This window comes from Protomyctophum parallelum (assembly GCF_964188405.1).
Source record: "Protomyctophum parallelum genome assembly, chromosome: 4".
In the NCBI taxonomy this organism is placed as follows: domain Eukaryota; kingdom Metazoa; phylum Chordata; class Actinopteri; order Myctophiformes; family Myctophidae; genus Protomyctophum; species Protomyctophum parallelum.
In genome coordinates this window covers 34974966-35263323 of record NC_139700.1, presented here as the reverse complement: position 1 = coordinate 35263323, position 288358 = coordinate 34974966, and the positions used below count along the sequence as shown (strand labels likewise).

General features: G+C 41.9%; 2 protein-coding genes and 1 long non-coding RNA gene across 5 annotated transcripts; 1 reads left to right on the top strand and 2 right to left on the bottom strand.

Moving 5' to 3' along the window:
* Positions 1-3965: 3965 nt before the first annotated feature.
* On the top strand, positions 3966-4994 carry LOC310857177 (palmitoyltransferase ZDHHC3-like; the record flags this gene model as incomplete). Its single annotated transcript, XM_083762788.1, has 1 exon — positions 3966-4994. One exon carries the CDS (start codon positions 3966-3968, stop codon positions 4992-4994), a length of 1029 nt encoding a protein of 342 aa, XP_083618914.1.
* A 61278-nt stretch (positions 4995-66272) lies between these two features.
* On the bottom strand, positions 66273-67691 carry LOC310856883. Its single transcript, XR_014569107.1, has 2 exons — positions 66495-67691; positions 66273-66320 (listed from the first exon to the last, which is right to left on the bottom strand). It is a non-coding gene; the product is annotated as an uncharacterized lncRNA (long non-coding RNA).
* A 10327-nt stretch (positions 67692-78018) lies between these two features.
* Positions 78019-278475, bottom strand: agbl1 (AGBL carboxypeptidase 1). Of its 3 annotated transcripts, none has more exons than XM_083762454.1 (27): positions 278358-278475; positions 260217-260287; positions 247416-247479; positions 246907-247053; positions 245936-246067; positions 238859-238952; positions 231534-231571; positions 214108-214316; positions 208996-209155; positions 204901-204986; positions 204624-204740; positions 195548-195626; positions 192856-192925; positions 190801-191100; positions 178941-179024; positions 178256-178345; positions 177876-178024; positions 172841-172928; positions 171802-171934; positions 169835-169988; positions 156740-156920; positions 134386-134515; positions 132801-132926; positions 132357-132419; positions 131883-131996; positions 117675-117811; positions 78019-79859 (listed from the first exon to the last, which is right to left on the bottom strand). In XM_083762454.1, exons 1-27 carry the CDS (start codon positions 278437-278439, stop codon positions 79535-79537), a joined length of 3423 nt encoding a protein of 1140 aa, XP_083618580.1. In that variant the 5' UTR covers positions 278440-278475; the 3' UTR covers positions 78019-79534. The 3 variants fall into 3 exon arrangements, with proteins under 3 accessions (XP_083618580.1, XP_083618581.1, XP_083618582.1); XM_083762455.1 differs by having other exon boundaries at positions 190801-191070; positions 278358-278473; XM_083762456.1 differs by lacking the exon at positions 278358-278475 and adding an exon at positions 260507-260575.
* Between the last annotated feature and the right edge of the window lie 9883 nt (positions 278476-288358).

Genomic DNA, 288358 nt, shown 5'->3' with positions numbered 1-288358 from the left:
GTAAACTGTAGTGGATATAAACAGTGCATTCAGCCACAGGGGGGAAAAGGGGGAGTGTGCTGTTGCAGGAGAACACCTCAGCATCATAATATAGGGAAAGATACAGGGGGAAAAGGCCAAAAGAATACATTTATATATATTTAAAAGTTTGGCTGAAAACTTGTCTATATCACCTTTAATGTAATCTCTTTCAGTTAGTGGCTGTGACAATGTTGTCCCTCTGAAGGTTAATTCCCACTGTGGCTCTATGTCATTATGTCATGTGAAAATGTGTTATTTACAGTTATATCATGTGTTGTAATGCTGATCGCTACAGTATATGGCATGTGTTATGCACATCATAATTGAGTCATATCATGTGTCATAGTGTAATGTCAACGAAGTCCACACCCACAAGAGGGAGTTCAACAAACCATGTGTAACACAGATTCGGCACAAACAAGGGACTAAACAGATTTCGCTCCTATGACACCAAAATGTGGAACACCCTACCAACAGTCATTAAGATATGTGAATCCCCTGACTCCTTCAAAACCGTTCTCAAAGGGCACCTATGGGCGGCTGTAATTCGAAACTGCCCCCCCCCCACCCCCTTTTCCCCTCACCGTATATTATCTTTTCCCTTTTTACCTCCTTTTATGATGATTTCCTGTTTTTTTGTATTATAGAAGTGTATATTTGTACTTCTCTAAATGTTCTGATTAATTGAAAATGCATGGTGGACCCTATTGTAATTGTAAACAAGTGTAATGCTTTATGGTGTCGTCCACAGTTACCAGTTTTTGTATTGAGTTGTGCTTGAAATGTACCTATTCTGCATACTGTCAATCAATCAATCAATCAATCAATCAATCAATCCATATGTCATATGTGTAATAGTATCATTATGTCATGTGTAATAGTATTGCATTTTATGGACACACCATCAGGCCAAACAGACAGCAAACAGCATGAAATCACATACAGTACTATTATGTTACAAGACAGAAAGCTCTCAGGGCAACAGATTGATGGCTAGACCACCAAGACGGGACAAAAGCTTCTATAAAGGGCCACTTTGCACATGTACATAGCCTGGATCCTATATGGACTTGGTTATACTGTGAGGGAAAGGCAGTGTTTCTCTGATTTAGCCACTCTAAAACAGAGGTTCTCAACATTTGTTTCTGGCTGGGGACCCCCAGAAATGCTTTGGCCATGTCTTGCGACCCCCACCCCCAATACAAATTAACCGCTACAATAACCTTAATAACAGAGAAAATACATCATGAATAAATACTGAAACCAGATATAATTATTAAGGAAAGTTTATGCATGTACCATGTAGGCCTACTAGTAAACTCTTAATTTCCATTTTCCAGACATTCAGTTAAAAAAAAAAAAGTGGTGTGGCATCGGTATGGCATTGTATGCAGAAAAGCAATTATGAAAACAATAACAATGAGAAAGGGGTCCTTCCTGGAGTGCATATATCCGCCAGCCTGGTGGTTAAGACTTTTACACAATTATCACAATACAATAGTATCGTCACAATATCGACATCAACGTAATTGTTCAAATATATTATATTTTATTTAGTCCATAATAGCCAAAGACAAATGGCGACATAAGTCAGTTTCCAGAAAAAGTACTTTCTTTTGTTTTAATTATTATTCATGCTGTCTTTCCCATAGTAGCTCAGCTACTGTCATTAAAACACTGCACATCTGCTGTGTAATTACATGGCTTAATGAATAGACTGCTGGAGCTTCAACCACTTTATTCAGCTGATAAAGAGACAAATGAAAGCTCCTCCCATATCCAGACCACGCACGTTACACACACACGCATGCACGCACACTAGGGGTGTAACGATACATTTTAACAGCGTTGCGATACGTATCACGATGCATGATTGACTATGATACATGGACGATATTGGTTCATTATGGCGATACGATACAATTCAATGATTTGGAATCGATACAGTAACTATTTAGCAAATACATTAAATATGTGTGAAACTTGTAGATAGTGCAGGTTTTTTAAGGGAAAGATTTATTATTATGGATATAAATGACTAAAGTGATTCTCTGGCAAATAGATGGACATTGTATTCGAACACATATACAGTATGGACAAACCCACGCCTTGACATGAACACAGAGAATACACTTCATCGATAGACCAATAATGGAATGGAAAAGTAATTAAACCCAACTTTTAAATTTTTTTCTTGTTAAAATTGCTAAATGCAATGCACAAATACAGTTAGCATTGATCAATTATATTATTTACATTGCAAAACGATTCGATACCGATTATTACCATTTTAAAACGATACGATACAAAGTCAAACGATACGATATTTGCCATTTACATTTTGATTTACTTAATTATAATCAATATTTCGATACAGTTACTATATCGTTACACACCTAATGCGCACACAGAGTAGAACCTTTCACACAAGCAGCTTCAAACACTTTAAGCGCTAGGACAAACAGATAGACTGTTCTAATACTGCTGCTATACTTTGATTATGATTATTCCATTATTAAGGGTCAAGCCCTTCGGGGCTAATTGACCCCTAATTACCCCCTCTAGATGAAATAAATCACAGCCGTGTGAAGTGAGGGGCACTATTATCATTGTACATCATCCATTCATTGTCAATGGGAATTAAATCTTTGTGTATATAGGACAAAAATAGCCGATTTGCATATGACATACATTCTCCATTGTCAATGGGAATTTAATGTTTGTGTAAGACGAAAATCTGCACTATAGCTGAATATTGGAAGGGCTAGCAAGTAGCAACCCTCATACATTGTTATGATTTGCTCGATCCGTTTTTTAGATATCATGTTTCATACATCATCCACGGAATGTGATGATGTATGATGATAAGAATGCCTCTCACTTCACACAAGTGTGTGTTTGAGGGGCGCTAGACCCTCCTATGAGTTTTGAGGGTTTGTGCAACACAAAATTGTGTAAACACAAACATTGATGACAAAGGTGAGGACGCAAATTGGCCAGAATGAGATGATGTATGATTGAGTCCATGTATGATTACAATTCCCATAATGCTTTGGTGCACTGCTCCTCCTTGTGGATAGGGGGAGGGCTGTCTTACTGAGACATACATAGGCCTATATACCCAGCCAATCATCCAGCAATTGACCAACGTACCTTAGTTACGTCATCAGCCAATCCCTGATTGGCAGAGCAACGCCACCAATACGCAACCAATCCCTGATTGGCCGAGTGACGCCACCGACATACGCAGCTGATTACAGTAGCCTACTTGCGCGCTCTGCTCGCGGAAGTAATATGTTCAGAGTGTTGAGCTTGGCAGCCTGCAGCTAGCCAACACACCAGTAGTGTTGAGCTTGGCAGGCTGCAGCTAGCCAACACACCACACCACGCACCAGTAGTGTTGAGCTTGGCAGGCTGCAGCTAGCCAACACACCAGCAGAGTGTTGAGTGTGGCAGGCTGCAGCTAGCCAACACACCAGTAGTGTTGAGCTTGGCAGGCTGCAGCTAGCCAACACACCACACCAGTAGTGTTGAGCTTGGCAGGCTGCAGCTAGCCAACACACCAGCAGAGTGTTGAGCGTGGCAGGCTGAAGCTAGCCAACACACCAGCAGCCAGTGTATCAACAAAACAACACACAAATAACGACTATACTGTCATCAGTGAATGTCAACTTATTTGAAAGTATGACATCATACAATATGACCTGGTGACATCATAGGGTATGACCTGGTGACTTCACAGGGAAAGTTAAAATGTTGGATGCTGACAGCATACATATCCCACTTCATTGTCCAAATCAAACTGTTTATCCAGCGCACACTCATTCCACTCCCACAACTAATTGGTCGAGAGGATTTTTGGAATTGCATGAAATAACGAGCTCATCGTGTGAATGAGCCACGTCTAGTTAGTGAGATCAGGGCTTTGTTTCCACACTGTTTGCATGTATGTTGCACAACCATCTGAGGAGTTCCCTAACACTCCTGGAGAGTGTGAGGCTGTGGATCGAGGCTCACCTCCAGGCACAGAGGCCCCGCCTCCAGGCACAGAGGCCCCGCCTCCAGGCACAGAGGCCCCGCCTCCAGGCACAGAGGCCCTGTCTCCAGCCACAGAGACCCCTCCCCCACCCCCCCACACAGGCTCAGATGCCATATGGTTCAACCAAGATGGCTGGGGCATTGCGTCCAGCGCCCTCACCTGGCTGCTGGTCTTCTACGCCGAGGCGGTAGTGGTCTTCGTCCTGCTGCTGCCCGCCAGCGGCAGCACAGCGCTCTATGGCCTGCTCAACGGGGCACTCTTCACCGGCCTGGCCTTCCTCACCCTCGCCTCACACGTCAAGGTCATGTGCACGGACCCGGGGGTGGTGCCCAAAGGAGGTGCCACCCTGGAGCTCATGGAGAACCTCAGTACGGAGGTGCGGCCCGGCCAGACACTCTACAGGTGTCCGAAGTGCTGCAGCATCCGACCGGACAGAGCCCACCACTGCAGCGTGTGCCAGCGCTGCGTGAAGAAGATGGACCACCACTGTCCCTGGGTCAACAACTGTGTGGGAGAGAACAACCAGAAGCACTTTGTTCTGTTCAACATGTACGTGGCTCTGCTCTCTGCCCATGCTCTGCTGCTGCTGTTCCTCCACGTGGTGGCCTGCACGGAGGAAACGGGGAACTGGTCTCACTGCAGCGGAGGAGTCTTCTCTCCTCTGGTCACGGTCGGCCTGCTCTTCCTCCTGTGCTTCGAGAGCCTCCTCTTCATTGTGTTCACGGCGGTCATCTTTGTCACCCAGGTCGAATCCATCTGCACGGACAAGACGTACGTGGAGCGGTTGAAGATGGAGAAGAGGGCCTGGGCTCGGAGGTCTGGATGGACCAACATGAAGGATGTGTTTGGACACCCTTGCTCCGTGTCCTGGCTCTGGCCCTTCACAGCCCCTCAGCGCCCCCGCAGTGCCGACACAGACCAGTGTGTTGTGTAAATCTACTGGTTCTCACTACAGCAGGGCAGACACAGACCAGTGTGTTGTGTAGATGCATCACGTAAGTCATCACTATCCTTGCCAATATTTAAGAAACATCTTAAACAATATCTAATTTGTTCCTCACTGTAGTCAATATGATGGGTTAGCTTTACTTTTTTTTGCTATTTTTCTTTTGTGCGGTTTTGTTTTTATTGCACTGCTGATTGTGTATTTTGTTAATTATAGAATCGTGCATTTCCCATCAGTGTATCACTCAGAATCCCCATACAAGGGGGATATGGTGCCCAGGTCTCGTGCCATCACGTGACATCATCAGGGATGGAGATCCCTGATGTCATAGTATATGCGACGTGCTGTTGCAATTAAGCCCATATATGGAGATCTCTGATGCCATCAATATTAGTACAGTAGGATATATGTCAGAACTAGAGATGTCTCGACACTGTATCGGCATCGGAAAGGTATTGGATCGGCATATGCCAGTCTAACCACCGATCCGACACAGGGGTAAGGGGTTGACACTATGGCAGGTAAATAAAATGTTTGGTCATGTGGAGTTTGCTTTCGAGTTGCCAAAACTGCAAGTGCACATTTGAGTGAGGAGTCTGCTATAAACACAACACGAGATATATAGCTAGATAACTATAAACACTATCCCCAGTCGGTGGACTTCAAAATAAGTAAATTGTATTATTTTATTATTATATATGTTGATCCTTCCCCATCCATCCTTCCTCTTCGATGTCTCCCTTTTGACTGACACCTGTCCATTTAAACTCTAGACGGACCTGCCCCAAAGTTATTTGTGCAGCTGCGCCCGGCAGCCGGTGAAAACTAGAGTTCTCAACAGGCACGGAAATTAAGGCCCCGGTAGGGCCGGGCCCAATGTACGTCGGTGTAAGAATGGTGGCCCCTTATTGGCTGTTGATGGTGATGTAACTAGGGTACGTTTCAAGGTTGGTATAAGGTCAATAACGGGTCTAAAGGATTTAGAACAGCAGTTGTAATCAGTGGCGAATTTATCGACAGTGCAACTGGTTCAATGCACCGGGGCCCAGCTCCCAACGGGCCCATGAAGAGTAACACCAAGGATTCATCAGTGATGTCACTGACAGACTGGTTTATAACAGTTTCAAGCATAGGCATATAGCCCCTTTCGGCTGTGGAGCGTATGTGCTCAAGGGAGGGCAAAAAAATCCCGAGGTTCCTTGCGAAGCACCGCGGAAGCATGAGTGTGCGTCACAGAGCGCATGTTCGGGTCTGATAAGTCCAGGAAAAGATGCGCTGTGATTGTAGTCACTTGAGTGGCGGCGTGACGTAACATGCCTTCCACTTTCCGGCGTACTTCCTCCCCCAGTGTAAATTATTCCGCCCTCCCGTCAACACACATGGCTCCAACGAACTGCAGCGGCCAATGAGGCATCTATTTTATACAGGTTTAATGTTTGTTTTTAGTTCAATGTTTGTTTTAAAAACGCAATTTACAATGAAGGGACAATGTACGTCCCTAGTATAAAAAGGTAGGTGGCTAGCGCACATCCAGTTCCTGTCTGGTGCTGGACTAAGGTAAGTACAGTGAAGAGAGGAGAGTCCGCACACAGGTTTGCTCCAAGGTGTTTGCTTTTTATTCAATACACCATAAATAAGGCACAACGTTTCGGCCGTGAACGGCCTTCATCAGGTGACAATCGGCAGTATGTGTGACAACTCCCTTTTAAACCCCGTCGTCACATCACGTGACTGATGACGACTGTATGGGCAGGTGATTCACTAACACCAATAAGTGACATGACAATAAATATAATTACAATAAATATAACCATAAATATGAACATGAGTAACCACCACAGCAAGCAAGTTTACAATAAAGCAACACAGTTTCAAAAGGACAATTTCAATCAAACTTGCTGGTATTTTGCTTGTTACAGACTGTTTTAGTATTTTATAAATACATTTTTTTAATATTTTTATATATTAGAGATTTTGCATTTTTTGTTTTTAAGATTTAAAAAGCTTTTGGTACCAAAAGTAGTTTACAGTTTGGGCAATCTGCTCCAAAATAGTGTTAATCAGTCAGAACAATATCAATGGGGATAGGTACGAGATACATGAAGGTTAACATTCAAGATCAATCAGTGGTTCTCTGGACATTAGCCAGTAAAGCCATCAAGATTAATTTAATTTAATTTAAAGTGGGCGAACCCAGATAATACACAAATACCGAGAAGTATACTTCACAAATGCAAAATAAGTTTAAATATCAAAACGAATAAAGAGTCAACATGCAGTTCAGTTCATACAGGGGAATCTGATGGTTCAGTCCTTGCTCACTATTTACAGGAAGGCAGATAACTCATAGTCCTCATTTAGTCCATGGGGTTGTAGTGTGCGGAGGGTGTAGGTCCAATATGCCTCCCTTCTTAGGAGGAGGTTATGGATATCTCCACCTCTCCGTGGTAACTGCACCCTCTCTATGCCCACATATCGGAGCGATGCCACGGCATGGCCCATTTTGTTAAAGTGTTGGGCTACTGGGCTTTTGGGATTGGTGTTTCTGATGTTGGATCTATGTTCACTAATACGTGTTTTTAGGGCTCTACTGGTTTGTCCCACATATGAGAGGCCACACGGGCACGTCAACATGTATATAACGTTTATGGTTGAGCATGTGATTGTTCCTCTGATTTTGATGGCCTTGCCTGTGTGTGGATGGTTGAATGTGTCACATCTTGTGGTGAAGTTACACTGTGTACAGGATCCACATTTGAAATTGCCTGTACGGACATTTTTGTCCAGGAAGGTACGAGGTGTTTGGGGGTTGTGATCAGATCTCACCAACATCGATCTGATGTTTGGTGCCCTTTTATATACTATCTGTGGTGGTCCTTCGTACACTGATTTAAAGGCGTTGTCAGATTGGATAATGTGCCAGTGTTTGTTTACAATGTTTGTTTTTACAATGTACGTCCCTAACACAAACATTAAATGCCATTAACAATAAAGATAATTTAATGTTTGTTTTTAGTTCAATGTTTGTTTTAAAAACGCCATTGACAATGAAGGGAAAATGTACGTCATCTTGTCCCTTACACAAACATTAGATTTTAATATATTAGCGCCCCTCACTTCACGCGGGTGTGATTTTTTTAAATATCAATGGCTTCAAGTCTATACTACTTCCATGTTGCATAACAGTGACATCACTGTCCACTCCAGCCTTGTTTCAACGTGTTTTATTGTGTTCATGTAGCAGCATAACAAAGCTCAGCTGTAGCCTATTTTGTCACGTTCCGTCGCACTAATGAAACACTAGATGGAATTATTATGCCATGTCAACATTCAAGTACAACTACGTATGTACTGTATTTAACCCAGATAAAGTATTCTGTCACTCTGCACGTTTAAATGATACGTAACTTGCGGAGTTGGTTCAGTCAGATATACTCGAGGGGTTTCATGCCGTGCTCAAGGGCGCATACATATACTCAAGGGTTTAATATGCTACATTACTATGTGGGCGTATTCAGTGTGTGCAAGACCCACATGTCATTCGCTGATGTGGCAGTCAGCTGACCATTGGGCGGGCTACTTCAGCTCACTAGACAGCATGCTCTTCCTGCCTTCCTTCTGCTCATGGTTCCTGGTTGTTATGTGATGTTTGCTGACACCACCACCCCAGCACCACCGTTGGGCTCTGTTATGTTCCCCACGGGTTTTTTTTATTGTATATCTATCTCCCTGCTCTTAATGTTTAATGATGGTGTTTGATTGTGCCGAACAGGGAGAAAATGCAGCAGAGCCGAACACCAAGATAATATTATCTGCATACTTGTATTCTCATTCTATAATAAATATTGTTTAAATCTATTCGTGAGTTGTCTGACTGAACTAACGTTTTTTTCCATCTGCCAAATCAGTTCTGATAGCCTGCAGGCTGCATGCAGCCTTGCACTCCTACAGACACACATTAGGCCTACAGATTGATTGAAACATACATACAAATGATTGCAAATTGATTTTCAATCAATCTGCCATTGGTTGTAATAGACATTAGTTAGTAGCAGTTAGTAGCGCTCTTCTTGGGCACAACTTAAGTAGGTGCTGTATTGATGCATAATATGCTTGTTTGCTTTCATGGACACAGCCTATATACGTACTGTATATGGTGTGTTTAACAAAAGCTGCAAACCATAGCCTGTCCACTGTGCATTGGCATTGGTATTGTTTCTTGGGGCATTTCAATAAATATTAACAGCTTACACACAGTTCTACACATCTGTGTGGCATACGCTCTGCACACGCACATTAACAAGCTGTGGTGTAATTCCAACACTGAGCACACAGCATGTAAACTGAACTTACTTGTGTATATGAATTAAGCATTCACATTCATATCCAACGAGCCCCGCTGTGTCTGTATCATGTATGTGCATACAGAACAAAATCAAAACAGACTGCAGATGGCACAAAAGAAAAAAGAAAACAGTGAGAAACATTTGTCTCAAAGATGAGACCGATGACAGCAGGTGTGCAACACGGTTTCTGCAGAAAGACGTCTATCTTTTAAACGAATGTATGCAAATGTTATGGGATAAGTACCGGTATATTTTAGGTGGGACGCATATTTCATTGTTCAAGGGCTTGTAAAGAAAACTAAACAAAAGAAAACACCCTTTAAATTAAATTGTTAAATTGTGTTATTTTCTATATCAGATAATTCACATTTCCTAAAGGAAATGCATGTATTTAATTCAGCAGGCCTATGACCCGAAGCAGTGATACAACATAATTATATCCACTGACCATAGGGCATAACAGCTTAATTAGCGAGAACATTAGTACAATTAACCCTGAGGATATTGCATACAGTACATTTTACTCTTTTAAAATTACATGTGTTATCTACTATCTACCATATATTTCAGCCATGATGCAAACCGTATGTCATATCATCCTCTCTTGTACCTGAAATGACCATCAATTGATGCTGGGTGTCAGAGCCACACACACACGCACCGGCCAGACACATTCACCTTCACACGCACGCGCACGCACCCACGCGCGCACACACACACACACACACACACACACACACACAAATCTAAATGAGAAAGAGTCTCAGGGGTTTAGAGTAATGGAATCTCATGTACACAACGTCCAGGTGATCAATACTGCTCGTGCACGCACAGACACACGCACACAGTCAGTTCCACAAAAGCATGTGTCAGATCGCTCTAAGCATGCAAATCTACATGCAGTCACAGGCACACGAGCACGCACGTGCACACATGCACGCACGCGCACACACACCACACCACATTTTGTAATCATTGAGTATTGAGTCATTACAGCCAGGGCCATGCTGAGTCCTTAAGAGGGTTAAAGACCCACCCTGGTATTGGCTGGGATTAAAGAACTATTACAACAATAAATCACTGTAATGAAAACATGAGGTCAGCCCATTCTCCCACAATTGGAATCTGCATGGTTCCAATAATGACTGAGTCCTTATCTAAATATTTGCTACTGCCTCGTCATCGGAGTCAGACGCCCGTTCTGCCACCGCACACAACCATGGCTTTATCTTTAGCTCTCTCTCTGGCTTTACAATTAATACAAATGTTTATCAACTTCAATCCTTGGGGAAGCCAGACGGAATTGATTGCATTCACTCACCGTCTCAAATCTCATTTAGCTCCCTGCAGGGACCCAAATGACTGCTTTTCAACAACCTGCTATACAATCCCTAAAGCAACGATTCTCAGCCTTTTGTGATTCAAGGACCCCAAGTTTGATATGTGTTATTAGGCCAATTATTAGGCCATTATTATTATGATTTTCATTCCTGCTGAGACCCATTTAGACCATGGAATGCTCAGGGTTGATTTAATTCTGACATCCACCAGGGTCTATTTGATTCCTAACCACTATGTATAGTCCCCCCATTTCCTAGAACTGTGTAGAGTTCTGAAATAATAGTTGTAGTTGAGTAGCCTACTATTTGTCTCTGAAATGTAGTGGAGTAAAAAGTAAAAATATAGAAAAATACTTCAGTAAAAAGTTCCAGCATGTGTGCCCACAGTAAGCTGAATTATAAAAAGTGTGAATTTTCTAGGTGAAAGTGCTTTTTTGACCTGCCATTGAGCCCCATTGTAAATCTCTCAAATTTGAAAGCACTATATTTCTAAAATTATGAAACATTTCAAAGATTCCTCTTCAGGCAAACATGCCCACCGTAAGATGAACCTAAGTAGGCTAGAAATAAGGCAAGATTAATGACTATTGAAATGTAAATGATGTAAGTGATCGCTTTTGGACCTGTAAATTACAACAAAACAAACTAAGGCACTGGTGTGGTACTCCTGGTTTACCGGAACAGGGTTCAACTCCCTGCAGTGCCCTCAATTTGTTGCATTTACATGATTTATTTAAAAATTTTGCTCATTGAGTTGCCTTTTCATAGATGATAACCCCCAGGTTCTTTCCTGTGGTTGTACTCCCTACAGTTAGGTCAGGGCCGTAGCTGACCATTTGGTTGCCCTACTCGTAGGATATTTGTGTTGCCCCCCCTCCCGACGAGAGCACTGCTATTCCTCATGCAGATCGGCTATTTTCACTGTTTGTGAGGACGCACACACATAGTTACATAGTATCGTCATAGATCGTCATTACGCAGCGGAGCCGCAGAGAAAATTGTTATTTTGAGGGTCGGCTTGGCACTTTTTGGCACATTTTGTTGCCCCCCTCGGCGTGTTGCCCTACTCACAGTGCGTACTGCGCGTATAGGTAGCGACGACACTGAGTTAGGTTACCAATGGGGATGCACGATTAATTGGTAGCATAATCGGAATAGGTAAACGAAAACGATGGGCTATAACCCATGTTTTTTTCATTTTTTTCAAAACCTCAAAAATGATGAAAAACGGCGTGCTATAGTATGCCGTACGGTATGGGCTATAGCCCATGGTCAAATATGATGAAAAACGAGGATTAAAAGAAATTCAAAAATTCAAAAAACGATGGGCTATAACCCATGTTTTAGTTTTTCTTCATTTTTTTCAAAACCTCAAAAATGATGAAAAACGGCGTGCTATAGTATGCCGTACGGTATGGGCTATAGCCCATGGTCAAATATGATGAAAAACGAGGATTAAAAAAAATCTAAAATTCAAAAAACGATGGGCTATAACCCATGTTTTTGTTTTTCTTCATTTTTTTCAAAACCTCAAAAATGATGAAAAACGGCGTGCTATAGTATGCCGTACGGTATGGGCTATAGCCCATGTTCAAATATGATGAAAAACGAGGTTATTTTTTTTTATTATTATTCAAAAAACGATGGGCTATAACCCATGTTTTTTTCATTTCTTTCAAAACCTCAAAAATGATGAAAAACGGCGTGCTATAGTATGCCGTACGGTATGGGCTATAGCCCATGGTCAAATATGATGAAAAACGAGGATTAAAAAAAAAATCAAAAATTCAAAAAACGATGGGCTATAACCCATGTTTTTGTTTTTCTTCATTTTTTTCAAAACCTCAAAAATGATGAAAAACGGCGTGCTATAGTATGCCGTACGGTATGGGCTATAGCCCATGTTCAAATATGATGAAAAACGAGGATAAAAAAAAATCAAAAATTCAAAAAACGATGGGCTATAACCCATGTTTTTGTTTTTCTTCATTTTTTTCAAAACCTCAAAAATGATGAAAAACGGCGTGCTATAGTATGCCGTACGGTATGGGATATAGCCCATGTTCAAATATGATGAAAAACGACGAAAAAATAAATAAATCAAAAATTCAAAAAACTATGGGCTATATATAACCCATGTTTTGTTCATTTTTTTTCAATTTTTTTCAAAACCTCAAAAATGATGAAAAACGGCGTGCTATAGTATGCCGTACGGTATGGGCTATAGCCCATGTTCAAATATGATGAAAAACTAGGTTACATTTTTTTTTCAAAAATTCAAAAAACGATGGGCTATAACCCATGTTTTTTTCATTTTTTCAAAACCTCAAAAATGATGAAAAACGGCGTGCTATAGTATGCCGTACGGTATGGGCTATAGCCCATGGTCAAATATGATGAAAAACGAGGATTAAAAAAAAAATCAAAAATTCAAAAAACGATGGGCTATAACCCATGTTTTTGTTTTTCTTCATTTTTTTCAAAACCTCAAAAATGATGAAAAACGGCGTGCTATAGTATGCCGTACGGTATGGGCTATAGCCCATGTTCAAATATGATGAAAAACGAGGATAAAAAAAATTCAAAAATTCAAAAAACGATGGGCTATAACCCATGTTTTTGTTTTTCTTCATTTTTTTCAAAACCTCAAAAATGATGAAAAACGGCGTGCTATAGTATGCCGTACGGTATGGGATATAGCCCATGTTCAAATATGATGAAAAACGACGAAAAAATAAATAAATCAAAAATTCAAAAAACTATGGGCTATATATAACCCATGTTTTGTTCATTTTTTTTTCCATTTTTTTCAAAACCTCAAAAATGATGAAAAACGGCGTGCTATAGTATGCCGTACGGTATGGGCTATAGCCCATGTTCAAATATGATGAAAAACGAGGTTATAGTATTATGCTACCAATTAATCGTGCATCCCCATTGGTAACCTAACTCAGTGTCGTCGCTACCTATACGCGCAGTACGCGCTGTGAGTAGGGCAACACGCCGAGGGGGTCAACAAAATGTGCCAAAAAGTGCCAAGCCGACCCTCAAAATAACAATTTTCTCTGCGGCTCCGCTGCGTAATGACGATCGGCTGTGTGTGCGTCCACAAATTCAAAAATACACAAAACGATGGGCTATAACCCATGTTTGTTTGTTTTTTTTCATTTTTTTCAAAACCTCAAAAATGATGAAAAACGGCGTGCTATAGTATGCCGTACGGTATGGGCTATAGCCCATGGTCAAATATGATGAAAAACGAGGATAAAAAAAAATCAAAAATTAAAAAAACGATGGGCTATAACCCATGTTTTAGTTTTTCTTCATTTTTTTCAAAACCTCAAAAATTATGAAAAACGGCGTGCTATAGTATGCCGTACGGTATGGGCTATAGCCCATGTTCAAATATGATGAAAAACGAGGTTAAAAAAAATATCTAAAATTCAAAAAACGATGGCCTATAACCCATGTTTTGTTTTTTTTCATTTTTTTCAAAACCTCAAAAATGATGAAAAACGGCGTGCTATAGTATGCCGTACGGTATGGGCTATAGCCCATGGTCAAATTTGATGAAAAACGAGGATAAAAAAAAATCAAAAAATCTAAAAACGATGGGCTATAACCCATGTTTTTTTTTCTTCATTTTTTTCAAAACCTCAAAAATGATGAAAAACGGCGTGCTATAGTATGCCGTACGGTATGGGCTATAGCCCATGGTCAAATATGATAAAAAACGAGGATTAAAAAAAAATCAAAAAATCAAAAAACGATGGGCTATAACCCATGTTTGTTTGTTTTTTTTTTTCATTTTTTTCAAAACCTCAAAAATGATGAAAAACGGCGTGCTATCGTATGCCGTACGGTATGGGCTATAGCCCATGTTCAAATATGATGAAAAACGAGGTTAAAAAAAATATTCAAAAATTTAAAAAAACGATGGGCTATAACCCATGTTTTTTTTTTCAAAACCTCAAAAATAATGAAAAACTGCGTGCTATAGTATGCCGTACTGTATGGGCTATAGCCCATGGTCAAATATGATGAAAAACGAGGATAAAAAAAAAATCTAAAAATCTAAAAAAACGATGGGCTATAACCCATCGTTAAAAAAAATATTCAAAAATTTAAAAAAAACGATGGGCTATAACCCATCGGTTTTTTTTTCATTTCTTTCAAATCCTTAAAAATTATGAAAAACGGCGTGCTATAGTATGCCGTACGGTATGGGCTATAGCCCATGTTCAAAAATGATGAAAAACGAGGTTAAAAAAAATATTCAAAAATTCAAAAAACGATGGGCTATAACCCATGTTTTTTTTTCTTCATTTTTTTCAAAACCTCAAAAATGATGAAAAACGGCGTGCTATAGTATGCCGTACGGTATGGGCTATAGCCCATGGTCAATTATGATGAAAAACGAGGATAAAAAATATATTAAATAATTAAAAAAATGATGGGCTATAACCCATGTTTTTTTTTTTTTTCCTTTTTTTTTAAATCCTCAAAAATGATGAAAAACGGCGTGCTATAGTATGCCGTACGGTATGGGCTATAGCCCATGTTAAAAAAATATGAAAAACGAGGTTAAAAAAAACATTCAAAATTTCAAAAAACGATGGGATATAACCCATGTTTTTTTTTTCATTCTTTTCAAATCCTCAAAAATGATGAAAAACGTCGTTCTACAGTATGCCGTACGATATGGGCTATTATACGAGCGTCTAAAAATGGGATAAAAAACGTCTAAAAATAGACGTGTTTTAGACGTCTATTTTTAGACATTTTTTAGACGTCTATTTTTAGACGTTTTTTTAGACGTCTATTTTTGACGTTTTTTATCCCATTTTTAGACGCACGTCTAATAGCCGGCTATTGCTCAGTGGGATGGTCAAAAATGATGAAAAACGAGGATTAAAAAAAAAATCTAAAAAACGATGGGCTATACCCATCGTATTTTTTTCCATTATTTTCAAATCCTCAAAAATGATGAAAAACGGCGTGCTACAGTATGCCGTAATATATGGGCTATTAGACGAGCGGCTAAAAATGGAAAAATAATTGAAAAAAATAGACGTCTAAAACACGTCTAAAAATAGACGTGTTTTAAACGTCTATTTTTAGACGTTTTTTAGACGTCTATTTTTAGACGTTTTTTAGACGTCTATTTTTAGACGTTTTTTAGACGTCTATTTTTAGACGTTTTTTATCCCATTTTTAGACGCACGTCTAGTAGCCGGCTATTGCTCAGTGGGATGGTCATGATGAAAAACGAGGGTTAAAAAAAAAATCTAAAAATCTAAAAAACGATGGGCTATAACCCATCGTTTTTTTTTTTCATTTCTTTCAAATCCTTAAAAAATATGAAAAACGGCGTGCTATAGTATGCCGTACGGTATGGGATATAGCCCATGGTCAATTATGATGAAAAACGAGGATAAAAAATATATTAAAAAATTCAAAAAACGATGGGCTATAACCCATGTTTTTTTTCTTCATTTTTTTCAAAACCTCAAAAATGATGAAAAACGGCGTGCTATAGTATGCCGTACGGTATGGGCTATAGCCCATGGTCAATTATGATGAAAAACGAGGATAAAAAATATATTCCAAAATTAAAAAAATGATGGGCTATAACCCATGTTTTTTTTTTTTTTTCATTTTTTTAAAATCCTCAAAAATGATGAAAAACGGCGTGCTATAGTATGCCGTACGGTATGGGCTATAGCCCATGTTCAAAAAATATGAAAAAAACATTCAAAATTTCAAAAAACGATGGGATATAACCCATGTTTTTTTTTTTCATTCTTTTCAAATCCTCAAAAATGATGAAAAACGTCGTTCTACAGTATGCCGTACGATATGGGCTATTAGACGAGCGTCTAAAAATGGGATAAAAATAACGTCTAAAAATAGACGTCTAAAACACGTCTAAAAATAGACGTGTTTTAGACGTCTATTTTTAGACATTTTTTAGACGTCTATTTTAGATGTTTTTTAGACGTCTATTTTTTTACGTTTTTTATCCCATTTTTAGACGCACGTCTAATAGCCGGCTATTGCTCAGTGGGATGGTCAAAAAAAAACGAGGATTAAAAAAAAATCTAAAAATCTAAAAAACGATGGGCTATACCCACGTCTATTTTTAGACGTTTTTTAGACGTCTATTTTTAGACGTTTTTTAGACGTCTATTTTTTGACGTTTTTTAGACGTCTATTTTTTGACGTTTTTTATCCCATTTTTAGACGCACGTCTAATAGCCGGCTATTGCTACAGTATGCCGTAATATATGGGCTATTAGACGAGCGGCAAAAAATTGGAAAAAAATTGAAAAAAATAGACGTCTAAAACACGTCTAAAAATAGACGTGTTTTACCCCTACCGTACGGCATACTATAACACGCACTTTTTCATCATTTTTGAGGATTTGAAAAAAATTCAAAATTAAAAAAAACATGGGTTATAGCCCATCGTTTTTTTTAAATTTAGATTTTTTTTTAAACCTCGTTTTTCATCATTTTTAAACATGGGCTATAGCCCCTACCGTCCGGCATACTATAACACGCAGTTTTTCATCATTTTTGAGGATTTGAAAAAAATTCAAAATTTCAAAAAACATGGGTTATAGCCCATCGTTTTTTTTTAATTTAGATTTTTTTTTAAACCTCGTTTTTCATCATTTTTAAACATGGGCTATAGCCCCTACCGTACGGCATACTATAACACGCAGTTTTTCATCATTTTTGAGGATTTGAAAAAAATTCAAATTTTCAAAAAACATGGGTTATAACCCATCGTTTTTTTGAAAATTTAAAAAAAAATTAAACCTCGTTTTTCATCATTTTTAAACATGGGCTATAGCCCCTACCGTACGGCATACTATAACACGCAGTTTTTCATCATTTTTGAGGATTTGAAAAAAATTCAAAATTTAAAAAAAACATGGGTTATAGCCCATCGTTTTTTTGAAATTTTGAAAAAAATTTAAACCTCGTTTTTCATCATTTTTAAACATGGGCTATAGCCCCTACCGTACGGCATACTATAACACGCAGTTTTTCATAATTTTTGAGGATTTGAAAAAAATTCAAAATTTCAAAAAACATGGGTTATAGCCCATCGTTTTTTTGAAATTTTGAAAATAAATTAAACCTCGTTTTTCATCATTTTTAAACATGGGCTATAGCCCCTACCGTACGGCATACTATAACACGCAGTTTTTCATCATTTTTGAGGATTTGAAAAAAATTCAAATTTTCAAAAAACATGGGTTATAACCCATCGTTTTTTTTAAATTTTGAAAAAAATTTAAACCTCGTTTTTCATCATTTTTAAACATGGGCTATAGCCCCTACCGTACGGCATACTATAACACGCAGTTTTTCATAATTTTTGAGGATTTGAAAAAAATTAAAAAATTCAAAAAACATGGGTTATAGCCCATCGTTTTTTTGAAATTTTGATTTCTTTTTTAAACCTCGTTTTTCATCATTTTTAAACATGGGCTATAGCCCCTACCGTACGGCATACTATAACACGCAGTTTTTCATCATTTTTGAGGATTTGAAAAAAATTCAAAATTTCAAAAAACATGGGTTATAGCCCATCGTTTTTTTGAAAATTAAAAAAAAAATTAAACCTTGTTTTTCATCATTTTTAAACATGGGCCATAGCCCCTACCGTACGGCATACTATAACACGCAGTTTTTCATCATTTTTGAGGATTTGAAAAAAATTCAAAATTTTAAAAAACATGGGTTATAGCCCATCGTTTTTTTGAAATTTTGATTTCTTTTTTAAACCTCGTTTTTCATCATTTTTAAACATGGGCTATAGCCCCTACCGTACGGCATACTATAACACGCAGTTTTTCATCATTTTTGAGGATTTGAAAAAAATTCAAATTTTCAAAAAACATGGGTTATAGCCCATCGTTTTTTTGAAATTTTGAAAAAAAATTAAACCTCGTTTTTCATCATTTTTAAACATGGGCTATAGCCCCTACCGTACGGCATACTATAACACGCAGTTTTTCATCATTTTTGAGGATTTGAAAAAAATTCAAAATTTCAAAAAACATGGGTTATAGCCCATCGTTTTTTTGAAAATTTAAAAAAAAATTAAACCTTGTTTTTCATCATTTTTAAACATGGGCCATAGCCCCTACCGTACGGCATACTATAACACGCAGTTTTTCATCATTTTTGAGGATTTGAAAAAAATTCAAATTTTCAAAAAACATGGGTTATAACCCATCGTTTTTTTGAAAATTTGAAAAAAATTTAAACCTCGTTTTTCATCATTTTTAAACATGGGCTATAGCCCCTACCGTACGGCATACTATAACACGCAGTTTTTCATCATTTTTGAGGATTTGAAAAAAATTCAAAATAAAAAAAAACATGGGTTACAGCCCATCGTTTTTTTGAAATTTTGAAAAAAAATTAAACCTCGTTTTTCATCATTTTTAAACATGGGCTATAGCCCCTACCGTACGGCATACTATAACACGCAGTTTTTCATCATTTTTGAGGATTTGAAAAAAATTCAAAATTTCAAAAAACATGGGTTATAGCCCATCGTTTTTTTTTAATTTAGATTTTTTTTTAAACCTCGTTTTTCATCATTTTTAAACATGGGCTATAGCCCCTACCGTACGGCATACTATAACACGCAGTTTTTCATCATTTTTGAGGATTTGAAAAAAATTCAAATTTTCAAAAAACATGGGTTATAACCCATCGTTTTTTTGAAAATTTGAAAAAAATTTAAACCTCGTTTTTCATCATTTTTAAACATGGGCTATAGCCCCTACCGTACGGCATACTATAACACGCAGTTTTTCATCATTTTTGAGGATTTGAAAAAAATTCAAAATTTAAAAAAAACATGGGTTATAGCCCATCGTTTTTTTGAAATTTTGAAAAAAAATTAAACCTCGTTTTTCATCATTTTTAAACATGGGCTATAGCCCCTACCGTACGGCATACTATAACACGCAGTTTTTCATAATTTTTGAGGATTTGAAAAAATTTCAAAATTTCAAAAAACATGGGTTATAGCCCATCGTTTTTTTGAAATTTTGAAAAAAATTTAAACCTCGTTTTTCATCATTTTTAAACATGGGCTATAGCCCCTACCGTACGGCATACTATAACACGCAGTTTTTCATAATTTTTGAGGATTTGAAAAAAATTCAAAATTTCAAAAAACATGGGTTATAGCCCATCGTTTTTTTGAAATTTTGATTTCTTTTTTAAACCTCGTTTTTCATCATTTTTAAACATGGGCTATAGCCCCTACCGTACGGCATACTATAACACGCAGTTTTTCATCATTTTTGAGGATTTGAAAAGAATTCAAAATTTCAAAAAACATGGGTTATAGCCCATCGTTTTTTTGAAAATTAAAAAAAAAAATTAAACCTTGTTTTTCATCATTTTTAAACATGGGCCATAGCCCCTACCGTACGGCATACTATAACACGCAGTTTTTCATAATTTTTGAGGATTTGAAAAAAATTCAAAATTTCAAAAAACATGGGTTATAACCCATCGTTTTTTTGAAATTTTGAAAAAAATTTAAACCTCGTTTTTCATCATTTTTAAACATGGGCTATAGCCCCTACCGTACGGCATACTATAACACGCAGTTTTTCATCATTTTTGAGGATTTGAAAAAAATTCAAAATTTCAAAAAACATGGGTTATAGCCCATCGTTTTTTTTTAATTTAGATTTTTTTTTAAACCTCGTTTTTCATCATTTTTAAACATGGGCTATAGCCCCTACCGTACGGCATACTATAACACGCAGTTTTTCATCATTTTTGAGGATTTGAAAAAAATTCAAATTTTCAAAAAACATGGGTTATAACCCATCGTTTTTTTGAAAATTTGAAAAAAATTTAAACCTCGTTTTTCATCATTTTTAAACATGGGCTATAGCCCCTACCGTACGGCATACTATAACACGCAGTTTTTCATCATTTTTGAGGATTTGAAAAAAATTCAAAATTTAAAAAAAACATGGGTTATAGCCCATCGTTTTTTTGAAATTTTGAAAAAAAATTAAACCTCGTTTTTCATCATTTTTAAACATGGGCTATAGCCCCTACCGTACGGCATACTATAACACGCAGTTTTTCATAATTTTTGAGGATTTGAAAAAATTTCAAAATTTCAAAAAACATGGGTTATAGCCCATCGTTTTTTTGAAATTTTGAAAATAAATTAAACCTCGTTTTTCATCATTTTTAAACATGGGCTATAGCCCCTACCGTACGGCATACTATAACACGCAGTTTTTCATCATTTTTGAGGATTTGAAAAAAATTCAAATTTTCAAAAAACATGGGTTATAACCCATCGTTTTTTTGAAATTTTGAAAAAAAATTAAACCTCGTTTTTCATCATTTTTAAACATGGGCTATAGCCCCTACCGTACGGCATACTATAACACGCAGTTTTTCATAATTTTTGAGGATTTGAAAAAAATTCAAAATTTCAAAAAACATGGGTTATAGCCCATCGTTTTTTTGAAATTTTGATTTCTTTTTTAAACCTCGTTTTTCATCATTTTTAAACATGGGCTATAGCCCCTACCGTACGGCATACTATAACACGCAGTTTTTCATCATTTTTGAGGATTTGAAAAAAATTCAAAATTTCAAAAAACATGGGTTATAGCCCATCGTTTTTTTGAAAATTAAAAAAAAAATTAAACCTTGTTTTTCATCATTTTTAAACATGGGCCATAGCCCCTACCGTACGGCATACTATAACACGCAGTTTTTCATCATTTTTGAGGATTTGAAAAAAATTCAAAATTTCAAAAAACATGGGTTATAACCCATCGTTTTTTTGAAATTTTGAAAAAAATTTAAACCTCGTTTTTCATCATTTTTAAACATGGGCTATAGCCCCTACCGTAAGGCATACTATAACACGCAGTTTTTCATCATTTTTGAGGATTTTAAAAAAATTCAAAATTAAAAAAAACATGGGTTATAGCCCATCGTTTTTTTGAAATTTTGAAAAAAAAATTAACCTCGTTTTTCATCATTTTTAAACATGGGCTATAGCCCCTACCGTACGGCATACTATAACACGCAGTTTTTCATAATTTTTGAGGATTTGAAAAAAATTCAAAATTTCAAAAAACATGGGTTATAGCCCATCGTTTTTTTGAAATTTTGATTTCTTTTTTAAACCTCGTTTTTCATCATTTTTAAACATGGGCTATAGCCCCTACCGTACGGCATACTATAACACGCAGTTTTTCATCATTTTTGAGGATTTGAAAAAAATTCAAATTTTCAAAAAACATGGGTTATAACCCATCGTTTTTTTGAAAATTAAAAAAAAAATTAAACCTTGTTTTTCATCATTTTTAAACATGGGCTATAGCCCCTACCGTACGGCATACTATAACACGCAGTTTTTCATCATTTTTGAGGATTTGAAAAAAATTCAACATTTAAAAAAAACATGGGTTATAGCCCATCGTTTTTTTGAAATTTTGAAAAAAAATTAAACCTCGTTTTTCATCATTTTTAAACATGGGCTATAGCCCCTACCGTACGGCATACTATAACACGCAGTTTTTCATAATTTTTGAGGATTTGAAAAAAATTCAAAATTTCAAAAAACATGGGTTATAGCCCATCGTTTTTTTGAAATTTTGAAAATAAATTAAACCTCGTTTTTCATCATTTTTAAACATGGGCTATAGCCCCTACCGTACGGCATACTATAACACGCAGTTTTTCATCATTTTTGAGGATTTGAAAAAAATTCAAATTTTCAAAAAACATGGGTTATAACCCATCGTTTTTTTGAAATTTTGAAAAAAATTTAAACCTCGTTTTTCATCATTTTTAAACATGGGCTATAGCCCCTACCGTACGGCATACTATAACACGCAGTTTTTCATAATTTTTGAGGATTTGAAAAAAATTCAAAATTTCAAAAAACATGGGTTATAGCCCATCGTTTTTTTGAAATTTTGATTTCTTTTTTAAACCTCGTTTTTCATCATTTTTAAACATGGGCTATAGCCCCTACCGTACGGCATACTATAACACGCAGTTTTTCATCATTTTTGAGGATTTGAAAAAAATTCAAAATTTCAAAAAACATGGGTTATAGCCCATCGTTTTTTTGAAAATTAAAAAAAAAATTAAACCTTGTTTTTCATCATTTTTAAACATGGGCCATAGCCCCTACCGTACGGCATACTATAACACGCAGTTTTTCATCATTTTTGAGGATTTGAAAAAAATTCAAAATTTCAAAAAACATGGGTTATAACCCATCGTTTTTTTGAAATTTTGAAAAAAATTTAAACCTCGTTTTTCATCATTTTTAAACATGGGCTATAGCCCCTACCGTAAGGCATACTATAACACGCAGTTTTTCATCATTTTTGAGGATTTTAAAAAAATTCAAAATTTAAAAAAACATGGGTTATAGCCCATCGTTTTTTTGAAATTTTGAAAAAAAATTAAACCTCGTTTTTCATCATTTTTAAACATGGGCTATAGCCCCTACCGTACGGCATACTATAACACGCAGTTTTTCATCATTTTTGAGGATTTGAAAAAAAAAGAATAATCAAAAAGCATGGGTTATAGCCCATCGTTTTTTTTTTAATTTTGAAAAAAAATTAAACCTCGTTTTTCATCATTTTTAAACATGGGCTATAGCCCCTACCGTACGGCATACTATAACACGCAGTTTTTCATCATTTTTGAGGATTTGAAAAAAATTCAAATTTTCAAAAAACATGGGTTATAACCCATCGTTTTTTTGAAATTTTGAAAAAAAATTAAACCTCGTTTTTCATCATTTTTAAACATGGGCTATAGCCCCTACCGTACGGCATACTATAACACGCAGTTTTTCATCATTTTTGAGGATTTGAAAAAAATTAAAAATTTCAAAAAACATGGGTTATAGCCCATCGTTTTTTTGAAATTTTGAAAAAAATTTAAACCTCGTTTTTCATCATTTTTAAACATGGGCTATAGCCCCTACCGTACGGCATACTATAACACGCAGTTTTTCATCATTTTTGAGGATTTGAAAAAAATTCAAATTTTCAAAAAGCATGGGTTATAGCCCATCGTTTTTTTGAAATTTTGAAAAAAAATTAAACCTCGTTTTTCATCATTTTTAAACATGGGCTATAGCCCCTACCGTACGGCATACTATAACACGCAGTTTTTCATCATTTTTGAGGATTTGAAAAAAATTCAAATTTTCAAAAAACATGGGTTATAACCCATCGTTTTTTTGAAATTTTGAAAATGTTTTAAACCTCGTTTTTCATCATTTTTAAACATGGGCTATAGCCCCTACCGTACGGCATACTATAACACGCAGTTTTTCATCATTTTTGAAGATTTGAAAAAAATTCAAAATTTCAAAAAACATGGGTTATAGCCCATCGTTTTTTTGAAATTTTGAAAAAAAATTAAACCTCGTTTTTCATCATTTTTAAACATGGGCTATAGCCCCTACCGTACGGCATACTATAACACGCAGTTTTTCATCATTTTTGAGGATTTGAAAAAAATTCAAATTAAAAAAAAACATGGGTTATAGCCCATCGTTTTTTTGAAATTTTGATTTTTTTTTTAAACCTCGTTTTTCATCATTTTTAAACATGGGCTATAGCCCCTACCGTACGGCATACTATTACACGCAGTTTTTCATCATTTTTGAGGATTTGAAAAAAATTCAAAATTAAAAAAAACATGGGTTATAGCCCATCGTTTTTTTGAAAATTAAAAAAAAATTAAACCTTGTTTTTCATCATTTTTAACCATGGGCTATAGCCCCTACCGTACGGCATACTATAACACGCAATTTTTCATCATTTTTGAGGATTTGAAAAAAATTCAAATTTTCAAAAAACATGGGTTATAGCCCATCGTTTTTTTGAAATTTTGAAAAAAATGTAAACCTCGTTTTTCATCATTTTTAAACATGGGCTATAGCCCCTACCGTACGGCATACTATAACACGCAGTTTTTCATCATTTTTGAGGATTTGAAAAAATTTCAAAATTTCAAAAAACATGGGTTATAGCCCATCGTTTTTTTGAAATTTTGAAAAAAATTTAAACCTCGTTTTTCATCATTTTTAAACATGGGCTATAGCCCCTACCGTACGGCATACTATAACACGCAGTTTTTCATCATTTTTGAGGATTTGAAAAAAATTCAAAATTTCAAAAAACATGGGTTATAACCCATCGTTTTTTTGAAATTTTGAAAATGTTTTAAACCTCGTTTTTCATCATTTTTAAACATGGGCTATAGCCCCTACCGTACGGCATACTATAACACGCAGTTTTTCATCATTTTTGAGGATTTGAAAAAAAATCAAAATTTCAAAAAACATGGGTTATAGCCCATCGTTTTTTTTAAATTTTGAAAAAAAATTAAACCTCGTTTTTCATCATTTTTAAACATGGGCTATAGCCCCTACCGTACGGCATACTATAACACGCAGTTTTTCATCATTTTTGAGGATTTGAAAAAAATTCAAATTTTCAAAAAACATGGGTTATAGCCCATCGTTTTTTTGAAATTTTGAAAAAAAATTAAACCTCGTTTTTCATCATTTTTAAACATGGGCTATAGCCCCTACCGTACGGCATACTATAACACGCAGTTTTTCATCATTTTTGAGGATTTGAAAAAATTTCAAAATTTCAAAAAACATGGGTTATAGCCCATCGTTTTTTTGAAATTTTGAAAAAAATTTAAACCTCGTTTTTCATCATTTTTAAACATGGGCTATAGCCCCTACCGTACGGCATACTATAACACGCAGTTTTTCATCATTTTTGAGGATTTGAAAAAAATTCAAATTTTCAAAAAACATGGGTTATAACCCATCGTTTTTTTGAAATTTTGAAAATGTTTTAAACCTCGTTTTTCATCATTTTTAAACATGGGCTATAGCCCCTACCGTACGGCATACTATAACACGCAGTTTTTCATCATTTTTGAGGATTTGAAAAAAAATCAAAATTTCAAAAAACATGGGTTATAGCCCATCGTTTTTTTTAAATTTTGAAAAAAATTAAACCTCGTTTTTCATCATTTTTAAACATGGGCTATAGCCCCTACCGTACGGCATACTATAACACGCAGTTTTTCATCATTTTTGAGGATTTGAAAAAAAAAGAATAATCAAAAAGCATGGGTTATAGCCCATCGTTTTTTTGAAATTTTGAAAAAAAATTAAACCTCGTTTTTCATCATTTTTAAACATGGGCTATAGCCCCTACCGTACGGCATACTATAACACGCAGTTTTTCATCATTTTTGAGGATTTGAAAAAAATTCAAATTTTCAAAAAACATGGGTTATAACCCATCGTTTTTTTGAAATTTTGAAAAAAAATTAAACCTCGTTTTTCATCATTTTTAAACATGGGCTATAGCCCCTACCGTACGGCATACTATAACACGCAGTTTTTCATCATTTTTGAGGATTTGAAAAAAATTCAAAATTTCAAAAAACATGGGTTATAGCCCATCGTTTTTTTGAAATTTTGAAAAAAAATTTAACCTCGTTTTTCATCATTTTTAAACATGGGCTATAGCCCCTACCGTACGGCATACTATAACACGCAGTTTTTCATCATTTTTGAGGATTTGAAAAAAATTCAAATTTTCAAAAAGCATGGGTTATAGCCCATCGTTTTTTTGAAATTTTGAAAAAAATTTAAACCTCGTTTTTCATCATTTTTAAACATGGGCTATAGCCCCTACCGTACGGCATACTATAACACGCAGTTTTTCATCATTTTTGAGGATTTGAAAAAAATTCAAATTTTCAAAAAACATGGGTTATAACCCATCGTTTTTTTGAAATTTTGAAAATGTTTTAAACCTCGTTTTTCATCATTTTTAAACATGGGCTATAGCCCCTACCGTACGGCATACTATAACACGCAGTTTTTCATCATTTTTGAGGATTTGAAAAAAATTCAAAATTAAAAAAAACATGGGTTATAGCCCATCGTTTTTTTGAAATTTTGAAAAAAAATTAAACCTCGTTTTTCATCATTTTTAAACATGGGCTATAGCCCCTACCGTACGGCATACTATAACAAGCAGTTTTTCATCATTTTTGAGGATTTGAAAAAAATTCAAAATTTCAAAAAGCATGGGTTATAGCCCATCGTTTTTTTGAAATTTTGAAAAAAAATTAAACCTCGTTTTTCATCATTTTTAAACATGGGCTATAGCCCCTACCGTACGGCATACTATAACACGCAGTTTTTCATCATTTTTGAGGATTTGAAAAAAATTCAAAATAAAAAAAAACATGGGTTATAGCCCATCGTTTTTTTGAAAATTTAAAAAAAATTAAACCTTGTTTTTCATCATTTTTAACCATGGGCTATAGCCCCTACCGTACGGCATACTATAACACGCAATTTTTCATCATTTTTGAGGATTTGAAAAAAATTCAAATTTTCAAAAAACATGGGTTATAGCCCATCGTTTTTTAGAAATTTTGAAAAAAAAATTAACCTCGTTTTTCATCATTTTTAAACATGGGCTATATCCCCTACCGTACGGCATACTATAACACGCAGTTTTTCATCATTTTTGAGGATTTGAAAAAAATTCAAAATTTCAAAAAACATGGGTTATAGCCCATCGTTTTTTTGAAATTTTGAAAAAATTTAAACCTCGTTTTTCATCATTTTTAAACATGGGCTATAGCCCCTACCGTACGGCATACTATAACACGCAGTTTTTCATCATTTTTGAGGATTTGAAAAAAATTCAAAATTTCAAAAAACATGGGTTATAACCCATCGTTTTTTTTGAAATTTTGAAAATGTTTTAAACCTCGTTTTTCATCATTTTTAAACATGGGCTATAGCCCCTACCGTACGGCATACTATAACACGCAGTTTTTCATCATTTTTGAGGATTTGAAAAAAAATCAAAATTTCAAAAAACATGGGTTATAGCCCATCGTTTTTTTGAAATTAAAAAAAAAAATTAAACCTCGTTTTTCATCATTTTTAAACATGGGCTATAGCCCCTACCGTACGGCATACTATTACACGCAGTTTTTCATCATTTTTGAGGATTTGAAAAAAATTCAAAATTAAAAAAAACATGGGTTATAGCCCATCGTTTTTTTGAAAATTAAAAAAAAAATTAAACCTTGTTTTTCATCATTTTTAACCATGGGCTATAGCCCCTACCGTACGGCATACTATAACACGCAATTTTTCATCATTTTTGAGGATTTGAAAAAAATTCAAATTTTCAAAAAACATGGGTTATAGCCCATCGTTTTTTTGAAATTTTGAAAAAAAATTAAACCTCGTTTTTCATCATTTTTAAACATGGGCTATAGCCCCTACCGTACGGCATACTATAACACGCAGTTTTTCATCATTTTTGAGGATTTGAAAAAAATTCAAAATTTCAAAAAACATGGGTTATAGCCCATCGTTTTTTTGAAATTTTGAAAAAAATTTAAACCTCGTTTTTCATCATTTTTAAACATGGGCTATAGCCCCTACCATACGGCATACTATAACACGCAGTTTTTCATCATTTTTGAGGATTTGAAAAAAATTCAAAATTTCAAAAAACATGGGTTATAACCCATCGTTTTTTTGAAATTTTGAAAATGTTTTAAACCTCGTTTTTCATCATTTTTAAACATGGGCTATAGCCCCTACCGTACGGCATACTATAACACGCAGTTTTTCATCATTTTTGAGGATTTGAAAAAAAATCAAAATTTCAAAAAACATGGGTTATAGCCCATCGTTTTTTTTTAATTTTGAAAAAAAATTAAACCTCGTTTTTCATCATTTTTAAACATGGGCTATAGCCCCTACCGTACGGCATACTATAACACGCAGTTTTTCATCATTTTTGAGGATTTGAAAAAAAAAGAATAATCAAAAAGCATGGGTTATAGCCCATCGTTTTTTTGAAATTTTGAAAAAAAATTAAACCTCGTTTTTCATCATTTTTAAACATGGGCTATAGCCCCTACCGTACGGCATACTATAACACGCAGTTTTTCATCATTTTTGAGGATTTGAAAAAAATTCAAATTTTCAAAAAACATGGGTTATAACCCATCGTTTTTTTGAAATTTTGAAAAAAAATTAAACCTCGTTTTTCATCATTTTTAAACATGGGCTATAGCCCCTACCGTACGGCATACTATAACACGCAGTTTTTCATCATTTTTGAGGATTTGAAAAAAATTCAAAATTTCAAAAACATGGGTTATAGCCCATCGTTTTTTTGAAATTTTGAAAAAAATTTAAACCTCGTTTTTCATCATTTTTAAACATGGGCTATAGCCCCTACCGTACGGCATACTATAACACGCAGTTTTTCATCATTTTTGAGGATTTGAAAAAAATTCAAATTTTCAAAAAGCATGGGTTATAGCCCATCGTTTTTTTGAAATTTTGAAAAAAATTTAAACCTCGTTTTTCATCATTTTTAAACATGGGCTATAGCCCCTACCGTACGGCATACTATAACACGCAGTTTTTCATCATTTTTGAGGATTTGAAAAAAATTCAAATTTTCAAAAAACATGGGTTATAACCCATCGTTTTTTTGAAATTTTGAAAATGTTTTAAACCTCGTTTTTCATCATTTTTAAACATGGGCTATAGCCCCTACCGTACGGCATACTATAACACGCAGTTTTTCATCATTTTTGAGGATTTGAAAAAAATTCAAAATTTAAAAAAACATGGGTTATAGCCCATCGTTTTTTTGAAATTTTGAAAAAAAATTAAACCTCGTTTTTCATCATTTTTAAACATGGGCTATAGCCCCTACCGTACGGCATACTATAACAAGCAGTTTTTCATCATTTTTGAGGATTTGAAAAAAATTCAAAATTTCAAAAAGCATGGGTTATAGCCCATCGTTTTTTTGAAATTTTGAAAAAAAATTAAACCTCGTTTTTCATCATTTTTAAACATGGGCTATAGCCCCTACCGTACGGCATACTATAACACGCAGTTTTTCATCATTTTTGAGGATTTGAAAAAAATTCAAAATAAAAAAAAACATGGGTTATAGCCCATCGTTTTTTTGAAAATTTAAAAAAAAATTAAACCTTGTTTTTCATCATTTTTAACCATGGGCTATAGCCCCTACCGAACGGCATACTATAACACGCAATTTTTCATCATTTTTGAGGATTTGAAAAAAATTCAAATTTTCAAAAAACATGGGTTATAGCCCATCGTTTTTTAGAAATTTTGAAAAAAAAATTTACCTCGTTTTTCATCATTTTTAAACATGGGCTATATCCCCTACCGTACGGCATACTATAACACGCAGTTTTTCATCATTTTTGAGGATTTGAAAAAAATTCAAAATTTCAAAAAACATGGGTTATAGCCCATCGTTTTTTTGAAATTTTGAAAAAAACTTAAACCTCGTTTTTCATCATTTTTAAACATGGGCTATAGCCCCTACCGTACGGCATACTATAACACGCAGTTTTTCATCATTTTTGAGGATTCGAAAAAAATTCAAATTTTCAAAAAACATGGGTTATAACCCATCGTTTTTTTGAAATTTTGAAAAAAAATTAAACCTCGTTTTTCATCATTTTTAAACATGGGCTATAGCCCCTACCGTACGGCATACTATAACACGCAGTTTTTCATCATTTTTGAGGATTTGAAAAAAATTCAAATTTTAAAAAAACATGGGTTATAACCCATCGTTTTTTTTTAATTTTGAAAATGTTTTAAACCTCGTTTTTCATCATTTTTAAACATGGGCTATAGCCCCTACCGTACGGCATACTATAACACGCAGTTTTTCATCATTTTTGAGGATTTGAAAAAAATTCAAAATTTCAAAAAACATGGGTTATAGCCCATCGTTTTTTTGAAATTTTGAAAAAAAATTTAACCTCGTTTTTCATCATTTTTAAACATGGGCTATAGCCCCTACCGTACGGCATACTATAACACGCAGTTTTTCATCATTTTTGAGGATTTGAAAAAAAAAGAATAATCAAAAAGCATGGGTTATAGCCCATCGTTTTTTTGAAATTTTGAAAAAAAATTAAACCTCGTTTTTCATCATTTTTAAACATGGGCTATAGCCCCTACCGTACGGCATACTATAACACGCAGTTTTTCATCATTTTTGAGGATTTGAAAAAAATTCAAATTTTCAAAAAACATGGGTTATAACCCATCGTTTTTTTGAAATTTTGAAAAAAAATTAAACCTCGTTTTTCATCATTTTTAAACATGGGCTATAGCCCCTACCGTACGGCATACTATAACACGCAGTTTTTCATCATTTTTGAGGATTTGAAAAAAATTCAAATTTTCAAAAAACATGGGTTATAACCCATCGTTTTTTTGAAATTTTGAAAAAAAATTAAACCTCGTTTTTCATCATTTTTAAACATGGGCTATAGCCCCTACCGTACGGCATACTATAACACGCAGTTTTTCATCATTTTTGAGGATTTGAAAAAAATTCAAAATTTCAAAAAACATGGGTTATAACCCATCGTTTTTTTGAAATTTTGAAAAAAATTTAAACCTCGTTTTTCATCATTTTTAAACATGGGCTATAGCCCCTACCGTACGGCATACTATAACACGCAGTTTTTCATCATTTTTGAGGATTTGAAAAAAATTCAAATTTTCAAAAAACATGGGTTATAACCCATCGTTTTTTTGAAATTTTGAAAAAAAATTAAACCTCGTTTTTCATCATTTTTAAACATGGGCTATAGCCCCTACCGTACGGCATACTATAACACGCAGTTTTTCATCATTTTTGAGGATTTGAAAAAAATTCAAATTTTCAAAAAACATGGGTTATAACCCATCGTTTTTTTGAAATTTTGAAAAAAAATTAAACCTCGTTTTTCATCATTTTTAAACATGGGCTATAGCCCCTACCGTACGGCATACTATAACACGCAGTTTTTCATCATTTTTGAGGATTTGAAAAAAATTCAAAATTTCAAAAAACATGGGTTATAGCCCATCGTTTTTTTTAAATTTTGAAAAAAATTTAAACCTCGTTTTTCATCATTTTTAAACATGGGCTATAGCCCCTACCGTACGGCATACTATAACACGCAGTTTTTCATCATTTTTGAGGATTTGAAAAAAATTCAAATTTTCAAAAAACATGGGTTATAACCCATCGTTTTTTTGAAATTTTGAAAATGTTTTAAACCTCGTTTTTCATCATTTTTAAACATGGTCTATAGCCCCTACCGTACGGCATACTATAACACGCAGTTTTTCATCATTTTTGAGGATTTGAAAAAAATTCAAATTTTCAAAAAACATGGGTTATAGCCCATCGTTTTTTTGAAATTTTGAAAAAAAATTAAACCTCGTTTTTCATCATTTTTAAACATGGGCTATAGCCCCTACCGTACGGCATACTATAAAACGCAGTTTTTCATCATTTTTGAGGATTTGAAAAAAAATAAAAATTTCAAAAAGCATGGGTTATAGCCCATCGTGTTTTTTGAAATTTTGAAAAAATTTAAACCTCGTTTTTCATCATTTTTAAACATGGGCTATAGCCCCTACCGTACGGCATACTATAACACGCAGTTTTTCATCATTTTTGAGGATTTGAAAAAATTTCAAAATTTCAAAAAACATGGGTTATAACCCATCGTTTTTTTTTAAATTTTGAAAATGTTTTAAACCTCGTTTTTCATCATTTTTAAACATGGGCTATAGCCCCTACCGTACGGCATACTATAACACGCAGTTTTTCATCATTTTTGAGGATTTGAAAAAAAATCAAAATTTCAAAAAACATGGGTTATAGCCCATCGTTTTTTTGAAATTAAAAAAAAAAATTAAACCTCGTTTTTCATCATTTTTAAACATGGGCTATAGCCCCTACCGTACGGCATACTATAACACGCAGTTTTTCATCATTTTTGAGGATTTGAAAAAAAAATAATAATCAAAAAGCATGGGTTATAGCCCATCGTTTTTTTGAAATTTTGAAAAGAAATTAAACCTCGTTTTTCATCATTTTTAAACATGGGCTATAGCCCCTACCGTACGGCATACTATAACACGCAGTTTTTCATCATTTTTGAGGATTTGAAAAAAATTCAAATTTTCAAAAAACATGGGTTATAACCCATCGTTTTTTTGAAATTTTGAAAAAAATTTAAACCTCGTTTTTCATCATTTTTAAACATGGGCTATAGCCCCTACCGTACGGCATACTATAACACACAGTTTTTCATCATTTTTGAGGATTTGAAAAAAATTCAAAATTTCAAAAAACATGGGTTATAGCCCATCGTTTTTTTTAAATTTTGAAAAAAATTTAAACCTCGTTTTTCATCATTTTTAAACATGGGCTATAGCCCCTACCGTACGGCATACTATAACACGCAGTTTTTCATCATTTTTGAGGATTTGAAAAAAATTCAAATTTTCAAAAAGCATGGGTTATAGCCCATCGTTTTTTTGAAATTTTGAAAAAAATTTAAACCTCGTTTATCATCATTTTTAAACATGGGCTATAGCCCCTACCGTACGGCATACTATAACACGCAGTTTTTCATCATTTTTGAGGATTTGAAAAAAATTCAAATTTTCAAAAAACATGGGTTATAACCCATCGTTTTTTTGAAATTTTGAAAATGTTTTAAACCTCGTTTTTCATCATTTTTAAACATGGGCTATAGCCCCTACCGTACGGCATACTATAACACGCAGTTTTTCATCATTTTTGAGGATTTGAAAAAAATTCAAAATTTCAAAAAACATGGGTTATAGCCCATCGTTTTTTTGAAATTTTGAAAAAAAATTAAACCTCGTTTTTCATCATTTTTAAACATGGGCTATAGCCCCTACCGTACGGCATACTATAACACGCAGTTTTTCATCATTTTTGAGGATTTGAAAAAAAAAGAATAATCAAAAAGCATGGGTTATAGCCCATCGTTTTTTTGAAATTTAAAAAAAAAATTAAACCTCGTTTTTCATCATTTTTAAACATGGGCTATAGCCCCTACCGTACGGCATACTATAACACGCAGTTTTTCATCATTTTTGAGGATTTGAAAAAAATTCAAATTTTCAAAAAACATGGGTTATAACCCATCGTTTTTTTTAAATTTTGAAAAAAATTTAAACCTCGTTTTTCATCATTTTTAAACATGGGCTATAGCCCCTACCGTACGGCATACTATAACACGCAGTTTTTCATCATTTTTGAGGATTTGAAAAAAATTCAAATTTTCAAAAAACATGGGTTATAACCCATCGTTTTTTTGAAATTTTGAAAAAAATTTAAACCTCGTTTTTCATCATTTTTAAACATGGGCTATAGCCCCTACCGTACGGCATACTATAACACGCAGTTTTTCATCATTTTTGAGGATTTGAAAAAAATTCAAAATTTCAAAAAACATGGGTTATAGCCCATCGTTTTTTTTTAATTTTGAAAAAAATTTAAACCTCGTTTTTCATCATTTTTAAACATGGGCTATAGCCCCTACCGTACGGCATACTATAACACGCAGTTTTTCATCATTTTTGAGGATTTGAAAAAAATTCAAATTTTCAAAAAACATGGGTTATAACCCATCGTTTTTTTGAAATTTTGAAAATGTTTTAAACCTCGTTTTTCATCATTTTTAAACATGGGCTATAGCCCCTACCGTACGGCATACTATAACACGCAGTTTTTCATCATTTTTGAGGATTTGAAAAAAATTCAAATTTTCAAAAAACATGGGTTATAGCCCATCGTTTTTTTGAAATTTTGAAAAAAAATTAAACCTCGTTTTTCATCATTTTTAAACATGGGCTATAGCCCCTACCGTACGGCATACTATAACACGCAGTTTTTCATCATTTTTGAGGATTTGAAAAAAAAAGAATAATCAAAAAGCATGGGTTATAGCCCATCGTGTTTTTTGAAATTTTGAAAAAAAATTAAACCTCGTTTTTCATCATTTTTAAACATGGGCTATAGCCCCTACCGTACGGCATACTATAACACGCAGTTTTTCATCATTTTTGAGGATTTGAAAAAAATTCAAATTTTCAAAAAACATGGGTTATAACCCATCGTTTTTTTGAAATTTTGAAAAAAATTTAAACCTCGTTTTTCATCATTTTTAAACATGGGCTATAGCCCCTACCGTACGGCATACTATAACACGCAGTTTTTCATCATTTTTGAGGATTTGAAAAAAATTCAAAATTTCAAAAAACATGGGTTATAGCCCATCGTTTTTTTGAAATTTTGAAAAAAATTTAAACCTCGTTTTTCATCATTTTTAAACATGGGCTATAGCCCCTACCGTACGGCATACTATAACACGCAGTTTTTCATCATTTTTGAGGATTTGAAAAAAATTCAAATTTTCAAAAAGCATGGGTTATAGCCCATCGTTTTTTTGAAATTTTGAAAAAAATTTAAACCTCGTTTTTCATCATTTTTAAACATGGGCTATAGCCAGGGCTGCACACAACTTTTTTGGTCTAGTACTCAGAAGAGCACCTGGAGGAGTTGCTTGGTGCTCCTAAAATGCGGCGACCCGTCTCGCCGGATGGATAAAAGAGGGATGAATAACTTATAGCAAAACAATATTTATTGGATGAGTGGGGAGTCAATGGAGGGTATTGCAACTCTAGATTTAGCCCTAGAATGGCTCTTGTTGTAGATTCATCCCATTATTAAAAATATATAAATTTGCAAAAATCTAGGTCCATGTGTGGTCCAGCCCTATGGAATGCATATTATAATAAAAACAAGTTAACAACTTAAGGATAATATGATATGAGCATCAAAGCAATATTTAGATTTTGTATTATTTTGTATTTAAATAACCAATCTACTAGCTCACAACGTGTTGCGACACGTTGTGAGCTTGCAGATCAGCTATTTTTTTAACATGCGACACATCGTACGGCGAATCATACATCAGGCTTCCCTAGTTCCCTTTTGTTTTTAGATGAGGCGACGTACGTAGTCAGACAGTCAGACACACATGGCTCCTCGGTGAAAAAAATAAACAGTGTACACTACCCGACTTTACGATAATAAGGGACAGTATGTCGAGACACGGTGTTCATGTTGGGCAGCAGCAGTGCCAGTCCGCAATGCTTTAAACTCTTCCCACTCCACTATGTCGGAACTAAAACCTTAGTACCCGTAAAAAGTCGGTGGCCGGTGCCTAGGCTGTGAGAGACGCTAATATGGTTTCTGCCTCGGATTCGGGTTTTGAGACGGCATCGCACACGAGCAACCATGCTGCTCCAGCAGCCGGAAAACAAACACAAGCACAGCGGCAAATGGGAAGAGTGCAAAGCATCCAAAGCATGACCTTTTACACCGGGGACTACAGTAGTTTGCTATCTGAAACGGAGAAGAGAAGACGAAACTATTTGTGTAAGGTTTTCCTGTCAACCGCCCTCCGCCTCCTCCCAGGCTCCTAGCACTCAGAAAGAAGCATGGATCCTCCCCCTTATGAGTAAGGACGCGCTGTGATTGGGCCAGTAGCCACTTTGAGTGGCAGTCGGTGGGAAATGCTCTCGCCACAACATTTTCTAGTATTCTGGCCATAATAATCATTCTGGGCGGCCCCAGCTGTTGGTACGCAGAAGCGCTTCCCGGCGCTTGATTGACAGCGCATTTTTAATTTTTACCGCGCATGCGCACCTGCGCACCACTTATGTGCAGCCCTGGCTATAGCCCCTACCGTACGGCATACTATAACACGCAGTTTTTCATCATTTTTGAGGATTTGAAAAAAAATTAAAATTTCAAAAAACATGGGTTATAGCCCATCGTTTTTTTTAAATTTTGAAAAAAAATTAAACCTCGTTTTTCATCATTTTTAAACATGGGCTATAGCCCCTACCGTACGGCATACTATAACACGCAGTTTTTCATCATTTTTGAGGATTTGAAAAAAAAAAAAAAATCAAAAAGCATGGGTTATAGCCCATCGTTTTTTTTAAATTTTGAAAAAAAATTAAACCTCGTTTTTCATCATTTTTAAACATGGGCTATAGCCCCTACCGTACGGCATACTATAACACGCAGTTTTTCATCATTTTTGAGGATTTGAAAAAAATTCAAATTTTCAAAAAACATGGGTTATAACCCATCGTTTTTTTGAAATTTTGAAAAAAAATTAAACCTCGTTTTTCATCATTTTTAAACATGGGCTATAGCCCCTACCGTACGGCATACTATAACACGCAGTTTTTCATCATTTTTGAGGATTTGAAAAAAATTCAAAATAAAAAAAAACATGGGTTATAGCCCATCGTTTTTTTGAAATTTTGAAAAAAATTAAACCTCGTTTTTCATCATTTTTAAACATGGGCTATAGCCCCTACCGTACGGCATACTATAACAAGCAGTTTTTCATCATTTTTGAGGATTTGAAAAAAATTCAAAATTTCAAAAAGCATGGGTTATAGCCCATCGTTTTTTTGAAATTTTGAAAAAAAATTAAACCTCGTTTTTCATCATTTTTAAACATGGGCTATAGCCCCTACCGTACGGCATACTATAACACGCAGTTTTTCATCATTTTTGAGGATTTGAAAAAAATTCAAATTTTAAAAAAACATGGGTTATAGCCCATGGTTTTTTTGAAATTTTGATTTTTTTTTTAAACCTCGTTTTTCATCATTTTTATACATGGGCTATAGCCCCTACCGTACGGCATACTATAACACGCAGTTTTTCATCATTTTTGAGGATTTGAAAAAAATTCAAAATTAAAAAAAACATGGGTTATAGCCCATCGTTATTTTGAAATTAAAAAAAAAAATTAAACCTTGTTTTTCATCATTTTTAACCATGGGCTATAGCCCCTACCGTACGGCATACTATAACACGCAATTTTTCATCATTTTTGAGGATTTGAAAAAAATTCAAATTTTCAAAAAAACATGGGTTATAGCCCATCGTTTTTTTGAAATTTTGAAAAAAATTTAAACCTCGTTTTTCATCATTTTTAAACATGGGCTATAGCCCCTACCGTACGGCATACTATAACACGCAGTTTTTCATCATTTTTGAGGATTTGAAAAAAATTCAAAATTTCAAAAAACATGGGTTATAGCCCATCGTTTTTTTGAAATTTTGAAAAAAATTTAAACCTCGTTTTTCATCATTTTTAAACATGGGCTATAGCCCCTACCGTACGGCATACTATAACACGCAGTTTTTCATCCTTTTTGAGGATTTGAAAAAAATTCAAAATTTCAAAAAACATGGGTTATAGCCCATCGTTTTTTTGAAATTTTGATTTTTTTTTAAACCTCGTTTTTCATCATTTTTAAACATGGGCTATAGCCCCTACCGTACGGCATACTATAACACGCAGTTTTTCATCATTTTTGAGGATTTGAAAAAAATTCAAATTTTAAAAAAACATGGGTTATAGCCCATGGTTTTTTTGAAATTTTGATTTTTTTTTTAAACCTCGTTTTTCATCATTTTTATACATGGGCTATAGCCCCTACCGTACGGCATACTATAACACGCAGTTTTTCATCATTTTTGAGGATTTGAAAAAAATTCAAAATTAAAAAAAACATGGGTTATAGCCCATCGTTTTTTTGAAAATTTAAAAAAAAATTAAACCTTGTTTTTCATCATTTTTAACCATGGGCTATAGCCCCTACCGTACGGCATACTATAACACGCAATTTTTCATCATTTTTGAGGATTTGAAAAAAATTCAAATTTTCAAAAAACATGGGTTATAGCCCATCGTTTTTTTGAAATTTTGAAAAAAAATTAAACCTCGTTTTTTATCATTTTTAAACATGGGCTATAGCCCCTACCGTACGGCATACTATAACACGCAGTTTTTCATCATTTTTGAGGATTTGAAAAAAATTCAAAATTTCAAAAAACATGGGTTATAGCCCATCGTTTTTTTGAAATTTTGAAAAAAATTTAAACCTCGTTTTTCATCATTTTTAAACATGGGCTATAGCCCCTACCGTACGGCATACTATAACACGCAGTTTTTCATCCTTTTTGAGGATTTGAAAAAAATTCAAAATTTCAAAAAACATGGGTTATAGCCCATCGTTTTTTTGAAATTTTGATTTTTTTTTAAACCTCGTTTTTCATCATTTTTAAACATGGGCTATAGCCCCTACCGTACGGCATACTATAACACGCAGTTTTTCATAATTTTTGAGGATTTGAAAAAAATTCAAAATTTAAAAAAACATGGGTTATAGCCCATCGTTTTTTTTGAAATTTTGAAAAAAAAAATTACCTCGTTTTTCATCATTTTTAAACATGGGCTATAGCCCCTACCGTACGGCATACTATAACACGCAGTTTTTCATCATTTTTGAGGATTTGAAAAAAAATCAAAATTTCAAAAAGCATGGGTTATAGCCCATTGTTTTTAAGAAATTTTGAAAAAAATTAAACCTCGTTTTTTATCATTTTTAAACATGGGCTATAGCCCCTACCGTACGGCATACTATAATACGCAGTTTTTCATCATTTTTGAGCATTTGAAAAAAAATCAAAATTTCAAAAAACATGGGTTATAGCCCATCGTTTTTTTGAAAATTTGAATTTTTTTTAAACCTCGTTTGTCATCATTTTTAAACATGGGCTATAGCCCCTACTGTACGGCATACTATAACATGCAGTTTTTCATAATTTTTGAGGATTTGAAAAAAATCAAAATTTAAAAAAACATGGGTTATAGCCCATGGTTTTTTTGAAATTTTGAATTATTTTTAAACATCGTTTTTCATCATTTTTAAACATGGGCTATAGCCCCTACCGTACGGCATATTATAACACGCAGTTTTTCATCATTTTTGAGGATTTGAAAAAATTTCAAAATTTCAAAAAACATGGGTTATAGCCCATCGTTTTTTTTGAAATTTTGAAATTATTTTAAACCTCGTTTGTCATCATTTTTAAACATGGGCTATAGCCCCTACTGTACGGCATACTATAACATGCAGTTTTTCTACATTTTTGAGGATTTGAAAAAAATTCAAAATTTCAAAAAACATGGGTTATAGCCCATCGTTTTTTTGAAATTTTGAATTATTTTTAAACATCGTTTTTCATCATTTTTAAACATGGGCTATAGCCCCTACCGTACGGCATATTATAACACGCAGTTTTTCATCATTTTTGAGGATTTGAAAAAATTTCAAAATTTCAAAAAACATGGGTTATAGCCCATCGTTTTTTTGAAAATTTGAATTTTTTTTAAACCTCGTTTGTCATCATTTTTAAACATGGGCTATAGCCCCTACTGTACGGCATACTATAACATGCAGTTTTTCATCATTTTTGAGGATTTGAAAAAAATCAAAATTTAAAAAAACATGGGTTATAGCCCATGGTTTTTTTGAAATTTTGAATTATTTTTAAACATCGTTTTTCATCATTTTTAAACATGGGCTATAGCCCCTACCGTACGGCATATTATAACACGCAGTTTTTCATCATTTTTGAGGATTTGAAAAAAATTCAAAATTTCTAAAAACATGGGTTATAGCCCATCGTTTTTTAGAAAATTTGAATTTTTTTTAAACCTTGTTTTTCATCATTTTTAAACATGGGCTATAGCCCCTACCGTACGGCATACTATAACACGCAGTTTTTCATCCTTTTTGAGGATTTAAAAAAAATTCAAAATTTCAAAAAACATGGGTTATAGCCCATCGTTTTTTTGAAATTTTGAAAAAAAATTAAACCTCGTTTTTCATCATTTTTAAACATGGGCTATAGCCCCTACCGTACGGCATACTATAACACGCAGTTTTTCATCATTTTTGAGGATTTGAAAAAATTTCAAAATTTCAAAAAGCATGGGTTATAGCCCATCGTTTTTTTGAAATTTTGAAAAAAAAATTACCTCGTTTTTCATCATTTTTAAACATGGGCTATAGCCCCTACCGTACGGCATACTATAACACGCAGTTTTTCATCATTTTTGAGGATTTGAAAAAAATTCAAATTTTCAAAAAACATGGGTTATAACCCATCGTTTTTTTAAATTTTTTAAATTTTTTAAACCTCGTTTTTCATCATTTTTAAACATGGGCTATAGCCCCTACCGTACGGCATACTATAACACGCAGTTTTTCATAATTTTTGAGGATTTGAAAAAAATTCAAAATAAAAAAAAACATGGGTTACAGCCCATCGTTTTTTTTTAATTTTGATTTTTTTTTAAACCTCGTTTTTCATCATTTTTAAACATGGGCTATAGCCCCTACCGTACGGCACACTATAACACGCAGTTTTTCATCATTTTTGAGGATTTGAAAAAAATTCTAAATTTCAAAAAACATGGGTTATAGCCCATCGTTTTTTTTAAATTTTGATTTTTTTTTAAACCTCGTTTTTCATCATTTTTAAACATGGGCTATAGCCCCTACCGTACGGCATACTATAACACGCAGTTTTTCATCATTTTTGAGGATTTGAAAAAAATTCAAAATTTCAAAAAACATGGGTTATAGCCCATCGTTTTTTTGAAATTTTGAAAAAAAATTAAACCTCGTTTTTCATCATTTTTAAACATGGATTATAGCCCCTACCGTACGGCATACTATAACACGCAGTTTTTCATCATTTTTGAGGATTTGAAAAAAATTCAAAATTTCAAAAAACATGGGTTATAGCCCATCGTTTTTTTGAAATTTTGAAAAAAAATTAAACCTCGTTTTTCATCATTTTTAAACATGGGCTATAGCCCCTACCGTACGGCATACTATAACACGCAGTTTTTCATCATTTTTGAGGATTTGAAAAAAAATCAAAATTTCAAAAAGCATGGGTTATAGCCCATCGTTTTTTTGAAATTTTGAAAAAAAATTAAACCTCGTTTTTCATCATTTTTAAACATGGGCTATAGCCCCTACCGTACGGCATACTATAACACGCAGTTTTTCATCATTTTTGAGGATTTGAAAAAAATTCAAATTTTCAAAAAACATGGGTTATAACCCATCGTTTTTTTTAAATTTTTAATTTTTTTTAAACCTCGTTTTTCATCATTTTTAAACATGGGCTATAGCCCCTACCGTACGGCATACTATAACACACAGTTTTTCATCATTTTTGAGGATTTTAAACAAATTCAAAATTTCAAAAAACATGGGTTATAGCCCATCGTTTTTTTGAAAATTTGAAAAAATTTAAACCTCGTTTTTCATCATTTTTAAACATGGGCTATAGCCCCTACCGTACGGCATACTATAACACACAGTTTTTCATCATTTTTTGAGGATTTGAAAAAAATTCAAAATTTCAAAAAACATGGGTTATAGCCCATCGTTTTTTTTGAAATTTTGAATCATTTTTAAACCTCGTTTTTCATCATTTTTAAACATGGGCTATAGCCCCTACCGTACGGCATATTATAACACGCAGTTTTTCATCATTTTTGAGGATTTGAAAAAAATTCCAAATTTCAAAAAACATGGATTATAGCCCATCGTTTTTTTGAAAAACCAAGCCATGTTTTTTGAATTTTTTTATTTTTTTCAAATCCTCAAAAAATATGAAAAACGGCGTGCTATAGTATGCCGTACGGTAGGGGCTATAGCCCATGTTCAAAAATGATGAAAAACGAGGTTAATCTTTTTTTCAAATTTTCAAAAAACGATGGGCTATAACCCATGTTTTTTGAAATTTTGAAAATTTTTCAAATCCTCAAAAATGATGAAAAACGGTGTGCTATAGTATGCCGTACGGTAGGGGCTATAGCCCATGTTCAAAAATGATGAAAAACAAGGTTAATTTCTTTTTTCAAATTTTCAAAAAACGATGGGCTATAACCCATGTTTTTTTAAATTTTTAATTTTTTTTCAAATCCTAAAAAAATATGAAAAACGGCGTGCTATAGTATGACGTACGGTAGGGGCTATAGCCCATGTTCAAAAATGATGAAAAACGAGGTAATTTTTTTTTTCAAAATTTCAAAAAACGATGGGCTATAACCCATGTTTTTTGAAATTTTGAATTTTTTTCAAATCCTCAAAAATGATGAAAAACGGCGCGCTATAGTATGCCGTACGGTAGGGGCTATAGCCCATGTTCAAAAATGATGAAAAACGAGGTTAAAAAACAAAATTCAAAATTTCAAAAAACGATGGGCTATAACCAGGGGGGCAGTCGGCCAGATATTTCGTGAAGCCTCATTTGAAATCGGTAGTTCATATAATGGCCTGTTGTGGCGCTGGACCGGACCCAAAAAGCCCCATAGCTCCATAGAGGCCCATGTATTTTGGCCCAACTTCACCTAGACTGTATTACCTTAATAAACATGGTCATGAATACTTTCTTCTTCCAGTCACTAGTTTAAAGTCTCATTTCTAATGTCATAATATTCTTTTTGGAAAATTATGGTCCCATTAATTAAAAAAATTACCATAAAGAAAAAGAACCATCGCGTATGTTCTGAGGGGCGTGGCTACCATTACAGTCTATGATCGGGATTCCCCTCCCACTCGAGTCAAAATAAAAACCAACGGAGAAGAAGGGGGGAAGTCCCGCCTCGTTGTCTGGGCAGCCAATGACCAGCTGGTATACAAAACGGAGCCAGCCAATGGCCAGCTGGTACCAAAGATGGCGACTTACATCAGGAATTAGCATATTATTACAGGCTTCATTTTACGTTCATGTTAGACCCGGGGAACGCTTTGTCCATATTTTTTACAGTCTATGGCTATAACCCATGTTTTTTGAAATTTTGAATTTTTTTCAAATCCTCAAAAATGAGGAAAAGCGGCGTGCTATAGTATGCCGTACGGTAGGGGCTATAGCTATATAACCCATGTTTTTTGAAATTTAGAATTTTTTTCAAATCCTCAAAAATGATGAAAAACGGCGCGCTATAGTATGCCGTACGGTAGGGGCTATAGCCCATGTTCAAAAATGATGAAAAACAAGTTTAAATAAAAATTCAAATTTTCAAAAAACGATGGGCTATAACCCATGTTTTTTGAAATTTTGAATTTTTTTCAAATCCTCAAAAATGATGAAAAACGGCGTGCTATAGTATGCCATACGGTAGGGGCTATAGCCCATGTTCAAAAATGATGAAAAACGAGGTTAAAAAAAATTATCAAATTTAAAAAAAACGATGGGCTATAACCCATGTTTTTTGAAATTTTGAATTTCTTTCAAATACTCAAAAATGATGAAAAACGGCTTGCTATAGTATGCCGTACGGTAGGGGCTATAGCCCATGTTCAAAAATGATGAAAAACGAGGTTAATCTTTTTTTCAAAATTTCAAAAAACGATGGGCTATAACCCATGTTTTTTGAAATTTTGATTTTTTTTCAAATCCTCAAAAATGATGAAAAACGGTGCGCTATAGTATGCCGTACGGTAGGGGCTATAGCCCATGTTAAAAAATGATGAAAAACAAGGTTAATTTCTTTTTTCAAATTTTCAAAAAACGATGGGCTATAACCCATGTTTTTTGAAATTTTGAATGTTTTTCAAATCCTCAAAAATTATGAAAAACGGCGTGCTATAGTATGCCGTACGGTAGGGGCTATAGCCCACGTTCAAAAATGATGAAAAACGAGGTTAAAAAAAATAATCAAATTTTCTAAAAACGATGGGCTATAACCCATGTTTTTTGAAATTTTGAATTTCTTTCAAATCCTCAAAAATGATGAAAAACGGCTTGCTATAGTATGCCGTACGGTAGGGGCTATAGCCCATGTTAAAAAATGATGAAAAACGAGGTTAATTTTTTTTTCAAATTTTCAAAAAACGATGGGCTATAACCCATGTTTTTGAAATTTAGATTTTTTATATAAAAAAATCAAAAAACGATGGGCTATAACCCATGTTATTAGAAATTTTTAAATTTTTTCAAATCCTCAAAAATGATGAAAAGCGGCGTGCTATAGTATGCCGTACGGTAGAGGCTATAGCCCATGTTCAAAAATGATGAAAAACTAGGTTAATTTCTTTTTCAAAATTTCAAAAAACGATGGGCTATAACCCATGTTTTTTGAAATTTTGAATTTTTTCAAATCCTCAAAAATTATGAAAAACGGCGCGCTATAGTATGCCGTACGGTAGGGGCTATAGCCCATGTTCAAAAATGATGAAAAACAAGTTTAAAAAAAAATCAAATTTTCAAAAAACGATGGGCTATAACCCATGTTTTTGAAATTTTGAATTTTTTTCAAATACCCAAAATGATGAAAAACGGCGTGCTATAGTATGCCATACGGTAGGGGCTATAGCCCATGTTCAAAAATGATGAAAAACGAGGTTAATTCTTTTTTTCAAAATTTCAAAAAACGATGGGCTATAACCCATGTTTTTGAAATTTAGATTTTTTTTCAAATCCTCAAAAATGATGAAAAACGGCGTGCTATAGTATGCCGTACGGTAGGGGCTATAGCCCATGTTAAAAAATTCAAAAAACGAGGTTAAAAAAAAAAATCAAAAAACGATGGACTATAACCCATGTTATTAGAAATTTTGAATTTTTTTCAAATCCTCAAAAATTATGAAAAACGGCGTGCTATAGTATGCCGTACGGTAGGGGCTATAGCCCATGTTCAAAAATGATGAAAAACGAGGTTAAAAAAAAAAATCAAAATTTCAAAAAACGATGGGCTATAACCCATGTTTTTTAATTTTTTTCAAATCCTCAAAAATGATGAAAAACCGCTTGCTATAGTATGCCGTACGGTAGGGGCTATAGCCCATGTTCAAAAATGATGAAAAACGAGGTTAATTTCTTTTTTCAAAATTTCAAAAAACGATGGGCCCATGTTTTTTGAAATTTTTAATTTTTTTCAAATCCTCAAAAAATATGAAGAACGGCGTGCTATAGTATCCCGTACGGTAGGGGCTATAGCCCATGTTCAAAAATGATGAAAAACAAGGTAATTTTTTTTTTTTTAATTAAAAAAACGATGGGCTATAACCCATGTTTTTTGAATTTTTGAATTTTTTTCAAATCCTCAAAAATGATGAAAAACGGCATGCTATAGTATGCCGTACGGTAGGGGCTATAGCCCATGTTCAAAAATGATGAAAAACGAGGTTAGATTTTTTTTTCAAAATTTCAAAAAACGATGGGCTATAACCCATGTTTTTGAAATTTTGAATTTTTTTCAAATCCTCGAAAATGATGAAAAACGGCGCGCTATAGTATGCCGTACGGTAGGGGCTATAGCCCATGTTCAAAAATGATGAAAAACGAGGTAATTTCTTTTTTCAAAATTTCAAAAAACGATGGGCTATAACCCATGTTTTTTGAAATTTTGAATTTTTTTCAAATCCTCAAAAATGATGAAAAACTGCGTGCTATAGTATGCCGTACGGTAGGGGCTATAGCCCATGTTCAAAAATGATGAAAAACGAGGTTAAAAAAAAATCAAAATTTCAAAAAACGATGGGCTATAACCCATGTTTTTTGAAAATTTGAATTTTTTTCAAATCCTCAAAAATGATGAAAAACGGCGTGCTATAGTATGCCATACGGTAGGGGCTATAGCCCATGTTCAAAAATGATGAAAAACGAGGTATTTTTTTTTTTTTTAATTTCAAAAAACGATGGGCTATAACCCATGTTTTTGAAATTTAGATTTTTTTTCAAATCCTCAAAAATGATGAAAAACGGCGTGCTATAGTATGCCGTACGGTAGGGGCTATAGCCCATGTTAAAAAATTCAAAAAACGAGGTTAAAAAAAAAAATCAAAAAACGATGGACTATAACCCATGTTATTAGAAATTTTGAATTTTTTTCAAATCCTCAAAAATTATGAAAAACGGCGTGCTATAGTATGCCGTACGGTAGGGGCTATAGCCCATGTTCAAAAATGATGAAAAACGAGGTTAAAAAAAAAAATCAAAATTTCAAAAAACGATGGGCTATAACCCATGTTTTTTAATTTTTTTCAAATCCTCAAAAATGATGAAAAACCGCTTGCTATAGTATGCCGTACGGTAGGGGCTATAGCCCATGTTCAAAAATGATGAAAAACGAGGTTAATTTCTTTTTTCAAAATTTCAAAAAACGATGGGCCCATGTTTTTTGAAATTTTTAATTTTTTTCAAATCCTCAAAAAATATGAAGAACGGCGTGCTATAGTATCCCGTACGGTAGGGGCTATAGCCCATGTTCAAAAATGATGAAAAACAAGGTAATTTTTTTTTTTTTAATTAAAAAAACGATGGGCTATAACCCATGTTTTTTGAATTTTTGAATTTTTTTCAAATCCTCAAAAATGATGAAAAACGGCGTGCTATAGTATGCCGTACGGTAGGGGCTATAGCCCATGTTCAAAAATGATGAAAAACGAGGTTAGATTTTTTTTTCAAAATTTCAAAAAACGATGGGCTATAACCCATGTTTTTGAAATTTGGAATTTTTTTCAAATCCTCGAAAATGATGAAAAACGGCGCGCTATAGTATGCCGTACGGTAGGGGCTATAGCCCATGTTAAAAAATGATGAAAAACGAGGTAATTTCTTTTTTCAAAATTTCAAAAAACGATGGGCTATAACCCATGTTTTTTGAAATTTTGAATTTTTTTCAAATCCTCAAAAATGATGAAAAACGGCGTGCTATAGTATGCCGTACGGTAGGGGCTATAGCCCATGTTCAAAAATGATGAAAAACGAGGTTAAAAAAAAATCAAAATTTCAAAAAACGATGGGCTATAACCCATGTTTTTTGAAATTTTGAATTTTTTTCAAATCCTCAAAAATGATGAAAAACGGCGTGCTATAGTATGCCATACGGTAGGGGCTATAGCCCATGTTCAAAAATGATGAAAAACGAGGTATTTTTTTTTTTTTTAATTTCAAAAAACGATGGGCTATAACCCATGTTTTTGAAATTTTGAATTTTTTTCAAATCCTCAAAAATGATGAAAAACGGCGTGCTATAGTATGCCGTACGGTAGGGGCTATAGCCCATGTTCAAAAATGATGAAAAACGAGGTTAAAAAAAATCGAAATTTCAAAAAACGATGGGCTATAACCCATGTTTTTTGAAATTTTGAATTTTTTTCAAATCCTCAAAAATGATGAAAAACGGCTTGCTATAGTATGCCGTACGGTAGGGGCTATAGCCCATGTTCAAAAATGATGAAAAACGAGGTTAATTTTTTTTTTCAAAACTTCAAAAAACGATGGGCTATAACCCATGTTTTTTGAAAATTTTTATTTTTTTCAAATCCTCAAAAATGATGAAAAACTGCTTGCTATAGTATGCCGTACGGTAGGGGCTATTAACCTGACGCTGCCAGATCCAAGAAGCTTGCTACACAAATTTGTTTCACAGCTTATTGGGATCTGGGATCGCGGAAGCAAATTCGATGACGGGGCTGTTCCTTTTTTTCAAGATACTTGGTAGATGATTGGATGGGACCGTCTGTCTATCACCGTGTCGGCGTGCAAACACAACCAATCATATTGACGTGTCTATATAGCTTCACATCCGGTTTCGCCCATGTCCCGCCCTTAGCTCACGCTGATTGGTCCGGTACGGAACGGATTTTTGTCAGCTCAACTGCCTGAGAGATCCCAGATGAGTGCTGTGTTGGGGAACATGGTTACCCAATACCGCCCTCATCTGGCACTGGCAGCGTTAGGTTTTTCCATCGTATTTTTTTCCATTATTTTTAAATCCTCAAAAATGATGAAAAACGGCGTGCTACAGTATGCCGTAAGATATGGGCTATTAGACGAGCGGCAAAATTTTTTTTTTTTTTTTTTTAAATAGACGTCTAAAACACGTCTAAAAATAGACGTGTTTTAGACGTCTATTTTTAGACGTTTTTTAGACGTCTATTTTTAGCCGTTTTTTTATCCCATTTTTAGGCGCACGTCTACTTGCCGGCTATTGCTCAGTGGGATGGTCATGATGAAAAACGAGGGTTAAAAAAAAAATCTAAAAAACGATGGGCTATAACCCATGTTTTTGTTTTTCTTCATTTTTTTCAAAACCTCAAAAATTATGAAAAACGGCGTGCTATAGTATGCCGTACGGTATGGGCTATAGCCCATGTTCAAATATGATGAAAAACTAGGTTAAAAAAATTCTAAAATTCAAAAAACGATGGCCTATAACCCATGTTTTTTTCATTTTTTTCCATTTTTTTCAAAACCTCAAAAATGATGAAAAACGGCGTGCTATAGTATGCCGTACGGTATGGTCTATAGCCCATGGTCAAATATGATGAAAAACAAGAATAAAGAAAATTCTAAAATTCTAAAAACGATGGGCTATAACCCATGTTTTTGTTTTTCTTCATTTTTTTCAAAACCTCAAAAATGATGAAAAACGGCGTGCTATAGTATGTCGTACGGTATGGGCTATAGCTTATGTTCAAATATGATGAAAAACAAGGTTAATTTTTTTTACAAAAATTCAAAAAACGATGGGCTATAACCCATGTTTTTTTTTTTTTTTTTTTTTTCCAAAACCTCAAAAATGATGAAAAACCCATTTTTTGACGCACGTCTAATAGCCGGCTATTGCTCAGTGGGATGGTCAAAAATGATGAAAAACGAGGATTTAAAAAAAAATCTAAAAATCTAAAAAACGATGGGCTATAACCCATCGTATTTTTTTCCATTATTTTCAAATCCTCAAAAATGATGAAAAACGGCGTGCTACAGTATGCCGTAAGATATGGGCTATTAGACGAGCCCATGTTCAAATATGATGAAAAACGACGTTAAAAAAAAATCAAAAATTCAAAAAACTATGGGCTATATATAACCCATGTTTTTTTCTTTTTTTTTCTTTTTTTTCAAAACCTCAAAAATGATGAAAAACGGCGTGCTATAGTATGCCGTACGGTATGGGCTATAGCCCATGTTCAAATATGATGAAAAACGAGGTTATAGTATTATGCTACCAATTAATCGTGCATCCCCATTGGTAACCTAACTCAGTGTCGTCGCTACCTATACGCGCAGTACGCGCTGTGAGTAGGGCAACACGCCGAGGGGGGCAACAAAATGTGCCAAAAAGTGCCAAGCCGACCCTCAAAATAACAATTTTCTCTGCGGCTCCGCTGCGTAATGACGATCGGCTGTGTGTGCGTCCACAAATTAAATAATACACAAAACGATGGGCTATAACCCATGTTTGTTTTGTTTTTTTCATTTTTTTCAAAACCTCAAAAATGATGAAAAACGGCGTGCTATAGTATGCCGTACGGTATGGGCTATAGCCCATGGTCAAATATGATGAAAAACAAGAATAAAGAAAATTCTAAAATTCTAAAAACGATGGGCTATAACCCATGTTTTTGTTTTTCTTCATTTTTTTCAAAACCTCAAAAAAGATGAAAAACGGCGTGCTATAGTATGTCGTACGGTATGGGCTATAGCTTATGTTCAAATATGATGAAAAACAAGGTTAATTTTTTTTACAAAAATTCAAAAACGATGGGCTATAACCCATGTTTTTTTTTTTTTTTTTTTTTTTCAAAACCTCAAAAATGATGAAAAACCCATTTTTTGACGCACGTCTAATAGCCGGCTATTGCTCAGTGGGATGGTCAAAAATGATGAAAAACGAGGATTTAAAAAAAAATCTAAAAATCTAAAAAACGATGGGCTATAACCCATCGTATTTTTTTCCATTATTTTCAAATCCTCAAAAATGATGAAAAACGGCGTGCTACAGTATGCCGTAAGATATGGGCTATTAGACGAGCGGCTAAAAATGGAAAAAAAAATGGAAAAAAATAGACGTCTAAAACACGTCTAAAAATAGACGTGTTTTAGACGTCTATTTTTAGATGTTTTTTAGACGTCAATTTTTAGACGTTTTTTAGACGTCTATTTGTAGACGTTTTTTTATCCCATTTTTAGACGCACGTCTAGTTGCCGGCTATTGCTCAGTGGGATGGTCATGATGAAAAACGAGGGTGAAAAAAAAAATCTAAAAATCAAAAAAACGATGGGCTATAACCCATCGTTTTTTTTTCTTCATTCTTTTCAAATCCTCAAAAATGATGAAAAACGTCGTTCTACAGTATGCCGTACGATATGGCTATTAGACGAGCGTCTAAAAATGGGATAAAAAACGTCTAAAAATAGACGTCTAAAACACGTCTAAAAATATGGGCTATAGCTTATGTTCAAATATGATGAAAAACAAGGTTAATTTTTTTTACAAAAATTCAAAAAACTATGGGCTATAACCCATGTTTTTTTTTTTTTTTTTTTTTTCAAAACCTCAAAAATGATGAAAAACCCATTTTTTGACGCACGTCTAATAGCCAGCTATTGCTCAGTGGGATGGTCAAAAATGATGAAAAACGAGGATTTAAAAAAAAATCTAAAAATCTAAAAAACGATGGGCTATAACCCATCGTATTTTTTTCCATTATTTTCAAATCCTCAAAAATGTTGAAAAACGGCGTGCTACAGTATGCCGTAAGATATGGGCTATTAGACGAGCCCATGTTCAAATATGATGAAAAACGACGTTAAAAAAAAAAATCAAAAATTCAAAAAACTATGGGCTATATATAACCCATGTTTTTTTCTTTTTTTTTCTTTTTTTTCAAAACCTCAAAAATGATGAAAAACGGCGTGCTATAGTATGCCGTACGGTATGGGCTATAGCCCATGTTCAAATATGATGAAAAACGAGGTTATAGTATTATGCTACCAATTAATCGTGCATCCCCATTGGTAACCTAACTCAGTGTCGTCGCTACCTATACGCGCAGTACGCGCTGTGAGTAGGGCAACACGCCGAGGGGGGCAACAAAATGTGCCAAAAAGTGCCAAGCCGACCCTCAAAATAACAATTTTCTCTGCGGCTCCGCTGCGTAATGACGATCGGCTGTGTGTGCGTCCACAAATTAAAAAATACACAAAACGATGGGCTATAACCCATGTTTGTTTTGTTTTTTTCATTTTTTTCAAAACCTCAAAAATGATGAAAAACGGCGTGCTATAGTATGCCGTACGGTATGGGCTATAGCCCATGGTCAAATATGATGAAAAACGAGGATAAGAAAATTTCAAAATTTCAAAAAACGATGGGCTATAACCCATGTTTTTGTTTTTCTTCATTTTTTTCAAAACCTCAAAAATTATGAAAAACGGCGTGCTATAGTATGCCGTACGGTATGGGCTATAGCCCATGTTCAAATATGATGAAAAACTAGGTTAAAAAAAATTCAAAAATTCAAAAAACGATGGCCTATAACCCATGTTTTTTTCATTTTTTTCCATTTTTTTCAAAACCTCAAAAATGATGAAAAACGGCGTGCTATAGTATGCCGTACGGTATGGTCTATAGCCCATGGTCAAATATGATGAAAAACAAGAATAAAGAAAATTCTAAAATTCTAAAAACGATGGGCTATAACCCATGTTTTTGTTTTTCTTCATTTTTTTCAAAACCTCAAAAATGATGAAAAACGGCGTGCTATAGTATGTCGTACGGTATGGGCTATAGCTTATGTTCAAATATGATGAAAAACAAGGTTAATTTTTTTTACAAAAATTCAAAAACGATGGGCTATAACCCATGTTTTTTTTTTTTTTTTTTTTTTTCAAAACCTCAAAAATGATGAAAAACCCATTTTTTGACGCACGTCTAATAGCCGGCTATTGCTCAGTGGGATGGTCAAAAATGATGAAAAACGAGGATTTAAAAAAAAATCTAAAAATCTAAAAAACGATGGGCTATAACCCATCGTATTTTTTTCCATTATTTTCAAATCCTCAAAAATGATGAAAAACGGCGTGCTACAGTATGCCGTAAGATATGGGCTATTAGACGAGCGGCTAAAAATGGAAAAAAAAATGGAAAAAATAGACGTCTAAAACACGTCTAAAAATAGACGTGTTTTAGACGTCTATTTTTAGATGTTTTTTAGACGTCAATTTTTAGACGTCTATTTGTAGACGTTTTTTTATCCCATTTTTAGACGCACGTCTAGTTGCCGGCTATTGCTCAGTGGGATGGTCATGATGAAAAACGAGGGTTAAAAAAAAAATCTAAAAATCTAAAAAACGATGGGCTATAACCCATCGTTTTTTTTTCTTCATTCTTTTCAAATCCTCAAAAATGATGAAAAACGTCGTTCTACAGTATGCCGTACGATATGGCTATTAGACGAGCGTCTAAAAATGGGATAAAAAACGTCTAAAAATAGACGTCTAAAACACGTCTAAAAATAGACGTGTTTTAGACGTCTATTTTTAGACATTTTTTAGACGTCTATTTTTAGACGTTTTTTATCCCATTTTTAGACACACGTCTAATATCCGGCTATTGCTCATATCCGGCTATAACCCATCGTATTTTTTTCCATTATTTTCAAATCCTCAAAAATGATGAAAAACGGCGTGCTACAGTATGCCGTAAGATATGGGCTATTAGACGAGCGGCTAAAAATGGAAAAAAATTGAAAAAAATAGACGTCTAAAACACGTCTAAAAATAGACGTGTTTTAGACGTCTATTTTTAGACGTTTTTTAGACGTCTATTTTTAGACGTTTTTTTAGACGTCTATTTTTAGACGTTTTTTAGACATCTATTTTTAGACGTTTTTTATCCCATTTTTAGACGCACGTCTAGTAGCCGGCTATTGCTCAGTGGGATGGTCATGATGAAAAACGAGGGTTAAAAAATAAATCTAAAAATCTAAAAAACGATGGGCTATAACCCATCGTTTTTTTTTTTTCATTTCTTTCAAATCCTTAAAAATTATGAAAAACGGCGTGCTATAGTATGCCGTACGGCAGGTTTCCCCAATAGGCGGCCCGCGGGCCATTTGCGGCCCACAGAGCGCCCCCTTGTGGCCCATGAAAGAATAAAATAAAAAAGGGTTTTTTTTCCTTTTTCTTTTAAGGGTCCCAGATATAAATGGCATTAAATGGGGGTCAGTAGCCTATGCATGTCAAACTGGGCATCCTTTTCAAATGGGGTCTTGCCCTGAAAATGAATTTTCAGGGCAAGACCTCGACCTCGCGCGTGCAGACTCGGCCCCCAGCCTGGTACGCTAGTCAAAATATGGCCCTTGAGGAAAATTAATTGGGGAACCCTGCCGTACGGTATGGGCCATAGCCCATGGTCAAAAATTAAAAAAACAAGGATATATATTTTTTTTAATCTAAAAACGATGGGCTATATAACCCATGTTTTTCTTTTTTTTTAAATCCTCAAAAATGATGAAAAACGGCGTGCTATAGTATGCCGTACGATATGGGCTATAGCCCATGTTCAAAAATGATGAAAAACAAGGTTAAAAAAAAATCAAAAATTCAAAAAACGATGAGCTATAACCCATGTATTTTTATTTTTATTTAAATTTTCAAATCCTCAATAATGATGAAAAACGGCGTGCTATAGCATGGCGTACGGTATGGGCTATAGCCCATGTTCAAAAATGATGAAAAACGAGGTTAATTTTTTTTTTCAAAAATTCAAAAAACGATGGGCTATAACCCATGTTTTTGTTTTTTCCATTTTTTTCAAATCCTCAAAAATGATTAAAACGGCGTGCTATAGTCTGCCGTACGGTATGGGCTATAGCCCATGGTCAAATATGATGAAAACGAGGTTAAAAAAAAAAAAAAAAAAAAAAAAAAAAAAAAACGATGGGCTATAACCCATTTTCACCTTTTTTTTTCAAATCCTCCGAAATCGTAAAAAACGACATACTATTGTATGCCCTCCGAGACCATGGACTAATGACATTGACAAGTATAAATGACCTTCACCAGTATAAATGACCTTGATCAGTATAAATGACCTTGACCAGTATAAATTACCGTGACCAGTATGCAGTCCGACACCATGGACTATAGCCCTTCGCTATTTTCAACTTTTTTTAAATCCTCAACAATGATGAAGAATCGCGCACTATAGCGTGCCACTCAATGACCTCTGAGACCATGGACCAATGAACCATGTAAATACAACACATTGAGCAGGGCACTGCAGGGAGTTGAACCCCGTTCCGGTAAACCAGAAGTACGACACAGTGCCTTAGTTTTTGTGTTGTCATTTACAGGTTATTTCGTTGAAATGTAAATTTTACATTTCAACAGTAAAGTAATATATAAAGAAGAGAAACACAAAAGCACAAAAATAACATTTTCGAATTACCTTTGCTTTGATTTTTTAAACTTTCTCTTGCCGACCTCCCACATTTCATTCGATGATTAACAAAAAACAGTGTTGGATCTGTAAAGATCCATTTGGTTACACGTGCGTGCGTGCGTGCGTGTGTACACGCTTCGATAACCAGTGTTGGACCTGTAAGGGTCAATTTGGTCACAGACTTAGACTTACAGACACAGACTCAGACTTACAGACATGGACCAAATGGTCCATTTGGTTACACTAGACCTGTACGTGCCCGTCGGCCACCATATATACTCTCAGAGTTAGACCTGTAAGGGTCCATTTGGTTAACATGTGTGTTACACTCTCAGAGTTACAGACCTGTAAGGGTCCATTTGGTTACATGTGTTACACTCTCAGAGTTACAGACATGTAATGGATGGTCCATTTGGTTACATGTGTTACACTCTCAGAATGACAGACCTGTAAGGGTCCATTTGGTTACATGTGTTACACTCTCAGAGTTACATGTGGTTAGCGTGTGCATGCGCATGTGCGCCTGTGCGTGTGTAGGTGCATGTGTGCGTGCGTGTGTGCATGCTTCAATGACCACTGTTGGACCCCATGGGGATCAGGGACCTCAGGGAGCCACCCATAATTCACAACGATCACAGCGAACTCTGTTGCATCACAACTGGTGGCCAACAGTCGTAACCAACACCGCCGCCGACCCACAGGAGAATACCATCGCACAGTGGTATCAGACCAACCACAATCAGCCAGCCCTCAAACCAAACCCTTCCACCTAGAACAACTCAAAACTGCAATGGGAAAGTTGAAACCCACGGATTGATGACATACTGGCAGAAATGTTACAGCACCTGGGACCTAACGCAAAGACCTGGCTCGTGGGGATACTGAATACATGCATGGCACAGAAAACCGTCCCTTCTGTCTGGAGAAAGGCCAAAGTGGTTGCAATCCCCAAACCTGGCAAGACCCATCATCCCCAAAGAGCTACCGACCCATTTCCCTCCTCTGCATCACCTACAAGAGAGGCATCTACTCCAACTGATTTCCGTACCGGCCGCTCCTGTGCTGGACAGAGCTCAACCTCACCCAACACATTGAGGATGGGTTTGAGGGGAAACAAATAACCGGAGCAGCATTCAGAGATCTCTCTGCTGCCTATGACACTGTCCAACACCGCACAATGGTCAGGAAAAGCCTCCTCAACAACAGCATAGTTCAGTTTGTGTGTGTCTTTCTTTTTCTGTCTTTCTTTCTTAGGACGGAGATCAAGGTAGACGCTGTTGGAAGGCTCAACACAAGCCGATGCCCCTAGAGATCCATCCAAAAGCCCAGCAAGCCAGCTAGCCAGCAAGCCCGCCCAGTCAGCCAACGCAGCCAACCAGCTCCGCCAGTCAGCCGGAGTGGCAAGCCAGCCAGCTCAGAATACGAGCTCAGCAAGCCAGCGCAGCTGGCAAGCACGCAGTTAGTTAAAACCAGTTTCGGACAGGCAGGCCAGGGAGACAAACAGGAAGACCGTGAGCCAGACCTCGAGAGAGGCCTGGCTGAGCTGACTGAGCAAGGCTGGTATGGCTGCAATGGCTGACTGCAAAGGCTAATGTGCTCTGGCTTGGCAGCCTGACTTCTCTACACTGGCTGACTGGCTGGCTGCGTTGGCTGACTGGGCGGGCTTGCTGGCTAGCTGGCTTGTTGGGCTCCCTGAGGGAAGCTTTTGGATGGATCTCTAGGGGCATCGGCTTGTGTTGAGCCTTCCAACGGCGTCTATCTTAATCTCCGTCCTAAGAAAGAAAGACAGAAAAAGAAAGACACACACACACCCAACTATGAAGCTTCCACCTGAGGAACCGAGACGTGAAAAAAGAACTGAGCGTCACTTGGGATGGTCACAAACTCTCCAACCATACCCACCCCATGTATCTTGGAGTTACAATGGACAGGACACTCTCCTTCAAAAAACACCTGGAGAACACAAAAGCCACGGTCAACAACCACAATAACATCCTGTGAAAACTAGTGAACTCCAAGTGGGGCGCAGACCCACAAACAATCCGTGCAACTGCCATGGCCCTGTCTTTCTCTACAGCAGAGTATGCCTGCTCAAGCTGGAGGCGATCACGTCACACCAAATTGGTCGACACAGCCCTAAATGACACCTGTCGCATCATCACGGGATGCGTCAAGACAACACCTGTCCTGTGCCTTTATGCGCTAGCCGGCACCTCCCCCCGCACATCAGACGACGTGTGTATCGACGTCTGTATCGCTCAAGATGAATGGAGAACACAGGAGATAGACAGTGAAGTTGGGGATGAACGAAGGAAAGTCTGGAATGAAATGATAGAGAACACCTCACACACACATAGTTTCCTTCCGTGGCTGTTTACATTCGAGGGTCACCGGTCCTCTCGAACGGAACAGTTTAACGTCATGCCCAGGACGAAAAGATATAGAGAACACCAACATGACAAATAACAGCAGGAAGGCATGGGCCACAATCCACCGTCTTGGCAAAGACCACACCACCCATAATTCACAACGGTCACAGCAAACTCTGTTGCATCACAACTGGTGGCCAACAGTCATAACCAACAACGCCGCCGACCCACAGGAGAATACCATCGCACAGTGGTATCAGACCAACCACAATCAGCCAAACGCAAAGACCTGGCTTGTGGGGATGCTGAACACATGCATGGCAGAGAAAACCATCCCTTCTGTCTGGAAAAAGTGGTTGCAATCCCTAAACCTGGCAAAGACCCATTATCCCCAAATAGCTACCGACCATTTATCTCCTCTGCATCACCTACAAGCTCTATGAGAGGCTGCTACTCCAACGCCTCGTTGTCACTCATAGACACCAAGCTGACTAAAGACCAAGCTGGTTTCCGTCCCGGCCGCTCCTGTGCTGGACAGAGCTCAACCTCACCCAACACATTGAGGATGGGTTTGAGGGAAAACAAATAACTGGAGCAGCATTCAGAGATCTCTCTGCTGCCTACGACACTGTCCAACACCGCACAATGGTCAGGAAAAGCCTCCTCAACAACAGGCCCTTCTATGTCCAGTTAAATGGAGTAAATGGAAAGCCCAAAAGAACGGCCTCCCACAAGGTAGCGTGCTCGCCCCCCTCCTTTTCAATATCTACACAAACGACCAGCCACTACCAACAGAATGCCGACGACCTCTGCATTACCACCCAACAAGCAGACTTCCAGAAGATTGAAAGTGCTTGAAAGTGGCCTTCAAGAAATGTCAAGCTACTACAATACAACCAGCTGAAACCCAACCCATCAAAAACCCAACTATGCAGCTTCCACCTGAGGAACCCAGACGCGATGGCTGACTGGGCGGGCTTGCTGGCTAGCTGTCTACCTTGATCTCCGTCTTAAGAAAGAAAGACAGAAAAAGAAACGCACACATTTAGATCGACTTAAACGCTCTATATTTACACTGTACATCGTGATCTACCAGTAGATCACAAAGGCTGTGCAGGTAGACCACATGGCATGCCCCTGTATATAATCTATCACTTGAATTAAGGTGACTTGATTGATTGACATAAAAAGGCCTGTCTGTCACGTCCTGTCCTAGGACGTACCACGCCTGGACCGCCGTCCCTACCTTTGCCCCTCTGTTGCCTCCCTTTCCCTGGCTGATTGTGAGACTGTGTCCACCTGTGCTTCTAAGCTGAAGAGACTTTTGTTAATGAGCATGGAGGTATATTAGGGACTCTGTGTTATTGGTTAGGTTGCTCAATTATAACACTGTGTGCCCAAGAGTGGGACTTTCTGTTATGTATGCCCTGGGAGGGTTTTCTGAGTTAAAATAAAGGTACTTGAGTGCAAGTCATTGTTTCCTGGATTATTCTGCATACGGGTCTTAATACAGAGGTGTTCCTGACAGTATAATTGAGCCATAAGATGGACCCAGCGGAATTCACTCAGTTACAAGGCGCGGTGGCGCTACAAGGACAGCTTTTGGGCCAACATGAGAACATTCTGGGTGAGATGAATGATCGCCTCGCTCAGCTTGTCGCCGCTATTCAAAACCTCACCGTCGCTCCCCCCCCTCCCCGTGGGGTCCAGGTTGGACAGGCCGCGACGGGCCTCCCCCCCATCGTAACACCCACAGAGCCGCGCGTCCCGCACCCAGAGAGGTTTAATGGGGGAGCGGATTGCCGTGGGTTTCTGACGCTGGGTTTTCTCTACGGATGGTGCCAAGGTAGCCTACATGATCACATTGTTATCGGGCCAAGCCCTTGCCTGGGCTAACGCCTTGATTGAGAGACAGTCACCTCTGTGCGGTGATTATGATCTGTTCGTCGAGGAAATGAAGAGGATATTCGACCGACGAGTTCGTGGCAGAGACGCGGCTACACGACTGCTTAATCTACAGCAAGGGCGCAACAGTGTGGCTGACTACGCTATCGAGTTCAGTGTGTTAGCAGCAGAGAGCGCCTGGACGGAGGCGGCATTGATTCCGACATTTCTTTCGGGACTCTCTGATGCTGTAAAGGACGAGCTGGTGTCTCGGGAGTTGCAAGAGGGCCTGGACTCTTTGGTATCGCTGGCTATCCAAGTGGACAATCGCATCCATGAACGCGGGAGAGAGAGAGACTGGTATCGTCCACCGTGGCCTGCTGAACGACGCCGGGAGACGCCGAGTGTTACCGAAGACCCCCGAGATGCTCTGATGAAGTCAGCGGCTGAATCGTCTGCGCCCAGTGAACCGATGCAGCTGGGGAGCTTCAAGCTGTCTCCCGGTGAGAAAGAGAGGAGAATGAAGGATAAACTTTGTTTGTTTTGTGCCCAAATTGGTCATTTTTTTGCTGCTTGCCCTAAGAGAGAGAGGGTCTAGCCCATGCAGTTGTAGATGATTTCTTCCTTTTTTGAGTTTTTGTTTTGCCTTGTGGTGCAGTCTCTCACTATACTGTGTGTTCTTTCCCATCTGAATTTGTGACTGGTGTGTGTGTGTGTTTTGGATGGGTTCCCGAGTGTGTGTTGCTGGCGTGGTTGTTTGTGCTGCTTGCTGTTTAGTGTTCCTCTCCCCCCCCCCCCCCCCCCCCCTGGGGTCGGCGATGACGAGATGCTGACAGGCTGCTGGGGTCTTCGTTCGGGAGTGGCGGTCCTCGCCTCGTCCTCCGTGTCTTGCCTGAGGGGGGTCCGCACTCGGCAGCCTGCTTCCAGTCGTCGAGGACTCACCGCCGCCCAATCCCCCCCCCCCCCCCCCCCGGTCCCCCTCGTCCTCCCTTCTCCCTGCCCCCGATGCTGGACACGGCCTTTCCCCTCTGCTCTCCCCTTCCTCTGTCCGGTGGGCTCCCGGCTCATGTCGGTGGCAGGACGACTCCCACCTTCGCCGTGGTCGATGCCAGGGGGGTTCCTGTCATGCGGCCGTTGTCGGGGGTGCCATCCGGTCATGTCTGCTGGGCCCCGTGGTCTGGTTAACCGGCGCCAGGCAAAGTTCCCTGCCTTTTACCCCCCCTCTCCCCCCCCCACGAGGGTCCCGGACTCTGGTCTCCGGGCTGGTTCTGCCCCCCCTGTTCGTTCTCGGTCCCTGGGGAGCGGGCCTTTGAGGAGGGGGTGCTGTCACGTCCTGTCCTAGGACGTACCACGCCTGGACCGCCGTCCCTACCTTTGCCCCTCTGTTGCCTCCCTTTCCCTGGCTGATTGTGAGACTGTGTCCACCTGTGCTTCTAAGCTGAAGAGACTTTTGTTAATGAGCATGGAGGTATATTAGGGACTCTGTGTTATTGGTTAGGTTGCTCAATTATAACACTGTGTGCCCAAGAGTGGGACTTTCTGTTATGTATGCCCTGGGAGGGTTTTCTGAGTTAAAATAAAGGTACTTGAGTGCAAGTCATTGTTTCCTGGATTATTCTGCATACGCGTCTTAATACAGAGGTGTTCCTGACACTGTCAGCTCCAGGGGCGGAGCTAACGGGGGTGTAGGGGGGGTAGTCACACCCCGGCCCGGACCTCCTGAGGGCCCGGGCTGTCAGCTGACCGATTGACGATTTTTTACACAGTCACTCACGACTGATAAAACCAGCGGGCCCCCGCGAATCCCGCAATTAACCAGATACAGAGCTTATATAGCCTATATAATAGCCTACATTTTAGCAAAATATCATGTCTGATGAGAATGTAGCCTACTGCGCTGGACTGTACAAGCACCGTGGAGTCTGTCTCAAGCCCACCACACACCGGCTGCGTCCGCCGCGCGGCGCGGACACAGCCGCCTCCATTATTTTCAATGAACCTAACGCACACCGGCTCCGTCCGCCGCGTCGCGCCGCGGCGCCTGGCGCGCCGATAGAACCCAGTTCTATTTTCCAGGCGCCTGGCGCGCCGATAGAACCCAGTTCTATTTTCCAGGCGGCGCCGCGCGGCAACGCGCCGCGCCGCAGACGGTCGCAGACGGTGTGTGTCGGGCTTCACACTCTCTCCAACAGACATCCTCACTTCTCAGCCACGCTCCAAAAGTGCAGCACCTGTCACTCATTAGTAGGCTAATCACTCTGTGAGGATTTAGGAGTGCATATGTGTGGATAACTTCCTTTTCTCCACAACGACTGTTTAGATTCTAAACCCCTTCTTGTTTCTTTTCCCTGTGTGCGATCACTCAGAAGGTGAAACAGAACACAAAGATGAGTAGTAGACTATTTATTTTTTAACACACTGACGCACCTCTCTCTCTCTCTACGTCTCTCTCTCTCTCTCTCTCTCTCTCTCTACGTCTCTCTCTCTGTCTCTACGTCTCTCTCTCTCTCTCTCTCTCTCTCTCTCTCTCTCTCTCTCTCTCTCTCTCTACGTCTCTCTCTCTCGGGCCAATGTTGTTCCGCCACTGGTCAGCTCAAATGTTGCACACAAACATCAGTAGCATTACAAAGTTATTGTGACAGTATTAATTGCTATAGTGTGTGTCCAGTAACAGTGTTAAGTGTTCAGTAACAGGAATATTCCTGTCTCTCCAGCTCTTTAATACATAGAAAAGGAACATTAAGCTATTTATGAGCTTAGTGTTCCAGTTCTAATTGTGTCTGTTACATTACAATTCCACTGAACACACACTATAGCAATGATTACTGTCACACTATAGAACTAATAATACACTGTTACTGAACACACACTCTATACTATAGTCCAGGGGTTTTCAACTGGTTTTGACCAGGGACTACCATTCTGATTATAGGAGCAGCGTGGGGAACTGTTCATTGTGTACCGTCACTTTAAAAGCGCAATGTATACATCATCGTACGACGGTGTCACGCACCAAAAATAGCCAATCTACAAGCTCACATCACACCTGGTTGCATCGCTTTGTGAGCTTGTAGCTCTGCCTTTTCGGCAACGATAGACTGAGAAGTTGCACATTGAATACGTCACGTATTACGTGAGACTATTCAATCGATCCGCGGCAGATATTATAACTCTATGGCAGGGAGATTTGACTTTCCCAAACGTATTATTATGAATTGGATGAATAACTTATGGCAACGTCTTACCGTGCTTGCCTTGGGCAGTAAGCACGGTAAGCACAACATGCGTTGGGTGGAAGAGCAGGATGGTTGTTCCACTGCAGCAGATGAGCTGACGGCTCCGTCAGCTGCTGCAGAAACGAATTCTGTGCGTGATATGTTTACATCGTGAGTTGTTATTTTTTTTTTGTTTATTTGACGCGTTGAGCAATTTTTTTTTTTTTTGATTTTTTTTTATCCTCGTTTTTCATCATTTTGGACCATGGGTAGCCTGAGCTAACGTGTTAGGTTTCTGGTCTAGAGGGGCGGGTCGCGGCTCAGATTTGCGCACGCCCTGATTGGATCTCATCGATCTGTCCGTCACCCCCGGCCCCTCCTCTCCCCCCTAGTGCAGCGTTACGTCACATCATTTGGAGCGACGCCCACCCGGAAGGGTTGACTCCCACTTTTAGACCAGAGCGGCCAATGCGTTCCTCCAGGCTTTAAATTTTTGCACTAACAAAAATGAAAGCCTAGTACCGAGGCTATCGTACGGCATACTATAGCACGCCGTTTTCCTAAATTTTTTAGGATTTAGAAAAAATGAAAAAAACGATGGGTTATAGCCCATCGTTTTATCCTCGTTTTTCATCATTTTGGACCCCTATAGCCCATATCGTACGGCATACTATAGCACGCCGTTTTTCATCATTTTTGAGGATTTAAAAAAATGAAGAAATGAAAAAAACGATGGGTTATAGCCCATCGTTTTTTGAATTTTTGAAAAAAAAATTATCCTCGTTTTTCATCATTTTGGACCATGGGCTATAGCCCATATCGTACGGCATACTATAGCACGCCGTTTTCCTCAATTTTTGAGGATTTGAAAAAAATGAAAAAAACGATGGGTTATAGCCCATCGTTTTTAGAATTTTAGAAAAAGAAAATTATCCTAGTTTTTCATCATTTTGGACCATGGGCTATAGCCCATATCGTACGGCATACTATAGCACGCCGTTTTCCTCCATTTTTGAGGATTTGAAAAAAATGAAAAAATGAAAAAACGATGGGTTATAGCCCATTGTTTTTTGAATTTTTGATTATTTTTTTTTATCCTCGTTTTTCATCATTTTGGACCATGGGCTATAGCCCATATCGTACGGCATACTATAGCACGCCGTTTTTCATCATTTTTGAGGATTTGAAAAAAATGAAAAAAATGAAAAAAACGATGGGTTATAGCCCATCGTTTTTTGAACTTTTGAAAAAAAAAATTATCCTCGTTTTTCATCATTTTGGACCATGGGCTATAGCCCATATCGTACGGCATACTATAGCACGCCGTTTTCCTCAATTTTTGAGGATTTGAACAAAATGAAAAAAACGATGGGTTATAGCCCATCGTTTTTAGAATTTTAGAAAAAAAAAATTATCCTCGTTTTTCATCATTTTGGACCCCTATAGCCCATATCGTACGGCATACTATAGCACGCCGTTTTTCATCATTTTTGAGGATTTAAAAAAAATGAAGAAATTAAAAAAACGATGGGTTATAGCCCATCGTCTTTTGAATTTTAGATTTTTTTTTAATCCTCGTTTTTCATCATTTTGGACCATGGGCTATAGCCCATATCGTACGCCGTACGGCATACTATAGACCGATTCCGTACCGGTTTCATGGTCGCAGCCTACGTATTTCCTGTAGGCGGACTCGACGTAGCTGCGGGGGTAAAACCCTCACCAGGCGCACCTCTTCCACTACAGTGAACGGCAGAGTGACTGATGTTAGTTTGCCTCAAACTTTACTCCTTTACCTGCTTTTTTACTAACACTAACATTACAAAGATGCCCAGAACATCGAGATGAACCTGTGTAGTTTATGGCTGCTCCAACAGTAGTGGCAACATAACAAATAAAATAAAACGGAATGTCTAATATCCACCGCGATGGCTGGGACCAGAGCCATTGAGTAATGGTTGAGACAAAGCAGTGAAGAATCCTGCAAGATACATAATTTCAGTCTTACCCAATACCCAATCTTTCTGTTTTATGAACACAAGGCTGCTGTATTTTATACCTCATACTAAGCATTTAAAGTATGAGGTATAAAGTACAGCAGCCTTGTGTTAATAAAACAGAAATATTTGGTATTGGGTAAGACTGGCGTTATGTATCTTTCACTGCTTTGTCTCAACCATTACTCAATGGCTCTGGTCTCCGCCATCGCGGTGGATATTAGACATTCCGTTTTTATTTTATTTGTTATGTTGCCACTACTGTTGGAGCAGCCATAAACTACAAAGGTTCATCTCGATGTTCTGGCCATCTTTGTAATGTTAGTGTTAGTAAAAAATCAGGTAAAGGAGTAAAGTTTGAGGCAAACTAACATCAGTCACTCTGCCGTTCACTGTAGTGGAAGAGGTGCGCCTGGTGAGGGTTTTGCTCCCGCAGCTATGTCGAGTCCGCCTACAGGAAACACGTAGGCTGCGACCATGAAACCGGTACGGAATCGGTCTATAGCACGCCTTTTTCCTCAATTTTTGAGGATTTGAAAAAAATGAAAAAAACGATGGGTTATAGCCCATCGTTTTTAGAATTTTAGAAAAAAAAATGTATCCTCGTTTTTCATCATTTTGGACCATGGGCTATAGCCCATATCGTACGGCATACTATAGCACGCCGTTTTCCTCAATTTTTGAGGATTTGAAAAAAATTAAAAAATTAAAAAACTATGGGTTATAGCCCATCGTTTTTTTAATTTTTGATTATTTTTTTTTATCCTCGTTTTTCATCATTTTGGACCATGGGCTATAGCCCATATCGTACGGCATACTATAGCACGCCGTTTTTCATCATTTTTGAGGATTTGAAAAAAATGAAAAAATGAAAAAAACGATGGGTTATAGCCCATCGTTTTTTGAATTTTTGAAAAATAAAATTATCCTTGTTTTTCATCATTTTGGACCATGGGCTATAGCCCATATCGTACGGCATACTATAGCACGCCGTTTTCCTCAATGTTTGAGGATTTGAACAAAATGAAAAAAAAACGATGGGTTATAGCCCATCGTTTTTTGAATTTTTTAATTATTTCTTTTTATCCTCGTTTTTCACCATTTTGGACCATGGGCTATAGCCCATATCGTATTTCGTTTTTTTCGTTTTTGAATATTTTTTTTATTCTCGTTTTTCATCATTTTGTATGTAGGACTAGTAGCATGCCAAAGTTTGTGCTATTGCCATAGAGAATTCATTGGGCGTTTAAGTTAAATAACTCAGAAACTATAAAACATTTCAAAGTAAAAAGTTCCAGCATGTGTCTCCACAGTAAGCTGAATAATAAAAAGTGTGAATGGAGTTTCTAGGTGAAAGTGATTTTTGACGTGCCAATGTCTGCCATTGAGCCCCATTGTAAATTTGAAAGCACTATATTTCTAAAACTATGAAACATTTCAAAGATTCCTTTTCAGGCAAACATGTCCACCGTTAGATTAACCTAAGTAGGCTAGAATGGGGTTGCTAGGTGTAAGTATGTAGGACTAGTAGCATGCCAAAGTTTGTGCTATTGCCATAGAGAATGCGTTGGGCGTTAAAGTTAAATAACTCACAAACTACAAAACATTTCAAAGTAAAAAAGTTCCAGCATGTGTCTCCACAGTAAGCTGAATTATAACAAGTTTGAATGGGGTTTCTAGGTGTAAGTATGTAGGACTAGTAGCATGCCAAAGTTTGTGCTATTGCCATTGAGAATGCATCATTTTTGAGGATTTGAGAAAAGGCGAAAATCACTCCGAGCCCATGGTCTCGGACGGCATACTATAGCATGGCGTTGTTGTGTATTTTCCTACACTGACTAAACAAACCAGAGAGAAATAATGTTCTCTAAAGCAAACTGCAGAGTAGTGGAAAACCATGTCATCAAAGCATCAGATGAAGAACGCAGCCAGAGAGAGGTTTCCTCAGAGTGTTGAATCGACCATTTATTGAAACCAAGACAAAGACAGCAGAGCTTCACCTTGGACCCTGAGCCTAAAGCTCAGAGCTTCACCTTGGACCCTGAGCCTAAAGCTCAGGGCTCCATACAGGGCTGGACCCTGAGCCTAAAGCTCAGGGCTCCATACAGGGCTGGACCCTGAGCCTAAAGCTCAGGGCTCCATACAGGGCTGGACTGGGACAAACAGAGCTTCACCTTGGACCCTGAGCCTAAAGCTCAGGGCTCCATACAGGGCTGGACTGGGACAAAAATTCGGCCCGGTCATTTTCAAAGGGAATTTGGCCCAGACCGGCCCACCACAACCAGCGCGCAGATACCGTAGCAGAAACTCTACCGCCCGCTCCGTCCGTCGAGGCACACATAAACAAACAAGCTCTAATGCCACCACTTTTACAGAACAACATAAATGATACAAACCAACAGACTACACAACCCTTTGTAGAGGGTTTATTTGTCACTCACTGATACAGGTACAGTGACATTATCATGATGGCACTGGCAGAATGGCCTGCCGCCTATTGGCCTGCCTGCCTGTCAAAAGAAAAGTGATTTTTTTAAAACATGGCGGCCCCCTGCGGTCGCGGCCCACCGGGAATATGCCCGGTGTGACCTGAGGCCAGTCCAGCCCTGGCTCCATACCACTGACCGTCTGGGCGGCCAGTGAAGACTAGTTCAACATTGCAGTTACAAGACAAAATATACGTTTCACATAGACATGAATACAGGAAGGGTGGAGTTACAGACTGAGTCAGTGATTTTACATACAGAGTAAAAAGAGCACAATTTATTTCTGAGTTACATCCCACATTCTTTATATGTCACAAAATGTGATAATGTGATAATAATAATAATGTATTTTTTCTTGATATGAGTGTCGTTATACTGTGTTAAACATTTATGTGTATGAGGGAAAGGTACTTTTCATTGGTTATTGGTTCTCAAAACCTTCCTTCAAGAAGATTCACTTCTGGAAGAAACTATACAGTCACTCAAAAGTTTGCACTACTGTATTTGTGTTGGGAAAAAGGTATAAATATATTATTTTATATTGGCACCCTGCTATGACTGGAATAAACACTGTGTTCCTTTGGATTGAAGTGAGAGATGCAGTTCACGCAGGCCCAGGCCTCCAGCTGTCAATCACCTTGTCAGACTGAACCAAGTGGTCAGGGAATAGGGAGGGGTGTGGCACTGTGGTTGTAGTGTTTTCTCTCTTTCTCTCTCTCTCTCTCTCTCTCTCTCTCTCTCTCTCTCTTTTTTTCTTTTTTAGTTAGTTTAGCTTTTGTTTGGTATTTATTTATTAGGTAAATAGTCTTTTGTATTGTGTCTGCAAATATTAGTGCTGGTAGATTAAAATATCTTAAAAACCTTCTAAAGTTATTGCAGAAGTGTCATTGTTTGGTTAATTATGGGTGGACGATGACCTCCTGTGGTTGAGATGAGGTCTCGTACTTAATTTTGAACAATGTGTACATTCTTATTGTAGCATTAATATAATAGGATCATTTTGTGTACATATCTTTATGTTTAATAGTATTTGTTTGACTAAGAACGCGAGCGTGTGTCGGCTGTGGTTCTTATTTGACCTGTGTTTATTTGAGTGACATCTTTGAGGGGCATCAATGCGCATGCGCGAGCTGGCTGTGATCAGTCGGATTAAGTTTACAGGGTGGACGGTCCAGTGTGTGAGTACGGAGTTTAATGTCCATGATTATACTTGTTGACATAATTACTATTATATTTTACTCATTCATTATTGTTACACAGTTGTTGTTATGCCCGATGTTTATAGTGTTTCTTTTGTGTTTTGTGTTTCAGTATATTACCTACTACTACTACCAATACCGCTGCTACTACTACTGCTGCTATATTGCTTTACTGGGCTCAAATAAATGCACAATCAACCACGTGTAGAGTGGACACGGGTCGGTCGAAAACTGTACACAGTATAGATAGAGTGTGTGTGTTTGTGTGTGAGTGTGTTTATAAATAAATGACAAAAGACAAGTCGTTGTTTATTTAAGTTTAGCAATATTGTGTGGTTGTGTTGAGTAATACCATTGAGCCAACTGTAAACACCCCCATGCGGAGGGCTAAGTTTAAATATCCGTACAGTAATATAACAGCGACCGACCCGTGTATTAGTAGTGCACGGAAAGTCAGCGTTATTGCCAAAGAATCGACAAGCGGCCCTGCGGGAGAAGCAAGGCGTTGCTGCGTCGAGGATCTCTTTGTTCCCCGTGAAGGAGGCGGGAGGACTACTAGAGATCGCCATTGATCATCAGCTCCGGAGGAGCTACAAGAGAAAGCGGTTCAAAGCGCCGCTGTTGACGTTAACAGCCCCTGCGAGCGAAGGGAGCGCTCGTGGGAGGACGACGCTCTGTTCACAATAAAGCTTTGGTTCACGTGTGTGGTTTGCTTATGACTGTTGCTGGTGGAGATCGCTGACATTGCCTGTTGTTGCCGCAAAGAACTGCATAACTTGTGATGAATGCTACCGAGCTACAGCTAAAGCCCACAGAATACATTGATGCCAACAGCTAACCTGCAAGTGCTCGCTAAAGTTTGCATTTTTCATTGACTTTGCTGGAACCCACGTCATTTAATTGTTGCAAGAAAGCTAACCGGCAAATGCTTACAGACTTTGTTACTCAAGTTAGTTGCTACATTCTGTTGCAAAGTATTAGGCTAACTTGCTAATAACATTGCTAACGTCACGTGACCACGTCAGTCCTGCGACGTCAGCTGGAGGTGACCTTTCAACCGGAAGTGATCTGCATCCAGGCAGAGTGGTAGGTCTTGAAAGGCAGCCATTTTGTGTGGGGCGAAAAGTTGGAACGGCACGGTGACGTATTGACATTTGCAAGTGTACTGACTTATTTTGGCCACTTGGTGTCGCTATGGCGCCATCAATAGATGACACAAGGAAGAAGCGTACAAATGCACAGAGGGACCTCACGAAGAAAGTTAACAGGATAGCAGACTCTTTGGACCTTTTTAGCGGCGATGTACTCAGAGAGGAAGAAAGAGCTCTAATAGCTTGTTATAATGTATTCTGGGACACCCAGGATGATTTCCTCTGTGCTTTAGAGGAGGATGCAGGTGACCACGCTAAGGAGGTGGCAGAAGTGAAGGAGAAAGGGGACAACTGTCGCAAAAAGTATCGTGAGACAATGCAGCTGCTCCAAGAGACATTATGGAAAGACACTGTGTCAGGCCAGTTTAATAAGGCGAAAATTAATCTGGCAGCCGAATTTGACAAGGCCAAAGGGCTTATGCAGAGTGAAATAACCACATCTCAGTGTGGGGACATGTTTGAGCTTTTGGATGCTGCTGTCACAGAACTTGATGGGATGGTGGACAAGTGGGCCCCGTTTGTCCCCAAAGCAGAGGGCGCTGTGTTGCGAGAGAGCGCCAAAGACAATTCCCGTGAGATGAAAGACACCATGAGAAAATTGAAACGCCGCTTGCGGGGGAGCCAGGCAGGAAGTGAAGATGGGGACACATCAGAAAAAGCTGTAGATCACAAGCAGGATTTCACTTTTACCACCAGCGAAAGACCGCCAGGTCCCTCGCTGGGTGGGGCCCCAAACCTCTCACCATCGCTGCAGGGCGTGAAGGAGGAGCAAGATTCCAGGTTCCAAGGTATGTCTAGTAGTGGTGGCGGGAGACGCGTGCCTGGCATATCTGCCCCGACAGGGGGGGCAGTGGCGCCGAGACTGACACTAGCACCTATGACGCTGCCAAAATTCAGTGGAGATAGGAGGAATTATTACCACTGGAAAGACTATTGGAGGAGAATAGAGCACTTGGCGGAGCCATCTGGTACGGAGGAGTTGCGGTTTTTCCATCTGCTGGACAGTATCACTGGAGCAGTGAGGAACGATCTTCGATTGGATAACTGTCGGGATTCAGCAGACGTTTTCCGCGTTTTGGAGAGTCGTTATGGAAACGTTGGGCAGATCGTGAATGACATTATCATGGAGCTACAGGAATTCCCAGCAGTGCGTGACAACCAGCCAGGAGAGGTGTTGCGGCTAATCCAAACAGTGGAGAGGGCTGTGATGGAGCTGACTGATTTGCAGTGCGCGGATGCAATAAATAATCCGTTGGTGGTGTACGCACTAGAAGGGAAGCTACCGCACGAAATGCAACAACGGTGGTTGTTATTTCGTTGCGACCTGCAAAATGGAGTGACCGTACAGGATCGGTTTAACAAACTTTTGCATTTCCTTCAGGACCAGACCACAGTCTTAATGGAGATGGTGCAACTGCAGACCAGGCGGCCGGGTTCACAACCGCACAACAAACCGAATGACAGACCGGGGGGAGGAGCACAAGATAAGCGTGCTTCTACCAAGGCAACGGTGAGCGCGGGGAAGAGCGACTCGTCACAAGGTAGCTGTAAAGTGTGCGGGGAGGACGGACACACAGGACAGTTGTTCCGCTGTAAGATGTTCAAAAAGGCCAGTGCTTCTGACAGGAGGGCCCATGCAAAAACAGCGAAGGCATGTTTCAAATGCCTGGGACCGCACGGTGGGCAGTGCAAAAGGAACAACTTTTTGTGCTATAAGGAGGAGTGCAAAAAGGGCAATGCTCTGTCTGATCACCACTATTGGCTGTGCCTTAGGCAAAACCCACAGAGACAATGCGAAGAGGAACAATACGAAGAGGAACAGTGCGAGAAGGAGGCGGTTGCGGAAAGAGAGTCCCGTGGTCCAACCAAGGAGATGGAGGCCATGTTTGAGAAGGCAAAACTTACGCCGGAGCAATTGGACATAATTCGGAAAGCTTGCACTAACAGGGTGTCTACAACGGTGTGTGCAGACGGTGATGTGCAAAAGGAGCTGCCAGCTCTCATGATGCTGGTTGAAGTCACAACCAGACGTGGGGACTGGCTGGGTGCACTAATCGATCTGGCCTCGGACACAAACTACATCACCCACAAGGCAGCAGAGCGGCTGGGGCTAGAAGGAGAGCCTATGAAGCTAGTCGTGCACGGAGTGGGGGGAATGGTATGTGAAGTGGAGACGAAAAAATACCGCGTGTGCTTAAAGGTCTTGAAGAAAGGTGCTTCTTTACCACAGAGTCACGAAATGACGTGCTACGGACTGGAGGAAATTGCCAGAATCGACTGTGCGGTTGACCCCAGGCGTCTGGCGAAGCTTTTCCCGGGAGTTAAGCCTGAAGAGCTGAGGCGCCCAAAGGAAGTGGAAATGCTAATTTCAGCCCGTGAAGGGCGCCTTGCACCTCAACGAATGGAGCAGTGCGGTGACCTGGTGCTGTGGGACTCTCCACTGGGCAAGACCGTCAGTGGAGTGCATCCCGATCTGTTTGAGAGCGGTGAGTTGACTGCAGGGCAGGCGTTGACACATTTCGCCTTGTCCATGAGATCAGGAGCCGTGAGAGTGGAGGTTCCTCGGTGCTGTCTGGAGCAAAGCGGCATGGAGTTCAAGGTCACGGCTGCATGCAACGCTGTGGTGCCGATGAGCGTGGGCAACGAGCCGGCTGGATGTGTCACTCCAGTCGTTATGCATGAGGGAGCCTGCTTGTCTCAGGTCGGTGCTGGAGTGGAGGTGAGAAGTGTCGTCGTGAGAAATGTGGCCCTCAGCGACCCCCAGAGAGAGAGTGTAATCTTAGCGGGGGTTGTAGCCAGTCTCAACACCGGGGGTTTTCACCTTGACCCTTGGGTGCGCCAAAGTGGGAGGGACAGAGTTGTAGCCCAGCTGGTGGAATCGGATCAGAGGAGCGACTTCATCGACAGCCAGAGTGCCATCCAGGGGGTGGGTGTCTGGTTCCAGACATTTACCGTGCCTTGTATGGGCAGGTTGCGCGGGGCTGGGCCTGTGGCTGACTGGATGCAAGGAGCCTGCAAGGTTCTAAACAGACCAGTTGAAGCAAAACTGCAGAGAAAAGCTTTCTTTGTAGTTGATGATGGAAAGTTTTCGGCGGTCGACGTCGTGGGGTCCGCGCCAGGAGCAGCTGTGGGGTCTCTTGCAGTGGCGTCTGACAGCGGAGAGAAGAATCTTTGGGGACTGGGTCTCGAAGGCCAAGTGGTCCTGTCGGGATACGGTGCCTTGGCCAGGCTCTGTGGGGTTGGAGGTTACATGCTCCTAACTGCTCACACCTGGTTGCTTGGCAGGACTGGCGATCAAGAGCAGTGGGAGGAGATGCTAGCAGCCAAGGAGCGTGAGGCTTGCTGCCCAAATAAGTGGGTCCTTCTCTACGACCGTGGTCGTTTCCGTTTGAGTCTTAACTGGGTACACCCGCCTGATCCTGATTGAAAACGAACAGTGGATTAGGATTTAAGTCCTCATTGAAACATTTAAATACCCAAGACTTTTTGTGTGTGGGCATGTTTATTTGTTTTGATTGTATACCAGCGAGTATTTCTTGAGGCGGTTGAGCTGACCTTCTTTCGTAAAGATGTAAAGGTTCACGGTTGAGGATAACCTGTGTGCATTCTTGACATATGCTTGAATTCTTTATGCACAGCTTAAAGATTTGTTTATTTTGTGGTTGCTTTCACTGGGGACTATCAGTGGGAGTTTGTAGTCTATTCGGTTAGTTAACCTCTAGACTAAGTGGGAGGTGTTTGGTTAATTATGGGTGGACGATGACCTCCTGTGGTTGAGATGAGGTCTCGTACTTAATTTTGAACAATGTGTACATTCTTATTGTAGCATTAATATAATAGGATCATTTTGTGTACATATCTTTATGTTTAATAGTATTTGTTTGACTAAGAACGCGAGCGTGTGTCGGCTGTGGTTCTTATTTGACCTGTGTTTATTTGAGTGACATCTTTGAGGGGCATCAATGCGCATGCGCGAGCTGGCTGTGATCAGTCGGATTAAGTTTACAGGGTGGACGGTCCAGTGTGTGAGTACGGAGTTTAATGTCCATGATTATACTTGTTGACATAATTACTATTATATTTTACTCATTCATTATTGTTACACAGTTGTTGTTATGCCCGATGTTTATAGTGTTTCTTTTGTGTTTTGTGTTTCAGTATATTACCTACTACTACTACCAATACCGCTGCTACTACTACTGCTGCTATATTGCTTTACTGGGCTCAAATAAATGCACAATCAACCACGTGTAGAGTGGACACGGGTCGGTCGAAAACTGTACACAGTATAGATAGAGTGTGTGTGTTTGTGTGTGAGTGTGTTTATAAATAAATGACAAAAGACAAGTCGTTGTTTATTTAAGTTTAGCAATATTGTGTGGTTGTGTTGAGTAATACCATTGAGCCAACTGTAAACACCCCCATGCGGAGGGCTAAGTTTAAATATCCGTACAGTCATGGTAGTGTCATGGCAGTCTGAAGTAAATGGGAAGCTCCCTCTTTCATTGGTGTTTTGCCTTGATTGCGTCTATAAACCCTAACATTTAACTTCACGAAAACTATGCCTAGACCTAACCCTAACGTCACAAACACTATGCCCTAATCTTAACCCTAAACCTCACAGAAATTATGCCTAAACCTAACGTCACAAACACTATGCCCTAATCACGTAATCTCACAGAAATTATGCTTAAACCTAACCTCAAAACCCTGTCCGGGGCGCCCGCTGGCCTAGTGGTCCAGGCGCATTCCACATATAGGCTCTGGCCTGTTCAAGTCCCGTTCATGTCGAACTTTGCTGCATGTCTCTCCCCTTCACTCTCTCCATCTTTCCTGTCAATCTCCAATTGAAACTATCAATAAAAAGCTGAAAAGCAACAAAAAAAAATCTTAAAAAAAAAAAAAAAAAAAAAGTCGGTCGGGGCGAAACACCAGGTCTCCCGAACGAAATGTTGAATATTCCAATCAGCTCCGAAAGCAGTGGTTCCCAAACCATTGTATTTCAAGGGGCCCCCAGTTTGACCTGATTTAGGCTACCGTCCCTCGTTTAATGGCATTTCTATCTCTGAGACCCCCAATTCATATTGTAAAATCAAAATTAATTTAACTCTGAGAGTGTACAAATTGTACACTCTCTGAGTTACAGACCCATAAGGGTCCATTTGGTTCATAACTATCATTTAACTGGGGACCCCTGGAACTCCCTCAAGGACCCCTATAGGAGAACCACTGGACTACAATGTACCTACAGTCCCAGGTTTTCAGAAGATAACATAACTGTTCCAGTTAATTTTACCAGCTTTGTGATTAAAAACACATACTTATAAAACTATTTAAAACGTTTTAGCTCTGGGACGAAAACAGTTCCCCGGGGCCCTCCTTCTTCATGTTGTGTTTTCTGTTAACAAAAAGCTTTGACTTTATTACTCAAATACAAGCTTGAGTAATCAAGTCAAATGTCTCTGCTTATTTATATAATGACTTTAATGAATGATAATCAGACAGTCGGACACAAAGTGGATTGTATACGGAAATCAGGTCTCCAAACCAGTTTGAGGAATGGAAACAACCAATGTTTTACTATAGCAGAAAAAGCACAAATAATTTTTAATCTTTTGTTCATTTGAAATCTACATTACAAGTTAAATGCTATCTTTCATTCCAATAATATTTCACAATAAGCGTCCTCATACACCGGGAGCATTTGCAGTGTGATCAATTTCAATACATTTTAACTTCTGTGTCATGATAATGTCACGTAATTGTGATTTGAACAACCTTGTTTCAAACAAATATTACATGACTTTATGACAGAGAAGTTTGTATGCAAATTAATCACACTGAAAATGCATCATGCTATAGGAATCAAGCTGCATCTCTGGATATAAAGCCTGACACATACTGTACTACACCAGAACAACCCACATGTTAGTCAGACCATTACTAACACTAGCCCAAACCCTAAACTAATCCTAATCTCACAGGAAGCCACAGGCATCACCGAAGATGCAAAAATGGGCAAAAATCGAAGAACGACTGACATAGAAACATAGCTTTTTAGGTTGTGTTTATGAATGTGGCAATGACAGAGATTTCAGAGGTGTTTACATCCTGGAAGTTGGCTCGCATCTTTCAAACTACTGCTGATTTTCACTGGCTTCACTGCTGACAGAATTAACTTGAATCTGGGCTGAATGAATGCGGAAACAATGCGGAACGTATGACAAATCAAGTAGTCGGTCTAGTTCAGGTAGTCAACATATCGGAGGAACCAAACACTCGTTCTGAACCGGACCCATGAATGACATCATATTGTAGTCTGTACCTATAGCCTAACTGAAGAAACATATCGGTTGTTTTGATGTAGTATGCAATGTGCTATACCCTAACACTAGTTTTGAATAGCCAGACAACTATTCCACAATCTCCAAATGCTGGAAACGTCTGGAATATACATCCCAAAAGCCAAGAATGGAAGCTGTCATCTGCTCGTCATTTCCGTTAAAGAAAATATATTTAAAAATATCTTTACATATTAAAGAATTTCTATTTCTGATAAGCATTAGGACATAATGTGCACAACTCTAAAGATTAAATGGAAGCATCATATGCGCTATCATTCATCCATTTTCAGAGCTTACCATATAGCCTACGTGTGCTCCTGTCTGATGGAAGCATTGGGAAATTGTGGGAGGCAACAGTGGTTCGCAAGACTATCCTAACAACGCCAGTGGCAAGGACTAATAATCGTTCCACGCCACCCTAGAATATATTCAAATGTATTTTATACATTTGATATATGACAGAAATATAATTTCATAGAATAATTCATAGAATTTAATAGAATAACACACACTACTAGCTACATACAAGTATGTAAGTAGTTGTGTACATTATGTTCCAATAATTTCTATATGAGGATGCAATTCTATGGAATTATTTATCTCTGGAAAATAATAATATAATATATTTAGATAATAAATGCATAATAGATAAATGATAGGAACTATCGTAAGACAAGGTTCCCCCTATAAATATTGTTTCATGCACTTCAAGTGCCATTTCCATAGAATATGCATCTCTCTTTAAGAGCAACCTGTTCAGGAACTTGAAAGAATGCTAATTTTCCTAAACTTCCAACATGTCATTTAGTCTACAAAAGAAAGAAACTAAGCAAAAACAAAAATAAAACAGAAACAAAACAAATAAAAAAACAGCTGGATATCAAAAAGTTTAATTAAATATTAGCAAATGAGTTGTATAATTTCAACAGATTCCTCTCACATACAGTATAAAGCAGTGGTTCCCAAACCTTTTAGCTCGACACCCAAAAGACAAATGTGAAAAAGTTGTAGACCTGCTATCTTCACTACTTCTTAAAAAGTGTTTTAACATTTATGGAATTCCTTAGATTTTGTAATTGTTTATTTATTCAATTATTTTGAAAAATAAATAATTATTTTGAACATTATAATATGCGTAAATTATGGTGCCATTTATATTTTAAAATAAATGATAAAGTAGGGTATGTTTCTAGGGTTTCTACTGGTTCTACCGAGTGAAGACCCACCCTCGCTGTCATTGCATTAAATTGCAGTTGCCAAACTTCAAATGGATAGCGCAGATGGTGGTTTAGACCTGCCCAATATAAGGCATTACCAACTGGCTGCGCACCTCAGGGTGCTTACGAATTGGCTTAAATCGGATCCTTCCTCGATTTGGCTTGATATTGAATCTTCACAGTCCAAATGCCCTCTTTGGAATCTATTATTCATAAAGGACCTTAAGTCTATTAGGAAATTTTGTTCTAACCCCATCACTCTATGTTCAGTCAAAGCCTGGAGGTCTGTGCGTAATATTGAAGGCCGTGCTAAATTGACATCTCCCCTTGCTCCAGTGGTAGGAAACCCTGACTTTAGGCCGGGACACTCAGATGCAGGCTTTAGGACCTGGCATGAGAAGGGCATTACCAAACTTGGAGACCTTTTTGATGGCCATACCTTGAGGTCTCTCACACAATTGCAGCAGCGTCATGGGTTGCCAAAATCTGACTTCTTCAGGTATTTACAAATTCGACATTTTATTACTGAGGACAATTCACTTTTAGCCAATAGTTCCGCTTCACAGGTAGAACGAGCCCTCTCTTTGCAATTATCTAATAAACAAATTTCAATTTTCTGTGACGTATTCAATTCCTACTCATCTATATCCTCTCAGATTACTAAGCAGTCCTGGGAAAAAGATCTGGACGTCTCTATTCATGATGAGGGCTGGGCAGATATGTGGGCCTATGCGAAACAGATTTCAGTTTGTAACCGAACTAAATCCATCCAGTTCAGAATATTACATCGTATACATATAACTCCTGCTCTCAAGAACAAAATGGATGTCAGTGCGTCCCCATTTTGCTTTAAGTGCAAGACAGAGATTGGTAGTTACGTTCACTGTCTTTGGTCCTGTGTGAAGCTTCAGAACTATTGGTATGACATTGTGTCAGAACTCTCTGTTATTTTTGGTGTCTCGATCGATTTAGATCCGTTGTGTCTTTTACTTGGTCTCCCGGATGTTCATGTCATTGATGTCAAACATAAGAGGTTGTTCAACTTATTAACGTTTGCTGCTAGGAAAAATATTCTTTTGTTTTGGATCAAGGATGTTGCTCCATCAAAGAAATCATGGCATAACATTATAATGGGCTGTATTCCTTGTGAATACATTACATGCATGTTGCATTCTAAATTGGACACTTTCTACAAAATCTGGGACCCTTATTTGAATCATATTGGAACCACACTGTCTGCCACGATACTTGGAGGTTTTCCGTACCAACCTTAGATATCTTATATGCCAGCATTCTTCCCTAGTGGGTGCTCTGCTTTGGGGCGGGGGCTTGTCTGCCCTTTGGGTATGGGGGGGGTGGTCGCCCGGGCAGGGGTCTCGATGCGTTAATATGATAGTCTCGATATGATAACTGTTGTCTGCCTTTTTAATATATGTATTAATGTACTGTATGGATGTATTCCCTGATTGGGAGTCTATGAAAATTCGAAAGTCACTTGTCATTATGGTTCATTGTCCTTGTCATGTCTGTGTATATTCAATCTTTTTATTTATAATGGTGTTGTACCTGAGCTGTTTTTCTTCTTTTGTTTGTTATTGTGTTCTTGTTGTGTAATGTCTGTTTGTTTTGTCTAAAAAACCAATAAATATACTTTATATAAATTGCAGTTGCATTTTGGACCCGATATATCCGCTCCAAACCTGAATCGCTAGCCAGACCTGGCGATTCAGGTCTGGTGACTCTGCTACGGCAGTATCAGTTTGCATCGAAAATCGGATGCAGCGGCTGATTGGTCATCAACGCCGTCACTCGATGACGTCAACAAACAAACATGGCTGCCCCCACTGTTCCTAGCACTGTGGTAACTTGTGACCTTACTGATCTGGCTATTAAATTGCTCTATGATTATAGTTTATTTACAGAAACGACATCATCCGACATATTTTGTTTACATGCTAACGCTTTGTTTGTTTGTTTGGTTAGCAACTGGGTTAGCCATAGCCACATGATTGACAACGACGTCACTGCCGCTTTGGCAATGCCAATCCCAGAAATGGCTGCTGTGGAAAGGGCTTTCATTCTGAATAATGGAGTGAAACAAAAAATCTGGTCAATATGGTACTTTGTACTTTACACCTCCATGTAAATTATTTTACAATCTATGCTCGCGGCCCACAAAAATGGGTCTGTGACCCATTGTTTGGGAAACAATGGTAGCTTATAAAGTATTAGAAACCTAGTGCATTCTCTACACACATGATTGAAAACATTGCAAATCAATGTTTATAGAACTGTTATTATTATATGTCTCCATTGTGATACCGATCAATAGGAACTTAAATATGTTAATATGTTTATTTTAATGATCAATCGTGTTCTCGCTTTGATCAATGGAACTATGAAAATGCACACAGACCACTTTCAACACTTTTCAAGTTTGGCCCTGATCCAGGAAATGTTGGGAACCACTGTATTGTTTACTATTCTGTGCCCATGGGTATGCAACTCCAACAGTCAGGAAAGTACAATGGTTTCTTCTCTCTTGGATCTCACTCAGTTTTGTCATCGTAAGTTCAAAATTGTTGTTTGCATTTTGTTTGCATTGTGCGCAATTTTCATTTGGTTTGGTTTTGGTTTTTTGCTGTTATTTTGCTGAATGTGTTGTTATTGCTGCTGAGGACTAACTGACACAGATAAAAAAAATGACAGGATATCCTACGAAAGCGTGTGAAATTCAAATAGATTAATGGAACAATATATACTTTTAATACTGAATTCACCAAAAGGGACATTTTGCCGATCATGTCAAGCATCCCTTTAGCTCAAGTACTGTCGGCTAGTGATGCCGACACCGTTGCACGAGTTCCTCTTCATGTGCAGCACCTCTATCACCTCCAGGTCGTGGCCAATCAGGTGGGGGAACAGGCGGGACCGTAGGCTCGACTGATGTGATTGGCCCTCACAGCGTCTGATGGGGTTAAAACCCTTATGGACAACCACTTCCTCCTCTTCCTCCTGCTCGTCCCCGGATGATGTGTTGCCGTTGATGTCCGAGTCCAAATCGGATCCTTTGACTTTGGAGAGGCCATCTGTGGAATATTCTATCTCCTCAACGCACGGAGGCTCGTCATCTTCAAAACAACTGCGGAGAGGAGAGGGAAAAGAGAAGAAGCGAGAATTAAGAACATGAGAAAACTTGAACCACCCCGGACATGTGATTCAAATTTGGGATGGATTGGACATTCCGTTCGTGATTTATGGCATTTTTTGTGATATAGGCCCCTTCTACTAACTTCGGAAGACGATTACGCCCGAACGATACCCACTACCAAAATTCTGCAGTTGGTGTTTTAATCGGATAGGTCCAGAGATCATGTGCGCCGATTTCTGTGAGATTTGGACAAAATCTGTAGGAGGAAAAGCAAAAAGTGTGTTTTGGACAACATTCAAAATGGCGGAAAATCTATCATGGCGGAAATGGGAGTGGCCTATATAGGGAGATGCGTCTTGACCCAAGGAATCCAGGGAAAAGATTTTACGACCTACGGTTCAAGAGTTATAAGCCAAAAGGTAAAGTGGGCTGTTATAGCGCCACCATGAGGCCGACCTATAAAATTATAATTTTAATTAATTTTAGTGATAATTACGAATTTATCCTCCAAGTTTTGTAACTATAGTCCTCACAGTCTCAGAGGAAAAAATACTTGAATGTGAATTTTTGCATTTTCCCATTCATGTCAATGGGAAATTTTAATTCACTAATAAATTCATATCAATTAAACTATACAACATTTCTCTTAACAAAGAACAAGCACACGATTCTTCCGGTCAATTTGACATATGGCTCAAGTGCGTACAGTCAAAACTGTGGGAGGTATAATGCGGCAAACTAAAGACTAATCCAGTGGAATAAGTTTAATAATAATAAAATAATGCCCAATAATTAAATGTTTTTTAAATTTTTTTTTTTTTAATTATTAAAAAAAAAGAAAATTAAACGTGCGTGCGTGCGCTTGCGAGAGCTGTGTAAAGGCCAGCCAATAGGAAGACAGGGTGTGTGTGTGCATGCGTGTGTGCTCTTGCGAGAGCTGTGTAAAGGCCAGCCAATTGCACAAATAGCAGACCTACAAGCTCACAAGGTATCGCAGAGCAACTCATTGAGATCTTGTAACTTTAATTTCAGCCCTGTAATTAAGCCCTTATATGTCTCAGCTGTGGAAGTGTAAAAGACTGCCAGCACTATGACTGGGAGATTTCAATGGTCCTGAATGGGGCAAAACTATGCCCGAACAAATTGCTCTATCGCAAAAAGTAAAAGTCGAATGCAAATATCTTTTTTGCTGTGAGTGGCCTGAGATATTGAGGTACACCATGTGCGATTGTGGTGTTGGTACGATCGAAAATGTGGTTATAAGAGCGAGTTAAGAATTGTCATCGCGATAATTTCCTCGTAAGAATTATACAATGGAGGTCAATGAGCAGCTTGACTGTATTTGTGTCACTTAAAAGGCCGTAGTTCACATTCTGTATGTCTCTGTGCTTTGGTGGTCACATTGTGTGAAAGAGGACATGTGTGGCTACAAAATGACCAAAGAACATGCGTGTAAAATGAATATTTTGGCCGGGACGACAATTTGTTTAGTACATTTTCAAGGAAAGAATTTCAGTCGTGTGAGCTTTCTAAAGTTTAAATCACGTTTCTACGACAAAGTATGCCAGAGTAATGAGGCTGCAAATGTGAGGTTGATTTAGAGATAAAATCCCATTCATTGTCTATGGGAGGAAGTTAAAAAAGTTAAAAAGTTAAAAAGTATAAAAAGTATAAAACTTTGTGAAAATCAAAATACAAGCACACATCACTGCAAAGAGCTAAACAGTTTGAAGTTTGAACTAAATTTCTAGCATAAAGTATGTGGAAGTAGTTACACGGCGAAGCTTGAAATCTGTCCATAACAATAGTGTGCTCGCTGAGGCGAGCCCACAATAAAGTGTCACAATTACAAGAGTCTGGTTGCCATTTGGGCAACCACACTAATTAAGAAGAGATTACGTATATGTGCCCCATGCACACTAACTAAAAGGTAGGAGCGCACACCAGTAGTCGGGAGGTGCTGACCGCAGGAGAGTGAGACTGGAAAAAAAGTACTTAAGTACAGTATTTGAGTACTACTAGTATCTACTGTACTTAGTCATTTCCACCAGTGAGAGTATAGGAAGGGCGTTACTGGGGTGGCGGAGGCGAGGCAAATGGATTGGAGGAGGTGGGTGTTCCACATGCCATCTCATCTGCTCTGCCAGGAGAAAATAATGAGGTTTGAAGCGCCGTTCTATTTTTGATTATTCGGCGCCGTCAGGTGGGAAGTGTCCTAAACTGTTACTTTTCTGAATTAATTTTGAAAGAAAATGAATAGAACACATACTGTAGCTCAAGCTGAGCTTCTGGATTGGCTATTTTCAATATGTGACACAGTAGGCCATTAAAGGTAGGGTATAAGCAAAGTTTTGTCAACACTTAATTTTTTATTTTTTAGATTAAAGCTTTATATTCTCATATAATAGTATGCATTGCTATAGACTCTATAGCAATGCAATCTATAGCAATTGCTATAGACTCTATAGCAATGCATGCTATTATATACTATCTCTATAATATCTATAGTGAGTGTTTGTTCCAGTTTCTCCAGCCCTTTAATAAGCACAAAATACATTTTCAGGCGGGTTGCAAATATTCAACTAATCAGAGAGTACCTATTTGTCAGCTTAATTTGTAATTGTATGGTGTTTCAGTTCCAATTTTGTCTCATCACTTCCAATTGCACTTGTTTAATCGGTATCCTGTGTGAGTTCACTCTCCTGATTGGATAACATTGCTATCCTGACCTGAAAATACGTAAATTTCTGTTTATTAATAGACAAAGACTTACAGTAGCTGGAACTTGTGTGTTGCAGAGGATTTATTAGAACAGGATCACAAAGAAAAATACAATGTGTTTCACATAAGTAGGCCTTCTGGGGGCGCTCTAAAAGGCTAAAATACAGGCCAAACGTTTTCCTTGGGCTTTAGGAAGTGTGCATTACGCAGATTGCTGAAGTAAAGTAGAGACGTGACTTGGCCTGTCATAGCGCCACTGTGAGGCTAATTTAAAAAAATATATTTTTCATCCTAGTGAGAATATGCGTGCACAGTTTCACCTCAATCGGATGATGCGTTCATGATTTGCAGAATTCTATGCACACTGTGTGCACAGTTTGGCTGCGATCAAGCCAAAGGTGCCGGAGATTAGCTGATCACAGACGTTACACACGGACACACAGACGGGGTGCAAAATACTCTCCAGTCTCTCCCCATGCCTTTGGCCTGGTGGAGACAAAAATATGTAACTATGCAAATTATTCATTGTACTTTTTATCATTATTATTAGGGCCTATATTATTATTATGTTTTTTGCTTTGTCTGAACAGCATTTTGCTGCTTGATCCACTTGTCAGACAAATGAAACTTTCTAGATTCTTGAATATGGACATAAGAGGTTTCTCTGTATGCAGAGAAGAGGTTTTTTGTATGCAGCACAATGTCGGATGCCTCCAGGTGCTGTCAGGAGAGACATCTGACATTAACAACCTCCAACCATTAGTTTCAGGATAAAACAACGCAGAAGGCTTGCTGGTTGGAGGTAGCACTGTCCTCCTCTACAGTACAGACAACGTGCCTTTGAGCAGTGCAAGACTCACAATGACTGACAGCCGACAGAATGCCACAGCCTTCGTAATCTGATTGTATACGCATCCACGCGCATGCGCACACACACACACACACACACACACACACACACACACACACACACACACACACACACACAACCCACACACCCCCACACCCCTTTTGGGAGACATGCGTGTGTACTGTACGTCAGGGGCGGAGCTAACGGGGGTGTAGGGGGGGTGGTCACACCCCGGCCCGGACCTCCTGAGGGCCCGGGCTGTCAGCTGACCGATTGACGATTTTTTACACAGTCACTCACGACTGATAAAACCAGCGGGCCCCCGCGAATCCCGCAATTAACCAGATACAGAGCTTATATAGCCTATATAATAGCCTACACTTTAGCAAAATATCATGTCTGATGAGAATGTACTGCGCTGGACTGTACAAGCACCGTGGAGTCTGTCTCAAGCCCACCACACACCGGCTGCGTCCACCGCGCGGCGCGGACACAGCCGCCTCCATTATTTTCAATGAACCTAACGCACACCGGCTCCGTCCGCCGCGTCGCGCCGCGGCGCCTGGCGCGCCGATAGAACCCAGTTCTATTTTCCAGGCGGCGCCGCGCCGCGCCGCAGACGGTGTGTGTCGGGCTTCACACTCTCTCCAACAGACATCCTCACTTCTCAGCCACGCTCCAAAAGTGCAGCACCTGTCACTCATTAGTAGGCTAATCACTCTGTGAGGATTTAGGAGTGCATATGTGTGGATAACTTCCTTTTCTCCACAACGGACTGTTTAGATTCTAAACCCCTTCTTGTTTCTTTTCCCTGTGTGCGATCACTCAGAAGGTGAAACAGAACACAAAGATGAGTAGTAGACTATTTATTTTTTAACACACTGACGCACGCACCTCTCTCTCTCTCTCTACGTCTCTCTCTACGTCTCTCTCTCTGTCTCTACGTCTCTCTCTCTCTCTCTCTCTCTCTCTCTCGTGTGTGCACTGCTGCGCAATGTCACAGACACAGGCGCGATCAATAATATATAGCATAAATAACAGGCAAAATATAGCACTTTCCCTCTATCTGTGACTGTGATCAGCTCCTCACACACAACTCCTCTCTCGACTCTCGTTCATGCACGCCAACGCCAACAGCAACTGTTTGCGTAAATGTTGTCTTTTTTTTCGTCGGGGGGGGGGGGGGGGGTGCTGTTGAGAGTCACGTTCGGTGAGGCCCGGTCGTGCCGTCTCACACCCCGGCCCGGGCCAATGTTGTTCCGCCACTGCTGTACGGTGCGTGAGTATGTGTGAACTTGAATAACTATACATGTGAGGGCCGAATGTCTCCGCAACTATAGACAAATCCACAGAGTGCTGCCCTGTAATTACAGTGTCACGTTACGATTAACGCTATGTGGATTCGCCCACAGAATTTGAGCATTTTAGAAGATAAATTGTTGTTTAAAGGATCCCTGCAGGCTAATGGCTAAATCCCTGCAGGCTAAAAAAAAAATTAAATTAAAAACTAAATATTCTTTTAACTGTGCCACGTCTCTGTCTGCGTGTGTGTGTGTGTGTGTGTGTGTGTGTGTGGTTGTAATGCACGTAACTCGAGAACCGTTTGACCCACCGACTTCACATTCACGCAATCCACACCTCCGAAGGGAGTGCAGTACCCGGTATCGAGTCGGTCAGACCCACGGTTCTCCCGAACCACCACAAAATGCTCTGGTCAGTCTCTGCCAGTGGGCCTAATGAGGCCAACTCCTTTCACCTGTGCAATTTCCAGCCTCTGCCTCAGCCGAATTGATTGCCAAGTACACTTTTCACACTCAGTTTGCAGTCTTCACACACAGGCACATACACAGATCTCCATGTGGGACACCGGCTGAGAGTTAAAACGGCTGCTATGACAATGTATATCATTAGGTTCCCAAGTTGCATCGTTCTCAAGTAGGTCGGTGGCCGACTGCAATGGTCACGTATACAGGTCTAGTGCACGTAACTCGAGAACCGTTTGCCCGCTACATATTCGACACACGCGTTCCACACTCCCGCAGGGAGTGCAGTGTCCGGTATCCAGTCGGTCGGACCCACGATTCTCCAGAACCACTACAAAAGGCTCTGGTCAGGCTCTGCCAGTGGGCCTAATCAGCCTAACTCCCCTCACCTGTGCAATATCCAGCCTCTGCCTCAGCCAATTGATTACCATGGCAACCCCACACCTGCCAATCGATTACTTAACCAGTCCACTTTTCACAGTCAGTTTGCAGCACTCTTCAGACACAGGCAGACAGATACAGACATCTCCATATACAGTATGGGCACAAAAGGGACACAGACAGATAGTTAAAACGGGTGCTATGACAAGTTGACAACGGGTATTATTAGGTTCCCAAGTTGCATCATTCTCAAGTAGGCCGGTGGCCGGCGGGCACGTATAGGTCTAGCTTTATACTCAATAGGGACAAATCCTGTCGCAAGTTGATGATGTAATTTGCCCATGTGCCCAGGGAAACTCCCCCCTGTCAGGTGTAAAGGAGCAACTTGGACAACTTGGCATGAAGGAAGCATGAGTTCAAGTCCGTTGCTCTCCCCTTGTCCCCCATATATGGGGACTAGGTTGGTGGAGGGTGTGTAGAGTCCAGGATCACATTAGATGATTGACACAGGGGTGAAAAATGGGTTACAAAATCGTGGGATAAAAAATATATTAAAAAGTAATTTGCCCATGTGTATGGAATGAAATGACTTCAACTTTTGACGTGAGCGGTCCCTATTGAGTAAAAGATGCATGAGCCGTCCCTATTTGAGTAAAACTATTTCTAAAATAAATACAATATTTAAAGTGTTTTAAAGTTTTAATTGTAGTTACGGTAGAGGGCAATTATATTCTGGGCGGGAACCCCTTTTGGTGTTATAACCCTTCTGGACGGGAACCCCTCTTGGGGTTCTGTACAGTATGTACAGTATTCAAAAATGTAATATATTTGATGCTAGTATATAAATATTTTAAGTTTTTCAGAAAACTTAGGTCAGGTTTTCAAGGCATTTTTTAAATCGGCCTCAGTCCAAAATGGGTTAAGGCATATAAGACTTTTTTTTTAATCCAACCTGGGGAGGGCAGCGGACTGACCTCATGCTTCCTTCTAAGCATGAGGAGTCCAAGCTGCTTCTTTTCACCTGACAGAGGGAAGGTTCCCTGGCGCGTGGAAGGAACACGCTATTCCGATCAGTTCCTTTCCCCTCCATCAGGGGCCCCGGCTGGCCAGGGGGAGGTAGTTTAGAGACCAGGATTACTGCATGTAGAGACCAGGATTACTCCATGCTTTTTGTTTAAAGCTATCAGTGCCAGTGTCACGCACCGGAAATAGCCAATCTACAACAACATAGATAGATAGATAGATAGATAGATAGATAGATAGATAGATAGATAGATAGATAGATAGATAGATAGATAGATAGATAGATAGATAGATAGATAGATAGATAGATAGATAGATAGTTAGATATTTATTTATTGTCATTGCTTGCATGAAACAACGAAATTCAGTTTAGAGCTTCACCACTGGCATCAAATAAATAACCATACTGTACAATAACCCAAGTGCACGTAGCTCGTGTAAGCTTGTAGATCTGCTATATATTGGCTATTTTCGGCTGATTTCGATGACACTGTTTTCGATGTTTGTGTGTGCTCACGGCCGTGCGCGCGCATCCGCGCGTGTGTCTGTGTGCGTGTATCAGTGAGAGGGTACGCAGACAGACAGGGCTCCATAGGGAGGCAGGCGATGTGATGTGCACACTGATGTACACCTCACACTGTGGGTGAGAGAGAGGGGGGGGGAGGAACAAGGAGAGACAATAAGCAAGAGAGGGAGTGTATGACCAGCATGCTGATCTCCACATCTCATCCTGTGTGCGCGCGTGCGTGTGTGTGTGTGTATGTGTGTGTGTGTGTGTGTGTGTGTGTGTGTGTGTGTCCGTGTGTGTGTGTGTGTGTGTGTGTGTGGCAGCGGGTGTAGGCAAGCATGTGTTTGTGCGTGCGTGCGCACGTGCATGCATGTGTGAGAGACAAGACAATGGTCCATGCATTCATGAATATACATACCGTCACATGAGTGTGTGCGCATGTGCGTGTGTGCGTGTGTGCATGCTGTGATGTGAATGACAATGAAGTATGAAGCTTCCTCTGCAGAGTGGTGACAGAAGGTAATACATCCACCACAAAAGACCATCTTTAAAAGGAGGTCCAGCCAGGGATTGCTATAAGCTACATTATACAACAGGTCGTTTCGAGGAAGCAATCTGATTGGTTGAAACAGCCTTCTAGCCGATCAAACCAGCACCATTCACCACTTAATTAAAACAAAGAATGCAGCTGCTCTGTTTTCCCAGAGCGCTAGCAAACTTGGTGGCTAGGCTACTGTAGCTAGTTTCTTGGGACATTTGTGGTCGTAGTGACTACATCAGCTAATCTTAGTTTTAAGTGTAACTGTTGTATAATTCAGTGATGCTTGCGGAACTCGACTTCGTCTCGTTCCTGACCGCATCACTGTCGTGGCAATAATTACGTTAAACCACACCCTCTCGTGTAATATTGCTTAAGTATAAACTGACCCTGTGTATAAAGTGAGTTGAATCTGATGAATGCTCTGATGAAGGCTCATAGCCAAAACACGCAATTGTTCGTTTTATGGACCATATGCAGACCGTGGCTATCTTACCATATAAGTTAACGGCAAGGTGCTAACAAGGTGCAACTTCCCATTGGGAGCCCATTCATCCAAACAGAAAAGTCCTATCTGATTGTATTACACAACGTCAAACTCACCAACATTGCAGCTGTACGGAAATCTTGAATTAATCTCTTTCTATCCTCAAAGTGTTTGTTTCATAAAAATCTGCCTAAATCCCCTCACCTGTGCAATATCCAGCCTCTGCCTCAGCCAATTGATTGCCATGGCAACCCCACACCTGCCAATTGATTACTTAACTTTGAAAAATAATCACCTGCAAGGACACAAAGTAGCTCATAAGAGCTACTTTGTGTCCTTGCAGGTGATTGCAGTTGCAGTTTGGAAGTGCTCGTTAGATATCACTCAACTGCCCCGTTTTGAATTAGCACATAATGCAAGAGGCAGCAGGACATTGCTTTACTGAAAACGAGTGCTTCCACACTCTGATGGCAAGATGCAAATGGTCAATTGGTGTGTGCCAATAAACAAGTGGAAATGTGACTATGTTTATACTTTGTCCTCCATTATTTGAAATTTTGGATGTGCTACCTTGGGATTTTTTCAATTCCTACACTTTTGGTATTTTCTTAGTTTCTGTCTAAGGAGTCTTCCTTAAAGTTTTGAGTGGAGTGCAAGTCTTTTTCTGCCAGTTTTCCATTCTGTACGCGAGCATTGTACGCCGACCGACAAGCCAGTCAGTCATTTTGGATCTCGCCCTTGCTGGAGAATTGCTTGATTAGTCTGATTACACAATAGGCCTAAGTGGTTACTCCAACTAATCGATTTATTAACCGGTAACCTTTTTTCGTGTCGACTCATTATGCTAGTGGATGAATGATTGAAAATTGGAAATATTCCACTAAAGTAAAACCTCAAAATTGCACAGTACAGTACTTAAGTACTTTACATCACTGACAGTTGAATGATGCTAACACTTTGATTTCCCTCATACTGCATTTTTTTCATTGCACTAGTAACAGAAGTTTGACAGAGGTGAATGTGATTTATATCCCTTGGCCACTATGTGGCCATGTCTAAAAAGTGGCTCCTGGGTAAAGATTTCTTTGATTAAATATTTAGCCAAACCATAGTTTTGATTAACTTTTGGTTTGAGAAAATATTATGAAGTGAAATGTAGCCTTTATTGTAATTGCATTTTAAATTAAGCAAACTTATAATGAATTGACCTCTGCATCCCTGTGAAGCAATTACTGCCCTGTCTAATGTTTAAAGTTTGCAATAATTACTTGATTTAAGACTAAGGCTGGGAGGTTACTACTAAAATGTCAAACAGATTAGGATATTATCCACTTAAAACCATTGGCGTATTTTAATTCTGCCTGAAGAAGAACGTAATTATGACAGACACCTGTGTTCCTGGCTTAAAGGAGAATTCCATGCTAGAAGGCTTTCTTACCTTTCTTTGTAGTTGTTACGTCCTCATCAAAGAGGTCCAGGTGTTTTTTTCCCCTCAATGAATTGCATTGAATGGGAATTGAATGGGGCTATGGGGTGTTGTGCTAATTCACTTATAATCGTAATAAGTAGTAAAGTGTGCCGATTGGGATATTATTTACATTATGAAGAGAGGATACTGTATATACAACAAAAAAAAGAATTGAGTGATGGAAATAAGTGAATTAGCACAACACCCCATAGCCCCAATGCAATTCATTGAGGGATTATGGTAGGGGAAATAGCCAATAAGGAGCTTTTGCACAAAATAACCTCTTTGGTGGGGATGTAACGACTACAAATAAAGGTAAGAAAGCCTTCTAGCATGGAATTCTCCTTTAAGCCCAATTCGTACTTATTCGCACGGCGGTGTTGCGAGTCTAAAATAGTAGACTTACAAGCTCACAACATTTCACATCTGACCTTTGTGTTGTGAGCTTGCAGGTCTGTTACTGACTGTCGGTGTGCAACACCGTTGTACATAATAGGCTTTAATAGTGCCTTCATGTTGTGCTACAGTATAGCTTCAATAGGTGTTTTAGATGTGACCTCACCTCGCAGCTGAGCTAGTATAAATCACAGTTTATAATAGATGATGTGCTTGAATAGATTCACACAAAGCCATGGACTATCAGGCTACTATCATAGCCCAGGAACAACAACAAAACAAAACATCAGCCAGTTCAAACACCTTCAATCTATAAAAATAAATGTGTTGGTTCCATTTATTGTGGGGACAAAACCCAATGCAGATATAGTAATTTGCACATATTAGCCTATGTCATTTACTGTATATTCTGTATAATCCCACTTGTGAAATTGTTCTCTTTCATTGCTATACTCCGTTGCTGTTAGATTTTTTTTACCCAACTTGTCTTTTCTTAACATGCATTACTGTATATGTTATACGCAGCCAGTATTAGCATTCTGCAGAGCATGTAACACCAATTTCAATCTGCTCTGAAAAAGGCTGTTGCCGAAACGCGTCAGTGTTCTCAATGACATATGAGAAATTGCATCTGAGCCAGTCTTCCATCTTTTATTTTGGAGTGCCGCTTTTTCCACTTTGTTGAGTAATGTAACACCAATATGTTGCTGCCTGTACATGTATGTGTGAGTGACAGATATTGTATACCACTTAGAATCTCTCTTGAATCAAAGTGGCCCCATACAGAAGTCTGCTGGACTGGAGTTACAGTAAATGACCCTACACAGTTTGAGAAAATGTTCAATTAGAATCTCATTAATAAAGATAATGACACAATGATGTGTTGTAACATTATTATTATTATAAGGTTCAAGGTTATTATTGTTACATCTTGTGTACAGGTACATAAGAGTAAAACTTATTTTTGTTTGGCTTCCTTGCAGACAATGCAGCAGCATATAGATAGCATAACATTTCAAACAAAAAAACACAGCAAGCACAGCAAACAAAGGGATAGAATGTTACAATGTTCAGACACATCGTCAATGTAGCGCTCGTTTAAAGAGCGAGCAGTGATGGCTCAGAGGATCAGGCTCAGGATGACACGGGTCATTGATTTGTATCACACCATATATTGGGAGTAATGTGAGTGCAGAATGCGAATGATGAACGCCCTCCTCTGACTCCATGCCCCTGAGCAGCGGTACTTAACCTCCAATCACTCAGTGTACATACCAGCGCCCAGGTGTGTTGTCGGTGGTATGTACGTGCAATTGTGCATGTGTCAGCAGGCAGAAAACACTTTTCCTTTTTATTACTGTTTATTTCCTTGGTTGCTGTGTTATTTTGCTGTGCTACAATTCGTTTGTTTTGTATACTTGTGTTTCTGTATTAATTGTTTTTCTGCCACTGCACCCAGGACTAGTTGGGGATGGACAGCAGCTGTGTAATTGGGGTGGCGATCGGCTGGGACAGGGGAGAGCTCTCGGCCAATCAGGAGCCGAGTGCAATCAGGGGGCGCAGCATACAAATGTTTGTGAGAGAGAGGAGACAGAGGAGAAGCAACAGGACGACACAGAGAGAGGAGGAAAGGTTGTGTGGGCAGCAGAGCTTAGGGGAACGGGAGGAGGAACGGAGGCAACTTGGGGTACAGTCTTACAGAGATTGATACAAACCATAGACCGGTCGAGAGAAGAGACGAGACGACACAGAGAGCAGTAGAGAGGAGCGGGATGTGACAAAGAGTAATAGACTGACGGAGAGCAGGGGAGCTGGTTGTCGGGAAGGCGGTGGCACTACACGCACTTTAGAGTGAGAAGCTCTGGATGGAGGATCCGTTGTGAGGAGCCAGTTCCAGTTCGACCAGAGGGGAGGCGGCGCTGCGGCAGAGAAGTTGCGATACTGCAAGCCAAAGACAGATGGGCCCAGGTGAAATCCTGGGTCGCCTGTAAGTATCCAACCGCAGTATTGTCAACGTGAACCTCTCGGTGGAGCTGTGAATGTATAGAGTGTTATGGACCAGATGAACTGGCATATATCTTCTTGTGTGTTTCAGTGACTACAAGAGATGTAGAAGAGTAAACCCCTTCCCGGATTACCTGCACAACCTCCCCTTGCTGTATTGCACATTGCTCATTTGCACATTGCTTCCAGACATTTTATTGTGATTGATTGTTTCGTTTTGTTTTGTTGTTTTTGGTCCAGATTTTAGTTTAGTTTAGTTATATAGGATTGGTTAGGGTTTTAGGTTTAGGGCGTTTTAAGTTTAATTGTGTTTTTCTACTGGCCATTTTAGAGTGCCCGTGTATAGGGAAATAAAGTTGATTTTGTAACTCCCCAAAACCCTGTCCTGTATCAGTCTTTTAACAGTTTTCCTTTAATTTATAATGCTCTTTTTAACTGGTTTTTAACTCGAACCTGGGTGTCCTTTTATTGTTTTAAGAGTTCCCTTTTACTCTGGTTTAAACCAAAGGGTGGCGTAGATCGGCTACAGTGTTTAAATAAGTTTCACAGTATAAACGCACACTGCACTTTAAAACGGTGCACTTTAATCTTACTACTGTGGTTCTTAAATAGTTCTTATACTTAACCGGCTCCCGTCACAAATTGGCGTAGCGCGGCAGGACCAGACAAAGAGCAAAAGGGAAAACTGTAAAGACTGAATTATATATAGTTGTTTTGTTTTTGGTTGTTTTGGGTTTTGTTATTTTTGCTTTAATTATGATGACGATGCCTGGGTATGTGGGGCCGGGTGCCCCATGGCTGCCTAGATTTGAGGGCACAGAAGGTAGAGAGAGATACACGGAATGGAAAGAACAGATTGGATGGTTGATGGGTACAACCATCCGATGGTTGACTGAGGCAGATAAAGTAGCCATTGTACTAAGTACGTTAACATGTGAGGCTAAACGGCAGGTTATGGTGATTGAGGAAGAAGGACACAATACGACAGAGAAGATCCTTACATATTTAGACACTTTGTATGAGGCAGCAATTCCATCTTCTAATTTACGCAGACAGTTCTATAGTTGTGTCCAGCAGCCAGGAGAGACTGTGGCGTCTTTTAGTTTGAGGCTTAGGGAATTGGCAGGCGTGCTGCGGCAGCGTGGCTCGGACAACGCTCCCTCCGATGCCGTTCTTAAAGACCAATTGCTGATGGGGTTGGCTGAGGGCCCCCTGAGCCAAGCTCTGAAGATCTATTCTAGGCAACACCCGGATGATGATTTTGCCACCCTGCATCAAGAGGCCCTTTTGCTAGCCTGTGACTATGGACTAAGTATGAAAATTAATAGTGTTGTTAATTGCCATGCCATTAACCCAACATGCGTTTCCAACCCAGCACAGGCCTCTGATTGGCGAGAAACTTTAAAAAGGGAGATCTTGGAGGAAGTTAAAACACAGATGCAGGGACTGATTAAGGAAATGATGCAGGAAATATGCCCACTTCTGCAATCCATCACTGAGACGTGCCCTCGGGCCTCCCCCCCACCTGAGTGCCAACGCACACCATCTGGAGACCGGTATGTGCCCTACCAGTATGAAGCAGGTGTCTTAGAACCAAGTCGCCCTGTCGCTGAGGTCCGGGAGGCAGGGGTGGAGTATCCAGTCATGGAATCTAGGGCCAATGGTGTTTCCATCGGGCCATGTGTGTCAGGAGGTGTTATGGGAGGCCCTGTTGGGAATACTAACTGTCGCATCTTCGTAGGAAATCTCCCCCCTGATATCCATTCCAAAGATGTTGAGGATGTGTTCTGCAGGTCTGGAGCTATCCGAGACATCGACCTGAAGGACGGGAGAGGAAGACCATCGTTCGCTTTCCTGGAGTTTGAGGACCAGAGAGGTGCAGAGGATGCTGTCCATGGGTACGATGGATATGTCTACAAGGGCTACCGCCTGCGGGTGGAGTTTCCTCAACGCGGCAGGCGAGGAGGGGGTGGGATGGAAGGATCCGCCAGAAGATGCGGACCCCTTAAACAACGCTCAGACCACAGGGTTGTTGTATCGGGACTCCCTCAGAGTGGCAGCTGGCAGGATCTGAAGGACTGCATGCGGGAGGCAGGTGATGTATTTTATGCAGACGTCTTCAGAGATGGAACTGGGGTGGCGGAGTTTGTACGTAAAGAGGATGCGACCTGTGCTGTTGGACAGATGGACGGTGCCAGGTTCCGATCACATGAGGGGGAGGTTGCGTTTATCCGCGTGGAGATGGACAGGCCCCGAAACCTGAACTATGGGAGTCTGTGCTCCCCACAGCAGAAGCGTATCTATGGCAGCGGACCAGGTCCAGGGAATCCTGTTGGTCTCCGACGTCCAAGCCGAGTCCACCTGGGTGCCGTCCCGCTGGCCAGGTATAGAGCACCATGAGGCTAGTTTACAGGGACTGCTAACCTTAAAGAGTGGGGGGATGTCAGCAGGCAGAAAACACTTTTCCTTTTTATTACTGTTTATTTCCTTGGTTGCTGTGTTATTTTGCTGTGCTACAATTCGTTTGTTTTGTATACTTGTGTTTCTGTATTAATTGTTTTTCTGCCACTGCACCCAGGACTAGTTGGGGATGGACAGCAGCTGTGTAATTGGGGTGGCGATCGGCTGGGACAGGGGAGAGCTCTCGGCCAATCAGGAGCCGAGTGCAATCAGGGGGCGCAGCATACAAATGTTTGTGAGAGAGAGGAGACAGAGGAGAAGCAACAGGACGACACAGAGAGAGGAGGAAAGGTTGTGTGGGCAGCAGAGCTTAGGGGAACGGGAGGAGGAACGGAGGCAACTTGGGGTACAGTCTTACAGAGATTGATACAAACCATAGACCGGTCGAGAGAAGAGACGAGACGACACAGAGAGCAGTAGAGAGGAGCGGGATGTGACAAAGAGTAATAGACTGACGGAGAGCAGGGGAGCTGGTTGTCGGGAAGGCGGTGGCACTACACGCACTTTAGAGTGAGAAGCTCTGGATGGAGGATCCGTTGTGAGGAGCCAGTTCCAGTTCGACCAGAGGGGAGGCGGCGCTGCGGCAGAGAAGTTGCGATACTGCAAGCCAAAGACAGATGGGCCCAGGTGAAATCCTGGGTCGCCTGTAAGTATCCAACCGCAGTATTGTCAACGTGAACCTCTCGGTGGAGCTGTGAATGTATAGAGTGTTATGGACCAGATGAACTGGCATATATCTTCTTGTGTGTTTCAGTGACTACAAGAGATGTAGAAGAGTAAACCCCTTCCCGGATTACCTGCACAACCTCCCCTTGCTGTATTGCACATTGCTCATTTGCACATTGCTTCCAGACATTTTATTGTGATTGATTGTTTCGTTTTGTTTTGTTGTTTTTGGTCCAGATTTTAGTTTAGTTTAGTTATATAGGATTGGTTAGGGTTTTAGGTTTAGGGCGTTTTAAGTTTAATTGTGTTTTTCTACTGGCCATTTTAGAGTGCCCGTGTATAGGGAAATAAAGTTGATTTTGTAACTCCCCAAAACCCTGTCCTGTATCAGTCTTTTAACAGTTTTCCTTTCATTTATAATGCTCTTTTTAACTGGTTTTTAACTCGAACCTGGGTGTCCTTTTATTGTTTTAAGAGTTCCCTTTTACTCTGGTTTAAACCAAAGGGTGGCGTAGATCGGCTACAGTGTTTAAATAAGTTTCACAGTATAAACGCACACTGCACTTTAAAACGGTGCACTTTAATCTTACTACTGTGGTTCTTAAATAGTTCTTATACTTAACCGGCTCCCGTCACACATGTGTGAAAGTGTAGAACTGCATGGTTGTTGAGCAGCTGGCCATTGCAAAATAAATACATGAAATAGATGGAGGATGCAAGGTTGGTCAGTCAAGCTCCGTTAATCAAAATGTACTTGAGAAAAAGTACAAAAGTCGGTGCCCTTGCTTGTGCACACTGGGAATTAGCCCTGGTCCATTGCGTTAGGAGTTCTCCTTAACTCTATGTTGCTTTTCAGCCATTGCCTGCATATCTGTAGTAAAAATAATACACTTTAAACTTTGATCAATGGAACGTTTCTATTGACAAGATCTATAGGGTGCGCAGTGTGTGGCGGAGTCCGACAGTTGGCCAAAAAATATCAAGAACAACACTAGGTTCATTCTACTGACTGAGCACATTCACACTAATTGAAAATATAATGCTAACCAAGAGTCATGAAAGTCTTGTTTCAAATGCATAGTGTAGCTCTCGTGTCTACACCATATGAGAGAGAGAGAGAGAGAGAGAGAGAGAGAGAGAAAAAAAGAGAATCTGTGAAAAAGTATAGACAAAGAAAATAATATTACAAAACAGGGAAGAGAGAGGGCATAAATAAATAGAAACAGAGTGGGACACAGAGACAGAGGCAGAGATGAGGAGAGAGATGAGGAGAGAGTCTCTCGATCAAACAGAGTACAGAGGCCTTAAACTCCATGCTCACTCTTTACACATTTAAGGCTTTTTTTTTAAATCACTTCCTTTCACACAGATCGCTTTAATGTCCTGGAGTGTGCTTCCCTGAAAACCTCCTCAGGAGAACAAGTCTTAAGTAATTAAAAAAGAAAAGTTGGCTGGGGTCCAGACCCCGTGTTAACGGACTGGAGGCAGTGGCATGGCAGATGCTCTCTCTCTCTTTCTCTCTCTCTCTCCCTCTCCCTCTCTCTCTCTCTCTCTCTCTCTCTCTCTCTCTCATCATGTCCTCGCTCCTGGAAAGACTGTGTGTGTGTGTGTGTGTGTGTGTGTCCAGGAGAAATGCAGGGAGCAGAACAAGGACTTGTTCATAGCATTCTTGGACCTCTCAAAAGCATTTGACACAGTGAACAGGGACCTGCTGTGGCAAGTGCTGAAGACATTTGGATGTCCACCCAAGTTTCTCACCATCCTTGAACAATTTCATTCCGGGATGATGGCCAGCGTGGTAGAGGGCAGGCACAGTTCTGAGCCTTTTGGTGTACAGACTGGAGTAAGGCAGGGCTGTGTGCTCGCCCCAGTCATGTTCAACATCTTCCTGGTCTGTGTTACCATACTGTTACACAGGACGATGGAGGAACAGGCTGGAGTCACCATTGACTTCAGGCTGGATGGTAACCTGTTCAACATCAGGAGGTTACAGGCAAACACCAAGCTGACCTCTGAAAACATCATTGAATTGCAGTATGCCGATGACTGTGCCCTTATAGCCCACACACCAGAGGCCCAACAGAGCACTCTCTCTGCAGCTGTAACTGCATACAGCAGAATGGGTTTAACGATCAACACCCAGAAAACAGAGATCATCTGTCAGTTAAGTGCTGGCCTCCCATGCCAGCCAACAACCTTCACAGCAGGAGGACAACAACTGCTTACAGTTCCCACTTTTAAATACCTGGGAAGCATAATGGCTGACAACTGCACAATGGAAGAGGCATTCTTTCTGAGCCGTAAACCAAGGAAGCTCTGAGAAGGAAGAGAAGTGGTCACGTGACTGGGCTGCGCCATGACACTTTCATGGACACTTTCATGGGAGCCAAACTCACACCGGAAGTGCAATGAATCACAGTATCGGAGTGCTGTATCACAGTATCGGAGCCTTATCCTGGTAAATTGCCTCTGTTAGTTTGTTCATGCATGTGGAGAGGGAAAGTAAAAGTCCCTTTTCCGTGTGAAAATGCACGAGGCGCTTGCACGCGCATTTTGCGGCGCGTGCACCCCCTACTTGTTATTTTATGTTCCTTTCTGTCCGTGCTATCTTGGATAGGGTTCCTTTGAAAAAAGAGATGTTGTGCAGTATCTCAAAGGGAGTTCTGTATAAAAGAAGGTCTAGAATAATTCACAGTTCAATAAAGTCTATCTCATCTCATCATTATCTGTGTACAAAGGAACCAGCTGAAAATAGCGACCGTTGGCCGTTCCCAGATTGGCTGCATGCCATGCCAACCAGGGCGAGCCTTTAATAAACATCCTTGCTTCTTTTCCTTGAGTCTCTTCTGCTCTCATCTTCTCATGCCCACATTGTACACAATCCACCACAGCGGTTTCAACCAATGTGCCATGGACCAGTCCAGGTTTGACAACCACACTTTATTATTGTAACATACTGTGTACTGTACAATTCAGTACAAAAGGTTAGTTTAAATATATTTTTTTGTTTTACTTCAATGTGTGTGCGTGCGCACACATTAAACAAGCAGGGGGCCAAGTACAGGCCCCTGGGGGACCCCGGTCAATGTCCGTATATAGGGTTTAATTGGTTACGTTAAGTGACAGGTGGGTTATTGGAATCCCTGCTCAGTAACCAATTTGCATGGTGGTTGTTAAACTGTGTAAAGGCTTACCGTTAGTGCTGGCCAGTCATCGATCGACTTTTTAAATAAACATGTTGACATTATTAAAACATAAGTGAGTGCTGGCGGCGGCTTTTGGATCTTATGTGTCTCCAGAGAGCGTGGAGTTTAGAACCCATAGTAGATGGCTGGCTGTCTGCAGTAATAACAAAAGAGATTTACATTCATGTCACTTGTTTCAACAATATAACAACAACAACAGTTTGTTCCATGCACTGCCAGGAAGAATACAGTTATTTTGGCTTCCTTATGCGACATGATATCATCTTTTAGAACTGACTGTTCTGGCCTGCTTTTATGTAATGCATGCAGGATCGTTAAATACTGACTTGTAACAGGGAACAGCTTGAGCTTTTAAGTGGGAGTCATCATACACACAAAACATACTATAACCACTTAACTCATAACCCAGCAAGGACGTGTTATTTCATGAAAGCCCAGACTGCCAAGGACGTGTTTTTTTATTTGTACCCACAAAATGTCCAAAATTAAAGGAGAAATGTAGTCAAATGTCCGCAACACAAACATCAAATGCCATTGACAATGAAGGGAAAATGTACGCCATCTTGTCTCACGTCTCATATGTGACCAGTGCCAGTGATTTCAACCACAAGTCGCCAATACTTTAACTTCACAATTGAACAAAAAACATTATTTATTTATTTTTGGTGGTTTTCGTTTTTAGCCACATTAACACAGTTGGAATGTTAAAGAATGTTTTTATTCCATCAGAAAGTCGTTTTAGTGTCATTAAGTCGTTCTAATTGCTTAAACATGTCACTATGTGTAAAGTTTTAACGATTGGATTAACCAATGCTAACAAATGCTAACCAGAAAATAGAGCTTTCCTCTTAAAGTATGCAAATTCTGCTAAAATTCCGCTTTTTGTACACAATCGTTTTTGAAGATAATACTAGTCTTTTACTAACTGGCTAACAGAAATAGCAGAGAAAGAAGTATTAACAGTCGTATTTTGTAAAAAGTGTGCTTATTTTCGGTCCTCCTAAAGCTAATTCATGCTAATGTTTTAGCTAGGGGCACTGGTCATCACAACAATGGAACATGGCTTCTTATTTCCAATAGCAGAGAAGAAGAAGAAGACTCTAGCATGTATTGTAAACATGTAAACATTGTCACCATAACGTGATTATTATTAGTTACTTTAGAATGTACCTGCCATGAAAATTAAGGTCATAATAACGCAGATCACATCGATATGTAATATAGCGCGATATGTACTTGTTTTAGCTACGGGATTGATATCAATATAATGCTAAACGTAGCTAAAAAGCTATCGCGGGGTTGCCAGGTTCTGAGAAATAAGCAACCCGGTATATGAAAACAAGCCCAAAATAAGCGAAAATAGCCGATCTACAAGCCTTTAATAATACAAATCTTGTCCCTGGACCCTGGCATACATTTTCTGCAGACAAATAATAATAACAGGCTAATATAGCCATTTTATTTGTAAGCTACTCATCTGGAACATTTACATAGGCCTGATCTAATAAGGGTCCACTTGGTTACCAACTCTCCATAATCAACTACACTTTAAAAACAAGCCCAAATAATCAACTACACTTTATTTTTGTCAAATACATTTTTAGTAACAGGTTATAAATTATTATAAAATTGGTACAGTAGGCCTATGCATTATTTCTCTTTAGAAACAAGGCCAACTAATTATAATAAGCAGACATGGCAACACTGCTGGTTGAATAATGGAGGAATGAAGGGAAAACAGCGCCCCCTAAAGTCATAGATCACTGCTGAAATCTTAGATGGGCAAATTCTTTACTTTGAGGTTTCCAATTCAACAAGTTTCAAATGGTCATATCTTCTTCATTTCCACCCCAATTTCAATGAGCAATACATCATATGAAAGGTTGCAGTGTGCAGTTTCATAATATGTAAAGAACTGAAAAATGACCATGGCCCCCTTGTATATTAAATCACTGGCACTGGTCACATATTATTTGCCATCGACAATGAAAGGAGAAATTAGGAAAAATGTCCGCAAAATATGACAACAGGCAACAGGCATTCTATTTGGCCAGTATGAGATTATGCATGATGATGTACGATGAAAAGAGCGCCCCTCACTTCACACAGGTGTGATTTAATTTAATTTCTATTAATTCAGAAAGAGATCACTCTATACTACCGGCCAACAGCGTCTCCATTGCTGAGATAAACCGGAAATGATGTTCCCCCTTGTTGACTTCAATGGTAGATGAAATCTTAAAAGCCTTATACAGTATCTCGGATTATTTTCCCAGACTGCATTTATGATCAAAACGTCAATGTTCACGGCTCATAACACGCTGGTCGCAATTAGAAATTTCATGCCTTGGGTGGTCCAAATATAGTCCACAAGAGAATCCCTTAGCTTTTGACTAACTTCAGGTTCAAGACCCGGGGTATTTTTGCCCCTTGAATAAGGGACAGATCCTGACAATACATACGGTATAGCAGTGACTGGATACTTACTATGCATTGTGAGCTTGTAGATCTGCTATTCACGTGAATGTTTGATACTTATTTTCCAAAATGTTGTACTTTTTGATGCCAGTAGGCCTACATTTTTTTAGTACAGGCCTTTCATTATGGTATTACTACTTACTTACTTAAGTCACACATCTGTGTACTTCTTCTACCACTGACTAAATGTTGAAAAGCGAAGCAACACTTTGTGATTGATGATGGTGTCAATAGCAATCACAGTTTTGCTGGTCTGCCTATCGCAACTGATGAGCTCACACTCATCAGTGTTCCAATGGGTAGCACACTGTCCACAGCCTTCATGCCCCCACTAACTTCTACAGAGCTTTTCATTAGGCGTATTGTACAACTGTTAATGGTGTTAATTTAGAACGCCAATAACTCTACGTCTTTCTGTCTGATATTTTATGAATCACTATAGAGCCAAATCAATTTGTCTGCACTTACTTTTACAACTTATAAGCAACTCAACTGCTTTTGATTTGTCTCTAAATTAATCGTGCGACGCCCAGCCTTTAGGTGCATATTATGCCTCCATAGATTGATTACTTTATAAACAGTTTGCAGAAAAAAGCACAGGAACGTAGCCTACAGTTCAATACAAGGTCTGCCAAGAGGATTTTATAACCCAAGAAAGCACTATGGCTTGTTTCCATTAGGGCAACTGGGGTCCTTCATATTAAATTAATCTGAACATTAAAGACAACATTTGTCACCACAACAATATGATTATTGCAATGTGTACTGTATATTTAATATACAGTACAAATTGCAACAATGATATTGTTGTGGTGGCTAGCTGGTGGTGGTGGTGGTGAAGTTTAAATAATAGTGCCACCTCATAATTGTAAGTGCATTTTCAATAATTGAATTTGTGTTTATTATGTACTTGGTTAGGTTAGTTATAATATAAGCATAATGTATTTCAGAAAAAAAGGGGAAAATTTTATATTAGGAACCGTTAAAATCCTAACAAATTCCAACCCTAATAACGCGTTTGTAGATTTTTGGTTTATGCTGGGGACCTGGGGTTCAAGTGGTTTATAGTCAGAGTATCCGTATCTCTTTATACTTTATTGCATGCGTCAAGTTTCACAAGCATAAGCACCACCGAAATCGGAGATCTGCCTCCATCTCCCTCCATATTACAAAACATTGTGTTACCGTGGCGCAGTGTTTAATCGCCTGGTAGAGACACTCTATAGATATGATCAATTAAACTTAACTTAATATCAAAACAACAGCCATTAAGTCATCAATAATTCTAAGTGTTTAGAGACAGTTGGAACTTGGCACGGAGCAATCAAGTGCAGTCGAAACTAATGGTGTCGGTGTACTTGGAATTCACTAATACGTGTTCTATAAACATCATTGGTGAATTAATGGCTTTTTAAAATGTATATTATGACAAGTTTCAGTGAACATATCTATAGAAAAGTGTCTCTTACCATGTGAATATATCAGGCCATTGTGTGTTGTGTTGGATCATGTCCAGCAATCAAGGAAAACATTCCAATCGGCCTCTAGCTTGTTTCATTTTCTAAAGTAGCGTTCCTTCTCGAGTGGCAACAAGGATCTGTGCCTGTGATCTGGCAAGCCATGATGCCTACTTTAAAATTTGTAGTATTTAAAGCATCTGCGTTTGAAAACCCAACAAGCCACTGTTTATTCCGGTTGGGAGAACTCTGAACTTTACCCCGGCTCCACCCCCCAGCTATATTGACACCCCTAATGACACAAGTCTGTGTGAATGTATTTTGCCAGCCTGCATTATAAAGCCTGCAGTGGTAGGGCTCCATAAGCATTATGCTGCCAGCCTGCATTATAAAGCCTGCAGCGGTAGGGCTCCATAAGCATTATGCTGCCAGTCTGCAGTATAAAGCCAGCGGTAGGGCTCCATAAGCATTATGCTGCCAGTCTGCATTATAAAGCCAGCGGTAGGGCTCCATAAGCATTATGCTGCCAGTCTGCATTATAAAACCAGCGGTAGGGCTCCATAAGCATTATGCTGCCAGTCTGCATTATAAAGCCAGCGGTAGGGCTCCATAAGCATTATGCTGCCAGTCTGCATTATAAAGCCAGAGGTAGGGCTCCATAAGAATTATGTTGCCAGTCTAAAATACGCATAAAAATTGCTGGGACGGTGCATACGCATCAAAATTGGCGGGACAGTGCATACGCATGGAACGGCTGGGACGGTGCATACGAGTCCCGGGCGAAACTAGTACTTGCGCGCTCTGCTTGCGCAAGTAAATATATTGACAATTTCATCAACAAATAAAAACTAGAAGACTAAAATGTTAAAATAGCAGATCTACAGGAGGAGCTTGTAGATTGACTATTTTCAGCAAGTGAAAAATCAGCCATTATGACGCCATCAAGGCCCGCCAAAATACATTTTAGTTGACTAAATCAACTGTAGATTTAGTCGACTAAAATCTTATATTTAGTTGACTATAAACTAACACAAAAACATTCCAGGTGACAAAAATTAGACTAAAACTAAATTTAAATTATTCAAAAGACTACGAAATAAAATGTTGCTGTCAAAAACAACACTAGTTGTATTCTGTATTTACTGTTTACTATGAAATCGTATGTTTTTGTCCGTCAGTCAGTCAGTGTATCACTCAAAATCGTGACATCACATGACATCATCAGTGATGTAGATCCCTGATGTCATAATAAATGCGACCTGCGACCTGCTGTCGCAATTAAGATCCCTGATGTCATCAATATTGGCCAGGAACTCTACATCTGATCTCAAACCTCAAACTCTTAGATCTCCATATGGATATACTGTATGTCAGAACCTGTTCTGACATTCCATATGTTGATCCTTCCCCATCCATCCTTCCTCCTCGATGTCTCCCTTTTGACTGATACGTGTCCAGTCACGTATCAGTTCTCAACAGGCCCGAAAATTAAAGCCTGTATACTCAAGATATTGCCCCCGCTGCCACCCTTAGATCTCCATACAGTATATGGAGCAGACCTGTACACTCCATACAGTGTATGGCCAGTACAGAATTAATTCCATATGTTGATCTTACCCCCCATGCCAAAGCGCCAGTGCTCACCCAGTGCCTGTCTGTCTTTCGAGTCGTAGCCTACTCACGCAGTGTCCGTCCGTCCGTCCGTCCGTCCGTCCGTCCGTCCGTCCGTTCGTCTGTCTGTCATCAATGCGAGCAAGACAAACACAATGTTCATAATCAATCCCTCTCCTTCCAAATTATATCTATCCCAGTGTTTACACTTCAGATCCTATTAGCTCTGTTGTCAGGGGCGACCAATCAGGTGTGACGGCATCGACGGGAACCAATGGGCTGTGACGGTATCATTAGGGAACGGCACAACAAACAAAGCAGCGCGGCTCACTGGTGGAGAGCAATGTGTTACATTTTACACACTTACATTAGGACACTGAAAAACAAGCTGGGGGAGAGAGAGAGAGAGAGAGAGAGAGAGAGAGAGAGAGAGAGAGAGAGCGAGCCATGGGAATATAATAAGTAGGCCTATATAATATCACCACCACAGACAGGGCCCTCTTATAATATTATTGCAAGAGGGCCCCGTCTGTGGTGGCGATATAGGGCTGTCAAATATCCATTTATCATGTCATGACTGTATGAGTGACAGGATGTAGCAGAGTGACATTCCATTTGATCTGTACCCTCACACTACTGTGAGACACATATTGCCCTGAAAGCTTGTCTTTGATGACAGGCTCGGCTCACTCCTCATGTATTGAAGGAAGCATGAGCCGGGCCTCTCCCCAGGTTGGCAGAGGGAGAGAGTGCCTAGGATTACAGTTTAGGCCTTTTTTGACTTGAGAGCTACTTTCAAAATGACTAGATCTACCCACCAATAAAATATTATCCAATTGCTGAAAATAGTTAAAGAATGTCCCTGAGTGGGCTTCTTTGGAATAGTGGCGATGGTGTTACATATAAGACTAACGCACTTGGAATGGGAAACATTTTGAATTGGTAGGGTTTTCTTGCATATAACTTTGCTGCTGGCGTTTGTGGGTTTGAGCTAACAGGCCCTTTATTATGTCAATCAAGTCACCAATACAAGTGGCAGATTATTATTGTCTCCACCAGGCCGAAGGCCTAGGGGGAGAGTATGTTTTGCACTCCGTCCGTCCGTCCGTCCGTGTGTGTGTCCGTGTGTGTGTGTGTCCGTCCGTCCGTGTGTCCGTGAGCAGCTAATCTCGGCCACCGTTAACCCGGTCGATGCCAAATTTTGCACACACACTCCCTGGATGCCAACGATGAACCTCTGCCCCCAACTTTCCAGAACGGCCTGTTATAGCGCCACCAAGAGGCCGCTTTGTGCAAAACAAGTTTTTGCACAGTACACCTACAGATTTTGTCCAAACATCACGCAAATTGGTACACAGTCTCTCTAGAGCCATTCAACGAAACCAGTCTTTCAGATTTCCAGAACGGCCTGTTATAGCGCCACCAGGAGGCCGCTTTGTGCAAAACAAGTTTTTGCACAGTACACCTACAGATTTTGTCCAAACATCACGCAAATTCGTACACAGTCTCTCTAGAGCCATTCAACGAAACTGGTCTTTCAGATTTCCAGAACGGCCTGTTATAGCGCCACCAGGAGGCCGCTCCAGGAGGCCGCTTTGTGCAAAACAAGTTTTTGCACAGTACACCTACATATTTTGTCCAAACATCACGCAAATTGGTACACAGTCTCTCTAGAGCCATTCAACGAAACCAGTCTTTCAGATTTCCAGAACGGCCTGTTATAGCGCCACCAGGAGGCCGCTTTGTGCAAAACAAGTTTTTGCACAGTACACCTACAGATTTTGTCCAAACATCACGCAAATTGGTACACAGTCTCTCTAGAGCCATTCAACGAAACCGGTCTTTCAGATTTCCAGAACGGCCTGTTATAGCGCCACCAGGAGGCCGCTTTGTGCAAAACAAGTTTTTGCACAGTACACCTACAGATTTTGTCCAAACATCACGCAAATTGGTACACAGTCTCTCTAGAGCCATTCAACGAAACCGGTCTTTCAGATTTCTCAGACTCCATCCTGATTGGTTAAGATTGGCTTCCAAAGTTCACAGGAGTGCTCAGTTTCAAACAAAATGCTGCAAATCATGAACACATCGCGTGATTTCCGTGAAATTGTGCACCCACATTCCCACTAGGCCGAGGACGAAATGCCACATGAACAATTTCAACTCAGCCTCAAGGTGGCGCTATAACTGGCCGAAAAGTGTTTTTACCTCTAACTGCACGGATCTGTGGATAACTTTGTATGCCAACTCCCTAGAGGCCAAGGAAAAACCTTTGCCTGGAATTCTTCACATCTGCTCATCCTGGTGGAGACCTGTGCCCAGTAGGGCACTTTTTCTAGTTATTTTTACATTTAAATATGCAATATATTTTTTGGGCATGTCATGTGATCTACCTGCAAAGCCTTTGTGATCAACTGGTAGATCACAATCTACCTTTTGGGCACCCCTGGCTTAGGCAATTTGGCACTGGATGAAAAAATGTTGAAAAAAAGTTACACAATTGTGGGGTAACAAAATGAGAGTAAAAGACCTTCCTTAAATTGTCACTTCACCTGGAAATGGGGACCGACTGTCCGACAGATGCGTGGCCGGTTAAGACTTGCCCGTGGCTCCCGACATGTGTTGCCGGCTAAAACTCACCCGTGGCTAATTAGGTTAGGTTTAGGTTTCTGGTTAGGTTTGGGGTAGGGTGTTGGACTAATGCATGTCGGACTGTTGGTACGTCGGACCAAACGCATGCATCCAAAGCTCAGAGAGTTGGCTATAAGATTTACACAGGCGAAACGCGGGATGCGAAATGGCACCTGCATTATTTTCTACTCAATGTTCAGAGCTTCCAATGTACAGTCTGTCAAGTGGAAGCATTTGGAAAATTGTGGGATCCAACGCGTCTCCTGTCACTCAACTGAATAAAGCAGAAAGAATATCACTGATACGCACGAACACACATTTCGATTTCTTTATTTTAATCCACAAATTACAATTAATTTGACAAGGAAACAAATATAACGGGGTTGACAGTTCATGTTCACTTAAGGATACACATGGCACCTCCTTCTCCACACAGACAAACTGCCTATAACAGACGAAACAGAACAGTATTTGGCAAGTTGTTTGGCTTTGCTTTTTGTCATGCCAGCTATTCTTAGGCCACTCATGGTCAGTTTATGCACATGGCCCAGGCTTCCGAATATCAGTATGGCAAATCTACAGCGATACCCCAAGTTTTATACTTCCAAGTAATGGTTGATACTTAGAATATTTATCTTGGAATGCCTGGTCCATGTACAAATCAAAGACACAGCCCACCTCCAGAATCAGGACCTCCTTGTGTCTGGTGTCAACAAAGACAACATCAGGTGTATTCGGGATGTTAGCAAAGACATCGCAATTTCGCATGCACAGCTAAACCAATCTGGTAACACTCTTGAATGTTTATACATTGCTGCACTAGATGGCACATACTTTCGAACTGCATCAGACACTAGGTCAACAATCCGGTCGTGGCGAGCAATATATAAGTTTTTGTATGCACTACATCCATTTGTTGTGTGCACGATGGATTCTAGGTGTTGTTCAGAATCATGATGGTGGTGGTTTATACAGAGTGGATGTGGGTGTCGGGATACCAGATTGACAGATTGTACTTAGTTGGTAATACTTGTAGTCTTGCTTTGATGGTGAATTTTAAAACATCCTCCCCAATAGCAGCATTTTTGTACATCGAATGTGAAACAGAGTGCAGTGTCTGTATTACACACACACACACACACACACACACACACACACACACACACACACACACACACACACACACACACACACACACACACACACACACACACACACACACACACACACACGCACACGCAGTCACGCACACACACACAAGTGCATAGAGACAGCACCACTCACCGTTATTGCTAGCTCTTACATTTTGTCAGAACGACAGCTCTCTCGGTTATGTACAAATCGTTGCAATCTTCCTGCAATAAACTTGTCTGATCAAAAATTTGTCAACAAGTGAAGTAGATCAAACTATTTCACATTTGATATTCACGCATGCACGCACGCACTCACCCACACTTTGTCTGACAAGCCAGGGAACAGAAGGGCACACAAACACCCCCCGGGGGACCACACACACACACGTCGTGGCGATAGCCTACTCCTCCTCGCAGCATGAATCATTTTATTAGCGTGCGTTAATCAGAGAGAGACACAATGAACCCTAATGGGATTATTTGTCAGGACTAAATGAAAGGAAGACGTAACAGGATTATGTTTGTCTGACAGTCACAAACCACGAGCCCTGTGGTCCTCCTCGTCAGCTATCACACAGATCTGTGTCAGAGCGGCCGTGCTGTTATCCCGTCAAAACCGGGGAAAGCATCCGTGTAATCTTTTTTAGATTTTAGCATTGGTTATTCAAAAATAGTATACAAGTGCGACACGTCTGCTTTTTTTGAACATCTTTGAAAAATCTTCAGAAATGTGTAAGAACCGGTGTTCATTTAGATTTAGTTTTCATGTTTTAGTCACTTGAAATGTTTAGTTTTAGTCTATTTTTGTTCGACTAAATCTACCTTTGATTTGGCAGGCCTTGATGGCGTCGAAATGGTTGATTTTACACTTGGTTGCATGGTGAAAATAGCTACTGTAGATTTGCTATTTTCAGAACGCAACCAAAAAAAAAAACAGTGACTTGTCTGTTAGTTCTACTGGATTTCTTCTCCCTAACATTTTTTTCTAGTTTTTATTTGTTGGCGAAATTGTCAATGCATTAGTCTTAGTTTTAGTCCTTGCAGCTTTTTATTTATTTAGCTGTTGTTTAGTTTTCGTCAGTGAAAAAAGGTAGTCAACGAACATTTTTCATCATAGCCTTAATCGACAAAATCATCACTGATCCGTGTTGTTTTAGATTGTAGCGTACAAGCTCCACAGCGCGTCACTTCGAGCTTGTACATCTGCTGTTTTTGAACATTTTTGAAAAACATCTTGAAAGTGCGAGAACCACTGATTTAGAAAGGTATTTGTAGAATCAGCCCTCTAAAGGTCTAAATGGGTTATATAGCTTCACCACTGCTGTGGGCTGAACACGTATTATAGCTCCAACCCACTGATGTGGGCTCAACCCGGGACAGAGGCCTGCAGCAGAGGGAGTGTTAATGAGATAAGACAAGTCATGACGCTGTGAGGTACACACACCTCCATCACCTCATACTGTACATACACGGTACAGCAGTGACAGCTGATACATGTCACTGCAGGGCCCACCGCTGTGCTGTATCGCAGAGCCAGAGATATAAACACCCATTCCTCATCCAGGCTCCGTTCCGCTAGACCGCCACATGCACAGTGCTCATGTGGCGGGGGGGGGGGGGGACCCTTTATCGGTCGGCATCTCAGAGAGTGTGCCTTGGTATCTTACAACCTCACAACGTGTTGGGAATTGAATTTGCTACTTTTTTTGGTGTGACTATGGTCATGACAGACCCCTGAACAGCATCTGTGTCATGTTTGGTGAGAATTGGAGGACGCCTCAGGTGTGACTATATTCATGTTTGGGGCATCTTACGGGGCAGCATTTTGGATGAACAGTGTTTGTGTCGAGTTCGGTGCAGTTTGTTAGCCAGACACCTGAATTTTCCTTTCGTTCAGGACATATTTTTGGAGTAGCCTTGGCTAGCGATTCAGGGCTGGAGCCAGGCTAGCAGATTGTAGCAACAGTGTGCCTGTGGTCCCTGGGGGGGGGAGGGGGGATTAACATGGCCCCTGGGGGTCAAACGTGGCCCCCTGATGTGACTATTGCAGTTTAGCGCAACGGTCTTGCAAGTCTTTATTTTTCGACGTTCACCGTCCACCCACATTATAGGCACTTTTAATACCAGATGGTCAACCTGAACGGGAACAATCAGTTTTATAAACCAGGCATTACTTTGCAGGAGAAGAATGAATGTTTGAAAAAGCCTTTGAGGACAGTGTGTACCTGCACTCCTCTGTACTCTGGTCTATTCTCTGTCTGCATTATACGTTTGCCCTTCCGTATAATGAGTAACAGCAGCCTTAGCGTAGCCCTTCTCCCTCCACCCGCTTCTCCTTAATCTGCAGATTGATTCAATTCGATCTAATACTGTAATAAGTGAACTGAATTAAGGGATCACAGCTTACAGCTTCCACCTGGACTCACATATTTCAAAAGATAATAGGATTGGATAACCGTCGCTGTCGGGGCGGAAACCTTGCAACTCCATATTTAAATTTTGTATGGATTTTTTTGTTGGTAAATGAATGTCCTACAACAGCACAAAAGTTGCGCAGACCACCATTGCACACGCTTCGAATGTATCAACCCATATCAACCAGTAGATTATACTTATCCTTAAACTTCTATACTTATCCTTAAACTTCTTTGCCTTTTTTTTACTATTTTGAAAAACATTTCTGAATAGTTCAAATATCTACAAGCTCAGAACGTGTAGATGTAGATCGCTAGTTGAATTATTCAAAAACATTTTTCAAAATATATAAAAGAAAATAAGTTTAGGATAAGGGGTTTAGCATGGACGATAATATTAGCCCATATTGTCGGACCCCCTAACTGTACCACTTCCCTCTTTTCCCTCTATTTGCGATCTAATCTCCATGCTCCATTGGCAGGAGAGGCGGACGGCGAAAGTTGAGTCATTCTTTCAAAAACGAATCAAACACTTTTGTCGCAAAGTGAATGCGTTTATCCTGCCAACTGTGGACTAGGAAAATTACTTTTCCTGTGTAACTTCACTTTTCTGTCGCTGCACGGTAAATACTAAATATACCCTGGGACGCAGCCAGCCGTTTTATGTGAGAGAGAGAGAGAGAGAGAGAGAGAGAGAGAGAGAGAGAGAGAGAGAGAGAGAGAGAGAGACACACACACACACACACACACACACACACACACACACACAAACAGTCTTGTTGGATAATACAGCAGATCTATGAGGGCAATGGTGCACACTAAATAATTGTACTGACACCAAACAGCTTGTTTTTGTGTATATGAAATAAGGAGAGAGGGAGGGAAGGAAGGAAGGAAGGAAGGAAGGAAGGAAGGAAGGAAGGAAGGAAAATATATTGGACTACATTTATTACATATAGCGCTTTGAATGCCACAGACGAAAAACAGTCTAAGTCCACACTATTGATCCATAATGTATAAATTATAGATTAGATAGATAGAAGGATTCAGGACAACAACGAGGCCTTTTCGTGGAGGGGTCAGAATGAAATTTGGACTTGGACAGTTTTTCGTCTGTGGGACTCAGATTATGTTCTCTAACAACTCCTGCTCTTTACAATGCTCATCTTCCACATACAGTACAGTGGAACACGGTTACACATGATGCGATCATGCAGCACACATTCACACATCCACAGTGGAGGCAACCATGCTGCAAGACACCAACCTGCTCATGGGGAGCAGGTAGGGCTTCAGTGTCTTGCTCAAGGACACTTCGGCACGCAGCGCATGCAGGCACGAACCCACGACCAAACCGACAACCTTCCGGTTCCCAGAGAAGGAAGGGAGGGAGGGAGGAAGGAAGGATGGGCTTGCAAAATTGGATTCGGTGGAAGCAGTATACATGCGTGACTGTGTAGGCCGTGACCCAAAATAATAAAAGTCTGCACAACAGCATTGCTCCTGTGTTTACTTTACTTTAAAACAGTGTTGATTTTGACAGCAAATTTTGATTTAGTTTTAGTCTGTCTTTAAATGTTTTATGAATCGGAAATGTCAATGCTGTCTGCAGTAACTGGTATTAAAAATGGCGAAACACAGCTAAATAAATCATTTAAGAATGCAATATTGGAGGAAGAAAATCCAAATCCCCTCCAGCCTGCAGCCGAATACTCAAGGCGCTTGTCACGATTACGGTGAGCACATTAATGAGCCCAAATAATGACTTCCTAAGTCAGTAACGTCGTGGACCTGTCGTCAACTTGCAGGAGAAGTTGTTGGCAATGCAATCAAAACAAGCTAAAGTTTGTCCTTTTCTAATGACTGAGATTTCGCTATTTTTTGTCATAAAGTGTGTGTGTGTGTGTGTGTGTGTGTGTGTGTGTGTGTGTGTGTGTGTGTGTGTGTGTGTGTGTGTGTGTGTGTGTGTGTGTGTGTGTGTGTGTGTGTCCTGGGCATGACGTTACCTACAATTACACTTGTTTAATGTGTATCCTGACAGAGTTCTCTAATCTGTTTGGATAAAGTTGCATGGTGTCCCGACCTAAAAATCTATTTTCTGTTTAATAAAAAGCTGGAGACATGGAGACTCCTATTACTGAAGAAAAACTCATGAGTACTATCACCATACTTATTTTAACCAAAGGAAATCCCTTACTCTATACTATACCTTTAACTACAGTATACTTGAGAGTAAATGTACTTAGTTACTTTCCACCAGTGATTGGATAAAAAATAAATTAAGTCAATATGTGGAAGGGATAAGGAGTAAGGACGCAGGGTATGAGCAGAAGAATAAGCAGGAGAATAAAAGGCTGTAATCCCATCCAGTCTAGCAGATAGAGCAGAGCTCTGCTATTGTCACCGTTCACTAAGGAGATTGAATGGGAGCTCTGAAAATCGATAGAAACCATTCAGGTCCATTTTAGACGCTCACATCAATCACAGAGGTACAAGAGAGCCACGCCGCACCGAACCTGGACCATCCAGACCACAACCAAGAGAGGTGTGTGTGTGTGTGTGTGTGTGTGTGTGTGTGTGTGTGTGTGTGTGTGTGTGTGTGTGTGTGTGTGTGTGTGTGTGTGTGTGTGTGTGTGTGTGCGTGCGTGCGTGCGTGCGTGCGTGCGTGCGTGCGCGTGCGAGAGAGAGAGAGAGAGAGAATCAGAAGCAATTCTTAGGCTGAAGGGGGACAAAATACACTGATGCTGAATCCAATAGTTTGATAATGTTGAAGTTAAACCTTTGTTGTGAAGCAGTCTGTGTTTTTCATTCTCTTTCAATGCTTTGGTTAACGCCATCGATTGCCCGCTCACTCCCTAATCACTACGGTTTCTCACTCCCTAATCACTACGGTGTCTCACTCCCTAATCACTACGGTTTCTCACTCCCTAATCACTACGGTGTCTCACTCCCTAATCACTACGGTTTCTCACTCCCTAATCACTACGGTTTCACTCCCTAATCACTACGGTTTCTCACTCCCTAATCACTACGTTGTCTCACTCCCTAATCACTACGGTTTCTCACTCCCTAATCACTACGGTTTCACTCCCTAATCACTACGGTGTCTCACTCCCTAATCACTATGGTTTCTCACTCCCTAATCACTACGGTTTCTCACTCCCTAATGACTATGGTTTCACTCCCTAATTACTACGGTTTCTCAATTCAATTCAATTCAAAGGGCTTTATTGGCATGAGAAAACATACGTTTACATTGCCAAAGCAGAAAGAACAATACAACAATACAGCAATACAATCAAAACAAAAATTATGTACTTTGAAGGTCAGGATCTTCAATAGATCAAATTCTATGTACCAAGATCACTCGATGCAGGTATAGTGCAGGAATATACACAATGATTAGTCTTTAGGGTGGTTGTGTTCCATTTGATATCCTTCTCCTATCACAGCAGCTCACAAATCTTGCTGCTGTGTTTGCACATTGTTGTACTTCGCCCAGCAGATATGGGAGTTTTTTGTCATTGGTCATGTTTTCAATATCTCCGTGTGTGGTTGTAATCTGTGTCTCTGATGTCTTGGTACAATGGACAGATGGTTAGGAAGTGTAACTCGGTTTCCACTTCATTTAGTGTGCAGTGGGTGCATAGTCTGTCTTCTCTCAGGATACAGGTCTGCCTATAACGGCCTTTCTCGATCGCGAGACTGTGCTCACTGAGTCTGTACCTAGTTAAGATTTGTATTTGTTTTTGGTCGGTCACGGTGCTCAGGTATTCTGCCACTGTGTATTCTCTGTTTAGGGCCAGATAGCATTCTAGTTTACTCTGCTTTTGTGTTGCTTCTTTCCAATGTGTCAGATAGTTTTCCTTTTGCTGTTTTATAATTTGGTTTAGTCTGTGACAATTGCACATAATGATATTGTATTTATGCACATAATGATATTGTATTATCTGCTTGATCTATGCATGTCCTTATATACGTGTGATATGGGGGCATGTAGAAAACTGTGAACCGGCTTTTAAGTCCATATGAACATTCCTAGCTCACATGAGAGGTAACAGGTCTGATTGAATGTCACCCAACTTTATTAATAGAGGAAGTGACACAGGAGGGAGGAGGAACAAACAAATCTAGGTACCTGGGTGAACAGGACAGAGGAGCTCCGTGGCGCCAGATAGGCCTACCGTTTAAATCACTGCACTAAAGTGTTAATGTGTAGTATCTGCAGCCGAGATAAAGGACGTTTGACTTAGTGGAGCCAGCGGAAACAGGAACACGCAAGCCCGTTGCTGTCGTTGGATCACGGTCGTTTGGAACCGCACCCGAGACTGACAGACGTCTCTTCTGGTGAGATCATTCCAAACATTGTCCTTCTTGGATTATAATAAGGGGTACCCCAAACGCTCGCTACGCCGTCGGGAGCGGACTCTTCATGCTGTGTGGATTATAGGAACTTTAAGAGACTATAGTGCGCGTGCACGCGGAGAGGAGGACCGACGCGAGTCGCGCGACTGCTATTTTGTTTATTTGAACTTGTTTATTGTTTATATATGATGTTGTGATCCTGAGGGGTTGCTGGGACTCCTTTGGGTTTGGAGGGGGTTTGAGTAGTGTTTGACTTCTGTCTTTTCTGGTGTGTAAACTGTGTATGTATTGATTGCCATTCTGTTTGCTCAACACCATTGCGTGGCTTCTATATAAAATACCACAGAGTTAACCCGACGATCCTGCTGTTTTATTCCTTTAGCAATGATTATCCTTTCAGTGGAAAAGGCCGATTGTTACAAGTCCAATGGGTTTTCTATCTCGTGGCTCTGTTTGTGTTTGTGCCCGGAGTTCCAGGGCCAGCTGGCTGAGGGGGCATCTCTCTAGAGTTTCACTGTGTGTGAGTGCCTTGTTATGGAGTGCATCTAGGTCGCTTTCTTTTAGGTGGTTGTAGAACTTAAGTCCTCTCTTTTTTATTTTGATTATGAGTGGGTATCGTCCTAATTCTGCCCTGCATGCATTATTTGGTGTTTTTCGCTGGGTACGCAGAATGGATTTGCAGAATTCTGTGTGTAGGGTCTCGGTTTGGTGTTTATCCCATTTTTCAAGGTCATGGTTTGCTAATGGTCCCCAGATCTCACAACATATGAGGGAAATTGGTTCTATCAACAGAGTCCAGTATTTTAAGCCAGGTTTTAATTGGGATGTCTATTTTGATGTGTCTTTTGATGGCATAGAATGCCCTTCTTGCCTTGTCTCTCAGGTCCTTTACAGCTTGGTTGTAGTTACCTGCTGTGATGCTGATGTTTAGGCCAAGGTAGGTATAGTTTTTTGTTTGTTCTAGTGGGATTGTATTTAGGAAAAATTGGTGGTTTTGGCGGCTGGGCCTTTTTTGAAATATCATGATTTTAGTCTTGGTTAGGTTCACTGTCAGGGCCCATGTCTGGGAGAATTTGTGTAGGAGATCAAGTTGCTGCTTCCTTGGTTGGGGACAGCAGCAGCAGGTCATCTGCGTAAAGTAAGCATTTGATTTCTGTGTTTGCCAAGGGGATGCCTGGAGCTGTAGACTGTTCTAACGTTTTTGCTAATTCGTTGATATATATGAAGAAGAGTGTTGGACTCAGGCTGCATCCCTGTCTAACTCCACGGCTTTGGGGGAAAAAGTCTGTGTTTGTGTGTCTGGTTTCTCACTCCCTAATCACTACGGTTTCTCACTCCCTAATCACTACGGTTTCTCACTCCCTAATCACTACGGTTTCACTCCCTAATCACTATGGTTTCACTCCCTAATCACTACAGTTTCACTCCCTAATCACTACAGTTTCACTCCCTAATCACTACAGTTTCACTCCCTAATCACTACAGTTTCACTCCCTAATCACTACGGTTTCGGTTAAAAAAACAAACATAGCCAGGCTGAAAGAGGAGAGAGAGAGAGAGAGGGGGGGGGGGGCACACACTAGACCAAACAGGAGCATCAGACTGACAGATCATCAGAGACAGACAACAACAATCAGTTAGTTACTGACTGAGTGACTGAGTGGGCCTGGTACTGGGTAGGCCTTGACCCAAAATAATAAAAGTCTGCACAACAGCATTGCTCCTGTGTTTACTTTACTTTAAAACAGTGTTGATTTTGACAGCAAATTTTGATTTAGTTTTAGTCTGTCTTTAAATGTTCGGAATGAATTGGAAATGTCAATGCTGTCTGCAGAAACTGGTATTAAAAATGGTGAAACACAGCTAAATAAATCATTTAAGAATGCAATATTGGAGGAAGAAAATCCAAATCCCCTCCAGCCTGCAGCCGAATACTCAAGGCGCTTGTCACGATTACGGTGAGCACATTAATGAGCCCAAATAATGACTTCCTAAGTCAGTAACGTCGTGGACCTGTCGTCAACTTGCAGGAGAAGTTGTAGAGGAGCTGGCAATGCAATCAAAACAAGCTTAAGTTTGTCCTTTTCCAATGACTGAGATTTAGCAATTTTTTGGCATAAAGTGTGTGTGTGTGTGTGTGTGTGTGTGTGTGTGTGTGTGTGTGTGTGTGTGTGTGTGTGTGTGTGTGTGTGTCCTGGGCATGACGTTAAACTACCATGGTTAATGTAGTAGGTGCATGGATGCATTTGCAACTTCTGTGGACTATGTAACTTTCATACAAGAAGGCACTATATTCACCAGTGGAATCTGCCAACGCTACCCGACGGCCGCTCCCATGAACAGCTTACTGGGGAGAAAGGCAAGGTAGACTGGGCGGCCTTCCAGCGGTATGTCAATGGGTGGACTTCCAGGCACATGCACGAGAACATCTACAGAGAGTGCTTTAACACTAAGCAACAGTGCAAGAACTAATAACTTTGTTTCCTATGGTGATTCCTAGGACATACCCACGGACTGGTTGTCTGAGGGTTTCGACAACTTCGGATGTCTGTCCAAAGACGAAGCGGAAAAGGCTGGCAAAGTGTGCCATCTCTCCTGCCCTGTATGGCAGAGCTGCCACTGCTTCTGCTTGTGCCCATGGAGTGCTGAGTGACATGTGTGTGTTGTATCATGAGGACATATCCATGAGTTTGTGAATGTAACCTTTACTGCACCTAAACTATTTGTGTTCCTGTATGCTTTCCCTATGTGTGTGGACACAAATACATTGTTAAACTGTGTGCGAGGGAGAGAGAGAAAGAGAGAGAGAAAGAGAGAGAGAGAGAGAGAGGGAGAGAGAGAGAGAGAGAGAGAGAGAGACAGAGACAAAGAGACAAGCAAGCCTTAAGGCTCCCTATCTCACTTATCACATTCGTGTGTATGAACTGTCAAATCCTCAGTGTCAATTTTACGCATCTTTAACACATCTCACCTCCAGAACTGACGTGCAAATAGGCTTCTACTGTAGGACAAAATATCGATATTAGCCACTCAGCCAAGCCCTGTTTCAGGTTTGTCCACCTTCTCTGTGAGGTGCCACTCCTATAACGTTGTTGTTTTCCCCCTCACAGCAAAAGCACAATTTTCTTTTCCAGCAATAGGTACAGATAAAGATGTACAAACAATCTCCACTCTGAACTGTTCCTTGAAATAAAATACAATAAAAAGTCAGAGAAGCATGTGTGCGTGTAGAGTGTGCTAGCATACTTGTGTGAGTTGTGGTCGAGGTCGATGTGGTCGACCAGCCGCCTGCTGGTGTACGGCACGTTTCTCCTCACCGACAGCAGACTGTGGCAGAACTTCACCCCCATGTCCTGCAGCTCTCTGGTGCCTGTCTGCAAGCCCTGGAAGGACGGACACGCGCACACACAGACACACACGCACACACACACACACAGACAGACACGCGCACGCGAGTGTGTCAGCATAAGCACATCAGCACATCATGATTTATGGGTGCCACAGGAAAGGTTCTCCTCTCAGCTATAAACTGTTAGGCTACTTAACAAGTCAGCGGGTACAAGTCTGGAGGCAAGAATAACCGCGTTATCTGTGAGTGCTGATGACAAGTTTGTTAGCTTGTTACCTTTCAATTATGTTTTCTTCTGACATTTCACACTAGATTAATTTGCACGCCTCAAAGCCATAATTTCTCAAAGTAATGACATTTAATTAAGAATACCAAAAAAATATGTAATCAGAAAAGTGCCCCAAAACTTGAAATTATATGACGTTTAGTTCTGCTTGAAGTGAGGTTCCACACTTGTCACCTGATTGGGGTCAAACAGGTTTGTACAGATTAACACAAAGGTTTTGGGATATAAACATAATTGCAGCTTAATTTGCATGACTTTGAAATCAAATGTTATATACAAAAAAATATTTTCAATCATTCATTATTCTGTGTAATACATACAGTAATACTACTTATAGGCCTATACTCATACTGGGTTAGGGCACTTCCTCTTTAAACCATATAAGTCCCCCAAGGTTCTATCCTTGGCCACCTCCTTTTGTCCCTCTTCTTCATCTCTTTCTGTGAGATGTATACTTATGACAGAATGTTCACCTATAAAACAAAACAAATGTTCACCTATTCCTCAGAATGTGCACCTACAGTATCATGACATCATGCCTTGAGTCGGGTCGGTGTGGATGCTACTTCCATGTGCTTAGAATGAACTGTGTTTCTATACAGGTGTCAGTTTACAGGTTGTGACTTACAAGCCCCTCCTCTCTAGCGCTTACTCTACAGTTTACAGGTTGTGACTTACAAGCCCCTCCTCTCTAGCGCTTACTCTACAGTTTACAGGTTGTGACTTACAAGCCCCTCCTCTCTAGCGCTTACTCTACAGTTTACAGGTTGTGACTTACAAGCCCCTCCTCTCTAGCGCTTACTCTACAGTTTACAGGTTGTGACTTACCAGCGCCCCCTCTCTGCTTACTCTACCGTATAACCACACATTTCACTTGTGAAATCTTTTTTATGAGGGTTGCTATAGCCCCTCCTATATTCAGCTATTAGTGTAAATTTTCGTCTTACACAAAATATTAAATTCCCATTGACAATGAATGGAGAATTGTACGTCAGTGTCTGAACAAATCTGCTATTTTTGTCTTACACAAACATTAAATTCCCATTGACAGTGAATTGAGAACTTTACGTCATAGTGTCTGAGCAAATAGACATAGATAGTGTCTATTTTGCGTCATGATGATGTACGTACGATGATAAGAGCGCCCCTCACTTCACACGGGTGGGATTTATATCATCCACTTTCTCCCACCATCATCCATCCATCCCTTTCTATTCCCCATCTATTCATCCTGTACCCCCCCCCCCCCCACTCTCTCTATCCCTCCATCTCTTTCCTCAACCCCCTCTCTCTCCGTTGCATCTGCAGATAAGTGGAATGCAGCTGCATGGCCTGCATGCAAAACAGCATGGCGTGCCCGAGGGTGTGTGTGTGTGTGTGTGTGTGTGTGTGTGTTGTGTGTGTGTGTGTGTGTGTAAGGAAAATGTGTAAGTGCACAAGTGTGTGTCTGTACACACATGTGCGTGTGTGTTTAGTTTCACAATAGATGGTCTATTTCCCACGAGACCCTTAATGTATTGACCCAATCAGCTATGTCAGTGTGCGTGCGTGCGTGCGTGCGTGCATGCGTGCGAGAGAGAGAGAGATGGGTCTTCAATAATTTAGAACATACGGAAGGTTTACATGTGCCGCATGTATAGAGAGACCTTGCCTTTTGCCTTCGAAACAGAATCAATGTCTGTCTGTCTGTCTGTCTGTCTGTCTGTCTGTCTGTCTGTCTGTCTGTCTGTGTCTGTCTGTGATCCCAATTACCTCTCCTCTCCTTGTCTTTCACTTCTCTTCATTTCCGTCACATTTGCCCCAACCCCCACCTCCTGTTTTCTTCTCCCAACCTCCACCAGCTCCTCCTCTCCTGCCTCATCTCCTCTATCTCCACATCACCTCCTCTCTCATCAGCATTCATTTACTGCCATCAACTCCTCTCATACTCTCCTCTCCCCAATTCCCTCCCGCCCTCCCAACACACACACACACACACACACACACACACACACACACACACACACACACACACACACACACACACACACACACACACACTCTTCTTCAAATGTTTTAAATAAAGAAAATAACTGACGCAGAAGCTCACAACCCAATTATTTTCAAACTCCCCATGTCGTTGTTCCCTCCTCTCATCGTCTCTTCCCTGATTCCTTATGCTTCCAAATGCCAAAATTGTTCCATCGTTTCTATGCCAGGCAATTTCCACTGATTGTCACGTTCAACCTGACATTTCAGCAAGCAGTCCGCAGAATAGTAGATTCAAATTGGCGATGCATAATATGCTAATAGAAAACAAGTGTCACATGTCAATGCAATGTTTCTCAAAGCGGGGTCCTATTTGACAATAGACGATCTATATCTTGCGGAAACATTTTAACAGCACAAACCTTGCATGGGGGGGGGGGGGGGGTCCCTGGCACAAAATATTTTTAGATGGGGTTCCATGGCAGAAATACATTAATTTGAGGGGAAAGTTTGCGCTCTAGCTCAGTGTTGATTAGGTCGACTAATACTATGACGAAAAAAGTTTGTCGACTACATTTTTGATTTTTCACTGACGAAAACTAAATGGAAACTAAGCTATGATGAGTATGAGTGAGACTAAATATATTGAAAATTTCTTCAACAAATAAAAACTAGACTAAAATGTTAGGAAGGGACTTCACTAGTTGGAAGAAACACACCATTGTGGAAAGTTTAAAGGTTTTTATTGAATGAGAGAATGAAGTGATGAGGAGGGTTGTGAAGATGAGGAGGAGAACGGGGCGTGGGTTCCGGGGGGTTCGCCGACCCTGAAGTCTTTGGGGAAGGGGTCGTGTGGCGGTCAGCCCGCGGCACACGTTGGGCGTGATCGCGTGGCGGTCAGCCCGCTGTACGCTTGGAGGCGTGATCCCCCGTGGGAACTGTGAGGAAGGGACGAGGTGAGGAGAGATGGAGGAGAAGGAGCAGTGGAGCTGCTGATCTTGAGGTGGTGATGGGGATGGTGGCGGGATACGAAAAGCATAGAGGATGCTGGGTTGTCTGAGGCGGGTATAAGTAGGCTGGGTAGATTGGCAAGGAGGGCGGAGGATGGCATGAGGGCATGGTCAAAGTGTGTTTCTCCGCCTCCTGAACATCAGTTGTTCCAACTCCATTTCACTAGTTGGAAGAAACACACCATTGTGGAAAGTTTAAAGGTTTTTATTGAATGAGAGAATGAAGTGATGAGGAGGGTTGTGAAGATGAGGAGGAGAACGGGGCGTGGGTTCCGGGGGGTTCGCCGACCCTGAAGTCTTTGGGGAAGGGGTCGTGTGGCGGTCAGCCCGCGGCACACGTTGGGCGTGATCGCGTGGCGGTCAGCCCGCTGTACGCTTGGAGGCGTGATCCCCAAAAAGGACTACGGGGGCGACTACTAGGCCAGGGAGTTGTGGGCCTGTTTGATGTCGTGGAGGGAGGAGCGGATGTAGGTCAGGTATGCCTGGGAAGACCATCTACCTAGCAGGCGGACGGTGTGGTCCTGGAGGCCTCGGCTGGCGGCTGTGGAGGCAGCGCCGATGCGGAAGGAGTGGCCGGAAAAGTTTTCCGCGGGGTAGCCTGAGATGGTGAGGATTTGGCGGAGGTGGAGGAGGAACCAGCCACGGGTAGCGACGGTTCCGTGTTCGTCGATGAAGAGGGGGTCCTGGGGGAGAGCGTGCTGAGATTGTCTGAGGCGGACGTGGTTGGCCAGGGATTCAAAAGGACTGGTGGGAGAGTTGAGGCGGAAGAAGTAGATGGGGATTGGGCGATGCTGGGAGGTCTTGCTTCGTTTCAGGGTGAAGACCAGTGTGTCGTGGTCGTGGGAAGTTATGTCGGAGAGGCAGGGGTGGATTGCGGGGTCGAAGTTCCGGTTGGCGGCTGTGAACTCCGAGCAGCGGAGGAAGCCGTAGAAGGCGAGGAGGAACATGGATTCGAGGGTGGAGTTGAGGGTTTGGTTGGCGTAGCCGGATCTGACGGTGTGGATGCAGGAGGCCAGGATTTCTATGGTGAGGGGGAGGCGCCGAGGGGGGAGTCGTGGTTCGCCGCGCTGTAGGCCTTTGAGTTGGAGAAGGATTTGGGGGTGCTGAGTGAAGGGATGGGGTGAACCGGTTAGGAGTTTGGTGAAGAAACTGATCCCGCAGAGGTAGACTCGGATTGTGGAGGAACGGGTGGAGAGGGCAGAGGCGCTGTGGCTGATGTAGGCGGAGAGGGAGAGGAGATCGAGGGAAGGGAAGGGTAGGTTGTGGCGGAGATGGAAGGACTGGAAGTTGATCCAAGCTGTCCGGTAGGATGAGAGGGTGGAGTCTGCTATGCTCAGCAGGACGGATTGCTGGGACTGGAGGATGAGGTGGTGGAGAGGATGCTCTAGGGGAAGGTGATGTCGGAAAATGGAGGGACTGGGACCGGAAGGGGATCGGAGTGTGGTGCCAAGGTCTTGAATTTCTGAAAGAGAAAGCGGGAAAGGGAGTCAGCGATGGTGTTGTGGTGGCCGGGGACGTGGGCAGCGCGGAGGAGAAACTGGTGGGTGACGGAGAGCCAGGTTAGGCGGCGCAGGAGGGACATGACGGGGAGAGAGGAGCAGCGGCCTTTGTTGATGATTTGTACGACGGCCTGGTTGTCGGTGTGGATGAGGACACTCTTGCTGGTCCACTCTGTGCCCCACAGGGCTGCGGCGACGACTATAGGGTAGAGTTCGTAGAGGGTAGAGGATTGGGTATGGTCAGGGTCGAGGAGGTGGAGTTCGCCAGGCCAGGGGGAGGAGAACCACCTTCCGGCATAGTAGCCGCCGAAGCCTACTGAGGGGGCCGCATCCGTGTATAGTTGGAGGTCTTCGGGGGAGGAGACAAAGTCATTATAGAAAAAAGTGATGCCGTTCCAGTTAGAGAGGAGGAGGTGCCAGAGGCGCAGCTCCATTTGGCAGGGGGAGTCGAGCGTGACTTGGTGGTGAAGGGAAGGGACTGAAGTGGAGAGGTGGAGGAGGTTGGAGATGAAGGAGCGGCCTTGGGGGATGATGCGCATGGCGTAGTTCAGGTGGCCGAGTAGGGAAAGGAGCTGTTGCTTGCTGCACTGGGGGAGGTCCATGTAGTTGGAGAGGAGGAGGGTGATGCGGTTGAGCTTGTCGGGGGGCAGGGAGGCTTGGAGTGAGACAGTGTCCAGAGTGATTCCTAGGAATTCGAGGGAGGTGGAAGGGCCCTCGGTCTTCTCTAGGGCGAGGGGGACGCCGAGGTCGTTGAAAAGGGAGGTGAGTGTGGTGAGGCCGGATGCGGGGGGTGCGTGAGGGGGAGTGACGACAAGGAAGTCGTCTAGCAGGTGGGTGACGTAGGGGAGCTTGCAGTTGTTGATGAGGATCCAGCAAAGGGCTTCGGCGAGGGTGTCAAACAGCTTTGGGCTGCTCCTGCAGCCAAAGGTGAGGCGGACGGCGAAGTAGTAAGCGTCCTGCCAGAAGACCCCAAAAAGATGCCAGCTGTCGGGGTGGAGGGGGAGGACTTTGAAAGCTGCGGTGACGTCGGCTTTGGCCAGCTGGGCGCCTTGGCCGGCGAGTCGGATGAGGTTTATGGCGCCATCTATGGTGGCGTACTGCATGGAGAATGGGGGGCTGGGGATGAGGCTGTTGATGCTGGGGGTGGAGGTGCCGTGGGGGGAGGAGAGGTCGAGGATGATCCTCTTTTTTCCTGAATATTTCCGGGTGGCGATGCCGAGGGGGCTGATGCGGTAGATGGGGAATGGTGGGGTGGAAAATGGGCCGATCATGAATCCGTTATTTACTTCTTTTGTGAGCAGGGTGGTGACGGAGTCGGGGTCGGTGATGGCGGACTGGAGGTTTTGGCAGATGTGGCTGTTGGTGGGTAGGGTGATGAGGCCGGGGGAGAAGCCGTAGTTCAGGCCTCCGAGGAGGAAGCAGGCGGTTGCGGGGTCTGGGTGGCGTGATAGTGCGGCGGCCAGGGCGGGGATGTTGATGGGGGTGGAGAGGTGCCGGAGTAGTCAGCTGGGTCTGGAGGGATTGGTGGGGTGTTGGGGGCAGGAAGGGCGGGCATGGGCGCCCCCGCAGTGGGTGCATACATGGAGCATCCTGCAGACTGAAGCGGAGCAGCCTATGCCGTTGAAATTGTTGCAAATTGCCTCGGTGCCACAGTAAAGGACTGGGCGGCCACGTACGTCAGTTGTTTGTTTGGAAGCTGGGTATTGGGGGGTTCGTTGTGGGGGCGGGGCGCCGATGGCGAGGAGGGGGGGAAGACTGGAAGCTGGTTTGGTGGTGGGTTTGGTGGTGGGTTTGGTGGTGGGTTTGGCGGCGGTGTGGACGTGCTGACTGGCGGCAGGGTACTGGCTGGTGGCGGGGGTGCGGGTGGCGGCGTGGACGCACTGGCTGGCGGGGTGGGTGGGGTTGCCGCACAGATTACAGGCGATGGCGAGCCTTCCTGCGAATATCCGGCAGTAGAGTTCCAGGTCTAGTTGACCCCAGTATGTGGCGGTGTTGAGCTGGTGGAGCCTTGCTGCGGCGGTGGCGGAGAACTGGCGGTGGTACTCTAGGAAGAGTGAGCCGCCGAACCTCACGGCTAGGTCTAGGATGGTGGTGTGGTAGTCGTCCAGCTCCTGGCGCCGGGCTGGGTAGGTGGAGCAGATGACGTCTCTGAATAGTGAGAATGCCAGGCCGAACTCGGCGACGGTGAGGATGGCGGAGCGTGAAGGGGTGGGGTTGCGGAGTTGGATGGCGAGGTCTCCGCACTCGATTATGCGGGATTCTGAGTTGGTGGTGGAGGGACGGAGGAGGGTGGCCAGGTCGATGTCGTTACCTGAGAGAATCTGGTTCCGGAGGGCGGCGCTGATGTTCTGGGGGTTTCTTGCTGGGGCGTTGGGCGGGACGACTGCTGGGGTTGCTGTGGAGAGAGAGAAGTTGGGAGGACGGGGGGGGAGAGGGTAGGAGGGGTCGGAAAGGACGCTGGGGAGAACCAGCGTAGGGTGGTAGGTAGCCGGGAGGTGAGGGTAGGCAGGGTGAGCCTGTGGGAAGGCAGGAGAAGCCAGGGGGACGGTGGGTGGAGCCTCGGCAGGAGAAGCCATGAGGTGGGTGGGGGGAACCTCGGCAGGAGAAGCCATGAGGTGGGCGGGGAGAACCTCGGCAGGAGAAGCCATGAGGGGGGCGGGGAGAACCTCGGCAGGAGAAGCCATGAGGGGGGCGGGGGGAACCTCGGCAGGAGAAGCCATAAGGGGGGGAGGGGGGACCTGGGAGGGCGGGTAGGCTGGGAGAGCCTGAGGGAAGGCCTGGATCAAAGCAGCCACGAGAGTGGCGATGGAAGGGGGGACGGGGGGAGTTTGAGTGGGGGGGGGGGGGGGGGGGGGGGGGGGGGTGGGGGGGGGGGGGTGGGGGGGGGGGTGCGGGCTGCGCGGCGGAGGACGAGAGGGAGGAGGTCAAGAGGGAAAGGAGGGACGTGAGGGTGTGGGGGGCAGGCACTGAGGTGGGGGGGTTTGGGGGGGTCTGGCTGAATGGAGGGATTGTGATGGCGGGGGGGAGGGGGGTGGTTGAGCTGGTTGGAATTGTGCTGTTTGGGGAAAGTGGAGAGAAGTGAGGTAGGAATGGAGGGGGGGGGGGGGGGGGGAGTTAGAGGAGGGCAGTGTTGGGTAACTAACACTACGTAACTTAATGCTTGTAAATCAATTACGAAAATTAATTCAAGCAGAAAGTAATCTGAAAGTAATGCAAGCCACCCAACGCCGGGCAGCGTTGGGTAACTAACACCACGTAACTTAATGCCTGTAAACCAACCACGGTCAACTAATTAAGCAGTAAGTAATCTGAATATAATGCAAGACGCCCAACACCGAGCAGTATTGGGCAACCGGCACTACATAACTCAATGCTTGTAAATTGACCATAATTAATTAACTAAGCAGAAAGTAATTCAAATATAATGTAAATACCCAACACTGAAGGTGGGGGGGGGAAGAGAGGTGGGGATGACGCGGGACCGCTTGGACCGGCGGGTGACGTCATCGGTGGTGGCCGCGCTGGGAGCGCGCCTCGTGACGTCATCGGTGGGCGCCGTGTTTGAGGAAGTTGAAGGAGTTGCGTTGTTGTTGTTGTTGGTGCTGTCGCAGAAAAGTTTGAACAAACCCGCCTTGTTGGTGGAGCGGACAAACGGAACGTTGAGCAAGCGGAGCTGCTTGTGAAGTCCTACTACCGTCCAGTCGGAGATGGCGGGTTGTGGCGGGCTTGGGTTGCTGGGAGGTTGCGAAGCGGCGGAGCTGCGGGTGGCGGTGAGGACGCGCCTGGAGCGCAGGGTCGCCTGGGTGGGTGGAGGGAGGGCTGGTGCCGGTGGTTGGTGGCGAGTCTCACGACCCTTCCTCTTCTCGGAGCGGAGCTTTCGGATGCGGTCCCGAATGCGGCTCCGGATAAGGCTGAGCCTGGATGGCTGAGAGACGGCGGTCTGGGGGGCTGTGGTGGGACGGCTGTCATCGTCGCTGGACGTGTCAGTGTCAGGTATGAGCGTTGGGCTCCCCTGTCCGTCCGTGGGAGGATCGTCCTCCGAGGTGGAATAAACCATGGCAGGTGAGCCGCTGGTTTCGTGTTGCTGGTTTTTTGTTTCTGTTGCTAGTATGTGTATGTGTACGTGCGTTGTGGCGTGTACGAGCATACGAAAAGCATAGAGGATGCTGGGTTGTCTGAGGCGGGTATAAGTAGGCTGGGTAGATTGGCAAGGAGGGCGGAGGATGGCATGAGGGCATGGTCAAAGTGTGTTTCTCCGCCTCCTGAACATCAGTTGTTCCAACTCCATTAGTGGACAAGACTGATGCATCACACACTATGGGCTGTATTTTGCGTGTCTTAAGTACCAGGTCTTATTCCCTAACTTGAGTAAGCTAAAGACCTGGAGGCGTGATCAATGCCATTTGGCTATTCTTAGTGGCCAAAGAGCATTGATCACGCCTCCAGATCTTTAGTTTACTCAAGTTAGGGAATAAGACCTGGTACTTAAGACACGCAAAATACAGCCCAAAATCTCATTCTAACACGGTAATCCTATAGTATTAGTCCTGATGGTGGCAGTTCTGTTAACAGAACATCAACATCCGCTATCTTTCTGCACTGTGCTACACAGTCAGATGTCCGGGATGCTAAGCTATCATCGTTTATTTTAATAACTAAGTTATTAAGTCAAATTAAGCTCTAATCAAGCCCCAAATATCGCATTTTACGCAGGGATGCACATAAAGACCGCGAGCGTGTGTGCGAGCGGATTTCGGCCGGTTTTAGGTAGATTACATCTAAAGGTTGCTACATTTTGCTTACGTCATTCATTACGTAAATTACGTCAATAGCCATAAGAGGGTTTAGAGGAGTTTTCCCACCCCTCTGCCCCATACACACACTCAACACACACACTTTAGTATCATTAGCACAAGCACTGCAGTGTTTACCTCTCGCCAGAATAATTTACATGTCGGGAGTGACGCAGTACAAAGTCACAAATTACATCCGAACTTTGGATGGCTGAAGATCCACCAAGGACAACTCTCCTGGATTCCGACTTATGGAGGTTTGAAAATCCTGCTCGTAACCGATGTAAACGGAGATCAGATGGTGGTGACGGAGGCGTTGCATAGCAACCGGATCAATGTTAAAAGCTGCCGTAGGGCTCAAGCATTATATACACGGAGTATAGGTCGGGGTCCAAATATATACGGACCAAGCAAATAACGTCCCCTAGCTGGGGGGTACGTATATATACGGCGGACTTGACAGAGAAAGAATTAACTTTCCATGTCCTTCACATTTCCTTTAGTAAAATATAACTTATTTCATCCTTCTATACCCCCCCCCCCCCCCCCCCCATGGAAGCCTAACACCTGCACAAAAAAAAAGAAAAAAAAGATGAATATAAAAATGGAGTGTGCTCAGAATAATGTTATGCAGATAAACATCCTGCCTGCACTCAGAAAAGCTGATTTGTCAGAGATAGGAATTAATAATAGACTTAAATGTCACCGCAGAGCCTTTGGCTGTGGCTGTTGGACACGTAAAGTGGAAATAATAAATAAACAAAGATGGCAAATATGAGTTTATGGCAAAAATGCTGGAAACTGAAGTCAGTTGAGTCTGTGGATTTAATAAAAAATACTAGATATGGCTTACGACAATGCACCGGCGTAGCGTCTATTGGGCCATGCGGGCCGTCAGTTTAGAGCTCAGCTTACCCAGTCTTACTTCGAAGAGAGTGGGCGAAAAAACAAGAAAAACAACAAAAGATAGCCTACTTTGGCAGCCCTGGTGCATGCAAATTTCTGTTAGTAGCAAACTACAGCATGCATGGTTTAAATGGTCCCCCATGACGTCGGCAAAAGCGTTCACACCTATCGTCGGGAGATGCACAACAATTCTTACATTCTTCAGAATTACAAGTGATTCAAGTGCCCTGTTAGGAAACCACACTAATCTCCATGAATTCAAGGCTTCGTGGGGTGTATAACCCATTCTGACCTGAGATCAGATTCATACGAGGTTTCCGCCGGACACACACTGGTCCTGATGGACCCATTCTGACCTGAGATCAGATTCTAAAAATGTCAGTCGCTCTTCGATTTTTCAAAAATAGCAGACCTACAAGCTCGTATCGCGCCACTCGGTGGCGCGATATGAGCTTGTAGATCTGCTATTTTTCAATAGATAAAGCATAACATGATGCTAACACCAAAATGGGTGCCCGGTCAGAATGGGATAAAATAAGTAATTTTTGGAGTGAACTAAAGTCCTTTAGCATGCTACTGTAGTGGAGCTCTAGGATAAATGAGGGTAATGCATCAGAACTTTGTGCAATAGCTTCCAAAGACAAACTCCCGGAGGACTGTGAAGACAAACTCATTCCTCCGTAATGCCACAGAGGAATGATTCTTAGGTTTCTTGTTATGATGTATTGAATAAAGAGAGACACACAAAGTGGAGATATTCATCAGCAGTGGTGAACATCTATCAGGGAGCCACTGATGAAATGACTCCAGTTTAATCCAGTTTTGTTCTGGCCTTCCACCTTCAGTATATAGCTCTATTTTCCCCATCTGTATTTGCTGAGTCACTTGTTTGTTCATTATTAATAGATCTGCTATTTTTGAATAGCCAACCAATGCGCTATAATTATAATATATGTAGCTAACATCTAAAATGACACATTTTGAGATTGTGGTCCATGGCCAAATGCATATAAATTTGGTGGGTCCTTGAAATGAAAAAGTTTGAGAACCACTGATAGGAAAACTAGCAAATAAAAGACATTTGCAGAATCCACCTCAGGTCATAATGGGCCATAACTGTGAGATGGGAACGAATGGAGTTGGACCCATAAGGGTCATTGGGGGTCAGCGGAACCCACTAGGAGAAACAGTGGCTTAAATGATAACATTATTTTTAAGGGAAAGCAGTATGTGAAAATGTATGGAACTCATTAATACTTGAAATGATTTGCATTGTTCAGTAAAAAATAAATGTGGAATGTGAACTGTGTTTAGAAGCTTGTTCATTAGAAAAGTGGCAGAGATGATAGACGATTATAGCGGCCAGATAGATAGAAAAAATAATTAGTTATTGTCGTGATTTTACCCCAAGAAGCCCTTCAATGAATCAAAGTCTGTCCCAAAGTGAACCAAGGACAGAACTTATAACGTACAGAAAGGCCTTACCAGGGACAGGTGTCTCAGAATAGACTCGGCTATAGAAACCCCAAACAAAATGCAACGGTAATGGTTTCGTGTTTTATGACTTTATTTTTGTATCCTATTTTTGTCCCTGTCAAATTAATTAATACAAATAAATAAAAAACAATGATTGTTTTTGAGGGGCGCTAGCCCCTCCTATTTTTCAATGTTTGTTTTGATGTGATTTTCAAATATCAAAGTTTGTGTTTCAGCTGTTGGTGGCGATGCAACCGTTTCCTAGGCAACGATTCATAATGATTCATTGGGTCTCTGGTGCTCAGCTCACGTTCCCTTCATGTTTGTATAACATGGTAGATCGATGATAATGTGGGCAGACATGCCTCACAGCAGTGAATCTCAACCTTTCCATAAGAAGGACTATTACGACCCGGGGGCCATAACAAGGACCCTCAGTTTGATATGCATTAGGCTGCCGACCTCCCGTCCCCCCTGAACTAGTAAATGACCTGACCCCTATTCAACAAATCATAGGGTTACCCATTCTGACCTGAGATCAGATTCATACGAGGTTTCCGCCGGACACACACTGGTCTGATGAACCCATTCTGACCTGAGATCAGATTCTAAAAATATCAGTCGCTCTTCGATTTTTCAAAAATAGCAGACCTACAAGCTCGTATCGCGCCACTCGGTGGCGCGATATGAGCTTGTAGATCTGCTATTTTTAAATAGCTAAAGCATAACATGATGCTGACACCAAAATGGGTGCCCGGTCAGAATGGGTTAATAAAAGACAAAAATAGAGTGCAGAGAAAACAATGTAGTGCTTCAAGGTAACTGTATGGATACCAGGTAAACGTCACATCTAGTATCTGTCTAAACACAATGCTATACCTATGAATCACATTCTTAGTGTTTCTAAACCAGTGGTTCTCAACCATGGGCCTGGACCCGCAGGGGGTCCCCACATGATTTTGGGGGGTCCCCAAAATCCCCAAAGTAGAAATTTAAGAACTTTGTAATACCTAAAAAAAAAGATGACCATTACTGTATCAAAATCAACAAACTATACCATAAAAACTGGTCAAACATTATTGGACAAATTGTCAAATAATATAAGGTAATGGGGGGGGGGAAATGTTAAAATAGCCTGCGAGGCGTTGTGAACTTGCAGATCTGCTAGTTTCACAATATTTATCTGTGGAACCAAGTCAAACAAAATTGAATGCTTGAGTGCTTGCCGGCGTGGGGGGTCTGGGGGGGAGGGGGTTACTGCCTGAAAAGGTTGACTACCATTGACCTAAACAACAGACAAGATCGTATCATAGGTGTAGTAGAGCACAATCAGCATTGAACAAATAATTCCTGGACTATTTGATGATCAGACTATTGATGATGATGATGTTGTCTTCCTCTTCTCATTATGAATACTGATGGTCAGATCAGTGCACAGGCTTTATAATGTAAATCATCTCTTTGAAAACCTCCACCTCTCCTCTCCTCACTCCTCTCTCTTTGTGTCCTATTCTGCCTCTGTCGTCTGCTCAAGAGTCGTGACAATCTCAGGACGTTTGCTATTAATTAGATAGTGGAGAATCACAGTTGAATAGCTTTGCTGTTCCCGTCCACAATTGAAAAAACAGCTTTTTATCAATAGAAAGTGAAAGATTCCAGACTCTAATTAAAATGCTCAAATTAGGTCCATGTCACAATCTACACGGAGACCTTATGCATCCACCTATAACGTGGAGAAAACGGCATACATTATTCTTCTAAACTAGAGAGGTGCCCGTGGGGCAGTGGCCTACTTGGAACGATGCAAGTTGGAAATGAATGCCCCACCCAGTTATTATGTCTGTGTACCTTTTATGCCCATATATGGATTTCTTCCTCAGGCATGCCCAAATATGGAGTCTATGCAGATGTCAGAACAGTCATTATGATGTCAGAACAGTCATTATGATGTCAGAACAGGCCAGCTGAGCTCCATATATAGAGATATACTGTAGGGGTGATCAGGTCCAGCGCGCGCGCGCACACACACACACACACACACACACACACACACACACACACACACACACACACACACACACACACACACACACACACACACACACACACACACACACACACACACACACACACACACACACACACACACACACACACACACACACACCTTGTATATTCCTTGGTCACAGCCATTGTAAGTGCTCTCCATGGTATAACTTCTCAGAACACCGATCTCCCTCCAGACCACCACCCTGGCTGTGGCAGAACGAGACTTCTCCACCTGGAAGGTAGAAGGCAGCCTTGAAGAAAATAACTTTGGTTTTGTTATATATTTTTTGAACATACAATATTTTGAAAAGTATGTTGAGATCAGGAGGGTTTAGTGTGACGTTATTACACTGCTCTGTGGCATTATGCCATCTATTATTCCCTGATTTAAGCAGATCAACTGTATCAGTAACGGACGCAGACACTTTAGAAGCTCTCCTACAATAATGTCATCTAAAATTAATTATTGATTTCTCTCACAAAAGTAATAAGTGGGATTACCGCTATCCCCTGTCAGGGTTTATTTTATAATAATGTACCTTATTATACGTGTGTGTGTGTGTGTGTGTGTGGGGGGGATTATCATCATTACCTGATAATTGCAGCTGTTGAAAGAGAAGGCTGGAGCGAGACGATCCAATGTTTTAGGGATAGTCTAGAGAGAGAGAAAGAGAAAGAGAAAGAGATTGATTGATTGATTGATTGATTGATTGATTGATTAACAGTTTGCTAAATGTACAGCGGTACAGTTATACAACCATGTTAAAAGTAAGCCTTGCCGAGCCATGAGGCCCATATAGGGCCAAAGTACAGTACAGTACCTAGTACCTAGTAACTATAACAATAAACGTATACAGTAGTTGCACCGCTCAGTTCACACAGGTGCAGATGTTACATGAAATACAACATACAATCTAGTACAGGTACGTGTGTGTGTGTGTGTGTGTGTGTGTGTGTGTGTGTGTGTGTGTGTGTGTGTGTGTGTGTGTGTGTGTGTGTGTGTGTGTGCGCGCGCGTGCGTGCGTGTAGCAGTCACCCTGTATCCAGGGTCCTCCTTCAGTCCTACAGTTTCAGAGCCAGACTGCCACAGAGTCTCCTTAATGCTGCAGCCATACAGGAACACATTCTTCTTCCTGGAGTGACCGTGATAGTCACAGAACACCTGGACACACGCACACGCACCCCCCCAAGCGCACACACACACACACACACACACACACACACACACACACACACACACACACACACACACACACACACACACACACACACACACACACACAATACAGTTAAACAAATCACACTGTGTGTACACATTGAAAGAGACAGACACGGCATACTGTGTACTCATATTGAAACAGACAGACAGACAGACAGACAGACAGACAGACAGACAGACAGACAGACAGTCTGGAAAAATATATATACTGTAGGTCACTGCTCATCTTTCAACTACAGCTATTTGATATTCTCCATGCGTTTAGACATATTCTTATTCAAAGGTGTACTATCTAAGCCTTGTGAACTTGCAACCCACACCCTCTCAGAATCAGATTATTGTTGTCCATCTGTGTCTGATGGCGTGTTCTGTTTGTCTTGTATTATTTATTTCATCACATTATGCTGCCATAAAGCCTCAATTTCCCTTCGGGGATACATAAAGTATATCTCGTCTCTTCGTCACATCCATAACAGACGCATAATACATCTGGTGCAAAATACCATTCTCCTGTCGCTTGTCCACATTAAACATTGGAAAGCAATGTTTTTTTCTTTTTTTTGTAATGTAAATAGCAGAACTTCAAGCTCACAATGCGTAGGGCTATTCTCACCACTTTTGTGCGATACTCTTGTATGATCAAGTGGTCATGCATTTACGAAAAAACATAAACAGTTGAAAGATGGAGATACAAGGTTTCTGCCTGACAGCAACAATACAGTTACACGGTTTGTACAGGTGTGACATCAATCAGCCTATGACAATAATCCAAAGTCAAGAGCACAAATTAACACAGGCCATTCTGATTTAGACCAATTAAGCATAAGCCAATCAAGGTCAATTAACTGCATGTGTTATTTTAGTTTCATCCAGAAACACACACGCACACACGCTGCACGCACACACCTCAACCTTCTACTGACTAAAATAATGGAGTGCAGGCATTGTGAGTGTTAATTGACATAATCTTCCATTAATTTAGCTGTAAATTAGCTTGGCATTGACATGGAAAAATGTGCTCGTTGTCTAATGGTGCGACAGACTCGTCATTCATATCCTGCTTTTAGGAACTCAAATAGGAAACAAAGTGAGATTCGGTCTGAGGGCGTCAAGGTTAGTGACTGGAGTGAGAGAGTGAGTGAGTCAGTTAATCAACCTAATCCTAATAAAAGATCCACAATTTATCAGTTAGTAAAATAATGGATAATGAATTGATCAATGTCATCATTTTGTCAAATAGAAAATAGCAACAAGTAGATCCACAACAAGTCGCGGTGCAACTTGTTGTGAGCTTGTAGATCGGATTTTTTCTCTTTCAATTAGTAAAGTAAAGTAATCAATAGAATGATCTGCAAGACAATGATCGATAGTTTCTATTGCGTGCGTGTGTGCAGCCGCTCACCAATGGGGTGCTTCCTGTGCTGTTGAGGTGGTAGAGGAAGCCCTTGGCGTGGTAGATGGTTGGACTGAGGACAGGGTCAGGTTTACACCACTGACGATTCAAGTCTTCACCACTCAGAGAACAGCGGTGACTAAACACACACACACACACACACACACACACACACACACACACACACACACACACACACACACACACACACACACACAGACAGAGGGGGAGGTGTTGGTATTCGAATAAGGTTATCATATAACTGCTATCAAAGCAGCGCGTTCGAGTGAAAATCAACCGATAATTCCCAGTAGGTTACTTATCAAGCCGATCTTATCGACCTACTGCATGCAGTCTGGGAGCCTACTAGCTGCGATTGGCATTGATAAAGCGTTAACCGATCTTATCGGCCTACTGCACATGCTGGGACTCGGAGCCTACTGAAAACGACCTAAACATAACCGCAAGCACGTCGCAGCGCGTCTCAACCCAAACGCATGTTCGCCAACCTTAATCCGGTCGTTTTGGTCTACTGCTGTGCCTACTGAGAAACAACAAGCCACCTCATACACTCACCTAAACATAACCACAAGCACGTAGCAGCGCGGTCCCAAACTTAACTTAATGTTCGCCAACCTTAATCTTCTTGTTTGATTTTGTTTTCTAGTTTTTAACCTTTTAACCTTTATACTAGTTTTCTAATAAAATTGTTTTTACTTCTGTTCTGTAAAGCGACTTTGGATACCTTGAAAAGCGCTATATAAATCGTATATATTATTATTATAATCCGGTCTTTTTCCGGGTTTTCATGGACATGTTTGTCCATGAGAACAGTTCGGTGGAAAGTTCATTTCCCATGTGTTTGTGTAAGTGTGTTCCTGGCATATCTCCCGAAGGTCATGTCACGTTGCCTCATTGTCCTGCGTTATCATGGCGGGTTCAGTGGAGACGAACACGGCCCAGACAAAGACACAACAGGTGTCAGGGAGGGTGGGGGGGGGGGGGGGGGGGGGGGCAGAGGATCCTTTCTTGCGCTGTCTCTTCTTGTGGAGATTGTCAATTGGGGGGAATCCAGATTCATGTTTAGAGCGAGGGATAGCAATATGGCTATTTCTCCTCTATGTCCGTTATGGCTCTCTGTCAGTCATGGCTCTCAGGGCGCTGACCTGTTCCAAGATCGTGTCCATCTTCTGATGCATCTGCAGGGCGCTGGCCTGTTCCAAGATCGTGTCCATCTTCTGATGCATCTGCAGGGCGCTGGCCTGTTCCAAGATCGTGTCCATCTTCTGATGCATCTCCCCAAGTGCCCTGCCCAGCTCAGCCATGGCAGGCAGCATAGGGGCTCCGTTCAGCGTTGCCATTTTTCCAATTCTTCGGTACACAAGACCAATGCACAGCCCAATCAGCAGAAATCCTGTAACCATAAATCCAAATAGATATGCCTCTTCTACGCTGATAGTCGGGGGAAGATCCATCAGGGTATTGAGCGGGCTCTCCAGAACCCAATTTACATGAAAAAATGTTGTCCATCACGTACAGAGACCAGCACACTAATTCCATGATTAGTTCCATGTTTTGATAGTTTCAGGGGTTTTGAAGAGACAGTGTAGAAGAGACGCTCTGAGCAGGGAGTACAGACAGGGAGGGAGAGAGAAAAAGAATGCGACCGCCCTCTTCAAGAGGCAAGCAAAGTTACCATACCATTCGAAGCGGGTGATCAAAGAGAAGTGATAAAAGCAATACCCTCCATGCACAATTGCACATGGAAATAACTCTTCCTACTTCCGGGCCTCTTCCAACTTCCTTCAGAGTTGTTATCGATGACACTAACGAAGGCTCTGTTCCAGTCTGGTCAAACAGAGTCAGGGTGCTACTATTGTGCATGTTGGCTCACTGGAAACACTCACTACACTAGTGGGTCTCAAAGTGTCCTTGAGTGGGTTCCAAAAGGCCCCGTACGGATGTGTGACTCTGAGAGTGTTACTGGACCAGTAAGGGTCCATTTGGTTCCATTTATACACTCTCAGAGTTATGGGGGTCCTTGGAATTGTAAAGTTTCTCAAACTATGTTCTAACCGTGTTATGTCGGAATGTGTGTGAGAGAGAGAGAGAGAGAGAGAGAGAGAGAGGGAAAAGACAGATGCAATATGATGGAATCTGTACTTTCTCATTTGCTACAGAAAACGACTCTGGGATAAAAAGAAAGTCACATAAATTAAGTTTTATCTGAAACTCTCCGCCGATTAGAATAGACGACAACAAGTTGTCAGACACTAAACCCTGGTGGCTGGTGTGCAGTGCGTCAGCACTGAGTCGCACACACAGTCGCACACATCAAACGGATGTGCAGCACAACACAGGGAGGGTATACTGTAGCTGTTCAATCTGAGTGTCAAAGTTGCTCCGTACTTTTTGAACAGGAGGAAGGTGACCAAATAGAAGCAAATATCCGGTAGCTTCCACTGCGTGTCTTTCAACCACCAGCCATTTGATTCTCTTTTATGGGTTTAGACATATTATTCTTCAAAGTTAGGTGCAGCTATCTCGGCCTTTTAAACTCGCAGCCCACAACTCTGTCAGAAGTCCTTGGAGAGAGAGCAGCATGTGCTTTTCACAGGTGTTTCATCAGCTTGTGACAATAATAAGAGCAAAAATAGCACAGGACATTATTGATTTAGATCAATTAAGTACATGCCAATCAACGTCAATTCACTGCAGGTCATTAAACGCCATTACGTTTGACTGAAACATGCACGTTATGTCTTATTACAGGATTATATCAACTGTACACTCTAAATGCTTCATATGATTTAAGGGCAATGACACTTTGGTAGAGCTTTTGCTTGTGTGTATACAAATATTGGCAAAACGTCTTTCCCTATTGCTCCTCTGATTAGAAATTGATATTCCAAAAATAGTCTCCTGACTGACTTACTGTACATTGCACAGTAAAACATCTATCAATCAAACTATTTGGATTAACATTTGTATTATGCTGTACTGGACCAAGGTTCGGTTAGCCAGGATTTATGATGGTGTTGATCCAACGTGCGATAGATGCCACCAGGCTCCAGCTAATCTTCTTCATATGTTTTGGACCTGTCCAGCCTTACAGTCTTTTTGGTCAGCTATATTTGATACTATTTCAGATGTGTTACAGTTTCCCATAGAGCCATCCCCTATTATTTCCCTATTTGGCGTCCTTCCTGATACTATCTCCCTGCCTAAATATCTATCTGACCTTGTCGCTTTTGTGACGCTTCTGGCAAGACGTCTTATTCTCATGCATTGGAAAAAAACATACCCCCCTTCACATTCCCGTTGGATATCTGACATACTGTATTTTTTAAAATTGGAAAAAATTTAATATACATTGCGTGGCTCAATCTCCAAATTCAGTAAACCATGGCAGCCTTTTCTGTCTCATGTTGACCGCCTTACACTTGTGCCCCCGATTGAACCTGATTGACCCTGATTAACTGTCGCCTGACTGGCCAACCTGTCTTGTCTGGATGATGTTTGTGACCGTGATCTGCTTTGTTTGTATATTGACTAAATTGTGCCTTTTCTATCTCATGTTGACCGCCTTACACTTGTGCCCCCGATTGAACCTGAATAACTGTCGCCTGACTGGCCAACCTGTCTTGTCTGGATGATGTTTGTGACCATGATCTGCTATGTATATTGACTATATTGGAGTTTTATTTTTTACATATATTTTATATATTTTATTGTTTTGTTGTGTTTTGAATGTTCTTTGGTTGTCTTGATTTGGAGTTTGTGTTTTGTTATTGTGTGTGTTTTAGTTTAGTTTTGTATTTGTCACTCTGTTTTTATTTCTCAATTTACTTCTATATTTGTAAAAAAAAACAAAAATTAATAAACAGAACATAAAAAAAAAAAAAAAAAAAATGTATTATGCTGTTATTTGGAGTGGTGTGCCACCAAATTCGAATGCAATGACAATAAACAACATCATATCGAATCTTATCAAAGTCACTCTTGTCAGCACCGAAGTCTGACGTCAATATCGGTAGAGGGCACAGGTTCATGTACTTTTTATTTGCATTGAAATCCCCAGAGGAGGATTTTAGATTGCCTCATATAAGAACTGTGTTTTCACTCATATGAAGAATGCTGCTGAATTAGTTACATTTTCGCTAGAAACAGACTGTATCATGAGTGACTGACTGTCGCAAACGATACAGAGACACCTCCCTGACAATAATGCAGAGACAGCTTGTTTATTTTTGGACCACAATGCACAACGGTTTTAAGATGAACCCATGTTATTCTCCACAGAGAAATTACTTCCGTGAACCAGGGGAATCGAGGGGATGAGCGAGTGACGTCAGGACTTCGGCGCTCTATTCCCATTTGCAACATATCGATTCGAAACCCATAGCAGACTTACAAGTTCACAACGTGTCGCAGTGTGCTCTGAGCTTGTAGAATAGAGCGGAATAGATCTGTATTGATCTTGTGGTGTAAATTCAGCCAACTATTTCCGCTCAATGTTCCCCCAGAATAGGGGGGGGTGTGGGCGCTATAGGGTTCAAGTGGTTAAGTAGCCAGGCAGTGGAGTGGACAGTAGTAACAGATAACAGCAGCTACTGACCACCACACCAGCATAGTCAACGGGCTTGTGTTTCTATCATTGCACAAATTGGAGCTGCTTCACAACTCAGTTGGCTCTCTTGACAGCTTGATTGACGAATCACCTATTTGAGCATCACACACACTATACGAAAAAAGATGGATTTGTCAGAATGCAACAAAAAATGGTAAGTGTTATGCTCTAATTGAGTCTTTGATGATCTCACTCATTAAATGACTGCTGGTGATATCACCCCACATGAATCAAGCTAACACTTTCACGCCCACATGAATGCCTAATTCTACTCATTTATGCTTCCATGCATGGAAGAAAATGAGTCACGCGTCACGCGACACAAATTAGATAAATTCAAGTGAGTCTTTAGTTGCTGGTCTGAACAAGATGGATGATGGAATGTAAAAGTGCTACTAATACCGTGGTCTCATTGCGACCTTACACAAGTCTCTACAGTCACAGGTGAGTCACCGCAATGAGTCACTGCGTTGCATCACTGTCCTTACTTCTTTTTTTTTGTATGTGTGATATGACATATACATGATATTTGCAGAAAGTGCAGAGGTAGGCCAACACAAGGATAATACAAAAAGCACTGTCTGTCTGTCTAATTGTCCTATGGTCAACAGCAGAAGATGTGAATAATTGTAGGACTAAAATGTGTGGATTTTTCTTTGAAGTTGAAGTAAATTTTTTGGCTGAAAAGGGAGCAGTTCTGTTCTGTCAACTAACCCCCAAAAAAACACTACTGTGTGAAAATGTCACTCGCTGTGAGGCTTCTATGCGGTGACAGAGTATAGAGAACTGTACTAGCAGGGTTAAGAAAAAGGCAACACGTTGCACCAGAACACTGCATTCTCTGAGCATGTAGATCTGCAATCTTCTGTATGCTTTATTAGAATCCTAAACATGTTATGACTCATTTTGACAAATTTGGAGTATTTGCCCAAAATGGACACTGCTTAAGATTCATTAACTTAACTGTTCAATTGTGATACTGTCAAACATATTAGAGTCCACATTTCCCAAAAGGAAATGCATGGCCAGAAAACAGGGCCATAAACATATACAAGAACATGGTGCCAGGATTAATGTGGTAAACGAGGATAGGTTAAGGATGGGTTAGCCTGGCAGAAAACACCTTGTGCCCATTTGACTGGTCGGGGTGCCACCAATCAAATGCAGCTTTCAACAGAAAGCCCACTGAGCAAACTCCTCCCTGTGTGTTTATTTTTTATTTTCTTGCCTTCATCTGTTTATATTTGACCCTTTTAGCCGTCAGTATAAATGTACTTTTAGAAGGGCATCGAGGCAACAGGCAACGCAGACGTCGTTGCCTGGATCAACAACATGTCTGCTCCAGGTCTGCTCAAGAGGGGCGGGACAACGCAAGCGTAAAAAAAATAGCTCAACAGAATCCAGGTCTAGTCAGTTGCGGGCGTGTGCACGGAACAAGCATGCGCGCGACAATTTCACGGGACCGCGCCCGCGTAAATACGCTTGCGGTGTCGCCCCTCGAAAAAACGCAGGTCTCGTTGAAAATGAATTACTAGGCGCGTTAATCGCTGCTCATCTGAAAGGACAGTATATAGTCAACCTTGTAATGCTAACTAGCATAAGTCCACCATACTTGTTAGCTACGTATACAAACCCAGATGGCTTACAGTGAATTAGACAGAGTATTTCTCAGTGTGCTGCTGCGAATGTGAAAACAATCAAGTGTGCAAGTCGATCTGAATACAAATACCTATTCTATGTGTGGCCGCTTTCGTCTAGAAAGGGTCAATTCATGATCAGACCGTCGAGACCCATGTTTTGTCCACGCCATGAAACCTAATCAGAGCCATAATAAGCGAGGCAAGCTGACAAACCGCCAACTCATGAATATTCAGAAGCAGACATGCATATTCTCTGGATAGATGCACACTCACACACGCAGACTAACAGAGGTGATAACAACGCCTTGAGTAAGTCACGCGTGACTAAAGAACCTCTCCATCAAAACACCTGACAGCCTAGGGCTCCGGAGATGGCAGGGGAGGAGGTGAGAGAGAAAGCCAGGTTATTTATTTCTCTCCTCTTTTGTAGAATGACTTCTCTGTTTAAACTGTCTGACAACATTGATCAGGACAATACAGCGCACTTGCTTGAAATGAACAAGATAGGGAAAGAACAAGGTGTGCTTGGAGGAAGATAGAAGAATCTATTTATTTGTTTTGTTTCGTTTGTTTGCTTGCGTGTCTGTTTGCTGGTTGCTCCTCATCAATGCTGTAATATAATGGACGTCTCATACAAACACCAATAAGAGACGAAACAACAAACTGTCAACCCTCTAATGTGTGTGGCATGCGTGTCCATGTTTGTATACAATGGATAGAAGATTAACTGTAGGGAGTGTGTGTGTCCACAGGCTCTGGGTTTCTGTGTCCGTCTCTTGAGTGTCTACAGTATGTGTGTGTGTGTGTGTGTGTGTGTGTGTGTGTGTGTGTGTGTGTGTGTGTGTGTGTGTGTGTGTGTGTGTGTGTGTGTGTGTGTGTGTCAGTGTCTGTGTGTGCGCGCATGTGTGCATGCGTGATTGGCTAAGATTGGTGTCAGATTGCAGAAGTGGCTCGTTTTGAACAAAACACCTCAAATCATGAACGCAGCGTCCGATTGCCGTGAAACTTTTCTAGTTTGGAATCATATTATGACTGTATGGTTACTCATGACACATGACATTTAGAAACTACAGCCACGGTTGGATATGTGCTACAGTATCATTGCCTCACACAGATTCCAGAGGACATCTCTGTAATTGGTGATTTCCACTGAAACATCCAATACGCTTACGAGATTGGACAATTAACTGCAGAGAGGGAGCAATGGCCCATACAGCAATTTGACACAATTCATGTCTACCGATTAATCACAGGGAGGTTAAAGATAGTGCTTCTAAAAGATATAAATGGATTTTCAACGTCTACAACTACACATCGTTGCCGTCGTGGCAGAAACCTTGTATCTCAGAGTTTCATATTTTTTATGTTTTTTCGTAAATGAATGCCCTACTTCATCAAGTTCATCATCATACAAGAGTGTCACACAAAAGTAGGCTAGTGAAATGCTGTGATGCAACACATTGTGGAGTTGTAGATTGGCTATTTTCATTTTAATAATACTACTAATAATAATAAAAAGGAACAGTTTTGGACATACAAGGTTTCCACTCGACAGCGACAACATGAAATGTTAGCAGGCAAAGCTAAAATATCTGAAGACTCATTCGGGGGGGGGGGGGGGGGGGGGGGTAAGATTTCATGGTCGAGTGCCTTGTGCGGAGGAAGTTACAGATTTTGGATTTGCTCAGCTTCGAACCTAACCTCAAGTCTTTTGCGGCTATTAGAGTATAACTTTACACACTAACAATAGTACATTTCCTATCCAATTGTATTTGTTCACCACAGGGCAGCAGACACAGAAAAAGGTGGTAAAATCTCAGTGCTCTTTAGAACTCACTTATTTTACACAATGTTTACTCCCTCTCGCACAGCACTGCAGCTGCCTGCATGCCCATTGCCCAAGGCTTGTGCGTGTGTGTATGTATGAGAGAGAGAGAGAGAGAGAGAGAGAGAGAGAGAGAGAGAGAGAGAGAGAGAGCATGCACGCGTGTGTGTGTGTGTGTCGTGTGTGTGTGTGTGTGTGTGTGTGTGTGTGTGTGTATGTGTGCATGGCTGCATGCGTGATGATTATCTTAACATTGTGTTCTCGCTCAACAGTAAACGAACCGATTTATTGCTATTTCGTGGGAAACCAAACATGTCACTCTAACCTATGATTGCAGTGACTTAAGGTCAGTACACACCGAGGCCTTTCTTTCTTCCCATGCAATTATTGGCCCCAAGTTTGTTTCATTTTCATTTTTTTGTTTTTCATTTTTTTATTCCATTTATGATTTTACATGATTACATTTTCTTTTTCATTTTTCTTTTACATATTCCACAAATGAAAAGGAGACAGAATATAAATCTTGTTATCTCTATCATCAATCCAAAATCAATCAAATAATAGTCTACTCACCACATGCAGTATACCATACAAGCTGTATCATGACCATCTATCTATAAATGCACCAAGTCTCTGTACGTCTGTCTGTCTGTCTGTGTGTAATCCATGTAACTCGAGAACCATTCGCACCACCGACTTCAAATTCGACCCAAGCGTTGCACCACCACAGGTGGTGCAGTGGCCGGTGTCGAGTCGGTCGGACCCACGGTTGTCCAGAACCGCCCCAAAAAGGCCTCTGCTGAGACTGGAGTACTGTATGCGTGAGACTTAACTTCAAACTCCATTTGAACGAAAATGAAGGAATGAGGCGTGGGAGCACGGACATACTGAATGCCTTTTTTATTTAGGTGCTATAGAATAACAGAGGACTAACGTGTCCATGCCGGAGGCATATCTTCATCAGAACATTTTAACGATGTTAATTGAAAACACATGTCCTTGGTTCAGGTGACTGATATTATCCTTCTAATGCGTGAGAGGGCCATGTTTTTCAATTAAAGTTTCCGTGCCAGGAATGGATTACTCCAGGTTATTGTCGCTGCCAATACACGACAGACCCGCCTTTTGTTTTATGTGTTTAATCTGCCGTAATGTAATAAATAAAAAGAAAATCCGTCTTCGCCGCGGAGATAGAGACTAGATGCATTTGTTTTGATGACGAAACCGGAAATCGTCACATGCTGTGGGCTGCTAGGGCTTCTGGGAAATTGAGGCCAATGCAAACGAATGGGGTTCAACGCCTCATGGAGGAGGCTGCTGTGCTGCGTCTTCCGGGTGTACCAAGATGGCGGGTGGTGCGGTCGTTCATAACAAACGGGGGAAGCTTTTTTCGCTCGATTTTCACGGATTAAAAGCCCAAATAATTCAGCGTATGCTCTAAGGGTAATACAACAATCTCGGCAGTGAAGGGGGGTTGATTAAAATGCGGGTTAAGCGTGTAAAACAGTCAAACTGTTAAATAAAATGAAATGAAATGTAATATAATGATAAAAGTCATTGAAAAAACACGGCCCCCTCACCTATTAGAAGGACGATATCAGTCACCAGAACCAAGGATTTGTGTTTTCAAAAATCTAGATACTGAATTAAGCAGCATGCTTGGCGTGCTCACAGAAACGAGAGTAAACATGTCTGAAAGTTAAATATTCCATTAACATTTGAGTGAGTCAATAACATTTTTTTAATTAAAAGTTTAGAAAGGAAATGTTTTAATTGCATGTTTTCACTTGAAAATGGGAGTTAAAATTGTTTATTTCTTGTCTGAAAGTGAAATATCCCTTCAACTTTTGAGTACATTGATTTTTAATGAAACTTTTTTAATTAAAAGTTTAGAAAGGAAATGTTTTAATTGCATGTTTTTACTTCATGAAAAATCCCCCTCAAACAGTTTAGTTTTAAAGGCAGCTCAAGCATGGTCAAGTCGAGCAGATTGGTCAAATTGTGACATAATGCACACTCACACTCACACACACACACACCCCACACACTTTCAATGAATAAAATTTGAAGTTGAACAAACACAATGGTACACCAAAATAAATTGTGAAAGCAGGCTACACAGCTGCATTTAATTGACCAGGACTGTTTCACTCTTGCTAGGAATTAATTATCCAACAAATGCTTTGTTATTCTTACCGGTTACTTATTTCATGTATGTAATCTGAATATAACACATTTGCAATTTCAAAGTCAGAACAGCCCTAAACCGAATATTATGAATGTCCATAATTGATTATAATGATGCAGTAGGCTACAGTGCTGCTTATAGTGTCAAACTCATTGAGAGAGCGATGATCGAAAGAGTGAGAATATCTTCTTGAGCCAAGTGAAGACTTGGAAACAGTTCTGAAATGTATTTTACAGCCCTCATCATTTTTACCTCCATGCTGTCACCATTCCCAGGAGCAACGTCATGCACAGACTGCAGAGAGGGGAAAGGAGCTGTGTTGCACAGATAAGGATATAGTTGCCTCTCCTACAAACATTCTACTAATGTAATCTGTCACATGATACAAACATGATGGCTAACGTTCTTTGGCTGCGCGTAAATGCGAACGTGTGTATACCGTTTCATTGAAATGAATAGCGGGGGGGGGGTCCTCACTCTATCCTTTATTACTCTATATGGGTCTAGTAGGTACTACGTACTTTTGATTTAGCACAAAAAAACAGGAAAAAATACAACAACTATATATGACACTTATATGTTCATGGAATGTATCAGAAACAGCCTATACGATTGCTGCTCCATTCAGTAATGCTCTTCACTTCTTCTGATCGTGATACATTTTGGCCTTTTAGCGATGCATGGCTGATCCATCCTACCGCAGAGAAGTATCTTCCCGTTACATCCCTTCTGGCCTCATTTGACCTCTCCCTATCTCCCTCCCCTCCCACTCACAAGGCTGGTAATGTTTTGGACCTTGTGTTCTCCAGAGCCTGCTCTCCCTCCACACTCTCTGTTACCCCCTTAATTACGTCTGACCACCACTTCATAACCTTCTCCCTCTCTCTCTCCACCCTCCCGCCTAAACCTACTAACCCCCCGAACGTCACCTCCCGACGCAATCTCAAATCCCTAAACCCCTCCTCCCTCTCATCCTCTATTCTCTCCTCTCTACCCTCCCTGGAGTCATTCCTCTCCCTCCCACCTGACACTGCAACCTCATCCTTCCTCTCCTCTATCTCATCTGCATTCGACCAACACTGCCCGCTCTCATCCAGGCCAGCTCGCTCATGTCCACCGGCTCCCTGGCTATCTGAAACTCTCAGATCTGAACGAACACCTCTAAGGGCAGCCGAAAGAAAGTGGCACAAGACAAAGCTACCAGATGACCTTTCACACTTTCACTCACTCCTCTCTGCCTTTGCCCACTCACTAACCACTGCTAAAACCTCTTTCTACCACACCAAAATCCAATCCTGTACTTCTAACCCAAGGAAGCTCTTCTCCACTTTCACCTCCCTCCTTAAACCCCCTCCCCCCACTCAACCTTCATCCCTCACTGCTGATGTTTTTGTCAACTACTTCGAGAAGAAGGTTGATGATATCAGCAGCTCCTTTCCTCCCCTCCCACATAAAGTGGCATCTGACTCAACCAACACCAACCCCAACATACCATGCATGTCCTCCTTCTCTCCTCTTTCCCCAGACGAGGTTCTACAACTAGTAACATCCTCTAGACCTACCACTTGTCCTCTTGACCCTGTCCCGTCTCCAATCTTCCAGACCATCGCACCTGATCTGCTCCCCTTCATCACCTCCATCATCAACACCTCAGTAACCTCAGGCTGCGTCCCATCTGCCCTCAAGTCAGCCAGAGTAACACCACTCCTCAAAAAACCAACCCTTGACCCCTCAGATGTCAAGAACTACAGACCGGTATCACTCCTTTCATTTATTTCTAAAACCATTGAACGTGTTGTCTCCAACCAGCTCTCTCTCCATCTCTCACAGAACAACCTGCTGGATCCCAACCAGTCCGGATTCAAGAAAGCCCACTCCACAGAAACTGCCCTGCTGGCAGTCACAGAAGCACTGCATGCTGCCCAAGCTGCTTCCCACTCCTAGACCTATCAGCAGCATTTGACACAGTGAACCACCAGCTGCTCCTAGACACCCTAGCGGAGCTAGGCATCGGTGGAACGGCACTAAAGTGGTTCTCCTCCTACCTCACCGACCGGACCTACCAGGTTTCCTGGAAAGGTCTGTTATCATCCCCCCGAACCCTCCAAACTGGGGTCCCACAGGGATCTGTACTTGGTCCCCTCCTTTTCTCACTGTACACTAAATCCCTTGGCACTATCATCTCTGCTCACAATATATCCTATCACTGCTACGCCGATGACACACAACTGTTCCTATCCTTCCCCCCCTCTGCCACTCAGGTGGAAGAGCGCATCACTGCATGCCTGGCTGACATCTCACAGTGGATGTCCTCCAACCACCTCAAGCTGAACCCAGACAAGACTGAGCTTCTCTTCTTCCCAGCTAAGTCCTGCCCTATGCGGGAGCTAACTATTTCCGTAGACAACGCCCTGGTAACGTCTGTCCCAACAGCCAGGAATCTTGGTGTTGTCCTGGATAGTCAGCTCTCGTTCAAAGCTCACATCACAGCTGTCACTCGATCATGTAGGTTCACACTCTATAACATACGACGAATTAGACCGTTCCTCACCCAGGAATCAGCCCAGCTCCTAATCCAGACAACAGTCTTGTCAAAACTCGACTATTGTAACTCCCTCCTTACTGGCCTACCAGCATATGCACTTAAGCCTCTCCAGCTGATCCAAAATGCAGCAGCTCGCTTGGTCTTCAACCAGCCACAATTATCACATGTCTCCCCCCTGCTCCGCTCCCTCCACTGGCTCCCGGTCGCTGCCCGCACAGAATACAAAACTCTGATGCTGGCATTCAAAGCAACCAAAGGTATGGCTCCCCCATATCTTACAAGTATGATTGAACCCTACAAACCCTCCCGCGCACTCAGATCAGCCAACGCAGGGAAACTGGAAGTACCCTCACTAAAAACGCCGGGACAACGCTCCACACGTCCCAAACTCTTCTCCCTTCTGGCTCCAAAACTGTGGAATGCACTTCCCATTGCAGTCAGAACTGCAGCATCACTCCCAATCTTCCGCCGTAGCCTGAAAACCCACCTTTTCAGACTCCATCATGGCCCATAGCACTTACCCTAACCCCTTAGATAGCATTTCTGTTGGCTTAGATAGCATTTGACACAGACTTATAGCATGTTATGTAGACAGCACTATAATTGTATTGTATATAGTCATAGCACGCCATAGTACATATGTATAGTTTATATGTATAGTGTATGTATAGTTTCATTATATAGATATTCCACTGTTACTTTCTTAGCTTACGCATGTTTCATGATATTGATAAATGCTTTTATGTGATGTATTCCCATGCTTTTGTTCTTGCTTACATGTAAGTCGCTCTGGATTAAGAGCATCTGCTAAATGCCTAAATTGTAAATTGTAAATTGTAATCCATCCTACTATAAATGCGTCTGTCTGTCTGTGCGTGTACGGTTGTAATGCACGTAACTCAAGAACCGTTTGACCCACCAACTTCACATTCGACACACACGTTCCACACCCCCACAGGGAGTGCAGTGCCAGTTATTGAGTCGGTCGGACCCGTGTGATGCGGCACGAAGTGATGCGCTATGAGCTTGTATATCTGCTCTTTTTGAATAGCCAAAGAAATCTAAAGCTACACACATGCGTTTCCCTTTTGAATGGGTTAAAGCTCCCTGAAAGCATCATTACTCCCTCACTCGTCATGCTCCAAAATAGAATCGAGCTTGGAAAGACACGTGAACAGGTTTCGACGTGCAGTTACAGCCTTTGATCTGACGCTTTCAGACCTTAATCATCAGGGCCATATAATTGCGTACTGCCACTTTCCGGCTGATGGGATTGGTGTTGGTGAGCCCGCCGCACCTAGTGTGCGTCATCCCCCCCGGTGCTTTCAAGGCTGCCTACCTTTTCACACTGCAGCCCCGTTGAGTTGAGATCAAATCCCACACAATTCTGGATTTAATTTGAACCAAACGTGACCTGACTTGTATCTACCCTTCCCTGTCCAAAGTTATAGATATTAGACCTGTACGTGACCATCGCAGTCGGCCGGCCGGCCTACTTGGGAACGATGCAACTTGGGAACCTAATGATATACTTTGTTCATAGCACCCGTTTTGTCAGCCGGTGTCCCACATGGAGATCTATGTATGTGCCTGTGTGCCTTTGTGTGAAGACTGAAACTGAAAAGTGTACTTGGCCCACTGGCAGAGCCTGATTGGTTGAGAGTCATTCGTCTGAGTCAGAGGCTGGAAATTGCACAGGTGAAAGGAGTTGGCCTCATTAGGCCCATTGGCAGACCCTGACCAGAGCCTTTTGTGGTGGTTCTAGAGAACCGTGGGTCCGACCGACTCGATACCGGGCACTGCACTCCTGTGGGGGTGTGGAACGCGTGTGTTGAATGTGAAGTCGGTGGGTCAAACGGTTCTCGAGTTACGTGCATTACAACCGCACACACACGCACACGCACACACACGCACACACATGCACAGAGACGTGGCGCATTTATAGTAGGATGATGTGTGCAAATCTTGCAAAGCTAACATTTTTAACTTAAATCTTGGGGATCCCTGGAACAAAATATTTGGAGATAGGGATCGACGGCCAAATGCATATAATGTTGGGGTGTTGACATTGAGCACTGACATATAGAAACAAAGTTTTCAGAAAACTGTTAGTATTTAGTAGACATTAGAATCTGCCTCAGGTCTTAATGGATTAAGTTAAAGGTTACTCAAGTGGGCTAAAGTAAATTGCCAGAACGAAGCATTCATTGTCTGTTACAATGTTGTTGTGGCAATGGATGTTTAAAATCTATGTCTTTGTCTTATGAAATGTGAACATTTGCAATACATTGCAATTACAACACAATGTGACCTTGTAGATGTAGATTGGCTATTTTCACTTTTGAATTTATGTTCATGAATTTATGTTAAAATTTTCGTCTGGGCGCAATCATAGCCAATCATAGCCAATCAGTCACATTAAGCGCAGCTCAACACCTCAGCATTGATTGCATGCAGCTGGCCTACAGGGCACGGCTCCGTGGATTCCTCTATAGAATGGCATGGCCAAAGGGACGTTGCCAGGTTGAAAGTGATTGATCCTGCGTTCACACTGGCAGCTACAAACATGCAGTCAGTCTACCATTATTTTCCAATGCAAGCCAGCGACATGAAGATACAAAGATACATCCAATGTTTGTAGCTGCTATAGACAGCTAAGCTACAAAAGAAGTTGAGCTAGTTTCAACTTCTGCTACAAAGACACAAAGCTACAAATACATTGCTATGTAGCTTTGTAACTTTTGTATCTGCCAGTGTCAAGTTAACCACAAATGCGAGATCATGATGCCTGTCTGGGTCATCCAACTCTTAAGTTCCAATAATATAGATTCCATTTCTCGCACATCCCTTCCTTATTCATGAACAGTCCAATTTCTGCAGGTAATTGAAAGAAATGTTTGAGCATGGCCACTCTGCACAACCATGGACATGGAGTATAAACTGAGCTACTGCCCAGACTGACATGATGAAGAGGATTGCACAGAAATCAGACAGGTGGCAACAGAGAACGTTGGCTAAGTGACCATTAATATGCAGTGGGGGAAGAAGGATTTTGTGTTGAAACTAAACTAAACAATGAAACTAAAAATATAGTTAAAGTACCAGTATTGAAAATGTTCTTGAGTAAAAGTATAAACGTGTTGGCATCACAATATACTTAAGTACAACAAGTAAGTACTCATTATGCAATGTACATGTATTATAATGCCCCATATATACAATCCTTTGAAAATAGCAGATCTACCAGTTCTGCCCAGACTGACATGATGAAGAGGATTGGACAGACATCAGAGACAGGTGGCAACAGAGAACGTTGGCTAAGTGACCATTAACATGCAGTGGGGGAAGAAGAATTTTGTGTTTAAGTAGCAATATAGTGACTCACTCACTCCCACTACTCTCACGCACGCACACACTAACTTGATGCTTAACATTGTTCAAATTGCAAGCTGATGCCCATGAGAAAGAGAGAGAGAGAGAGAGAGAGAGAGAGAGAGCACGTGCACATGAGGATAGACATGAAAAGAGAGAAGAGACGTGATTGACCTAAGGGGCTATATGAGAAAATCCCTGCAGTGTCCAACGTAATGCTTGGGAAATGTCTGAATCGTATAGTGCAATGCTTACATCACATAAACACACACACACACACACACACACACACACACACACACACACACACACACACATGCACAGAACACACAGAGAGAGGTGTGTGTGTGTGTGTGTGTGTGTGTGTGTGTGTGTGTGTGTGTGTGTGTGTGTGTGTGTGTGTGTGTGTGTGTGTGTGTGTGTGTGTGTGTGTGTGTGTGTGCACGTGCATGTGCATGTGTGTGTGAGAGAGAGAGAGAGAGAGAGAGAGAGAGAGAGATAGAGGCGGGTTGGGGGTTAATCAGATGGCTCAAAGGAATCATTTCACATTTTCTCCCAGAGTTGTGAGCTTGTAGATCTGCCATTTACTGAGCACGACACCGGCTACTGTACGGCCAAAAGACACATTGAAAACAATATCCCTATTTTTATGTCATTATAGTCGAAAGGTTTCCACAAAATTTCATAAAATGTTTAATAATGGAAAGCCATTCTAAAACGGGTAGTCCCAATACTTGATTCTGATTGGCTGGTTACCGTCACGTGACCGGTGTAAATTCCACCGATAACCCACTACTTCAATCACTGGGGCTACTTGCCGAGCAAAACAAGGAAGTGATGTGGCTCGCTCTGGTGGCGCAAAGTGTAGCTACTTTTGTGAATTAAATCGTTTTATTAGGTTAATATTGCTATATGTTTGTAACCGTTTTAGAAAAGCAATAAGCCACTCGAGGCCCCAGCTTACCGGGTATTTTACACTGGCTGGGGGCGTAGGCAGACCCGAGGCGCAGACCTCTCGTGGCTTATTGCTTAAATCTAGAAGCTCCCAATGTGACAAAGTATAAAATGACATTTACTAGGGCTGTCACGATTCGCCTAATCCACGATTCGATTCAACTTTCGATTGTAAGGTCACGATTCGATTCGATACGATTTTTCAATACGATTCAATCGATATTTTGTTAAAACCTCGAATTTACAGACTAATGTTTTAATTTGTAATGAAAAACACTTTCTCTGCAATAAGTTACTTTTATTTGATTAATAACACAGAATGAGAATAACCAACAATATAAAATTTGGGTTTTATGCCCCAACATCATTTTCAGATGTTTCTTTAAGATGATGACTGACAACATTATTGTTAAGCTCTTCTCTAAGTAACTAAATAAAATAAAGGTACCGTATTGTCCCGAATATAAGACTCAGATTATAAAACAAAAGAACATTGAATAAATAAATAATCTAATAAATAATTTAGTCCCCGATTAGCATACGACCCCATTTTTTAGGATATTTCAAAAACTTATAGGGTAATATAAATAATTGGGCTGGGACTTTATTAGGGGGGGGGGGCACTAAGAAGGAGTGAAATCAATAAAAACAGTGGAAAGATCTAGCTGGGGAGTTTTGGAGAGTGCAGTTGAGGCAGCAATTCCTAAACAGTGGAACATTAGAAAACATCTATTTTTCTTCAGAGGACATAACATCCATAACAGATTTACCAATACCAACATTTTGTAACTCCTACTTGGAGTGGGGACTCAGGACTAACATTAACTCTCACTCCCATAGAGTTATACAGGAGCTCACTCCGTTATAATGTATGAGACTCAGAGAGTGCACACATGTAACCTACATGTGTAGACTACTCTCTCCGAGTTAAATGCACTCTCAGGATTTTAAGCTATAATCCCAAGTCTTGTTTGTGCAACACATCGTCATTGACATTGACATTTACTTGAGTACTGTACTTGTGTAGCCTACTTGCACCAGGTATGTTTTGCTTTACGGGAGTATATCCAATATCAGTACTTTTACTACTACTGCACTACATATCTGAGGCAAATACTGCACTTTTACCACTGCATGAAAAGAGGAGTTAACGGACAATTATGGGCATTGTATTTTGCCCGTAAACCTCAAGTTTAGCAGGCATATACAGTAATATACAGGTGTGATGGTACAATTCGGGAGTTTAACGGGAGTTTCCTGTAATATACACATCCGTATTCCATGGTTAATTTAAACTAAACTGCACGAGGAAGCTCGCTATGAAGATTGCGTCTTCTGACGTGATCACAGAAGCATTCAATAAACTCACAGGCAATCTATTGGCTGGGTCTGAGACTAATGTGCACCTTAAGGTGCGAAGGTGATAAAAGGTGTCATCCAACCAATTAGTCTTCACTTTTGTGTAACTTCTCATGAAGATCACTGCATTGCACAAAGTCTCGATTTCAGTGTGTTTGAGTTTCCTAGGACAGGAGCGAATTCTGGTTCCACAAACTGCACCACTGGTGAGTTCCTGACTTTGAGGTTAAGAATATCCCTTTCATTAAAATTCTACTTGTTAGTCGGACGGCCATCGAATGGCCCTGATTATAACTAGCGACAACTAAGCTATTTCTAGCTACAGTTACGCTAGCTTTTAGCTACAGCTACACCAGCTACTAGTTGGTAGGCCAGCACACGGCCCTGACTAGCCATAAGCTTGCTACAGCTAAGCTACTAGCAACTTAGCTTGGTTCCTGCAAAAGGACGCCGGTGTTAGCTATTGTTAGCATCCCACTAAGCTACCCTCCCCAGCTACCACTCCTGCTATCGGCCTGCAGAACGCTAAAGCAGTGATGTCGGGGAAGAGCAGAAACCAAAGTCGCAAGGCTAACGACAACAAGCCCGCAGTGCTGCAAAAGCACTGTGAGACATGCTCCAACTGGATGGCCAGCGAGGACAAACATGAGGACTGTGTCCGTTGTTTGGGCCTGCAGCACGCCCTCGACGCCGTTCATAACCCGGGTGCCTGCTCCCTGTGTGACGGCGTCGACGCGCGCATAATAGCCCCCAGGCTAGTACGTGCTAAGCAGTTCTTCGACGGGGCCATCCGTCAACCAGAGCCAGCAGACCAACAAGAGGTGGACGGTCAATTGGCAGAAGAGAGACGGGACGCACTAGACCCCGCTCGTTACTCTGAGGGTGATTATGTCAACCTACCGTCTACTACCCGCGCGAAGCGGGCGGTTAAAAAAGCCAAACGAGCAGCTAAGAAATCTCCGGCTGACGAGGTTGCGGCTACGGCTGCCGACATACCGCACATCCCGCCTCGCCAACGTACGAGGCGCGCGAATCACCCTCCCCCCGTCGAACAACACGACGATGATGAAGAACAGTCCTCGGAGGAAGACCAGAGCCAGAGCTCCAACGATGGCTCCTCTTCTGGCTCCTACTCCGAGGGCTCGTCTGAAAGTGGATCAGACTCGGACTCTGAGGGACGCCTCAGAGCCACTCTCATCGCGGGAATGCAACCTTGGACGGCGGCCCAGACTGAGCCCGCAGCTGCGGATGAAACCGAGCCACAAAGCGCGGCGCCCGACGCAGCGCCCCAGGCCGATACTCAGAACCGAGCCCCTGCTCGGTCCCAGGGTCGTCCTCGAGATGGACAAGTCAGCGCTGATCGGTGTATTCAAGAGGGCCACCGAGCGCAGCGGTCTAACATGGCCAGCTGAAGCTACCCCAACGACGGCGGCGACAGACACGACCTGGGATGGTTTCGGCGACGATCCGGACGCTCCCCGGCCAAAACAAATCCTACCCTTGGCTAAAGGGTTCACGGCGGCGCTCGGCGAATCCTGGGTACACCCCTACACCCACTCTTTCCAACCCACACATAAGAAGGAGCTTGATTGTGTCGCCATGAAGAAGGTGGGTCTGGAATCGCTGCCTGATATATACAGATTCCTAGCTTCTCATCTCCTGCATGTCCCCAAAGTCGCCCCACCGAAAGAGCCGAAGTTTACATTAACACATGAAAACGACATGTCCACGATGACAAAGAAGGCATACGCGACGCTCCGTAAAAGCCATCAACGCCATCACACTACTCCAGGGCTCTGTCTCTCACATCTTTAAAACATCGGGAGAGGCATTGGATCTAGAGCAGATCTACGAGCTACGGAGGCTCCACAAAGAGGCACTTGCGCTGACAAGGTACAATACGGAGATGACTGGGAAAACAATGGCCACTCTAGTAGTACTAGAACGGGCTAGGTGGTTAAACCACTCCGAAACCAAAGAAAGAGCCACTTTCCTAGACCAACCTATCCTGCAGGATAATCTTTTCTCTGGCACAGTAGCCGATCTCACGGCCAGACACGAAGACAGAGAGAAGAAGAAACAAGCAGCGCAAGCTTTCATGCCAACAGAGAAAAAGCCTCCGCACGTGAACAAAATAAATAGATCCTCGTACGGCCGCTCTATGAACCGGAGGGACAACGAGAGGGAGCGCGGCTCCAGGCCTCCTTTCAAAGCTCCAGCGGCTGCTAGAGCCCCCTCTGTTTCGGGTGGCCAGTACCAACACCAACGACAGGATCGCAAGAAGGACACCGTGACCCACGGTCAGCCTCCTTCCGCGGCGGTGGGACGGAGGCGTCATCGCAACCCGAACGTCAACAGTAAGCAACAGCGTAAATGACACTGTGCCGAGCCTCGGGGAGGCGATGATAAAATCCGTCTCCCTCCGCCCCCACGTTCTGGGGAGAGCTTACGCTCGCAGCGTAGGCGTAGCAGCCTCGGGCTGCACGCCACTAGCGCAGAGTGTACCGGACAAGATGGATGTTGTTGTTGTTGCACCAATTTTTGTAGAAAAAATTTCGTTGCATACTGTAACTCCCCTGTCCCCCTCCCTGATTCAAATAAAGAGTTTGTATGGTACAAAATGTTTGAATCCTTGCCAGAACACACGGGGTATGAGCCCACTGCCACGCAGACCATTAAAACGGCCCGCGGCAGTCGGACGAAACGCAGATATACTGACAGCTCCTCAGAGCTCTGCCAAAAGGCACAAGCACCATGTCAGTTTGATGGCCCCGCCGCTAGGGGGCGCCATTTTACCACGAAAGGGCATGGTGCCAGTGTTAACCCATATGACACAATGCCTTCCACGAGGCACCCACTCTGACTCAAAAAAGACAAAAGACAAAAAATCCTCTGACGAGGTGCGTTTCAAAATGGATAGAGTGCGGCGCATACACCTGGGTGGTGGACACAGTGAGAAAAGGCTACAAGCTGCAATTCTCAGCGGAACCACCCACATTCGAGAAGATAATATTCTTTCAAGCAAGCGGACAGGCAGCCGTCATTTTACAGAACGAAATACTCTCCCTGCTGGCCAAAAATGCCATTCAGGAAGTACCTCCAGATCAGAGCCTGAACGGTTTCTACAGTCGGTATTTTCTGGTAAAGAAAAAAGGGGGGGAATTCGTCCTATTCTGGACCCCCGAGCCCTCAACCGATATCTGAAGGATTTTCGCTTCAAGATGCTGACAAATGCGGCGCTGTTACGCATGATACGCAGGGGGGATTGGTTCACATCAGTGGACCTCAAGGACGCCTATTTTCATGTTCCGATTTACCCACCGCACAGGAAGTTCCTGCGATTCGGGTTCGGAGGACGGGTTTACGAGTACCTAGTTCTCCCTTTCGGAATGTCCTTGAGCCCCCGAGTGTTTGTAAAATGCACTCAGGCGGCCATAGCCCCTCTGAGGCAACCATTTTAGAAATCTATCAATTAAATGTCCACAGAAATCATCACTGTTCATTTACTCTCAGTTATGTGCATGCATGCGTGCGTGCGTGGGCATACACAAACACACATACGGACGCACTGCTGAGTCAATGTCGAAAGTTCGTTCATAAGTGCATACAACTACACACCCACGCACTCGCATGCCTGCACTCAACTTGGCGTAATCGCCGATGATGCTCAATGACACGCATACAAACACTAGCACTGACGGACCTACACTTATATATAGTCATTGTTTGTTCAATATGTCACTGGAGAATAGTTTGAACCGGATCAAATAGAGTTCAGAAAGTGTTCATGTGCCTCTGTGCTGCTTATACAATGTGCATGCGTGCGTGTGTGCAGGTGCATGCGACTCACGTGCCGTTGATGACTCCGTCGGGGTTGAGCATGGGGATGATCTTGAAGACGAAGGCCTCCCTCAGGCTCTCGGCCACGGGGTCGTCGCTGCACAGGAACTCCAGGGTTCCCTTCATCACCCAGCTGGCATTGGACTCGCCTGGGTGCACCCGCGCTGTCAGCACAATGCAGGGGCGACTGCCTGCACGGAACATGAACACGCACGCACGCACACACACACACACACACGCAGCAGGAAGAGAGAGTTAAGGAAGTTGCAGAAAGGAAGTATATACTGTGCATATTATAAGAACTCACTTTCTAGACACTTTATAAATCTATCCTTTTCAATGTCCTGGTATATACCACATATAGTCAAATCATCAGCATTTCCTGATAGAGTTCAGTACTCCATCATAGCCAATAACCATTTCGCTCATTGTTTATTTCCATTTTATTTTAATTCTCTCTCTGCCATCAGAACAATCTTCTCTCGCATTTCCCTTCTTCTAATCTACACTGTCTTTGTGTTCTCTCCTTCCTCCCTCTGTGCGTGTGTGAAATAGCTAAAGCCTGATTTATACCTCATCATACAACAGTGAATAGAATACATTAGGCATAAGGGTAGGGAACAGTCGACACAGACAGACAGACAGACAGACAGACAGATTCATGAAAGGCAAACAGAAATGTATATTTATATGTTAGCAATTAAATAAACTGAAATAAATTGTTAATCACGAGCACTTTGAGCTGCGTTCATGTCATGAAATGTGCTATATAAATAAAGTTTATTTAATTAGTTCTACAGTATGACAATCGTCAACATGATCGTGACAGCCAAATCCACAGGGGTGTCAGAACGCAACATGAAAACCACGGCACAGATAATGATAATTTTGTAATAGACATCATAATAATATCATTTTATAAACATTATTGTTGTCATGACAAAACATGTATCTTATACTGATTCTTCACTTATCCAATATAGGTTTTCCAATTAAGCCATTGCTATACATGCTGGCCATTACACAGACCACAACGATCAATTAATTAGGCCTTGATAATGTGACAGCTGGGTAATTAAGAGGCTGACTGACGGTCATGGCAGGTCACTATTAGCATTCCTGTGTGTCACTGTGATTACCATGTCTAACAGATGGCATCTGAGGACTATCAATCAGCGATACAAACACAGGTGTCGTTGCTGTCGTTAAAAAAACCTATTATCTCCATATTTTAACTATTTTTTGTGAATAACATCCTACTTATATATCTTACGTAGTAGTGGGAAAATGAATTGGAGAGTTTTCAGTGGGTCCGGAAAACCACGCCCACTGCTATGTACAGTACAAGCTCGCAGCGCATCACTTGCTTGTAGTTCTGATATTGTTTTGAAAGACCGTGAAAATTTGTGCAAATCTTTGAATATATAACATTTTAAAGCAGACGTTTTTAACCTGCTTCTGGGGGTCCCTGGAACATAATATTTCTGCGACCAAATACATAACATTTTTGGAAGTCGTTGACATGGAAACGTCTGAGCACCACTGATATAGAAACATAGTTTTTCTTTTTCTCTTTAAGAAAACAGCTAGCAGGCTTAGCAGGCTTACACGGCACTACTTACTTAACAGAAAAGATTTGTGAGTGTAGAATCACCGAACGAAGATCAACGATAATTATAAGGAACCTCGCGGTAGCCTACAAGTGGCAATAAACCTTGTGAGATTATTCTTTATAAAACCATATCGAACTTGATCTTGAACAAGATCAAGTACGTTAATTTATGGACCCTTGGGAGAGAGGGTACTACATCACGACATAAAATGTCCATTCAACTGTACAGTAGAATGTGAGTTTATGAAATATGTCTGTGTCTCGCGCCCAGGAGGGGCGCTCCCACAGCAAATCGGTGAAGCGAATATTCCGCTATATAACCGTTAGGATTTAGGAGACATTTCTAGAATCAGGCCTAAGGTCTTAATGGGTTACGCTAATCAAGGTTGGTCTGTAATACATCTAACCAAATAAAGGGAAGGGTTTAATATCGCTCGCTGAATTGGGCCTTTTTAACCATCACGTGTATGCCTCTTCAGACATTACTTAAGGCAAGGGACAGCTCATTGGTCAGACCGCCTGGTCATCCTACATTACCATTAGATGATTACCTGTCAGGGTCCATTACTACTACTGGCCCAGGGCCCCGTCGAGGTCCATTACGATTGGCTTACCAAGTAGTCGAGCAACATTATTAGCTATTGCTTTATGGAGGTGTTGAGGCTCATTACTATTCGTTGATAGGGAGGTTTTGGGACATTACTTGCAGATAATGTATTGGATGTCACCGTTTGATATGGTACTGTATACATTTGCACAGACTAGTCGTGACTTGACTATGAAGGACACAGAGGCCTATACCGGGTACAGGCTTTAGTTCCGACATACTATTGGTCCGACTCGACAACCTACCTCAAACCCTAACTTAACCATAACCGCAAGCACGGAGCAGCGCATGTTCGCCAACCTTAATCCGGTCGCCAACCTTAACGCATGTTCACCAACCTTAATCCTACCGTCAATTCCTGTCATTCTCATAGGTTCATACAATCCACCAGTGATACGGTAGTTACTTGCAGTTGGACGGTAGAGAAAGCAGATGCTCTCAATGACATAGCATTATATAAGACTTTTGGAGAATGAATGTAGAGACAGTGACACTGCCAGAAAGATGAGAATAATGATGTATCATCAAATGAGTAGACTAGCCACAAGGATCATTGATGAGGCATTCCATAAGCTGAGCTGGAGCTGAGCTCCACTGGACACATTTTTATTCAGCCAGCAGTGGTGATGCAATGTACGTCAGCCATGTGTGAGTCACTTCCATTGCTGCTAGGCCTATAACCTCTAAAGCTACGGGGGGGAGACGACAGTCGACAACAACCACAGCCCATTTCTGAAAAGTTTCTACCCGCCTAAGATCAGACTGTTGAACAAAGTCCGAAGACCACGTATCTGTCGGCGGGCTGGCCTGCCACACTGGAATACTTCCCTCATGTTGGTCTAGTCTCCTTGGTTACCTAAACCCCCCATGTAGATTACTTTCTTATGCAAATTTAACAGAACTATTTGCGGCATGCCTATAGTCAACTGCACCCTATGCATATGCTAATATACTGTGTAAACTCACTCAACTCACGATTCGTATCACAATATGAGTTTCACGATATTTTAAACAAAAACAAAAAAATCCAGAAAATTACCGTTTTTTAAATTTTATATAATTTATCTTCGCCCTCCAAGCTTTTTTTATTTATTTTATTTAACTACATTGCAATAGAAGTATAGCATTACTTTGGACAGTGCAGAAACATAATTGCCTTCCTTGATGTTCATTACCTAAGAAAACTACAACATGATGAAGCACACACACGGAAGAGATAATTGCACCCACTACCTGTAAGCCTGTGACGTGACAACAAAGTTGATTCTGATTCTGATCTCTGGTATTGAACCCATCCCAACACCTCGTACACAAACACACAGTCACAAAAAAGTGTGTTTTCTGCCATTGTGCCCTCTCAGGCTCAGCTGGCATGTGATCTTCTCTCAGACAACCCTCCATGCAGCCGCTGTGATGATGCCACATTTCTGTACTATCTGGCCAGGGATTGGAAACGGGCAACCGGCAACCTTCAGGCTACTATCTATCTGCCCTCACATTATTTCTCCAAGACCAATCTAATAAAGCAGGCTAAAACATATGCTTAACTATTTTCATTTTTAATCTAGCAATCTTTATGGTTTTTCCTTCTTTTTTTTAATATATATTTTTTATACCACGATTTTGTAACCCATTTTTCACCCCTGTGTCAATCATCTAATGTGATCCTGGGCTCTACACACCCTCCGCCAACCTGGGGAGAGCAACGGACTTAACTCATGCTTCCTTCATGCTTGAGTGTCCAAGTTGCTCCTTTACACCTGACAGGGGGGAGTTTCCCTGGTTGGACGTAGCGCGTGAAAGGAACACGTTATTCCAACCAGTTCCTTTCCCCTCCATCAGGCGCCCCGGCTGGCCAGGGGGAGGCAGTTTAGAGACCAGGATTACTGCATGTTTTTGTGAGGGTACCTACCCTAGGGGACACGGGGAGAACATGCAAACTCCACACAGAAAGGCCCTTTCACCAACCCCGCCTTCGGGTATGGGCACTGATGACACGGAGGAGGAAACACGCCGCCAGCACCCACAGCGCCCCGAGCGGGAATCGAACCCAGGACCTTCTAGCTGTGAGGCGACAGCACCAACTGTGCCACCGTGCCCCTGGTTTTTCCTTCTTAATGCAAAGTGACTTTGGGTACATAGCGCTATATAAATCTGAGCTATTATGATTAAAACCAGTCATAGTTATTATACAATTTATTTGCTGTGTTGATCAATGCAATTAGCAGTTTTTATTTTTGCTGTCTACATGAGAGTCAACTGGTGTTGTGCAATCACTGTGCTATACACCAGGACGCATGTCTGCTTTTTCAATCAATGTACATATAAAGTATGATTGCACTGTGAAAATGTGAGCCATCTATTTGAGAATATGTTCTACCACATTACTGGAGGACGCATAGCAGTGTCCCCCCAATACACTGTGTCTACACTCCTGACTTAAATTATCACTGGGATTTTCCCATATAGCTGACAGAGGATATGCCGGGAAACATTCAGGCGTATTGTTCCCAGAAACCACTCTGTGGCTCTAAGAACAATAGAAAGCTTTGAGTGCCAAATAAACACGCCGTCCCTGTCAGACAGAAACCTTGTATCTCTTCTCCATGACACATTGCGACAAGCTCGCAATGTGTCACATCGAAACACATTCTAAGCTTGTAGATCGCCAATTTTCAAATAGCTGAAATGTATATAGGGTGTAAGTGGTTAAAGTATATATTTTGTAATAATAATCAAAATCTACAAAGCTAATAGTAACTAATGTTTTCAAATGGTTGTAGTGTCACAAAAAGTACAATATTTGCCTCTGATATGTAGTGGAGTAGAAGTAAGTACTGAAAACTGGATATTCTCCAGTAAAGTAAAGAAAATACCTAAGAATTTCCCACCACTGCAGTGTTGGACATACATGGTTTCCACCCAGCAGCAGACGTGACAGTTCTTAGAACCGTGCAGGCTTCTCTCAGCAGTGACAAAAACAGGTCATGTCACGTCTAACAAAGAAGAACACGCTCCCATTCGAATGCGCGTGACCAAATGACACAAGGTGATAAACACTGAATTGTTCCATGACATTCAAGTAATCAAGGTGTCAGTAATGGATATAAATTTGTTTTGGAACCAGATCGGAGGGGAGGGCAAGAGGAGGATAAAAGGGAACGGAGGACGATGAAGGACAGAGAAATAAATGAAGATAAAGACCATGACTGACTGAGGGACACGAGAGCAGCGAACAATGGCAGTGGCAGAGAGAGAAAGTGTATAGCAGTACAAAACCATGTGAGAAACCATGACAGAATGGCCATGAGAAAGACAAGAAGGAACATAAAAGGGAGGAAATCATAATGTAGAAGTCAGACACGCAACGAGATTGAGGGACGAGATGACGATAAAGTCTGTAAGAGGAAAATGAAACACAGAAAGCTGACACAGAGGGAAAGAGAGAGAGAGAGATCTAAAAGCCATGCCTGTCCTGTTAAATGAGATTATGTTTGATAATTAACAGCGTTGAGAGCGAGCTGTGATTGCATGGGAAGCTTTTTTTTAATTAGAGACGAGAGGAGCAAAGGGGAATCCAGGCTGTTTTAAGTAATCTGTCAGTAAAGCTGCTGGAAAGAAAACCTTGCATCTTGCAAGAAGAAAAATGAAAGAACCCAACCCAACTGTACAAATGAGTCCCATTGGTTAGTTGTTGTTGTTGTTGTTGTTGTTGTTGTTGTTGTTGAAAGGTGCGATCATGTGTAGCTACTAGCTAGAGTCAGTTTTTCATTCAAAGAGTAATTGCTATACTGTAAATGTTTGGGGTCTCATTGTCGCTCCAGTTCTTTAATAAACTACATTGTCAGGTGTATTGCCAATTTCATCAAATCAGGAGATGCTACCCCTTTTTGAGCTTAAATGTTATAGTGTTCCAGTTTCAATTCTGCCTCATTTCTTCATGCAATCACTTCCAATTTCACTTCGCTATATAATTGTTAGTTGTTATACAATTGGTATTCCAACCTGTTACTCCTGTTACTGAACAAATGCACTATACCAATGATTACCATCAGAATATTGTGCAATTTAACACATCGAACGTGATAACCGTACATTTATGTTCATAATTATCCCTCGGCCCGGTGCGAGACACGTGAAAATACACTTTTTTATTGATTACTTTCAATCACCTTTCTACCCACCCGGACAATAGATCAACCAGCCCCGTGTTGTGGCATGGTCACGTGATGAAAAATAAATAAATTGCCTCTCCCCCTCCCCTCCTGAAACAGGACGGGAGGGGCGCTTTGTGTTTAGAGTATCCCTAATGGCGGCGCCCACGCTCTGTACGGTCGTAAAACTACAGTCATCCTGAATCACACAGTCAGACTGCATCAGGAGCACCCAGGATCAGCTCGCCTCCCCTCCCCTCCATCAATTGGCTAACATGGTGACAGTTAGCGCAGCAGTGTGTTGTCAGAACATGCCAGCTCCAATTTATTCGTGTACGTTATACTTGTGGGGTTTATTAAGAGAAGCTGTTAATGCCACCACTTATTATTTCTCAACTCCGGTATTTAAATAATGCTTCTGTGAAAAAACCAATAAACAAAGAATTAAAAAACATGCCAGCTCCATATATACAGTATAGGGGTCATCAGTGCCTGTTGGGGCTGATCAATAAAGATTCTGAGAATCATGGTGTTATGTACTTTCTACTGTACTGTAACTGAATCGCGTTGCAACTTAATTATCTTTTCTTATGAAAGCAGAGAGTCTGTTCTTTCATACGGTATATAGTATTTATATGTCGCTATAGTATAGGCCTTATTTTGTTATAACGTATGAATCACGAGTTGTTAAGGTCCATGTCTTCTCTGAAGTTCCCTCTGGTGGGCGCAAGCTGCATTAAAAAGCCAATTACTGACGAACTGTAGATGGGATCATTTGTTGTATTCATTTTTACATCTGCCTGTCAATGTCTGTGACAAAAACGGTCCGTAACTCAGCTTTCTGTTCAAACAAAAAGCATATATCATCATCATAACATATCATACTATAATTAACCAAATGTCTGAATGTCTGAATGTGTGTCTGAGTGTCACTGTCACTGCCGTAGCTCCTCACTGCCTTGCACCAATCACTCCCACTTTTCACACAGGCATTGACCATAATAATATGGAGGGCGTAACGAAGCCCTTTTTCCAATTTAACAAATTATAAATTAATAATTTATTTATTAGTAAATAAAAAATGCGAAAACGCACCCAGGGCGCAGTACCCCCCCGCGGCCACAGGGGGGTACCCAATGGGTAAGGGCTAGTGTTATTAATTTTAAATTGTAGTGGACAAATTAAGCTTTCTTTTGAGGTATGCGGTGTGATTCTCGCTACAAGAGAACATTTGCTGTGGGCCTTGGAAAAGGGTCCTCCTTCAATGCTATCCTTCAGCACCCTGTATTTTGGCCATCCTGGATTGTTTAGCAAACAATGTGTTAACCCGGTCCATGCCAAATTTTGCACACACACTCCCTGGATGCCAACCATGAACCTCTGCCCCAAACTTTCCAGAACGGCCTGTTATAGCGCCACCAGGAGGCCGCTTTGTGCAAAACAAGTTTTTGCACAGTACACCTACAGATTGTGTCCAAACATCACGCAAATTGGTACACAGTCTCTCTAGAGCCATTCAACCAAACCGGTCTTTCAGATTTCTCACACTCCATCCTGATTGGTTAAGATTGGCTTCCAAAATTCACAGGAGTGCTCAGTTTCAAACAAAATGCTGCAAATCATGAACACATCGCGTGATTTCCGTGAAATTGTGCACCCACATTCCCACTAGGCCGAGGACGAAATGCCACATGAACAATTTCAACTCAGCCTCAAGGTGGCGCTATAACTGGCCCAAAAGTGTTTTTACCTCTGACTGCACGGATCTGTGGATAACTTTGTATGCCAACTCCCTAGAGGCCAAGGAAAAACCTTTGTCTGGAATTTTTCACATCTGCTCTTTATAGCGCCACCAGGAGGCCGACATATGTAAAACACATTTTCTATTATTACTCCTTCAGATTTTATCAAAATTTCACGCAAATCGGTACACATGATCTCCATAGTCATGTGATCAAGACAGGTTTGTTTGATTTCTCATATTCCATCCTGATTGGCCACGATTGGCTCCTACAGTTTTCAGGAGTAGTAAATGGCCACAACTCCTCAACGCAGCGTCCGATTGCGATGAAACTGTGCACGCATATTCCCACTAGGCTGAGGAAGAATCCTGGTGGAGACCTGTGCCGATTGGCACTTTATATATATTTCTTCCACCGTTGTGATTTTACAGCCAGCCGTTATTGCCCCTTCATATTCAAGTGGTTTGATTAAAAGCTGAAATTACAAGGTTTTCACGTGACCACGACGCTCTGATGGGTAAAGCCTCGCTCGTGTTCTAACCCAGTGACATGGCTGGTTGTAATTAGACCTGATTAGCATAGTCATTTGCATACAGAGGAAGGAAACTGGAACTGATTAGTTGTGACTGCTCGAGGCCTCTGTTGCACTTGGATTCAAGTTGTTTGCGTGTGTGCGGGTAGGTGCACGTGTGTCTGTTAATCCCTTAATTCCCTCTTGCAGGAACTGTGCGCGTGCGCACACAAAACTATACTTGTGAGGACATCAACATTTTAGGACGACAATTTTATGAATGCAATTTTTTTTAATAAATCTTTGTCTATTGTTCATTCTAACCCATAAACCGATTAAAAAAAAAAACTCACAACATGCGTTAGCTTGTAGGTGTGCGATTGTCTGTGTCTAATCCTTCATCCAATCCAGGAAAAGCGTTATATTTCTCAAGTTCTACTATACTTGTTGTGGGGACATCTGTCCCTCACAAGTATAGTAGTACACGCACGCACGCACACACGCACACACGTACACACACAGACGTACGTCTGGGACCGATAATACTATCGCAGTCTCAGTGGGCTTCTCGCTGAGCAGCACTGCTAGGAGGGTTTCAGGGGTAATTCTCTACCTCTGGGGGACCTCAGCACTGCAGCAGAGGGTGAGACACAGTCCACTTCCTCTACAGACGATACTATCCACAGGCAACATGTCCAGGCTTGTGGACGGCAGCCATGTTGCCTCCGGTGGGGTGTTTGCAATCGAGACGAAAACCCAATGTTGGACTGTGAGGAAGAGAGCTCTCAGATGTAAAAAAAAATACCATAGCAACCTGACTCACTGAATCAGTGTGTCGAATTTGAAGTCGGTGGGGCGAACGGTTACGAGTTACGTGGCGTCATCCCTATTTTGAACATACGTACACATTTTCAGAAATTCAGAATGTTCCCCATACTATACCACTCACATTATGAATGTTTAGCCAAATGATGCCTTCGAACATTTTACCAAATCTACTTCATGAGGCCTGTTGCACCAAAACCAATGCTCATTTCCATAACAATACCAAGCTGTTTGGCTGCTACAGTTAGTGGACCAGCCACATTCAACATGTTTTGGTTGCCACTTAATTTTTTGGAAATCCATGTACCCAATGGAACGCAAGATTAGTCTGTACTTGCCAAGTGCTACCATCAAAATGTGTTACTGCCGGACAGTTTGATTTCAATTCAGTTCATTTCAATTTTATAATGGTGCCAAATCACAACAAGCTTTGTCCCAAGGCACTTTACATAATGCAGCAGAGACCCAGCATTTGATGAACGCTGCAATTACATTTATTTAAGTACAGAGTTGGTTTTATTGTCTTTTCACGGATTGAAGACAAGAAATGTTGCATCTGGTACAAACATTGTTCCTCATTTAAACTAAGTTTAATGTCATACTGTGTAACATTCAAGTATTTTTGCCTATAGAGCACTAGAAGTCTAGCTTAAACTTTCACTGCTGGAAGAAACTGCAGTCACTCAATGTTAATAGTGTTTGTATTAGATAACTGTAGCACAATTTGAAATTTGCACCCTACGGCCAGAAAAATAATGAAGTCTGTGTGTTTGACTAGGGTTTGACACGTTTCCCCCCCCGCCCCAGTCTGAATTCCCATAGGCGTGTTTAATATCGTGTCATATAAGAACTGTCTTCTAAAATTAAACAAATGAGCACAGCAATTTGACTCATAATATGGATATGAAGCTAGCGGCGAGAAACCGGTAACATTACCGCAGCCGAATGAATAAATATTAACCAGAAACAGACTGTATCAGAGCCACCTCCCTGACAATTTGTTTATTATTGGACAATTCTTATATGAAACGATTCTAAGATGACCCAATGTTATTCTCCCATGTAAATGACTTCCGTGACCCAGGGAATGAACGGATGACGTCAGGACTTCGGCACTCTATTCATCTGGTAGCTCGATTTTTACAGCATCTATGATCAGAATTTAATTTGAAACAAAACCATGGTACCGATCCAAAGTGAATGCTGCAGGGTGTTGGGGACTCACTAATTAGTATTTAGAAGTTGTAAAAAAAACAACCATTATGTGGTTATTTTGGAAAAATACCAGTGTTCGATTACGACAAAAATAACATTAATTTAATTGAACTATGGCTATGACGAATATGACTTTAATATTGACTAATTAAACAAATGTGATCATTTTAGAAGTACCAGAAAAAGGAGTTTAAATTTTGTTGTTGGAAAAGCAAGGCACCCACCACAGGAGACTGACACTCTAATTATATTAATGCTGATACGGCATAGTGAATCTAATATGGTTTTCTCCCAGACAAATTATTCCTTCATATTTCTGATTGCCAAGGATCACTGGCTTTCAATTAAGTAGGAAAAAAACAAACAAAGTATGAGATATATCTCTATGTCTCTGGCAGGGACTATTTTCTATTAACTGGTTGTCTCCTCTGTCAATGTACAGACGTGTACGGTCCTTCTATTTGTCCGTCACGTCCAAGCATCTGTCCATCATATCCATTTGTCTGTTCTCAGTTCATCATACAAAAACTATTAAAAGGATCCCTGGCACTATACTTAAAATCTAAACATTCCATAGAGCTAGACCACATGGGCATATGAATATCTAGCAGGTTTGATATTTGACTCTGTCGCCAAAAGTTTGATCTGCACTGTTGATTCCGATGCGGAATCAACAGTGCAGATCAAACTTTTGGATCTTGTGCGCTGTGTTTGTGTGTGTTTGTGTGTGTGTGTGTGTGTGTGTGTGTGTGTGTGTGTGTGTGTGTGTGTGTGTGTGCGCATACGGAGAGAGACAGAGTTATTTAATGAAAATCAAGATTTTACGTCCTGTCTCGCTATAGCGCACGTAGGCTATAAGCTATCACAAAATTTTCGCCCTGTGTAGCCTGGCTATGGGTGTGGCATGCACGCAGAGAGAGAGAGAGAGAGAGAGAGAGAGAGAGAGAGAGAGAGAGAGAGAGAGAGCGAGAGAGAGAGGGGCATCCTGTGTCGGTCTCGTGCTTCTATCACGGCATCCTGCAGCACGTGCGTGACATGTCCAAATTAATTGGAATAAAAAACAAATGATGTAGCCTATATGTATCGGGTCTGGATCGCATCTTGGTGAACTCCTGCAGTGTGTGATGCCTAGTCGGCTATCAATCGTTTAGTGTGAAAGCCCCAGCACAGATCAAAAAAAGACTCCTGCAGTGTGAAATACATCTGATGACGCGCAGACAACTTCAAAACTCCTACAGTCTGTAGGGGCCATAAGTGAGATGCTAGCCACCATCATGACCCACACTTCATGGCCATAGGAACTTGTAGGAACAAAGATTGCTCGGTAGACAGAGATATTTACCTTCTGGCTGAGCTCTCTTTTCGTCACAACAGTGCGGTACAGCGACTGCAATACAGACCCTGCCGCTCCAATTTGCCGCCCACTTTAAGTAAAAGTATCGATACTGCAATTTAGAAATACTTTGTTGCAAGTAAAAGTTCTGTGTATATATAGAGTAGAAGTAAAAGTATGGAAAATTGGAAATAATCCTGTAAAGTACTTTATGCACTTAGTACTTTCCACCACTGCTTCTAATAAATAATCAACTTTTTTCTTCTTGCATTTTTATGGAACGTACATGGCAGTAGCTACTGTATATTGCCACTGTATAATGTGGTCTCTAAAAGCAACAGGAAGGGATACAAAGTATGGCCTTAGAGCAGAGCTCACTGGCATTAGTGTAAATAATATGATGATGAATGAATTTAATGATGTTACTACAGACCCGTTAGAACACAGCCTGCTACACACGTTCATCATTTGAGCCGTGCTCGTATATATACATTCATTATGTAGCTCTAAGCGTAAGTTCAATAAGGAGTCTCTCTCTCTCTCTCTCTCTCTCTCTCTCTCTCTCTCTCTCTCTCTCTCTCTCTCTCTCTCTCTCTCTCTCTCTCGGCTCCTCCCATGCTTATTTACTGTATGTTATGTCTAGAACTGAGTTAACATGTCCATACGAGTCTAGAACTGAAAACTGAATTAAATACCAATCCACCACAGAAACACACCAACACGTGAACACGTATGGGCTTTAAACATATGGAAACCTCAGATGGACTCCACATTTGCACGCATGTACACACACGCACACACCGACATTTTAGGCCGGCACTGAAAATAGCTGAAAACATCAGCCGATCAACAAGCTCTCAACACATTGCACAACAAAGTATTTTGGAAAACACGAACCCTTAAACCTAACCTCTAAATGCCTAATCCTAACCTAAACCCCAATCTGAACGCACACAGAGTCGCAGACACACAAGCACACACACACACACGTGCCGCACACGCACGCACGCACGCGCACACGCGCACACACGCACACACACACACACACACACACACACACACACACACACACACATACACACACACACACACACAGAGACTCTTACGAAATTGGTGCAGGTCTCTCATGCCCCTGGTGGCGGGACAGGCGGTGATGGTGACCAGAGGACAGGGGTTCCCAGACAGGGTCTGACACAGAACCTGTTGTCTGAAGAACACCTTGGAGGGGTCCACTGAACGATGGAGCACCATTAGATGAGACTGGAGAGAGAGAGAGAGAGAGAGAGAGAGAGAGAGAGAGAGAGAGAGACAGAGAAAGTTAACATCTACAGCAGTGTTTCCCAAATAGGTAAATATACATTTCCCTAGAATCCCAGTTTAAAATATTATTTCTAAAAAATGCACGAACTTTATTGGCAACGCTTCGGTCAAAGACCTTCTTCTGGCATCTTTGACTGATACGTAGCCAATAAAGTTCGTATTGCAAGTGCAGACGGTGTGCGGGTCTTTGTGCGCTTTATGTGCATTTTTCTGAATACATTGAGCCCTGCCTACGCACCCGCCTCAGAGCATACAGGTGTGCATAAGACTTTGTTGCCTAAAATATTATTTCAAAATATTAAAATTATTTCCTGTCAGTCTACTCTACTGTCCTATAAATAAAGGCATACAAAGCCCAAAGCGTTTGGGAACTAAACGAAACTGGCCTACTAATTATTCAGTATCAAAATATGCGATATTGTGATGGCGTGCGTGCATGCGTGCTGTTGTTGTTTGTATGAACCAGCATGGCAGACAAAGCCATCAACAAACAAAGACCACATGAACCCTGAGATCCACAGCTTTCCCATGTGGATCCAGCATTTCCCTGCATACATAAACATTCAGTAGGAGCTTTATAATATACTGCATACATAAACATTCAGTAAGGAGCTTTATAATACACGGGACCCCTGGGGGAGTCACATTAATGTCTGCTGCCTTGTCCCATTGTACCCACAGCGATTATATTTGCATCCAATAGCAGCTCAATAAGTGCTTAGTGGCCTCCGCCGCGGCATGCTCATACCCTTTATTCCCAGGCCTGCAGGATACAACTATGATTTTTTACCCCCCTATATTTCCGTAACTCATGTATTATTTTTTTAAACTCCAATTTCTGTGTGCAAGCAAAAGGAAAAGTAGTCCTGAAATAACTTGGCAAAATTTAGTTTTGTGCCCCGACCATGACAAATGCAAACTTTAGTTTTAAGAAATGCATATCATTCTTGTGTGTGTGTGTGTGTGTGCCTGCGTGTGTGCCTGTGTGCGTGCGTGCGTGCACTTCTTTGTTCCAACACCAAATCTCTGCCATGTTGTGAGCTCATACTGTAGCTCTTGTATTTTCGCAGAATGTTCGACCCAGAATAAGGATACTAGGGTTCATGTGATTACCACAACTTGGATCGACTTGAATGTATTTAGACAGTAAGGGCAGATTCACACTGATTCTGTTTGATTCAAACTGTTCCCGAATACAATTGCCAGGTCCCCGCTGGCCATGATTCACATTGGCCAAGATTCTTCCGCACCTGAGTACACTTCATTGAACTGTATCCAATGCTTTCACATTGCATTGATCCATATCCCAGTACACTTCAATCGGTCCTGAGAACAGTACACAGCATTCACACTACCACAACATCTGCCAAGTGGTCCTGAGTGCGCACCAGGGACCTTAGTGTAAATCTGCCCTGAGACTCTTGCTGTTGGGGTATCATCATATTGATGAATGTACAGTATAATTTCTGTGTTCATCTAATGTGGACTACTAATGTGCCACTATTTATTCACGTCTCTGCGATATTGACCAGCAGCTACTGGCACATCCCATAAGCCGGAGGGATTGTGGCATTGAAATTGGCTATTTAGTAGTAGATCCCATAAGCCGGACAGACAGACAGGCTGCTGTTCTAAACCTGTTGGGTCGATCCATGCAAGTGATGCCTCTCACGTAATTTGTCTTCATCTCTTATCGTCTACTTTCATAAGAAATTAAAGACAGGCAGACAGACAGATAAACAGACAGACACACCTGTAATGCAGAGTATGTGTAAGGATAGTGGTAGGCCAGGTAGCAGACGTCGTCGTGGTGTCTGAAGGTCACGGTGAAAGTCAAAGTGTAAAATGTTGATCTTTTCTTGCCCCGAGCTGCACAGAAGTAGTTTCTGGGTGAGAGATGATAGATAGGAGGAGTCAAAATCAGATTTAAAACATGAACACCTGGAATTTAAGCCCCAGTCCAAATAGAAAGTCAGGTTTGCATTGTTTCTGCCTACTAGAGCTTAAAGATAAAGAGTATACTATATAGAGTGATATTCTTGGGTTAAAATAAAGTTTTTTTGTTGGTAAATGTGTGTGTGTGTGTGTGTGTGTGTGTGTGTGTGTGTGTGTGTGTGTGTGTGTGTGTGTGTGTGTGTGTGTGTGCGTGTCAGTGCTCCTCAGTCAGATAGGCTTTATTTTGTTATTGTCAAAATGTGTTATTGTCACTCTTATTCTCACTCTTATCCTCAACATACGGTTGAATAAAGGATAGTATGTTACTCTACTCATTGCATGTCTTAATAACATTATGTAGGATAATAACATTATGTAATAAGTACATTATGAAATAACATACTGTAATAACATTATGTAATAGATTATGTGATACATTATGAAATAACATACTGTAATAACATTATGTAATAGATTATGTGATACATTATGAAATAACATACTGTAATAACATTATGTAATAGATTATGTGATACATTATGAAATAACATACTGTAATAACATTATGTAATAGATTATGTGATACATTATGAAATAACATACTGTAATAACATTATGTAATAGATTATGTGATACATTATGAAATAACATACTGTAATAACATTATGCAATAGATTATGCGATACATTATGAATAACATTACGTAATAACATTATGAAATAACATGAAATAACATTATGAAATAACATGAAATAACATTATGTAATACCATTATGTAATAACATTACGTAATAACATTATGAAATAACATTATGAAATAACATTATGAAATACCATTATGTAATAACATTATGTACCTGTAATAACAGATCTCCGTTCCGGTCCTCTTCCAGTGAGGTCGACCTTCCAGGGCTTCCCTCACCGAGTACAACACGGGCTGCATGCCTGCAACGCACACGCACACACACACAAACACACAAAGATGAACATCAAGCATCCCACACAGAGAGCCCGGAGGAGTTTGACACTGCAGTGTTTTGCCGGTGTTTTGTTGGCCGGTGTTGTAGAGGCTATACTACAGGATATTATACAGTAGATATCTAGTACCAAAAATAACCCACAGACTCACAACATGTCAAATGTAAAATCAAGAACTAGCAAATAAAATACAAATGCGTATTTGCCGTATTTGCCAGATACAGGCCAGATACAGAAGTACTGTCTGACTATCACACAATGGGAAAGTTCCACGTTCAATTTGAGATCTGCAGTGGTGAAAAGTACTGTGTTACTCAAGTACTGTGCTTAAGTAACATTTTGAGATACCTTTACTTTACTGGAGTTGTGTATAAGCTCACAATGTGGCGCTATATTCAAAACATTCAAGTACATTTGAATTCTGGATAAACACTGTGAATACTTATTTCCACCACTGGTAGTCTGGCAGCCGACAGGCTTCTTTTGTTTAAAGTGGGATATTTGGTATATTTTTTATTGGCCTAAAATATTGTCTATATACATATTACATTCATGAATCCACTTGCTGACCGGCTGTCGGTATTGGGCAATTTTTTATAGGGGTTTCTTGTGACCCTATGGCCGTTTTTGTGCAAAACTAATGCTTGGAATGGATTCAGAATCATGAAAACCCCCTAGTTTTACATGTCACATGCTACTAAAGCATAAGGAAAGTTTGCCATTTTTGCCTGCCATAGGATGTTAATGGTAGGGTCACAAGAAACCCCTATAAAAAAATCCCAATACTGACAGCCGGTCAGCAAGTGGATTCATAAATGTACTGTATATAGACAATATTCTAGGCCAATAAAGAAATCGATAAGCCAAATCTCCCACCCATCTACCCCATCTGCCGGACTATGGAGAGATATTTACAGTAGCAGGTGCTGAACATTTGGGAGGGGGTGCGTGCACGTTAGCGCACGCCACGAAACGTGGGTGCACACGCCTCGTGCGCACGCATTTTCACGCAGAAAAGTGGCTTTTACTTTCCCTCTCCACATGCAAGATATATGAACACAGGCAATTAACCAGGATAAGGCGCCGATCCTGTGATGCAGCATACCATATGTATTAGGCCTAGTAGTAACATAAATCTGTTTTGAACATATACTGTAAATAAATTGAATGCAGAATTGCCATGCAGGCTTTGGCACAGAAACCCATTAGGAAAATAAATTGCATATTACACAGTGCATGTACAGTATATCATTTTCGATTTGAGGGAAAAAGTATTATTTTATACTTTAGCTGTTAAAAAGCACACATACAAGCTCACAGCATGCGGTACACCACTGGAAGCTTATAGGTCAGCTATTTTAGAAAGATCGTGAAAATGTAGGCTTACGTACATGTTTTAAAGGGAACCTTTTTAACTAAAATCTTTGCTTCTGGGGGTCCCTGGAATTAAATATATTTGTGAGATGGGGGTCAGAAACAAAATACCTATGGTATTTGGGGGCCGGGTTGACATGAAAAAGGTTTGTGAACAACTGACATAGTAAAAACAAGTTTCTCAGAAAACAGTTTTTTAGAAGACAGCTGCAGGATTTAGAAGACATTTTTATAAAATGAGCCTCATGTCCTCAGGTTCATCTAACTCAGAGAGTGGTACCAATGAAACCTAATGGAACATTTCCAGGTTCATTTGGTCCAAGGGTGGTCCAAGATTCTGTGGTGAGATCATTTCCTGGTATGTCAGAAGATAACTATCTTTCAGAGGAGAATACGTGTTCTTTCTAATATAGGACGCATGCAGGAGTACACCACCTTTGTGTTTGCTCTCCTCTCAGATGAGACCAATTTCCCGGAGAAAAGAGCTATTTATTGGAACACGGGGCGTTCTGTGAAACCTGTGTGTGTGTGTGTGTGTGTGTGTGTGTGTGTGTGCGCATGCGTGCGTGCGCTTGCACAAGTGAATGTGTCAATTAGGTCAGCTTTTAGCCATACTGTATGCCTCATCTCTTTCTCTCTCTCTCTCTCAACTGACGTGATTGCTGCTATTCATATAGTTAATTACTTTCATTTGCTGTCCTGTTGGCCATCATTCTTATACCTCCCTCTCTCCTTCTCCCTCTGTCCATCCCTACCTTTCATTTGTATAAAGAAATAATGTTTATTCTCAGCGAGCGAGCACACGCGTGCGCACACACACACACACACACAATGAACGGAATGCATGAATTCCAAATGATTTCAGTTAAATGCTGACAACGTAATGCTCTGGTGAAGGCTCTTAACCGAAATGCCTAAGCATTTTTATTTATCGGTGTGTGCCAATAAAAAAAGAGGACATGTGAGTATTTTGTCCTTCACTGTTTTTTATGTAAACTTAAACCGCATGACCTCCCAACCAGGAGACCCATGGTTCAAATCCCGGGTAGGACATGAAACGTACAGATTGCATCTTTAACAGGGCCCCCACTATGGATAGTGTTTATTTGTGTAGCTTGCGTTGGCCTCGTTTATTTTTGGAGATATACAGCAGGTCCTACACTCCATATCCTTCACATCCCAGCTGCGCTCTCTCACGATGGTACGCTCCAGGTGTGGGGCAGCAGCTGTGTATTTATTGTATGTCTGAATTGGAACGCATTTTGTATGTCAACACCAGCCTTATAGTGAAGATGTGTTGTGTGTGCACCCATGCAGCAGGCTTCCAGGTTCCCTGTTTATGTCAGTGATTTTCAACCTCAAACTGTGACAAAATGCTTGAATAAAATGTCTAGGCATTCATTTCAGACGTTGTGGTTATTTGTTGTTTTTTCATAGATTAATTGGTTTAAAAAGTAGTCGTTAGTTGCAGCCTTATCTGAGACCCTTGTGTCTCCCATGTCTTGATTCTGCTGCCGTCTTCCTGCTTCTAAAATATCCTAACTGTCGGGTGGAAACCTCACATGTTCAAAACCGTTTCAAAATACTTTCAGGGAAATGGAACGGAAATTGCCAGAAATAGTGAAAACAGCAGATCTACAAGACTTACAACGCACCGCGATGTGACACACTGTGAGCTCGTAGATCGGCTATTTTACTACGTTTCTGCCCGAAAGCAACGGTAATGTATATATGCAAGTGTTAATAATCACTAACCAATTATAAGAGCTCACATCCTGCGGCTCCACCTGTCTGACTTGTCTCAACCACATTCTACTAGGGTTACGGGTTATAGGGCAATGCCTTGGACTGGTACCCAACAGGCTTTTTCTCGGCTCAAATATAAAAAGGGCAAAGCATTAGACTAGTCTTCTTAGCCCATTAATACCTGAGACCCAGTCTATACAGGCCTAGTTCTCATACTTTCAAAATAAAAAACAAACCAGATGTACAAGCTCATAGCACGCCACTGTGTGCCGTGCTGTGAGCTTGTACAACTGGCATGTTTGAATAGCAAACGCAAACAAAAACAAAAACGACACGATACTTTCCTGGTTTTAACCAATTTAGGACTAAGGTTGCTTTCTAAAAATGCCTTCTAAATCCTGATCTGAAGTTTTCTGAAAACGTTCAAATATCTATTCAAAAATGACATAACATTTAGGCCTATGTTCCTATACTGTACATACAGTATAGCAACACCAACAACTACCCCAAAAAGGATCCTCGTCCTTAATGGGTATACCGGTAAGTGCCATGTAATATTTTCATCATAGTAAAAAAAAACATTAACAATTGAGTCAATCTTGGCTGAACATAATTGTTAAGTCGTGATGGAAGTTTCAAATTTCATGAATCGCGAATCAATCTTTTCTCCGGTGACTATTTTCTGCTACAGTAAACCTTTCAAATCAATACACACTTTAAAATGGATTAATACACGTTGCAACATGACTGCACAATTATACCGTGCTGGAATACCTATATCTCAAGCAAGTTCCAAGTGAACGGAATGATTGGAATCCAATGGCTTCCTGGAAAATCTAACAAACTACTGTGCTTTGAAAGAATTTAACCACTCACAGGTGCTGTACTGTATGTGGGCTTTCTTAACAACAACTGTTTACAATGTTATTTAGATAGCATGTTGTTTAGACAACTGTTTACCTGGTGTCCTAGTAGCCTAGTGCCTCTAGGCAGCCTCATATGGAACCTGTCACTCCGCTATTGTACACAACGATATGCTTTTATCTACCATTTTCATCCGTTTTAAAATCTAAATGTCCCATCCACAGGACAAAAGCGATATAAACGGCTTCTTCATTGAGTGAATTTGGCTTTGTTGTTGTCTGCTCTCTGCTGAGTGTTTAGTGCACGCAATGATCTACGGCTGCTTGGTGCACCGTTGCATCTGGTCAGAGTGGCTGAAACACGTCCCGTGAGTAGCGGTGAAAAAACAGACGGACGTGCGCACGATTCGGCTCGTGATTTCGATACACTGTGTATACACAATTTCGATTCGATTTCGATACGTATCGAGAATCGTGACAGCCTATATATCGCGAGATTTCGCTAGGTCCATCCACTTGCATGGAGCTCGCAAAGTCTCGTGATAGACGAGACTTCGTGCTTTACGGCTGGAACACAGCAATGGCATTACTATATGGAGTAAAGTGTGACACTACACATACTGTTGACATTATAAAGAGAGGATTTATACAAAGAAATGAAGAGGATTTATGAGAGGATTTATAAAAAATTCGAGCGATGGAAATAAGATAATTTGCACTAAAACCCAGCACCCTATTAAGGGCTTATGGTGGGGTATAGGGGAAATAGCCAATAATGCGTTTTTTTCCCACAAAATAACACCTGGACCACATTGTTGCGGACCTAACAACTACAACGAAAGGTAAAAAAGCCTTCTAGCATGAAACTCTTCTTTAATGCGTTTTTAAAGTGTTGAAAGACAAATGCCTTTTTCCCCCTTCCTGGTCTCACCGTAGTTGAACTGACTGTTGGTCTTCTCACAGTTGATGACGTTGAAGCGGTACGGAACGTTGGCCACCATGTTGCTGACCTCAAAATAAAACCACTGGGTGTGCTGGGAGCAATTAGCATCCGCATTCAGTATGAGGTCATACTCATTCCTGGAGAGGAGAGGAGAGGAGAGGAGAGGAGAGGAGAGGAGAGGAGAGGAGAGGAGAGGAGAGGAGAGGAGAGGAGAGGAGAGGAGAGGAGAGGAGAGGAGAGGAGAGGAGAGGAGAGGAGAGGAGAGGAGAGGGCCTGGTATTACTTATGTATACTATATACTGTGTTTGCGCAAGAGAGATCAATAAAAAGTTGAAAAGAGAGTGAGAGTTGTTGTCCATATATAGTACCTGCGGACCTGGACAGCTTTCCTCAGATTCCCACACTCAAACTTAGAGAAGAACTTCAAGGAGTTTGTCCTCTCAGACGAACACTGAGGACTAAGACATGCGCGCGCGCGCGCACACACACACACACACACACACACACACACACACACACACACACACACACACACACACACACACACACACACACACACACACACACGGGATTGGGAGGAAGAAATAGAGAAATGAACAAAAGAGAGAAAAGATAATGTGTAGAGTGTAAATGTGAATCCTTTCAACATTTAATTTCTTTTGACATTTCAATGTTTCTGCAGGTCTCAAAACATTAAATAGATCGACTTTTTAAAGATCATTTTAATACCAATATTCACACTCACAGCTATGATGGCAAAAAATAGTATGAAGGATAAGAAACATCAGTATATGATTGAAACGGAAAAAGGTTCTCTCCTCTGTGTGCAGCTCTCCGCTGGGCCGGGTTGCCTACCCTGGGCCCGCGGAATTGACTCAAAATGTGAAGCCAATTTGAAAAGGGTGGAGATTAGCTGCACACAAACACGGGTGTGTGTGTGTGTGTGTGTGTGTGTGTGCGTGCGTGCGTGCGTGCGTGCGTGCGTGCGTGCGTGCGTGCGTGCGTGCGTGCGTGCGTGCGTGCGTGCGTGCGTGCGTGCGTGCCTTCATCTACCTGGGATCCTCCAGGTCAAAGACTACCTCGTTGATGACGTCATCAGGATTTAGGAGACGCTGGATATCCTCAAACACTTTCTGCCTGCATGCGTGCACACACACACACACACACACACACACACACACACACACACACACACACGCATTACTGTGCAGTATTGTATAGTTATGGGTTTAAGTGTGATTATATAATATATATATACATATATACGGTAGGTAGAATCCCACTTCAGTGTGGCAAGGTAGGCCGTGTAAAACATTATTTTGTTTCAGTCCATTGGCTCCAATAACATTTAGCCTTTTGATATCAACGTCAGCCTACACTGACGTTTCTATTCATTCATAGAAATGGGTCCGTGACTCAAACATGAGTTCCATGGATTCAATGTTTTGGGAAACACTGGTCATCATAACACCTCCTCAGCACCAGCTCCACAGACTCCAGCTCAGTGATCATCAGCACATGAATGAATAAATAGCCGCAAAGCCTCCGTCTATAGTTTGCCACATGGAAAATTGCAATCAGATGAACAATTTGCAGCCGAGCGCAATTTTGTCTTAAGGGCAAGGGCAAATTGCACTCAGCTGTGACATTTTACAGGTGTCATTTGCACCGTCATCATTAGCACACTATTTGTTGTGAGTGAGTCAGATTAGAGCCCTGCTATTGGGGGATTGGGATCCTGGAAGTACCTACGAGACCCAACGCAAATCTCACAGACAGGGGTTTATTTTTGTCTTTATTGCTGTTAGTGGGAATAACCAATTAAACCCCCTATACGGATAACATTAATATTAAACAATGATATCAATAAATAAGAACTACTATGTTAGTTCCATTGATCCAACGTGGAACACAATCGATGATAGGTCATACAAATGAACATACTTTCACATGGGCCTTGGTTTCTGGTTGACCATGTTATTTCAAGCAGATAGGACACCAGGTGCACTGCCATCTTTATTGTACTTCAGACATTGTTGCAATTTACTCCCCCATCACAGAGAGAGACAGACAGCAGACATAAAAATAAGCTTTCAAAAAGTTGCACTTTGAGGATATTAAATGCAGAACTTCCTGGCGAGGTTGTGGATGTCTCTAACCCTGAGACAGAAAGTAAGGTAGAGGCATTCATTCCAATCACCATATAGGTTGAGGACATGCCTGTCTTAATAGGACCGGTCTCTTCCAGACTGACAAGCCCTCCTTCCACGCTGCATGAGTGCTTGCTGAACGTTTTAACGAGCATGAAAATGAGTGACCTCCCGTCTCCTCTACCTTGGCCTAGACACCAAATCTCAATCCAATTTAACACTTGATTGGCGATTCAGAACTGCACCTGGGTCAGTGTTCTTTTCTTCTTTTCCTCATTTGCGTACCACCTAACATTTTTTTTCTCTCTCTTCTTCTTCTTCTTTTCTTCTTCTCAAAAATGTGACTGTTGCCATGGATATCTGACGCTTGAATAAAACCCATCAACCTTTTTCTGACCTTTTCTCTCCCTCTTTCATCCAAAATTATAGTACACTTCCTTTCCTCCCTCCATCTGTCAGTCTACTGTAGCTGGACACTATTTCCATATCATCCTGTTCTCCACAGTGAGTACTCGAGAGTTTGAAGGACACTGGTGGCAATAGCTGAATGGGTAGAGAGGCCGCCTTGGAAACAGAATGTCCCAGGTTCAATTCCCGCAATGGAGTTATCCCTGAGCAAGACACTTGACCCCTAACTGCTTGCCCTCTCCACATGACACATGTGCACACACAGCCAGTTGGTGTTCCCTATCATTGTCTTTGTTGTGTATTCCTAAAATCCTGTACAAATAGTGTTGAAGAGAATAGAAGAGAAGAGAAATATACTTAAATCCATACGGGTCTTTTCCCCATAATGATTAGTGGCCTGCTTGCTCTTTGGTAAAGCACTTGATAAAAGCAGTCCCTTCCAATTATAGAACACAGACAGAAGCAAAGGCGACAGGCGGAAAAAAAGAGAGACCATTTCGGTTTGAAATTAGACAGAGCTTGAAAGGTCTCTTACATTAGGCCTAATCTCATTCCACACTCTGGACAATTTACTCACAAAGCAGCCCCAACAAAATAGCCTTAATAGTAGTTCTGTTAAGGGAGTACAGACTTAAGTGTTCCTTTTTTTTAAATATATTATTTATTTATTTATTTATGGCCGCATACGTACTGGCATTTTTTTTTAGATAAAGTTCACAGTGAAATTAGGTCTTTAACATTTTTTAAATGTCAGCGTCTGTTGGTGCTGAGAAAACGTCTCAGACATTGGAAAGACCACAGACCAGTAGACTTTGAACCAGCGACGGCTCCATAAAATTGTGACTGGGGGTGCTATGGGGGCTGGCTATTTAGAGGGGGGGCTAATGAATCTTGGTTTACATAGAAGTCAGTCAATTGGGCTTGTTTTGAGGGGGGGCTTAGGTGGGGCCAAGCCTCCACCAGAGGGGGCTAAAGCCCCCCCCTGGAGCCCCCCCTGCTTTGAACTGTTGTTGTACGTACACATAACATACTAGTACAGACATCATAACATAACAGAAACATAACACAAATAGTTGCAGACACAAAAACATTCACATGCATAGCCAGAAACACAGACTGCACAAGCACTAATAAACCCAAATATGAGTACACGTACACTTCAACGAGACAGAGAGTACGTACATTTTGTAGATGAAGAGATAATATAATGTTCAACATATTATAGAGACTGTGTGAGCCCTGGGCCCCATGTCTTATTTACTTAACGTATCTGCAGTTTACAAAAAATAAAATAAAAAATGCCATATGGCACTGGTACAGTGGTTCTCAACCTAGGGGTTCCCATGTGATTTTGTTAGGGGGGTCCCCAGATGACAGTGAAGTGACTGAGTGAGTGAGTGAGTGAGTGAGTGAGTGTATAAGGACTTTTAAGACCTTTTTGTGTTGGCCATAATGAGGTTTCCACCCAACAGCAATGATAGAATGCTCCGAAAGAAAATAAGACCAACTATTTCACAACCATTCCCAAACATTGTCTTCCCTTATATGCTCCAACTTGTCATGAAATTTACGACTGCACTAATATATTTATCAACCGACCGCTGAGATAAATCAATGAAGGCTGAATGCACAAGACTCCGTCTGGGCTCTTCATTGTAAGGTTTTGCAGGCCTGTGGAAGAAGCTGTCTCACGGTCCCCAACAAGGGGATAGAGAATGTCTCTCCAAACAAAGTTTTCACATCAGCAGCATTTCGGTCCAGCTGGCTCACTGTGATTAACCACATATTCAAAGACGGAGCTTTGTAATGTCTCTCTCTCCCTCTCCCGCCCCCCCCCCACCCGATCCACTGAACTCATGCTGAACTCACACAGCCACCAGATATGTGGTGTCCCTAATACTTGGCAGTATCTTCACAAAACATGCACACATCACATTACTGTCTGTCTACACATTATGCATGTAATGCTGTCAACACAATATGGCCTCTCATCTCAATGTCCTAAACTGCAGAGTTTTGTGATTTTCAGTCAGCTTTTTACAAAAGTGTATTACTTTTTTTTGCTAAACTACAGTAGGACTACACTAAAACGTCTGTTGTCCCTATTTATATCAACATTAACTATATATTTTTTAATCAAGATTTGTCAACATTCTTTACAACTTTCAAAAACAGAGGATAAGCTCTACAATTCATTGTGAGCTAGATCAGCTACTTTTGAATAGCCACAGTATAAAATAGGGGCTGGCTAAAGTGGTAAAACTGTATATTCATTAAAGCCTTACTACAGTATGTAACTTTTTTTTGTCCAATCTGTATGTTAGGGTATAATATGTCAATACTATATAACTGTAACTTATACAATTAGGTGGTTGTATTTTGTCCCCCTGCTCTTGGACATTTAGATCTGTTGGGTCAAGATTCAATTTATCCCCTGAGCAAGGCTCTATTAGCTCAATGTTAAAAATGTCAGCACAAATCAAACAAAATCATTATCTATTACTAGAATTTCGCGGCCGCTTTGCGGCCGCTCATCCCAGAGTTACGTTGCCGCGCACTATGGGAAGAAGGAAATTGCGGGAGTTGACTCCACATGTAGTAACGGATGGGTTATTAGTTATTATTATGTGTCCTTATTAGTGTAGTGTAGTGTAGTCAACACGTTATGGCTCATACACACTGCCCGGTATTTGCTCCGATTATGCTGTCGGGGAGCATTTTTGGCGCTGGCCGACAAAAACGCTGATCTGACGTTAAGCGGTGCCCAAAAGGTAGATCAGGATCTACCAGTATAGATCACAAAGGCTTTGCAGTTAGACCACATGACATGGCCCTAAAAATATATATAATTTTAATATAAAAAACGATTTTTGCATCTGCCGCTTGAAATGACCTGAGATGACTTGATTGATTGACATCAAAAAGGGCCTGTCAGCTCAAACACACAATGCAATACTTGTTGTTGCGTACAATCATCAATAGCAAAGTCAAATACCAAAAATAAAAACCCTACCATTTCCATTTCCATTTATTTCCATTTTGTGTGTGTGTGTGTGTGTGTGTGTGTGTGTGTGTGTGTGTGTGTGTGTGTGTGTGTGTGTGTATATAGTTGATTATATATATATATATATATATATATATATATTCATTAATCCCTGTAGGCTACCCACATATTGGTAGCCTATATTAGCCCAATATTGTCGTTACACATTTCACTTGAATAATGTTGTGTGCGCACGTGCGCGTGCGGAGAAAGACAGTTATTTACTGAAATTCAAGATTATAACGTCCTGTCTCACTGATGCCGTGTATAGGCTGCACGGCTATTCCTGTGTGTGTGTGTGTGTGTGTGTGTGTGTGTGTGTGTGTGTGTGTGTGCGTGCGTGCGTGGCGTGGCGTGGCGAGAGAGAGAGAGAGATCGTGGCTTCCAGGCGTGCGTGTGTGTGTGCGCAATCAAATGTACTCGGCAGTATGGCTGGCAGGCGAAATGGCAAATTCGAACGGTGTAATTGTAATAGTTTGGAAGAAACCAAAATATGTCAAACACCAATATTTATGTAACTAAGAGATTCGCTGAGAGATCGATATTTAATATACAGAGATTTAGAAGGAACAAGCAAAATCGTGAGGCGAAAGTTCCTCTCCTTCCTCGTTTTTTTCTCCTGCGGGCTGTGGAGTCCGGACAGTGGACAGGACTGTCAGGGAGAGTCGGAGAGCAGCAGAGGCTGACAGGCAGAGCTAGTAGCCAATTAAAAGACGGAGTAGTAGTTGCCAGGTTCGCAAATTGTAAGCGAGTCGTAGTGTGTGTTGAATGGCATTTGAATGGCATTTGTGGGCTTGTGAATGAATTTTCTCACATGTCATTTGTGCTCACTTGCATAGACCTGGCGTGTTGCGAACAGTTTTTCATGCGCACATCTTTTCATTGGCTAGTGCGCACATGCCACGTGACAACTTCTCTCTTGTTAATATAGATACATTTGAGAAGTTGTACCCAAGTGCCCAGGACAAGGGACCCAAAGTCAACAGCTACGTCATGCCGAGACTGCCCTACTCACTACGGCAACGCCGTCCTTCACACGGCAGTGACTTCACAAACTTACCCTCCGCGTCGTTCGGCCGCTATCTCCTCATGTCGTGCCGAACGCCGAGCCTCAACACCACCCGCGGAACAATGGCCATTGCACTGCCACCACAATCGCCTCCCTTCCACACTCACGCCGGCAATGCATTTCTTTACTACAAACACTATCGCCCCAAGCAACCACACCCCAGCACGCACACACTCACACATTTTGGATCACATCGCGATGCAGCTGAAATGGCACACACACACACACACACACACACACACACACACACACACACACACACACACACACACACACACACACACACACACGCCACAAAACGTGCAGTCGCCTGCCAAGTTCCTCTGCACATTATTTATTTCCCAGTCCCACCACGGACTCACGCGCACGTGTGTGTGCAGTTTGATTTCAGCATCACTAATCAAAATAATACAAAACAAGTTAACAACACATAATAATAGTAAGTAAAGTGGAGTCTGTCAAATCCCACAATTTCCTTCTTCCCATATTGTGCTGCAACGTTGGATTGGATTGGGCGGCGAAATTCTAGTACATCACATTCTGCTGATTGTGGATAGGCTAAGTTTATATTCTTACTTCCCCATAAGTAGCTGTATAGAAAATAGACCCTAATTTTCCCACTCATAGCAGTTACCTTCCAAACTGAAATATAATGCCAGTAGAAGGACGAAGCAAAAAGCCCCTCATCAACATTGACATAATGAAAGATTGTTTACGAACATTTTGAAATCCGCCTCGACTGATTCCATCTAATCCTACAGATGACCTTAAATAACGCACTCTTGCTGAACAGACATGAATGTCTGCTGATTCAAACTGAACTGTTACTTGGAAACAAAAACAAAATACTGTCAACTGCTATGAACAGGGATCAACATAATAATGAAGAGGGACATACAAATGCAAACACAGTTTAAATGAGGAGAGTGAAATACAAGCATTATCTAATCTAAAAAGATAAAGAACCAGTTTTATACCTGCTCGTCTACAGTTCACTACTCGTTCAATTTTTCCACATTTTGTTTTGTTACAGCCTCATTTCAAAAGGGATTAAAATCAATATTGTTTCTCATCGATCTACACACAACAGCCCATAATCACAAAGTGGACATTTATTTCTAGCATTTTTGTACATAAGTATTCACACACTTTGGAAGAAGTTCAGAACCACCATGACTCTTCCTAGAGCTGGCTGCCCGTCCAAACTGAGCAATCGGGGGAGAAGGGCCTTGGTCAGGGAGGTGACCAAGAACCCCATGATCACTCTGACAGAGCTCCAGCGTCACTCTGAGGAAATGGGAGAACCTTCCAGAGGGACAACCATCTCTGGCCTTTATGGCCAGACGGAAGCCTCTACTCAGTAAAGTATACCATGCGTCCTCTTTTGGGGGGCTGTCCCGTGTTTTTTTAAATAAATTCCTTCAAATGTCTGGGGTTTTACACATATCTGTACGCTCACAGACCATTCAGACCAATGTGTATTACAATGCACGTTCAATGGTTCGTAGTGGAAAAACACTGTGGGAGGCGGACTTTCAGCCCAAACCACGGAATGTGTATTATTCATAACTCTGCATGCGCGCTTACAGCACTGGTCCCGACAGCAGGTCAGAGAAAGGCTTGCTGTCTGCAGATAGACTGTTGTATCTTCTTGCTCTACGTGAGGAAAGCTTTAAATGCCAAAGAACTATCTCATCATTGACATGCAGAAAAAGTAGGCTACTGTTTTCTTAGCTTTGTGACTGACCAATGAGAAGCAGATTGTATTGTCTGCAAAGGAACTATGTGTCTGTCACAAATAAAAGTTCTGTCCTGCAAGCCCATGTCATGTCAACAACACAGACAAGGCAGCTGTGCGCGAGGCGAGTCCTTCTGCAAATTAAATTGACTGAATATTATTTTGTACAACCAAGCAAAGCATAAGATATGATGCGGTTTGGAGAATAGGCTGGTCTCTCTTTTTATAAGAGATAAGCCATTGCATACAGGTTCTCAAACCTTTTAATTTCAAGGACCCCCATAACTCTGAGAGTAAGACCAAATGGACCCATAAGAGTCCCATTTGATTCCATTTGTACAGTATGAGAGTTAAAAGTTATAAAAGGGTCCATTTGGTTCCATTTGTACTAGTTACACTCTCAGAGTTACAGACCTGTAAGGGTCCATTTGGTTCCATTTGTACACTCTCAGAGTTACAGACCTGTAAGGGTCCATTTGGGTCCATGTGTTACACTCTCAGAGTTACAGAGCTATAATGGGTCCATTTGGAACCCCCTCAAGGAACCATGATGGTCCCTGGATCACACCTTTGAGAGCCACTGCTTTAAATAAATACATAACTAATATATATTTGATGAAATTTAGGAGCATAACCTTTTTGTTATAGATTATTTTGATATCTGAATTTAATTCAAACAGAACCACGCACGCACGACACATGCACACATATGACGTGCACGCGCACAATGCACACGCGCATGTGAACTCACAACACAACATACAGTATATTATGTGAACTCTTTTTGGTAATTCAGAATATGGTAACACTATGACAGCCATAGTGTTTGCCAAAAGGCACCTAATCGACTCTCAGACCATGATTACCAAGATTCTCTGGTCTGATGAAAGCAAAATAGAGCTTTTTGGCCTGAAGGCCAAGAGTCAGGTCTGGAGGAAACCAGGCACCGCTCATCACCTGGCAAATACCATCCCTACGGTGGCGGCAGCATCATGCTGTGGGGATGTTTTTCAGCGGCAGGAACTGGGAGACTTGTCAGGATAGAGGGAAAGATGAATGGAGCAGTGTACAGAGACATCCTGGATGAAAACCTGCTCCAGAGCGCTCAGGACCTCCGACTAAAACAGGACAACGACACCAAGCACAAAGCTAAGATAACGAAGGAGTGGTTTGAGGACAACTCTGTGGAAGCCCTTGAGTGGCCCAGCCAGAGCCCAGACTTGAACCCCATTGAACATCTCTGGAAGGACCTGAAAATAGCTGTGCAGCGACACTCCCCGTCTAACCTGACAGAGCTTGAGAGGATCTGCAGAGAAGAATGGGAAAAATACCCCAAATTCAAGTGTGCCAAGCTTGTAGCATCATTCCCAAAAAGGATGTAATTGCTGCAAAAGGCACCTCAACAAAGTACTAAATATTTCGAAAATACTTTTTTCACTTCATCATTATGTGGTGTTGTGTGTAGATTGATGAGTTTTTTTTTTATTTAATCCCTTTTGAAATGAGGCTGTAACAAAACAAAATGTGGAAAAAGTGAAGGAGTGTGAATACTTTCCGGATGCACTACACGATTCTATATCCATCCTTCTCCACCGTTTCTGTCTGTCAACTCTAAGACATCAAAGGGGGCTTGAAGTTGAGCCCCTGCCCTTTTACTCTCTGTAAAAATTGGCAAATTGCCCTCTCCAGGCCATGAATGCAGCATTTACTATGTGTAGAAATCCATGTTGTAGTAGTACACTGCATCTTTAGCAGCTAAAGTAAAGAGTGGATGGGGTTGTCCCCCAAAAATAGCTGATCTACAAGCTCTCAACAAGCCACAGTGTGACGCGATCGATGACAGCTTGTAGATTCCTTTTTAGGGAATTTCAGCCTCTGCCTCTCTTAACATTCTCTGCACATCCCTGTGTAGGCCTACTGGTTAGTATTAGTCTGTTACTGCCTTTGTTACACTCACTGACATTCTGCATAACTTCACATTGGCAGCTACAAGGTACAAGGCTTTCATTTTCAATGGAAGCCAGCGACATGAACATACCTGTACAGGTACATGTGACATTTGTAGCTCTGCTACAAAAGCTACAAAACAGCTACGAAGCTACAAATAAGTTCTGCTACAAAGCTACAACATGCTGCGTAGCTTTGTATGTTTTGCATCTGCCAGTGTGAACGCAGCATTGTTCTAGTTTTCTTTCGTTTTATATTGATGCCCCCTGTCTCTGTTGCTTCTGTTATACTCTGCTAAACTCTGATCCACTCTGTTGCCTCTGATAATAACTGCTATAATATTCTGTTGTTCTGAGTTCTGAGCATCCATGCTGTCTGCAACTTGCCGACAGCATCCCGCACAAAATGTAAACAAGGAACTGAATGTGGTCTCATGCATCTCTGTGGTAACAGAGCTCACTTAGTCTTCCCAACTAGTCTGACATGAGCCATTAGATGAATCGTCTGCAACCTTTATTTTTCCTCCAGAGGAACGCGATTCCGTCGGCAAATGTCCTCCACAGCGCACATTTTTATGTTTTGATGACACATTGTGCATAGCATAAATCTGGTTGTTTTATTTTTGAGTGGTGCAACCACTCCCTTACAGAGCTATGTGTGTGGGTGGGTGGCTTGGTGCGTCTGAGCACGAAAACAGCATGGTTGTTTTTCACCATCTGTGCGCAACCTAACACACACACAAACACACACGCAGTATACTGTATATGGAGATTTCGGGTGTGCCAGTACAGTACAGTACAGTACAGTACAGTACAGTACAGTACAGTACAGTACAGGGACCCCCACACGGTAACTCTGTCATTTCTCAACCGTTTCAGACGCGGGGCGGCTTACCGGAATCGGGCCAGCACCCTGGGTGCGTTCCTGTGGGTCTGGAACTTCCATACCCCCCCCCCCCCCCGGGGACGCCCACACAGAGTTGCACCACTCACTTCACACGGGTGTGATTTTTTATAATTTTTTTCGCATCGCGCAGGCGGGGGAAACTTCAGTTTTCAGCTCCACCCAGCTGAGTGCTGCCCACAGAGGAGCGCAGAGGGGAGAGCACAGAGCAGATAGGGGTTAAGATGTCCATGGGGGGGTTACTTTGACACATCTCCTCCGGAGTCCTAGGCGGGCTCACCAACCGTTCAGCTACGCTCCGTTACACTCCGTTTCCTCTGATTTACCCGATATGCTCTTTTAAACTCTGTTATACAATGTCACCTCGGCTATACCAGGTGATAATTTTAGCGTTCAGTGGATAGAGCTGATGTCTATTACTCTATATAATGTGTAAAATGTGTTTATTATCACAGTTATTGTAATTCTGTTACACATAGTTACATAATAATTATGTATGTATTCTGTGAACTCTTCCTGGAACTCTTTGCAGATAGTGATAGTGAAACTTTCTGAATTAATTAAAAGAAATGGAGACAGAATTTTCTCTGAGGTCAATGCTTTGCTTAACCTTTTACAAACCTATACTGCAGTAATTTGTTCAGTTTTTCTTTCTTTTTTTATTAAACAAAAAATAATATCTTATTGTATCTGTACAGTAGCTCTGGTCCATAGCTCTAATGCGTTGCATTTAGAGCTATGTTACTGTCAACTTCCGGAGCTCGCATGAATGCAGACCAGCCTCTCATCTTTAGCGTAAATAAAAAGAACACTTTTGCTACTCACCAAAACAAAGGCGGGTCGTGTCATTAGAAAGCCTACTGTCCTTAGTGGAAGCACTCTGAGCCCCCCACCACACATATAAAAGGTACTTTTTGGACAGAAAGGTATTTTTTTCACCGGAGGAAAAATATTCTCTATGACTATGAGGCAATTATCTGGGCAATATCGGTAGAGGGCGCATTGGAGTAACTAAAAGTATATATATTTTTCGGTGGAAACAAAATCCCTTTTTGGCCAAAAAGTACCTTTTATACGTGTGGTGGGGGCTCAGAGTGCGTCCACTAAGGAAAGTAGGCTTTCTAATGACACAACCCGCCTTTGTTTTGGTGAGTAGCAAAAACGTTATTTTTATTTACGCTAAAGACAAGAGGCTTGTCTACATTCATGCGAGCCCTGGAAGTTGACAGTAACATAGCTCTAAATGCAACGCATTAGAGCTATGGACCAGAGCTATCTGTACAGTATCTTGCGTTTTTGACTTCCTGGAACTAATTGTTTTTTAGGAATTGTGAAGTGTACATTTTCATTGGGTGTATAATAATGTATTTATAAGAGAGGGAAGAAAAAAAAAGAAAAGTGAGTGCGTGTAGGCAACAATGACGTCTCCAGCTGAAGAGGTGTGAACGAGTGGATAAAGGGGGAGAGCGGTCGAATGGGCCGATATAGTCAGACTGAGTAGTAGTGAATTTTTTTCAGACTTCCTAGTGTTAAAGGGAACCAGTAAAGAATCTGACCTTTCAGAGGGAATCATTAAGGAATGTGAATGGTTAAAACCCTAAAGGATCTCACCCCTAAACAGCCCACTGTGGTACAGCAGGGTAGCCTATACGTACCTCTGTACTTTGGGCTTGCGTGGAGGCATGGGTTCGTTTCCTGGCGGTGGGAGGTGACCCCAAAAGTCAGGGAAGGCCAGGATGTTGAATCCGGGGATGGATTTGGCGAGCACGGCTGCGGCGCGATAGAGCCGGCGGTCGTGGTGGGGGATACCCGCTCCGATATGTCTCTCCGCCAGCGTGTCCACCATGGTGCGACGACGCTGGGCCTCCTCGGCACCCTCCTCGGCACCCTCCTCTTCTCTCTGCTCTCTCGGACCGTGGTTCCCCCTAAAGAGCACAGCACAACGAGGTGACAGACTACACGGAGGAGAAAACAAGTTGCTATGAGAGGCAGCGGTTCCAAAACCTTTTATATCTCCAGACCCAAGAGAGAAATGTTATGTCTCCCGTGGGACTCAAACTAGTGAGAATACCCGATCTACATAACAAGCTCCCATGCAGAGCTTGCCAGCTGTGCTATTTTCAATACTTCTTAAGAGTTAGTTTTTCTAATTTATGGATTTTTTTGTATTATTATTCATGCCGGGGAAATATCCGCACATCCTCATTGTTCAGATGGAATGGAGGTAGAGGTGCGTTGGGCAGTAACAAAAAAGTCTGGCACACTGCTCTAGCCTCTTGCTCAGCAGCATCAGCTTTTATTCAAATTGACAGACCGAAACTGAAACGGTCGCTCTGCACCTTCATGTTTAAAAAAGACAAAAAAAGTTTGAATTTGTTTTTAGCAGACAGGACAAAGAATCATCTAAGCCATAATAGATTTTGGCCCCTCCCCGAAAAGGCCTATCTTTCCTGAACCCTTATCCATAATTTTAACATTATGGATAATTACTATGGACTATCAGATGGTTCTTTGTCTCAACTGCTAAATTGAAAATATTCTATGGAACATTTTTGAACATCTTTTGAAATAATAATGATTAAAACCCAAATGTAGGAAACAAAAAATAAATAAAGGGATATTTACTTGCGACCGATCAACAAAATGGTCCGTGACCCAAGAATGTGTCCCGACTCAGTGTTTGGGAAACAGTGCTTATAATACGGCTAGCATGACCAGCCCTGGCCGAGATTGCCTTCTGTCGTCTGAGGACACGCTTCAAAATAATATCTCAGCGTGCTGCAACAACGCCTTGTACAGGACCTTGACTCTGTTGTTGTTCGATGCACTTTTTTACTTTGTTCCATCGGTGTAAAATGTGTGTGGGGCGAGTCGTTTTATCACCTACCCAGCCTTTATTTGACCTGCACAGTGAGAGGAGGAGTGCTAAAAGGATTGAGAGCGTGTTAAAGGCCCTGACACACTGATTGAAAACGTCAGAAAGCTCGCGTCATCAAACCTGTCAAATCTGTTCAAAACCTCTTCGAGCCTCGATTCTATTTTGGAGTAACCTCGCGTCACCAGGCTGTCCATCTCAGAGGAAAGCCTGGTATTCGTTGCAAACTGGCCTGTGTGATGCGGTATGGAAAAAAGAAAAAATATATAATATATTGTGTTCCGATTGGCGCTGAATTGATTTTGATCCCCACATAATGCAAATTAATTTGTTTTAGTCTCACTAGTTGCGCCATGACTTAGAATAAAAGATGGATTTTTTTTAATGCTTTTTGTTGTGGCTTTCACCTTTATTTTATATTTTTTAGGGAAGGACAGACAGTAGGCTGACAGGAAATGGGGAGACAGTTGGGGGGAAGACATGCAGTAAAGGCCGTAGGGATCGGGAGTCGAACACGCGGCACACTGCCAGACTGGATTACCAGCCAAGGTGCCTGGACCACTGAGCCATGGCCCAGGCCGACAATGTATCAAAAGAAACAAAATTGTTAAAACACATTTTCTACTAGGGGAATCATTTTGGAGGTCCACAGCACCAGAGTTTCTGGACGTGGTACATCTTTTTTTTTCTTTTCAAACTTGTATCGCAGTGTACGGGATTAAAACAATGATCAATTTTAATAAAAAGAAAAGAGAAGATGCTTAAAAATTATCTCATGTGAATAAAGAAGGCACGGAGCATGGTAAGAGTTCTTCTTCAGACGATTTCCCCTTACCTCGCATCCCTCCCTTTGGTCCGAAACGTAGGACAGCTGTTGAAGTCGGAGGGCTTCAAGTGGGAGGCATCTGGAGAGGAACCAAACAACAAGGCCTTGCTTGCATTGTAGAGATTTACAGTGTGTGTTTACCCCCACGTTTAATAATAACACCCTCACAAGAAATCATTAAGGATACAAATGATCTCAAATCAGCTACAGGTTATTATTTCTTCAGGGGTTATCAGGTTATAATTCCATTTGGGGAATTAGAATGCCTACCAGAGAGACACGACGGGGAGCAGAAAAGATAGGGCACGGGGAGAGGAATATATGCGCCCACTAGCCTCATAAGTAATTTTCATCATGTTTAAAACATCGACACCAGGGAACGCCCAGAGATGGAGACTCCTGCAGCCCAGTTATCACAGCCCGCGGGCACCCTTTGACTCGTGAAAAACCTCTAATTGACCGTTGAAAACTTCCCTCGAAAAAAGGAACGCAGAGCATTATACAGAAGCCCTGGGTAGAAAAACATAATTATATTCATGCATATGTATTTTCTATTTTTTAATTTAGGATAAATTAATAAATAAATAAAACATAGTCTCAGGCAAAAATATGCTGGCCACACTTCACGTTCATCATATCATTATATCATGATATCATCATCACATTATTATTGTCTGTAGGCCAAATAAAATAAACCGATAATATCATTTTAGCCTAAATAAAATGTCTGACTGTACTCGTGCTGTTTAATAAAGTATTCAATCAATAAATCAAGCAATAATAATAATAACTAGAACTGCACTCTGTCGAGTGCATACTTGCTTGTTGCACACTAGTAGGCCATAAATGGACAACTAGTGCGCAAGCAGAGTGCGCAAGTCCTTTCGACTGCTGTAAACTGTCAAATCGCAGTATCTCTGTGAAGGAACGTTTGAAATGTATAATTTTTAGATGTAACTATTTGCTACCTACCTACTTTATGCATATAAACACCTAGTATTATTAAGTATGATTCAAGTTTCTATCTATATAAGTTTGGGTGAAGAGCTAGTCATACATATACACACCACGTACTCTGGTCCCAGCAGATCAGGCACAACTTGCTATTTTATTTTTACTGATTATGTATATAGTATACGTATGACTAGCTCTAAATGATGACGTAAGAGATATGGTCATTTGTGGTCGTTTGGTCCCAGCAAAGCAGGCATATACTATATAGGCATATACTATATATAGTATATCTATAGTATATAGGCATATACTATATACGTATATACTATATAGAGTGTGTAGTTGTAAGTTGATTAGCGGTATACTGTGGTTACTTTGCCCCAAAAACCGTGACAGCTGTCCCGCCATTTGATGTTTATGCAAGAAAACAGCAAATCTGTGCCTGGTTTGCTGGGACCAAATGACCACAAATGACCATATTTCTTACGTCATCATTAAGAGCTAGTCATACATATACACACACCACGTACTCTGGTCCCAGCAGATCAGGCACAATTTGCTATTTTATTTTTACTGATTATGTATATAGTATATGTATGACTAGCTCTAAATGATGACGTAAGAAATATATATAGTATATATATAGTATATAGGCATATACTATATACGTATACATATATACTCTATAAAGTGTGTAGCTGATTATGTATATAGTATACGTATGACTAGCCCTAAATGATGACGTAAGAAATATGGTCATTTGTGGTCATTTGGTCCCAGCAAAACAGGCACAGATTTGATGTTTTTCTGCATAAACATCGAATGGCGGGACAGCTGTCACGGCGGAAGAGACCGGGCGAAAACATTACTTGCGCGCTCTGCTTGCGCAAGTAATAATATTGGCTGGGTTTCCTAAATGAAATATGCATAGTGAGTGGGCGTGTGGTTCACCCCTTCACTGTGAACATAAATATTCTGCTCATAGATGTGCCACGCAATGGTAGACCTGAGGCCTGGTATGGTAGGCCTGAGGCCTATATTGGTCGGCATGAGGCCTACCATACCGGCCTGACCGGTCAATAAAAGAAAGCTGAATGCTAGCTTGGTAACTTTGACTGCACAATAGCCTCCCATTTAACCTCCTTGTATAGGCCTATGTTTATTAACCCACAATCTAATGTTATTTCATTTAATTCACTTGCACAATGGGACAGTAGTGTTTTCATATAGGCCTACATTTACCTTGCCGACATCACTTCGCCTCTGAAATTTAATTTAATTATATTTGGACTGCTGGACAGCTGACAGTAGGCTCTCTTCACTCTTAAATGTATTCATGCAGGAGGTCTTACGTGCGCAATGAGGACAGGTATGGCTGTGTTCTAGTCTAGGTTGTCTATTTCTATGTTGTTGTGTTTGACAGTGTTTCCCAAAAAAGGACATAGTGGAACCCCCGACTTACTTCAAACTCACCATGCATGGCCCATGGGAGTGCACTGCACAGCATTGTATAAGTATTCTTGTATAAGATTTATGTTTTTGAGGTAAACATTTTATGTCAAAGGGATGTGTGTGTGTGTGTGTGTGTGTGTGTGTGTGTGTGTGTGTGTGTGTTAGTGTGTGTGTGTTAATGACTATGGAGAAAATGTAAACACACTTCAAATGTCAATGCAGTTCAACAGCAGTGGAACGTACATTTACATCAGAGTACTTTTACTTCTTCCACCAATCCAGTTCAAAGTCTGACCTTCAGCAGAGCTCTGGACCTCCTCATCTGATGATGATGAAGAACTCTCCTCTGGCTCTGAAGATGATGAGTCCAGCTCCTGCATGGCAGACACGGTGACATTACATTAAACCCTACCTAGACGTCATTGACCATATAGTCAAACTTTCCCATGCCAAGGACCCCCCAAATGTTGTGCCAGGGTCCCGTCGCGGATCGCGGTTACAACAAAATGTATGTAGTTTATTGGTTTATTTGGATGGGACAGGGCATATTAATCACTGTTTCAATTGTCCTTTAAAAGCTGTAAAAGTGGGGATCTCCCTCAGTGTGACAGGGAGCTGATGTTTCAGGTGACTATAACAAAAAACGCGATCGACTTTACATGGGCGGTTTCAGGACTCGTTAATAAGTTAATCAGTACTTTTATACCCATTAAAACCGGGACAGCATCTGTGTCATTTTAGATTTTAGTGTTGGCTATTCAAAAATAGTGTGACAACTAGTGATTTGGAAGACATTTGTAGAATCGGCCTCAGGACTCAAATTCTATCAATTCAAAAACTGAAGATAGACGATCTACAAGCTATGCATCCACTGTGAGCCTGTAGATCGGCTGTTGCATTTAATTCATACAGTAAATGTATTTTACCAATGTATGGGTCCCAGTGCGGCCGGGGAGACACCTAATGTAATCTTTTGGGTCTTTCACTGAATTAAAGTTTGGGGAGCCGTGCCTGCATGCTCTCTATAACGTTAGGGCCAGACTGTATGCTAACCATTAGCCCGACATTAGAACATTCATCATGTCGTGAGCCGGACGCTATACTCTGTGTTTTATGACGTGAAACATGATCATGGGCCCGAGACACTCCTTCATTACCTGCCATCTGTCATTGTCAGAGCCGCAGCCAACGCTACGCTATTTCTGTCCAACGCACGCACGCACGCACGCATGCATGCACGCACGCACACACGGACATTGAACACAATTATTATATTAGTAATGTTAACTCCTAAACCTAGTCTCTTAGTCACTCATGAGGCCAGCTAGCCAGGCAACTATTCCACACTCTTCAAATGCTCCAACATACAGTAGACAGTGTGAAAACCAAGAAATGGAAGCTGCCATGTTTGTCATTTCCGTTCATTAAAATATATTTAAACATACGCACGCACGCACGCACGCACGCACACCACCGTTAATTAGTCATGTCTTCCTCTGGTAATAGCCATGTAAGTCATTCCGATAATTACCATGTTTGATATGAGCTCTCTCTCTCTCTCTCTCTCTCTCCCTCTTTCTCTCTCTATGACAATTTGAAGTAGTTGGAAGAAGTCTGAACAAGTCTGTATGGTGGAGATCCTACTTATGAAAACGTAAGTAAAATACAATAGACTACATAATGAGACTAAAGAAGGAAACTGAACAACAGTCGTATTTCTCAAAGCCTGTTACAGATAACAGCAATTAGTTTCATTACACTGTTGTTGTTGTTGTTGTTTAAGCAAGTTGACCTTATTGGTGACTTCACGACAGAAAATGAAGAAAACCGATGAAAACAAAACCAAAAAAGAACAGGTCACCTTTTAGATTTGTTTCACTGACAAGCTAAAAATATTTGTGGGATTGGAATGTCCCAGCAGGTGACAGGTGTACACAGTGTGAATCATATTTTAATCACTTAGTGCTGGGAACTGCCTTATACTGGCATATAATATAGCATATCATTGCTGTCGGGCAGACACTCGGATCTCCATACAGTATGTATAGTAAATTAACTGATCATATTACAGATCTGCAAGCTCAAAACGTGGCACGAAGCGATGCTTTTCTAGCTTGTTGATCTTCTACTTTTGATGCTTTTGACTTTGAATCCTGAAAAGGCATATCAGATTTCCACCTGACAGAGATGCCAATTGAGATTTGAAACCACTGACCACAGAGTGTGATATCACATCACATCACTGACCCCAGAGTGTGATATCACATCACACCACTGACCCCAGAGTGTGATATCACATCACACCACTGACCCCAGAGTGTGATATCACATCACATCACTGACCCCAGAGTGTGATATCACATCACACCACTGACCCCAGAGTGTGATATCACATCACACCACTGACCCCAGAGTGTGATATCACATCACACCACTGACCCCAGAGTGTGATATCACATCACACCACTGACCCCAGAGTGTGATATCACATCACACCACTGACCCCAGAGTGTGATATCACATCACACCACTGACCCCAGAGTGTGATATCACATCACATCGAGGTGCAACATTTTGCGTTGCTTCGACAAGCCTGATAATCTTAGTGTAGTGTAGAGTAATTATTGAAAATCATTTTTTAAAAGGTAGTACGATTTTCACACCAGGTTTAAACAGTTAAGGATTCCTGGACCTTCCCCAGCCCCCGTGGTGGTGGCCATTTCATCCGGCCTGCACCTCTTCTGTCCTTATTGTTGTCACATTCAGTCACATCAGAGGAATGCAATTATTATTATTTGTTTCAGTAAGGCAGTAATCCCATCCTCAGACCCATGAGTGAACTTGATGTAAGCTTCTGTAAGCAATGGCAAACAAGATTAAAGGAAAATAAATCTCTCTCTCTCTCTCTCTCTCTCTCTCCCATAATATGCTATTGACCCACCATCCCTCCAGGCTATCGGATATGTGTCCACATTGATCCCATAGGCTACTGACCCACCATCCCTCCAGGCTATGGGATACATGTCCACATTGATCCCAGGCTACTGACCCACCATCCCTCCAGGCTATGGGATACGTGGTTTGTTTCCCCTAGCATGGCACTTGAACTTAGATACCCTGCAATTGGCTGAGACAGGGGCAAGGTTCATGTGTATAGTCTACCAAGGCACACTTGCCAACATGCCTGCATGCCATGCCTTGTTAGTGATTTAACACTAGAAAGTCTGAAAATTTTTCACTACTACTCAGTCGGCTGAACGGTCAGGGGGACCGTGTTTTTGGTGCGATTTGATTGGCCACTCTCTCCCCCACTCGTCCCTCTCCAGCTGGAGAAGACCTTGTTCAAGCCTGCATCCCATTTCCAACGAATTAAATCATATATGTTTCTTAAATAGTCCTGCATTTGTTTTAAAACCTTGAACACAATATGCACGACATTGAGTTGAGTGATCATCGCCTCCTGCCATCAGAATAAAACACATTTGCACCAGCACTGCAGCACTATGGAGTGGGACATAATACACAAAATGACAATTCACTTCTCCCTTCGGCAGCCATGCAACTTTTCCCTCTTATAGGCCTAGTCCATAAGCTGTGCAATTGTGCATGTAAAAATGTTTTCTAGCTAATCTCTTATACTGTAGTTACACCAATACTGTGGTCAAGTACAATGCAGGTCTCGCACTGTTGAGGTTTACAGATCACACTACTGCACATCTATTTCCACACACACACGTCTTACTGGTGATATCTAGTCAACTAAACTACATTAAAACTATGACAAAAACTAAATGGAATTGTATTCAAAAGACGACTAAACTGAAATCTAAATTTGCTCGCCCCCCCAGACTCGGTCATGGCAGATGGCTGCCCACCCTAGAGTCTGGTTGTGCTCAAGGTTATTTCCTGTTAAAGTGGAGTTTATTCCTTGCCACTATCGCTAAATTCTTGCTCAGGGGGGAAAACGTTGGGTCTCTGCTCTATATGTAAAGTGTCTGGAGACAACTAGTCATTTGGCACTGTAATAAAATTAGAGAGCGAGAGAGAAGAGAGGGGGGAGATTGGGTTAAAGGTAGCTTTCCTACATTTAGTTTTTAATTATTATTATTTCAGATTAGCTATTTTCACTACTTCGAGTCCCGGGCAAAGGTCTAATTTCTCTTTTGGGTCTTGAGCTAAAATGTTTGGGAACCAGTCCGAACCACTGCTGGCATCAATGTGAAACAGTGGATGGCTTGGATGTGAAGGATCTCAAATGATTCCCCTGACCTGCCTGATAATGGTCTGCTCAAAAATAGACTGAGCACAAGGTCTCACATTGCTGATGGCCACCACCGTGAAGGACTATCGGTCAAGACACAAATTATACCTACTGCACAAGCGGTGCTGGGAAGTTTGTGATGCACCCTTTCTGCATGAATGACCTCAATCATTATCCGAAAAAAGTCCCTCAAGTAGATGAAGAGAATACTTGGGTCAATTATTTATAGACAGAAATGATGCAATGTCACACTATATTATGTGAACCTCAAGGATTGGCAGTTTATTTCTTGAAGTTGCAAATAAACAATCTAGTTAGTGTGACAATAGGCAGGCTATAGGGGGAAAAATGACAAGTCAAACAACGCAATTAGGAGCAAAACAGCAGCTGGTGAAACTACAAAGGGATAACAGGGCTCACCATGCTGCATAGGCTACTAAAATTATATTTAAGTATATATCGTCGCTGTCGGGCAGAAACCTTTCATCTCCATGTTTCATCTTTTTGTAAATGAATGCCCTGGTTCGGGCATCTAGTATGCTTCAGAGTGTCAACTATAGGGAGGTCCTTGGTGCACCAGATGGGGGGATTACAGCTCCACACTGACCTTGGAACGCCTCAGGATCCCCCAGGAGGAAGTGGCTAATGAAAGGTAAGTGTAGGACCTCAATCTGCCGGAACTGTTGGCTCCGCGACCCGACTCTGGATAATCGTTTGAAGATGGATGGAATGCCCTACTCCTACTTCATCATACAAGAGTGCCACACACAAGTTGTGAAAATAGCAGATCTACAAGCTCACAACACCTCATGTAGAGTGGCTATTTTCACTTTTACCGTTTTGGACATATGAGGTTTCAACTGAGTTACCTGCAGGATACCTGCACACCTTAAGGTCGATTTGCTCAATAATTGTTCAAATTAAAAGTCCTCCATAAAAGTCCGGCTGAACAACAGCTGGACCAACAGCTGTTGTCACTTTAACCACATACTTACAGCAAACGGCAGACAGAGGACAGGAAGAGTGAGCATACTGTACTGTAGGTGCCATATGGCTGATTGATACTTTTTTTATGAGCCGCTGCCAACTTTATAGCAAGCTCACAACAAACAGCAATGTGACACATTGTGAGCGTATACGTCAGCTATTCAGTCACTGTTTTCATTATGTACGATTATTCCTTGCGCAGGCAGAGTGCGCAAGTACTGCGACCGGCTGGGAATGTGTATGTATGTGTAAAGTTCTTTCCTAGTTCCAATCCAAAGGACATGAAAGGACACAACTCCGTAATGCTGCAATGTCTCCCTCGACCAATGTAAATGGTAGCATGGTTGGTATCATTAAGCAGCATTTCAAACATGCAGGTAAATAAACATTAAATAAACATTTTAAGTTTACAGACCATTGGCATCTTTGGGTTGAACTTGACTCCTGAAAGAACTTGGAGCTTCTCTCTGGTTTCTGTTTGTTTGAGTGCCCTTTTAAACCTCTTCAGGTGCTCCTAACGAGCAGCAGCCATTTTGCTGCTGTACTCTGGGAAGTGTAGTTTGAGTGTGACGTTGACCATATATGGAAGATGTCTGGCAAAAGCTCCACTCCTGAGTTTTGACTCAACAGTATGTATGTATGTATGTATGTATGTATGTATGTATGTATGTATGTATGTATGTATGTATGTATGTATGTATGTATGTATGTATGTATGTATGTATGTTAGTGCTGCCGTAATTGTCCAAAAATTGGATTTGGATATTCGTTTTAAAAACCCACGTGGATTAGAGCAATTCGACCCATTCGGATTTCAGATTTCAATTCGAGCCATTCGGATTTATTAATAATTATATTTACACCAATACAACCTGATACATAACATTTAAGATCGCATTGCTGGCGCAACTCTCTCTCCGCGCATTGGTGCTGCTGAAAAGCGAGTTGGAACACAACGCATGCATTCTCCCTTCTCCAGTAAAACTTTTTTTTTCTTAAATGAGCAATCCTACCACACAGCCTTATCAAAACGAGGCACGGAGGCAGTATTAATTGAATTCACAGAACAGAACACTGCATTGCTGCTGCTGCTGCTGCTGCCGGACCCGGCACCACATTTCATTCTTACGCATTTTATTTATCTTCTCATAATTTCCTGAAGGATAAAGTCGCTTCATGATTCTCCCGTCAGTCCGAAACAACACCGACCCAGATTCTGATCACTAGATACGCTGTTGACAGAAGATTTCACCATTCTGAGCGGCCTACACTCACTGCGCAAAGAACGTAAAAGGCTCCCGCGGCCCTGCACGCCCTGTGCTCACTACGCAGGCTGCGCTGCTAGGAAGAGTACGAGGCAGAGATGATTTATTCTTTAATGTATGCCGGTGTCGGCGTGTCGCGTGGCAAATATAACTAATCTACAAGCTCACAAGTCACAACGCGTCGCTTACCCATGGCACCGTCTCGCGAAAACTAATAATAATAATAAATAAAATATATTTTGTATTATTATTTTTAATTCTGAGCTTAATTTGATATATTCGGTTATTCATTTATTTTTTGGATTCGGAAATGGATTTGGAAAACGAATATTCGTTGGCAGCTCTAATGTATGTATGTATGTATGTATGTATGTAGGTAGGTGTCCTCCAACAGCCAATAAGGGACCACCATTCTTGGTGATGTAACTCTGGGTTACTTCAGTAATCTCAGTTTATCAAGCGAATCGAGTGAGAGAATCGCCTAAGGGTGATGCCATTTCCATTGCATAAACAAAGAAATTTTCAATCTACTCATGAATCAATGGTGCATCTGTCACGGTGTGACATGGCAGGCTGTCAGTGACAGAAGACGTCTGTCAATAACCTGTATGCCAACGTGTGTAGGCGTAAGGACCTCAGTCCTCCCTGCCTGTTGATGTAGCACATCGTCGCTGTGTTGTCGGTACAGACCAGGACATGTCAACCCCGTATGAACGGTTCGAACGCTCGCAACGCAAAGAAGACCGCTAGGGGTTCCAGATAATTGATATGAGCGGACCGCAAGGTTCCATCTCATGTCCCTCTGGCTGACCTGCCTTCGTGGGTGGGGCCCCACCCACTCAGGCTCGCATGGTGACGACTTTCCTGACCAGTGGTAGATCCAGAGGAGCTCCCTCCGTCAGGACCCGTCTGTCCAACCACCATCTCAGGGCGAGTGTGCAATCCCCGGAGACCGTCACTCACCGCAAGAGGAACATGGTTTATCGCAGGCTGGATCTTCTTCTAAGGGCCAAGCGAAGTAGAAGCTTGTAGGCTTGCTTCGGGGCTAATGAATGGTCTTCTGACACTAGTTAGGCTAGGCTAGGCTAATTGTTTGCTAGCGTTAGCACGGCTATGTTCAAGACGGCCTCTCTGCTTTGCTAAAAAGTCTTAAGTAATTGAACTTACTAGTCGTTTTGTTTCTGTGTTCGTGAGGATAAGACCACCGGGTTTTCACAGTGAATTCCAGGGTACAAGTGAGAGCACTCGTCCAGGGGGAATAAAAGGTTTCAACGGAGTGGTAGTCTTAGAAAGAAGAATCTGTCTTCACACACAGAAGAAAAGCAGGAATGACATCTTCCAGTGGTGGGCTGCTTTTAAGGTCTTGTGGCGGAACCTGCAGCCACACTGTGACAGACAGGTGCACGACCCAATTTAATATTGTTTCGTGAGTAGATGGAATTATCCTGTGTTTACGCCATGGAAATGGCGCCACCCATAAGCGCTTCTTGAGTGAGATGATCGCTTAGATAAACTAAGGCATGTTTCAAGGTTGGTATAAGGTCAATAACGGGTCTAAAGGATTTAGGCCTACTTGTGCAAGGCGCACTATAGGATAAACGACTAGCTTCTTAAAATCCAAACATCCCCACCTGTTTCTGTCATGGACTACACAGGCTGGATTTCATACAGTGTATACTTTGGACACAGATAACATGCAAACAGCTCTGACGGATGTCTGAAACGCACACATGCACGCACAGTGCACACACACACGCAGTACATTTACTCAGGTACTGTACTGTTTTGAGTTTGTTTGTTACATTTATTTGTTACTTTACTGGAGTATTTCTAATTCTCAGTACTTTTGTTTCTACTCAGAAGCAACTTTCATACTTTTACTCCAATTATTTGAAAACTTTTAGTTACTGTATTAGTTACTTTGTAGATTTTTAAATTACCCACAAGCTTGCGATGCTGCACATTGTAAGCTTGTAGATCTGACATTTTCAAAATAACTTTTATAAACTTGTGTAATGGGACATTGTGCATAATGAGTACTTTCTACTTTTGGTACTTTAAGTACATTTTGATAACAAATGTATACTTTTGTACTTTTTTAATTCCAGACTTTTACCATTTTCAATTTTCTACATACATTGACATAACAACGCGTCATCAGAGCGGAGGGAGGGGCGTCAGCTGCGACTCCGCGGCTCCGCCCACCCCCCGGGGTAAGATTTGTGATTTGTGATTTGCTCTCGTTCACTGCAATGCAATTTGCGGCATTTTCAAAACAATATTGCGCAGAGTAGCGATTATCTAACGTATTTGCAATGCCATACGTTGAAAGATCTGTTGCCCGCGGACAAGGCACGTTACCTCCGCAAGTTAGATATTATCGGCATAGGTGTTTGCCGTATGTGATTAAGGATTGGAAAAAGTTGCATTGGCAGCCATAGAAAATTCTGCCCGGGGTAAAACACCGGATGTGATGTTTTTGGGCGTTCCTGTCTTGTTAAAAAACCGGCTGTGACGTTTTTGGGCGTTCCTGTCTTGTTTCGTGTCAGTGTATTGCAGCATTGATACTTTTACTAGTAACAAATCAGAGTATTTTTTTCACTGACACAAACTCAAAATCACACATTAACACAATCAGCGATTTCTTTCAAAATAACAGCTTGGGGTGCCGCGCAGATATGGCCGCTTTTAGGTCTGTGACAGCCACGCGCACACATGACTTGTCTTACAGTAGTTGTTTTTTTTGTCAGTATATTTAGTCATAGTTTTTGTCATTATAACTTTTATTTAGTTTTCAGTGAAAACAGCTAGTCAACGGACATATTTTGTCATAGTTTTAGTCGACTTAATCAACACACCTGGAATTCATATGTGAGTTCTGGACGCAGGCGGCTGTACTGGGCCAGCAGTTCTGGGGGTCTGTCCGGTGCCGGACGAGTCCGAAGTTTGTCCACGTCCGTCTCCAAGTCATCGTCCTGGAGATAAGGATGGTGGGAGGGACTGTTAGATATGCACATTGCCTTTGACGAACCACACACACGCACACACGTGTACACACACACACACACACACACACACACACACACACACACACACACACACACACACACACACACACACACACACACTACTCACATAGTCTTTGCTGTCGGCCTCACTCGCATTGCTGTCGTCTTCTTCATCGTCGTCCTCCTCCTCACTGTCTTCCTCACTGTTCAGCTCTAGAGAAGAAGACCAACCATCAACACATTGTAGGCCTACCTGCTAACCTGACTCTATATAGACCACATGGTTCTCTCAATGTGTTGTGAGCTTGTAGATCCTATGCCATCTTCAAATAGCCAATGCATATAGGACATTGGGGTAAAAGCAGTTAATATAGAACTTTAATAGCATCACAATCATTTTCACTGTACTTTGTCCATTTATACGTTGGCTATATAAAACATAGAATATGTACAAGCTCACAGCATGTACATCGGCTATTTTTTTTAAATTTATTTTGCGAAGCTTTTGCATTCCTTCTTTGGAAACATACTTGTGGGGGTTAATTTGGGCATTCTTGCCATGAAAAGATAAGGAGATCTGATCTCAGTTACAAACTGTAATGCCCTCAAGGACCCCTGGGGTCCCTCGGATCCCACACTGACAACCACTGGTGTGACAAAGCAGCAGATAAATAAAGCTAATTCAATGATGTTGAATCAACATGTGCAGCCTCATTCAGTAAGTGCCATTCACATTGATCAAATGATAATCACATTAATTCTCTCGGATATTTATGGACAACGTTTCCGATTCACTGTTTATGTGAACATTATGTTCTCTTTAAACTCTCCGTCTTGTGATTTACTTCATTCTCGACCCCAAGTCGATTTCCTGTTTACAATTCAACATGTTTCTTTTGGCATATTACCTATTCACGTCACTCAATCACGTCCGCTCCCCATCTCCCTCTCCCTCTCCCTCTCTCCCTCTCTCTCTCCCTCTCTCAGTTGCAAGGTAATCATAGATAAGCCCTGTGAGTGCCTGTGAGTCAGGAAGTGAAGGTCAGGATGGATCGAGCCTCCCGTATTTAATGTATAGATAGTCTACTCTCTCAGAGGAGGGGCTGCAATAGGTGCAGATCTCCTACAACAGAGGTTCCCAACCACTGGTACTAGTACCAGTGGTGGTACTTGAGCCCCTCTCTGGTGATACACAGAGGAGTCGCCCGGAAAGTGTTAGGTTATAGTGTTATAGTATAATTTCAACATGCTCTTCTCCTGATGTTGTAGGACCTACAAGAGCAGGAGAAGAGCATGTTGAAATGATACATATAACGCATGCACGCACGCACAGGTTGAACTGCAGCTATTATTGTGTTTGATCACTGAGGAGAGTTTTACCCCTATACTACAGTAGTACGCTGTGTGTGGGAGGATGGACGGCAGGAAGGGCAGCAGGTACAAGGGAAGAAGGGATGAATAAAAAGAAAGAAAGAAAGAAAGAAGTTGTTTAAGGTAGTCATGAGATCATGCAGGGATTCAACTAAATTCTGCTTTTTCCCTGTACTGAATCTCTTCCCCTTTCTCCAGATCTTCTTGTTGTCCCCCTTTCTTTTTAATAGCCTAGGATCCACACTGAATAATGTATTTCCTTGCTGCTGAACCCAGGCTCATTAGATGATAAACAACTTTACTGGTCAACGAACTGACACCCCAGGCTCTCTCAACCTTCATCACTTTACCAAGTCATGCATGCTTCAGACTGTGTGCGTGCGGGGGTGTGTGCGGGTGTGCGTGCGGGGGTGTGTGCGGGTGTGCGTGCGGGGGTGTGTGCGGGTGTGCGTGCGGGTGTGCATGCGGGGGTCCGTGCGGGTGTGCGTGCGGGGGTGTGTGCGGGTGTGCGTGCGGGTGTGCATGCGGGGGTCCGTGCGGGGGTGTGTGCGGGTGTGCGTGCGGGGGTGTGTGCGGGTGTGCGTGGGGGGGTGTGTGCGGGTGTGCGTGCGGGGGTGTGTGCGGGTGTGCGTGCGGGGGTGTGTGCGGGTGTGCGTGGGGGGGTGTGTGCGGGTGTGCGTGCGGGGGTGTGTGCGGGTGTGCGTGAGGGGGTGTGTGCGGGTGTGCGTGGGGGGGTGTGTGCGGGTGTGCGTGCGGGGGTGTGTGCGTGCGGGGGTCCGTGCGGGTGTGCGTGCATACGGGGGTGCGTGCGGGGGTCCGTGCGGGGGTCCGTGCGGGTGTGCGTGCGGGTGTGCGTGCGGGTGTGCATGCGGGTGTGCGTGCGGGTGTGCATGCGGGTGTGCGTGCGGGTGTGCGTGCGGGTGTGCGTGCGTGTGTACAGCACGTGTGTAGGGCATCATTTGAATGCATGCACCACAACGTCAACATCTTTGAATGCAGATTGTGGCCTCTAGATGTGTCACAGAGACTAAATACTTTTGGGGAGTGTTTTACTCATTTCTGGCTGAATAAAAAAAAAGAAAGAAAAAGAGAAAAGGTCATTAAAAGTTTGACATATTATTGCTTATAGCTACTTTAAGGTCCCTAAAACAAAACTGAAGTCCTGTAGCGCCCACACAGTGGAACGATCTTCCACCTCATGTTAGAGCTTCCAAAACCTTGCCTATGTTTAAATCACGTTTGAAAACTCACTTGTACTCCATTCAGACATTCTGACTAAGAGTTGCTGTTTCCACTAGGAAGTTTGTCTTTGTTACCCTGTTTATGGTGTATTATTGACATGTTTTGTTCTTGGTAAAAAAAATATTTGGTTACTGATATAGGGATGTCCCGATGTGTTAGCCGATACCGAATACCGATACCATTGTTGTGATCTCGTGTTATATATCTCGTGTTGTATTTATACTCACTCAAATGTGCACTTGAAAGCAAACTCCACATGCCCCAACATTTTATTTACCTGCCATAGTGTCAACCCCTTACCCCTGTGTCGGATCAATGGTTAGACTGGCATATTCGCCGATAACGATATGACCCGATATGACAAATGAGGTCAGATACCGATACTCTTCCAATATCGATACAGTATCGAGACATCTCTAGTTACTGAGCACTTTGGTTCAACACTGTTGTTTTAAATGTGTTTTATAAATACAGTGGATTGGATTGTTTGGTTGCACTCAGGTGCTACCAAACAGAAAAGAGCAGATACAGTAGCAATATGAAAATAGCAGATCTACAAGCTCACAGCTTGTAGATTGGCTACATTCAGCATACAACCAAGTGTATAAATTGGGCATTATGACACCATCACGGTCTGCCAAAATATTTTTTTCTCTTCAATTTAATTTTTTTAGGGGCGCTAGCCGCTCCTATGTCCAGCTTTGAGGGTTTGTGTAAACACAAACATTGTCCAAACACAAACATTGAATGCCTTTGATAATGAAAGGCCAGTATAGTGTTTTCCCGAACACAAACATTAAAATGCCATGCCATTGACAATGAATGGAAAGCTTTGAGTGTTGTGGTGAGGAGGCGAATTCTGAATGACCGGAATGAGATGATGTATGATGATGTACGATGATAAGAGCGTCCCCCTAGTTTTTCTTCAATAGACTCAATAGACTTTTAGTAGGGGGGCACGGTGGCACAGTTGGTAGTGCTGTTGCCTCACAGCTAGAAGGTCCTGGGTTCGATTCCCGCTGGGGACGCTGTGGGCACTGGCGGCGTGCTCCCTCCTCCGCGTCATCAGTGCCCATACCCGAGGCGGGGGTTGGCGATAGGGCCTTTCTGTGTGGAGTTTGCATGTTCTCCCCGTGTCCCCTAGGGTAGATACCCTGACAAAAACATGCCGTAATCCTGGTCTCTAAAACTACCTCCCCCTGGCCAGCCGGGGTGCCTGATGGAGGGGAAAGGAACTGGTCGGAATAACGTGTCCCTTCCACTCGCTACGTCCGGCCGGGGAAATTCCCCTCTGTCAGGTGAAAAGAAGCAGCTTGGACTCCTCATGCATAGAAGGAGGCATGAGGTCAGTCCGCTGCCCCCCCAGGTTGGCAGAGGAAGTGTAGCGCCCAGGATTACATTAGATAATTGGCACTGGGTGAAAAGAAAACTGGGTTACAAAATCGTGGGATAAAAATTTAGAAAAAAAACGAAAAGAAAAAAAAATCCTCTCAAAATCAACACTGGTCAACACCGTACCTGCGTACTAGACGTTAATGAGATGAGACGAGATATACTATATTAATTCCCGAAGGGAAATGGAGACGTACAGTATAACAGCAGCACGCACCTGGTTCCGGGACAGGGATGGATCCTGGCTGCCGGGGAAGCTCCAAGCAGTAAACGGAGAGGTCAGACTTCAGAGGCAGAGGGCTTTTAGGATAGCACTTCCTCATCAGCTGGACAGAGGGATCCACTAAAGACTCCAGGCCCTTGGTGAACAGACAGGTCTGCAAACAAACAATTGGCACGAATGAAACATGTAAACGTCATCAGAGATGTCAGACGGACACCGGACTATGGCCAATAACATCATGAGATGAGACTTCATTCTCAATGTGGCTTTTACTGGTTAAAAAAAGGTTAAAACGATTATAATAATCATGACTGCAGCCTACCCACGCACATCATGGACTGTTCACTTTGCTGCCCTTGGCAAAAGGTACCGCAGCATGGGGAGCAGAACATGCAACCTTACCAGATTCAGCAAGAGTTTCTTTTCCCAGGGCATCATCAGACTACTGAACTCTAAAAAAGTGAAATAGTACAATATCCCCTAACCATGCACCAGAACCGGTGCGCCCCAAGGCTGCTGCCTCAGTCCTCTGTTGTACAGCTTGTTTACGTTTGATTGTGTCGCTAGATATGAGAATAACATCATAATTACATTTGCGGATGATACCACAGTGATCGGACTAATAACCGACGGTGATGAGAGGGACTATAGGAGGGAGATAGGTGCGATAACAACAACCTCTCACTTAACACCAATAAGACCAAATAAATCATTGTAGACTTTAGGAAGTCCAAAGGTATCCACACCCCCATTTCCATCAAAGGGTCATCTGTCGACATAGTTGATAACTTTAAATTCCTGGGCATACACATCACAGACACATTCACATGGTCACTCAACAACATCCTCAAGAAGGCACAGCAGCGACTGTACTTTCTGAGGCGCCTTAAAAATTTTGGCTTAAGTACAAAAGGACTAGTGAACTATTATCGCTGTATAATTGAAAGTGTCTTAACTGGCTGTATCACAGTATGGTACGGTAACACGACCGCTCAGGACTGCAATAGGTTGCAGAGGACCGTTAAAACAGCAGCTAAAATCATCGGCAGCACAGAATTACCCAGTCTCCATAACATCTACACCACTCGCTGTATGAAAAAAGCCCACAACATCATGGAAGACACCAGCCACCCCGCAAATACCCTGTTCAAACTACTCCCTTCCAAAAAGCGCTACCAGAGCATCAAATCTCGTACCACCCGTCTCAGTAACAGTTTTTACCCCCAGGCAGTCAGGCTGCTGAACAGCTGACCTTGAACTGTAATGCACTTTTTGTCACTTCACTTGCACTTTTCTTTTTCTGTTTTTTTGTTTTTTCTTGCACTATAGATGCTGTTTATGTCCTGTGTATGTAAGACTGAGAGTGCTCTGAGCAAAACAAATTTAATTGTATTTATACTCTGTATCTATGCACATGACAAATAAACCTGAACCTGAACCTGAACCTATCCCCTATATACTAGGACTCCTGTTGTGCAATATAATAGGTCTATGAAAACAACTCCAAAACAAGCAACTACTAGGCTATGTTTTACCACTTTTTTTGTTATATATAAAATAAAATAAAAGTCACGATGCAACAAGTTGCGAGCTTGTAGAGCTTGTAGATACAATCTTTCAAATTTTTGAATGCTTTTGAAACATTTTAACAACACACATCTTATGGGTGTCCCTGGGGGTATGTGGACAAATACTGTGGGGTCCTTGATATGAAGATGTTTGAGAACCACTTGTATTAGCCCAAATTAAGCAACTACGCTTTAGAAATGCAACCCACAACTACCAATAACTATGGCCCAATGAGCCAATTGATTGCCATAGCAAACCCAGACTAAGCTTGATTTGGCAAATGTCCAATTCCCAACACCTTGCCAGTGCACTGTCCAGAGTCAGTTTGCACAAATTAGCCACAGATTTACCACTGCCAGTCCCCCCTCCTATGCCCATACATGGGTATGCCCATAAATAGCCATATAAGTGAGAACATCAGGGAACTCCATATATGCGCACAAGAGGAACGAGGACAGACAGATATAGACATCTCCGTATATGGTCAAAGAAGGGACACAGGCAGACAGACAAGTACACAGTTCTCCATATGGGCCAAAAGTCACAGACAGGTATAGCAGGTACTCCGACGGGTAAAATGGGTATTGCATTCGTTCTCAACTTGCATCATTCCCGAGTAGGCTGGTGCCTGACGGTACAGGTCTAGTTTAGTAGGCTGGTGCCTGACGGTACAGGTCTAGTTTAGTAGACTGGTGCCTAACGGTACAGGTCTAGTTTAGTAGGCTGGTGCCTGACGGTACAGGTCTAGTTTAGTAGGCTGGTGCCTGACGGTACAGGTCTAGTTTAGTAGGCTGGTGCCTGACAGTACAGGTCTAGTTTAGTAGGCTGGTGCCTGACGGTACAGGTCTAGTTTAGTAGGCTGGTGCCTGACAGTACAGGTCTAGTTTAGTAGGCTGGTGCCTGACGGTACAGGTCTAGTTTAGTAGGCTGGTGCCTGACGGTACAGGTCTAGTTTAGTAGGCTGGTGCCTGACGGTACAGGTCTAGTTTAGTAGGCTGGTGCCTGGCGGTACAGGTCTAGTTTAGTAGGCTGGTGCCTGACGGTACAGGTCTAGTTTAGTAGGCTGGTGCCTGACGGTACAGGTCTAGTTTAGTAGGCTGGTGCCTGACAGTACAGGTCTAGTTTAGTAGGCTGGTGCCTGGCGGTACAGGTTTAGTTTAGTAGGCTGGTGTCTGACGGTACAGGTCTAGTTTAGTAGGCTGGTGCCTGACGGTACAGGTCTAGTTTAGTAGGCTGGTGCCTGACAGTACAGGTCTAGTTTAGTAGGCTGGTGCCTGACGGTACAGGTCTAGTTTAGTAGGCTGGTGCCTGACGGTACAGGTCTAGTTTTTATAAATCCCATAACATTAGGACAGGGTTGGATTAGTTTAGACCACGTTATCTCCAGGTGTGTACTCTTCTTTGGAAGTCCTAGAATCACTTATGGCTCGTACACACTGCGCGATATTTGCTCCGATTATGCTGTCAGGGCCAATTTTTGTCGCTCGCCGGCAAAACTTGCGATCTGACGCAAGATCGGGCTTTGAACGCTGAGGTTTTGCTCGCTGTGTGTGAAAGGCTCTGCGAGAAGCTATAGCGCCGATAAAAGTGCTCGCCGACGCCTTCCCGACCGTTTCTGAATATCTAGCAGGGTTGATATTGTATCACGGCATCCTGCATGTGCGTGAGATGTCAAAATGTATTGGAATAAAAAACAAATGATGTGTAGCCTATATCGGGTCTGGATCGCATCTTGGTGAACTCTTGCAGTGTGTGATGCCTAGTCTGCGACCAATCGTTTAGTGTGAAAGCCACAACGATATAATGACAGACGATTAAAAAAAAAGACTCCTGTGTGAAATACATAACGATCTGATGACTCGCCGACAACTTAAAAACTCCTAGAGTGTGTAGGGGCCTTTACAGGTTGAGGAAGAGTGTTAATCCTCTATTTTAAACCACTGAAAACTCCAACTGGAGAATATACAGTATGAGGCAGTCTGATAAATTATTAATTCGAGCTGCCAATAACCATATCAATGGTTCTATCACTAGAACACAGCCGCAACCTTCAGACTGGACGCTCCACAAGTACCAAACTCTTCTCCCTTCTGGCTCCAAAACTTTGGAATGACAATCAGAACTGCGGCCTCACTCCCTAACTTCTGCCGTAGTCTGAAAACCCACGTTTTCAGACTCCATCATGGCCCGTAGCACTTGCCCTTAAATAAGCACTTTATGTAGACTTAGATAGCACCATACCACCATACCATCAGCACTCTTCTCAGTAAAGAACACCAACCACAGCAGCCCTGTTCTGGGCATATCATAACGATAGAACATTATGCAAAAATAGGCCAACATTCGGCAAAAGAAAATAGCGCTGTATATCCAATTTACTCACAATGCTGAGCTTGTAGCTTGTAGATAGTAGAAGTGTAGGGCCAAAAATACAACAAAGTAATTATATTAAATGAACAGGATCAGAGGGGTGTTTACTGCTCTCAGGGTGCATGGGATGCAGTAAGCACTTTCGCTCTTTTTAAACTTTGAGAGCTGGACGACTCCAGGCAGCCTGACTCCAATATCCAACTCTACTTTCATCACCTCGCTCTGTGCCAGTGAATATGTGGCTACGTGAGCGTATATAACCACCAAGGTGCCGGCAGCCAGCTCCTGTGCTCCTTGAGTGATGCAACAACAACAAGCGTGAAACCATGATGTCCCAAAGATGGTGGCACCCTATCTGCATTACTGCAGCGTGCTCTGCAGTAACACAGGGAGGCCCAGGGAGCGGAAAGCCTTTCAACGCTGCCTAGAGAAGCTTACTACAGCACTCTTGACGTCAAGCTCCAGGTCACATACTGTACAGTAGCTACCTGGCATGTACAAGCTACACAGTTATTTCTGCTCAAAAACTATTGGGACTTGTTTTAGAACTGACCCTCCAGGTGTTTCCTGTTTTCTGGGACCTCCATCTTGTGCCTAAAAAGGGAGGGGTCTATATAGTTATTTTAATTTCAAATTAATTGACACTCAGCATCAACGGGTTGGATTGGGGGGGTCAAATCAACTAATCAAATGATTCCCGAGCGCGGCACGGCTGCAACTCGGCTCACTGCTTCAAGAGATGGGTCAAATTTATTAACGTGTGTGACAAATCGTACAACAGACAGACAGACAGACAGACAGACAGACAGACAGCAAAGAATTATGGTCATTGTAGTAATCAAGCAATCCAGTCAAGCCATAGAGTGAAATTTTCAAATTGTGCAACTGTAATGTACTACAAATGCTATTCACATTGAGTGACTGGAGTTTCTTCCAGCGGTGAAATGTCCCTTTAAAAGACTGCAAAGATACTACACTACTAAAATCACCTTTCAATATCACCACTTCAATACAATACAATTCAATACAATCCCAGTCAGTTCGTAAATATCTGGCCGCTTGTTTCTCTTGCTAAATCTGGCAACACTGACAATGACTGGTCACATTGCTTGGGGAGAAAAAGGGGTGAATAAAATAGAGAGGGAATGAAAAGGCTGCCATGTCTACCTGTGTAACTTCATACAGAAGGCCTATCCCTCCATGGGCCACCAGAGCGTGTCTGCCTGCAGTGCTGTTGGTCACCTCGTGGAGGCAGCGCAGCAATGCACAGCGGATCACGATGGCAACGTGTTCAGTGTCCTTACTGCTCCAGTCCTCGTAAAGTCGCAACAAACCAGGGACGTAGCCTTTAGACACTGCTGAGTGGACGTTAGCCTCTGTGGAAAGACAAAGAGAGAGAGAGAGAGAGAGAGAGAGAGAGAGAGAGAGACAGAGAGAGACAGAGAGACAGAGAGACAGAGAGACAGAGAGTGTGTGTGTGAGAGCAAATCTTCATACAGTTACAAGTCTGAAACTCACCTCAGCAAGTAGAGAGAGCAACAATGTGGGGCAGAGAGTAACTATACATATATGGGTGTTCTGGACAGCTTCGATGCTTACCTTGATATTTTGCACTCTTTTCTTTAAAGCTTTTTACGTTTATCATTATTCTGTTATCTATGCTGCTGCATTGTCTGAAGGAAACCAAACCTTATGTACTGTACACAAGCTGTAACAATAAAACACAACGTGAACATCAAAGCTGCCCATTCTCTCCTCATTTAAAACCACCCTCAACACCCACCTCTTCAGACTTGCATTATTGCTTGCCGTTACAATTTAGTAGAATTTGAATTAGTGGACCAAGGGCTACCTTTCCCAACCTGACCTTCAGAGAGTTATCCACGCCTTTATCTCATCGCGGCTCGATTATTGCAATGCGCTATATGTAGGCATGGACCAGTCCACTCTCAGACGTCTGCAGCTTGTCCAAAATGCCGCCGCGCGCCTACTCACTGGCACGAGGAGGCGTGATCATATCACTCCGGTTCTTGCCTCCCTCCACTGGCTTCCCGTTAAATTTAGAATTGATTTTAAGATTCTATTATTTGTTTTTAAATCCCTAAACGGTTTGGCCCCCCTGTATTTATCGGCACTCATGGTCCCTTACACCCCATCCAGGGCCCTGAGGTCAGCTGACCAGCGGCTCCTGACTGTGCCCAATTCCAATTACAGGTCCAGAGGTGACCGTGCCTTTTCGGTGGCCGGCCCCAAACTCTGGAACTGTCTGCCCCTTCATATTAAGTCTGCTCCCTCCTTAGAGACATTTAAGTCCTTACTCAAAACCCATTTCTTCTCCCTGGCTTTCAATGTTTGACCTAATTAACCTGTGTACTTTTGTGTTGCTTTGATTTTGTTTTACTATGTCACTTGTGTCATTTTTCCTGTACAGCACTTTGGTTGGCCTCCTGGTCTTTGAAAATGTGCTCTATAAATAAAATTTGATTTGATTTGATTTGATTTTAGTAGTTATTAACTAGTTAATAGTTTGAAGAACTAGTTTATATAAAGTTTATATAAATATCTACTAATAAGGAAAACTTTAAAGCGCAAATAACATGCATTTTAAAACTGCTTTTAATATTTAATATCATATTGTCTATGTCCCTCAAAGTTATTTCTAATGGTTTGAGCCTCCATCACCACTGGTCTTTCTGGACTTTGAAAGCAGTTTTAGCTGCAGTACCACAATGTCCTGAGGTGGTGGGGGTGCTGATATGCAGATAATTTAATATTTTAGTCATTATAATACTGATACTAGATAAAACCAGGCTTGTTTCCATTCCATGCCAGATTGGAAAATCAACAATGGCAGACATTGTAAACAAAGTGGAAATGCAAATTTGGAACTGAAGACTGAAGAATAGGAGGAATTATACAAAGTAGGGTGACATTGATGACATCACGATGAGGACAAAATCAGTTGAGCTGTTCCTGAGAGCAATTTCCATTAAAGCACCTATATGATATGAAAGCCTGATTGTTCAAAATCGGTTATTTGTGTGGAGAGAAAACACATACATATGGGAGCCGCACAAACACAAAAGAAATTGAAATTTTATGTTATCACTCAAACTGAGCCGTCTGGAGAATAGACGCCCCCGTTGTTGCGCTAAATAAACTAAATTAAACATATTATTGTCATTTATTTAATTATCTCTGCTCATATGGACAGTAGATGCTAGTGTATAATGAATGTCTTCTACAGGGGTCTGGGACCCCTAGCTGACAATTCACCATCAGTATTACAAAGCAAGTTTCAATTCAGCCCTTGTGTTCAACAGCAAAATGCGTGCACACGCACACGCACGCACACACACGCACACACGCACACACACACACAATTCCTCTGTGTGCCCTGCAGTGTGAAGTGGATTAATACAGTATAAAGAAACCAAAGCCCTCTCAACTAATCACATATGACCTTTTAACTATTGCGCACATACAACCTATCCACACATACTTGAACCCACGTACACACATTAATTAGGTACAGTATATCCACTTATTTAAATAGGCACCTGTGTCCGCTATGATAAATGGATTATTGGTTTACTGACAGACCTACAAATCCATTTGACCTTTACAAACACTTAAACACGCACACGCACACGCACACACACACACACACACACACACACACACACACACACACACAGCACCAATGTGTTGGCATAGTTATAAACTTATACTAACATACTGTACATGAAGCGAACCGTTTAATTATCTAGTACAGGGTTTTTTTCTTTTTTGTTTTTATGCAATTGTGAACAACTAGAATTTCGCGGCCGCTTCGCGGCCGCTCATCCTAGAGTTACGTTGCCGCGCACTATGGGAAGAAGGAAATTGCGGGAGTTGACTCCACATGTAGTAACGGATGGGTTATTAGTTATTATTATGTGTCCTTATTAGTGTAGTGTAGTGTAGTCAACACGTTATGGCTCATACACACTGCCCGGTATTTGCTCCGATTATGCTGCCGGGGAGCATTTTTGGCGCTGGCCGACAAAAACGCTGATCTGACGTTAAGCGGTGCCCAAAAGGTAGATCAGGATCTACCAGTATAGATCACAAAGGCTTTGCAGTTTGACATGGCCCTAAAAATATATATAATTTTAATATAAAAAACGATTTTTGCATCTGCCGCTTGAGATGACCTGAGATGACTTGATTGACATCAAAAAGGGCCTGTCAGCTCAAACACACAATGCAATACTTGTTGTTGCGTACAATCTTCAGTAGCAAAGTCAAATACCAAAAATAAAAACCCTACCATTTCCATTTCCCCCCTCTATTTACCATTCCATGTGCGTTTGTCTTATAGTTCTCTGGCCTCTGTACTACTGCCACCTACCGTCCATTTACTGTATTACACAGTGGGTGAAAGAAACACACCCCTTAAGACTAAACCCCACCCATCAGAGGTGTGGCGTCCAGAGGTACCTTTGACATGACATTTTGTGTGTGTGTGTGTGTGTGTGTGTGTGTGTGTGTGTGTGTGTGTGTGTGTGTGTGTGTGTGTGTGTGTGTGTGTGTGTGTGTTTCGATGTGCAGGGCGTTGCTGAAAATGAGCACCTGTGCTCAGCTACTTCCCTGGGTAAATAAAGAATAAAAAAATGAAAGGTACCTTTCAAAACCTATAGAAGTCAGCCTGGTACAGACGAACGGGACACCACTGTATGTAGCCTATGAAAGGCTCCTCAATTACATTTTGTAACTATTTTCAGCAATGGGATGATAGTTTTATTTGGTGGGTATATGGGCTGGTCGTTTTGAAAGTAGCTAAAACAAAGTGTGGGCAGCCCTGGTATAGATGCTTATAATTATATTCATTAATCCCTGTAGGCTACCCACATATTGGTAGCCTATATTAGCCCAATATTGTCGTTATGCATTTCACTTGAATAATGTTGTGTGCGCACGTGCGCCCCTCACACAGTCAGTGTGAGGGGTGGTCAGGAGATGTCTATGAACTCTGCGTTTAAAGGCTTGCAGGGGTTCAACGTTTTTGGCTGGGGACCCCCGGAAATGCTTTGGCCATGTCTCGCGACTTTGAGATATATTGCGGTAGTTTTTCAGATATATTGTTTGGAACCAAAGAGGTTGACGGACAGATGGAGATCACCAATCTTAGAACTAGAGGGGCTGTCAATTAATTTGTGACACGTTACTTTTGAATATCCAACGCAGGGCCCCCGCTGACGATTTGGTTGCCCTACTCGCATATTATTTGTGCTGCCCCCCCTCCACAGCTGCAATCAACTTTTGGCACGAATCCCACCAGAACCGTAGAAACCGTAGATAAGCTTTAGTCTGGCCACCTGCCAAGACCGTAGGCTACATTAAAAATGTCTTTATATTCTTTAATCCATGTTTTGATACGATCGAGTCGATAGCGGTCTCCCGTTAGCATCCCAGTGTAAAGTGAGACACTGGCCGGCGCCATTTTAAGATGCACGCGCATCGACTTAATGAATGTAATTTCTGGTCAAAACAAGGTTTTTCAACTGCCCACAGCCGGCGCTGTGATACTCGCGATCGGGTTTTTTCTGCACCCAGCGAGAGAACAACCGGTCAAGACACCACACACACACCATTACATCATCGTAACATCCGGTTTGGGTCTTCAAAATAAGGGTTGAAAGGGGGGAAACCTTGGCAATGTGCAATAAATAAATACATTAATCCTGGTGGGGGGATGGTTAGTATAAAAGCGCTCCATAAATTGCATGCATTGATTCCAGCTACTTTTGCTCCAGCTATGGGTTTGTTGCCTCTAGGTAGGCTACTGCAGCCACTGCACTAACAAACATAGCACTTCACCTCTGAAAAAGTGTGATACCACTTAAGCTTGTGAGTGTGTGATAGTCTGGTAGATGTGCGTGTGCGTACGTGCGTTCTTTAATCTGTATTGTGGTGATGTCTTGTTTTTAACTCTGATTTACTGACCTGTAGTACAACAAATGCACCTTTGATTACTTTGGTTACTACGAATAAAAAAAACCTTGAACTTGACCGTGTCGTTTGCATGTGTCCATGTGTTGTTCATGAATGTTTGATGGGCCCAAACCATTACTACAGCAGGGGGTCTTTAACGTTTGTAGATCTGATATTTTATGTTAGATTTATTGACATATGTTTGCTGTGAATATCCCCCCCAGAATAAGGAAACCCCCGTAGTTAGACCCATGTACAGTACTACAGTATGTACAACATCATTGAATTGAGTTTGGGCCGATTCATACTCCTATTTTACCGCTGTTTCGGCGCTGTAGTGCCGAAATGATTTCGGCTCGTCAGAAATTTTCAGTAGCACCGAAGAGCCGACTTTAGGACGGTACCCGCCCCCCCGAACCTCAAATGACGTCAAATTGTAGGCTTTACAGCGCCGAACCGACTTTTATTCGGCTCTAAAATAGGAGTATGAATCGGCCCTTAGAATCAGTTCCAACTGGGTTTGAAAACATGACAAATGCCACACAAAAAAAGAAGACAAATCCCATACCTGTTGGGAGAAATACAACAATGTGCGAACACAGCAGCAATATTTGTAAACTGTTGTGATAAAAGGACTACTATCTGTACCGAGTAGACCTCTGACCTACTGCAGATATAAACGCATTTTAAATCTGAGGGCTTTTCCCCTGTATACTATTTAAATAGTTTTGAGCTAAAAAAATGCTATCTGTCAACCAAGTGACTGCAAAAGATTGCTGCAATCTGTTTAAAAAAGATGTATACACATTGTATAAATGTTGCCTTCCCTGAAGAAGGCAACTTGTTGCCGAAACGTTGGAAAAAAATAATGTGATGGCATCGTGACTACAGCCTCTTTCCTTTTTCAGTCAAAGTTTTATCTCCTGCGGTCAGCACTACTGGTGTCAGCGCTCCTACCTTTTTGTTTGTTCGATTACACATTGTATGTAAACAACATCCATTTACACAAGGCTGTACCCCCTCCGACTGTAAATATTTTCCCCATTTTCAACAGTTTTTATTTATTTTAACACTTGCTTTGGCAATTTAAACATATTTTTTCTCATGCCAATAAAACTCATTTGAATTGAACAGCCAGCCGTTCCAGTATGTGTTGATGTATGTATCCCCAATCCCCATGCCACATATGGGATTGGCATAAATAATGGTCACTACAGGTATGCTGAAACTGCAATGTCTGTGTATCAATATAAGTTACTTGATTGCTCTGATTAGCTGGATCTTGTGAACACCTTTCCAATGTTTTGCCTACTCTAGCTGAGGAGTTTTATTAAGTGTTTTGATTGATTGATTGATTGATTGATTAGTTTATTGAACATAAATGTAAAAACAGCAACTGAGCACAGTCAGTCAAACACTCAGTTCAAAAGGGATAGCACCAAAACAAAAGTCATTGCTTTGTTTTGTTTCCATTTCCTATGCAATCAATTCATAGACATCCAATGAAAAATAACAACAATATTCAATATCATCAAAAACAACAAAAAAAATCTAAATTATTTCAGGGAGAAAAAAACTGTATGTATAGACTATAGAGTGGGGAAAAAGGAAGGGGGAAGGATAATTTCCTCTCCCTTGGGCCTGCTGAAAGGTGGATTGCCATGCCTGTTTTAAAATATATAAGTGATCTGCATTTTTTAAGGGAGGGGGTCAGGGCATTCCACGCCTGGGTGGCCGTGATGTAGAAGGAGAATTGACCCATATTTATTTTGAAAGTAGGTGGTACCAGATCGTTGTTCACCATCTGACTGACTAACTCCCGGAGTTTTTATGGGTGTTTTTTGTTTGCTTCAATGTTGTCATTTATGAAGTTATTTTTTGCTTTTGTGACCAAGTAGTTACAGGCAGTCACCACTGACGGGAATTATTATAACAGGTATATACAGTACATTTATTCTTAAGTCTTATTTAAATGTATATTTTAATTAGTAAGCTATTGTTGTTTTGTTGTTTTTGTCAAAAGCTCAACAATGCAAGTGTGTCTGTGTTGTTCTATGCTTGTAATAGAGGTGCAGCCCATGCTCCACATTATGATCTTAATCAGCAGAATAAACTATTTTATTTGTGTGAAACAACCCTGCAGACACACCCTTATCTAAGCTTCAAAACACCAAACAACAAGTTTGGTTTCTCATTAGTGTTTTTACTAGATAACTTCAAAAAGGAGCCAAGTTTAGACATTTACATGGCCACATGTAGGGGTCTGACCTTTCTTATCTTATCAGGTAAAAAAAAAAAAAAAAGGAAATAAAAGCTTGTATTTTATTTTATTAGAATATTGGTGTAATGTCTAACACATTTTCTTATGGGGTTCCCTGGCACAAAATCATTACACATATGGGTCTGTATAGCCAAATATATATCAATTTGGGGGTCCTTCGTCCTTGACATGAAAATGTTTGCGAACAACTGGGCAAGTGAACCAGATGTACTGTAGGTGTATACTAGCATTCTATTCAAGTGAGACATGCATCACACAACAAACCACCAGAATTCCCATCATGACTAGGCTTCAATAGGACATGAACCAAACAAATACAAAGAAAACAAAATAGGATTTGTGGGGAAGCGGGTCTTAAGTAATGTCATTTTTGTATGTTTCCAAAACAAATACAATATGCTACAAAGTTAGCTACCAAACAAACACTACCAGTTTGATTCTAAAACAGTTTTGTTGTGGCGTTTATGTCGCTGCAAAACATGTCTTAACAGCTCAAAGAGAGAGAGTAAAAACATGTTCATGTTGATGTTCCAGTTTATCAGTAAACACAGTTTCCCCCTTGATGTTTTCTGCAAATTGGCACTTTGACATAAAGCGGAGCACAGCATTGAATAAATCATAAAGAGCTTTATTAGAGCTCTCTAAATAGACCGTTCTGTTGCTCACACCATGGCTGGATACTACATAACTGTGTCGTGGACGTGCCTATATCTGCACTCTGTGCTCTCTATAACAGTGTTGATTTTGACAGCATTTTTTTATTTTGTTTTAGTCACAGTCTTTTGAATAAAATTTCATTTTGTTTTTGTCACAATTTAGTCGCGCCACGTTTGAAGCTTGTAGATCTGGTGTTTTTGATGCTTTTGTGTGTGCTTTTGTGTATAATCAGGTAGTGTGTTAATTTACAAAAAGTTCAAATGTGGATCAAGGTTTGAGGTTTCTTCCCAACAGCAACGATAAAGTATAGCCTATAGTATAGCAACAAACTAAAAAAAAAATAGGATTTAGAAGGCATTTGCAGAATCGACCTTGGGTCTTAACTCTTAATGCGTTAAAAAATAAAGTCGACACAAAATAAATTAGATTTGGAGGGGAGAGAGAGAGAGTGTGAAAAGACAAAAATAAAAGCGTTGGGAGGAATGGATACAAAGTAAAAGGAGAAGTAGAAGTTGAAGAAGTAAAAGGGAAGACGATAAATAGAAGAGACGAGAGGGGAGCACAAAGACAGACAGCGTGTACGTGTTAGTCGGAGAAACGGAGATAGCAGTAGGTTAATATCTCTCCTATATAGTGAGTCAGTTCCTGGAAATAAACACGTCTGGGTTACCGAGGCTAGTGTCTGTGAAACTGAATGAGTGTGTATGTGCACGTCTGAGTGAGAAGCACACAGACACAGGCAGAGCAAAGCATTCATTAATGCAGACAGCTAGCCTAAGCTAGACACACTGCATGCGTGCACACGCACACACACACACACACACACACGCACGCACGCACGCACGCACGCACGCACGCACGCACACACACACACACACACACACACACACACACACACACACACACACACACACACACACACACACACACACACACACACACACACACACACACACACACACACACACACACACACACACACACACACACACACACACACACACACACACACACACACACACACATTTTCAACAGGTGGTGAGCCCACAAGCAATTGGGATTGTGAAGTGCAATGCAACACTGACCCCTTTGGGCTAGATTAGCGAACTGCAACACTTGCACACTCATTATGCCATACATAGCTCAGTGATTCTCAACCTCTTTAATTTCACAGACCCCCATTTGATGTGCATGGTTAGGCCATGGCCCCCCATTAGATTTAGTCTCCGAGACACCAATCTAACCGACTCCCCGGTAAGCTCTGTGCGCCCTCATGTCTTCACCGATGTGTGCTCTGGGTTTGAAATCGGTTCTTCAGGCCCATATGTGGGATTAACGGTCGGATCAGTGGTTCTGGACAACCGCCCATCCAACAGATTGGACACTGGACACTGTGCTCGATGCCTCTGGGCATTGCATTGGCGACGTGTGCACTGAGTTGGAACTTGGAAGTCAGTCGGTGAGATATGTGAAGATGAACGCACACACACAGAAACTGTATTATTGTATTGTATTGTATTGTATTGTATTGTATTGTATTGTATTGTATTGTATTGTATTGTATTGTATTGTTATTATTATTATTTAGGGATTTAGTTGCAGCAGTTTGGTGGTAAAATAAGAAAACAAAAAAGGGGACAAAACATGAATAAAATGTTTACTGTGTCAGAGAGACTTGGAAACTTTTTTAAAGGGAGGCTGTTGAGACTTCCATCAGAAGTGTGTTGTTGTTGTTTTTGTGCCTTGCTCTCCATGTAATGTGGGTGTGTGACATTCAGTGACAGGTGACACGGCCTCACATCTTTTTAGCACACTCACTGTCAAACAAACTCCTGGCCTTTGAAAACACAGGAACAAAAACACTTTCATCAAGGCACCAGCTATAGTGAGACCATGCAAGTATTCTCCCCCGTATTTTTCCCCCTCAGTCACGTGCAGGTACAGTATAGCTCGCCTACTGTAAAGTTCCGTCGGTAGAGTGCTGTCCCTTGAATCTCAAAGTTCTAGATTTGATATATAGTAAGAGGTCGCGTGCACGCATCTGCCTGGGTGACGGCAGACTGCTGGGCGAGTGCTGGCGCTTTGGCATGGGGGGGTCAGATTAATTCTGTACTGGCTATATATGGAGCATATCTTGAGTGTACAGGGTTTGATGAGGTCAGATCAACATATGGAATGTCAGAACAGGAAGGACGGGTGGGGAAGGATCAACATATGGAATTTCAGAACAGGTCATGCTCCATATATGGAGATCTAAGGGTTTGAGGTTTGAGATCAGATGTAGAGTTGCTGGCCGGCTCCATATATGCAGATCTAGGTGATGATCCAGTCTTCCCCATGTATGGTTATCCAGGGTTAGATGAGGTCAGTGTCCTGATCTTCATATATGGAGATGGCCATATATGGTGGTGTGACATGTAACGAGGCGTGACCATAAATGGAGGCGTGATGTCACAAGGCGTGACCATATATGGAGGCGTGAGAGACTTACTGACGGATGGGAGATGCAGGTTTTCATAGTAAATGCAACCTACTGTCGCAATAAATGGTAAATTATATTATTATTATTACATTCACCCATTAATTCACACACCGATGGCGAAGGAATCCATGCAAGGCACCAACCTGCACATCGGAAGCAATTAGGGGTTCAGTGTCTTGCTCAAGGACACTTGACACTAAAGGCTCATACATAGTCTGGATTTACGGTGGTCACCCCACCACCGTAAATCCAGACTATGTATGAGCCTTTGAAGGCCTATTCATAGTCTGGATTTTCGGTGATGAGGTGACCACCGCTCCGGTGGTGAGCTGACCACCGGAGCTGAAATAACGTTGAGCGGTGGTGAGTAAAGGCCTATTCATAGTCTGGATTTTCGGTGGTGAGGTGACCACCGCTCCGGTGGTGAGCTGACCACCGGAGCTGAAATAACGTTGAGCGGTGGTGAGTAAAAACAGAGAGAAGGGCTGGAGCGGTGGCGGTGGTTTGCTCTTCACCGCGGCTCGTGACGTCATGTTGTAGTTCGGTGGTCACCTAACCACCGAAGATCCAGACTATGTATGAGCCTTCAAAACAGAGAGAAGGGCTGGAGCGGTGGCGGTGGTTTGCTCTTCACCGCGGCTCGTGACGTCATGTTGTAGTTCGGTGGTCACCTAACCACCGAAGATCCAGACTATGTATGAGCCTTCAAAACAGAGAGAAGGGCTGGAGCGGTGGCGGTGGTTTGCTCTGCACCGCGGCTCGTGACGTCATGTTGTAGTTCGGTGGTCACCACGCCACCGTAAATCCAGACTATGAATAGGCCTTTACTCTGGTGTCAAGTGTTCAGGATTGAACTAGGAACATTCCGTTTCACAAGTGGACGCTCTACCTCCTGAGCCATTGCCGCGCCATATACATATAGAGAAACACATTGTTGTGCTCTGCAACAATAACAATAATAATGAGACTTACTTTATCTTTGTGTGTGCATGCCTGCTAATAACATTTAAAATGGCAATATAATACTAATGGCAGACTGTGAGTCAATTAGTAAGAGAGGTGGCAGGGCAGCAGAGAAAAGGGAAGGGGGACATACTGTTGCTGTTTATGAGAGATATTCTTCATCCAGCCTGCTGGCTAGCAAAACAGCCAGAGTATTCCGTTAATGTAGGTTTTAATTTATGTTGAATTTAACACAATGCAATAAATAGAAGCAGATATTATGCCGCCCTCTGCGTATTAAATAATTAAAGTACTGGTCACGTAGACAGAACGCGAATATCCTCAGCATGTTATCGTAATCATAAATTAGACTGTTCAACATTCACAGTGTGCATTTTGCTACAGGCAACAATAATGGTAATATATTTAGTCCTGCAGTCTCTCTACGTCGTCCTCAGACGAGCCCTCCATCGTCGTCTCCAGTCATCTCGGTTCTCCATACATCTGGCCAGCTCCTTTGTGCTTTCCGCACCAGTATCTTTCTTTAGTACGTCCACGTAGGTAGGTGTGGGACGTCCTCTCGATCGATGCCCGTGTGTTGGTTCCCACAGTACAAGTTCTTGATGTCGGTGGCAGTGGCCAGCTAGTCTCATCCTCCTTACTGCTATCTTCTCTGTTACACTTGGTAATGCCCCGTACAGACGCTTGTTGGTGATGTGCTCATCCTGGTTGATGTTAAGTACCACACGTAACATTCTGGTGTAGCACCCGTCCAGGGATTTCTGTAGGGCTTGTGTAAGTGTCCAGCATTCACACCGTTAAGAGCTCGCCAGGCAAGTGCCTTCCTCACTTTAAGGTCCTTCTCTGTGGAGGACCATGTGCCCAGGAATTTGAAGTCACTGACCTCCTTTAGAACAGTACCTTCTATTGTCGTTAGGGGCAGATGTTCTTGGGGGATGTTATATATTATGACCTCAGTCTTCTTTGCATTTAGCCTGAGGCCAACTTTGGCGCACTCCAACTCCACTCTGGTCAGGAGAGCCTGTGCCTGCCTTACGTTGTCAGATAGCAGGCAGATGTCATCAGCGTAGTCCAGGTCTGTGAGGGTTTCTGCAGGGTGTCTCGTAGACCTTCTGGGTGAGATAGTGAAGCCGAGCTCTGGCTCCCTTCCATTAAAAGCTTGTTTCAGGGCATAGTCCAACACTATTATAAAAAGGAAGGGGGCTAGGGTGTCTCCCTGCAGCACTCCGGTTTGAATGCTGAACTCCTCGCTGTTACCATCCGGCGTTGTCAATATCAGTCCTATCAATAATCCATCATTTGCTTGTAAAAGATTTGACGCTACGTCAAATCTCCTTTTACAAGCAAATGATATTTGATCTTGAAGGAACTAATTAATTACATTTCCACCGTCAGCACTAAGATTTGTACACAAACCTAACTTTACAGTAACTATAAACTTCAGCTAACACAAGAAGTCTGTTTGAACCCATCACAACACATCATAATACATTCTTCTCCCTCCTGGCTCCCAAGCTGTGGAATAGAGTAAACAACCCCTTGCAGTCAGGAGACTGCATATTCGCTAATCTGATAGCTTTATTGTGTATTTATCCTTCTGATAATGGTGGGGCCTATGCACGTACGGTATATGCATTGTGATCGTCACTGTCAGGCTGAAACCTCGTTATTATGTCCAAAACAGTTACCTTAAAACGTTTACAAAAATAGCAAAAGCAGAAGCTGGACAAGCTTGAGGCACATTGCTTCGCACCATGTTTCAAGATGGTAGATCTGCTACGTTTGATGCTTTTGTGTGACGCTGAATAGTATGATCAAGTGGGGTGTTAATTTATGGAAAAACAAACAAACACCTAAATATACATATCTAAATATGTAGATAAGAGGTATCTGCAAGACAGTGACGATAATGTATTTCAGTGTCAATAAAGATATCAAAGTCACTCCCAATTTCCGTCCACAGTCTGAAAACTCAGACTCACCCACTAGCACTGTCTCCTTGTATCCCCCCTTGTCATCCTTTTGACAGATGTTAGTTATATTATGCAGTATTATGTTGGTTATTTAATCAGGTGTAATTTTAGTTGTTTTGCCTATTCATACTGTAAATGTTAAGAAAGTTATTTGTATAGCATGTTTTTTAGAGTTTGCCGTTTGCTTGCTATCCTAGTTTATGCATTGATCTCTCCGCTGCTTACTCCGATGTTTCGCTCTGGAAGAGTGTCTGCTTAAATGCCTAAATTGTAAACTGTGAATATGAAGCACCATCATCACCTAATCCCTGATTCTCCTCACATAGCAACGTCTCACCTCTAGATACAAAACCATTAGTTTTCATTTGTAAAAACCACCGAACTGAAAACCAACCTGGGATAGGAGGATATTGATGATGTACTTTTGATTAGTTAAGAAACCATTAAGGGAATAGAAGTTAAATACCAATTTGCAATTGAAAAATCTGATTAGAGTACTAGAATATGTTAGTTGAAATCAAATAATTGGCCATGGTCCTGGCCTGACACAGGGTGGCAGTGGAACCAGGTGGTAGAGCGACGAATTGGGAAGACGGAAGGCTCCCGGTTCAAACCTCAGCTCCCTCGGGGGTTAGTGTCCTTGTGACCTTGAGAAAAACCCAGGAATCCTAATAGAATCCTAATAGAACTGCTTCCCATGAGCAGGTTGGTGCCTTGCATGATTTCCTCCACCGTCAGTGTGGGAATGTGTCCATGAGTGGGTGAATGCAATTAATGTACAATTTGCATAATATTGTATATTTAGATCTGTATCTGTAGTATCAATGGGATTATTTTCTGAGTAATAAGATACTGTATAGAAATGGGAGGGTGCATGTGTTTTTCATTTTAGAATGATTTATCAGGAAGCCCTTAGGAAGGTAACTATAGCTCAATTCATTCTAAACAGAATGGCTGGATACTGTGTTAGACAAGAGATTTTGCCAGTGGGAATCCATCTGTGCCCCTGTGATAAGAATCAATTAACTTAAATAATTAGCCATGTGAGGGGCTAATTAGCAACGTTTGCCAAGAGAGTTCTACTGGGCTCACACTGTTGGTCACAACAAGACCTTCTACAACACCTATACAGTAATGGTCACCAGCTGTTACACATTAGAGATAACATTACACAAACTGTACTTTCCCACAGCAAAACACATTTCACATGACATTCTTTTAAAGGAAAATGTATTTAAAGTTCACGGCTGAGCTATTTTCACATTGTCACACAACAATGAATGATATGAAAGGCTGGGCAGTTGGATAAAATGTGACTGTTAGTAAAAAAAAAGGTCCTACTTTACTCAAGGTCTGACGCTATGCAACGCGTTGTGAGCTTATAGATCGGCTATTTTCACAGAGTGCCAGTCTACAAGCCTTTTTTTAAATGAAGGCAGCAGCATGAAGATACAAACACTCGTCACTTCTCACTTGTCACTGTGAGACAAGTTCACTAAAAAACTGTTGAGCTGGGTTCAACTTTTTTCAGCGATCCAATGACGCGCCAAACTGTCACTCAAGCATAGTTTTTGTTTCACCAGTTCCACTCCCAATCTCTCTCCATCCAGTTCCAGCTTGTAATGGGGTCAAAAACACCCCTTTCTCCCCAGTTTAGCAGTGCCATCACTGCTGTCGTATCCTGGCTACTGGCTCACCTGCCACTGCCAGTGAGGAGCCCCCACTGGGAGGACGTAGAGCCTTCGTCTTATACTCTTATACAATGAACTGTATAGACAATCACCCTCCCCTGAAGACGAACCATAGAGTAAACGCTCGACAAACTGCACCACGGTGGATTCCAACCCCCAGACTCCACAGTGCAAAAAACCACTGCAGCAAAACCGAGCGCCCTGAAAAAAATACAAAAGTAATAAATAAATATCTATACCGTCAGCCACGTCCCTGTTCTTTTTAACCAACTTTATATTTTCCTTTGCAGTACTGTAAATCTTTCTCACTTGTCACTCCCACGCACTCACATTTAATGAGGTCAACAAGCTTGTTGAGCAACACTTCAACGGTGAATCGGCGACAGTGTAATTGACCAAGCTTGTCGTTTTGTAGCTTCTGTCACTGCTAGTGAACGCAGCATGACAACAAGGCTGAACCGTTCATTTTTATTCATTAAAAGTACTAATAGAGTATTATGCAGCACAATTGAGATACATTGTATACTATAGCTAGGTGTAAGGTCATTGAGATGCCTCTGTGCCGGGCGCCACCCCAGTCTATGTTAAGTGGGAAAGAGTATAAGGGTGGAAACTCTATTATAAACGAAACATTGGATGTGTGGCACGAGGTGGTTAAAAAGTATAAAATGACAGGCGACAGTAAACTCTTGGTCTGGCCCGCTCAGACTCCATATTCAAACCTGGGGTAATGGATAAAACCTATGAAAGATGGGGAATGACTGCTGTATGCACACTTATTGATGGTCAACAACACTTCAAATCATTTGAACGACTTAAGAGGGAATTTTATTTGGAAAACAGTGATTTTTTTTTCCAGATATTTACAGTTAAGACATTTTTATGATACTGAAATCAAAAAAGGAATTTCAGTGGAAGGTAATGAAGTAATTGGTGTATTGACGGGTGCATACTAACGAACACCTTCACGGGTTGTCTCCAGACTGTATAAGGTATGCAACAGCAACATGGAAGGACTACACTGTATGTCAAATTGAAGTGGGAATCTGAACTTAACATTGAACTGTCTGAGAGTGATTGGCATTCCATATGTAAAACACAACATTCTTCAACAAGCTCCAAGAGTTGGAGGGAAATTGGGTGGAAGAATTTGATGTGTTTTTGTATTACACCAAAAATCTAAAGCAAACAAATGGGAGAGCAGCAATATTGCTGGAGACAGTGTGGGTGTTGGAGTGCCAATCACTCCCATATATTTTGACTGTGTGAGAAGGTGCAGGCATTTTGGGACTGTGTTCACCAGAAGCTGGAGAAAATGATGGGATATAACATCATTATTCGTGAACCCGTAGTTTATACCTTGGACTGACATCAGAGGGCATAATAGGACATGAGGACTTATACCCGTTCAGAATATTGCTAATAGCAGCTAAGAAAGCCATCACGAGGAGATGGTTGAAAGCAGACCCTCCTAGAGAGGAGCACTGGATGGAAATTATTGAAGAAATATATCGCCCCCTTTCAGAACGACGAGTGGCCCAGGAAATTATTCTCCATTCATTTTCTCCATAGGGCACACCGCTCTGCACCCTCCCAGTGGATGTGAAGGACATTATGCTGCAGCTGAGCTGCATTATGCAACATTAAAATGTTACCAGGAAGTCAAGCCCAAAACCCTGCACACATCTGGTGTGAAGTCGATATATGACATTAAAAAACATAATGATTTCATCCACATTAATAAATTATGTTGTTTGTTTGTCCATTAAACACTTGAGCCCTGTGTAATACCTCAGCTATTATATCACATATCGTCAACTTCGTCAGGCGTAGTGGAGGTAAATGTTAATTCACAACCAAAGTCGCAGTTTTTTCTCCTTTGTACATACAGTACAGAGTAGTGTTGTGTATTTGTTGATAACATGTATTATTGTATTATGCTATGGCGAGGACAACGGATGGAATCTGCGCAATATCCGGCATGTGTTCATTAATGCTGTGCACTCTCCCTGCCACATGAGACTCAAGAAACAATGTTGTACAAATTGTACCATTTGTACATTTTCCTCCTATATAATAACGACGTGCACAAAAAAGGGATGCCATGTTTGAAAGCTGTAAAAAAACAAAAACAAGAACTGATCAATTATCAGTTAATTACCAGCGGCTGCCTTATATCTCCAGAAATGTGCTATGAAATGCAAATATCTATCTGTATGTGTGTGTGGAAATAACAACAGGATCTGTCGAGGTGACTCTGTAACTGTGACAGTGTAGCCTTAGCCTACTACAAATGGAACCAAAGGATCATTTTATTTTATTGACCATTTTGATTGTATCTTTACACTCTCAGGTAGCACATTCTCCAAACCATTATATGTCACACCTCACGCACAGCCGTCGGTTGTATTGGCTTGGCAGGTATTAAAGAACATCTGTTAAAGCCTCACTGAGATTGAGCTCGACACTCGTGCTGTAATGGACTTTATCTCTGTATCTGTAGTGACACGTGGGAAGCATCTGGAGAGGTGGATGAACTAATGGAAGCCAAAGGTTGTGTAAAAACTTACTTGTGCACAGCAGAGCAGCCAAGGCATCGATCGCCGCCCTGCAGAAGACAGAGAGGTTATGCTTGTTAGCTGATCGAGTGCTCACGTCTGTAGCTCTCTCACTCTCTCTCTCTCTCTCTCTCTCTCTCTCTCTCTCTCTCTCTCCAATGGATCCAGTGTAGTTATTATTTAGTCAGAAGCTCTTGTTAATACTTTATATGGTTAAAATGTGTATAAAAACACAGATAGACTTAACCACGTTAATTAACTGTGGTGTAACGTGTTGCATCGCGATGGGTTGTGTGCTTGTAAATTGGCTATTTTTACACCTTTTATTTGATGCACGTTGTACAACAAAGCATTAATTTTACAAAAGAAAAAACATCTGAAGTTGAAATATGGAGATACAGCGTTTCTGCCAGTCAGCAACAATATACAAAAACATAGAGAGAGAGCAAGAGAGCTGGAGAGAGAGAGAGAGAGAGGAAGATAGATTCAGATTAAAAAATATGGACAACAGCACGAACAAATGCACACTCAGCATGCGTGTGTGTGTGTCTGTGTGTAGTGTATGAGTGTGTGTGTGTGTGTGTGTGTGTGTGTGTGTGTGTGTGTGTGTGTGTGTGTTGAGGTCAGGAATGTCAACACTGCCCTGCCAGAGTCCAGTCACAGATGGTAAGTAAACTGGAGTTTCAGTAGCAGAGGTTATGAGAGGTGACAAGAGGTCAGGTGACCCGTGCTGGCACTAGGGGTCTAGAGGGGTCAAGCTGTGTTTACAGAGGATGGTCATAGAAAGCATTTTCTGCTTTCTATGACACGTCCGAGTCAAAGATCCTGTGTGGAGTTTGCATGTTCTCCCTGTGTCCCCTAGGGTAGGGGTTCTCAACCCGTGGGTCGCGACCCCCCCGGGGGGTAGTACACAGTGCATGCATAAACTTTCCTTATTGATTACATCTGGTTTCAGTATTTATTTATGATGTATTTTCACTTGTAGCGGTCAATTTGTATTTGGGGTGGGGAGGGGGGCGGGGCGGGGGTCACGAGATACAGCCAAAGCATTTCCGGAGGTCCCCAGCCAAAAAAGGTTGAGAACCCCTGCCTTAGGGTAGGGACTAGGGATGTCCCGATCACATTTTTCTGGTCCTGGTCCCGTTCCGATTCCGTTCATTTGATCTGCCGATACCGATTTTTCCACTTATGCAACTTATGCCATACCACAATAATACAATATCCAAAATCACGGACATTATCCAGTCAAATATAAAGATATGGATATAATATTGATACTAGGGATGTCCCGATCAGGCGATCACGTTTTTTTGCTCCCGATCCGATTCCGATCATTAGAAAATGACGTGATCGCCCCCCCGATTTCCAATCACGTTCCGAGGGACAACCCTAGTATCGGCACCCTCACAAAAAACATGCAGTAATCCTGGTCTCTAAACTGCCTCCCTCTGGCCAGCCGGGGTGCCTGATGGAGGGGAAAGGAACTGCTACGTCCAACAGGGGAAACTCCCCCTGTCAGGTGAAAAGAAGCAGCTTGGACTCCTGCATGCATAGAAGGAAGCATGACATCAGTCCGTTGCTCTCCCCAGGTTGGCAGAGGAAGTATAGCGCCCAGGATTACAGTTGATAATTGACACTGTACTGTACTGTACTGTACTGTACTGTAAAAAGCCCTCCTCCCTGGTCTCTGTGTATGTATGTGTGTGTGTGTGTGTGTGTGTGTGTGTGTGTGTGTGTGTGTGTGTGTGTGTGTGTGTGTGTGTGTGTCACTTTGTCACCTGTTGGTAGGCCTACCCTAAACAGACAGACACGTATAGGGACACACATTGCTGTGAATTGGAGTGGCTGCACCACTCAAGTTTTTTTAAATAGAGTCAAGGATCCTAGATTACTATTTCTATGCATTCGATGTATTATTACCTAGTGTTTACTGTGCTGAAGTCGCTCTGAATTAAGCTGCTGCCTAAATTGTACAACACATGGACTTATTTGAACTGCAGTAGAGACGGTGTCAACCTGACTGCCCCTCAACACACAAAAAAACATTAACGCAATAAATTGAAACTAATTAACTTATATGCCCCCCCACACACACACACACACACACACACACAAACACTTCCCCTTTTGATCTGACTGTGCTGCAGAAAAAAAGACCCCCATTGAGTTCTATCAGCATTAAATATGCATACTGCTTTGAGCCCCTGAAGAGTCTTTACACACGCATATGCACGTGCACACACACACACACACTCACACATGCGCGTGCGCACACACACACACACACACACACACACACACACACACACACACACACACACACACACACACACACACACACACACACACACACACACACACACACACACACACACACACACAATAAGAGCAGCATACAGCACTGGAAGACGTGGCTCCAGGTGCAGTGAGGCTCTAATCAACATATTTAACTGATCACTCAATCAGTTAATTTTAATTAGCTGCAATTCTCCCTGACTGTGAGGACAAATATGCACTTCGGCATTTGAAACGATTCCACTTCCACACTTATAAGAAGGAGCCCTGGCTAATGCCAGCATGTCTAGATTAGGGGAGGAAATTTATGTTGTGGCATACAATTATGTCCTTGGACTCAATCCACCCCACAAACCTCTCTCTCTCTCTCGCTCTCTCATATACTACTTATACTCTATACCAGGGGTTGTCAACCCGTGGGTCGCGGCAAAATATTTTGGGGGGGTCCCCAAATATTCCAGTCATTGCAACGGAATGACTGGATAATGGAAATTTAGAGTTCGCATAGTAAACGTATGTATTTAAAGGACCACTTCACCACTTTTCAACCTATCTTCATATAATAGGTCCTAATCATGAATAAATGGCGTAATGTTTTTCTACTTGGTCTGTGTCTCATAGGAGGGCTGTGGGCAGTTCAGAAACAGTCCTCCAGTGACATCATCGGGGAAATACAAGCTAATAGAAACTGCAGGCTTTCTAGTCCTGAAAAGTTGCAATGCAAAAATGGAAGCCATCGTTCTCACGATCTAAACATTTTTGTAAAAAAAAGTCTGCCTAATGATGATGTCACTGGAGGACGGTTTCTAAACTGCCCACAGCCCTCCTATGAGACACAGATTGAGTAGGAAAAAATCATGCCATTTTATCATGATTATTAGTGAGGAGCTATTATATGAAGATAGGTTGAAAAGTGGTGAAGTGGTCCTTTAATGCATGTATTGTCCAGATCTCGGAATTACGGTAAAATATGCTCAGACATGTTTGAGTGCCCTGTAAAACCCCACATTGCAGCGATAATGTGATCAACTTAGCCCCTCTTCAGAGACAATTAAGCTTATGTCATCGACTCCAACCTCTGTGAGAGCGACTCATTCGTCCAAGTGTCCCGGGCCGGTATACTCGCCCAGAACGCTGACCCCAAAGTCCTCCGTGTCAGCCACCTCTCCCGCCCTCCTGCCGCGCTGATTACCAGTAGAAATCCATGGTACAATATTCTGCCTAATGTGATGATACGCCCGCTGGCCACGCATCCGTGTCCATTCCGTACCTTCCACACTTCAGTCTGGCACCGCTGTGAGCCTCTGCACTGGCACGACCCGTTCAGCACTCGGCCCAAATAATACAGTCCATCGTACTAATGGTGTCAGCGTGTCGGAAATAGGCCATCTACATCTACACGCTCTGCGTGGTTATTTTCGGGGAATAATCACCTGTTATTATATGACTTGCCTAGAATTGGGATGTCAGGGTTCATACTGGATAAGCAGACCCTATAGCAGCAGTGGTTCTCAAAATGGGGTCCGAAGGGCCCCCAAGGGTCCTTGGGGTGGGTTCTAGGGGGCTTCAATATAGCGTCACAATCATTTTAAGCACATTAAGCACTACGATTTTTGAAAAATAGCAGCTATACAAGCTTATTGAGCATAATTTCGTGCGGCAATATGAGCTTGTATAGATTTGCTATTTTTGAAAAATCGTGAAAATGTGTGAAAATATCTTTGTATTTTTTTTTTTATATGAATATCTTAAAATCTTTGCTTGTGGGGGTCCCTGTGGTGGTCATACCCTGAAGAAGGCAGTATTTCTGTCTGAAACGTTGATGTCTTTTGTCTGTGTCCTAATATACTTTTGGCATTGGCAGCTACGAGTGTGCGAATATACATTTTTCCTTAGTATTTTTCCCATTGGCTGGCACCGCACAAGGACCGATGTGCTGTGCACCTTTTTGCTTATAAGGTCCCTGGCACTAAACATTTTCAGATCGGGGTCCACGGCAGAATACATATCAATTTGGGGCCCTTGACAGGAAAAACTTTTGAGTACCACTGCTGTCAGCATACCTGTGTCTACATTCATCCTGGCTCCGTAATGGTGTTATGACATGGTGTTTTCCACAGTAAACCAAAAACATTTCTCTTTCGACATGCACCTCCCACCTGCTTCCACCTCCTGAATCACACACCCTCTACTTTAATATGCCCTTGATGTCTTAACATAAAGGAGGATTATACCCATGATGTATCGGAGACATATTTTAGCCTGAAAGTATATTATGTGTGTCCATTAGATAGATTAGATAGTAATTATCTGTTCCACTATGAATAATGATGAGGAAGTACATTTCGCTGCACTTAGCATATTACACAACTTAATTTGGAGTTTAATAGTAATACACAAAGCATTAACAAACGCCATCTTGACAACCTGATATTAGTCATGTAAATGATCATTGGTCTAAACAATAAACACCTCATAATCAATCTAACTTGTGTTTAAAACAGTTCTCAACCTTTTCAGGCCACGCGTCAGAACTTATTTGAACTGGTTACCCCCCCACCCTGGTCCCAACAAGCACTTGGAATTGTAGGAGTTGAGGCATATACTTAAAGTCTGACTCGGCTCCACTGATAAATATTCTACAAGGTGAGCGTAACTATTTTCTAAATGTTTGTGTAGCATTGCGCGGAAAGCGGGGATTGAACCCGGGCCTCCCACTCGCCAGACCAACGCGCAACCTTTCGTGCCAATAAGGCTGAACCAGATTGGCAGGGCTGTTGCGGGCTGGGTCTTGGCTGGGGACTACATTTGCATCTTTCTTATATTATTTGACAATTTGGCCAATAATATTCAACAATCAGGCTGATAAAGGCCTCCTCTAAACACTCATGGGTTGTCATGTCCATCAGTCTAAAAATGCTGTGGCGAGCAATTGACTGCTGCTGACAGTTGTAAATAATTGACAGATTCAGTCATCTGACTGAGTTCACGACTTTCAGATGTATAGCCATCATCAGCCATGATATTAAAAGGTATAATTAGACGCCGTCAGTGTGACTGACACGTCGAAACCGCCACTCAAGACTTTGGGGAAATCATATACAGGATCTGCCACCTACGCGCTTTTACAACCCGCCAATTCCAACCCGTTATCCGTATCGACCGTTCGGCATGCGGAATTCGGCCTTCCCCAAGTGCCAACTTCTAACATCGCTAGGACAATTAGCAGGCGGCCCCGTGTAGAGGAATTACTCCGAAAACCCTTGCTGAGGGCTATAAATTTACACATCTCAAGGGGCAGGTATCTGATATCCTCACACCAGCGAGGGGTTTCGTGTTCAGTAGAAGCCGATCAGGGGACGGCATGTGGCAGCGGGCCGAGCAGAGGAGCTGGCATGGCTGGCCCTCGTGGAATGTCCTGCTGGGTATACTGCAGGATGCTGGCCCGGGCCGTGCCAGGCGAATGCCACGGCACAGAGAGGGTCTGACAGTGATGGATGGGGAGGATGATATACGATACAAACCAAGAGGGAACGCAGCCAACGCCATTAGACAGAGAGATGAGCAGAGAGGAGAGATAAGAGTTCAATATCAATGTGTTGCAAAGGTGTCAACCCAGGGATAGGTTGGGAGAATCGAAATTAGAGGGCCAATTATGAGTACTAGTACTAGTAACTATGAAGTCATCCTTTATAATGTGTTCAAAGTCAATTTGTGAAGGCACTGGGCAGTAGGTTAGAGGATTGCAGTAGTCAGCTGTAAATCCATTATATCTAATACTGTGTGTATAGCCCTTGGCAGCTACCGGTACATGTTTTCATCTAACTTATTTCAGTGTATGTCCAGGTCCTCATAGCAAGAACATGAAGTCCAGTATACTTTATTTTCTCATGGCCGGAGACATGGTACATGTATTAGACGTCTGATTATGTGACCTGCCGTCATTGCAGTGATGGCAGGACGCAACGGAAAGGTAGGTACGGAAGGTACCAAATGCATGCCTTTGACAAATTCCTCATACGTTTTATGTCCCATGGCTTCTTCGGGCTCAGTGGGAATGGTAGCCTCACAAAGTCCAATAAAAACTTCTATAAAGACTTGCGCACACACGGCACACACAGCGTCTCGCATGTAACCCTATACATGTGTGATGCCTACAGGTCTAAATGTGGGAGAAAAATGGCAAACATTTATTGATTTTAGCAGTGGAGACACATGTTTGAAGTTTGAAGACAATTGGACTAACTCCCTTCTAGTCCGCACACATACGGTGGAGCCTGGCTTCAATTAAAGTAGAGAAGATGAGAAATTATGAGGAACCGTTTTCTTTGTTACCTTACCACTTGTGTTTAGGCCAGGGGCCCAGAGCGAAAGGTAATATGACATACTGTATGGTAGTGTACTGTGCTTTTCTCTGATGCAAAAATTAGGGATGTCCCGATCACGATATTTATATTTTATAGAACACTTTTATGCCATATCACAATAGTAAAATATCCCAAATCACAGACAATATCATCTATCATGATATGGATATAATATTGATACTAGGGATGTCCCGATCACGTTTTTGGCTCCCAATCTGATTCCGATCATTTGAAAATGACGTTATCGGCCCCGATTTACCCCTGCCAGGTATAATCCCAGGCAGCACCTGTAATAGTCAGAGATGGAAGAATTAATTTTGTGATTTTTGTTATTGTTGTGGTGGTGGTTATGGAGGTGTTTTAGGCTGAGTGCAATGCAACAATATACGTCAGCTACAGCAGGTACCGTTACACCAAAGTTATCATGCTGTAAAGGTCCCCACACACCGGGCGCGATTTTTAGTGGCGTTTTTTCGGTTTCCCGAAAAACGCGTCCAGTGGGCAACCACCATAATGGTGTGGAATCTGGGTATTCATTTGAACATTACACCTGGCGATTTATCTCATTATGTCTTATGATGGGTGACAGTTTGCTAATTGGTGAAATCGCCATGACTAAATAGTTTGGATCTCTGTCGCACGCACTATTATTAACGGGGTGAATAAGACACTTACTTGATGGTGTGAAGGGTTTTGGTGGTGTAAGGACAGATAAAGCGATAGATGACATCAATGGCTCGGCACTCCCCTAGCAGGTTTGCTGTGGAAACTGATATGGGGAAAGAGAGAAATCAGATTTAAAACAGAGTACTTGGACATGCCAAACTGAAACAGTGGTTTCACTCTGAAGACATTGACATGTGAGAACCTCATTTTCTGTTGCTGTAGAAGTTCTATTGGAGAATCATACTTATAGGGGCGTATTCTTCTATATACAGGGGTGTATATTCTATTAAGCCTTTGACCTATGTATGCTTTAATTTACCCTCTGACCGAGTGTATCCATGTTGACCCTGCACTGTGCTCGTTGTGTGACACGTTGTCTCACTCTGAACCAGTGCAGTGTTATAGTACACCACAGATATTCTGATTGCTCCACCGGACCAGAGCTGGTCTGGTGGGTTATGTGTGCTTGTGTTTCTGTCCATGTGCAATATGAAATCATACCGGCTTGTAGCCAGGTCACCTCGACTGTCTCTGGCAGTTCTCAAATGTTCTGAAATGTTGAAATGTTCTGAACAAGTGCAACTCTGCTCCTGTACGGTTCATCGGCTGCTTGCACAGCTATCCTTTTCCGACTCTTGTACTTTTCTTTTTGTATCCATCGTTGTACTTTACTTTTGAACTCATTCTCTTGTAATATCTCTTTTACTTTTTGACTTTTGACTCTTCAAATAAATCTTTTCGATTAGACCTAATTGTTTTTGCCTCATTATCTACTGGAATATTGATATTCATCAATAGTTAATGTTTAGTTTCCATGGTAATATTTAGTACTAAATTGATAGGTATTTTCTGTGCATTGGTTTTCCTGCTGAGTTATCGAAGTTAATATATACAGTCCTTTCTAATTAGCATTATTAATTAGGGTAATTATAAATACCCAACATAAATGGTTACAGAGATTTTCAGTATTAAGCCGGATTTATACTTTGTGCGACAGTGAGCCGACCTAAATGCCAATTTACAAGCCTGGAACATAAATTAGGCTTTAGACTTGTGCTCCCAGTGGAGGAAGTGGAGTGGAGTGGAGTGATTTGCTTTGACTACGAGGAACTTAATTCTTGAGGAAATGGAAGTACAGGACAGCAGCCTGAAGACCAGGAACATGGCATTGTCCTTGGCCCAGGACTGTATTCTCCTTTGGATGTGGTAGATGTTCGTGTTCGCTGATGTTCAAACACAGGTGGTTACATAATGCCAAATGCAAGTCTGTATATATCACTGTTACAGTATCACATGTGTGAATGAATGGGGGCCACTTTCAGAGGTCATTATACAAGCATACAGAGTTTTGAAAATAAGAACATGCTGCTTATCTCGCCTGAGTGGATTTTTTTTTGCAGAAGTTCAAACTTCACAGGCACATAAAGTGGGTATGCTTAGTGGATGGAGAGCACCTCTCTATTTATACATGTATGCGTATAGTATATACAGTCTTTTATTACCTTGTAAAAGACCTCCACCGTTTAAGTGGCCTACCATCTCACATTGCTTCTACTCACCCCTCATTCACTGCTAAATATTGTCCCTGTCAAATAAATACAAAAATGTAACCTCTACAGGTTGTTAGTGGAAAGAAGCTGTTTAATAGTCATGAACAGGTTATAGTACTTCACACGTGTTGAAGGACATGGCTTTTCCGACATCCGTATCCATTACGTTTTTAACTGTCATTCAGAGAAGACTATGGTTACAGTGTCTGGTTTTATATAGTGGCCGCACTGGCCAGCTTCTGTTGACGTTACTGTTGACCCAGCGAATACGAGCCAAGCAATAAAATGTCATACTTTTTTATATATACCACAGCAATCTGGTGTAGTAGTACTAAGTCATCCACCTGGCAACCCTCAAACTGCAGAATAAGCTCCGAGCCCTGTCACTTAGTGCATGTCTATGTCTGCACTCTCTGTTGTCGGCTGACCTTACAATACTCGTTTTGCAGAAGGGCTAAAGACAAGGGACGACCGTGCCTTTGCGGTGGCCCCGTCCCTAGGCTTTGGAATACCCCCCCCCCAAACACACACACACACACACACACACACACACACACACACACACATTCGATCTGCCCCATCCATCGAGGCCTTTAAGTCTCTCCTTATAAGACTCACCGTTTCACCTTGGCCTTTACCAACAGTTGAGTCTAACCTCACTTTGATCTCATCCTCATCCATGTTATGTTTGTATTTGAGTTTAATTATAGGTCTGTATGCAGCATGCACGCACGCCCCCCCTCCCACACACACACACAATGCTACAAAATCAGACCTGTCTGAACTGAGTGGTGCTGTACTGTACTTGTCGTACTGTACTCGTGTCACACTTAGTGGTGAAAAAACACTATTACACACACACACACACACACACACACACACACACACACACACACACACACCAGGAAAAAGATCAATTAAAAGCAAGGGTGTAGAAGTGGGTCTTGAGCTGTGCTTTAAAAATGTCTACAGAGGCTGCCTGTCGAAGGTACAGTGGGAGTTTGTTCCACGCCGTCGGACCGTAGAAGCAAAAAGCTGCTTCCCCGTATTTTTTTGTTGCCATTTTTTTTGGCAAAGCGAGCAGGCCAGCAGTGGAAGACCTTAGGCCGGGGGCGGTTTGGGACATATTTAGGCAGGCAGTCATGTACTGTAGGTAGGAAGGTGCGAGATCATTGAGAGTAAAATAAATTTAAAATCAATCCTAAAAACAACTGGAAGCCAGTGCAGTGAAGCCAAAACTGGAGTAATATGTTCTCTCATCTTAGTTCTAGTTAAAACTCTGGCTGCTGCATTTTGGACAAGTTGTAATCTGTCAGTTGTTTTCTTAGGCAGTCCAGAAAAAAGTGCATTGCAGTAATCAAGCCGACAAAAAACAAAGTTGTGGATTAGCGTTTTTGCATCGTCCAATGACAAATAGGCTCTGATTCGTGCAATATTTCTAAGGTGAAAAAAGGCAATCTTGGTAACATGATTAATGTCTTGAAGGACGTGGCTTTTCCGACATCCGTATCCATTACGTTTTTAACTGTCATTCAGGGAAGACTATGGTTACAGTGTCTGGTTTTATATAGTGGCCGCACTGGCCAGCTTCTGTTGACGTTACTGTTGACCCAGCGAATACGAGCCAAGCAATAAAATGTCATACTTTTTTATATATACCACAGCAATCTGGTGTAGTAGTACTAAGTCATCCACCTGGCAACCCTCAAACTGCAGAATAAGCTCCGAGCCCTGTCACTTAGTGCATGTCTATGTCTGCACTCTGTTGTCGGCTGACCTTACAATACTCGTTTTGCAGAAAGACCGGGCTAAAGACAAGGGGCGACCGTGCCTTTGCGGTGGCCCTGTCCCTAGGCTTTGGAATACCCTCCCCACACACACACACACACACACACACACACACACACACACACACACACACACACACACACACACACACACACACACACACACACACACACACACACACACACACACACACACACACACATTCGATCTGCCCCATCCATCGAGGCCTTTAAGTCTCTCCTTATAAGACTCACCGTTTCACCTTGGCCTTTACCAACAGTTGAGTCTAACCTCACTTTGATCTCATCCTCATCCATGTTATGTTTGTATTTGAGTTTAATTATAGGTCTGTATGCAGCATGCACGCACGCCCCCCCTCCCACACACACACACAATGCTAAAAAATCAGACCTGTCTGAACTGAGTGGTGCTGTACGGTACTTGTCGTACTGTACTCGTGTGACACTTAGTGGTGAAAAAACACTAATACACACACACGCACACACACACACACACACACACACACACACACACACACACACACACACACACACACACACACACCAGGAAAAAGATCAATTAAAAGCAAGGGTGTAGAAGTGGGTCTTGAGCTGTGCTTTAAAAATGTCTACAGAGGCTGCCTGTCGAAGGTACAGTGGGAGTTTGTTCCACGCCGTCGGCCCGTAGAAGCAAAAAGCTACTTCCCCGTATTTTTTGGCAAAGCGAGCAGGCCAGCAGTGGAAGACCTTAGGCCGGGGGCGGTTTGGGGACATATTTAGGCAGGCAGTCATGTAGGTAGGAAGGTGCGAGATCATTGAGAGTAAAATAATTTAAAAATCAATCCTAAAAACAACTGGAAGCCAGTGCAGTGAAGCCAAAACTGGAGCAATATGTTCTCTCATCTTAGTTCTAGTTAAAACTCTGGCTGCTGCATTTTGGACAAGTTGTAATCCAGAAAAAAGTGCATTGCAGTAATCAAGCCGAGAAAAAACAAAGGCGTGGATTAGCGTTTTTGCATCGTCCAATGACAAATAGGCTCTGATTCGTGCAATATTTCTAAGGTGAAAAAAGGCAATCTTGGTAACATGATTAATGTGTGAATTAAAATTCAATTCAGAATCAATAATGACCCCCAAGTTCTTTACTGTACTGTTACTTTCTACAGTCAGGTTGCCAAGTCTGCATATTATTGATTCTATCATGACAAACCACTCCTGTATAGGAGTGGCTGGCACCACTAAAAAATAAATAAAGCATGCAGGTCTATGAATGTGGTTACTTTGGACATTCTCCAATGACCCCTGAGGTATGCCTGTTCTAATTATGTTCTTTCTCGACTGCATGCAGTCTCCATGAGCTCCGTTTCCATGGTAAAATACTACTGAACATATTGTCGCTGTCAGGAGGAAACCTTGAATTTCAGAGACCTTGTATTTCAAAGACCTTGTAGTTCATAAACCTTGTATTTCAAAGACCTTGTAGTTCATAAACCTTCTATTTCAAAGACCTTGTAGTTCATAAACCTTCTATTTCAAAGACCTTGTAGTTCATCAACCTTGTATTTTAAAAACCTTTTCAGGAAAAACAATAACCTGTGTTCCTATGAATCCAATGTAGATGATTAATCGCAAGATCGTGTTAGTACTTTTCATTGGTGCAATATTTCTAAAAAACCACAGACAGACTTAACTACTTTCTCTTGAAGAAATAAGCTCACAAAAGCACCGTAAGCTCTAAACGCGACGGCCTTGTACAACAAAGTAGGACATTAATTTCCAAAAACAACAACCAAGGTTTCTGCTCGACAGCAATGATATTGTTTGTGCACCAGCAGAATCCTTGGACAGCGGCAGATAAGACTCCTCGAGGGAAAGCAATTGTTCCAGTGGCCAATATGACAACTTAAGCCAGCCACACTTTCAGATGTCGTATTATTAAAGGGATTGTGACATTAAAAAAAAGGTTTTGGAATTGTTCTTGTTTTTTTAGGTTTTCTAATCTCAATTGCACCCAAAAAACATGAACTTTTAACATTCAGTAGATTTTATGTGATCTGGGGTTTTCTGGCTCAAACAGGTGCTCTGATTTGCCGGCAGTAAGTGACATCACTTACTGCAAATCCCATATATGTCAATGGGATTTGCCAGCAGATGTTGCCTGTTTTCATTGTAGCTCAAAAGGCCCAAAAAACCCCAAAGAAAACTTCAGACCACAGAAAATCCACTGAATGTTCAAAGTTCAGGTTTTTTGGGTGTAATTGAGGTAAAAAAAACCTATATAAAACTTAAAAGAAAAAAGAAAAAGAAATGAAAATGAATGTCATAAAACCTTTAACCACATGGACCCTAGCATGCTCGTTCTGGGTATGTCATATTAAGTGAACAATAACATTGGGCCAGAAAAGGTAAATATTCTCTAAAAACAGCAGAGCTACATGCAATGCATCGCAAACCCCCAGTTTGTTGGGACCTTGCCGAATATCATTCCCCTTCACTCCGCAGCATTGTTTTTTCTTTTTACATGAATATGAATAATATTGATTGATTGAATACTTTATGTAAAACAGCACGTGGTACAGTAGGACATTAACCGATCCCTCCCGATACCATAGGCGGCAACATGAGGCCAATGCCAAAATAATGAACGACATAAGCAGAGAAGAAGAAGCGTCATCCGGCCAAATTACCCCGGAAGTGATTGTCCTCCATTGTGACGACAGGGTCGTGGTGGTGTTTTGCCCATCTGACTATTAATATGGTTAGCACGTGTGTGCACGTGCATGCACGTGTGCACCGAGGATTGGGATGTAGGCTGTTTCCACCATAGGAGTCCTATTCCAGCGTTGGAAGCGAAAATAAGTCGTCAAATCTCGAGTTCTCGTGTTTGGCTAAAATGGTCTAATAGCTTTTCTCGAGATATCTCGAGAATGGCATGGATTGCGTTTTCAGACTGGGAGCGAGTGACGTGTCTTGTCAAGGAGAGGCGGGTGATTATTTTGGATGCACGTTGAGGGTGACGGAGACGCAAGCACCGCGCAGTCCTGTGAAATTGTCGTGCGCGTGTTCGTTTCCTGAACAGGCCCACGCTGGCAAGAGCTGGATTGTGGTCAGCTTTTATTTAACGTTATGCGGTAAATGCCTGTGTCACTCACTCCCCGTCTCAAATGGCCATAACACCAAAAAGTCCTGGGGACTGGTTTACATTGTGGTTCAGTATATTCAATTAATCAACCTGGCATACAAGATTAACACAATAATACATGTCATCAACATTTACAAACACTATATGTACGAAAGAGATGCGAAAACATTTTCAGGCCTAGTCATAAACACAGTCATAAACAGTAACACCAAATGCAGACAGAGAAAAGCAACGCTATGTATGGGACGAGGTCTTCATCTCAGTGGTATGTATTGGATGAGTGTTTTATTGAGGTTACCGTTAAGCCCTATACTATATCAGGACAGGAGCTGAACTGGGTCAGCACGACAAAAGAGCTGAGGCCTTGTTCCAACTGAAAAGATAATACTAATAATTATAACAATCCACAATAGCAATTACATCTACAAAATGTACAAAATAAGAAATTAATTAATTATCTCTGCCGTGTGGGGGAAAAAATAATTTACAAAAAGAAAAAGAAAATAACTAAACACAAAAAGTTAGAATATGCCCAACAGCAAAGAAATAATACGGTATATGAATGTATTTTGTGTGTGTGTGTGTGTGTGTGTGTGTGTGTGTGTACCTGATGAGCAGTAGACCTGCAGTACAAAGAGACAGGCTGCAGCCCGTCTGGGATGCTTGCTGTTCTGTCTGAGGAGGCTCAGCGTCAGACGCACTGCATCAGCATTCTGGGCCTTCACACCTATACGACGGTCTGGACGCACGCACACACGCACACACACACACACACACACACACACACACACACACACACACACACACACACACACACACACACACACACACACACACACACACACACACACACACACACACGCACACACACACACACACACACATTAATTCCATATCTACACCGATTCTGACCCCAATTTGACCTGCTGACCCCACTGGTTTCATGTCTAACATTTTGTCAGGAACCACACACATACATGGGGAAACATACGCATGCACAGACACACCTGCACACATAAAGGCATTCAAACACAGAGCCCCGCACGCATGCATGCATGCACGAGGGATGTCCCGATCCCGTTCTTTTGCTCACGATCCGATTCCGATCATTTGATTTTGAGACATGGCAATACAGATTTTTCCCGATCCGATCTTTATATAACACTCATGCCATGTGAGAAATGTATGTCACTCTAGTCTTGTATGTTGGCAAAAATATGTGACTACCTTTATTAGAACTATATAGAAGGACTGTCATTGTGGGTTTTTTTTTTTCATGTCATATGAAAGCAGGGAAAAAATGTAATCGATTTATTTCTCCCGATCCTGATCATTTTAAAATGACATGATCGGCTACGATTTCCGCTCACCCGAACCGATCAGGACATCCCTACTCTGTGCCCAACCTTTGCCAGTAGGTATAGGCCTACAGAAATGGTAAGTTGAAGATGCTAACCTCTGTGCCCAAACTTCGCCAGTAGGTAGGCCTACAGAAACGGTAAGTTGAAGATACTAACCTCTGCGCCCAAGCTTTGCCAGTAGGTAGGCCTACAGAAACGGTAAGTTGAAGATACTAACCTCTGCGCCCAAGCTTTGCCAGTAGGTGCAGTAACGGCAGCAGGAGGGTGTAGTTGGGGTTGAAACTCCTGGCGCTTTTTACCATGGCAGTTAGGAGAGCCTCGCTTCCTCCTTTACTGATCATGTAGTGGATACGCCGGTCTGAACCTGCCGCGCGCACGCGCACACGCACAAGCACATGCACACGCACACGCACACGCACACGCACACGCACACACACACACACACACACACACACACACACACACACACACACACACAGGGAGAGCAGGGATTTGCGCTAGTTAATCACTTTCAAGCTTGTCAATATAGAGGAAACATTTCAAAACGTTTTCATAGAAAGTGTAAATGCTTCAAATAACGTGACACAATGTGTGAGCTTGTAGACCAGCTGTCTTCTACAAGTATAGCCTGCCGTAGGGCTTAAGAGGTTAACACAATGTACTATTACTAGGGGGAGAGGAGGTCAATTTAAAATTGAAGTCAACATAATTCAAAACCGAACTCACCAGCGGACAAAAGTTCATCCAGAACATTGAGGATGTTCAAAGTGCTCTCGATGTCCCCTAAGTTCTTCATACGTTGAGAGTGATGGAGAGAGGGAGAGAGAGAGAGAGAGAGTCAACAAACCTTTGCATAAAAAAAATTGCCATAATTTCATTTCTGTCCGGAAGAAACCACCCAACTACATTTTTGAGGTTTTTGATATTTTTTTGTCATAAATCAGGGCACATTTACGTCTGTGTGTTGGTTAAAAATATATTGAACCAATGAAAAATATTATAAAGCACTTCTACAAAAACCTCCTAAGTCTATTGGATCCTCAAACTATCTGCCAAAACAGCTAACTCCACTCGTTTATCCATCTTTTTCTGTGCTATTGAACGACAAAAATCTCCACTTGAGCTGGATGTTTTTTTTTCAATTCCTGAAAAATGAACATTGGAGTTAGCTGGTTTCTTGCAGACAGCAGGGATACGTTTCTCTGTTGTAGATTATATTAAAGAGTTCCATCTGTATCATTTAGCTGCATGGTTATTATGGTTCGACTCCCAGCAGGAGACCTTACTGTGCTGTGCTGCACGTGTCCTTCATTTCCTTGTATTTGTTCCCCATATCAAACTGAATCTGAATAAAATATGTAATCAGCAACATTGACAGAGAGAGGTATGATTAAATTGGTGAGAATATGGGGGCGGGGGGAGGCTAAACGTTGATTTAAAAAAATACATTTGATATCAACCAATGCCCTTACATAAGAAGCAGCATAATATGGTAATCAAGGCATTGTAAGTTATGCCAACACTAGATGGGGTTGCAGAGTATGCCGACCTCTCTTTGATTCTGTGAAGCAGAGAGAAGCTTGCAAGTGCAAGTCACTCTCTTTTGTAGTTTTAAGGTTTCAATCTATTTAACATATTGATTGTAGAGAACAATCTACAAATCCCTGCATACAGTATAAAGTAGCAAACACGCATGTGCACATACACACGCACGTGGGTACAGTATTACTACAGTACTGCTTACTGTATTCAGCTTATGTAAATTGGTGTGGTGGCAGTAGCATTGAGTTCACCTGAACCCATGAGGTCGCAGTGTCTCTCTCTCGCGCTCTCGCACACGCACACGCACTCACACACACTCACACACACACACACACACACACACACACACACACACACACACACACACACACACACACACACACACACACACACACACACACACACACACACACACACACACACACACACACACACACACACACACACAAACACACACACACACACACACACACACACACACACACACACACACACACACACACACACACACACACACACACAAACACACACACACACACACGCACTCACACACACTCACACACACACACACACACACACACACACACACACACACACACACACACACACACACACACACACACACACACACACACACAACACACACACACACACACACACACGCATGCACCATTATCTGCCTGATTTAAATAACCATTTGCATGCAACAGTCAGCAGCACAGCAGGCTATGTTGTAGTGGCCTGTTGTAGTGGTGCATGCAGAGAGCAGAGGAGGTGGCCAAACATATGCCTGCTAGAATCCCCCCGGGGTCCTGCAGTGTTTTGGCACTGTAACGAGAGACTGTTGCTAAACACACACACAAACTGGCAGCACGCACTGTACATGCACTTAATTCCGAGAATAATCAGGTTAAGGTGACCACTCACCACCACCCCTCTCCAATTTGTAAAAAACCCCTCTGTCGGGGGGTGTGAGCTTTTAACTTTCTTGAAATATTGTACATATTTACTACTAGCGTAGTAAACCATCCTGGTCCTGTGAATTCACATTTCATAAGAAGACACATGGAAATGTGAATTCACATGTGTACAGATTAGTAAATCAGAAATGCCATAAAGTAGGACAGCTGTTCTCAAACGTTTTCAGGTCAAGGACCACCACGTTGATATAGATTTGGCTCATAGATTGCAGTACATATCCTTATGCATATCAGTTGCGCAGCCCCTCTCTAGTAGTAGGGGAGAGCCGCCACGGTTGTAACGCGTCATGGTTGTAACACGCAAGTTATCTCTTGATTGGTCAACGCCATCATGACGTCATTGCGTCAGTATATGTACAGCAACGTACTCTACGTGCCCAGGAAGGTTCAAGTGTTTTCCTTCATCCTACTGGGAATTATTGACGGAAAACTGGATTTTCTCAAAATGCGTAGAAGATTTCACCTCGAGTATCTGTGATCTACAAATCTTGTCTTTGATGTTGATGAGATAAAATCGACATGGATTTCTGCATGCTTACCGGTATGTTCTTCATTCGTTTTTGAGTTGGTTTTTAGACACTATGCAGTTAGTAATGTGTAATCAATGTATTTTCCCATTGAACTGACTCCCAACTGGAACATCCAGTAATATTATGTTTGGTACATTTTCTTATCACATCCATGGTATGAAAACAATGTTAAAGAGTTGCTTCAATGAAACATAATTGATATAAGCTGAAAACAATATGTTTAATGGATTTTTTTTGCGTTGTTACATTTATGGAGCATGCCATTATTTACAATTAATCCCATATGCACAGAAATGTAACACTGAGTGTCCACTTTCGTTACAACCATGCCGGCTTTGCCCTACAGTTACAATGACAGTATCATGAAAAAGTGTTCTGCTATTTTAATCTTTTTTAGAAACATTTCTCCTATAATGTCATGCCCAAACTAGACTTTGTGATTAAAATTGTGACTAAATAAAATTGTCTACAGAAATATGTAAATACATTTATTTGAATTTATTTTGTATGTTTTCTGATGTGAGCGTGGTGCGGAGAAGCAGAACTCTAACTTATTTTAAATTAAAGCTAAATACTAGAATAATAAAGGCAGTTTGTCACTGCCTTTTACTGTGGGTTTTGACTGCATTGTAATTGTCTTATTTTTCAGTTGTATTGTCTCCTGTCTGAAGTCCAGACAGAACAGCTAAGTTCTGTCCCGGTTGGACCGATTATTATGAAGTAGGCCAAGGAAGAATCTCTGCAACTTTTTACAATTGGGGTGGTTGTATTTTGTCTCCCTGCTCTTCTATTGAGACATTTAGATCGTGTCATTTACCGGTATTATTATTATATATATTTTTTATAGCAGATCTACAAGCTTAGTGCGCTCACATTGAACCTTTTCAAATAGCCTACGCATAAAATAGGGATTATAAATGATTAAATTCAGCATAACCCTGGTGGCCCCTCTTAAATTGTAATGTGAGAGGACCATGGGTCCAACACACAGAGGTTATTTAGCATTTGGACTGGCTTATGGGAAATGTTGGTAAAGCCACGCATGGCCACCTGTCAGGATTAACACTGGGCCTGGATCCCATGCCCATCACCCAGGAGGCTTTGTTTAAGTGCGCTCACAGTGTGTCACATGGTCCTAGAGTTGTGTTTGCCAGCCTGCATACAGTACGCATCAGGGACGTGCAAGAGAGTGTTACAGAGGCAAGGGCTGAAATTCCTGAAGAGGGCACTTTTGGAAGAAAATACCTGTTCTACAAGCTCTCAACGCGTCGCACTGCATGCAACGCATTGAGAGCTTGTCGATGACATGGATTTCTAAACACATTCTTTCAACGCAAAATGCTGCGCTCAAGATCAGGAGAGTTCAGAATAAATCAATTATCGGGTATGTCATGTAAAGGAGAGGAGGCCATTTGCATTTCTTTCACCATAGTAAATGCTACATTCATGGTCTGGAAAGTGCAGTTGTTTTACAGACGGGTAAAAGGGCAGGGGCTGAAGCCCCCTATGATGTCTATGTGACATGTGTGCACGTGCCTGGTACGCATGCACCGCACATGTTCTGTGCACATCTAAGCACAGTCCAGCATTTACAGTAGTATACTTATGTAGACAGTAATAGTTATGCCACTAGGATACCGTGTGTGTGTGTGTGTGTCCTCATACACGGCACGCATATATGAGGACATGATATCCAAAGCGTCCCTCTGCTCATAAATCAGTGTCTGCAGTCTGCAGACCAAGGCTCCTAAATCCTTTATATCTTTGTAGCTGTGATCCAGGTCTGTCTGTGCACTGTGCAGCCATCCTGTGTCTGTGCAGCCATCCTGTGTGTGTGTGTGTGTGCGTGTATGTGTGTGTGCGTGTGAATGCATATGTGCATTGTACCAGTGGTCCGCCTGCGGCCCCCTATGAAAATATATGCCAGAGAGAAGACTTTTAGCGATTCTCAACCATTGTAATTTCAAGGGCCCCAATTTTGATATGCATTAGACCACGGACCTCCCATTTCGTACAATTTTGATCTCTCGGACACCCCCAATCTACACTGTAGCATCATCAGTGTTAATTTAACTCTGAGAGTGTACAAATGGAACCAAATATGAAAAATATGTTTTGATCACATCAGACAGCGTAGTAGCAAAATGTGTGTTTTGAAGAAAATACACAAATTAAATTTGTGCAAATTTGATTGTACGACCAACGGCTCCAGAGTTAAAGGCCAAAGGGTGAAGCGGCCTGCATAGCAACACACCACCAATTAAAAATAAAATAAATAATAAAGTAGGGCAGAGGCTCTTCTTTGACCTACTAGGCAGAGTTTCGCGCCAATCGGTCAACCGGGGCCAGAACTTAGCTATTCATACGGATGGACGGACAGGTGCCAAAACATAGTCTCCGGCATTTCGGCCATGAGACTGTAAATAAGCAAATAAAATTACAAGCACAAGATTCAAACCCCGTAGTAACAGGCAGTGCCAAAGGCTTTCATTTAAAAAGAAGTGAGACAACGCTTGCTTCTCTTCAATCAACACAATCACATCAGAAAACACACTAATACTTCATGACTTATTCATGTCAAGTATTTACGTATTTTTGCATCCATACATACATTGTATACATAATAGATATGTATATAATGTACACAATATAATATGTAATATACAGAGTAGCATATAAAATAGCGGATTATTACTAACAAGGCAAGAGAAGTGTGCCAATGAAAGTGGCAGCACACTGAGCAGACAATAAGTATCACGTGGAATGTGGAATCTTTGTTATGTTTACAATCATTCAAAGTTATGACAGTTGACAGGGGTATTTTACAACCAGATTGAATATTTAATTGTGCTTTGTTCGACTTAATTCTATTCTATGCAGACTATCTCTGCAGCATTCAGGCCAGCCGTTGTTTATGCATAGCAAAGATACACATACTCATTATTTTAAGCTTGTTTTATTCAACACAATGTGGTTCCTGTCCACAGCTCAGAGGCCAGCTGTTATTGTAAACTTAGAGGCATAATTGAATCATGGCATCTAAATAAAAGCATATTGATGCTGTCGGTTAGAAAACTTGTATCTACATATTTCAACCTTTTGTGTTATTAGTTTTGTAAATTAATGCCCTATTCATCATACTACAGTGTCACACAAAAGTAAGCAAAAATAGCTATACAAGCCGTCGTCTCATTTTCCAGGCTAGGTCTACAAGCTCACACGCTATATTTGCTATTTTAAGTGTGCCTGTGTTATAAATAGTGAACCAATGAAAAGTATTAAGCAGAACTAAATAATAAACAGATCAGAGCCATTTGGATTCCATTTCCAGAAAAGTATCATGATCTTCTCCAGTCCCATTTGACTCTGTCCTGTAGAATATAGTGACACATATAGTGACACACTTTGGTTCCCAGGTCAGGACAAGAACCAACTTTTAGCTCCACACGTCCAAAACTCTTCTCCCTTCTGGCTCCAAAACTTTGGAATGCACTTCCCATTACAATCAGCACTGCAGCCTCAACTCCCAATCTTTCGTCGTAGTCTGAAAACCCACCTTTTCAGACTCCATCATGGCCCGTAGCCTGAGTGAACAAATGTCTCTTCAGTGCCGACTTGAAAGAGTCCAATGTAGGTATCTGGCGAATCTCCAAGGGGAGAGAGTTCCAAAGGGCAGGGGCTGCCACAAAGAAGGCTCTATCGCCGAGGCTTTTTAGCGTGACAGATGGTGAGGAGCTCCATTTCTGAGGATCTCAGGTTCCGCTCAGGGGTGTAGTCCTGGAGGAGGTCAGACAGATACCATGGGGCAAAGCCATGAAGGGATTTGTATAGGTGAGGAGGAGCAGTTTGTAGGTGATGCACGGGTGAGCACTCTGGCAGCTGAGTTTTGGACATACTGTAATCTGTCAAGGGCCTTGTTAGGGAGGCCGGACAGGACACCATTACAGTAATCCAGACGGGAGGAGATGAAAATGTGAATGAGGGTCTCTGCAACAGAGTCTGGGAGTGATGGCCGGAGTCTGGAAATGTATGTGATGGAAATGTATGCAATGTATTGCCACGCTTTTGCTCCTGCTTAATGTAAAACGCTCTGTATTAAGAGCGTCTGCTAAATGCCTAAATTGTAGGGTTCTGAACCAATTCATTTTCAGTGGAAACATTCTTAAAAAAGAAGCAAAAAAAGAACAGAAGTGGTTGAACCACGGTGTAGAACAGCCCTCTGTGACAGTTCTTACGCAACATGGCGAGCAGCATAATGACTCTAGCTTCTCCGTCCTACTCCACATCCTGTAGCCTCTTTGTGACAGTTGTTGTTAATAATGACTTCAGCTCATTAAGACAGAGGAGGCGACACTCTGTCTCTGGCCCAAAGCCCTGAATCATAACATCTCTTTGCACGTCAACGCTGGGATCAGTGTTGCCAGATTTAAGAAACCAGGTCTATGAAAACAAGACCAAAATAAGTGATAGTATAGTATAGTATAGTATAGTATAGTATAGTATAGTATAGTATAGTATAGTATAGTATAGTATAGTATAGTATAGTATAGTCCAAGAGCACTAATAATATCTTGAAAAATAAATGTGGAATATAAGTTTTTTAAACATAAATCTGGTATGGGGTAATGACAGCTGGGATTGAAAGAACCTGTACACTGCACAATCTGCAGTGTGTTTATCTCTCAGGTTGTACAAATATGGACCTGTATTAAAGGGACATCTGTACCCTCTCAGAGTTATAGATGGATACATGATTATCCACTTCAACTCAACGTCTTTCGTTCTTGTTATGGTTATGGGTAATACCATGTTTAGAATATATTTTGCAGAGCTCTCCCTCTCTCTCTCAATAGCAGCTGTATGCGATACTTGTGACTGCACTTTGTGAGTTGTACGGACGTCTGCTAAATGCGTAATTAGGATTGCATTTATCTCACGCTGAGATATGAGGAAAATGTATGCAAGTCACCGCTGGTGGCCTTTGTGAGTGGGAGCGTGGGTTCATAATCACACAGCCCCCCAACGATGGGGCCTGAAGCCATCTCTAAACAAAACTATTGTACCAGATCAAATCTTCAAATCCAATACCCCCTTTTGCTCTCAATAGAATATGCATCGTCTGTATTTCAATTATTTTTTTTGGGGACCAAACTCAGTGAACATAATTGTTCTTTGCACATATTGTACTTATCTATAATATTTACTTTATATTCTATCCCGGCAACTAAATTATTCTTGTTTCATTTGTGTACACTCCATTGCTGCTAAAGGTTCTCTTTACTTTCCCTAATCTGTATTATATTGTTTCTGTCTGTGGAAAGTGAAACCTCAAATGTCCAAAACTTCAAATTAAAGAATATAAATAATTGGTACTGTAGGACTTTGAATCCCGGACTTCTACTTCTACTCCGGACTTCTACTTTCCCATTGTGGTTGCTGTCAGGCAGAAATCTCTTATCTCCATATTCAAAATGTAATTTTTTTGGAAATATTTACGTCCTACTTGATCAAACTACAGTGTCACACAAAGGTATCAAAAGTAGCAGATCTGCAGGGAGGACATGTTTCCACCCAACAGAGACGACGTACACTAGGCCCTAGGCTATTTGTAATCAGGGGACCATTTCTGTCCCTCTGTGTTTGAACAATAAAAGGCAGCCTCAGCACACTCACAGCCGCATGCAGAAACAAATCTGCTGATAAAGCTCGACTAATATAACACCTCAAGGAAACAAACATACACTTGTATCCTTCATGTTAACATCACACCCTGAAGTCAAATAACACTACGGCATAAATTACTGTGTGCAGTGTGTAGAGGAAGCCACACAAATCCCCATGTTGGAAATGCACTGACAAACTGGCTGCTTTGTGGGCTGGTTGAGTACTGTAGGCCTATATGGTCGGTGTAAGTGATGGTCTACTTATGGCATAATGGAAATATCTTACGTAATAATAATCAAAATTATACTTAAGTAGCATAGCACTTGCTTCACAAGAACATTACAAATGTTCATTACTGAACTCCCTGGGCAACCAGTGACCTCCAGGAAAGTCTGGTTGGCAACCGAGGAAGGTCGGACAGTGATGCTGGAGAGACAGCTGACCTCCAGGAAAGTCTGGCAGGGCAACAGGGGGTAGCAACCTCTGTTGCAGCACTCGCAAGAGGGCACCACGCACAGTGCATTCTGGGTACGTGAACATGCTGGGCCATTGAATATCATTGCGTGCGTCACTGCATTCACGTATGAAACATAGCGTTCAATTATGAAACATAGTGTTCACTTATGAAACATAGCGTTCACGTATGGGGCATGGCACGTGAACGCGCGCAATGCATAGTGCCTGGCCCATACGGGCCCATAGTGCAATAACACTTTCAGCCACCATGTTATTACTATTATTATATACTCCAAGAAGACAGCGGCCCCCAAACTTTTTTGGCTGTGCACCCCCTGTTACCTCCTGACCTAGCTGACGCACCCCCCCCAACGCTCAGTCTCGTTGTATTTGGCCCGAAAATTATACATTTTTAAAATGATTATGGCAAATAATCACAGAATGTCACTGCACTGAGAGACATGCAGCTGCTGTATACTCCCGTATCTGCTCTATACATCTCCTTACAACATTTTGCCATAAAACCGCCAGTACCCTTTTCATGTCACGCACCACAGTTTGGGAACCCCTGCTGTAAGAGAATAACATGCCGGCCATTTGAAAATAGCCGATCTACAAGCTCACAATGTGTTGCGATGTGACACATTGTGAGCTTATAGATCTGCTATTACATTTAAAACTTGAGAAATGGGACATTCTGCATATTGAGTACTTTTGGCCTACATTTTGATACCAATACTTTTAGTCAAGTACATTTTGATTTCCTGGACTTTTACTCTCTGTTTTCACACACACACACACACACACACACACACACACACACACACACACACACACACACACACACACACCATACTGTTGCTTTCAGCATACAGTCATTTATCTATCTTATGTGTCTCCACACACAGTACCGGTCAATCCAGCTGGTCCGACCCATCAATGCAGCTTTCTTTTAATACACACATTCAGTCCACAAAGCAGCACCCGATAGTTCACTGACGCACAGTATATCAAGTTTAATTAAGCGATAATCCATGTGAAGAGCCTCTCGTGTCAGTGCTTCACACAGTGCGCCCCAAACAGGTCATGGTTCTATGGTCTTGTGCACATGACAACAGCGTTGACCGATCAAATGGTGTTTTGAATTTCGTTAACAACTTCAAACCCCTATATATACTTCATTGTACGTCAAACACTGAAAATGGCTGATGTACAAGCTCACAAAGTGCCACATTTGTGACGCATTGTGAGCTTGTAGATCGCCTAGGCTATTTCCAACGGTCGTCTATTTAAGTTTGCCTATTATGACAGGCCCGCCCCGGGCGATAGGGTTGATGTAGTTAAGATAGGTAATGGGTTTAATTAATTACAATTTATTGCATTGCAAGTCCAGGCATGGGATTGAAAACTACTATTTTAGCCAAACATAGGCCCAAAAATAGGGAAAGAGCAGACTGATTTCAAAGGTGTAGTCCATGCTGAAAAGATTGTTTTACAAACTAAATGTAATCTTTGGACAACGCTGACTCAAGTCAGGTATAGCCGAGCTATAGCTTGGTTACATTTTAACAACTTAATTGTTCTTGTAAAACAATCTCAGCATCTAAAAATAAAGCCATTAAGGGAATTATCTATGATATAATCCCTGATGTACAACTATTAACTAAGCTTTTACCAGTGCTCAGTAGGCCTACTGGTAAAAAGAAGAAAAAAGCACACTCCTCTCCATGTGTTGACATATATTTTAAGCTAACATTTCAACACACTGTCATCATCGTCATCTGTGTGTGTGTGTGTGTGTGTGTGTGTGTGTGTGTGTGTGTGTGTGTGTTTGTGTGCGTGCATGCGTGCATGCATGCGTGCTACTTTTCCATTGCTCAGAATTAACAACGAGCCGAGCCATCTTCAGCTGTTTCCAAGCTGTTTATCAAGTATCAACAAGCAATAATCTGTATACCAGACCACGTCTTAAGGAAACAGACAATTGGCTGTCACGTTAATCTTAACTTCTATCCATTGCACATTGCCTTGCACATTGTTAACACCATTAAATCCAATTCCATTCACCATGGTGAAATAATTTATTAACAGTTTTCTCAATACAAAAACTGTTAACTGTGAGTGGACGACACCATAAAGCATTACACTTGTGTACAAGAGGGTCCACCGTTTTCAATTCATCATAACATTTAGAGACGTACCAATATACACTTCTATAACATGAGCCCAGAAAGGTAATCGTTTTAGGTTTGAAGTACTAGTTTTAACCCATTAAAACGGGGAAAGCATCTGTGTCATTTTAGATATGAGCTAAAAAGCATTATTTTATACATTGGCTATTAACAAATAGCAGATATACTGTACAAGCTCAGATCGGCGCATAATGCCATGCTACGAGTTACGAGTAGTTTTTAGTGTATCAGTCTGTAAGCTCATTAGCTGATGCTGCTGTGTCCGATGTTGGATAATAATACGAGGTACTAATAATCAATGCTGGGTGATAATAATGTGTTTATCACATAGTCATAGCCATATTTATTCTCAAAGACAACTAGAATATAATATAAACTAGAATAGCAGAACATGAGATTTTCTAAATAGCCGTATATATCAAGATTAACTATACACGAACCATAGCGTCCTTATTCTGGGGGCGAAGAGACAATTCTACAAGTTCTACAAGTTGTGAATTGTGATATCTTTTAGTGACCTTGTAGATCCAATGACTCTCAAAAGCTAAACTGACTGCAGATCCAATGTAACCAAATGGATCCTTTCGGGTCCATTCATCGGTCAGTAGTACACACTGCTGGTCATCAAATTATTGGCTCAGGAATGTGACAAAAACGAATAAATCTCCATTAATTCAAGGCTTGATGGTGTGTGTAATTGATAGAACTACCTCTTTAAGACGAGACCAAGAAGACTATTAACTTGTGTCCAAGACAAAATAAAGACTTTAGAAATAATGACTCTCAAAAGCTATACTGTAGGTGTGGGTCCAAAGAATATAAATACTAATACATCCAATTTATATAGCGCTTTTCTCTGTACTCAAAGTCTCTTTACAAAAACAGAACAAAAGAAACTACTTTATTAAGAGAATAAATATTTACAAATCTCTAAACTAAGCAAACCAAAACATTAAAATTAAAAGGCATAAGGGGGGGATTAGAAAAAAAACTATATGATCAATAAGTGAGTGAGAATTTGTTATCAAAGAAGTTATAATTTCAACCAAATGTGTGCCTCAAACAACACTGTCAACAAGTGGGAGATAAAGAAAGACACAGAGGAGAAACCTCAATGTCTTCTAACTAGCTGCCTTATATTTGAATGTACAATATAAATATTCAATTATATTAGGAAGATAATTCCCCCTTTTCATATTATATAGATATATAACATTATAATGTTCTTATTTTAATCATAAGACGAAATAGCTGAGTGTGAGTCTCCATGTTTTCTTCATTATGTATGACACTGATGTACTATGACACTATGTATGCCACAATAGGAGTCCACAAGGACAGTTCTCTAAGGTTTTTAGTTTTAGTTTTTAGTTTTGGCAAAACAATTCACCAAGGTTATCATGGCAATAACCCCTGATGTATAGCCTTCATGTATATCAGAATCTACTTCATTGTCACATCACACGATTACAGGTTTGAGTGAGTGTGTGAGCTGCCAAATTGAGCAGTTACAGAAAGTTAGTAATAATAACTATTAATGTGATGCGTTTTCTGTGTCATTTTCAAAATGGTGTTTTGTAATGTCTTAAAAATGAAATGTCAAAAAGGAAGGGTAGCCCATATATGAATGTGATTTGGTCACAGAGATGTATAGCTTAAAGTTGGCCTGTTTTTACTGAGGCAATACATAATATGTAATTTTACATATCAATTGTGCTGCTAAAAAGATATTTCTCCTTTTGTGAATGCGTGCTCATCGAGAGCATGTTCTATGCTTACTGTTAACTTGGTTTTCTTCTTTTGTTTATTCTGTTATCCAGAATGCAATAAGATGCCTTGTGAGATTGTAGATCGGCGGGATTATTGCAGAGATGTTGTTATTTTTACAGTTAATCAACTATAAGAAAGACGTGAAAGCACATGCAGTAACACCCTGGTTTTTACAACATCTCATCTCACTTCATTTGGGCACTGCCAGCAACATATCAGTGAACGAAATGTGGTGCCCCACTTTTTGTGTGTTGGTTTGCTGAGTGGGAGAGCGGGGTTCGATCCCAGCTCAGTGCAAATCACTACAGAAAGAAAACTCGCCACAACAACACATACACATGTTCACACTTCACACGCAGGCTGTATAGTTCCTATACTGTAGTAGGTCCTTACCTGCAGGTTGGAGAGCAGAACTTCCACGCCGCTGGAACTGGCGCTGGCGGCCATGACCGGACGAGCTCGCTCTGCACGCACAGACAGACACACAGACAGACACACAGACAGGCGGTCAGAGGAGCAGACACATATCCATGATCCAGGAAGGCAGAAAGAGACACTGACCAACCGTCGGACAGAAAAACCCAATGATAATCAGAAAGATGAAGAAGCAGACAGACAGACAGACGCAGGGTGCGTCGGGTATAAAGCAGAAGGAATAGAGACTGCCAGGGCGAGCAACTCACAGACTGGGTGATGAAGATAGTGACAGTGAAATCTAAGCCACGCTACTGACACCATGCATCATGCATGCAGTCACACACACACACACACACACACACACACACACACACACACACACACACACACACTGCACTGTCTGCTACTGTGCAAAGAGACACAGAGACTCCCCCTGGCTTAACCTAACTGCATGGGGATTTCTCCATGAGGGAGAGGGAGGTTGGGGGCATGTATGCCATTGCTTACATACATGTATGCAAGCCATGGCACACACACATACCTGTACATAAACTCTGCGTGTGCGTGCATGCCGCCTAGTTTGTGTACGTTGGGGCTTATAATTGTGGTTGTGTGTTTTTGTTTGTGTGCGTGTGCGACATGTACGTGTGTGTGCGCGTGTGCATGTGTGTGTGTGTGTGTGTGTGTGTGTGTGTGTGTAACCCTATCCCTCTGGGATAAAGTGCTCCAAATGTCCATTAGAGCCAAAGTGTTGAGAAGACTGCCACTATAAAAAGGTTCTGACAAGACCAGCAGGACATCTATACCACAGCCTTATTAGAAAAGAAAGACTCCAAGAGAAAGAAAGAAAGAAAGAAAGAAAGAAAGAAAGAAAGAAAGTGATACCGGATAGCTGAATTGGTTATTAGCTATACCTGAGCAGGATGTTTTAACTATGGATGCACTGCATATGCAAAAACAAAAGTAATTAGTTCATTAGATTAATGTCTGTAACAGCAGTAGTTCCAAACCGTGTGCAGAGGCTATACTGTACACGTTAGTTATTAATTACAAGTTATTAAGTACTTTGTAGACACATTCTGTACAACCCCCCTCAAAAAAATAAAGTCAACCTGGCACCCTCACCCCAATATGTACACATGTTCAGAAATTGTGAAAATTGCATATCTACATAAGCGTATTGAGAACAAAAACTGAAAATCCCAAAACAGCAGAAAACTCAAATGCCTTGCTCATTAATCTCAATCATAAATAACATAACACACAGTCAATTGGTCTTGAGACAGACAGTTTCAGACAGACTTGCCTGACACAGGTTAAAGGCTCACACTGCCAGACATCTCAGAAGACACAGGTTGCATCCATAATCCACACATTCCACACAAGCCTGATTCATTTTGGCGGTACACCAGACCAAACTAAACCACAACACACCACACCATGCAGACTATACTACTGCGTGTCGAGTCACGACCCGACCTGTGTGTCGGGGTCGTGACCCGACCCATGGGTAAGGTCGGCGGCGGGTCGGGTGGGGTCAGGTGTTTTTTTTCTTAGATATTTTTTTAACTCGGCCCACACATCACTGCAAGACACACACCTGTATTCACAGAGAAAATATATAGCCAATCTACAAAGGTCATAGATATGGTAAGATCCTTTTCAAAGGCGGATTGACGGGTATGAGGTTGACTTCAGCGCCATGGCATGTTGTATAATTATGAAAAGTGAGTCGCTCATAACATCCCCACTATTCCCCAAAGGGCAAAGGTGATGCTCTTCATCAGCGTTTTATTTCTCTCTAAAGTCTATACAGACTGTGCGATCTTTGGCGATATCGTAAATCATATCGTTCTACTGTGAGGACGATTTTCACACACAAACATCACACATACCACTTGCTACTGCATTCTGTGTGTCAAGAGCTTGCTTTCTGAGCACTAGTAAATTACCACCAGCCTACAGTATGTCAACTTTCCATTATGAGGATGAGATGCAATATCAGAAAGGTGGCAGATCATGCCTGCATAGTCTCGGGAAAGAGACAATTAAATCACAAGATGGAGAGAAACAGAAAAGAGAGAGATTGGTTAGTCGATCACACACACAACATATTTAACATTCAATCAAATAGATTGGCTATTTCCACTGAGCTAAGAATCGGGATCTGTTCGGACCGCTAGGCCGGCCCGAGCCCAGATTTACAATCTTGTCAGCCTTTCAGCTGATGCAGAGACAAATATGTTGTCAGCTATGGCAGGCTAATGAACATGCAACGCTAATGTTTAGGTTGGCTTCTCTCAATCTATTCTCACTTAGCTCAATGCATACTTTGTATTGGCAGTGGATGCTGCTTTCTGTGCCAACCAGCTCTTCCCAATTCAAAAGAAACAGCAAGCAATCTCAATTGGGTTGAGTGATAGTAACAGATTGTGACGGCACAAAGGCAATTTAACGACAAGTTTCAACCAGGATCCCTAATTTGGACATGTTTGTGAATTGTTGTAAATAAAATCACACCCGTGTGAAGTGAGGGGCACTCTTATCATCATACATCCTCTCATTCCGGCCAATCACACTTTTATCTTCAATATGTACTGCTCAGCCAATAACTTATCGCTATGGGGTGATCAGCCAATCACAAGCCAATGTTTGTGTTTACCCAAACCCGGAAAGCTGGGCATAGGAGGAAGGGCCCTCAAAACTTTAGGCAGGCTGCAGCCCAGAAGCTAAGTCTGGGGAATGGAACGCTTGGGGAACCTGACCTGACATTAGCTGGATAGCTGAAACGTTTGTCTCCTGTCCAAAATGCACGACTGAATTACTGAAATGCAGTCTTGGTGTGTGCGACCCATTACCGTTATTTTTATGGAAACCTGACCTGTGACATGCGCGCATGCGTCTGTACAGTAACTACATACGAATCACTGGAGAGAATGTGGACGCAGAAAATAATGAGCAGAGGATGAAGAGACAGACAGACAGTAGATAATATATATGATAAATATTTAAGGAAGGAGGAGAAGACGTCTGTCATACTGCACACTGTTAGGGTGTCTTGTGTTAGTGTATTTGTAAACCTGAAATTGTAACTATGGTTGTTGAGAGATCATGAAGATGTTATATTTATGCAATGATGTACTATACACCATATAATCAAGATTGATTTTTTTTTTACATTTGGTTGTATTTAAGATTTTTAACTGTTTTCTTACACCCCATCCGCACTGCCAGCAATGTGAGCGAGTGATGAAATCTCATTAAAATACATGTTTTTCAATAATACGCAAGCGACAATGTGCCATGCAGCGATGTCATCGCTGCATGGCCGCTGTCGGAATGCTGTCGTTCGCTCTCTTATTCATTTATTTCTGTGTGGACCCTAGGAAGAGTAGCTTCTGCTAAGTTAGTATCTAGCTAATGGGCATCCAACTAAACAATAAACAGGTGAGAAGAAAAGAGTTGAGTGATAAATAGAGCAGAGAGGAGAGGAGAGGAGAGGAGAGGGTGTTCACCAGAAGAACTTGATGCCACCAATACGTTTAGAATCTCACCCTGGTGGACAGCTGGCACAGAGATCAAACGTGCGCGCACGCACACACACACACACACACACACACACACACACACACACACACACACACACACACACACACACACACACACACACACTCACTCTCACTTGTGCACATGGACACAAACAGTGCACACATATGCATACATGCACACAGACATGCACACACACATGCGTATATTAACAACTCATCTCTCAAGACAGACACAGAATCTGTCAGCACCACTGCCCTAAATATGTAATGTTGTTGTTTGAGAATACACACGGAGGAAGTGGACTGAGAAAGGGGAGGAGCCAAACTGAGATCTTGTTTCTACACAAAATAGGAGGTGGCAAAGAGAAAAACAGAGCCATTTCTTTAAACCGAATGGGTTCCCAGATTGATAAACAACATACTCGCAAACTATGATAATCTACAAAGGATATGTGTTAAATTTGGAGGCACCCATTATCTGTGTGTTATTATTATGCTTGCATGTGTGTGCGCGAGTGTACACACTATTTATATCCATGGTGGATTAGAGACAGCGAGGCTGGGAGAAGCCTCTAAACTAGCATTGATGACAGAAAGGGATCAGCAGGGGGGGAAGCTCTAGGACGTTATACTAAGTTGACCGTAACATGATGTGTGTGTGTGTGTGTGTGTGTGTGTGTGTGTGTGTGTGTGTGTGTGTGTGTGTGTGTGTGTGTGTGTGTGTGCGTGCGTGCGTGCGTGCGTCCTCCTGCCGGGGACAACATATACAGTGACATCCAACATAAATTCTATTCTAGACTAAATGCATTAGCGTCAATTGCCTCTGTCTGTCTGATGCTGGCTTATGTTCTGCCTGAAATAGGTTCAGTGTGGATGTGGATGTGGGGTCCCACTCCCAACCCACAGGTAGAGAACCATGGTGTAAACATATACCTGACCGCCTAACGAATTATCTCATGAAAAACAGGACAGTTGATACAGTTGACCCAATTTCCCCTGCACTTCCCTGGTTAATAATTGCAGACAGGTGTATTTTAAGCCCCTATAAATTAAAGGCCCTCACTGACAGTATACACATCTGTTCTCCATCCAAACTACCTAGCCATGTGTTCCTGACAATCACAATGCTGTGATTGTTATCCATCTCTGTATTCCTGTGAGGACGATTAGGCCAGCCGGCTCTTTGGTGCGGTGCCATTCTTTTGAAGTGCTGCATCGCACACCGCTCAGCAGTGATTGCCGCTTCAGGTTGGCCATGAAATAAAGTGGAGTACAGTGACGGCCTCACTCCACACAGCCCTTCACATCACACATCATGATACTCGACTTGTGCTGCAAGGTGGTGGATTGGTGGCCAGATCGTCAATCTGTGCACCGTGTGTGGATGTCGAAAGGTTGTAATGCTGCCGACCAATCTGGTGCATGTTCAGCATGCTCAGGATCCTCTTGAACGTGGTGTCGTAAAAATGGAAGGCACACTGGTGAGGTGGGGGCCTGCGGGAAGGGAGGGGAGGGGAGGGGAGGGGAGGGGGGGGGGGGGGGGGGGTATCTTTCTCTCGATGCATTGATTGCAGTCTACTGTGTAAGTCCTTGAAGCAGAAAGATAATGACTCCATGAGGAGTGTGCCGCAACAAGTACTCCAGGACCTGGCTAAGATATGTATGCACTTCATGTTAGAGAATATCTCTAACATGACCGCTGCGAACAACTTAGGAACAGTGAAAAATTCTCTAGCCGGGGCGAAATACCCCAAAATGACCGCCTCTATCTTCTAAACCGTTGGAGCTACAGATGTTCTGAGATGCTCAAAATGTTCAGAATACTCATGTTTGAATACTCAATAGACCATATGCACACAGCGGCCATAATTCCATAAGTTAATGGCAGGGTGGAAACTAGCCACAATTTGCCAATGACCGCCCATACATCCAAACAGACAAAGTCCTATCTTGTATTAAATTATGTCAAACTCACCAACATTGCAGCTGTACGAAAAGCTTTAATTATCCTCTTTCTATCTGCAAAGTGTTTGTTTCATAAAAGTCCACGGTAGACATGTTATGAGCTACTTTATGTCAAGAAATTCCTTGCAGGTGAAGTATTGGAGTTTGGAAGCGCTCATTGAATAATCACTCAACGGCCCTGCATACCACCTGTTTTGAATTTGCACATAATGCAGGAGGCAGCAGGATGTTGCATTACTGAAAGGGAGCGCTTCCAAACTCCAACACACATCAAAATAATCACCTGCAAGGAATTGTTTGACATAAAGTAGCTCATAACATGTCTATGGTGGATTTTTATGAAACAAACACTTTGGGTCAAATGAACCGCAGGCTGTGATCAATGGGACAATAGTAGGGGTACAATATAGGAGACAGCTGATTCACCCGTTTGTGAGGCCTACCGCTGTCTGGAACCAATATTGAACTTAACATGATATGTACTCCATGATTGTTGTTTGTTGTTTTATTTATTTATTTATATATAAATATTTATATATCTGTACTTGGTCTGCTTTTTCCCCAAATGCAGAATCGCCAAGGATCCCCTGTAGAAGACCCATGCTCTAGACATCTTGGGTTTGATTAGGGACCGGCCTGCCATTTATAGGATGAAAACAAAATGGTGAAGCTGCATTCAGATACATATTTTAGGTGGAATAATTATTCCAGATGATCTTAATCTGCCCCAACTCAGTTTTTTTAAACAGGCTAAAGACTTGTATGCACACTGACCTCTGCCTTTTATTGTGCTTTTGGTTTTGTAATTTGCTATGCTCTTTTTCTTTTAGTCTGTTTCATGTGAGGTACTTTTGAATTGCCTCTATATATGTGCTAAATAAACTTGCCTTGGCTCCCAAGCTGTGCAATGGACACCTGCCCCCTCCCATCAGCCAGGCCTGCAAATTCACTTGCCATTTCCCCCTGCAGTCTGACTCACCTCTTTAGACAAATCCCAGCAATACAAATCTTCTTTTTATCTGTTTGTTGCTTATGTAAATACTAGTTACGTTATTTAGATGCATGCTTTGCTACACTGTATGTAGTTTGTACATAAGCCATGTTTGTCTACTTGCTTCCTAGGTTATTTGCTGCGCTCAACCACTTTCTTAGCACGCTTGACTGCTTACGCCGAAGCTCCACTACACCCATTGGGCGTCGCGTCAGGGAATTTTTAATCAATGAAGGGTGCTCCAATGGTGATGTTGCGTTGCATTGCTGTGCATTGCATTCGCCCCGGTTAATTTTTGTTGACGCTATCCGAACGCAACGCAACACAGTGGAGCTTGCCGTTATAGTGCTTAAGCCCCGTTGTTGGTTGAGTAGAGACCACTGCTTACTCAGACCTTGCACGTTGTAAGTGGCTCTGGTTAGACTTCTTAATGCGTAAATTGAAAAACCCCTGGGGGCAATTTCACACATCTAGATATGGCCTTCAGAGGAGGCTGTATCATAGATAGATGAGTAAATTGCACACCCAGAGAAAAGCCAATTTCACACTACATTCTTCTCGACACCCCAGGGTAATACTTTCACCCCCTGGCACTGCAGTCTACTCTGCGTTACCATGGTAGCACCACTACCAGGGATATTATACTTCAAAAGTTGTGTGATGCGCAGTTTGAAAACACCTACAGGAGCTTACTGTCATGTAGGGTTCGGTCTGTTAGTCGAATTTCAGCTAAAAGTTCTGAGTTGACAAAGTATAAAATAGGTGCAAATCAGATGAATCAATGGGTAATTAGACTAATCAATACAGCTGATTATAAACAATTAGATTTTTAGGTTTGTAAAACAGAAACTTTACTTGATTAAGAAAAATAAGTAATTGATAGAATCATCGGCTAAAAGATAATCAATAACCTACTGTCATGTGAAACTAGCTTATCTGTGTAGTCCATGTCTTCAACAGGGGGTCCCGGACCCCTAGGGGGTCCGCCAAATCGTTGTGTGATGGAGAACATTAGCTGAAAGAAATAGCAGATCAACAAGCTCAAGCTTCTGGTAATCTGGTAACACTTTTGAATAACTGAGGGAAAAATGTAGACCAAGTACATGAACGTACAAATATTGAGATGAACTGACTGAAAACACACATTGACATAAATCCAACATTAATAGAAGACAAACAAGTCTATGAAGTTATCTAGGAAATCTATGTGCAACACAGTTTTATACAATATTATGGGGGTCCCTGCTTCATGTCTGTCTCACAGTTTTATACAATATTATGGGGGTCCCTGCTTCATGTCTGTCTCACCATTTTATACAATATTATGGGGGTCCCTGCTTCATGTCTGTCTCACCATTTTATACAATATTATGGGGGTCCCTGCTTCATGTCTGTCTCACCGTTTTATACAATATTATGGGGGTCCCTGCTTCATGTCTGTCTCACCATTTTATACAATATTATGGGGGTCTCTGCTTCATGTCTGTCTCACAGTTTTATACAATATATAATGGGGGTCCCTGCTTCATGTCAGCTATAAGGGGTAAAATGTTGAAGACCCCAGCAGGTGTATAGGCTGTCAGGGTTGAGAGTTGAAATCCCAGGGACGGTCATCAAAAATGACTGGATGTGTGTGTCGCTTGCATCCAACATGAACCGCGGCCCAGCGTCTGTGGCCACCACCGCTATGGGAACAATGCTGACCTCGGCTCCCCCCCCCTCGGCCATCCCTAGAGGGCTCTCACTCTCTGCCCTCCTTCCTCGATGACAGCTGTGACAAAACATCACTCAAGGCTTTGGGGATTAACTGTCCAATCCTCTCTCTATCTCTCTTGTCTCTCTCGTTCAACTGAGAGTTGGGACCAGATATCCCTCCAAGTGCAGTACAGTACAGTACAGTACAGTGGCTCAGGAGGTAGAGCAGGTCGTCCAATGATCCCTGGGTCGGCGGTTCGAATCCCGGCTCCTCCTGTCCACATGTCGAAGTGTCCTTGGGCAAGACACTGAACCGTACATTGCCTCCAATGAGTCGTCGGTGTGAGCTGGCCACCATCGTGTGTGAATGTGGGAAATGAGGACGCTGGCGTCGACTGTTCGCCGCTTCACCTCCCAATGTATGAATGAATGAATGAACCATTGTAAAGCGCTTTGAGCACTTGGAAAAGCACTATAAAAATGCAATTCATTACATTACAGTACAGTACAGGCCAGGCTGTTGACACACAAATGATTGGGACATTTAATCTGCAGGTTTCTATCTGTCACTTCTTGTATTTCTTCCTCTCTCGACACACCTCAGGTTATTCTATTCCTTCCAATACAGTGCAATACATTACAATAATGGTATTACCATCCCTTCAAAACAGGCCTGAAAATCTTTCAGGAGGCCAAAAGGGGAGGTACAGAAAGGTGATGGCATTCACTGCCTATATTTTTCCCCTTTTCTTTTCTACGTTGTGCATGGCGTTTTATATTCGTTGATGTTGTATTTTGTTATTTGTATGCTATGTTGATGAATTGATATATTTATTAATTATTATTATTATTATTACAACAAATGAAACCCTGAAAACTCAGAGGGCAATTCAATGTAGGTCATAGACACACAGCACACCCAGGATCATATCATATCGTCTGTGTAGGGTGGAAATCTTGAAATATTTCAAAAGAGTAGCTGATCTACAAGCTCACAACGCATCAGCGCATCATCTCAAAATAAATCTCTGCTTATCCAAGCCCCATGTCTCATTTCACCCTCTTCCAAAAGCCATTAACCAAATTGGCATTGAATAGATACAATTAGGCCTAATAACAGCCTAAACTGATATTGTGTGTCATTTTTGTATACTTTTTTTTTTTTTTACATAATGAGCCAAAATCTCAAAGTCTAAGATCAATTAATTGAATAAAATAGTGGTGGGCTGCATTGGGGAAGACCCTGGCAATTGTAGACATGTAGTACTCGCTGTGGACACAAGAGGGCGGAAAACCTCATCCCTGCTTAATTTGTGTGTATCCAACAGTGGTTCTCAAATGGTCAGTCATCCTTGAAATGTTGCTGTGAAATGTCAGGAATAGCTGAAAAATCATCTGATATTAACTGAAGGTACAAAAACTCCCTAATTTGGCTCTTGTGTTACAAATAATTGTTCATTTCTTTCTGTAAATTGTCCATCCATACATGTCTTATAGTCCCGCAAAGACCTTGGGGTAAAAAATGAAATGAGGAGCAATTTAAACATTTAAGCCCCATTTCATTTATTCATAAACTAGCCAGATATACAAGGTCACATTGCATTGACACTTTGCTTGAATATTTTTGAAAATATTTGATATATCTTGGAAAATGCTCTCTTGTATTAAATGGGGGTCCCTTGCATAAGGTTTTTTCAAATGGGGGTCCGCAGCCAAATACATTTCAATTTCGGGGTTCTTCTTCGGTCTATACTGACCTTCTTCCTTTTGGGGGTTCTTGAAAATGCTTGAGAACCACTTATGGGACTGCTGGGTCTTGAGACAACAAACACAATAAATTAATAAATGAATTAATATACACACTAAATCCCTCATGCTTTAAGGAAATTAACTTCCACGGTTGACGGGTCACAAATAGACTGTCTCTTGCCCACTGCGATGAGAGATAAGTCAAAACGAGGTAAAAGTCCTGTATGTGTTAATTTATCTATGGTTAGATTGGTAACTCAAAAGCAGTACAGAATTGTCACGTCAAGAAGCAAAATAGCAGATTTACAAGCTCAACATTTTGGAGCCACAGACCATGCAAAATTAGTCTGTACCTCTTTTTATTTCAAACTGATGCTATCAGTGCGTCACAGCAACTCAGGGTTTGAGAGTGTAGGCTACTACAAATAGAATCAGGATAGGAAATTGTCTGTCTGTCTGTCGGTCGGTCGTGAAGGATCAGTGATGATCTTTGTGGTGTCACAGCTGCCAACAAAAAGGGAAGTGTGGCTGTGTGAGAGAGAGAGTTTGATAGATACAATTATTAAAATGCCCCTTGCTTCCAAATGTACCAAACACTCACATCCTTACGGACCCAAGGCCACCATTCCTTCCTTTGTCGGTGAACTTTACAATAGCCATCTGGTACCCATAGGAAGACACAGGTAATCCCAGTACCCAGCATGAGGTCATCTCTCGCAACAGACAGAGATGCCTGCAAATAACACACTGGTATTCGAGAAGAGAAACAATGCTTAATCCTAGGATGACAAATAGGCCCACTTATGTCCTAGGGAGGATTCCTCAGGCCAGCTGCACACATGCACGCACCCCCCCCACAAACACACACACACACACACACACACACACACACACACACACACACACACACACACACACACACACACACACACACACACACACACACACACACACACACATTCCTCAAAAACAAGAGGGAAGACCCATGATGCTGTTTCAGCTGTCTATAAATCCGTCTGTGTGATGCTGTCAGACTAATAGACATCCATCTATAGCTCTGCTCACATCACTGTCTAATGAAAGCAGCACACCGACTCATACGAGAGTGGTCAAAATACCAGCCATCAGTCATAATTTGTGACTCGTACGTGACCTACCACCCAGGCCCACAATGTTTCACATCATCTGATCACATCATTAATCTGTTTGTCTATCCTGGGGCCAAGTTTGTCTCTCCTTATTTGGCACGTGAGATCTTGTTAATCTAAACCGCACATGCAACGTTTACAGAATGTCCTTAAATTGGATCACTAATCAGTTTAAGATTTCAAGTAAGTTAGGATACTGCAGCATCATGAGTAATGTGGGACACGGACAGCACCAAATTGATTTAATTCTTCATGTCCATCCAGAAGAGCGTTTGGCCGTGTGTGTCCCGTATGTATTTTTGTATGTATCACAAAACTCTTCTGTCCATGCTTGTCTGTCGGCACCAATCAGTACCAGACTGAAAACGTGTGCACTGCAATGCTGCCAGTAGGCCAAGGATCGTGTCCAAATATGGAGTAAAGTAGACTTATTGATGACACAAGATATTCACTCCACTGGATTGCAAACCTAGTAACTTGCTATATCCATAGCGACAGATTGGGCATTAGGAAATCTGCCTTGCCAGTTGCCATGCATGAAAAGAAACAAAACTTGCACACAGGTCTAGACCTTTTTCACGTGTGCTTTTTCCTTTGTGCTTTTACTTTGCAACTTTCACCAGAATATAGGCCTATGGGCAGAAACATGCATGAAGCTGGAAGGAATCATGAAGTCACCGTTTTCCTCATAAACTGTAATCTAGCAAAAGACTCAAACGTTCATGAAAACATTTGGATCCAGACAGTTCCGACGATCAACCATCAGGTATTTCTCATGCTTTGTATTCCACCTCTTTTTCCTAAACAATTTAGCCATTTTCCCACATTTTGTTGTTTTGGCCCACAATAGGGATGCCAGGGTGAGAGCGGTTAAATAACAATAAATATAAATGTTTAATGTAGCATGGAAAATGAACCGTCTGATTATTACACTTAGCCTCGTAAGTGATGGCATTTGCAGGGGCAGGATTATGGTCTAGTGATATTGATGACATCCTCTCCCATGTGGTGTGCAGGGTTTTCATGACACCGTGATTCTTGTTGAGGTCTGAAGTGAAATATATTTATGCTCCATCGTTCCGTGGCGTCGTAAAATCTCACGGCGTTGTGAGCTCGTACGTTCCCGCACGACTGTCATACGACAGAAATCAAGCAGAAATCAGGGCTCGAGGCAGCGCTGAGGGTTCTGAGCCTCTGCTCTGCTGTAAAACTAATCACCTCCTCAGATATAAACCAGGCCCGAAATCTAAACATGGGCCGCTGGTGGCAAAATCGGCCCATAAATCAGACGAACGGAGAGAAAGCAGATGGAAAAGAAATGAACCACCCTCATGTACATGTGGATGCCAAAGACCCCCAGACTGGGACTGGCAGCACGATGGGATGTAATTGAGACAGATGGCCTGCCAGACACAGAGATATGGAAAGGTTTATAAAGACATAGAGAGAGATGGGGGGGGGGGATCAGACAGTTAGCACACGCATGCACCACAGGCTCCGTGTGAATCTCACTCGCAAGGACCCGAGTTTGAATCCGACTCCCGTCATCTCATGCACATGTCCCATCTGTCTTAGCCTAACTCAGGCAGCGTGCTTTCAGCTCTAGAGGGGCGCAAGAAGCTCGCAACACAGCGCAAAGCGCCACGTTGCATGTGCACTAGATCTGCTATTTTCACTAGTTTTGGGCCTGCACAAAATAAACCACTGATTTAGACCTTGGAGCAACAGGTGCTGCAACTGTGGGCCACGCACACGCACACGCACACGCGCACGCGCACACACACACACACACACACACACACACACACACACACACACACACACACACACACACACAGGGTGCTATTGAATGACACAGGGAGGCCCTGGACGTCTGGGTATGATTATGTCAGGAGAGCCAAGGCGGTGGTCGGCGTGGGACATTCTGATAGGCTAAGAGCCAAAGTCCTTAAACGCACACACTTTGTGAACGTATGAATGCACACCAGAACCGTGCGTGTACATTGACATTAATGCATTGACTGAATATATAAGGTGGAGACAAAGGAGACAAGTTTTTAGTACTGTCTAGTTGTCCTGTTAGGTACTCACCTGTTTTTTTCCTCCTTCCCCTTCCCCTCCCCATGTAACCCAGTATTCTTTATAATAAATGAACTATGTTAAAACCTTGCAGACCTGTCTTCATTCACTCGACGGATGGCACATCCCAACCAGATGATACACTTCAGTAGCATTTGGGTGGCACAGTGGTGAAGTCCCTGCCTAACACCACAGAGGTTGTACCATGGTGCATCGGATGCACAATTGGCCCGTGTTCGGAGGAGGGAAGGGAGGGTGACACTGGTCATTGCATTGTACTCCTACGGGCTGACAACTGTCAACGGGGAATGTTGGGCAGGAGGAGTAGGACGAAAGGGTCGAAAGGCTCCATGTCCTCCCTGAGGGGGCAGGTGAGTCTGTAGGCTATGACAGCAGTGACAACACCAGTGATGTAAATAGGTTTTCAATGTGGTGGGTTTTAGATGGGTCCCAGCCAGCAGGGACATTTCAACGATGTTAGCGTACAGTATTGCATCCCAGGACCGCCAGATGACATGATTGCGTTCTTTCTCAATTTAGTGAGTCTAAGGATGCAGGATGCAGGCTATTTGCATTACTGCAACACAGAAATGTGTATGAGGAGGACTACGACTAAATTGACTAAATTGGGGGGAAAAGAAAAGAAAAAGGAGGAGAAATAAGCACTTCAGAACAGATGTTTTGTGACTAAATAAAAACTACATTGGTACACAGGTGTTCGTTTCCTTTTTCCATTTCCTGCAGTAAAGGTTTTGGATGCATACAAGGTTTTTGCCTGACAGCAACAATAGGAATAATGTAATAGGAATACAGAACGCTGTTCCACTGAGCTAACATCACTCATTTATCTTATCACTGCTGTCGAGAAGAAGCCTCCTATCTCCATATTCTAACTTTTGATGTTTTTTTCCCGTATATTAACACCCTACTCCAGCGTCACTCAAAAGTATTAAAAGTAGCAGATCCACAAGTTCAAAATGGAGCACGAAGCAACACGTTTTGAGCTTTGCCATTGTTTTATTAGAATCTTGTAAAGTAATATGAGGTTTCCACCCGACAGAGATGTTATGTGAAACCATCTTTCTCTTGCTATCCGTCTTACTTAATGTTTGCGTGATTGCACTCATTTTTCACACACGGTGTAAAAGGGTTGATGTGTAAACCCCCAGACACCCTATATTATTGTGTATTGAAGTCTGTTGTAATATTTCTCGGCGTTACAGTATGTCACTGACACTATCTGGTTGCGCTGCTCCATGTTGAATGGATTTGCCTGCAAAAAAAATACTTGAGTGTTAATTTAATTCTGAGAACGTAAAATGGATCACTTTCTAAGACTCTCCGTGTTAAACAACCACTCTAGATTTTACTGTGGATATCTGAGCAATTCATCTCCTTTCCCTTCTCACCTCAAGTAGTCTGGGAGCTAGGCCCAGCCCATACTTGAGAAAGACCTCACGGTCGAAACGCCGTATGTCCTGCCTGCTGTATCGCTGAATAAGTTTTCTGGAGCATACAGAGTGAGTTGCGAGCCACTGAATGCTTTTGTCTATGTTGTCTGTTTAAACAGTTTGGCTCAGCATCAAGATCGGAGGATGTGCGCTACCACATTCCATGAGTGAGCGAGCGGACTGTAGCAAGATGGCCGCCATGTGGCGACGTTGATCTCCATTGGCCAGCAGGGCGGGCAAGTCATCTAGCCTTTATGTCTATGGTGGAAGCAAATTGAATGCCTGTGACTAGTGGCTAGTACGGGCACATCCCATAAGGTGGAGTGACAGGAGCATTGTAATTGGCAAGTGTTTTGATCACATAAGACGAATGGGCAAGCGCCTAATTGGACAACCCTGGTTCATAGCCTTTACAGGACATATCCGATAGACAGGAGGGATGATTGCTCTGCTATTATTAATTCACAAAAATGACAGTTGTCGTTAGCAGGCATAGGTCCTCAATTCCCAAATTATTTTCCAAATGGCTGTCAGTGTGTACAAATAATATGACACTGATTGGCCTAGAAGTTTGCGAGATTAGCTGCAGACAGCCAGGTGGACAGACAGACAGACAGACGCCCACAGAGATAACGAGCAGATTGCATTGAAACTTGCCGAGTGCATTCATGCTGCTTGGAAGATGAACCCCAAAGCCTAATTTATACCGTGTAAGACAACCCCCTGTGAGCCAGGTTTTTTGGCCCGTGAACATATATTGGAACACCTCGAAGGCTGCGAGCCACTTGGCGCATACTTCCTCGTCTGAAATGTATAGCACATCACACTAATAGGTAAATAAACTAAGCTAGACTATTTTAGTAACTCTGTAACATATGCTCTAGCGCCAACCTCAGGCCAAATTAACAACTTTGCAATATCTCGTAACCTAGGACCACCCTTCAGGCAATTTCTAGTTGGATGTAACTTCTCGTGTCTCTCAGCGTCTGTCACTCACTCTCAAGTGTAGGGGCCTCCCCGTCTAACTTGTTTAACACATATTGCTATGGAAACGGCAATCGATCGCAGCTCGGGTGACCTGGGTGACCGTGAACCGCATTGCCCTTGTATAGCGCGATCAGGAGGCTAACTTATGTAAAGCACATTTTTTATAATACTCAGATTATAAAAAATCCCTCATTACTATTCATGGTGGGTGAACAGATCAACCAGGTATGTTCCTACAAACACCTAGAAGTAGTACTAGTAATAGACCATCTGTTGTCATGGAAAGATCAGATTGAATCAGTGTGTAAGAAAACAAAGCAAATAATATAATTCCATCTTTGTCCAAGATCCTTCGGTGCTAGCAGACGGATTCTTCTTTTGTTCTTCACTTCTGTTATTATTGCGAACGCAGTGATTGCGAACGCAGTGAGCCACTTACTATGACAGCAAGGGCTGAATGTCTGTGTGTCCCGCTGTTACACCACCCGCCCGCCACCAGAGGGCGCAGCTGTAGCACACACACACACACACAGGGCGCAGCTGTAGCACACACACACACACACACACACAACCACACACACACGAGCTGCGTTCGCTTCCCGCGTTTGTGCGTCTTACTTGTGAGTATACTGTAGTGTACCACCTGGTATGGATGTTTGTTTAGATCCCTAAAGTCCCAACTGCTGCAACAACTGAACATCTGTTAGACAACCACTTCAGAGAATCTATACATAAGGTTCCCCAATACATTTTCCTCAAGGGCCATATTTTGACTAGCGTACCAGGCTGGGGGCCAAGTCCGCATGCGCGAGGTCGAGGTCTTGCCCTGAAAATTTATTTTCAGGGCAAGACCCCATTTGAAAAGGATGCCCAGTTTGACATGCATAGGCTACTGACCCCCATGTAATGCCATTTATATCTGGGACCCCTCAAAAAATAAATTTTAATTCTTCCAGGGGCCACAAGGGCGCGCTCCGTGGGCCGCCTATTGGGGAACCCTGCATTAGGGCTTTAAGCAACTAGTCGACTATTCAACTAGTCGACTAGTAAATCCACTAGTTGACCTTGTTGGCACTAGTTGACTATAGTTGATAACAAAAACAAAAACAGGACTCAAGATCAGCTAGATTATGGTTATAGTCACCATGTACACAGTTTCTAAATGTACAAATATCATTTATTTATTTTAATAATAATAGGTAGTTAAGCAACTAGTCGACTAGTTACTAGTTGTTTAACTAGACCTACCAATTTTTTTTTTTATTAAATAATATTTGTACATTTAGAATAACATTTATGATAATAGCATCCTAAGGTTAGCAAGGAATATCACATCAAACACTAGCCATTTGTTGTATGGAGAATATAGTTACTACCTTCAGCAAGGACATATGGTATCCTATTCCTAGCATACAATAAGGTCAGACTAAAGACGTCCCTGCGGAATGATAGTCAACGGCCCAGCGCTGCAATACCATATTCGGCCACTATGTCCATTTCTCCTCAGGGTTTCCTCTCAGTGACGTCTCTATTAATATATATACTTTAAGGTTCTGCATAGTGCTGGGTCGCAAGACAAATTTCAGTGTGAACTGACAATAAAGACTGACTGACTGGCACAAATGCACGATTTAATAGCGAAATATTAGCTTTAAGTAAAGGGTTAAAGGCTAAAATAGGACAGATTTTAGACTCTAAATTCTGTCCCTCTAAAATTTAGAGGGTCACAGCTTATGGCAACACATGATATACAACCGTTGAGCAATCAAGTAGCACCCAACACAAGAACAGACATGTACTTCACAGCTGCTCTGGTCATGTACTGGTACTCCTACCCATAACTACCTTTAATAAGTAATTATATTACTTTACTTATTACTTGATATCGACACAGACACAGACACACACACACACACACACACACACACACACACACACACACACACACACACACACACACACACACACACACACACACACACACACACACACACACACACACACACACACACACACACACACACACACACACACACACACACACACACACACACAGACAGACAGAGAATCCACTGTCACATTCAGGGCATAACAGAGACACATAGCCGAGATAGCAACGCTCCGGAGGAATTAGCTTAGCCCCACTTAAATACATGGGTGAAACAGGGTGGTCTGATTGCCACTCCTGCCCCCCCCCCCCCAACCCCCCCCCCATCCTTCTTGTGATTCCTTGAGTCTTAAGTTGGTACAGGGCTATCCAGCATTCAAGATACTGGCTCAACAGTCTGTCTCTCCTCTTATTGTCTCTTATTGCTCTCGCTCAGACACACACAACACACACACACAAAATGCCTCAGTGCAGTTAAGATACTCCAAGGCATCGTGTAGCTCTTGCCTCTTACACGTGTGTGTGTGTGTGTGTGTGTGTGTGTGTGTGTGTGTGTGTGTGTGTGTGTGTGTGTGTGTGTGTGTGTGCGCTCGTGCATGCAAGTGTGCATGTCTACCTTTGCAGGATGCAGGTAAGCTGGTCTGCAGCTCTCGCAGTGTTCCATTCCAGGTGAAATTACTACGTCCATAACTAAACATGACTGCAGCTTAACAGGTCTGTTCTCTCCTCTCACTGTTATATCACTGCTGTATGTGTAGGATATGTGTGCCTCTCTACAGTAGCTGTCTGTGTATGTGTAGGATATGTGTGCCTCTCTACAGTAGCTGTCTGTGTATGTGTAGGATATGTGTGCCTCTCTACAGTAGCTATGCTCTCTGTGTATCTGTCTGACTGGAAGTCAGTCTGTCATCCAGGGATTCATTTCTGTAATTGCTAGGCACCCACAAAAGCAAACAGGTAGATTGCTTCCCCCTGTCCTACCCCCCTTCATTGAGAGTGAGGGAGCTTTAAGTTGAGTAAGAAGGTAAGAGTCAGAGAGGGGAGGAGAGGGTGCCGTGTGTGTGTGTGTGTGTGTGTGTGTGTGTGTGTGTGTGTGTGTGTGTGTGTGTGTGTGTGTGTGTGTGTGTGTGTGTGTGTGTGTGTGTGTGTGCGTGTGTGTGCGTGTGTTATGCACCTGCTTTAAAAAAAACGACGCTAGCCCATTGGATGGACGGGACGACCAAATGTCAAACAGTGATTCCGGCGTGTGTATACGACGTGGGTGTGTTTGTGTCTGTCTGTGAGGAAGGGGAGAAGTGAACATATATAAGTGTATGTGCGTGTGTATGTATATGTACATGTGCACACGTGTGTGTGTGTGTGTGTGTGTGTGTGTGTGTGTGTGTGTGTGCGCGCACGTGCATGTGTGTGTGTGAGACGAGTGTGCATGGGGGGGTGGTTATAACTGCACAGTTAGCCGTGTGAGAGTGTAAATCACCCCTGTCAACAGCTTGAGTCCTATCTACTGCTGATACTCTGATACCCTGCTGTGAAAGGCATTAAACTGAAGGCTGCGTGTGTGTGTGTGTGTGTGTGTGTGTGTGTGTGTGTGTGTGTGTGTGTGTGTGTGTGTGTGTGTGTGTGTGTGTGTGTGTGTGTGTGTGTGTGTGTGTGTGTGTGTGGATAAGGTAAGAGGAGAGTATAAGACAAAAAATAAAGATAATGATGAGTTGAGAAGACAGAGTTGTGTGTGCTGGCCCAGTGGTGGAAAAAGTACTCAAATGTTTTACTTAAGTAAGAGTATTTCTACTCTTACTGGTAGTCTGGTAATCAAAATGTACGTATAAGAAAACTTATTGGCATCAAAATATACTGTACTTAAAAGGAGTACTCATTGTGCAGATTGCAGAATGTCCCATTTCACAAGTTATCATTATGTCTAAAATTCATGAAAAAAGCAGATCTACAAGCTCACAACACGTCATTGCGATGTGTTCTGAGCTTGTAAATCGTCTATTTTCAAGTAGCTAAAGTAGTTTAAATAGGGCTGACGTGGTTAACCTATGTTTTGTGATAATCAAAACTTACAAAGTAAGTAAGTAAAAAAAATAAAAAAAACTCAACTACTGAAGTACTTGAGTATATGTACTTACACCACTGGTGAGACACGATTCATAATTGGTCACAATGCATGTAGGTCTGCTGTCTTATATGTGCGACAATCCTGCAACAGAGCATGAATACAGAAGGATTGGGCAAGCAAGAGGCACAAAAACAGTTGATATGTGCAGAAAGCAGAGCTGCGTGGCCACTGGCTGCGACGCTGCTGTTCGTTTGTCTTTGAAGGCAGGAGTAGTGTTGCATGCCCCCCCCCCCCTGCAGCACGACATAAATAGTCCACAATTAAAATAGGCATACAGTACTTGGTATGCAATACACACGCATGGTTCCATAAATAATCCCTTTGAAGTCAGATTGCCATTTGTGAGATGGAAAAAATACTCATCTATCCATCTATCTATCCTGCTCTATCACCACCACCCACCCACACGCACACGCACACGCACACGCACACGCACACGCACACACACACACACAATTTACCGCTACTGGCAAGAGCCATCCAACGTGTGTGGGCATTAACGAGCATCAGGAACATTTAAGGTGGTGCAAGTAACATTTGTCAGTGTCAGACTGACACTGTGGAAGCCATCCAACGCAGGACACAGCCAAGAGGGGAAAGAGACACACCACCTACATAGATAAACCGTGGGGCGACAGCCCGGAGGGCAAAGAGACAACGGAGCAAACCCACCACCTACACCTACATAGACACACTGTGGTGTGACAGTGGAGCAAACACATCAGCACACCACCCATGTATTGTAGACACACTGCAGTGTGACAGGTTAGCATCTGGTTAGGGTAGCATCTTAGGATGCGTCTCCCTAGGGAGGTCCTCGAGGCACGTCCCACTGGGAGGAGACCCTGGGGCAGACCAAGTCGCAGTTGGAGGAAACACATTGACTCACTGGCCTTGGAACGTCTCGGAATCCCCCAGGAGGAAGTCACTAATGTTGCTCTGGAAAGGGAAGTCTGGAACAATCTGGTGGAGCTGTTGCCCCCGCGACCCGACTACGGATAAGCGGCTGAAGATGGATGGACTCTAATCAGCTATGTGATTCACTAAAAAAATATATATATATATTCTCTTCTGGGGGTCCCTGGCACAACATATTTTCAGATGTGAGCTGGTATAATATCAACGTGGGCATTCTTAACATGAAAATGTGACATGAACCCACTGACTTGGACCACCTTTAAGCATGTCCTTAATGGAGCCACTTTTCTGTCTAAGCAGATGACAGGTCGCACACACACACACACACATACTGAAGATGCTCACACACTATACATACGTATTTTATAGAACAGGTGTAGATGCCTAACCCAGTATCAAAGCCATCATAGCCACGCACGCACGCGCACACGCACGCACGCACGCACGCACGCACGCACGCACGCACGCACACACACACACACACACACACACACACACACACACACACACACACACACACACACACACACACACACACACACACACACACACACACACACACACACACACACACACACACACACACACACACACACACACACACACACACCTTGGTGTTACAATTATATTGCGAGAGCAGAAATGTCATCTATGGAGTGACAATGTCAAATGAACACAGCAAGCAAACAAGCTGACATTGTGACATACTTGGCAAGATACTTCAATTCATTTATCACATGGCAGTGATGGACGAAGTACTCTCAATACCACAATGTAGAAAATGAAATACTTAAGGCCTACAAGTCAAAGTCCAGTATCCATAATTTACTTGAGGAAAAATACAAAGGTTTCGGCAAAATATACTTAAAGTACCAAAAGTAGGCTAGTCATTATGCGGAATGCGCCATTTCACACGTTTTCGGATCTAAATATTAAAAAAAAAGCCAATGTATATAGGCTAGAGTAGGTGTGTCCAAACCTTTTTCAAAGGGGTCCATATTAGAAAATATTAAAACACCCAAGGGCCAACTACATCTCTACATAATGTACCGACTATAGCAAAGTTATATACATATGCATCGCATTTAAACCATTCTTCAGCGCCACCTGGTGGTCACCAGTTTAGGCTTTGAGTGCCAATTCTCCCATTATAAAGAAAAAAGAATTTGTAATTCTATTATGCATGTAATGTGCATGTCATCACCTGTACACCAGATTGTTGAATTCCCAAGGGACGACGTCTTGTCGTCCGTGGCATCCGGTACTTAATTGGCAATTAGACATCTTGACATTTATGGCTACTATTTAACTATCATCATCAAAATTTAATATCTTTTGTCAGGTGTGTGTTGTGAACAAAAAGTGTAACACAGCCTTTTATGTCACATAACCAAATGTACCCAGACAAGCAAGGTAAAAGTAAGGATCAAGGAACACTGCCAAATTATACTCTGGGAAATGCCCTGGTTAAAAATAAAATACTTGAATGTAAAAATGTCCCATACTGTTGGGTGGGCCGTTCATAATACAATTCAGGCTGCATAAAATTCTTCCCCAGGCCCAATTTGGCCCACGGGCCGTACTTTGGACACCCCTGGCCCTGGGTTAGAGCATAGCAGTGGGTGTGGTTTTCCAGACCCAGTGAAAAATCTGCCATTCATTTTCCCATGGAGATTTACAAAAATATTCATATCAATTATTTTGAGCCTAGAATCAAGCCATCCAGGATCCTGGTGAATCATGACCATAAGACCTTTACTTCTGTGAAAAAGAAATAATAATGAATTATATGATACACTACATTTAATAAATATATACCCTTTGTTTAGCGGCTTTCATTTTCTTTCTTCACAGAATCAAAGGTGTTACTGTATGGTCATGATTCACCAGGATCCTGGGTGGCTTGATTCTAGGCTTCAATTAATTGACAATTTATGTAAATCACTATGGGAAAAATGAATGGCAGATTGTATAGTGGGTCCAGAAAACCACTATGCTATGCTCTATTTAGGGAATGTTTTGTAGTAGTAATCAAAACCTACAAAGTAACAGTAACTCAAGTTTCCAAATAAGTGTAGTAAAAGAGTCTATGTTCTTGGTTGATTATTTTATTGAATACATCGGTTGAGCATATCTAATTCAGTGGTTTTCAAAGTGGGTGGCAAACATGTCATTATTGAAAAATAAATCAATTGGCAAACCTTCAAACATTTAAAAAATATTTTAAAAAATAGCAAAGGGCACCCCCCTTTGCTATATGTATGAACGGTACAGTATGTCCCACTGCAACAGGGTGTAAGCTTGATAGGCTATTTTTGTATTGTCGGATTGTCAGTTTTCTTTTTCCAAGACATTTCATAATAGGCGGGGCTGCAGTCAGAGGTTATGGCTATTTGGGTTCCTTGACATGGAAAGGTCTGGGAACCCCCTTGATCTAATTCCACTGGGGGAAAAAGTACTCAAATGTTTTATTTAGGTAAACGTGTCATTAATGCAATGTAGAACTACTCTGTAAATGTCCGGGATTCAAAATGAGTATACACTTCTGTATTTTCAAATGTATAGAATTTATACAAAATCTTTTGAAAATAGCCGATCTACAAGTTCACAATGCGTCGCATTGCAAATTTGTGACACATTGTGAGCTTGCACCATTTTCAGATGGTCAAAATGTAAATAGGGCTCAAGTTCTTAATGTATGTTTTGTAGTAATAAATCCAGAGCCTACAGTATATGTGCAATGCGCCTAGGAGCGCTAGACCTGCAGGCGCCCTACAATTTACATTTTAAGCTTGTAGATCTGCTATTTTTGGAAAATGTGTATGATTATGCAAATTCCAAGCACTTTCATCCTTTGTAGAAACACACACACACACACACACACACACACACACACACATTGTGGCAACTCAGATTTGACCATGTTTGCCATTCCACAAAGGCATTTATTAACAGAAGTTTAAATCTTCTCTTTCTTGGCAGGGGAAAGCATTCAAAGGTTGTTAAGTTTTCACTGTCAGTGGATTAACACCAGCAAATAACATGGCCAAAATCATCACTTTTTTAAATATATTTTTTATCCCACGATTTTGTAACCCATTTTCACCCCTGTGTCAATCATCTAATGTGATCCTGGGCTCTACACACCATCCACCAACCTAGTCCCCATATATGGGGGACAAGGGGAGAGCAACGGACTTGAACTCATGCTTCCTTCATGCCTGAGTGTCCAAGTTGCTCCTTTACACCTGACAGGGGGGAGTTTCCCTGGTTGGACGTAGCGCGTGGAAGGAACACGTTATTCCAACCAGTTCCTTTCCCCTCCATCAGGCGCCCCGGCTGGCCAGGGGGAGGCAGTTTAGTGACCAGGATTAAAATCATCACTGTGTTTTGTCAAGTCCAGAGTCTCAACTCAACCATCTTTAATGATATTTTAAAGCACTGTGTGCCTCTGTACATTGACAAGCTTTATATTGATGCTGATCTTCCTTTTCAGGCATTGGCACCTGCCCACAGAGCCTAAACCTAAACTATAGTAATTGGTGTACTGACCATCGTATTACTGTGCTTAACTGACTAGCCAACTGGCCTGAACTGAACCCCACAGATAATCTAGTAGTATTAAGAGGAAGGTGTGAGACATGACACTAAGGTTGGGCGATATGCCAATTTTTTTCAACCGCCCATCGTCTGACCAATATTCGCCGATTGACGATGTATTCGTGTCATAAAAGTAAAGTGAGAACAGCTCACTGCAGGTCGCAAAAAAGCCAGATCTACAAGCTCTCAAGGCGCCGCGTCCTGCCTGTTTTCGCAGCTCCGTTCGCTAGGCGTTGAGAGCTTGTAGATCAGTCTGTTTCTGCAGACTGCAGCGCAGTTGCGCAGCCAGGGTAACTTGCTCCCTTCCCTCCCCGGAGTCCCCGCACCGGTCGTCGGAGGCTCGGAGCGGAGCACGGAGCCCACAAGCTGCTGTGGCCGGGCTGATCCACACAGGCTCTCAAGGCATCGCGTCCTGCCTGTTTTTGCAGTGCCGTTCGCTACGCGTTGAGAGCTTGTAGATCTGTCTATTTTTGCAGCGCTGGTGTCGGGGTTTGTTCACGTTGTCCATAAAAATAACTTGGATTACAGGCGGAGATGAAGTTCAATCAGTGGGTTGCACCAGTATTGGCTAGACGCTAAGCTAAGCGCTAAAGCTAATGAATGATCCCCGTGCCTATACACTAACACTAGTAGACAGTTTTTTTATTTCCCTCCCCCGCCACTCACGGGTGAGGCATTGGGATTGTGATGAGACACGAGACAGCAGTGTGCATTCTGTTGTGACTGTATATTATTAAACTGCATGGGTCTGGAGCTTAAACAACATGTAGGCTAAGGCTACAGCCTCCCTCAGCTCCCAGCCAGGCTGCCGTAAGTTGCTGCTGACAGTGCTGAGTGCGGGCGGGGACTGTGGGAGCATACCATTATAACGGGACGGATTTCCACCCGGCCGCTGTTACTAAATCGTCCCGAGAAATCGCCTAATAAAAATATTCGGCGATTGGATTCGTATATTCGCGATTGACGATGTATTCATATCGTCACCCAACCCTACATGACACTCAACAACACAAAAAAACCGAGCATGCAGTCTAGTGAGCTTAAGTAGCCCGCCCAATTGGTCAGCCACATCAGCGAATGGCGTGTGGGACTTGCACACACTTATACGCCCACATAGTAATGCAGCATGTTAACCCCTTGAGTATACGTAGTATGCGCCTTTGAGCACGGCATGAACCCCCTCGAGTATGTCTGACTGAACTAACTCTGCAAGCTACGCATCGTTTATCAAACAAACCTGGGCTTCCATAACACCTCAGTGACAAAGGCTGATCACCTCTATGCCACGCCCCATTGATGAAATAATTTGTTCAAAAGTAGCCCAGGCAAAGTATTGACTGCATACTTTAATATACTTTTCAGATGGTCGACATGTCTCATTTTTTTGTGGTCTATTCTAATTAGTTGAGATAGGATTTTTTGAGAAGGTTTTAAATACTTCACTTTATGTATAACAAATTGAGAATGAAAGTTTCACCTTTTGAATTATATTACGGAAGAAAATGAACTTTTACACAATATTCTAATTCAACGAGATGGACCTGTGTGTGTGTGTGTGTGTGTGTGTGTGTGTGTGTGTGTGTGTGTGTGTGTGTGTGTGTGTGTGTGTATATATATATACACATACACACACACACTATATACTGTATATATATATATATATATATATATATAATTTTTTCCCCCCACCCTCCTCAGCTGTTCTTCAAGTGATAATTTGATCTGCCTGCTCTGCTCTTTTTTTTATTCCCTGGCCGGCGGCAACAGCCTAGAGCAGAGAGTGGCATTACTACAGCATTCTCGTAGGTTTGTCAGTCAACCCTTTTCAACCCTGTGAAGGTGATATCTCAGGAACGTCTTGGGGGAATTTACATGGCACATTGGCACAGATGTCCACTTGGACTCAAGGATGTAACTGATTAGAAAGGTCAAAGGTCAAGGTCACATGGAGTTTGTCCCAAGTTACATTGTCAACACGATGTCTCAAGAATGCCTTGAGGACATATCACTTTCTTCAAAGTCTTCCTTTCTAAATATAGTAATATACTACAGTGTACACAACTTTGGACAGACACGGATGTAAACGGCAACTGGTTGATTGAGGCATAAAACAGTGATGCCGTACTTCTATTTATTTATTTAATGTTTATTATATTTGTTTCTCTTTTGTTATACTGCTTTCATTTCAATGTATAAAATGTGCTATATAATTATTTTGACAGCGATTAATCCAACGCGCACGTCCCAGCGCTTATGAGATCAATGAAATGTCTGATTCCACCAGGCAGGTTAGCCCAATGCACCTGGTTTAGAACATCCCCCCTGAGTCTGAGAGGCATATACATAGTCCAGTGTGTGGTCTGTTAAGTACTGCATTACTACTAGGTTATGGTTCCTATATAGTACCATCGCTAATGACTCAGACAAGGCAGGTTTTGATAATGAGTTTGGGAAGTGAGTTCATGTGACGCCAAAAGACAAAAGACATACCACTTCCACTTGGTATTATTTTTTGAGCCCTGACTGGCTGAAGCGTTGCAAACTCTATACCAAACAACTTGTTTTCATCTCATTACATTATTTTAAATAAAAATGTTATATCTCTGCTGTCGGGAGGAAACCTCATAACTCCAAAATGTTCATTTTTCAGGAAATGAAAAATATTTTTTTTTCAGGAAATTAAGAAAATCTTATATTTTTAAACCAAAGCAATACAGCCTCATAAAAGTTGGTGTTGTTATATATTGTCAATTACTTCCATGAGATGGGGAGAGGTGGTGGAGTTAGTTGCTTTAGCAGACAGTTTGAGGGTCCAATAGAGTTAAGATGTTTTGTCCAAAGCACTTTTATCTACTTTTCAAAAACCTCGAAAATGGAGTTATGCGGTTTCCTCCCGACAGCAACGATATGTAAAGTTATTTAAATTGAATAACCGTTTGCTTAAAGTGCAACATTGTTTTCTCACCCAACCAACAGGTGTATACAGTAATGGTATTGTATATATATTTAAGGACTTAAGACTTAAGACTTTTTAAAATACCTTAGAAAGAGGTAATATTTAACTGTGGAACCGAGTTCTCTGCTCCTACGTGCTCGTCAGGGTGAAACGTTTGAGAACCAATGTCATAGTCTAACAACAATACAAAAAACATAGGAAGTGGAGACAAACAAGAGGTCGGAAGAGAGAGAGAGGACATACGTGTCATCGCCGGGGGCTTAACAGAACATCCTCTTGGTATGGAAACCACGCTCAGGCCCGTCTCGTGTTGCCTACAGTTTACAACATCATTCAACAGATGCAGTACAGGGGCTGCGGATTGGATTTCATCTTGAAAATTGTGATGGGTATACAGTTAAATCCAGAGTTAAATGTGACTGTTTACTGTAGCTGGCGGGTTAAGAGAAATGTTACAGCACACAAAAACTATTCCAGGTAGCAGGGGACGAAGAGACAGAGAAAAGGTCACACCGAGTGTTGCCCATGCCGTCTAAACGACAGGAAGATTAGCAGGCCATTTACAGCAGCTAATATGCAATATTGAAACATTTTGATTAACCAGTGATGATTAACCAGTGATGAAGCGCTACATGAAGCGCTACAAATTGCTACAAATTGAAACAAGTACAAGCGACGACGAGGCCACATGAGCACTTTATATCTACATGTACAAAAAAGTAAAGAATATATTTTGGAACATTTTAACCAGATAAGTCCTCATAAAATACTTTGCACTGGTTTATATAACATTTATTTACAAGCGACTTTACAGAAAAAACAGGCCCAAACTAGCTTATAATAGGTAGACATGGCAACACTGATGCAACATGCCTTTACTTCCAAGTGGCCCTCCAACTAGCAATGAGCATGCCGTTTTGACGTGTATGGTATGCTCGGGTATGCTAGTTTCTTTGAAGCATAACATTTTTGTCTTTAACTCTACTTGTGTGACTATGTACCCACGTTGTGTGTTGACTAG

Excerpts from the sequence above, each read along its gene's own strand:
- agbl1 (XM_083762454.1), bottom strand. The coding sequence starts at position 278,439 with ATGTTTAGTTATGGACGTAGTAATTTCACCTGGAATGGAACACTGCGA. Across the intron at positions 178,346-178,940 it reads TTTGACCTGGAGGATCCCAG|TCCTCAGTGTTCGTCTGAGA; the intron begins GTAGATGAAGGC and ends CGCATGTCTTAG. Across the intron at positions 156,921-169,834 it reads GAGAGACCTGCACCAATTTC|GCAGTCGCCCCTGCATTGTG; the intron begins GTAAGAGTCTCT and ends TGTTCCGTGCAG.